At 46.1% G+C, this 288358-nt stretch overlaps 1 protein-coding gene across 1 annotated transcript; it reads left to right on the forward strand.

Annotated features, from left to right (window-relative positions):
* Positions 1 to 34658: 34658 nt before the first annotated feature.
* On the forward strand, positions 34659 to 196050 carry LOC137141567 (vasoactive intestinal polypeptide receptor-like). Its single transcript, XM_067530506.1, has 13 exons — positions 34659 to 35201; positions 87692 to 87788; positions 124411 to 124518; positions 148014 to 148117; positions 153119 to 153216; positions 155905 to 156037; positions 175316 to 175469; positions 176113 to 176173; positions 180418 to 180487; positions 184355 to 184446; positions 192168 to 192297; positions 193558 to 193599; positions 195063 to 196050. The coding sequence occupies exons 1-13, from the start codon at positions 35145 to 35147 to the stop codon at positions 195252 to 195254; spliced, it is 1338 nt and encodes a 445-aa protein (XP_067386607.1). The 5' UTR covers positions 34659 to 35144; the 3' UTR covers positions 195255 to 196050.
* Positions 196051 to 288358: the final 92308 nt, after the last annotated feature.

Raw genomic sequence — 288358 nt, forward strand, 5'->3', positions numbered from 1 at the left:
TCTATAACACCAGCGGGGCCCTGGACCTGCTCCTCTGATGCAGCTCTCTTTATAGCCAATTCCTTATTAAAGCTTCACCATGTAATCACTCTTCCATTTATAGCTCCTAATATTTTTAATTTCTCTTTGCTCCACGCAATTGGGGAACTCACTGGAGCTAATAATAAGCAGATGGTTCTTTTGCGGTAGTCCGCTGATATCCAGGCTCTGTTTGCTGCTATATCTGTTCCTCCAAATTGTAATTAAGTTGCTTGCTTTCTCATCTGAGATGATGTGGGTATGGAATATGAATTTCTGCTGCTGGTAATGCATTCCCCTCTGTGGACATGCGGCTAGCTTGCCTTCTGGAGGCATTTCTCCATAAATCGGCATTGCCTGAATTGGTTTGTCCTCAAACTTCTCCCCAGTGGGGAACTAGCACAGACTTCAAACAGAATCTATTAATCAAGGGTAGAGTCAGACCTCGGGGATTCTCAAAACAGTCCCATTCTGAGATGGTAATAATAATACTAGCTCACACACTTTGAATCTCATCTATAATCTCAGAGTGTTTTGCATAGGTGAGTAAAGATTATTATCCCTGTTTTACAGAGCGATGCAGTGGTGATGTTACCTGGGATTCTGTCAATCCAAAGCTCGTGGTAACTTTACTTTGTGCGAGGTGGTGTCGGGAAATAAGCCAAATGGAGACACGGCCGTCCAGCCAATAGAGGGACTGGTAGAAACAGTATAATATAAGAGTGCTCTAACTTGACAGCTATATTTTACTCAGGCTCAAGCACTTGTACGCATCAGCAACAGGTGAGTAAAACACCCCAACCATCAACCCTCAGTAATTCCTGAAGTCTGGGACGGCTTTCGAGTGGAAACAGTGATGACTTTCTGACTGGCCTGACCTTCCAGCTGTCGTTGGAGGAGCCCGAAACAGTGTCCAAGAAGCGATCCCAGAGTCCAAGCCTCTCCCCTCACCCCACCATCTATCCTTGTTAGTAGATAATGATGTGTCAAGAAAAAAAAAATTGTTGGGCCAACAGTTTCAGGCTAGATCTAAGGTCACCAGAGTACTTAATTAACTGGACGTGTTCCTACACAATCAACATATCCTGAGGCCTGGACAAACATCTCTCAGAGGGCATGCAGAAATAATTACATTATTGGTTAAATAATTAACCAATTAGTTAAATAATTAAATAAAAAGTATTGGTCTTTTCCTGAAATACAGATTCCAGCGCATTCATCAGAGCAACTGGGAGGGGTGCAGGGTCAGGCAAAGGTTGAGGAAGAGGCTCCCCCCCTCTCCTGGCTTAGTCATTCTAAGTCTGCACAGGCCTGCAGAAAGGCCTACCAAGTTTGGCTGCTGTTAGCAACAAATACGATAAGCGATATTACATTATCAAGTGGTCCCTGGCCCTTTCACTGGCCTAACAAAATCTCCCCGTACAGTGACTGCTCCAAGGCCAGACAGCAAGAGACTGGAAGAACTGGGAATAGAACCTGTGGCCCCCTCATCCAGCAGCCTGTCCACTGGATCAGGCTGCCTTTACTCTAAAAAGAATACGGCTGGAGATGAAAACTTTCCTTGAGTTCAAGGTGGTTGGATCTGGCATTTGTTCTGTGCCAATCTCGCCAAGGAAATTTGTCTTACAATTACTCATGTACATGAGATGACCAGCAAGTCCTCTGGTCATCCACAGAACAGGCACAGGATGGGAAGCAGCAGAGGAAGATTCAGTGCTCACCATACTGTAGCCTGATGCATTTTGAGAGTGCAAAAGAGCACTTGTCCCAAACAACAGATTCTTCAGTTAGATGCCTACTTAGCGTTAATTAAGAAGAGGATGCTGGTGACGCACACCACGGAAAATTTATGAGCTTTAGTTAATGCAGAAAAATATACTTGAAATAACAGAAAAATCAGTATACAAAAGTGTAAGACATAGATAAGTACAGTAAAGTGGTTTCCTGAATTGTTCATATTTAAAGTCTTACATTGTACAACCTTGTGAAGACCATTAGAGACAACAATGAAAAGAAAAAGTAAGTGGAGATTCCTACAAGAGGAAGGCACTGTGCCAAGTTTACTGCCCGGTTGCCCAGTGTTGTCATCCCTGTGTCCCAGCTAGGGATGGGTCTGACAACCTTTTATAAACCTTTTTCCATTCTACCCACATATATCCAGGGCTATATCTGATCAAATCACGTCTCAGCCCCATATTCATATTTGGTATTTTGGGAAGCCAATTTTAGGGTTCCAGTTGATCATGATTACCTTTCCAACTGTTAACCCAACCATTTGTGTTACCCAGGGTTCCTCAACCCAGTAACTTTCAGTCTCTGTGAGTTGGTATCAGGCAATAAAACCAAAAGAAAAGTGGTTCAGCTGCCCGAGGTATAGCGAACACAGACACAGATCAAAACCAAGTGTTTTTAACTTTAAAGCTTTCCTTAATGGCCCCCAGAAATCCCCACTGGAATTGCTTTCACCCACAGTCTCCACTTATTCATTTTAAGCACATACAATACAGCAGGTGATTAGAGTACCCCAAAACTTAATACTACCCACACAAGTCTGAGATACTCTTTGGATGAATCAGTCACAGATTTCTGGATGGCCGGTCCTTCCGTCTGCCCCTAGGGATCTTTCAATGTGTCTGTGAAGTGATCTGCCTGACTCAGGCTTGCTACCTCCCTCTTATACCCCAAAAGTTACAGTAACATATCAATCAAAAGTATTGCATAGCTGATTGTCACACTGGCTGGATTGGGGGGAGGGGAGGCATTTAGTATATTGTTTGACATCAGTGTGTCAAAATCATAGTAATTCATGTGAGATATGCCATGTCAGGTACTGTTAGAAAGGCTATAATGTGCTAAGTAAGATGATGATGTTTATGTTCACGTGTTATATGTGTAATAGAAGTTATGGATATGGTTGCTATATCGGTATTTCAAATTGTGCTGTGTCTGGGTCACACTCCAGACAGGATGGCTGCAGAAAAAAAGCCTGTCTGATGGCCCATTAAGAAATTCACAGGTACACAGGGTCCAGGGGGAGAAGCCAGGGATATACCTGATGAGTCACTCATGTGACTCTGGAGTCCATTTTGGTTCCTGTGAAATTCCACAAGCAGCATGGCAAGGGCCAGAGGACATAAAAGGCAAGTGCCCGGGATCCATTTTGTCTTCAGTCAGGTTCAGCCTTCAGCCACCTATCTACCTCTGGATCAAGTCATCTGCAACTGAAGCTGTGAAACAAAGGACTGAGACCCATCCAGGTATTGGATGTACACCAGAGGGACTATACAAGTCTGCAAACTCCACAATTCTTCTGGAAACTTGATATATATGGACTTTCAAATCATTTGTATGTGTCTGATTGCTTTAATCCTTTAACATTTTTCTTATAGTTTGTTTCTTTCTTTTATAATAAACCTTTAGTTTTATTTACTAAAGGATTGGCTGGCAGCGTGGTAATTTGGGTAAGATCTAAACTTATATTGATCTGGTACTTTGGCTGACCCTTTGGGGTCAGGAGAAACCCTTTTGGTAAAGAGCATAGAGTTTAACTAACTGGTCTCTTTACTGGACCTAGTGGCTGATTGGGAGCCGGAGACTGAAATGCAGTAAAGGGGGCTGTGTACATCTTTGTTTTGGCTTCTTGATAACCCGTGTGGGGAATCAGAAGAGCTGTTTGTGGCTGGTTGGGAAGTCTGACTTCATTGTCACCCACCAGCGCTGGGAGAATCTGCTCTCCTTTTGCAGCCTGCCCTGACCTTGGCATTTTCAGGTGGCTACCCTGGGCTCGGACGGGTCACACTGATTACATGGAAATAATTGTCAAGCAAATGCAAAGGTTACAAAGCATGTTAAAACAGGATGCAGTTATGTGGTTTTGAGCAGTTATTCTGGCAGTAGTGCTGACTGCCTGCTTTTCACCCTTGCACATAAAAGCCCCCAAAATGCTAACATCTATTTATCTGTGGTTGCTCTATTTCTGACAGGATACATTGCTAAATTCTCACAAGATACATGTTGCTAAGTTTTATAACCTTTGGTAAAAGACATAGTATAAGCACAGAATGCTCCTGATAACTAGGCCTCACTCTAAGGCCTTAGCACTTAATGTTTGTTTTGGTTCTTCTACCTGCTGTTACAGCTTCAGTGACTTCCATTATTATTTTACCCCAAATTATAGACCCTCCAAGATCAGGTCAGGGGTCAACAATACCCTTGGGTCATCACCCTTGTGCCTTTTGCTCTTGACACACCAAAGATAATATGAAGGCATCATATAGTTAATGATGGCCCGAATACCCATGTTTACTAACAGTGCATAGCATGCATGGCCTAGCTAAATATACAGACCGCTGCTTGGGCTGATTTCTGGTGGCGTCTGAAACACAGAACACAGTGGGTGGCACTAGAAGGCTCACAGACTATTTAAAGGAGTGCTGCCCCGTTCCCATACACTGCAGCCCTGCATGGCAGGGATCCCTTTTAAGGATGTTCACTCACCATATTCCCTTCGAACTTTGTTTTCTCCACTGAGCCTGCCAAAAAGGAAGCCAGCGGTGTGAGTCTTTCCGTCCCCATAGCCAAATCGCTTGTCCAGGCCTTTATACCCTGCCATGATTACAACACCCTCTGCTCTGGCCACCCAAACAGACATTGCACTCCGTCCACAGCTGCTAAAATTGTCTCCCTTGCCCACTGATCTGAGCACATCAGCACCCTAGTTCAATTCCTCTATCTGCCACCATGTCACATGTGCTTGCCATCCTCAAAGCTCTGCATAACTCTGCCCCACCCCACACATCCTCCCTTGCCGAACTCCACATGGCCCCTCTCACCCCCTTGGCTCCACCCACGTGCTCCCAGAGTCCATCTGCGAAGCCCCCACCCCATCCAGTCTCAGAGACCCACTTCTGCTACGCTGCTCACAGGGAATGGAGACGGGGGCTTTTATAGAAGCCATCTGTTGTTCCCTTTCTCCTTACCTCTGTGTGTCCTTAGACTGTGAGCCTCTTGGAGCTGGGTCCGTCACCGCTTAAATGACTGGGAAACGCCTAGGACATTGGAGTGCTGCCATAAACCAATCAATAATTGGTCTTCAAACTTCCCAGCCAGTCACTCCACGGCATCCTCTCTGATTCCTGAGCTCGTCTTCTCTCAACATCTTCCTCGTGCTCCCCAAACATCTCCCTAGTTTCGCCTATACCGTCTCACAAGAACTGTGATGCTGGCAGACAAGGTGCCAGATCATGCCAAGGCCCCTAGGCCTCAACAGAACACTGACAAATGCAGAGCTGGGAACCCGGCCGGCTCACCTGTGCGTTGGCATTGTTACAAAAGGCATTACGTGTATAAAAACGCTTTTAGCGTTTAGACTTTATGAAACGCTTGTAAGTGGCTGCATGCAACAAAGTCACTTATAACATCTGGATCCCATGTTATAAGGTAATATTCAAGTGTAACTGTAAAAGTGTTTGCTCTGAAATTGTAAACTAGCCATCAGGAGAGCCCTGCAAATCTGTGGATATCCACGGACCATTTCTTGAAGATCGGGGATCGGATGGTCATGGAGGTCGGGACCTCTGTGACGTTTGGGGCAGGGCTGGAGCAGCTGCCAGCCAGGGGCGCAGCGAACAGCTGATCAGTTGTTAGGCAGCTAGCAGGGCTCAACAGCTGATCAGCTGTTTGGGGTGGCAGCGGCTCAACAGCTGATGGAGGGCTGCTGGTTCCAAAACAGCTGATGTGCAGATGCCCATGGTTAAATCTCAAAGAGGAAGGGCGGATTGTGGGTCGGATAAAAGTTTATTCAGCGGATGTGGCTCCACATATTTGTATCCACCCAGGGCTCCACCCATCAGGAGAGAAGCATTACTATGTGTGAAATTCTAGTTTGCTATAGGAGGTGATATCTCCTGCCCAGCAAAAGAAGGGGCATAGACACCAGTCAAACCACTGTGGAACATCAGAGGACAAAAGACTTTGTTGATTGCACCCCCCTCCGTCATCCATGAAGAGGGGACATGCATGTGGCCTCATCCTGGGAGATGGAAATATGAATCCCTAACAAGAAGAAACTGTAACTTGATGCTGCTTGCACTCTGAGGAGGAAGGATTATTAAGCATAAGTAAAAGATCCCCAGTGCTTGGCCTGAGTTAGCCTTCCAGGACATACAGAGCTAGCTTATTGTAGACGCTTCTACCACCTTTTGGAACCCAAGATTGTAACTCATTTGTGTGTATAGATTTATCTGCTTTAACCTTGTAAATTACTCTCATTTCTTTTTCTTAGTTAATAAATGTTTAGTTAGTTTATTATTGGAGTGGCTGCAAGCATTGTCTTTGGCGTAAGAACTAAAGCACAATTTCCCTGGAGTAAGTGACTGATCCTTTAGGATTGGGAATAACCTGACTATTGTTGTATGGGTCATTTAGCACGGATAGACTGGAGTACCCAAGAGAAATGTCTGTGACTCCATGTGAAGGCTGGTATAGTGCTTGAGCAGTTCACACTTGATACCTGGTTGGTGAAATCTAGGTATAGAACTCACAACCAATTTGGGATTTGTGCCCTGCTTCTTGACACTCTGCCCTGAGGTTGGAACTCACACTCTCGAGCCATTCCAAAGAGCTTCACAATAACAACAGTTATTAAGTGCTGACAACATGCTCAACACTGCACAATACACAGAAGAGGAGATGGTCATAACCACTGAGGGGATTTGGGAGCTCGAGTCCCATTGATTTCCAGGAGTCTTTTTGCTCCTATGGCCCTTAGGTACTCTTGAAATTTTTCCCCCAGAATGAAGATGGCCTTGATCCTGAAGCACATGCAAAGGAAACGAGATAGCTATGGCACTGTGGGCTTGCTGAAAAGCTTAGAGGAAGAATAAACTAGGGAGTTTCATCATTAAGAATGCAATTCTAGGCACTGAAACGATTGACCGTCTCATTATCAGCACCACCCACATAATGAGCCTGTGGGAGGCATTTAAATGAAGAGAGGCTTTTGTGCTTCCTGTTATGTCTTTAGTGGTGCTCCCTATCCCCTGGCTGAATTTGGTCAAAAGATTCTCAGTACAATCACAGGCAGCGACTTCACACTGAAGATATCTAAATAGGTGGATTTAATGTACCTTTCCCTATGTTGCAGTGTAGACAGATATCTAAGTTTGCGGATGACACTAAGCTGGGGGGAGTGGTAGATACCCTGGAAGGTAGAGATACGATACAGAAGGACCTAAACAAACTGGAGGATTGGGCCAAAAGAAATCTAATGAGGTTCAACAAAGAAAAGTGCAGAGTCCTCCACTTAGGAAGGAAGAATCCCATGCACAGCTATAGACTGGGGACCGACGAGCTGGGCAGCAGCTCTGCAGAAAAGGACCTGGGGGTAACAGTGGATAAAAGTCTGGATATGAGTCAGCAGTGTGCCCTGGTTGTCAAGAAGGCTAATAGCATATTGGGCTGCATTAGGAGGGGCATTGCCAGCAGGTCACGGGAAGTGATTGTTCCCCTCTATTCGGCATTGGTGAGGCCGCATTTAGAATATTGTGTCCAGTTTTGGGCCCCCCACTACAAAAAGGATGTGGACAAGCTGGAGAGAGTCCAGCGGAGGACAACAAAAATGATGAGGGGGCTGGAGCACAGGACTTATGAGGAGAGACTGAGGGAACTGGGCTTGTTTAGTCTGCAAAAGAGAAGAATGAGGGGGGATTTGATAGCGGCCTTTAACTACCTGAAAGGGGGTTCCAGGGAGGAGGGGGCTAGGCTGTTCTTGGTGGTGGCAGTTGACAGAACAAGGAGCAACGGTCTCAAGTTGCAGGGCGGGAGGTCTAGGTTGGACATTAGGAAAAAGTTTTTCACTAGGAGGGTGGTGAAGCACTGGAATGGGTTACCTAGGGAGGTGGTGGAATCTCCATCTTTAGAGATTTTTAAGCTGAGGCTTGACAAAGCCCTGGCTGGGAAGATATAGCTGAAGTTAGTCCCGCTTTGAGCAGGGGGTTGGACTAGATGACCTCCTGAGGTCCCTTCCAACTCTAATATTCTATGATTCTATGATTCTAACGCAGGCCCGCTCATGGAAGCTCATTCATGCTGCTGGAAGCAAGTTCACTGCTTAAAAGGAACAAAAGACCTGGTTTTGATCACTTTTTTGTAAAATTTGGGTTAAGTTATTAAAGGACTTTCAAGAGAACAGGCTGTACCCAGAACCATCAGACTGTGGTTTTATCTGAGTTACAGACTGAAACTGGGCCCAGGCAGAAGTAGCTGTTCTCTCAAGGAAGATATTGACATCTTCCTGTGTCTTTAAACCTGCTTTCATGTGATGTTTGAATTGCCAGGACGTCCATCGCTGATAACGTCATTGCAATCAGTGGATTTCCCCCAGTGTCAGACTGCAATAACGTAGCAGTGAATCAGGCTCCAGATTGCAAGTCATCTATCAGTTTTGGTTATATATTTGTATACGATCTTTATTTCTTCTCTCTTGCAGTGTGTGGCAGGACAACATGTGAAACATCTGACAGTGATTTAGGGGTTTGCTTTGAAACCATATCAAAGATTCAGATGGCATCGGGCAGTCTGAATTGGTTTTCACATTCCAGCTTAACACATCAATAATACACACTGGGAACGGCGTGCGATTGTTTGCCTCCCTCCGTTAAACACCTCCAGCCAAATTTAAAGCCCTGAGATAATGGGAGCTGCAAGTGCTCAGGACCTCTGAGGATATGGCTTGTAATCACGAGATACAGTCGCATACCTGACATGCCAGTCAAGGAGAAATAGTAGCAGCTATGATTATAGCAACAACAGAGCTAAATGAACTAGGAATGCAGGAATTCCCAGGGAGGGTCAGACCAGGCGTCTATCTAGTCCAATATCCAGGCTGGGTGGCTAGGATCCTAGCTTAGAGACTGGGAATCTTGGGCTCAAGTCCCTGCTCCTCTACAAACTACCTAAGTGGTTTTAGGCTAGACACTTAGCCATTCTGTATCTTAGCTCCCCACTGGTAAAATGAGCACCAGAGCACCTTTTACCCTGACCGGGTACTGTGAGGATAAATACATTAAAATCATGAGATGCTCAGCTACGACGGCCATGGGGCCACATAAGTACCATAGACAGATATTCTGACTCCAACAGTGGCTAATGCCACATACTTCAGAAGAAGGTGACATAATCTGTTAAGGAATTTTCTTCCTGCCCCTTAGTGGCTGGTTTATGTCATGAAGCATGAATGTTATTTATCTTAGAATTCTTTTTGTTCTACTGAATGTAACTGTGAACGTTCTTCTTATCCACAGACTTTCAATGGGACTTGTGCTCCTAAGTCACTTGGAAGTTTTGAAAATGTCACTCATAAATATCTAGCCCTTTTTTTAAAAATCATGCTCTTGGCTTTAGCTTGTGACAATGAGTTCCACGGGTTAGTTGCGGAGTGTGTAAATAAAAGGGCTCCCTTTTACCAGTTTCAAATTAGTCACCTTTCAGTTGTATTGGAGTGTCCTTGCTGTAGTACTATGAGATATAGAAAAATAGGAGCATCCCTGATGTACCTTATACCATTCATTATTTTGTATTCTCCTATTACGTCCCTGGACATTCATCTCCTCTCTAAACTGAAATGTCCCAGTCTCTTTGATATCTCCTTGATGCTAATTATCTTGAGCAACCATCCCAGAATCCCTCTCCTTCTGCTGTATCTTTTTGCAGATGGAGGTGAGCGCAACTGAACATAATGTTCCCTCTTGCTATATATATTATAATATATAATAAGTATATTAATAATTATATAATTATTATATTATTATCATATTTTCAGGATTATTTTCTGTCCCATCCTTCATGAAGCCTAACAATATGTTTTCTTGTTTTGGCTCATTGAGGAGTGGTCTATATGGAGCTGTCTACAGTGGAGATCATTTTACTCCATTAATATAGTTTGAGTAGAACTTATTCATCAGTGGATATAAGTAGTTCAGATTAATCTCTCTCAAACAGAACCTGAAAACCTAGGTTAAGTAGAATGAATCTTCTTTCAAACAAGTTGCGCCTTCAAAAGCAAAATGTCTTTTGACATGTAGTCAAGAGAAACAAAAATGGAAAATCACCTGCAATCTCGAGCAAAGCACATGCAAATCTATAGGATGTTAAAAGCTTGTCTTCTTCTTATATGGCTTCTCCATTACTAGAGGTTTCCAACCATGGTAGCCCATTCTGTACGGTCCTCTGTTAATCTCTTCGTGGCGGAATAGTCATTTTGATCCACCTGGGATACCACATTATCCATCCAAGAGCTTCTATTTCTGCCTCGTGCTCATCTGCCATCAACTTTCCCTTTCAATGTCTGTCAACATGCATCATCTGCTGAACCTCTTAAAATATGCCCTGCAAATCAAAATGTTCTTTTCTTTAAAAGCTTATTATAGGTGAAATTCAGAAGGCTCATACAACTAGAAACAGCTTGTCTATTGACCCATTCTCATAATATGGGAATGAGAAGACATTCAATGAAACCAAATTCTGTATATGCCATTGGTGAGACTGACACTGGAATACTGCGCCTAGGTCTGGTGTCCACATTTTTAAAAGGAGGTTAAAAAACTGGAGAGGCTACAGAGAAGAGCCACAAAAATGATTCAGGGGCTGGAGAAAAGGCATGACAGTGAGAGACTTAAATAGCTCAATCTGTTTAGTTTATCAAAAAGTAGATCAAGAGGTGACTTAATTATAGTGCATAAGTTCCTTCACAGGGAAAAAAGTACTGGATACTAAAGTGTACTTTAAACTAGCAGTGAAAAACAGAACAGTGACTTGAAATTAAAGCCAGAAAAATTCAAATTTAAAAATAAGTCAACAGTGTACGGGTACTAGTCATTGGAACAAACCAGCAAGGGACATGGTGGATTCTCCATCTTGAGAAGTCCTCAAGTTGTGACTAGATGCCTTGCTGGGTGAAATCCTTTAGTCAAACACAAATTATTGGGCTCAATATGGGAGTAACTGGATGAAATTTTACACCCTGTGTTATTTAAGCGGTCAGACTGGATGATGTAATGATCCCTTCTGGACTTAAAAGCTATGAGTGGTATTAAATTTAAAACTGATAAAAGGAAATAATATTTTCCCACACCAGGAGCCTTTGGAGCTCATTGTCACAGGACATAATGGAGTCCAAGAGCTTGTAGGATTCTATAAAAGATTGAACATTTGTAAAGTTAATAATAAAATTCAGATTTAATACTTGGGATAAAAATGGCCAGGAATTCTGGTGTACTCCATAAGTATAGAGAGAAAATATAGGCATAAGGCAATAATGCAACAGACCTGCAGAAATTAGCTTAGCATTTAGCGTAAGGATTTGAGACCTATAGGCCTTATCATAAGTAAGTTAATCAGAAGTGACCTTTAATCACAACATCGCATAACAGATAATGCTATGATAAACAAGTATGATAAAACTGCTGACACGTAACCTCAAAATGTCAGTCAGTTTAGGTATTTTAGCATAGGAACATCAGCAGATATTCAACCGCAAGATTGCTATAGCACTTGGCAGACGTCAATGCTAGTAAATGTAAGCTAATTAATATAGGAACCTATAGGAGGAGAACACCCCAGCATTATTAGGGTGAGAAAGTTTAGCTATGGTTAGAGGAGGCTGGACATCCTTATGACTATTCATGGTGGCCATCAGTGCCTGTAATAAGGATGACCGAGGCCTAGGCCACTGGGCATGCCAAAGATAGGATAGGACCCTCATGGCTGACTGCCTGTCTCACCACCTTGAGGTCTCCACAAGGATGGTCTGAGTATGTGATTACCCTGATGTTGGACGTACGGACAATATTGTGTTATTTCTACCTACTTGTTTGGATGGGAGCGTTAGTGCTTTTACTAATTGTGTTAATAAAACTACTGCGAGCTCAGAAGGTTTTTCCTAAGTGTGAGTGTTGCCCTCAGGCATGTCAGGGTTCCCAAATTAATAATAATTCCAACAGCTCTGGTCCTGATCTTGGGCCTGATCCCTGCCAAGCCCCAGAGTGCTAACTGGAGATTTTTAAGTAATCAGTATCATTAATACACAATCAACAGATCAGGCAATACTGGAAGAGATATAAATACTTTTGCTTCAGAGCATAAAACCACCTCTAATTACTGGGGAATTAGGAAGTAACTTTCCTTACAGGCAAGTGGAATGGGGTGGACAAAGCCTACACCTCACACTGGACAAACACACTGGATAAGAAGAGGTGAATGAGCAGTGCCGGGGTGTATAAACCCCACATGGGACAGGAAGGAGTGAAAGAGCTGAATGACAGGGTGTAAAAACCCCACACTGGACAGGAAGGGGCAGCTGAGCTGCATAATGGGATATGCAAACCCCACACTGGGAAGGAAGGGGTGACAGAATTGCGTGCCAAGTTGTATAAACAACACACTGGAGAGGAAGGGGTGACAGATCTGTGTGATGGGGTGAACAAACCCCACACTGGACAGGAAGGGGTGACAGAATTGCGTGCCGAGTTGTATAAACAACACACTGGAGAGGAAGGGGTGACAGATCTGTGTGTTGGGGTGAACAAGCCCCACACTGGACAGGAAGGGGTGACAGAGCTGCATGACGGGGTGTAGAAACCTTCCACTGGAGAGGAAGGGGGTGAAGGATGTCCATGAGGTAGTGTATAAACCCTGCACTGGAGAGAAAGGAGTGTCAGAACTATGTGATGTGCTGTGTAACCCCACACTGGACAGAAAGGGGTGAAGGAGCTGTGTGATGGGGTGTACACCCCCTACACTGGAGATGAGGGAGTGACAGCTCTGTGTGAGGGGCTGTGCAAACCCCATACTGCGGTTTGCCAGAGGCTCCCCAAAGGAAAGGGGGCCCACAGCATGTTTGGGACTGTTTATTTGTTTTCCCTTCCCTTTGTTGTGGTTTTTTTTTCTTCTCTGGAACCCTGGAAGGAGTAAGCTCCAGTGAAACCCAGCCAGAGGCAGAGTTTCCATCCCTGGACACATACTGCTGACTGCCTGGACCTGCATGATGGAGAGGTTGAGTGAATGCAGGACCCTGTCACATCCCAAGGGGGCAATGTGGAGACACTAAACCCATGACAGCAGTTTATCCCATAATTGCCTGCTGTGGGGTTTCTTGCACCTTCCAAGCATCCAGTGCTGGCCAGTGTTGGAGATAGAATGCAGGACTTGATGGGTTATGGGTCTGATCCAATCTGGCCCATTCCTACGCACTCCTTTTAAATATCCTCAGAGTAGAACCTAATATGACTTAGGTTCTCGAAATGACGCTGGTCCCGCGGCACAGGGTAAACGTCAGCACTGGATCTACTTGAGATGCTGGTTTTTGGGCATGAAGGGTGGGGATGCATGTTCTGAGCCTGATGAGTCATCAGAGGTCATCCCCTGTGAGTCCTAAGGGACCAGCCAATCCACAAGCAAGGGTCTAACCTGGAGACCCCAAGGCAAATATATTGGCACCATAGGAAAGCAGCCACTCCAGTCTGCTCAATGTTACTGTCTTGTTGGGGATACTCCCAGCTGACCGGTCATTCTGACAGACTGCTCCTGTTCCAGCCACAGCCAGCTGCCAACGTTTTCAATGTAAAGGGTCCCAAATCCTAAATCCTCTTCCTCCAATGAGCCTAGTCCTTTCTGGTCAAATGTGCTTCTGAGCTTCAGCCATTTCACTGTTCGTTGCAATTAAAATCTCTGCTGATTTATGCCCGCTCAGGATCTAGCCCTAGTTTTATAAAGACACAGTGGACGTCTCGTGGCTAGAGATAATCCCTCGTATAGTTCCAGAGAATTACAGCTAAGATGAATTTGACCAGCAGTATCTCAAAGCTTTCCAAGCACAGATGGCAAATGGCTCTCTGTGGCTCCAGTTCTTCTTGCTTCTGATTGTCTGTGCTTACTGATGACGCAATGTGCAGCATTGCGCTTTGCGGTACTGATATTGCGTTGTTTCCATGGTGCTGATGCCATGATGAGTCTATGGTATTGATATTGTCGTCTGTGTTGTAGATGCCCCAATGTTCCTCTGGCGAGGTGGGGCCATGATTTGTTCAGATCCTGATCAAAGCTAGGCCTTCACTCAGGAGCTGGGATTTTGGTTCAGACCATTATGGAGAAAATGGTCTGGCTGTGACCTCTGGGTCTGAATTCTCAAAGTCTGGGTGGGAGCAAACCGCGGGCTTTCTACTGGACTCCTCTTTCGTTCCATGGCTCTCACAGTACGATGTTTACCTGATACTGATATTGTGATCTACCCATCCCTTTGTCTATCTGTTTAGATACCACTAAAGCATCTGCACACACAATACTAATATTGTGATGTGTGGACATAGCACTCAAACGCTACTAAGAGACAAACATGGAGATTAATTATAAGTATCTGGAATACTATAATTTTCATGGATTAGCATCTATAAATAGTCTTTAGATAGGTTCTTCAGTGATTTTAGAATCATCATGAAAATTAAAACATTTCTGGATATTTAACTCTTTTTTTTAAATTCTCTCTCTTTTTTCTCTGGGACCGTTCATCTCAGAAAAGGGACGACAAAGGGGGGATGTGATAAAGGTCTATTAAATCGTGAATTATGTGGAGAATGTGAATAGGGAATTGCTCTTTACCCCTTGACATAACACCAGAATCAGGGACCACGCAATGACATTAATAGGCAGCAGATTGAAAGTAAACAAAAGGAAGTAGGTCTTCACACAACACACAGTCAATCTGTGGAACACCTTGTCAGGGCATGTTATGGAAGCCAAAAGCAGAACTGAGTTCAAAAAAGAATTAGCTATTGATGGGTCTATCCCATATGAACTACTCTATTAGCCAAGATGATCAGGGATGCAACCCCATGCTCTGGGTGTTCCTATATTTCTGTCTGCTGTAAACTGGGCCTGGATAACAGGGGATGGATCATTCGATAATTGTTCTGTTCTGTTCATTCCCTCTGAAGCAGCTGACACTGGCCACTGATACTGGGTGAGATGGACAATGGAGCTGACCCAGTATGGCCGTTCTTCTGTTCAGAACAGGCGGTGGCAGAACTCCTTATTGGAGTGGGTAGACCCCAAAACATCACACCCAGCCTCCTCAGTCCTACTCCTCCGTTCATCCTCTCAAAGCCCCTCCAAGCCTGACACAGGTTCTCCATTGTTCAGGGGAATTTGGCGTTGGGGTTCAGCCCATTAGAGCTAGACTGTTCAGAAGTTTGCATGGACACCAGGGGCCTGGTGGCGTGGCTCAGATGGATTTCAGGGTACGTTTGGACATGCAGAAGATTTTGAGAAAATATTGTTAGCCCTGACCAAGTCGCCCGGGAGCTCCAGGGAGAGAGCGGGCCACGGGGGTGGTTCTGCGGTGTAGTTAAGAAGTGGCGGAGGGGTTCAAATGTTCAGCGGCTCCCACACACCCTTCAAGGGGCTGCCAGCCCGGTCATGTCAGGTACAACTAAAGCCACCCTCCTACCCTCTCCTGTGGATGCTCCAGCCACTGCACACCAGACACCGCTCTATTAGGAACTAAACAACCCTCCAACGTGGGTTTGAGGGGGAGACCAGCAGACAGAACGACCTGCTGCAGAGGCAGAGCCAGCATTGGCTACACGATTAGCAGGAACAAGAGGAGAGGTACAAAGGGGGCCTGGCTGATAAAGGATTTTCCATACCAATTTGGAGGCTGTGGCACCTCAGCGGACCGTGCACGATTACTATTTCCTATGGCAAGTGGGGTGGGGGTGACACAGTGTAGCCTCATGCAGTGTCTTTGGGGGCCATTGTATTACATTTACAAATGGTTTATGTATGACTGTGTTCTGCTCTGTGGGGAAGGGTTACCAGAGCTATCACAAGAGCTAAAAACGGTAGGGGGTGATTACCCCTGGGAGTGGAAACAACTATGGAGAAACACCACTTCTGTATTTCAAACTGGGTTTTCCAGAGATGAAGAAACAAAGAAAAAATGTTAGGGCTGAGTTTAAACAAACTCAGGGTCTTCCTTTTGAATCAAAGGACCTTGGATCCTAGGGGCACCCCAACCTTTGCAGAAAGGCTGGAGAAATCTTGGCCTCCTAGGGCCCCATAAGACTGATGGGTGATTTCTGGCATGTTCAATGTGGGTTTAAATCTGTATATTGGTTTCTCTGTAATGCTTTTGCCTTGAGAATAAGCGTACTTTGCTTTGGAAGAGCTGTGTGGTCACAGGTGAAAACATTGTTATTGTCCTCAGAGAGAAAGTACCACACAGGGACTGTCCTATATGCCAACTAGCTTGCTGGGAAGATCACAGTGTATGGCAAGGGGCTGTGCAGACTTAAAAGCCCTGGCCAGGAGAGAGAGAGACACGAGTCTCCACCCAAGAGAGGTGTTGGTTGGGAACCTGAAATCTTGAATCGGTGCCCTCGAGGGACTGTGGAGGGGGAATACGTGTGCAATCACCCCTGAAAGAGTGACAGTGGGCACCAGACCACCTCGCGGTTAAGATGTGCTCCACACTACAGCGACATATGAGAAGGCATGACATAACGTTCCGTAGCCTGGGACCTTTTACATCTCATCTGAAGGGCGGTAATTTTATGTGCATAGTATTCCCAATACTATACCAGGCATCGGTAGAGAGGGGAAAGCGAAATCTGCTTATCAGCTCCCCACTACCACTGGGTCATTAGAACACCATTCCGGTTATGTCCTGCAATACCTGAGACTCGAGATACTTAATGGTCTTGAGAAGGACTCTGCAAAGGCATAGTATACCCGGGGAGGACCCAGGGACTGTGCAAAGGAGTAATGTTCTAAGAGTAACAGGGACACAGTGTGTCTAATTAAAATGTGCTACGACCCAAGAATGCAAATTGCAGCCCACGCTTCTAGTGCCCTGTTTTGTTGCAACTAAAAATAGCGTCTCATTTAAAAGGGCTTCTGTGCGTGGCACCACCATCGTTAATGTATAAGCAAATATTGGCTTTTAATACAGGGCCCTATTGTTAAATGAATTACAAAAGGATCGTTAGTCACAGCCTACTGCCACACTAAAGGGACCAGGGCTTTGTGGAGCGCGTTGCACATTTTGTGGTGTCAGCCGTGCGAAGCCAGTGGAGCCCAGTTGTGGGCACACATGTGCAGAACCACACTGGTAAAGCAAAGCAGTTATGCAGGAGCAACTGAATGGTCTTGCTGAGCAAAGCCTCAGAGCTAGGTTCCCCTGAAGGGGGTTCTGCCGGCCTACAGCCTAGCAGAGCGTCCTGCCACTGGAATGTCCATCATGAGAGGCAGTTGTGTTGGCAGCCTGTGGATGCTCATGTTTTCCTCTCTCCCAGTGAGCATGAAGCAGCTTGTGCTCCACCCCATGTGCACCAAAGGGTGAAGAGCTGAGTTATCCCAATGAATTGCCTGTAACCTGGAGGCTTCCTGAAGCGCTGTGCTTGAATGTATTGACTGAACTGGCTCTGCGGTAGCGGTAGCTCTAACGAGAGGTGAAGCAGCTTCTCCCTAGAAGGAACGCTGAGGGAGGGTAACAAAGGTAACACCACCTGCCCTTTCTTGGGTTGAATCCTACCTGGGGCCTTTCTGGTGCATGAAAATGTAATTATATTTGCCTAATTCGGGCCATCTCTGAGCTCCGATCAGGAATGCACCAAAGCACGTGTTCAAATCAATCCTTGTTCAGAACAGAACCTACCCATAAGTACATGCTTATGCCACTGTAGGGAGTGGGTGTGGCCTCCCTCCGAAACTGACAGGGAGAAACAGGCCGGGCCTGTGGAGGCAGAGCCAGAGACTGCCTGTCCACCTGCCCGGAAGCGAGGGGGCAGGACAGGAAGTATAAAAGAGAGGCCCAGGAGCTCAGTTGGCGGCCAGCTCCGGGAGGGGAAGGATGTCCCTACCAGCCCTCCAGAGCTGCCTGCGGCCTGGTACCCGGGCGAGCCAACTGGGAACTTGTATCCGGGTAAGCAGACCAGGGTCTGCATCCCTGCGCTGGCGAATGAGCAACGTGCGGCCTGGGGCCCAGAGGTACCCCCGGATCCGACCACCCTGCCGGACCCGGTGATCCAGAGGGGCCAGGACCTGGAGGAGCTGCCGGACGCAGACGAGGAGGTGGCCATACTGAGGCCGGACTTGGAGGAGTTGCCCTTGGAGTTGCCAGAAGATGACGATGAGGTGCGGGCCCTGACAGGGCTGGACCTGGAGGAACTGCCCCCTGCTGACCTCCCCGAAGAGCTGCCCGACCTACCGCCCCCCGATGATATCGAGGGGTTCTGCAACCTGCCCCGGGCGCCTACCCCGACAAGGTTGACTGGACGGTGGCACACCACGTACCCAAGGGAAAGGGGCAGGAAGTACCCCGGGGGCACCTGGTCTGGGAGCTGGGGAACCGGACCGTGAGTCAGCGTGTTGCAGTTGGAACCCTGCTGACTCTGTGGCATACCCCTCTGCCATGGCTAGGGACCTGGGCTGGGACGCAGTGGAGTTGGGTGGGCCTGCGTCCCCCTCCCCCTTCCCTAACCACCCTGCCTGGGACCTCTGAATGGTGTGCTGCCCCGTTTGGGGGGTGCTAACTTGTTTGCTGCCCGGTCTGTGGCCTCTGAACTATTTGCTGCCCGGTGGGACTTGGGCTAACACCTTTGGGCTGCCCGGCCCAAGCCTGGAGACTGTTTCCCTGCCCCGGGCTGGGCCAACCCCTGCCGGAGCAGGGTAGGGAGTGGGTGTGGCCTCCCTCTGAAACTGACAGGGAGGGACGGCCACCCATCCTACAACCACGCTGACTTCAGTATCATAGAGTCATAGAATCAGAGAAGATGAGAGTTGGAAGGGACCTCGGGAGGACATCTAGTCCAACCCCCTGCTTAGAGCTGAAATAGGCTTAAATTCTGAATTGGGGCCCTAAGTGGTCCAGCAAATAGGATTCGATTTACAATGAATTACAATTTTTTTTACAATTTTTACAATTTTAATTACAATTAATTTACAATTAATTATTTTTTTAACTTCAAAGTCTGTGCAGATTAATATCATTTGCTGCCTTTTAAGCCAGTCTGTTCTGTGGATTTCATTTGGGACTGAGGATGTACTAATCTGTTCCACCCTTTGTATTTCTGGAAGGGAACAATCCTGATTCCTTTGCATGGGGTAACATGGGTAACTCAGAACCCTTGACAGCTTTGATCTGCAAAACCTCTTTACATACCTGCCTCTCTGTAGAGTTTCAGATCCCACCACCTGGAAGCCTTTAATGGAAAATACACAGGCCCAGTGTCCTAAAATTTATGGGCTGCATGCATCATCAGTCAGACAGATCTGAAACTTATACATAAACAAAAAATGTTACTTTGCAGTTAAACAAGATGGGGATGACTCATTGCAGAGTGACTACAACCCGCCCACCTACCCAAAGGGGATGAGATATCGCCAGGCTGCCTTTGAAACCACCCTTGGAGAACCATTTGCATTAAAGATGGAAAAGCTGCATTAAGTCGTCTCACCCAACACCTCATGCCAATGTATCACTTTTATGTGCAAAACACGACTCTTGCCAACTCATCCTGTTAAGATTATCTGCTCTTCTGGGCTCTGATGATGTGAAAGGCTGATGATAGCAGAATTTCTGAGGCATCATTATGGATCTTTCCATAAAGTGTCCGATTGCCACTGTCATTACCTGCCACCTGGGGGTGTGGTGCCTTAAATCTGATCTTCTCAATGTACCCAAGAAGGCTTGATCCGGTTCTACATTACTCTGTGTGATACAGAGGCCCATTGGCGGGTAACTTCCGTGTGATAGCAACTCTTTTCAGGCTTGACATACTCACTACACGTAACACACTGTTGTCATAATCTGTGTCTAAAAGGTGTCATGTAAGATATCACTGGAAAACTAACAACTCACTAATCATTAATATTCTTGTGTGAGATATGTACAGGGTACATGCAGAGTTATGAATGTGTGCTAGAATTATGTTCTTAAAATGTGTTTGGTAAGCAATACATAAGCCCAGTCAGCTTCAGACAAAAGAATAGGTATTTGTTTGTCTGACCAGCCTGGTCATCAGGCAGGGACAACGAAGGTACATTTACATAAAATGTAAACAAGCAAGTAGAGGAGATAGTTTCTTGCAGGAGTCTGAAACTCCAATGATAAGCAATTAAATCAGTGGATTGTACACAGAATTACTCTATTATAAAAGTGTATCAAGTAAGGTCTATTATGAAAGTTAATGGCACACTGGCAATAAATACCATTGTGAAAGGTATTTATTAACACTATGTGAGGAATTATGGAGACTAATTGATATTATGCTTCAAAATCTGTGACCAAACAAAAGGAGAGACAGGTTATTCTCAGACAGGAGGGAAGGCAGCTAGCTAAATGTCTTCACTGTGAGTGAACAAAGTATGACCAAAATCAATAGAAGCCCTATTTACATACATGTCAGCAGGGGGATGGGAAGTCTACAGAAAAGAGAGTACAGCATGAGGTCATCTGGGGACAAAACAGTGAGTTTTGGAAGATATAAGGAAAAAGAAGGCACCATCATGACATCCATCACGAGACAGACACAAGGCCCAGAGATCTTGCCAGCTGAGAAAGATGGGCCCTTCAACCAACGAGGATGAAGTCTCTGGGAACTGAATATAGGTGAGAAATCTGCTTAGGCAAAGATCTTTCACCTAGGAAGACAAGGGAAACCGGCACCTTTCCCTTCTGTGGAAGATCCTGACAGAGAAAATATCAGCCATGGCTGGAAAGGAGAAAGATTGGTAAGAAAGCTACCTTGAACAATATTTCTTGTGGTTAATAAACTTGTTTTGCTTTTAATCTAAACCAGTGGTTCTCAAACGTATTTAATCAGGCCCCTCTTCTTTGTATGTGTAGTCATTTACATTCCCCCCCCCAAGTACATATACCACCACCCAGCTCCGAAGGCAGCACCATGCCAGCAGCAGCACAGAAATAAGGATAGCAACGTGAAGAGTGATATTTGTCAATATCACTTTTCACAGCAGACTTAGCACCCCATTGCCACTGTACTTCTGCACTGCTGCTGCCGCCACCCGGGGCTGACAGGCAGGGAGCCCCACTGCCTCTAGGTGAGGGATTTAGGGGGGATTGGGGGAAAGGAGAGCCCAAGCCTGGGTGATGGGGCTCTGGCTGTTAGCCCCGGGGTGGCAGGGCTCCAGCTGTCCGCTTTATCCCCACCTCCCGGGTGTACACGGCCCTTCTGCATGAGCCCCATCATCAACTCCGTTTCAAATGTTCTTATGTCTCTTTAAAGGAGAAACAGATCTTATTACTCCTCTAAATGTTCCAGGAGAGGGCTGGACATTTCAGGGCAAATCATTTTGAGGAAATTCAAGGCTGGGGGTAGGGTGACCAGATAGCAAGTGTGAAAATCGGGACAAGTGGGCGGAGAGTGATAGGCACCTATATAAGACAAAGCCCTGAATAGCGGGACTGTCCCTATCACATTGGGACATCTGGTCACCCTAGCTGGGGATGTGATGGGGTCCTTTGGTTAGCACTAACCAGAGTGTGATTGTGGTATAACAAGCAGGCGGCTGAAGTCATTGTTGTCGAATCAGGGCTGCTCACCACACACAGATATTCAGTGAATGCTTGCATACTGGCTGGGAGCATCCAGACAGGGAGCTACAGCATCAGGGCAGTTCAAGGCACTGAGGGTTACAGGATAAGCAATGAGACAACATCTCACTGGTCTGGATTGAACCCCCAAATGTGACACTGTGTTAGAAAGCATTGGGAGATCATTCACCCACCAAGCAGACAGCCCAACTTGCTGCACTTTCCTACCTCTAACTGTATGAACTGAGACACAGATTTCATCCTTGTGTACTGTAAAAAGTTGTATAGCAATGTGTCACTCCATTGCTACTACTGGAGGGTCAGAGGACTGTACCTGGCATTTATTGTTGTGCTTGGGCTGTACGATATACAGTATAAAGAAAGCCCCTGCCCTGAAGAGTTTACAGTCTAAAAGACAGACACAGAAAACAGAAAAAACTGTGAAATGCGGAGGTAGGGATAACTCTGTGTGTGGGGAGTGATTAATATCTACATAATTATTATAAGCTCTTAGCGCCAGATACTTAGCTGCTGTAAATCAGCATAACCATATGGGAATTCAAGGAGGCTATGCCACTTTACGCCAGCTGAGGATGCAGCCCTGTACATATACAGGGAGTCAGTCATCGGCACTGAAATGCAACCACCTCTGAGGTGGAACACAACAGGGATACCCAACACCTCTGCTCTTACCTGAGGGTCGGGTAAATTCACAGGAGGACAAAAGGATTTTTGTTCCTGATCAGCAGATTCTGCAGAGGACATCCTTGTGGAGCCAGCATGCGGAAAAAGTTCCTCAACCTTTTCATTTGTTCAGTGCTATTATTTTGACTTAAGCATTAATGGCATGGTCCCACCATGCTTCCCCTACCTAGACATGCATTATGTCATCTTCTCTGGTAATATATTAAATCTCTGTCTCTACTGAGAGTTACTTTCTCAGACTGATATTTGCTAAGAGGCGCCACAAACCCATGTTTTTAAAAACCTTTTTGTTGACACCCACCATGCGTGTGCCATGGTTTCAGAAGATGGTTGATTCATGACCATCAGGGTAATTATGTTGTTAACCCTTTCACTGTTGCATTCAGCCATGGCTAGTGTATTGCAGAAGAACACAATAAAATTCCTTTGAAAAGCTGGCTGGCTCTGATAAGAGTGCCACTGACTGTTGAAAATGACAAACAATTATTTCAATGGAATTATAGCAACTTAAAACTGCGGTAAGACAGTGGTGAATCAGTCCCTATAAGTCTAGGTGAATCTGCACTGCCTATTGTGTATCTATCCACAGATTAGCAGAGGATTTCCCTGTCTAATAGAGTCCTCAGTCTAGTATTTCTTTTTAATGCAACACAAAATTTGTTGTCTTTTAAGAAAGAAAAAAGTGACTTGGATAAATAAAGTTGACATGATAAAAATGAGCCCACGGTAGATGAATTCTCAGTATATAGTGTTCATTCAAGAGAACAAAGTGTTCATTTTTACTCATTCCCTGAGACTATTTTCATTGGTGTGTGTATAGACTTTATTTATATCAGGCAACTTAAATCTATCAATAGGTGTAATGTTTTGATACCATGTGATAATAATGTTTTATTTGCTCACACCTATTAGCCTGTAGGTAGCAGCTGTGCCTAAGACATAAATTAGTCCGAGAGACACATACTAGTGCTATATTCAGCATCTAAAAATAATTGCACCACAGCGGACACTGAGCATTACTCCAAGATCTAATTCTTGTACAATCAAATACCAATAATCAGCGAGACCATCTGCAATGGCATTACATGGTGACTCCCTATAATGCCACAGCAGGTATTCACGGCACAGCTTTGAATTGTCATCTATCTGGTCTTATCATTCCCTCTTGTGCTTTTCATGCCCAAGTGAAGATGTAAGAGAGGAGGAAGCAGAACTGCTGTCATTTCCTGGTTGCAAGTGGAGGAAAGAGGAATTTTGAATAGCAGGTTTGACTAGCAAACACAGGCCACCCACAGCTAGGCAAACAGAGAAAATGTCAATAGATTTACAAAGAGGTATTAACAGAGAAGTCCAATGCAATGGGGGCTGTGGAGGCTGTCTTCATTCACACAAAGTTGGAGTTTTTACAGCAAGATAACGAATGCAGGATACTCAGCTCACTGTGAAATCCTAAGTGGAGACAAAGCACTTGCAGTGTTTATCTAGGTGGAGTCAGCAGCACTTATATCCTCTATGTGAGGACATAGGGACATAGGTCTGGAAGGGACCTCCTAGCTTATGGAATCCCGGTCCCTATCACCCCAGAGAACCCCCATCACATAATTCCATTCATCAAACTCCATCTTAAAACTCATTAGATTGTTTTACCTCATCTACTTTACCACGCAGCAAAACAAGAGTGTCTTGTCTCCCCTATGTTTCTAAAGCAGGTTGACCAAGGTTCGTTAGTCATCCCACAGTGAAAACACACCTTTTCTGTCAATGAGGACAAGTCATAGTCTTTCTGTTCTGCTTCTGGCCCCACAGCCTCATCTCTGGACACACAGTGAAGGATGAGGATGCACTTTAATCTTTGAAGTTAGTAGCTTATCATATTCTCCTTGGGTCTGCTTTTCCTCCTGATTTACACCACCGTGAGGGGAGAATCTGTGCCGTGCTGTTGCTCAAATAGTTTTTAACCGGATCACTGGCAATGAGACATTTCAGGAGAGTACCGCTGCGGATGGCGGGGGGTGGAATCCAAAGCAAATTGATTGTTCACTTAAAACACACCCTCTAAAATCCTTCCAAATGAGCATTGTGACTAGCGACCTGCCCTCTGCCTCCAAGCTCTGCCACGCCAGCTGGAACATTTCATGTCGCCTGGGGTGTTGGGGAAATCCAACAGACAAAGACAATGTGGAACTGCAGAGAAGACTTACAGAATGAAAGGTTTTTAAAAAATGCAAGGGGAAAAAAAGCAGTGGGGAATCTGGAAAAGGGGGGAATGGATGCTTTGCACATTCCCTTTAAAATGCAGAGAAAACTATCCAAAGACCATAAATAATGCTCAGACCACGGTCTCCTAGCAATGCCGCCTGTGCTCTTCTACACCTGCACAGTGCATTCTGAGTGAAAACACAGGAGATCCATGTTGCTCCTCACTTTAGGTTTCAAGGTGCAGCCTCTGAGTTCAGTGGGGTGGGTGCTCCAGATTCCCCTTCCTCCCAGTAATCTTACTGGGCAGATGCTGAGCTCTAATCATACCCACTGAACTCTGCTGAGCGTGCTCGCTAGAGTCCTCTAAGCCATGCAGCACTGTTGCAGGAAATGCGGGATGGCTCTGAGGCTGATTAGCAGCAGGCCAGCTGCCAGCTAAGTGGCCGGAGCTCACAAAGACAATGAGCTTTACAAAAAATGAAAAAATGCCAGGCAAGGCCATCTTGCCTTCCATCAAGAGGAGAAAGCTCCGTGTGTAGTTTTGTCAGAGAGCTCAGGGCTTGCTGCTAACACTGGAAGAGACTGAAGCCTGCCTGGGAAATCAGAAAAATCAGAGAAACCTTTGTGATAAAGGAATCCTAAAGAGAGCTGGCAACTCACCTGTCCTCTAAGGATGGAAATTCCACCACCTTCCTAGGTAACCCATTCCAGTGCTTCACCACCCTCCTAGTGAAAAACTTTTTCCTAATATCCAACCTAGACCTTCCCCACTGCAACTTGAGACCTTTGTTCCTAGTTTTGTCACCTGTCACCATTGAGAACAGCCTAGCTCCATCCTCCCTGGAACCCCCTTCGGATAGTTGAAAGCTTTTATCAAATCCTCCGACATTCTTCTCTTCTGCAGAAAAAACAAGCCTAGTTCCCTCAGCCTCTCCTCATAAGTCTTGTGCCCCAGCCCCCTAATCATTTTTGTTGCCCTCCACTGGACTCTTTCCAATTTGTAAACATCCTTCCTGTAGTGGGGGATGCTAGGGGTAGCTTCCTCTGTGCAGAGAAGTATGTAACCCACTTGTCAGTGTGTATGTGTCTCCCTCTGTGCCCCTCTGTCACAGCCCCAAAGAGAGAAGATGGTTCTTTAGCTGTTGGCCAAGGAGGCTGCCACCACACAATACTGCTGCATACCAGCCCAGCTGGGTGTTGTTCCTGGGCACCCTCAGACTCTGCAGGAGAACAAGCAGTTTCTGCTTGGCAGCTGTGAGCTAGGCAAGCAATCACGCCCGCTCTGTGAGTATCAGACCTTACTACAACCAGTGATGCCTATACCTAGATGTCCTGTGTCTGTTGACACAACACTACCCCCTGTTTGTACTTTGTCTCATTTCACACTATAAGATTTTGGTGGGGGGGAGGGACCTTGTTTTCTTCTGTAACTGTACAGCACCGTGCACATGCAGGGATATGCACCAGTGCCAAGAATTTCAATAAAAGCAATAATGAATCTTTAGCTACTTTGCTTGACCTGTTCAATTTCAGACAGATTGGGATGTCGTGTTGAGAGTTACTGCTCCTATATTGTCAGTCATGCCAGCTGAGGTATGCAATCTAGATAGCTCCAACACCATTTTTTTTTTAAAAAAAAACCCTAAAGTGAACCAGTTTTTTGGGGCCAGAACCCAAATCATTAGAGTGTTGGTTTTTTTTAATTATTTTTAAGAAAATGGTTTTGGCAACGTACATTGCAAATGAATAGTCTCCAGTGAAAGCATGATCATTGTAATCTGAGTCTTGCTACAGTTGGCATCGACTATGTGAAGATAAATATAGCGCACCAGGAACATTAAGTAATTAATCTTCGCCGCCTTCTGAAGTAAGGTAAGTAATTATCATTATCCCTCGATTACAGGTTGGGAAATTGAGCCAGCAAATTTGAGTGGCCTGCCCACTGCCACAGAGATCTGGGACTGGAATGCACTATCCTCTTGTGCCCACTTCTGTGGGCAGATCCCTACACTACCTTTTCTATTGAACTATTGTGTCTGTACTTTGCAGAATGATTGATTTCATGCTGTTTCATTTTGTACCCTTATATCTTGGCTCTTTTCTTGGAACTTCTTTCTTACGGCACTGAAAGTGAATGGACCAGGAATGAAAGTGGATCCCATGAGTTGGGAGCAGTACAAGATGTTATTATTTACTAGTAGCTGAAAGCCTGTGCTGTTGCACAGGTCTGGCAGTCAGTCCAACTAATCCACCATCCGCCATCTCCCTCATACAACCAATGAAACTGCTGCAAGCAAATTAGTTGCAGAGGAAGGGTGGTGATTGGTTGAGTTACCTTTGATATCACAATGATGTAGGAGTCTGGGCCTGGCATAGACACATGCTTTGCTGTCTCACAGGTGTAATTCATAATGGCAAAACGGCAAAGAAATTAAAAATTAGACGCTAGCAGACCACAAATCCCAGTGATGATTGAACCTGGTGATATTCTGAATAAAAAGAGCCCTCAACCATGCATGTAGCTATTCCCATCACATCACACTGACTCAACAGACATTCTAGGCTTCCGAGTAACACAGAGACAGGTGACAGTCCTGGAATCTTTTTATATAGACAGTTTGTGGTACAGGAGCACGTAGGAGCCCCAGTCATGGACCAGGATCCTATTGTGCTGGTTCTTTGGGGATGCGGACACCACCTGGGAATTGTGGGTGATTTCCCCTGATTGAGCAGCACGGGAGTCGGCCTGATGGTCATGAGACAGGAGGATCTAGAGCCCACGCTCTTGAAAGATCAGAGCCTTTCCTGGTGGTGAATGCTCTGTGCTTCGTAGATTTTCAAATCCCTCCTTACAACTCTCCTTTGCCGAGATGCCTACCGTTGTGTCTTTTGCTCTTTTCATATCAAAAACATGAAGAAACCACACGGGCACAGCTGGGTCCCAGATAACCACGCTTACTGACTGTATACTAACAGCAAGACCTAGCTTTAGAACCTTGCTGTTCTGATTGTTTTCTGGCAGCTTCTCAACATAGAACACGGTGAGCACCACCAGAGACCTCACAACTGTTTAAAGGGACACTCCCCTATTCCTAGACATTGTATTTTCAAAACACTCGACAATGGCTGAGCTGCTGGTATGATGAACCCACTGACCATCAATATTGTCTCATTGTTTCTTTGTGCTCCCTGTCTTTCTGTATCCACCTGTGTCTTGTCTTCGACTGTAAGCTCTGTAGGACAGGGACTGTCTTGTTTGCCTGTGTATTGTCTAGCATAATGGAGTCCTGGTCCATGACTGCACCCCATATGTGCTGCTACAATATAAATAATAAATAGTAATAATTAATAATAAATATTGTTCAGTAACAGTGCATGAGAAAAGAAAAAGAAAAGAAAGCTCAATCTAGATTCAGAGGACCAGATCCCTAGCTGGTGTAAACTGGCAAAACACCATTACAGCCTACAGAGCTAAGTTGATTTAAACCGCTAAAAAGCTGGTCTGATTTTTCGCCTTATTGTTGGTTGATACAATTGCTCTATTGGGAACATCTAATCAGCAACGAATTTGTTAGTTCCAACCCAGAGTTTATTATTCATTCATTGAAACAGCTGGTAGATGTTTGAACTTCCTTCACTTATGGGATGTTGATTGCTATGCGTACAATATGAAAGGGCTCTCAGTAAGTATTTTGTTGCCCGTCCATACACCTTGACACTTGTTCACAAGAACACTAGACAGCTAATTTCATTTTAATGATTTGTATGCTCTTTCCTTACTCTTAACAGCTTCTCCAGCCTAACACTGACACTTACCGTGCATTCATAAAACATTCTCACTTAAGTACCATGGCCTAGAGTCCCAACTCCTTCCACTTGATCTTTACAAATGATAACCTACATTTAGAATGGAAATGACAGATAATTCATGTTGGGTCAAATGCTGGTGTCATTAGTCCCACTGAGTAACACCTCCTCAGATGGGCCTATGGAAATCAATAGGACCATTCATGGAGTAAGTTTCCGGGCATGTCTATATGGAGCAGCAATGCGGGGTGTGATTTTTGAAGCACACTCACGTGTTGCATTAATTGGTCTGTGTAGACCTCACAGATACTTATTTAAAGCTTGATAGTGTACTTCAAAGAAGCACTGTTTCAAACAGCACTAGGGAACTTTTAATGCACACCAGCAGGGTCTATACAGACCAGTTAGTGCATGAACTTTAGAAATCACACCCATCTGGTGCACATTGCTGCTCTGTGTAAACAAGCCCTCATTTACAGATCTTAAAGCCAGAAGGGATCATTAGAAATCTGTCTTCCTGCTTATCACAGGCCATTAAATTTCACGCAGTTACCCCTATATTGAGCCCAATCACTTGTTTATGGCTAAAGTGTATCTTCTAGAAAGGCATCCGGGTTTGATTTGAAGATGAGGAATCCACCACTTTCCTTGACAGCTTCTTCCAATGGTTAAACAACCTCCCTATTAAAACTTTGTCCCTTATTTCTAATTTAAATTTGTCTGGCCTCATCTTCCAGCCACTGGCTGCTGTTCTGCCTTTCTCTGCTCGATTAAAGAGTCCTTGTGAACCCTGTATTTTTGCCTCATTAAGGTACTTATACACTGTAATCAAGTCACCTCTTAATCTTCTTTTAATAAACTAAATAGCTCTATTGATTAAGAGTTCAAAAGGAACATATGAACATTTAGATGGAACTTTGAACATAACAATACTATTATTTGTGTTTCTCTTTGAAGTTTAAGTAGTAAATATCTGTAAATGGTTGTAAATGACCAGTTACCTTGTGCTAATATAACTAGTTATCGGTATGCACAGGATATAGGAGATCATACTTCAGAGTCCCAAGTAATCATCTATTAATTGTTCAAGGAGGCACTTGCTGTCAAGAAAATATCGGTCAACCTGCATGGATCTATAAAAGATTCTAGTGGACTGATCCTTTTTATCTCAAATCTTTTTATCTCAAAGTTTGGATTGCAAGATTGAGATCCCAGGGGAGAATTTGAACAAGCTCTGCACCTGGACTATTTAGTCTTCATATCTCTGGACTGGATTTCTAACAAAGAAGCTCTAAACAAGTACTGATGACTTCCAAACTGTTTGGGTAATTCCAGAGACTTTGCAATTTAAGAACTTTGCAACTCAGTTATAATCTCTACTTTGAAACTGACCTAAGAGCCAACATCACATACACGTTCAAAGAACTGTGCAAATAATGAATGCAATTAGCTTCTCCTCTCTCTTTGCTATACCAGTGAGCGTTGTCCTCGATTCAATCTTCCAGGAAAAAACAAGTTGATCAGACTGGAATTGTTAATGTCAAAACCAAAAGAACAAATGAAAAAAAAAAAAAACCCAACCCTCTTAAAAAGCCCCTTAATATATCAAACCTTATTTATGCAGCAGAAACAGAAAAGGAGAGGGAAAAAAAAGTCACAGACAATATTTTCCCCCCTATGCAGGTCACCTTCAAAGAGAAAAGAGATTGTTTTCCCAAGCATGTCAATCACATTGTGTAAAAGCAATTTTAAAAAAGAAGAAAAAAAAAAAAAGCCCATCTTTGTTGAACTGAGCCAGGGAAGCTATTTCTTCATTTCATCTGCCAAAGCAGTTGGCCAAGGAAGAGGCCTGATCCACCAAAGTCCTTCCCTGATAAATTACACTTGTCCTGGTAGCTTTAGTATGGAGCTAAGGGGCCAGGTTTCAGGGCTTCCTGAGGGCACGGAATGCATGCCTCCTGTTTCTGCCTCTGGTGTATGTTTACACGAAGGCAAAGGTTTATCCATTCGCCTGAACTTGAGCAGCCAGTAACATAAGAAAAAATAAACAATGTAAGATTGAAAGAGCAGCAAGGATCAGATAGTGGCATGCCCTAGACAGCGTTGGGGAAGAAGATGCAAGACTTGCTGCTAGCCATTCCTGTGCTCAGCAGAGTCTCCTTCGTCCTAGCCCTTTCAGAAGTGCAAATAACCCCAAGGGGCAGGAGAAGAGTGCAGAGGAGTGGCCTTTGCACTGATCCTTTCTCTCTGAACAGGCCCATGAAGCTTGCTGATTGCACTGGGGGATGGCCGGAGGGCTGAACATGTTGCTCCATCCATGCAGAGGGTGTACTTCCCCCTGCATTGCAGAGAGGTCCTGGAGGAAGCGTAGTTCCCTTTGGAACTGGGTAGCTTGTATTCAAGGTTCTGGTTACAAATGCTGATTGATTTTCCCAGCACTGCTGGAGGTAACCCGTGACTCCTGGTGGTTTTTCTTAAAGCCCCAGCTCCTGGAATTATGTGATTAGGTGAGAATCTGAATTTCCATTTGTCTCCCCAGGAAGTTTCTAGCCCTCCTGGTTGTGGAGAAAAACCTGACAATGTGAATTCTACAGGCTCAGAATCTAGAAGGCAAAGAGAAAGAATCCCCTAGTTCTTTTTTAATCTCAGGATTTTTAAACCAAACTCAGGATTTGGGGGGTGGGGGCTGCCTCATGAAATGCTTTGGGGTGGCGAAACTGAGGTATGCACCCTGATTCATAAATGGAGGCTCTGTAATTGTCCCACGGTCACACTAACTCTTGACAGAGCTTGGAGTAGCAGACAGGTTGTCTCTTGACCACCACACCCTTCCTTTTCCCAGGGCACTTAATCCCTCTACCTGGAAGCTACACTGAGCAGCCTTTGTTTATCTCGGAAAGGGAGGTGCGCCTGGGGCAGGTCCCACCGCTGCGCCCCAACCACAAGGCAAAAGGAGGACGCACAGGAGCAGAACCTTGGCTCACCGGCTCAAAGCGACCCCACTTGCGCTTTTCGCGCTGGGGGAACCGTGTCCCCCATTCGGCCGCCCCATGTGTCAGCCGAGCGGGCTGCCGTTACGTGCCATACCTCGCCCGTGGTGAGGGGTTGCTTTAGAGGTGAGCCTGGAAAACCCGGCTCGGAGTCTGCGCCTCTGGCTCAGCTCACCCTAGAACCACAGGGCTAGATGGGACCACCAGGGTCAGCTAGTGTAGCTCCCAGCTCTGCCATCCCCACCTTGGCACCTGCACACCTGGCACCGGAGTACATTAACCGCAAGGGGTACTTTTCCATGGTCCTTCAGGGGCTTGTGGATCACAGGGGTCGTTTTACAGACATCGACGTGGGGCGGCCTGGGAAGGTGCATGACGCTCGTGTACTTCGTAACTCGGGGCTGTTCTCTAAGCTGCAGGCAGGCACTTTCTTTCCTAACCAAAAAATTGACATTGGGGGTGTGGAAATGCTCGTAGTGATCCTGGAGGATCCTGCTTACCCCTTGCTCATGAAGCCCTACACCAGTCACTTTGACAGTGACAAGAAGTGCTTTAAGAAGACGTTAAGCAGCAGCAGAATGGTTGTAGAATGTGCCTTTGGGCGTTTAAAAGGCAGATGGAGGAGTCTCCTCACTAGGCTGGACATGAGTGAGAAGAACCTCCCTTCTGTGATATCTGCTTGCTGTGTTCTTCACAATGTGTGTGAAGCTAAGGGGGAAAGGTTCCCCCAGGGTTGGGATGTGCCAATTATGAACAGCCAGATGCCAGCAGTACGCATAGAGCTAATCGAGTAGCGATTAGCATTAGGGAAGCTTTGAAAACCAGGTTCTGCAATGAGATACAGGATTGATTTATTTTCATATATGTTCTTTGGCTTAGATTCCCCCCCTCCCCCCCTTTGATAGCTGTGCCCGGCTAATGGCACCAGAATCTGTAAGTTTGTTATTAAACACAATTTTGAAATACAAAAAAACTATTTCTTTACAGACAAGTAATGGGAAGGGGGGGGGGGGGGCTTCCTGCTCTATCTTCAGGGGTTGGGTGTGAGCTCACTAGGGTGGAGGACAGCTGGGGCTGCATCCTGACGAGTCGAGCATGAGACCTTGTGATTGCAGGAGAGGTGGAGGGCACCATAACAGTGGTTTCTGGAGCAATCTGGAGTGTCTACAGCGGCACTGTGCCCTGCCTCCGATCCCGACGATCCACAAGATGCCAGAGCACGTCCAACTGCTCCCTCAGGACTTTCAGAACCTCTTCTGAGGTGCTGCGCAAAATCGCCTGAGTTTCTCTCTGACTATCTATGGCACTGTGGATATACTGGCTCATGCTCTGTCTCCATGTTCGTTGCTCTGTCTCTGCTGATGTTGCGATGCTCATGAGGTCAGAAAACATATCTTCTCTGTTTTTTCTTTTTTTTCTCCTAATCAGACTTAGTCTGTTAGCTGCATTTCTTAAGGGTCGGTCCACTGCATAAATGTCTACAGAATGAAATAGAAAAAACAGGGTACACATATTTAGAATACTGAGTACAGCCATAGAAATGTAACAGTTAGAAAAAGGAGTCAATGGAACATAGTTTCAAAAAGTTGCATTCAAATCATCTTGCAACAATCACATCATTTGCTAGGTACAATTTAAATATGTTGCCAATTACATAAAGTTGTTTATGAAACAATGTGTATCCCCCCCCCCCCCCGGCTTCAGGGTGGGGAGAAGGAAAGGGAAGCTATGCAGTCCCATACCTGGCAGTTCAGAATCTGGAAACCAATGAACTAGCTAGTGGTGGTGTTGATGCAAATTACCTGCCTGGGGGGGGAGGGGGGGGGGAAGATCCTCCCATGGCTGTTTGCAAGAAGAATTCCTCTTGGGTGTGGCCAGCTGAAAGTGGGTAGGGTATGCCTGGGATGGCTGTGCATTTGAGCCACATGTGTAATGAGTCTCTTAGGGCTCAACGAAAAAATGTTTCTTTGGAGGGGGCCAGAGAGGGGGCCCAAAACCTAGTCCCAGCAGAAGGGTAATGTAGAGGGACTGAACAACCAATGGTGAAGTATGTATCACCATTGAACTAGCTAAACCCTTACAACCGTTTGTAAAAAACAACCATTTTACAACCGTTTGTAAAAAATTGCCTATACCTGGCAGCCCCCTGCCCTTCCCCCCCCCCTCCCCCCCCAGCACTCATGGCTCCGTGGTGGGGGGGAAGGAAAGGGAAGCTATGCAATGCTACTAGGAAAGAAAACTCACCAGATGTGCCTTCCATGGGATCATCTGTGCTGCCCTGTGTGCTGGTGGACTGCTCGGGGGTCAAGAGTAACTCCTGTGATTCTAGGAGAAGGGACACTCCGTTCTCATGCTCCCTGCTTTCCAAAATTTCATCCTCCAAGGAGTCATCCTCATTGTTCATGGACTGAGAAGCTGCGGCGGTATCAATGCTCTGTGGGGGCATAGCGGTGGGATCGCCCCCAAGAATAGCATGCACCTCATCATAGAAGCTGCATGTTTTGGGAGAGGACCCAGAGCGCCTGTTTGCTTCCCTGGCTTTCTGATAAGACAGTGTCAGTTCCTTGATCTTGCCTCTGCATTGATAAGCATCCCTTTGGTGTCCTTTCTCCAGCATGCCCTGGGATATCTTCCCATAAATGTCCAGATTCCTTTCGCTGGAGCGTAGCTGGGACAGGACCGTCTGCTCACCCCACAGCCCGATCAGGTCCAAAACTTCTGGTCTGCTCCATGCTGGAGCAGGTTGGGGCTTTCCTTTAGCCATGCTGAAAACAGTAGCCATGCTGAGAGGAATGGGAAAGCTCTCTCCACGCTGGCAAGGAAATGAACAATCGAATCTTCCCGGGGCTGCTTTGGGGGCGGGTACTGAAACGGGGCACGATGGGATACACTCCGGAGGCCAATTAATGCGCATTAAGTCGGATTGAGTCCACACTTGCACTACTGCAGTAGCTAATGCGCTTCAGGTGCTAATCCTCTTGGCAGAGGTGGGTTTATTGCTGCCGTGCCTTAACAACGCGCTAGTGTGGAGACAGTTATTATTAATGCGTATTAAGGGACTTTAATGCGCAGTAAGCTGCCAGTGTAAACCAGGCCTCAGTTTCCCCAGCGGTAAAATCAGGGGGGGATAATCCTCCTTTTCATGGGGCGGGAGGGAGGCTTAATTAGCTACGCCCCGAGGTGCTGGTGTGGTTCTTAGGCGCCAGTCCCTGGGAAGGATGGCGGACAGGCAGCTCTCCGGGCAGGGGCTGAGCACTGCGGGGACCGGCTGTGCCCGAAAACGCCCAGGGACTTGAGCATCCCAGCAGCAGGTCTGGGGAGGAGAAGGGGGGGCTGGATGATGGGCTGATCGTCCCCTCCCCGGGTCCCTGCAGCCCCACCTCGCCTACCCCCAGGCCTTCCCCGGTGCCCGGCCACACCTGCCCGGCCCAGCCTCCTGCCATTGGCCGGCGCGGCGGCGAGCCCCCTCCGGCCCGTCTCGTCTGCCCGGCGCGGAGCCGCCCCCGCTGGAAGGCGGAGCTGCCAGGGCGGGTCCTGCTTTCCCTTGCAGCCGCCGCGGCGGCAGTAGCAGCAGCAGCAGCGTGTGGCCGGTCCCCTCCATCCGCCGGGTGGGTCGCTCGCTGCTGGCTCCCGGCGCTCGCCTCCCTCGCCCCCAGCGGGGGTTCGAGCCGCGCCCGGTGCTCGACGCCGGGACTCCCGGGAAGGAAGCGCCCGTTCCGGCCCGGGCTCGCTCCTGCAGTTCCCCCGGGCGGGGACCGACCGACCGGCTGGTGCCAGCTCCCGGGATCGAGCGGCCCCTTTTCCATGCCCGGTCCGGCATGGAGCCGAGAGCCACCTGCCTTTCGCTGGCCGTCTGCGCCTGTCTCCTGGCCTGGGTGAGTCCGGGCGGAGCCGCTCGCCGCCTTCCCCGGCTGCAGGTCGGGTCGGTCGCGCCCGGAGCTTTCTAATTCCGCGCTGGCGGGGGAGAAACTTCCGCCGAGTGGCCCCGGTGGCTTGCTCGGGAAATCTTTCAGGGAGAGGCTCGTCCCGGGTTTTCTCGCCTGGGGGAAGCGCAATCGCTGGCCTCGCCCTGCTGAGTGACCCTCAGTGCCCAGACGTGAAGGGGTCTCGGGGGGTGACCTGCTTAGTTTGGTTGGGGTGGTTTGGTTTGGTTTTCCCCGGGTTTGCTCCAGCTTCTGCTTCTTGCAGAGCGCCTCGCACACGGGGAAAGGCTCCGAGAAAGCCTCTCTCGATGGAGCGAGAGTCGGAGGAGATCCAGAGGAGACACACGGAGGGTGAGATCTCTTAGCTTGTGGACTCGGACGCCTCCGGTGCAAGGCTGCCGTGCTCAGGTCGCTTACACCTGGACACAGCCCTGGGGCATGTCCCGGCCCCGCACGGCCGGGTGTCCGGCGGAACCCAGTGGGTCCTGCCTGTCCGCCTTTTCCATCCTCACTTTCTCATGATCCAGCCACTCGTTCGTTTGCACCGGGCTTCCTCCGCCCCCGCCGATGCCAGGGAGGCTAACGCAGAAGCCACCGGTCCAGTTATTTCTCCTCGTGTTGGTATGATTTCACTGTGAGTAGGAAACTGTGTCTTACTCGGGGCGTGACGGGTATGAAATGCTTTACTTTAATCAGGCAGGATGGAGGATTGAGGGGTCGCCGAGGCCGCACTTGCCCCCTTACTTCAAGCCCCGGTTTGCATTCATTCCTTTTCATACCCAAGAAACACCCCCCCCCCCCCCCCATTCCTTCGGCAGCACCCTGTTGTGTTGGAGAGGCTGTCCGTGGTGACGGGGGTTAGCCAGCCCGGGTTGCTTGGACGGGAGTCAGTTTCATTTGCTCTCCAGCCGTTCCTCTCTGTGACCGAGTTTTCCCCTAGAAGCCAGGGTCCCTCTTCTGATCCCCCCTGGACAAAGTAAAACCCATTACATGGAGTTTCCCAGCACGGAAAGAACAACCCACCGTCGGCTTTTCCTCTCTTCTCCCGGCCCGTGAAATGAGACAAACGTGGCCATTCCAGTTGTTCAGCTCCGACCATCCAGCCCCCAAACACCTTCAGTTCCCGAGCCCAGGTGGGCTGGTTCTCAAGAATGAGTTAACCGATTCAGTGCTTGCCTTGGGGGAAAGAACATAAACAGCTTGTGCCCAAGACTTGAGCTGGGAGCAAACGATGAGGGGAAGCGGGGAATTCATGTCTGCACAGAGATCCGAGCCTGAGCCTGTTCCCAATGAAATCTGTGGCAAAATTCCCATTGACTTCAATCCTACAGGCAGGAGGCGATCCTTTGGGGCCTGATCCTGGAAACACAGGCACAGTAGCAACTTCATGCCTGTGAGCAGTCAAAGAGGCTGCTCCAGCTACTGGTGCAAGCATTTGTGGGATTGGGTTAGACTATAAACCCTGCAGATTGAGACAGACTCTTTCTGTGCTTTGTATAACATAAGCACTAGCCTCCTGGTGCTCTGTGATTAGTAAGAACAAACCATAAACTCGCTCTCCTTCTGCATCAACCTTTGATTCCTATTAACTGTCTGTTTTGCTGTTACGTCACTGGTTTCGTATCCCTGTAGTGCAGTGAAAGGTAACTTTTCCTATCTGACTTTCTCATTGTATTCACAAGACTTTGCTGGACCTCGGCTTTTACTGGTGGGGGAGACAGAATAATGTGGGAGATCAGCGTCTGCAAACGCCTGTGCTAACGTTTGAATGCCCTGCCTACTGTGTAGAATGAGTAACATCAGTACATGAGTGCGAAGGAGAATTCCAAAGGGTTGGTATGTGTTTCTGAACCAAAGCTGAACCAGTGACAATTCGACCATGGGATCTGGGAGTGCTTAGCACTGCTTGCCTTTTAGGGCACTGTGATGATGAATTGATCTGTCCTTGAAAAGTTTTAAATAGCAGCTCTGGCCTGGTCAGTATGAAACAAAAAGTTCAGCGTCATAAAAACTATTGTAGCCAGGTGTTTTTACTGCTCTTGTAAACTTCCCCTCCACGCTCCATAATTCTCTCTCACATAGGAAGGGCAGATATTCTACCCTGGTTTATCACCTCAAACCCATTCAGTCTGCTGTCCCGCTTCTTGCAGTGACCAGAGAAAAGTGATAGGTGTATTTTCATCTACCTTTGATTTAACCTGGAGTAATGTCTCTGGATTCAGCTGAGTGACGTCAGCTTTCCAGTGGTGTAACGGAGATAAGAATCTGGCCCACTGAGCCATCAACATGAACAGTGGCAAGTGTTTCGGCCTGTCTGCACCCAATGAGATTTCAGTCATTCAAATCACACTGCAAATTCCACTTTCTTCCATATTAAAGGGCTGGCCAAATGTTTAGTCTATGGCCTGGTTCAGCTACAATCAATGGAGTTACACCAATGTAAAATGAATAAAGTGAATGCAAAATCAGGCTGTGCGTTTTTTTTCCAGTGCCCAAATGGCAAATTAGGTGAACCTGGATGATTCCACATCCATGTAGACTAGTGTGAAAACCACTTCACTGACTTCTGACTCCCCCACTCGTTGTTAGTGGGGTTGATGTAAATGTATTTTAAAAAAATAAATAAATCTGCTCTTTCAAGGAAGGCCTGTTTGTATTCACGGTCCTTAGAAACCTTTACTGTAATTGCAGCACTCTTTTTGAAGGTTGCTGTGCCATCTGCCGCACATAGGTAGCAACACCATTAAAGGTTGCTTCACGATAACAGACCTCTTTATAATGCTTAAAACCCTCGACTTCTGCTGACAGTGCTACAAAGCGGCTCCAGTAGGTATTATAGGTATGTAAATATTGATAATATACAGACTGTGATTGAAGTTTTTCAAAAACTCCTGAGATAATTGAACACCCAGTTCTCATTTAAAATTAACTAGGTGGCTTTGAGAATCTCAGCCTGTATGTACATGCATTGAATTCTGCTTGCATCATACAGAGGCTTTTCAGAAAATTATGGTTAGAAGTTAACAGAGCTAGAAAAAATTAAATGCAGAAACAGGGGGGTAAGGATCCTATTTGGAGTGAACATGACTATCCTATTAACAGGATGTTAATATAGTCCACAGGGTACTTCAGGGCTGGTTTTCAAAATGTGGTTGTCAACAACCAGGGGTTGTAAGTTCTGTTTTGTTGGTTTACCCCATGAAAAATGCTGAGAGTCAAACCATGGGGGTGTTGAGGCATACTGGGAGGGTAGTGGGTCCATGTGAGGGGCTCTTTCTAACATGGTGTGGTCTGCAGAATGGAGAAAGGGGGAATTGCTGAATTACGTTATATTCAGATGCCAGTGGTATGTGGTACAGTGAGTCAGATGGGACCATGGACAGAGAATCTTGTCTGGTACCCTGGCTGGCAGGGGGTGTGTGTGTGTGTGTGTGTGTCTGTTTCTTTGTACAATAGTTTTACAACATTGTGAGCCAAACCCATCCCTGGTGTAACTTCAGGAGTGGTTTTGCAACTGGACATTACACTGGAGATTAATCTAACCCAGTGTTTCTCAACAACAAGTGCAGACATTACACTGGAGATTACATCTCAACCCAGGCTTCAGGGGTACAGTAGTTTGGAAAGGTTAAGAACCACTGACTTTTATGCCTGGAGTAGTAAATACATGAATCAAAATGATTAACAAAAATGAACAGATTGAACAGGCCTTCTTCTCTCACTTATGCCAGTTCACACTGGTGTAACTCCACTGACTCTGTCTAGATATAAAGCCCTTATCATTGCAGCATTTGAGAACCCCACAGTCATTTAATGGATTTAAAGTCGGAAGGTATCATCTTCATTTGACAGGCTGGGAGCTGAGGCACAGGGTAGATAAGACCCAGATCCTCAAAGTGACTTGACCAAACGTATTTATTTAGACACCTAATTCCTGTCGATTTCAATGCCATTAGGTGCCTAAATACCTTTAAGACCCAGATCCTCACTGTCCTCTAGGAACTCTTTGAGCCAGAAATTGAACCCAGACTTCCTGAGGCCCATCCTCTAGATCATCTTTCCTACCCTCCCATGAAGTTACTGTGGATCCTCCTCTGATTCTCACCATGGTAAGTGAATAGAACAGATAGAAAAGAGATCTGGTGATGGCCCATGGAGACTTTAACCCTAGGCTACTGGTTCAAATCCAGCCTGTACAAGTAGTACCCAAACTTCCTGTTTAGTGGCATATATGATCTTCCAACTACATCTGTAAAGATATTCTTCCACCCAGGCCTCATATATGGTCTATATCGATTTATACATATAAGAGAGGCTATGGCTGATCTGTATTCTCAATAGTGAGCCTGTAAACTTTGCAGAGCAGGGGCTATGTTTTCTTCCATGTTCTGTCCGTCACTAGACGCAATGGGCCAGTGAGCAAATGTCCAAAGAGGGAGAAAAAATGCCATCCCAGTTGGTACATGGTTCTCTTGTTGGCATTCTTGGGAGGGGAGGACAAGTACAGAATGGGCCACTGAGAACCTCTTCTTCTTGGGTTTCACTTGCCACCTTTCGTGCTGTATATGTTCTGTGCCTGAAACTGGAGAATAGGGGGGTCAGTGATCTGTACCCCACAATACCTTTAACCTCCGCCGTTAATACCTTTCAGCTCAGCTTACAAACACAACGGGCTCAGTGCTGCTGTCGTGCTAGTTTTGCGCTGTTGTAATTTTGCTGACTTCAATGGAATCACTCTGAACCTACACAGGTGTCAGGGAAATCCAAATTGGGGGCCTAGTAGTTCTGCCTTAAAAAGGGAAATGTGGTAAATGTGAAATTTGTGGCCCAGCTCACTGTGGGGCTGGGTGGCCCTATTCGCTTTCTGTCTGAGTTAGGATGAGGAGACTTTTCTGGCAGGGGAAAGTTCTTTGTGACCATTGAAATCTCTTTTGGTTAGCAGAATTGAAACTATTTTGCAACAAATCCTCAGGTGCATGCCATGACCACAAGTAAAAGTGTGATTGCAAAGAGGGAGGGGGGTGGGCAAGGAAAGCTCTCTGACCATTGTGCCATCACCCCAGTAGGGGCTCGTACTTCTGGCGTATATAGGTTTAGGAGAGTTCTTTCACTGTCGGTGAATGTTTTTCCTCTTAACATTTCCCTGATCTTGCGTTCTCTGTGCACTCAAACTTGGAGGGCCTGATCTTCAAAAGTACTGACTGCCCATAACTTCAGTTAAAGTAAATGGAAGCTGTGAGTGCTCTGAGAATAAGGCTTTAGTTGACTTCAGTGGAAGCGGGATCTGATCCAAGGTATTGAACTAGGATCTATGAAGGGAAATGACAACGATGATTAAATTGGCCCTCGTCCAGTATTAAAGTAGCTAGCTGTACAGCAGAGAGGCACGGTAGGTGTGGAACTCCGTGTATAGGTTAAGCTGTCTTCCGTTTATCACTCCTCTTTGCCTGCAATTTGCCGCTGGTTCACTTGGTTTTATGCTTGACTGCCACAGATTCCTTGTGCATCCCTGGATGATTTCCTTCACCTCACTGTTCCTCCGTTTCCCCTTCCATAAAGTAGGGATAATACTTCTCTACCACACAGGAAGAACTAATTCATTAGTGTTCATAGAGTGCTTAGATGTGAGTTTGAGGTGTGAGGTGGTTTTCTGGGAACTGCTAATTGATTGATTGCTTTGTCAAATGTTTCCTTAATCCCTGGGCAGTCCTTTTATTCACTTAACTATCTAATATTAGATTTGATCAGGACTGTGTTTGAAATTTTCTAAAAGCATCTAGACATTTAGACATACGTACGTGCTAAGTTTTATTCTAATAAGGAAGTTATTCATAATAAAGGCATTAGCGTTCCCATTACTGAAACTATAACATGATTAGAAGTCTCCACAGCCTCCTCTGTTTGCTGCAAATTACTTTTAAACTGCTTAGTCCTGTAAATAAAATTGCACAGTGGAAGAGGTGTCAGAATCACAATAACAATTACATTAAAATAAATGCCAACCTGCACTGATGTAAATGGCCCATCAGAATGTTCATTAAACTGGGGGGAAGCAATCTGGTTCTGAGATGTGGAGACATGTACAGTAACGTTGTGATGTTGTTGTAGTTCATGCTGCTGATATTCACTCCTCCCTGACCTAATTTTCCTTTCAGTGATGTCTGTGTAAGTCAGGAGATGCTCCCTTGCAATCAGTGCAGTTACAATGGTGGAAAGCTAATGTAGTGAGATTAGAATTAGGTCCTGTAATTTTCAGGCTGTTGGTTTTCTGAAGTGGTTTTAGGGACACAGTTCATGTGTAAGGAACTCTCTGTGTGTGGGGTGGGGTGGGGGGGGGAGAAGAAGAGAGAGGAGATGGGCTGGCTAAAACTGGAATACAGGGACACATTAATATACCACAATAGCAGGATTAATGTGCCAATCTTTATTTGCAGGGGTAGCATTTGTACCTCCTACATCTCCAGGACCCAGACATACTTTGGCCCATATGGGTATTTTGAAAACCCACGTGTACTTTATGCTAGAAAAAAACATACTCAGTCAACTGAAACATGGTTATTTGTAAACATTACTTACTAAACTGTCATTAGTCACATTACATGCTTTTTCGTATGTCGAGAGAGTCAACTATCCTTCCATCTTTACCACATCTGACAGATCTTTCTATTCATATTCACATTCAGGTGTCTGGATCAAATCTGATTCATGTGGGATTTTTTTTCTAATTGCTTTCACAGTTGAAATGAAAGACAGACATGGAGACCCTAATTTGACTTTGATAGCAAAGTCCTTTAACTTCAGTAGGAACAGAATCCCAGAAGAAAGTGTCTCAGAGGTAGAGCTGGGTGAAATGTGTCAGATGAAACTTTTATTTGCTGAACAATGCAGATTCAGATTGACTGAAACATGTCATAAATTTATCAGTCTCACCAAGTTGTTTTTGGTTTAAAAAAAAAAAAAAAAAAAGACTTCAACATATCTAAACTAAACAAAAGTTAAATGTTTTGTTTTCCTAGTTTTGAAACATAGCATTTTGATTTTTCATTAGAAGCCACTTTTAAATGAAATTGAAGTACATTTGGAAACAAACAAATTTCAAGTTTTTAAAAATTCGTGTTGTGGGTCGAATAAAATATTTTATTCGACCTGGGACAATTTTTTTTTCCAACTGTTTCAGTGGCTTAATAATTTTCATTTCAGGGTCAACCCAAGACACTTTTTGCAGTACAAAAAAAAATATATATATATTGAAAAATCAGTCATTCACACAGCTATATGTAGGGATCTTCATTTTGATCTGAGGCCAGTTACTCTTAATTTACTTCCATGTAAATGAGAGCAGAATAAGACCTATAGACTCCCCTCTTCCCTTCTGGAACTGAAAATATTGGGCCAATACTTCAACCAGTGGAAATTGGCATAGTTCCTTTGGACCTGCACCAAATTACAGTGGCTCAGGCTCTGATCCATGTTTCTCAAAGTTTCCTAGTTTATGGTCCTGATTTTCTTCTTATACTAGTTTTACCATGATATAAATTCACGGGCTCCAAAGGAGTTACTACTCCTGATATTCACATGTGTAATTAACTAGCAAATCATTCCCTACACCTATGAATCCTCACACATTTAAAAATGTGATCTAGAAGAAATAGATCTATTACCTCCAGGGACTCAGAGGGTTTGAAAAATATCAAGAACTTTGTGTCTCATTTGTAAAACTGGAATCTGTAGAATATCCCTTTAAATATATATATTTCTTTGGGGTTTCAAACATTATTCTGTATTTAAGAGATGGTTATGATATAGACTACTATGCTTTAAAAAATAACAGTTACAGATTTGCTGCTATTATGTTGTTACCATGTCCCTAATAAATGCCATCATATATCAAATGTAATCAGTCTAAGAAATTGCATAGAAATTGCATACAAATAACTACATTAGAAGAGCATAAAGATTACAAAGCACTTGATTTTTGACATTTCCTCACTTTTAAGGTAGCCCATGCAACCTCAAATCTGCCTCCTTGTGATGTGCATTACCACGACTTTAATTACATGCTCACATGCTATTTTGTTTCTGCTGGGCCTCTGCTTCATTCAGTGCATAGCATCAAAAGAGGATTTTATTTCCACTCTTTCTTGAAAATGGCCAGACCATTTCTGGCTCAGACTTTATGTACAAATCCATTCCCAGGCCAAGAAAAAAAATGTGCCAAGCTTGAACCCAGAGGATAAAAATCGGTTGAAAATATGAGCATCTGAAAATGACCATTTAGAAGGGAAAAATCTTGTGCAACTGTGACTATATGCATCCTTACTTGCTTCGCTTGGAATAGTGTATAAACCAGCAGCACCGTCGTTTATCAAAAGCCTGCACCATCCTCCATATCCCTGGGATTAAATTCAGCTGCTAGCCTAAGTGCAACTTCGATTGAATTTGTGAGGAGTTGCATCTGCTTATATGAAGGATTGAATTTGAACCCCACAGAGACTATCTTTATACTCGCTTTGCATACCCAGGCCTCACACCTCAGTTGTGGCCGGTATCTGCTGAGTGCAGCTGAGATGTGTGTGGTGGGGGGGAGCCATTTCCCCTGGGGCTGCTCTGACCTGCTTGTGTTTAGATACGACTCCAAGAGAGGGTCTATTCACCAGGGATTGCTGAAGCACGGTGTTGTCCATGCTCCCTTCCCTTCAATAATCGCGATGCCCCTATGCAGAGGATTACAGGGGCAGTGTAGTAGCTAGGGAGCTCCTGCTGTTTTACCCCTTTATGGCACACAGCAGAGCAGGGTTCAGAACCGAGTCCATCCGGAGTTAATAGAGGGCAGTGGTTTATTCATAGTGGTGATAGCATTAAACTGGGACTCAGGAGACCTGGGTTCTATTCCTGGTCATGCCATTGGCCTGCTGGGTGATGTCGGGCAAGTCACTTCCCCTCTGTGCCTCAGTTTCCTCGTGTAAAATGGCAGTAATGCTACTGATCTCCTTTGGAAAGCATTTTGAGATCTGCTAGGTATTGTTGTTACTGAATGCAAAATTAGTGAAAGTTACACTTTGCCACTTTACACCATTTTGTCTCACTTGCACCCAGCGTGTAACGGCTATGTCGATATTTTAGCCCCTGCATCCTAAGGATATGACACCATTGGACCCCTGCACAATAGAAATATCTTCCTTTTCTGCATGGGAAAATCAGCAGCATGAAAAAGTCTCCATTGAAACAATTCTCAGTTTCACAGGAGTTTGGAGGGAGATCAAAAATCTCATGAGGAATTACTGCCATGCTTAAGGGTCAACAGCTATGCTGCTGGCATTTTTCAGGCATGATATTAAACACTTCTGCAGTGCTGTGTGTGGTTTTAGCTATGCCATGCATCTAGTTCCATTACTGCAATGACCCCTTGACAGTATTTTTCACTGTCAGTTCCATGGGATCCTCTCAGTGAAATTGTTTCCTTCCTTATTTTAGCAACAAATGTATTATAGCTTGTCTTCAGTCTCTCACTGTACAGTATCATTCTTATTATGCATTCATACATTGTTTTTTGCAGGAATATTGGGCCAGATCTTCACAGGGTGTGAACCGATGTAGCTCCGTTAAATTCCATTCTCTGCCAACATACACCAGCTGAGGATCTGGTCCATGATCACTTATTTTGTTGAGCCCTGCCCACCTCAATCATTGTTTTCATCAGAACTTACAAGCCTGGTCAGTTTTGTGGCTGCGAAATCTCCAGGGGAGTCTGTAATGACCCCTGTTCCCAGAATAATGCTAGGGGAACACTATGCTGCTAGAGGAATTATCTTCTGGATGACACACAGAGCTTGAAGTCCTGACTCTTAATCGTGCAACCTCACTACAAGGATAAGACACAGCCAAGGACTTACTGATGCACGATCCTCCAGAGAAACTAAATTCTCCTGTGGGAAAATGGTTAAATGCAGGACTCCTGGATTATAACGTTCAAAAGGAAATAAGCCTCAGGCAATTCACAGGAACTTATTAACTCTCTGGAGCGACGTATGCAGAATGGAAAACAACCAAAAATGGGGACAGAGAAGAGAGAGGAGGGGCTTGTAATGATTCCAAAAGATTCTTTATGGCATTTCAGATCCTCCCAGCCCCTGAACACAGCAGGCATTTGGCAGTTAGGTACTGTTGATAAGATCTATGCACCTGTCCGTGAGGTGACAGGTTTGTATATAGTGTTCCTGTTTGTTCTGACTGTGGAATGAAATCTTCCTCCAGAAGGGCAAAGCTGTAACTCCTCTGACAGTATGGGATCTCTGTTGGTCTAGCTGCCCCGGCCCAGGTCCTGAGCAGCTACTGAGCTCAAAAGGGGTGTGCAAATGGCTTTGCAACTTTTCCTGTGCTCCCCTGATGCTGGGGCCATCCCGGCAGTGGATTGATGCCCACAGGAATTTCCCAAAGCCAGATCTGCTACCGTAAGGACAGGTCAGCACTGGGGAAGCAGCATTATTGTAGGGGGAAACTGAGGGAGCAGCCATCTGATCGAATGGGGTTTTTGTCCCAGTCACATTCTCTTGTAACAAGGCAGCAGTAAAGTTTTGCCTCTTATCCATTTACCTCAGAGGTGCTGCCAGGATTTGTTATGGACAAACAAAACGAAAACTGTGTGTTTGACTCCAGTTCCCTTCCACTCTCGCTGATTGATTGATGAAGAATCAGGGACACATTTCTCTCTAGCTGCCTGGATTGGGTGTTACGCTCCTGGCAGCTTGGAGTCCCTGTGTTTCGTAATTATTTCCTCTCTGCCAATACCCCACTCAGGCTTCCTAGGCTGTCAGTTGTGAAAACAAACCTCAGATATATAACACAGCCATGGGAGGCAGCCCAGCCAGCAGGAGGAGGATGCAACTAAAAATAAATGCGCACGTGCCCTGCAAAGCAGCCGACAGATGGACAGAAATCAGACTATAAAGAGCATCTCCCTGGCCTAGACTTTAATAGAGCAAGACCCAACACTGAGCTCACCCACTCTTGACCTGTCGGGGTCACAGGACTGGGACTCTGGGGCCGTAGGTTCAATTCCTGGCTCTGCAGTAGAATCTCTGTTTGTTGTTGCACAAGTCACTTCCTCTCTCCACGCTGCAGTTCCCCATCCATAAGAGAGGGATAATGATGCTTCCTTGGTCAGAATTTTTTGGTTCGATTACCAGGTCTTTGGAGCAGGGACTGAATGTACGGTGCCTAGCAGGAAGGGGCCCCAATGTCCGTTGCAACTTCTAGGATATGTCTACACGTCCCGAAGCAGCCAGCCTCCCAGCCCAGGTCAAAAGCCTAGGGATTATGCTAAAAAGAGCTGTGTACACGTTGCAGGTTGGGGTGGGGCTGTCTCCAGAGCTATTTTTAAAGCAGTAGCATGAGCCCAAGTCTGTTGACCCCAGGCTGGGAGGGTCGCAGTGTGCACATAACCCTAGGGGCTACGGAACTGCGAGTCATGCTCACGTGCGTGGCTGCTCACCCCAGTGAGAGAGCACGAAGACAGTGGCATATTGAAGGGGGGGCAGAGGGGGTGCCTGCCAGGCAGGCAGCCTGGGTGTACTCCCAGCCCCTTCGCCCCTGCGCTAGGTGTCAGGAGAGAGCCTCGGGGACCGGAGCCCATCATGCTCTCCCTCCCCCTCCCCCCATGCAGCCCCCGCTGCCACTGCTGCCCCTGCCATGGGGGAGAGTGGGACATGGGCCTGCAGACCTCCCCCGCCCCCTTCTTGGGGCGCTGCCGCAGGCGCCAATGTAAGTATGGCCCCCGGGCCCATGGTACGCCACTGCACCCAGATCAGGTATACAGTAGAACCTCAAAGATACGATCACCAGAGTTACGAACTGACGGGTCAGCCGAACCCCTGTGGAACCAGAAGGAAGCAGCAAATACTTTATTGTGCCTGTATTGCATCTTCAAGGTCCGAATGCAGAAGAGAAGCAGCCTGGGGCCTGCACGGTTTCCTGAAAGCCAAGGGTGCTGTTGCCACCACGTCCCACTGAGAGGGGGAAGCTGTTTTCACCACCACCGGGTTAGGAGGGGGACAAGCAGCCAAAGAAGCTGCCACAGGGAGCTACTGAGCTGCTGCTGTTGCAGTCAAACTCTGGCCTGGAGCTGGCGTGGGAGCCAGAGTCGGAGGCTGCGAGCTGCTGCCTGCCTGCTGCGCTCTGGAGTTTTAAAGGGCCACACAGCCTGCGCACCGATGCGGCCTAAGCTTTGCCCGTGGCTGCACTCCTGGATCCTGCCAGCAGCTCTGGGAGTGCAAGGGGCAGGGGAGGGAGGGGCGCTGGCAGCAGGCCGGCACCGACCCCCTCCCACATGCTGCCTCTGGAGCGTGGCAAGCAGTGCACAGAGCAGGGCGAGCCCTGGGGAGAGGAGAGCCCTGGGGAGGGCGAGCCCTGGGGCGAGCCCTGTAGCTCCAAGGATGTGGGGCAGACCCCCCCCCGGTTCTTGCCCCCCAAAGGCAAGAAACAGAAATACGGCAGGGAGCTGCTTGCAAACTAGGCAGTGCTGCCAGGCGTCACCTTTGCAGAGATCTCCCCCAGCCTCAGCTGGAAGCCACTGAGTGCAGGGTGCTGTACCATGGTGTTTTTTGTTCAGCGTTACGAACCACCTCCGTTCCCGAGGCGTTCGTATCTTCAGGGTCCAAGCATAATGTTTTTGGGCCCAGTACAAACATGTAACACGGGCCCCCTCCCACACACATACCACAATCCCTCATCCCATACATACAATCTCATGAGCCTTGAAAATTTTTTTCCTCCTGGTAATGGGGGCTGTAGCCTGGGCTGGACCCCCCGCTTCCCAGCCCTCCGGGCCCTGCTAAAGTGTACTGACCCCCCCCCCCCCCCAGGTGGGGGCACCACATATCTTTGAGGTTCTTTAACATTGCTAACTTTGGTTATTTCCACCAAGCCACGCGTCAAGAGTATTTAGTAGCTGTTGTGTTAACTATGGTGTTGCCTGTGACGGTGCCCGGTTTGTCACTCGCTGTTTCGGCGGAGATCAGTGCCCTGCCCTCCAGCCCAAAGGGAGAGCTTCCTGGACCCAAACTGCCCTTCCCGAAGGGTGGTATTCATCCCTGTGCATCTATACACCCCCATAGCCCTCAAAATAAGACTCATTAGCAGAGCTGATTGGGGATTTTTTCAACAAAATAGTTGTGTGGGGACGTGCTGGCTTTGACAAAAGTTTTGTTGCCTAAGTTTTTTTTTTTCTCAGGTCCAGGTTGGAATTTCTGATCAAAGCAAGAGAGAAAGATACACACCCCACCTCAGAATGCCTTACAACCTGGTGGCCCGGGAACAACTCAATAGAGATACAAGAGATTTAAGTTCAAGTTCATGTCCCTCCTCTACCCTGGGTCTCCTACACTTCGAATGCATGCCGTAAATGGCTATTAGCTATTCTGGGCTATTGGGTTTGGTTTTTCGTAGCCAAAACCTTATGAAGATATTTTTTTTTTCTTGGTTTGATTTGATTTTCATCTCAGTGGAAAACAGAAAATTTTCAGAAATCTCAAAGTTGAGCAGGATGGGAAAGCCATTTCCTGCCCAGCTTTCCTAATTATTGCATGGCCTTCTGCATGGGATGCGTTTCATTGAAATACTCCAACCCCAGAATTATCATGCGTGCTGTGAATTGGCAGAACAGGAAGGGGGGGTGCTAAAGGAGACAAGGTTATAGACACAGGCTGGGGTCAGGTGATGGAGGCTGGAGCACATGATTTATATGGAGAGATTGAGGGAACTGGGCTTGTTTAGTCTGCAAAAGAGAAGAGTGAGGGGGATTTGATAGTGGCCTTCAACTACCTGAAGGGGGGCTGGGGTCCAGAGAGGATTGTGGCAGCTGACAGAACAGGGAGCAATGGTCTCAAATTGCAGTGGGGGAGGTCTAGGTTGGATATTAGGAAAAACCTTTTCACTAGGAGGGTGGAGCACTGGAATGGGTTACTTAGGGTGGTGATGGAATCTCCATTCTTAGAGGCTTTTAAGGCCCGGCTTGACAAAGCCCTGGCTGGGATGATTTAGTTGGGGTTGGCCCTGCTTTGAGCAGAGGGTTGGACTAGATGACCTCCTGAGGTCCTTTCCATCCCTAACCTTCTATGATTCTGTGATGTAGGACTTCACCTAAATGCAGTGGAAAGCCAGTGGAGGTACTGTAAAAGGTGAGGTGGGTTGACAAAAGAGCTGGTTGGGAATTTTCCATGAAAACGTTTCTTCCACAATGTGGTTTCTGCAAAATGGAAATTTAAAATAGGGAAAATTTTGATGTTTCTGATTTTTTTTTTCTTCCCTCCCCCTCTCCCTTGTCAGGAAATGTGAAACGTTTTCGGCCCTGACATCTCAATCTCTGCCTCAGCCTGAGCTGCTGTGGTGCCTCATGCGAGTGGTAGTTCAAGTGGCTCATGTCCCCATTCTCTCCTCTGGGCTGGGCTCCACCATGGACTACACCTTCCATGATACACGGTGGCTTACCCCAAATATTTTAGCATTTCCAAACTGACATTTTTTTCGGAGCTTTTCATTTGGCGGCAAATTTCAATATTTCAACTTTTCAGCCTGATTTGGGATGAAAACAAACGTGAAAGTGTCCGTTGTTCACTGGGGATAGAAATTCTGTTTTTTCCAATCAAATGATGTTGACAAGTTCAAAATGCCAGGATGGGAAGTGATCTTAGTGGCAGTCTTTCTATTTACCCTGAAGACCTGTGACTCATTATCACAATCATTCCATCCATGTCCTGTCCACATGAACACAGGTCACCAAACACACAGTGCATCGCTGCTGCTGTCTGGCTGGTTAAATCAACATGGATTGCTAGCTTCATTCATGGCTTGTATGTTTCAGCTGATTCCCCAGGGTGTCATCTCTTTCCATGTCTGTTTTATAGATTGTAATCTCTCCAGGGCAGGAACTCTCTTCAGATCTATTATTCTGTGCCAGGAAATAAATAAATGACTGACAAATAAATATGACGATCTTAAAATCTCGCTCATTACACTCAGTGGGTCTTCAGGCTTTAACACGTAGAATTGTTTCATTTCCAGCAGGTGCAAGGTTTGTTCGGGACCCACACCTTAATGAGACACTTAAGGCAGAAGAGTTAGTCCATGATTGAATGAACTGCTTTTTCCACCAATCCTGTATTGAAATGCCATAGATCAATAGGATTCATGTGGCCTTTTAAATGTATCTTCAGAGGCCAGGACCATTTTGTCATTATCATTCTTTTGCTTGTGCAAACTTGTATCAGTCGAGCAGTTTGGTCTATTTCAAATCAAAAGGTGCTTGTGAATAAGGCACTGCATTCTGTAGCATGGCTAACATGCTGGTTCCTTGAGGCTAATAGAATAAGTGTGGGCCTGCGGTTTTCTAAACTCTCTCCCTTCTCCCACCCGACCCCCAGTGACTCTGTGAAGTTTAATTGCTTTAAGTGCAAGTGTTTCATGTCGTCCAACTCCATTGTCGTCTTTGATCTTTGTATATTCAGGGCACTAATCACAGAATCAAAGGAATGTAGGGCTGGAAGGAACCTCAAGAGGTCACCTCGTCTATCTCCCTGCTTCTATAGGGGTCTCTTTCAAGCTTCAGTGAATGTAGAAAGGTCCCTGTTTGGAGAGAGGCGGTGTTTTATCTCTCTAGTTTCTTCTAAGGGCCCCAGTGCTGCTGTATCTGAGGGATTCCCAGGACTAAAAGCAGCAACAATCCTAGAAATATAGGGCTTGAAGGGACCTTGAGAGGTCATCTAGTCCATCCCCCTGTGCTGAGGCAGAACCAAAGTATATCTAGACAATGATGCATCTGCCTTCTCTGAAGTTTTTTTTTTTATGGTGTGTGTGTGTGTGTGTGTGTGTGTGTGTGTGTGTGTATTTTTAAGAGGTTGTGGAGATATACATAGGTATGAGGACGAAGGTGCTATTGTGTGAAAGTGGAGGCAGAAGAAATTGGTTTTCTGAATGCAGCCAAAGTTGTTGTTCTTAGACCTGAGCAAGTAACCAGTTTTTCCTTTTCGTGGCTGAATCAAAGAATGCCAGGTGCGGGGGAGGGAGTGGAGAGCTGTTTTGCATTGACCCAAAGCACTAATTTTTCAGCAAACCAAAAATATCAAAAACATTTAATTTTAAGTTGAATGAAATGTTTCCCTTTGTTTTTGAGGGTTTTTCTTTAAATCTTTTTTGAAAGTAATAAAATGGGAATGAAATTTAAAATAAAAAGTCAAAATGTTTTCCATGAGAAAATGTCCACACACAAGATTTCAACTCTCTCTGAATGTTTTGGGGGCTTTGCTTCAACGATTCAGAGCTGGAGCCAGGAACCAGAGTGAGGGTTGGCGCTTGAACCAGCAGCGAGGGAAGGAATGCAGGACCGGGGCAGGGCTGGATCAGGACAGGAACAAGGCAGAGGCGGTCACAGCCGTGGGCAGAAGCGTTAAGAAGCTGGCGAGCGCCTGCAGGCTCCCTTCAGCAAATCAGGCAGGCCAGCCAATCAGGCGATCCTACCACAACTCAGCTGAGCTCGTTAGTCTGCCTGGAGGCTGGCCTGGCTAGTCCTCAAACTCAGCAGAAGGGCTCAGTCCTGACCACAGAGGGAGTAAGTGACCTGCCCAAGAGCGTAGCGTGCAGATCAGACCGTCAGTGGACAGACTCTGACTTTAGTGGGTATTGAATCAGAGCAGTAGTTAGCCACTGAGAGAGATTTAGACCTTGGGAGTCTCTGGCTCCTTCTCCAGCTGTTCTGACCATTGGAGGCACAGCCAGGGTAAGAGTGAGGGTGCTAAGGTTCAACAGCAGAACACAACGCACGGCAGAATTCAGTTGCCTAGCTAGCACACGAGCATCTGGAAAGGTCATGCAAAAAAGCTGTTGGCTAGCTCTGCCCTTTTAGAACACAGCCAGTGTTTGCCCAAGGTTGGTAACATAGCAAAGAGATTCGGAAGGGGCATGGAAGTTTCCAACAAACGTATCTGCTGCCTCCCTGTATAGGGCTATAGTGAACTAGCTAGTGTTTGTATGTGCTCTGGATGGAATCAGAACTGAAGAACTGCCTTATGAGAGGAGACTCAAAGAGCTTGGCTTGTTCAGCCTAACCAAAATAAGGTTGAGGGGAGATACAATTGCTCTCTCTAACTATGTCAGGGGGATTAATTCCTCTCCCTCCCTGGTATTTAAGTTCAGCACCAATGTGGATACAAGAACTAATGGATATCTAACTGGCCATCAGGAAGTTTAGACTTAAAATTAGATGCAGGTTTCTAACCATCAGAGGACTGAAGTTCTGGAATAGTCTTCCAAGGGGAGAAGTGGGGGCAAGAAACCTAGCTGGCTTCAAAACTGAGCTTGATTAATTTATGGAGGGGGTGGTCTGATGGGACAGCCTAGTTTGGCAATTGACTGATCTCTGACTACTGGTGGTAGATATGCCAATGGCTGTGATGGGATGTTAGATGGGGGGGCGGGGGGTTCTGAGTTGTTATAGAAAATTCTTTCTTGGGTGTCTGGCTGGTGAGTCTTGCCCACGTGCTCAGGGTTTAGCTGATCGCCATATTTGGGGTCAGGAAGGAATTTTCCCCCAGGGCAGATGGCAAAGGCTCTGGGAGTTTTTCGCCTTCCTCTGCAGCATGGACCATGGGTCACTTGCTGGTGGATTCTCTGTACCTTGAAGTCTTTAAACCATGATTTGAGGACTTAAATAAAGTCAGAGCTCAGGGTCTATTACAGGAGTGGGTGGGTGAGGTTCTATGGCCTGTGTTGTGCAGGAGGTCAGACAAGATGATCATATTGGTTCCTTAGAGTCTGATTCTATAATGAACTATGTATCATGGGCCCTACACTGCTGAGACCCAGAGGAGACTCTCCTTTAGTTCGGTAATAGGGGGCCTGTGCCTTAGGAGCAGGAGGAGATTGGCTCTATCCCCACTTCTGTTGGGAAGTTCTGCGTGGCCAGAGTGTGCACGACAAACAGGAACCCCTTAGTGGTTTGTGCTGATATCCACGTTCCTCATTCAGCCGGCGGCGGCATACCACTCCCTGTTTCTCTCTCAAAGCCACCTCGCTCATTTTTAATGATGTAAGTACATTATACTTGCTTGGACTGTACCATGCCCTCACAAAGGACGCTATAGGGCAGTTCTGGGTGCCCTCATCCCTGTCTTAATGGGGTTGGGAAGGAAATTGTAAAAACCATTTTGCTTTAAGGCGGGAGATTAAAGAACATGGCTCCTAAATAGAAAATGTAGTGACAATAAACAGAATTGGAATTGTTGCGGGATGTGGGCGGTGTCTACATTACCGGTTAATATGGTACTTTGCTTCTGCCCCAAGTGTATTACAGAATTAGGCCTTGATTTCCAGGGTTACAGAGCACCAACAGCTCCCATGGACTCCCGTTGGAATTGTAGCACGCTGCAGGTCTCTGCAAATTAGGCCTTGACAGTTGGTTTAGATGCTATTGCTTGCCACTTAGTACCGTTTTTGGTGGCTGTATCTATCTGGCACCACAGAATGGCACCAGCAGTGCCACTCAGCAGCTTCGGGACAGGCGGTGGAGGAGTAGTTTGGTGTCTTATGTGGAATAAGTTGGCGGTGGGAGGTGCTAAAGTGAGTGGTTTAAGTCCACATCACTAAAATTTGCACCAGTCAGTCTCCTATGAGAGAGAGGCCTATATGAGATACCACGCCAAAAAAACACTGTCCTCCCTAATGGAGGCCATGCCGGGTTTGGGCTGAGTCACTTTCGCGGTGCAATGTGTGGGCGTTTACATGGCTGCTCCCCTCCTTAGACTTCTTTTGTTTATCAGAAACTGGTATCGGCCTGCAAGGCCGCGAATCCAGCATCCTGCACCAGCCTTGCTAGAAATGAGAATGGGATAATGTAGCCAATGGCAGCAGCTTCAGAGCTTTATTTAAAGCAGGCGGAATGCCACTGAATTCCTCTGGCTGTCCTGTTCTTCTGCAAAGTCCTATAAGATTGTCAATGACCACAAGAGGTCAAGACCTCAGTTTTAACATCTCATGAACTCGAGTGAGAGCTGACACTGAAAATGGAAAGGCAGAAGCACAGGCACTTGGTCTTTTCATTAGTTCAGCCTTTCAGATTTAATGCATCATTATGCTTGGAAATAACTGCCCTGAAGTTACTGTAAATGATCTTCGATCCATTGATGTTAACAGAACTATGCCACACCCTCTGAATCTGGCCCTTCGTATGAGTCTGCTGCTCGTGAAAGATGTCCCAGGAGCAACTCTGGAAGGTTGACACCCCATGCACAACTACAGCAAAGGTGATTGGAAGCTTCCCGACGCCACCTAACCAGTTTGCCTAAACTGATCTGGAGGGAGCAACTCTGGGGATCAGAGGGTAATTGTCTATTCTTTCATAGAATCATAGAAGATGAGGGCTGGAAGGGACCTCAGGAAGTCATCTAGTCCAACCCCCTGCTCAAAGCAGGACCAGCCCCACCTAAATCATCCCAGCCAGGGCTTTGTCAAGCAGGGCCTTAAAAGCCTCTAAGGATGGAGATTCCATCACCTCCCTAGGTAACCCATTCCAGGGCTTCATCACCCTCCTAGTGAGAGAGGTTTTTCCTAATATCCAAGGTACACCTCCTCCACTGCAACTTGACCATTGCTCCTTGTTCTGTCATCTGCCACCACTGAGACCAGCCTAGCTCCATCCTCCCTGGAACTCCCCTTTCAGGTAGTTGAAGGCTCCTATCAAATCCCCTCTCACTCTTTTCTTCTGCAGACTAAACAAGCCTAGTTCCCTCAGCCTCTCCTCATACATCTTATGCTTCAGCCCTCTAATCATTTTCGTTGTCCTCTGCTGGACTCTCCCCAATTTTTCCACATCCTTTCTGTAGTGGGGGGCCCAAAACTGGACACACTATTCCAAATGTGGCCTCACCAGCACCGAATAGAGGGGAATAATCACTTCCCTCGATCTGCTGGCAATGCTCCTACTAATGCAGCCTAATATGCCATTAGCTGCCTTGGCAATAAGGGCACACTGCTGACTCACATCCAGCTTCTTGTCCACTGTAACCCCCAGACCCTTTTCTGCAGAACTGCTGCCTAGCTCGTCGGTCCCCAGTCTGTAGCTGTGCATCAGATTCTTCCGTCTGAAGTGCAGGACTCTGCACTTGTCCTTGTTGAACCTCATCAGATTTCTTTAGGCCCAATCCTCCAATCTGTCTAGGTCATCCTATACCCTGCAATGTGTATCTACCATTCCCCCATCTTAATGTCATCCACAAACTTGTTAAGGGTGCAATTCACTCCATCATCCAGATCATTAATGAAGCTGTTGAACAAAACCAGTCCCACGACTGACCCCTGGGGCATTCCACTTGTTACAGGCTGCCAACTAGACATCGAGCTGTTGATCACTAACCGTCCTTGACCTCTGCTGACCCTGGCAACAAAGGTGCTAATGAGCGTGGTGGTGGTTTTGGATTATGGTATGTTCGAGAGAGAAGTTCACTGGTCGATTGGAAATGCATTTATTTCTTAGAGATCTATGCATGAGTTATGGCAGGAGTGAGAGCTGGCACCAAACAGGATATATATTTTTTTTCAATAGGAACCCCAACCTACAAGGTCGCATCTGCTTTTCCCAGTTCATACAAAGGGTCAGTGGAGCTGATGATGAGTGTTTATCTAAGGATTATGCACATTTTAGTGGGGATGGGTTGGCATGCAGTCTGGCTCAGGAGTTAGGAGTGGGATGCCAGAGATTAGCACATTTCCCTTGTAATCCATTAGTGGTGGTGTTCCTATATGCGAGGTATGATTTTAATTAAAAAGCCATTTAGCTGGATTTAAATCCTGCGCCACAGAAGAAACAAATATTTCCGTCAATGTAAGAAAAATGACAATCCTGTCATTCCAATGCTGCTTAGTCCACTGCAGTGTGAACCCCGCAGTCAGGGGCCATGTTATTTATTTGCCCAGCATTTGGAACTTAACAAATCTGCTGCTGATGCATACGAAGGAGAGAATCCAACTCATGATTTCAGCTTCCTTGTCAGAGTTACCAAAACTAACGTGTTTTAAAAACCTATCTTTGTGCTGTTTTCAGAGTAGAACTATGCATTAAGATGTAACTATAGGGCATTCGGATGGGGAGAAAGGTACTTAACTGATAAAAGGAGACAAAACACAGCTAAAAATACCAGTTCTATTGCGTTTTGTGGAGTAAAGACCAGTACTGATATGACTAATGCTGATATTTGATTGAGAATCGGGTTAAGTGTTGGTTCTTCCAAAGCATCTAAGATCTAGTGAAAGCCACATCTATGCTGTGAAGGAGTAAACGCCACAGCCATGCCCCAAATGCAGATGCCTGAGCAATGCATCTCACTTTGGCTTCTGCCTGTGATGACGCTGGTAGATGTCATGGGATGCCAAATAATGGTCGTGAGACAATAGTGCACATCATTCGTGTGATGATGAACTTGTCTTAAAATATTGCTTCATTGTACATTCATCAGTGAAAAACACCCACAGAAGTTTAGCGGGAAATCAGGCGACGGCAGCAGCACGAGTCCAAAGAATGGCATTTAACTCTCTGCTGATCTTTCCTCCTCTAATCCACAGTTGCTTTCCAAGTGCATAAAGTTCCCTGTCCTCCTAATAAATATTTTGTGAACGGGACAAGTCACTGCAGTTGGAGGGGTGTTAAACTGAACAGGTTGGTTTTGTAGCAACATCACAGCAACACAATAGGCCCAAATGTACAAAAGCGTCCACTAACTTTGTATGCTTGGGTGCCCAGCCAGAGACACCTAAGGTGTGGCTAAGCGTGTATGTAACAGCAGTGCATAGGGTCGGAGTGCCCGGGGAGGGCAAGAGCTGCCTTATCTCACAGGAGCATAAGACATAGGACTGAAAGAGACCTCCTGGGTCATCGTGTCCCGTCCTCTGCTATTGCAGTCCACCATGTCGTATAATCCCATTCATAATGTTAGCAAGCTCCATCTTCAAACAGCCTAACTAATTTCCTCCCACCATTCCTTTTGGGAGGCTGTTCCAGAAAGTAACTCCTCGGATGTTTCGGAACCTACCTCTGATTTCTAGTCGAAATGTATTCATGGCCAGTTTATTTCTGTTTGTTCTGTTGTCCTGATCAAAAGAGGTCAAAAGTCAGAGTCGAAAGAGTTAAAGGTGTTATATGCTCTTTCACTGTCCAACATTGAAACGGTGTGGCAAAGCTTGAGGCTCTTTTACAGAGACCCTGGTTTATTTGGTTTCTTGGCAAACACCCGAAAGCATCCGTTCTAAATCTGGCAGGCTATTAATCACACTACAAGAAAGAACAAGAAGTCAAACAAGAAAAACTGAAATTGAGTAATTATGCAAAACAAACTTAATCAAAACCTGTTTGTTTCTCTCATCTTGGAGACAAAATATCAGTCTCTTCTTTTGCCAACAACCCTTCTTTGGGGGAAAAGGAAAGGGTTAATTTTCCTCTGTCCTGATTTTGTTTCCCATTTTTACCGATCAGACAGACACGTGGTGGAAAAGAGACAGGATAGAAAAAGTGGGGGGGAAATACAGCTTTTGTTGATATTCCTGGAGCGTGTGGCGGCTGGTCAATCACAAATGGATGCCTTAGGTTGGCAGGTTGACCACAACACCCGTTGCTCTGGACCCTGGCTCACATTCCAGTCATCTGATTGGTTCCTTTCTCCTAAGGGCTGGATGGGCCATCTTTTCTTGCTGTGCAGGGTGCATGCAATGCAGTTCATTTCAAGATCCAATGAAAAGTGGAGAGAGGTGAGTGATAAGCTAAGAAGACTCGCTGGGCAGAAAGTGACACAAAGTGAAGGGGGGACAGAACAGGATCTTACATGCGTCTCACTGGGACCCCCTCAGTGTTAACAATCAGATATCCCTGCTGTGGGCTGAGAAGTGGACATCATGACGACATGCTGACTTTCAGGACTCACGGGGAGGAACAACGTTACTTAAACTAAAATAAGGTCTGGCAGCCTTCCTCTCAGAAACCCTCAGTCTGGTCATCTCCTTCTGTTGTGGGGTCGGGGAAGCCAATGAGAAGTGGGTGGCATAGTTCATCTCATTTATTTTGTACACCAGTTAAACCCTCTTCGGTAAATCCAGACTTGGCATAGGTCACTTCATTCCCACGCTTTCTCATTTATTGAGTCCAATCTCAACACAGTCCTTAAACCATATCAGCAGGCCTTTTTGTTTGGACTAAATCAGTTTCTATGTCTCGTTCTCTTGCATCTGTTTGTCACATTCATTATTAAAAAGAACTTTACCTACTTTTCACAGTTAGTTCCCAAGCAAGCCAAAATTATAGGCCCCCTTCTCACAACAGTTCTTGTACCAGCATGATCTGATCAAGAGCAAAGTCAGGGGCGTTCCCTGCACAGCAGCTGCAGGACCAGACCCAAGGTGTGGAGGACCACTAACATTGACGTAGAAAGTTTGATATTGTTGGCCGGTGATAAGGGCTGCAGGAACAGGATGACTCAGCGACAAAGTGCATAGCAACAGCAACTTTATTCGAAGCAGGGTGTCCACTCATTCCACCTCCCAGCGAGCCCAGAGTCTAGGCCAGGTGTGTATGTATAGACCCATTTACATGCATCTTGGCCTTCCCCGAGGAAGGTATTGTGCCCCTGTATTTTTACCTTTATAAGATCTTGTCCTATGCATACACTTAGACCACCAGTAATATTATTTACCTTTTTATGCTGACACTGGGCTTGAGTTCCTTTCCACTGAATGTTTGTGGTGAGGGCATTTCCCTTGGCCTCGAGCAGGACCATTGCCTGTGGCTGGATATTGGAACATCCCCTACCCCTATCACTGGCCTACAATTATGATGTGCAGTCATTTGTTTCTAGTCCCTACTACAACTTTTCCTCTTCAGTGCCTTAAACCACTCCTCCATATCCCCCGCCACGAACCTCATAATCTGTAGGGTTTTGCGTGTGTCTGTTTTTCATTCTGAGAATTAGGAACCGAAAAAAAAAAAAGCCTGAATGGTTGTATAAGTAGAAAAGTTCAGCTCTCAGTCAAGCCACTTCCTCTTCCTTTCAGAAATGCTGCTATCTTGATGAACCCCTAGGAGATGTGTGCAACTGAAGCACATCTTAACTCTGGGTTTACTTATGAGCATTCAATCGCCCAAGCTTGAAGATCAAGCCCTTCATTGTTCATTATTCTAATCTTATTCATCTTTGTTGTTAACACTTAATTGCAGCATGCCTGGGATGATGTTCCTAGGAAACAAATCCTCTGAGCCGGAGATATTGCTCAAGAGAAGTCCACAGTAGAAAATGGATTATGCCCGCCATTATCTGTCGTCCGTTCCCATGGTGGTGGGCACCAGATAAATGGTTATAATTATAATTAATCAGTGCTTAGGATAACTAATGTTACTACAGGGACTCCACTCTTCTACCTTCTAAATGAAAGGCTATAGAGATGAAAAAGACCTTTAAAGAAGTGCTGGGGGAAATATTTCATTGGCTAATAGTTTATTGGCCGATCCAAAACTAGTCTCAAATTTGGAACTAATTTGCCAGATAGTTTTGGCGAAAAAGAGATTGAGGGTATATCTACACTGCAGTGAAACAACCCCACAGTCTGAGCCCCGCAAGCGTGAGTCGGCTGGCTAGACCCAGCTGCAGGTATCTAGTTGCTGTGTAGACATACCCTTAGATGCAGGGCAGAGGCGGCCTTCCTTATAACCTGTTAATCTTAGAAAAGAGCCAAGTAAGAGGGGATATGATAGAGGTCTATAAAATCATGAATGGTATGGAGAAAGTGGCTAAAGATGATGTGTTATTTACTCTTTCCCACAATACAAAAACAAGGGATCACCCGCTGACATTAACAGGAAGCTGGATTAATACAAACAAGAAGATATACTTTTTCACACAATACGCAGCTAATCTGTGGAACTCAGTGCCATGGGATGTTGTGATGGCCAAAATTATACATGGATTTAAAAAAAAAAACTGAATGAGTTTGTGGAGGATCAGTGGTCATTAGCCAAGATGGTCAGGGAACAAAACCCCATGCACAGAGCGACCCTAAACCTCTGACTACCAGAGGCCAGGATTGAAAGGCAGGGATGGCTCAGTCCACAAATCCCTTGTTTCAGGCACTCCCCCTGAAGTGGGATACTGTCAGAGACAGACTTCTGGACAAGATGGTCCGTGGTCTGGCCCATTATGGCAGCTTTTGTGTTCTATCATTTAGTCCTGGGGTGAGGGCATTCGCTGGGATGTGGGTTATCTGGATTCAGTTCCCCTCTCTGCCTGATGGGGGGGGATTGAAGGGGGCTGGGATTTGAACCTGGGTCCTCCCACAGTACAGTTAAGTGTCTTAGGTGCCAACCTATAGAGTCTTCTCACACATCCCAGCTGAGGGCTAAAGGTTATAAAGGGATGCCACTGCCGCCGCCTCAAAAAATCTATTTCAGGTTAAACAAAACACTTGTTTCTTCAACACAAAATGATTCTTTCCCCCCTTTTTGATTCACTGAAATTTTTCACCATTTTGGGATTTGGTTTGACTCAAACCAATTCTCTTTTTTCGGAGCTGCCAGTGAATCAAAATCAGTTGTTCGCTCAGCTCTGCCCTTCTGTTATCCAGTCCGTGCCCTGCATGATGCAGGATTTTTCCTTAACGCTGTCCCCTGCTGCTGTAATGAAGAGCTTCCCCAGGTGTATGGCATTTCGGTATCTTATTACTTCAACAAGAAGCAAAGGCTGTGTTGTGTCACTCGTTGCCTTGTGGATCCAGCAGTCACTTGGTTGGGAATAAGCTATGTTCTCACAGGAAATGTGAGAAGTGTGTTGTCACAGGAAATGTAAAGCACAGGGATTGTGAAATCCCAGGAATGGGGATCCCAGAAGTAACTCAGATTGATAGAAGAAGTCTGGGTGTTAAACAGGGAAAGCTGTCCCAGAGGACATCTGCAATCCTGGGATTTCACAATCCACTTGCTGAGACATCAGAGTCCATCTAAGTGGTTAGTAATCTGCAGAAGCAGCCAATGTTCACTGTGCCTGTGTACGGCAAAGCCTGGGTTTTTGTACCCAGAAACTCCACAACTGGTAATATTGCCATCCCAGGCGCAGCATAGAGGGGACACCGCTACGTAGAAGCCAGTGTAGAGTAGTGTAGAGTAGCTGGTGTATCTCCTGTTGACTGCTGCCGAATTTTGCTGGCAGTATAGACCAAGCCCTTGTTTCCAACAGTTAGGCTCACAATTGGGGTTAGCCTTCTAGGCCCCGATTATTGCAACAGCATCTTTAGTCACAGCTTGGGTCTAGCTCTCTGGGGCAGGGACAGTGGGTGAGGTTTCAAAAGCCCATAGAGGACAGTTTGGCGCCCTACTCCCATTGTCTTTCAATGAGAATTGCGTGTGTGACTGCCCTTTGTGCCCTGCAAATCCTCCCCCAGTGTCTTTGTGTGTTTGTACAGCACCTAGCACAACGGGCCCTAATCCTGATTGGGTGCTACTGAAATACGGATAAGAAACAGTCGCAATCTAGCAAACCCCAAGTGTGCAAAAATCATGATTAAAAAAAAAAACATAATAGCTGTTGGGTTTTTAATTGCCTTCTGGTTTTTGGACTTTTACAATACATGTTCTCAAGCTTTTCTCCACAACCAGGAGGGCTGTAAACTTTTTAAAGGAAAGCTGACATACCCGCATAATCTCAGGACTCCAGATGCAGGTGCTTTAAGGAAAGCACTAAGTGTTGTGAGACGCATGATACATTCTGAAGAGTTGGCAACACGCAGTAGCTCCTAACAGAGTTGAGGTGACGTTACTTCTCTCACACTCTGTCAGTTGCTCCCTGCCATTTAAAGTTTGAATGCTCTGTTCTGCATGGTAGGCTCACCTTGTCTGATCCAGCAGGTAGCTGTTTGTATAAGGTTGTTAGTCAAACAATAAAGATCCTAAAGTGCAGTGTGTAAGCATCATCCCTGTCGTCATTTCCTCAGCTTTGCGTTCACAGTATCCATCAGGAAGGTGTTCTCTTTTATTTGTGTTTGCTCCCAGGCATCCACTGTCCTGGACAAATGCTTAGGGCTCGGTGATTGGAGATTGGCAGCTATTTGAGGAAAGCCAGTCACACTGTAATGTAATATAAATGTGTTTCTCAACACCTAGGCTGATATCAGATCTCAGAAATGACAGGAAGGCAAGGAGTGTGTAAATATAATTCAATTAAGATAAGAGGGCAGAGGGCTTACGTAAGATCTCAGAACCAGCCAAGTCGTGCCTTCTGATACTGGATCTTCTGAAAGTCAGACAATGCCTCTATTTCATATTTGTTTTTTCCTCTGGAAATCTAGGAAGCAATCAGCAGCATACTGAACTGATGCATAGTGAGTCAGGTCACCTTATTACTTCAGTTTATCCCTCTGCAGAGTAGTTCGTAAAGCAGCCGTGAAGATGTTAGCCCAGCATAGCCTGTGTTCCACAGCAGCTGCTCAGAGACACGCGATCTACTGGCCTGATAACATGATGGGGGATCTAGGAATCTGTGAGTTCTAATCTCAGCTCCACGGCTGCATCGCTGCATGACATTCGGCCACTTGCTTAACTTCTCTGCCTGTTTCCCATCCCTAAAATAGGAGTAATATGCCCCTACCTCAGAGGGAAGTTGGAGGATGAATCAGTTACTCTTGGTTAAGTTCTAATTTCTGTTACTCCTAGTTAACTTGAGCATCATGTGAATGCTATGCATCACTGAGCTTCCATACCTAGCCAAAGGCTTTTGGTTGTTCTTCAAGGCCTTCGGCTAAGTGGGTATTTGCCATCATCTGTGTATGGAACAAAAATGACATGAGAAGAATGACAAGGGTCCCTGGGTGGACCGAAGAGATTTATAAGGTAATGTTTAAGGAGGCAGCACCTGCCTGAGCTCTTGGTTTATGGGGGTTGAATTTGGTGCATTATGTTCTTTTAGAATGACCTTGTTAAAGAGTTTTTACGTGGTACCAAATCCGCATTGGTCACAGTTCATCTTCTTTACCAATACCATGCAGAGTGACGCGTACATTTTTGCCAAAACCCTACCCTATAGAGTCACGCAAGATTCAATTCTTGACTCCTTCTCTTTCCTGCTTACTTCGCTCCTCCACTCATTACTTGTGAGTACTATGCACTGACAGTACGATTCTTTCATTTCTGTAATGATTCTGATCTCCCCCTTTTAGATCCTTCCCTCTGGAATAAGCTTCATGTATATGTGTCTCATTGACTGTCCATCCACTATCAGATCCTGTCTGAAAACGCTCTCCCTTGCTTATATGTTGGCTTCTTGACTTCAAAGTACCTCCATAGAATTAGACAGGCTTCTTTGGTCGAGCCAACTCTCATACACATTACCCCCTCCAATATCTTATTGTTCATCCCCTTGTGACGCCCAGTCCCAAATAAGGATCATATCTACTCGCCCCTCCTCTACTCACTGGGAAGGAATGAATTGTCTATGCATCAGTGTGGGCCTGATCCCAAAACAGTTACGTATGTATTGTGGAGAATTGGCTGACCAGTGCTGGGTCAGCAGAGGGCCATGTGATGAATCTGCTTTTGGTAAATCTGTGGTTACACTTTGCCTGTGGCTGGGAAGGTTCATGGGATGCTGGAGGGGGAGGTGATGTGGGGCAGCTGGGGGGAGTGGGTCTGAAGGTAATTGGGGCAAGTGTAATGGGATCCACCAGGTGTTAGGGCCCGTAGAGCCTCAGCAGACAAAGTCCCTACAGGGCTTATCCCAACCATGGTACAACCAGCACGCTACCAGGGACTCTTATGCCAAGGCTGGGTACCACACACACTGGGGAGACCACTGTGGTGGGATCTGAGCCTATGCCCCAAACAGAGACTTGCGCTTATGTGTCGGCAAAACTTAGGTCTCTCAGTGGGCTGTTTCTTTTCACACCCCTGAGTGACAAAAGTTTTGCCGGCATAAGCCTGAGTGTAGACAAACCCTCATTCTTTGCCTTGGCTTGCCTAATTTTTGTCCGTACACACTCCCCATGTGTACTTCCTTGGTGGCTTGCCCCTCCTTCCATTCCTTGTATGTGCCTCTTTTGGTTTTTAGATAGCTAAAAAGCAATTTGTGCAGCCACATTGGCCTCCTGTGGCGACTCTCACCTTTCCTTTGCATCAGAATAGCTTCATGTTAAGCCTGTGGTATTGCATCTCTTAACTTAATAACGACACACTGCCAAAGCTCCTTGGATTGTGACTTCCATCCTGTCTCCTAAGCTGAACTGCATTAGATATGGTCAGTAATTGCCTGAGAGATCTCCAAAGACTTCCAGATACTGCAGAAAGTGGGTGTGGGTGGTTCAATAGGTGGCCGTTTTCTCTCTAATCCCATCCTGGGCTGTTGTCCCAGGGGACTTCTCATGGGTGCTGCGTAGTTAGAGGTCTTCTGGAGAAGACATAAAACCGACTTTCAGAAAACTTATCTGACAAAAGGCTTATCACACTAAGCTGCCATGGAGTGAAAGGTAAATCTTGTCATGAATTAGTAAAAGGCAGAAAAGAGTAGTACCAGCTGGTCGCTTTTCAGCGTGGCCAAGGTTACCATTGGGAAGCCCCCAGGCGCCGTACCGCAGCTGGTGTGTAAAATATTTTATTAATGATGTGGAAGAGAGAGGCAAGCAGGGAAGTGGCAACATCTGCAGATAACACAACGTTATACAGAGAGACAAGGTGGGTGAGGGAATATCTTTTATTGGACCACTTCTGTTGGTGAGAAGGACAAGCTTTCAAGTTTACACGGGGCTTGTCTACACTCGTGTTTATGCCAACAACAACAATGCTGCATACAAAATTATGTAGGTGAGTCAAATCTGAAGAACTGCAAAGGTTACGTTCACACCACCCGCAGCAGAGAGCTTCCTAGCTGAAGTCGACAACCTTGGGCTTGTGCTACTGTGCTAAAAATAGACCACGTGTAGACCTTGTGGCTCAGGGTGGAGCTTGGGCTCTGAATGGGTAGCATGCTGACAGATGAAATCTAGTGTTGACAAATGCCAAGTCACTGCACCTTGGAATGAATCATTGGCACTATTGACGCACTTTTGCTGGGTTCCAAACTGATGGTAACCACTTGGAATAGGTCCTGAGTAATATTGTGGAGACCTCTGCTCAATGTGCAGCAGTGCTCAAAGAAGCAACTTAGGTAAGGTGAATAAGGGGTACTGAAAATGCTATATTATAAATCAATGGTGCCCCCTCACCTGGAATAGAGTCTTCAGTTCTGGTCACCCCATTTCAAAAAGGATAGGGAAGAACTGGAGGAGAGGTTCACGCCTGAGTGATGAAAATAATTTAGTGGCAATGAGAGATCTCCATCTGTCTGTCTTATGCAAAGCTTCAGTTTATTTACCTTTAGGGCTTACCATTTCGAGGAGGATTGAGGTTTTGGGGTGTGTATGTATTTTGTGTGTGTGTGTGTGTGTGTGTGTGTGTGTGTGTGTGTGTGTGTGTGTGTGTGTGTGTGTGTGTGTGTGTGTGTGTGTGTGTGTGTGTGTGTGTGTGTGTGTGTGTGTGTGGAAGGATTTGAGTTTCAAAGAAACTGAGATGAGAAAATTCTGGTTTTGTAGACTGGCATTTGTATTCGCTACTGCTGCTTTTGTCTTAATTGGGTAGTTTGTTTGATTATCTGGCAGGGGTGCCTCCAGTCGGATGAATATTGGTTTTATGTTTATATTTTGAATTCAGAATAAATGTGTGGACCGATTATTAGAACGTTGGAAATTAGCTGTGGGAAGGATCTGTTCTGACAACTCAGACTTATGTCTTCAAGTGACATATATTTTTCTCAGTGCTTTTTTTTTTTTTTTGTCCGGGGAGAGGGGAAGGAGGTGTTGCATTCGATCTTCTGGGCTGTACTGTTCACCAGTCTACTTACAGCGTAAGGCTGAGATACAACGTGGTCTTGTGGTCAAGACACTGAATTGGGCCTCAAGAATAAGTCATGCTGGTGGGGGAATGGCACAATATGTGAAAGAAAGCATAGAGTCAAATACAGTGAAAAGCTTAAATGAATCAAAATGTATCCTAGAATCTCTCTGGATAAAAATCCCATGCTTGAATAATAAAAGTACAGCAGTAGGGATATACTACTCACCACCTGACCAGGATGATGATAGTGACCTGTGAAATGCTCAACTATCCCCATGCTGACTGGGTACATGTCATCTCAGGATGAGATGAGTTTCTTGACACCATAAATGACTGCTTCGTGGAGCAGCTAATGCTGGAACCCACAAGAGGAGAGGCAATTCTTGATTTAGTCCTAAATGGAGCACGGAAACTGGTCTAAGAAGTGAATATAGCTGAACTGATTGGTAATAGTGACAAATTTAATTATATTTTTTAACTTCCTTGTGGTGGGGCAAAAAAAGAAGCCCGCCACAGTAGCATTTAACTTCAGAAAGGGGAACTACACAAAAATGAGGAAGCTAGTTAAATGGAAATTAAAAGGTACAGTCCCAAAAGTGAAATTCCTGCAAGGTGCATGGAAACTTTTTAAAAACACCGTAATAGAGGCTCAAATTAAATATAGATCCCAAGTTAAAGAACATCTTAAAAGGACCAAAAAAGTGCCATCATGGCTAAACAACAAAGTAAAAGAAACTGGTAGAGGCAAAAGGCATCCTTTAAAAGTGGAAGTTAAATTCTACTGAGGAAAATAGAAAGGAGCATAAACTCTGTCAAGTGAAGTGTAGTACTATAATTAGCTAGGTCAAAAAAGAATTTGAAGAACAGCTAGCCAAAGACTCAAAAAATAAGTTAAAAAAAAATTAAGTACATCTAAAGTAAGAAGCCTGCTAAACAATCAGTGGGGCCACTGGACAGTTGAGATGCTAAAGGAGCACTCAAGGAAGATAAGGCTCTTGCGGAGAAACTAAGTGAATTCTTTGCTTCAATATTCACTGAAGAGGATGTAAGGGAGTTACACACACCATTCTTTTTAGGTGACAAATCTGAGGAACTGTCCCAGATTGAGGTATCTTTAGAGTTGATTTTTGGAACAAATTGATAAATTAAACAAGAATAAGTCACCAGGACCGGATGGTATTCTCCCAAGAGTTCTGAAGGAACTCAATGTGAAATTGCAGAACTACTAACTGTGATATGTAACCTATAATTTAAATCAGCTTCTGTATCAGGTGACTGGAGGATAGCTAATGTGATACCAATTTTCAAACAAGGCTCCAGAGGTGATCCTGACAGTTACAGACCCAATAAGCCTAACTTTCATACCAGGCAAATGTATTAAAACTATAGTAAAGAACAGAATTATCAGACACATAGATGAACGTGATTTGTTGGGGAAGAGTCAACATGGTTTTTGTAAAGGGAAATCATGCCTCACCAATTCATTAGAATTCTTTGAGGGTGTCGTCAAACATGTGGACAAGGGTGATTTAGTGGATATAATGTACTTAAGTTTTCAGAAAGCCTTTGACAAGGTTCCTTACCAAAGGCTCTTAAGCAAAGTAAGCGGCCATGGGATAAGAGGGAAGGTCCACTCCTGAATCAGTAACTGTTTAAAAGACAAAAAAACACAGGGTGGAAATAAATGGTCAGTTTTCAGAATGGAGAGAGGTAAATAGTGGTGTCCTCTAGGGGTCTATACTGGGACCAGTACTATGCAACATATTTGTCAATGATCTAGAAAAAGGGGTAAACAGTAAGATGGCAAAATTTGCAGACAATACAATATTTCTCAGTTTATTACAGTATACTAAGACAGAAAATAACAATGCCTCTGTATAAACCATTATACACCCACGCCTTGAATACTGTGTGCAGATCTGGTCACCTCATCTCAAAAAAGGCATATTAGAACTGGAAAGGTACAGAGAAGGTCAACACAAATGATTACAGGTAAGAAACAGCTTCTGTATCAACAGATATTAACAAGACTGGGACTTTTCATCTTGGAAAAGAAATAATATACAGGAGAATATGATAAAGGCCTATAAAATTTTGCCTGGTGTGGAGAAAATGAATAAGGAAGTGTTGTTGTTTTACTCCTTCTCTTAACACAAGAACCAGGGGTCACCCAATGGACTTAATAGGCAGCAGGTTGAAAATAAAACGTACCCCTACTTCACACAAAGCACAGTCATCCTAAGGAACTCATTGCCAAGGGATGTTGTGAAGGCCAGAACTATAACCGGGTCCAAAAAATAATTAGATAAGACCAGGGAGGAGAGGTCTGTCAATGGCTATTAGCCAAAAGGGTCAAGTATGCAACCCCATGCTCAAAATGTCCCTAGCTTCTGTTTGTCAGAAGCTGGGAATGGATGATGGGAGATGGATCACTCCATGATTCCCTGTTCTGTTCATTCCCTCTGAAGAACCTGGCAAAGGCCACTGTTGTCAGACAGGATACTGGGCTGGATGGACCATTGGTCTGGCCCAGTATGTCCGTTCTTATGCTCTATGAAGAGCGATGACTCCTCACGCACACACTGAAGTACTGATGTCCATGCAAAATATATCTTGGGACTCCCGTTGTTGGCGCATAAAGCTAGACATCTTGAGAACAAGCTGAAGGAAATGAATGTGGTAGGCCTATTTCTATGCAATATTTACCACCTTTTGGCCTGAACTGCATTTGGCTTATGAGTATGAAGGGGCCAGGAGGCTGGTGCAGAATAAACCATTGGATCTTACAGTGATGGTTTTCTTCATATGACCACCATGTCCACCTTTCCCCTATCCCTCACCTCTCTTAAAACAACTGCTCTTGACCCAGCTACTGGGAGATCCGATGTTTCCTCTGGTCCTCACTTATGTTTGTATACCTCCGAAGTTCACTGTTTCTTCTCCAATTAGACTTGTCAAATGTTTGCAGAAGCCATTGTGAGTCTACAAGTCTGTTTCCTCCTTCGCTTCATGGTTTCTGTCCTGGAATGATGTGGATTTCTTTTCTTTTCTTTAAAAGTCTCTAGCACCACTGTTTCTAACTGTAGCTAATTCACAGCACTGCACTTTATAGGGCATATGTCTGGGATCATTGCCCTAAATTGATTTGATGTGAACAAGCATCCAGCGCTGGGGGGGGCTGGAGTGGAGCCAAATGAAATTGGTATCCAAATGAGAAGTAACAGAGCAGACAGGTACTGCAAAGGAATGAAGGGGAAATGTAAATCCAGACCTATTTGCTTAATGGCTTTGAAGGACTAATTACTTTATCCAGGAGTGTATCTCCCACCATCCATCCCCTCTGTTTTCCTTCCCTAGGTCCTGTTAATTCCCCTGTACTCCCTGTGTGTGCAATGAAACCATTTTTAAGCCCGTTTCTAGTGTCACTTCTTGTGAAAAAATTCACTGGTTGGCTGGGTGGTGACCCAAGAAGCACAATGGGGCTGGAAGGGACCTCAGGAGGTCATCTAGTCCATCCCCCATGCTGAGGCAGGATTAAGTATACCTAGACCATCCCATCTTCGACAAACATATGTCAGCGATGGTCTAGGCATACTTAGTCCTGCTGCAGCATGGAGGAATGGACTGGATGACTTCTTGACGTCCTTTCCAGGTCTACCTTTCTGTGTTTCTGCGATTCCTTTTCATTCTCCCTGTTCATCCCTTTTTAAAGGGGCTTGTCACACTTCGGAGTGCAATTCAGACCAGTCAGAGATTGTGTTGCCGCTGGTATTATAACCCTGAGTGCCCCAAAATACTTCTGCTGCTTGTGCTCCCAGTCTGGGGGACACACGCAGCCAGCATGGACACCGTGCTCTGTACGCAGTACAGCTCTGATTCAACCACTTTGAATCCCACAGCCTGCCAGCAGTTATCACAGACACACCCTTCTTGCTTTTACCAGTCTGGGCTGGTGTTAGCAGGTGACCCCAACACACCCACGGTCCTGAGCTTTCCTGCAGTTTCCTCCCCTTGTTAGGTGGATGGCCCTGTTTGCTGCTTCTATGTAAGCTGAGGTAAACACTGATGCTAAACAAAGGAATATGGCTGTTTAACACCTTTACCTAGGCAAGGCTGTCTGGTCTCAAACATATGCTAGTAACTTCATACCGGGGGAATTAATAACTTGTTGCTATGTAGATTTCCCCGGGATGTTACTGACCATCGCGTTGATATGTCACAAGGCATATTTTGTTCAAAGATTATTACAGTAACGTGGAAGGTGTGAGGACAGGTGTGCTTAGGATCACAGGGCCTCCCCCAGGTCTCCACTCACGCAGACACATCTGCTGGGCCCTGTCTGAGCGCTAGTCCCCCTGATGGATTCCATCACCCGTGTGTGTCGCTGACCAAGCAAGATTGTCGCCTATGCAGGTGTCAGTGCTCGAAAAGCGCGCACGGAGGAGTCTGCCTGATGGGAATGGAGCCCCATTCCTGAAAACCTGCCCCCAGGAGACTGTCCTCATGCAGATCTAGCACGAGTGGGGCTGTCGAGTGAAAACAGGCAGTAAACTCTGTAGTGGCTTCATGCATGTTGCTGGGTGGATGGTAAGGAAAGACTACTAAAGCCCCAGAGCCAGCTCTGAGATAGTGACTTGTCCAGATCTGCGAGCAGGGTTATTAGCCTCCCATTCACTGTAGTGATTGAGAAACCTTGGTTTTCTATCTCTGTTTTTTCTATAGCAGCTGTCACCTTTGTTGTCCCAGCCCAAGTTGTTTATTGATCTGAACTTTTGGCATCTACGAAATTGCTAAAACTTGAATTTTCAAAACTCTGGACCTGGGATGATTTTTTTTGTCTGTCCTTTCCCTTTGTCCTTTATCTGGTCACTGTTGGTTGTTCTGTGGCATCTCACGCATGCAGCTGTTCGGCCTGTAGGTCTTCTCACGGTGTGACAGCTCCTGTGGTACCACCTGGTTGTCTTGGTGTTGCCAAGGTTGGGCGGATGACTGATGTTCTCAAGTTGTATACTTGCAGTAGGATAGAGCTGTTATTGGCTGGCTCTCCCAGCACAGGTCTCCTTTGTGCTCCAAGGTTTTTTCATTTGCTGCTGACTCAATTTTCTCAGCAGCCAGCCCTACGAGTCCCATCATGACAATGATCCCTGAGATTCACGGATTCCAAGGCCAGAATGGGCCATTGTGATCTTGTAGTCTGACCTCCTTTGCGACACAGGCCATAGAACTTCTCCCAGGTAATTCCTAGAGCAGATCTTTTAAGCACAACATCCAATTTTTTATTTAAACATTGTCAGTGAAGGAGACTCCATCGTGACCCTGGGCAAATTGTTCCAGTGATTGATCACTCAGTACTAAAAATTCCCCCCTCGAGGGACAAGGGAGCCTGCGAGGAGCACCTCGCGTTACTCGTCCTGGCTGGCTGATGGAGGGGGGTTCGTGGGCTCTGAAGAGAGATGCATCCAGCTGTCCTCACTGGAGGCCGCAGGGCACTCTTAGTGGCCAGGTCAAAACAGGATACTAAAAACAAGTGAATGGCAGTGAGGTAATGGAATCCCAGTGACTAATGGAGGAGTGCCGTGCTAGTTACCGGCGAACCGCACCTGGCGTAAAGCAGGAAGGCTTGCTAGGTCAGGTATGCTTTCTAGGAATCAGGGATGGCTAAACTCTTCGCCCCAGCATGTCAAACAGTCATTCCCACTCCAGAATTGTGACTGAAGACTCTGGATTGTATCTCCTGAGAGGCACAGATGGTGCACCTCGGGGAAGGCAGAGCTGTGGTACCTTCACACCACCTTTGCACCCACTGGGTTCTGAAGGGCTCCTGGGCCCAACCAGCCTTCAGCACAGTAGCCAGGTGCGTAGTGTCAGCTCGCAACCTGCCTAACCTTTGCCAGCCGGCAGCGTTTTATATACGTCTAGCTCCCCACCAACCCACTGACGGCAGAACATGATTGCCTGGGGTGCGGGGCACTGTACCTTTAGGAGGCTCCTGTTCAACAATGCTCCATCAGGTAGAAATCAGACACTGAATGAAGCAGAGTCCTGTCAGACTCCCTGGCTCTGACCCAATCACCCCTGGAGTGATTACAGGACACCACACGCTGTAGAGAGATGCTGAGGTACTACTCTTGTGAGACCAGGGTTCAATTCCCAGCTCTGTCACAGGTTTCCTGTGTGACCTTGGGCAAGTCACTTAGCCTCTCTGCACCTCAGTTCTCCATCTGTAGGGAATAGTACTTCCCTACTTCATACGGGTGTGGTGAAGATAAATGCTTTCAGACTGACTGATGGAAAGCGCTGTATAAGAAGTAGGTATTGTTGTTACACTTTCCTTCTTCGTGCACCTCACTTCAGACTTTGCTGAATCACAAGCCAGAGTTCTGACTTTTCATAAAGCGTCACACAGAGTTAACTTCAGGCCTAGTCTATGTGAAATCCTGATAAAAAAGAGTTAATAGTTCCCAGTCAACTTCAAAGAGTGTACCATAGTTTCTTAGGAAACAAAGATTAATACACAAACATTGAAGATAGTATTTGCAATACTCTGAATAACTTTTAAACAGAAACTGTAAGGCATTACAATCGACTGGTGTTCCTTATACAGACTCCACCCCCACCTCCCGTTGCTGTTACATATTTACATTTAAATACCAGCTTTCAACATAACATCGACGCTTCTGTCCTTTAGCGCACGCACACGTTTTTCTCTCGGACGATTTCTCAGGCGTCAGAAGGTGGTTGTAATACGTGGTGTGTGTCACCGGGATTATTCTGAGCTTGAGAAGAATGGGAGCATTTCTGTTCTTTTTCCAAACCCTCCAGAACGCTGTCAGCAACCAGACAGTCGGGGGGGTTCTCCACAGCTGCCAGCATTCACTCCTTGGGTTGATAGCTGACTGGTCCTCTGTTTCTGTATCCACAGTGGTACAAGTATTGGGACCCGGCCATCCAACAGACACATCTCTGGGTCCTGCACTGATCAGCCACTGAGTCCAAAGAGCGATCTGTAATTCCCGTGTTTATCCCCTTCCCCCCAAGCTCTGATTGGCTCAGCTCTCAAATGGGAAATATGTGGAGGACCTGCAAGACTCCTTGCCCACAATGAAACCTTCCATTAGAAGTTAAGAAACCGCTACTGAGCATGTCTAATAGCTGCCACCTCCTTTCTTTGAATGCTTCTGGACCTCTCTAGCTGAGTTGCCTGGCACCTGTGCAGAGGTACAGACTAGTCCCACTAAAGTCCATGTCCCTGCCCCCCTGCTTCTTTCCTGTTCCTTGGGCCAAAAAGAAATAAAGAAATCAAATGCTGTAAAACAAGCCTGTGTATTAAAAGTGCAGCATGTGTCCAAGGCAAATGCATGTCACGGGATGGGCATGGCCTAGACATGTAGACAGAGCAACATTGGATGATAGGGATGTGTGACCCCCAGAAAAGCAAGAGCGTCCGTGCACGCAAGCCATCCAGCATCTTATCCACACCTGTATAGTCTGCAAAACTCGGCAAACGTCTCCAGAAGATCCAACTCCCCACCCTCCACCTGTATTTGTAGCGCTTCCGTTTCTTTTCCCTAGGCATCTGCATTCAGTCATTGGCCTCCCCTCGGAGACTGCCGAAGGTGGCCTTAGCTCCCAACAGCGAGTGGCCAGGGGGACAGCTATGGTGCTGTTGCCACTCAGAGCTCATGTAAACCAAAAGGGGGCTTCCCAGCATGGCAGAGCAATCCTGAGCAATCCCTTATGTGTAATGGCTGCTGGGAAGGTACCTGCCTGTTTTTAAATAGTCACAGCACTGTAGGGTCTTCTCAGCTCACATATAATTTAGTGTATCAATTACACCCTCATGAGCTTGCCATTTAATTGAGCAGAGCGCAGATCTTTGTACTTTTCCCCAGTTGTCTTTTAGCAGGAAAGGGATGATACGAGAATACACACAGCATAATAAAAACAGTTGATTATCTGCCTGAGTGACCTGCTCTTCTGAATACAGGGGGAAGCAGCTGTGGGCAAGATAGCTTGCCCAGGCGAATACCAGGGTGGTTCCTACAACTAGTAGCCAAATTAAGAAAATAATTCATAGATTCCAAGGCCAGAAGAGACGACTGTGATGATCTGTTCTGATCTCCTGTACAGCGCAGGCCTTAGAATTTCCCTAAAATAATTCCTAGATCAGATCTTTTAGGAACACATCTCATCTTGACTTAAAAATTGTCAGTGATGGAGAATCCACCATGACCCTTGGTAAATTGTTCCAAGGGTTATTTGCTCTCAATGTTAAAAATGTATGCCTCATTTCCAGTCTGACTTTGTCTAGCTTCAACTTACATGTCCACGCTATACCTTTCTCTGCTAAACTCAAGACCCCATTATTACATATTTGTTCACCATATAGATACTTACAGATTGTAATCAACTCACCCCTTAACCTTCCCTTTGTTAAGATAGACTCAAGGAGTTCAATCTATTTATCACGACCAGGCATGTTTTCTAATCCTTTTATCATTCTTGTGGCTTTTCTCTGAAACCTCCTCTTTATCAACATCCTTCTTAAACTGTGGGCACCAGACCGGGACACAGTATTCCTGCTGCAGTCGCACCAGTACCAAATACAGAGGTAAAATAACTCTACTTTTACTTGAGATTCCCCTGTTTATGCATCCCAGGATGGCAATAGCTCCTTTTGGCCACAGCAACACAAGATTTGAGCTTTCAGAAAGCCTTTATAAGGTACCTCGCCAAAGGCTCTTAAGCAAAGTAAGCTGTCATGGAATAAGAGGGAAAGTCTTTTCATGGATCAGTAACTGGCTAAAAATTAGGAAACAAAGGGTAGGAATAAATGGTCAGCTTTCACAGGGGAGAGACGTAAATAGCAGAGTCCTCCAAGGATCTGTTCTGGAACCAGTGCTGTTCCACATTCATAAATGAACTGGAAAACTGAATAAACAGTGAGGTGGGGAAGCTTGCAGACCATTCAGAATTACTCACGATACTTAAGTTCAAAGCGGACGCAAAGAGTTATAAAGGGATCTCACAAAAATGGGTGACTTGGGCAGCAAAATGGCAGATGAAATTCAATGTTGATGATAAATGCAAAGTAATTCATATTGGAAAACATAATCCCAACCATACATACAAAATGATGGGGTGTAACTTAGCTGTTACCGCTCAAGAAAGAGATCTTGGAGTCACTGTGGATAGTTCTCTGAAGTCATTTGCTCAATGTGCAGCAGCAGTCAAAAAAAAAAAAAAAAATCTAACCATGTTAGGAGCCATTAGGAAAGGGATAGGTAAGAAGACAGGAAAATATCATAATGCCTCTATATAAATCCATGGTACGCCCACACTTTGAATACTGCATGCCATTCTGGTTACCCCATCTCAAAAAAGGTATATTAGAATTGGAAAAAGTACAGAAAAGGGCAACAAAAATGTTTAGAGGCATGGAACAATTTCCATAGGAGGAGAGATTAAAAAGACTGGGACTGTTCAGCTGGGAAAGGAGACAACAGAACAGGGATATGATAGATGCCTATAACATCCTGAATGGTGTGGAGAAAATGAATAACGAAGTATTATTTATCACTTCACATGACCCAAGAACCAGGGGTCACTGCATGAAATTAATAGGCAGCCAGTGTAAAACAAAGAAAAGGAAGTACTTCACACATCGTTAACCTTTGGAACTCATTGCCAGGGGATGTTGTGAAGGTGAAAAATATAATTCGGCTCAAAAAAGAATTAGACGAGTTCATGGAGGATAGGTCTAGCAATGGCCATTAGTCAAGATGGTTAGGGATGCAACCCCATGCTCTGGGTGTCCCTGAACCTCAGTCTACCTGCAGCTGGGACTAGATGACAGGGGATGGATCACTTGATAATTGCCCTGATCTGTTCATTCCCTCTAAAGCATATGACTTTGGCCACTGTGAGAAGACAGAATATTGGGCTAGAAGGATCATTGGTCTGACCCAATATGGCCAGTCTTAGGTTCTTGTGCACACTGGGCACTTATGTTCAGCTGATTATCCACCATCATCCCATGCGTGGCACGTGACACCTGCCTTTGGGGAGGCTGGGCAGGGGGTGAGGGCCTATTATACCTGCCCCCTATGCATGACTCGCTCAAATCCTTTTCAGATTCACTATTCCCCAGGATAGAGTCTCTCAACCTCTAAGTATGGCTTACATTCTTTGTTCCCGGATGTACACATTTACATGCAGCCGTATTAAAACGCATATTGTTTGCTTGTCCCCAGTTTACCACGCAGTCCAGCCTGCTCTGAATCAATGACCTGGCCTTTTCATTATTTACCACTGCCCCAGTTTTTTGTCATCTGCACGCTTGGTCAGTGATTTTATGGTTTTTTTTTCCAGGTCACTGATAACAATTTTAAATAGCATAAGGCTTAGAGCCAAACCCTGAGGGTCCCACTGGAAACAGACATTGCTTGTGCTACAAAAGAAGTTGAATGGTGAAATACTTGCCCCATTGAAATCAATGGCAAAATTCCCTATTATTTTAATGGTGCCATGATTTCACCTGGTGTGTTTAGGCCAACCACAATTCCTGGAAATCTACAGTGCAGTCAGTGGCTGCTCTGATATTTAACACAGATGTGGGCCCCATGGGCAGTGCTGTTTCTAGCATGTGATGGTTCCATTTTGATCTGACATTCCATTGATATTTCCGCCGTGGCTTCCAACAGAGGTGGCTAGCATTCTGATGCAACACTGATCACTGGAGCGTTGCATGCTGGGACCTGGAGCCTTCGCAGGTTGATAGAAAGATGAAAGGGGTAGCAGCAGGCTGCTTCAAACTAGGTGTGGCCCTCAGGCGGCTAGCACATTGCTAGTGCCGCTTTCAGTGGGTTAAGCTCTATGCGTTCCTGGTCTAGGTTGGGGGTGCGTCACACTGTGTTATAAGCAATCCTGTATGTGTGAGGGTTTTAGGCTAGCGTTACAACCTTCTTAACCTCTAACTTTAAATTCTTCAGTCTCTGTCAACAGAGAATAGTGTAGCTCTAATGGAAAGTATTTTTATGAATAGATTTAAGCAGAGGTAACACACACACTAATCCCCCGCCTCCCACCAACTCACTGGAAAAATCAATGGGTTGGGGTTGATTCAGATGGTTTAAGATGTAGTTTGCTGCCATCTTCCAATACATTCATCCTTCCTAAAGCCTCCATTCTCATTCAGCCTATTAAATCCTGCTGGCAAGTCTCCTCCTTTCTCCTTGCTCATGGTTAACTTCTCCAATATATGCACTCTGCATTGTTTAGTTGAGGGGCTACACTATGAATTGGGTTGATTCATTAGTCTTTCAACTCGTGACTGAAGAGAAGAGCTGAATCCAGATCTCCCAAGTAAAACTGAAGTTAGTGTTCAGATTCTACAAGAGTTCTGTAAACCCTCTGGGTCAGATCCTGCCATCTAGTGAAACTGTTCACCTCTGAACAAAATCCATCATGCACTCTTAGACAGGGATCTCTCTGAGTGGAACCAGCATGTTTTTCCAGTCACGTAGCTATGTAGATTAAGTCAGTTTTGTTTTCTTAGAACGAAAGAAAGGAGATCAGGAAGAAATGAATCAACTGTACCTTATCTCTTGCCAACAGCTTTGTATATCTTGGCCTCTCTTTTGGAGTTAATCAAATCTTTTCAAATAATTTGAAGCTATTTCAAATTAGCTTCATTTATGGATTGTGCTGGACATGTGTTTGAATTTGGAAATGTTGTTTTTTTTTTAATGGTGAAAGGTGCAAATGGTCACAGTTTGGGCAACTTTTGCAGGTCATTGAAGTGGAAAATGTACAGTAAGGTCCTTGGCTTTTGTCACATGACACCATTAACATCTTTTGACAATAGCCAGCAGTGTTAAAGTATTGTCAGTAACTACCCTCTTGAGAGGCAGCATAATGAAGCTACTGGAGCACACGACTGGGATACTGGGCTCCAATCTCATCTTTGCTATTGACGTCTCGTGTAGCCTAGGGCAAATTGCAACATTTTCAGGGATCCACAAATGTTGGGAAGCTCCGCTTTTAGGTGCCTGACCTCAGACACTTTAGTCTGATTTTCAGAAAGTAATGAGCACTCACAACGCCCATTAAAGTTAATGGGAGCTGCCGGGGCTGAAGACCTCCTGAAAAGCAGGCCAAGATGTCTCAGGCTGGGCAACCAAAACAAGAGGGTACTTCTGAAGAAGCTGACTTCAGCCTTTGTCTGTTTCCTTATCTATGAAATGGGAATAATAATAATATTCATTTACCTACTTTAATTAAACCCCACAACCCTCCTGGAGTTAATGTTGTAGAGTGCTTTTTGTGCAAAATACTATACAGCTGCTAAGTAATAGTTGTAATAATGTAGGTCCTGATTCAAAACATAGTGAAGTCAATGGAAAGATACCCATGGGCTTAAATAGGTTTTTAGTCAGGCCTTAGTTACTCCTTAGCTTGAACAGTCACTCCAGGCATTGTAAGGGGACTGAAAAGCCAGCCATTCAGAATAGAGATGGGCCTGAATCCACGTGTCTGAATTGTGGATTCCTGGCTCCAAAGACCCCTGAACTTTGAGGCGCTTCAGAAGTGGATGTGAACGTCATGCCCGTTCCCTATTTCTGCAATGGACTGAACCAAAATCCTACATCCGAAATTCTTAGAGGAGGTTTAAGGAAATTCATATTCCCCAGCTCAAAGTTTGTTAAACAGACTATGGTAGTGAGGCTCAAAGGGCAAAGCAAAGTTATGTGAGAAACACATCCCCACTGGCACTCCTGATAGCTTCTTAGCTGCCCTCTAACATCTAAGGAAGAGCTAGCGTCTTAGGTCACGGGAAGAGGAGGCAGTGTGATCTAGTGGATAGGGCTTTGGACTGGGACCCAGGACTCCGCACTCCTCTTCTTCCTGGATGTGCCACCAAGTCCCTTCCCCTCACTGTACCTGTTTCCCCATCTGTAAAATAGGGATAATGTCTGTAGTACATCCCGGTTGTCTCTTGTTTGCCTCCACCTCGCAACTTAGGGGGATTTGTGTGCGTGCAAGTGAAGAATGAGGCACCACAATCACTCCACTTCCCCTCCTTTTGGTTCCTGACCGTTTTGCAGAACACTCTCTGTGCGAGTTTCCTTGACCTCCCAATTGAATGGGAGAGGATCAGGTTGAAATGAAGTCACATTCCTCAAAGCTGCAGGTCGATTTGGACAAGCTGCCGCTGTTCAACAAGTACTTAGACTAGCAGGAGAAGTGTCTGTTCTCTGTGTCAAAGGATAGGAGATCAGGTCTTTGTAATGGCTATCCTTTTTGGAAGGGCATAAAACACAATAGTTGGAGCAGGAGCCTGGGAATCAGGTCTCCTGGGTTCATTCCTGGATCTTGCTGTGTACCCTTGAGCAAGTCACAGAGGGCCAGACTACGCCCCCCCCCCCCCCTTACTGTAAGAGCTGTAGTATTGATGGAGTTTGTGCAGAGTAATATACTTGGTCAACATGGGTAAAGGTAATAGCAGAATATAGCCCTGTCTTTGTCTGCTAAAATTTGCTCTCCCATAATGTTGTAAATCTAGACTATCTTTGTTGATTTCAAGGAGGCCATTCAGGGTTTTAGATCCATCTGGAATTTGGTCCGCTGGGTCTCCACTTATCCCCATATTAGTGGTGTGTAATTAATACCGCCTTCTCAGGGTTGTTGTGAGGTTTAATTAGCTTACATGTGTAAAGCACTGTGAAATCCTTGGCTGAAGGGTGCTTCAGAAGGGCCAAATGTTAGCATTCATCATGATCATTCCGTTTGTACCTATTTTTGTCAAGACACCAAACGTTTTGGGGGCATCAGAATAGACTGTGCTCTTGTTGGTATGAGTCCTGGGCGCAAAGGGATAAATCATGGTGGAAGATATCGTCCTCTGGGAGACCATCCACTTGGATCCCTTCTTGTTCCTCTTGCCCAAAATAAAATGGGCTAATTCCTGCGTTAGTAGAGTAAAACTGAGCTTTTGAGTATGTTCATGAGCAAGGAATAATAAAGCAGTATGAACAGGCTGGAGTGAAAGCTAGGGCTGGATCCTTAGCTGATGTCGGTCAGCATCGCTCCATTGCACTATGCCAATATATAGCAGAGGAGAATCTGGTCCCTGGTTTCTAAGAGCCTGATCCAAAACCCACTGATGTCAATGGGCTTTGGATAGTGTCCTAATTTGGCACATGACTCCCAGAAGGTGATTACATTCTTTCATTCGTTACAGTTGTTAACTAGATTGATAGCAGAAGAATTCACTATGAAAACTTGCCCATTAAAATGGTGGATTCCCCCTCCACCCGCAAGAATCTGGAGAGATTTTGCCCTCTACATACAGAAATGGTTTGATTTTTGCATCCCTGCCCATCCTGGCTAATAGCCATTGATGGACCTATTCTCCATGAACTTAGCTAGTACTCTTTTGAACCCTGTTGTAGTCTTGGCCTTCACAACATCCTCTGGCAAAGAGTTCCACAAGTTGACTGTGCACTATGTGAAGAAATACTTCCTTTTGTTTGCTTTAAACCTGCTGCCTATTAATTTCATTTGGTGACCCCTAGATCTTGTGTTATGAGAAGGAGTAAATAACACTTTTTTGTTGACTTTCTCCACACTAGTCACAATTTTATAGACCTCTATTTTACATCCCCCCCCCCATAGTCCTCTCTTTCCAAGATGAAAAGTCCCAGTTTTATTAATCTCTCCTCATATGAAAGTTGTTCCATATCCCTAATCATTTTTGTTGCCCTTTACTGTGCCTTTTCCGGGCCTTTTCCAATTCCGGTATATCTTCTTTGAGATGGGATGACCAGATCTGCACACAGTACTGAAGATGTGGGCGTACCATGAATTTATACAGAGGCAATACGATATTTTCTGTTTTATTATCTATCCCTTTCCTAATAATTCGCAACATTCTGTTAGCTTTTTTGCCTGTCACTGCACATTGTGGATAGTTCTCTGAAAACATCCACTCAATCATTCCAACATCTTTCTTGAGTGATGACAGCTAATTTGGACCCCATCATTTTCTATGTACATTAGGATTATGTTTTCCAATGTGCATCACTTTGCATTTATCAACATTGAATTTTTCTGCTATTTTGTTGCCTAGTCACCCAGATTTGTGAGATCCCTTTGAAACTCTTAAGTCCAAAGTGGACTGCAATCTTGAGTAGTTTTCTATCATCTGCACATTTTGCCACCTTGCTGTTTACCCCTTTTTCCAGATCATTTATGAATATGTTGAACAGTACTGGTTCCAGTACAGACCCCTATGGGACACCTCTCCTTTCTGAAAACTGACCATTTATTCCTACCCTTTGTTTTTTGTCTTTTAACCAGTTATTGATCCAGGAGAGGACCTTCCCTCTTATCCCATGACAGCTTACTTTGCGTAATAGCCTTTGGTAAGGAACTTTGTCAAAAGCTTTCTGAAAATCTAAGTACACTATATCCACTAGACTACCTATGTCCACATGTTTATTGACGCCCTCAAAGAATTCTAGTAGATTGGTGAGGCATGATTTCCCTTTACAAAAGCCATGTTGATTCTTCCCCCAACAAATCATGTTCCTCTGTGTCTGATAATCCTGTTCTTTACTAATTCTGTTCTTTGAGCAGGGGGTTGGACTTGATGACCTCCTGAGGCCTCTTCCAACCTTAATCTTCTTTGATTCTATAGTCTCAACCAATTTGCCTGGTATTGAAGTTAGGTTTATTGGCTTCTAATTGGCAGAATCGCTTCTGGAATCTTTTTTTTTTTTTTTTTTAAATCGACCTCACATTAGCTATCCTCCAGTCATCTAGTACAGAAGCTGATTTAAATGATAGGTTACATACCACAGTTCTGCAATTTCACGTTTGAGTTCCTTCAGAACTCTTGAGTAGATACCATCTGGTCCTGGTGACATTTCTGTTTAATTTATCAGTTTGTTCCAAAACCACCTCTAGTGCCACCTCAATCTGGGGACAGTACCTCAGATTTGTCACCTAAAAAGAATGGCTCAGATTTGAGAATCTCCCTCACATCCTCTGCTGTGAAGACCAATGTCAAGAATTAATTTATTTTCTCCTTAATGACCTTATCTTCCTTGAGTGCTCCTTCAGTATCTCCATCGTCCAGAGGCCTCACTGGTTTTTAGCACATTTCCTGCTTCTGATGTACTTAAAAGGTTTTTTTGCTGTCACTTTTTGAGACTTTGGCTAGCTGTTTTTCACTCTTTTTTTTGGCCTTCTTAATTATATTTTTATATTTCACTTGCCAGAGTTTTATGCTCCTTTCTATGTTCCTAGGGTAGAATTTAACTTTTCCACTTTTTAAAGGATGATTTTTTTGCCTCTGTTTCTTTTACTTTGTTGTTTGGCCCCGGTGTCACTCGTTTGGTGGTGCTGTTTTTTTTAATAATTTAGTTTGGTTTATCTATGCCAATAAAAATGTGACATTTGAACTGTTCGGAGGCTGCTGCTGCTCTGGTTTTATTGCCTTTTAAGACAGTCTTTCAACTCTGTCATCATTTATATGAGGATCGCCCCTAGAAGATGTTTACTGAGAAAACAAGCAGACCAGCATTTGTGGGGTGTGGCTATAAACAGCCAAACAGGAGTGGGGGAGGAGAATGCAGGCTGATATTTCTAGTTTTTTCAGATTTGCTTTTCTTTTTCTTCCCTTCTTTAGCTGACCCCTGGCCACATCATTGCATGTCTCACTGGCTTCCCCAGACCATGACAGTCCTGTGGCTGTATTTAATTGCAAGCCCATGTACAAACAGTTTTTCTTGCCGCAAGCAGCTGCCTGCACAGTCCTCTGCTGACAGCTGATGGGACCCAAAGGGAAGGAATACCCTCATTACACAGAGGCATCATGAGATTATTTCGCATTGACTGACTGTACTGGAGCGAGAGCTGAATTGTGAACTACAAGAATTCATGTTTTAGAAAGATCCCCTCCGCCTTCCTGCCCAGAACCTTGCAGTGGCTGCAGGAGAAACAGTCAGCAATGAATCCGTCCCAGGTTTAACCTGAGCCCACACACTGGACAGGAGCGTTAGGCTATATGTCTACACAGGAGCTGGAAGGTATCATTTCCAGCTCCGGCAGATGCACCCCCCACTAGCTCTGATCAAGTTAGCGTGCTAAAAATAGCACGGGCACATATCCGTGCTGGATTTAGCCTTGGTCTTTGACAGCAAATCTAAGCCCTTGTCTACATTTCAAACCCGTGTCAGTAGAACTGCGCAGTTGTACTGACCGATCTCCCAGTGTAGACAGCACTGTGTGAATGGGAGGGCTTCTCCCACCAACATAGCTAGGTAGGTGGAGTACCTACGCCAATGGGAGACGCTCTCCCCTCGGCGTAGGTAGCCTCTTCACGAGCCCTTTGCGTAAACTAACTGGAGCTGGCTGAAAATTTTGTGACAAACCAAGCTGATCGCCCTGCTCCCCGGTTAGCCAACTCCCCATTTGGTGGCTTCCCTGGCTCCTCGGGCTCCCTGGTTTTGTGAAAGGTGACAGTGACCATCCTGGAGTCTGCTGGTTTGTCCACAGAGCAGTAACCTTTCCGGAAGCAATCCGTGTCCCATCATGCCATCCCACTGACCTGTTTCAAACCTCTTCCTGAGGGACTTTATCTAGGGGAGAAGATTGTTCAGCCTCCAAATTCACTGAAAGTTTCCCCCTGCCTGCCAGGGCTGTCAATTGTAGAAGTGCTGGCATTTGAGCTGTGAAGTTTATGGACGGGATGGTATGATGGGACAGCCTAATTTGGCAATTGACAGATCTCTGACTACTAGTAGTAAATATGCTGAATGGCCTGTGATGGGATGTTAGTTGGGGTGAGTTCTGAGTTACTGCAAAGAATTCTTTCCGGGTGTCTGTCTGGTGAGTCTTGCCCACATGCTCAGGGTTTTGCTGATTGACATATTTGAGATTAGGAAGGAAGTTTGCCACAGGGCAGATTGGCAAAGGCCCTTGGTTTTTTTGTCTTCCTCTGCAGCATGGGGCAGGGTCGCTTGCTTGTGGATATTCTCTGTACCTTAAAGTCTTTAAACCATGATTTGAGGACTTCAGTAACTCAGTCATTGGTATGAGGTCTATTACAGGAGGGGGTGCATGAGGTCAGACTAGATGATCATATTGGTACCTTCTGGCCTTGAAGTCTATGGGCTTGTCTACACTTACCTCGGAGATTCGGCGGCAGTTGACTGGAGTTGCTACGCAAAAAACTTGCGTAACTACCGTCAACTTCTCTGCTTTTGTTCTGTGCGCCGTCTTCACTGCACTGTGCTGACAGGAACCGTGTTTCCGTCAACACAGCGCTACACCACTTGAGAAGGTGGTCTTAACTCGATTTCTGGATCGACTGAGCGGGTCTTCACTGACCGCTCAGTCGATCCAGAGAAGTCAATCTGACAGCGGCGACTTTGCCGCCGTCAGTGAAGACATTAGCCTATGAGTCTGTAACTCCAGTTGATTGGGAAATAACCCAGTTCATTTTACCACCAAGCATTCATTACTTGGTAGCAACTTTCACTCGCAGATAACTTAACATGGAGTTCTGCTGCTGACAGAGATGAAAGGCTGAACATCCATTTACTAATCCCCTGCACCCTCTGGTACTTGCTGTAGTCTTGACTAACAGCCAAACCTGACATACAAGGTCAGTATTATTACTGTTGTTTTACATATAGGGGAGACTAAGCGAAAGACAGGGAAAATGCCTGAAGACAATGGGAATCTTTGTTGACCTCCGGGAGTATTGTATTGGGCCCTAAAGCCCAGATTTTTAAAAGTATTTAGGTATTGACAGTGCCTACATCTCATTTTCAAAAGGGAGTTTAAGCACTTAGGAGCTTAAGTCACATAGATTAAATCCCATTGACTATCAAAGTGCCTAAATCCCTTTTGGAAATGAGACTCATGGTTCCTAAATCAGTTAGGGAGGGGTTGCCTCACTGAGTGCAGCAGTGTCTAAATACCTTTAAAAATCTGGGTATAAGTGACTTGTTTAAGATCACACAACAACTCCGTGGCAGAGCTGGGAAAAAAAATCCTGAGCGCTTTATTTTCCACACCTGTGCATTAGCCACTAAACGTGCTTCATCTGCGTAGTGTTTGTGCTCTAGCTGCCCACTCAGAAAAGGATTGAAAAAGAGAGCATGTTTTAAAACCTCCCCTTTCTACATATTTACCTAATTGTGTCAATAGTCTGCTCTTCAGAATCCTAAATACATATTGACCGAAATTTTTCAAGAGGTAATGAAGTATTCATTCAAAAGGAAATATCGTGGCATGCTAGGTAAATATGCAATCCACCAATTTAGATAGGTATATCAATTTTCAATAAAGGAAAAGGAAAAACATGACAATTACTTACTATACTCTCTAGCTTGCAGGCAGCATAGGTTATTGTTAAAAAATCATTTTTCTCACATCATAAATGTACACAATGCTTTTAATAACTCTAATCAAGAGCTATTTTCTGCTCCAAAGAAATGATATGAATCGGGTATATCTGTACTATAGCAGCTACTGGCCATAGCTATGGCGCTGCAGTTACGCCACTGTGGCATAGTAGCACAGAAGCTTCCTACATCAACGGAAAGGTTTTTTCCCATCAATATAGTTAATCCGCCTCTCCAAAAAATTGTAGCTACGTTGACAGAAGAATTCTTTCATCAATTTAGTCGCATCTACACCAGGGATTAGGTCAACCTAACTATGGTGCTCAGGGGGTAAAATTTTTCACATCCATAAGCAATGTAGCCAGATCTGTCTAATTTTTAAGTGGAAGACCAAGGGCAAGTCTACGTGACAAATTTAAGTCAACCTCAGTTATGTCGACGTACAGCCACCACAGTAATTGAATCGGTTTTACACGTCCACACTACGCTTCTTGAGCCGGCGGAGCACGTCCTCGCCAGGAGCGCTTGCACCGGTTTAACTGCCAGTGTGGGATGTTGTGGGGTGGCTTCTGAAAGGCAGCAACAATCGATGTAAGCCACACAGTGCCTACACCGGCACTGTGTCAACCTAACTACATCAACCTACGCACCACGCCTCTCACGAGTCAGTCGGTGTACTGGGTGAATTACATCAGTGGGAGTGAAGTTTTAATGTAGATACGTACAGAGATAGGTCAACGTAAGCTTCCTCACATCAACGTCGTGTAGGCCGGGCCCAAGACTTACACAAGAGAGGACAATTAGAGCTCAGGTGAGGGATGATAAGGGGATTGATGATGAGAAAAAGGGACTTAACCTGAGAAGTGACTTGATTTATCCCAAAGAACTGCACTTACAAGTATCATTCGTATAATGCTGTTAGTTCAAAGAATTTATTTACTCGCTCCCCCAGTTTATAAAGTGCCCTGGAGAACAGTGATCTGGAAAAATAACTTTGCCAGTAGAGCCAGTAAACAGCATAAGACCATTTGACCCCTACATGTTTTCTTTATTTTTCCTCCAATAAAAATATTTGCTTTTAAAAAAAAACAAGTATTATTGGATCGTTAGGATTGTGAAATCAACTACTAAAAGGCTCTTCCCTCCTTCAATTCTCACCTTTTCTCCTTTTGCCTTGATAAAGCTAGGCAGCAGCTGGGCGTTGACTGCTGCTCATTAAACTTTCATGGTCCTCATCCTCTCCTCGTCACGCTGGGCTTTTCCCATCCTGTGTGATGTAGTCAATTGTTTTCTCTCAATGTAGATTGTATGCTCATTGGGACGGAGCTTTTCTTGTGTCATGTGTTTGCACAGCATCTTACACAATACGACCCTGATCACCGATTGAGGCTTGTAGATGTTGCAGCAATAAAAATAATAAAGTTAGGAATCAGAATGTGCTGGGAATGTTACCGTGTGTGTGTGTGTGTGTGTGTGTGTGTCCCCGTGTCCCCGTGTCCCCTATTCCTTTGTTAAATATAAACCTTCATGCAATATACTTAGCTATTACTGTATCTTATAAAATATACAGGACAAAGGGGGTCCGATTCTTTACCTTGTCCATTAGACCTATAATAATATAAATATAAAACAGTCCTCAATCTGTCAATCTGACCAAGTAAAAATGGCTGGAACCATTTTAACATTAGGATTTTTTTTTTAGTTGCTTAAGATCACAACTGTAATTCTGGGGAGATGGGGCAGTCAGTTGTCATTCACTAAGCAAGCGATGTAAATAGGGGGCAAGAGTCATGGAAGGGGTAGGCTCGGTGTGAATTTTTAGCCTCCCATCTGAAACTCTTCAATGCTGTTGTTGGTGTCAGGCCAGTCCAGCAGGGCTCTGAGGGTCCGTCTACACTGGAATCAAAGACCCCTGGCTGGTTGGGGTCAGCTGACTCAGGCTGGTGGGGCTAAAAATTGCTGTGTAGACATTGGGGCTCGGCCTGGAGCCCGCGCTCTGGGACTCTGGCCATGGGTCCATCGAGAATGGTTGGGCTGATAATTTACTGAAAATCAATCTCTCTCTCTCTCTCTCTCTCTCTCTGCCCTTTTTGTAGGCATCAAGCATGCCTCCCGAGTGCAGCATCATGCTGGCGATTGAACATGAGCGTGAGAAATGCCTGGAGCTCTCCAGCGTGGAGAATCAGACAGTAGGTAAGGGATGGATTTTTTTCAGACTCCACATGCAGAAACCTGGCCAGTGACATCCTAGCTGAAGCCCGTCCACTCACTGACTCCTTCTTGCAATATATCGTGCTCCGCTCTGGAGTCTGGAAGACCAAAAACTCTGAGTTCAACTTGACACGCACCTTCCAATTTTATGCTGGGCTGAGTTTTGGTAATTTGCTCCATCCTTTAGATTGCTCCGCCGCCCCACCTCTGCGGGAAGGGCAGATGCCGGAATACGATTCCTCCTCTTTTTTTTTTTTCAGTATCCACCCTGCATGGTGCGGGAGCGAACTGCCCCTGTGTTTCCCAGGGTTCAGAGACTGCCAGAACTGCTATGCCAAGTGACCCCCTGTGTAGCCATGCAACTTCCTGTATGCCCTGCACAATCTATTCCTGACTGTCCATAGATCAGCCCAGCCCAGAACTCCCAGACATAGTGAAATAGGCTGTTGCGTGGAGTTGGATTATAATGGCCTCGTGGAGTATCCGAGCAGTGTCCTTAAAGCAGCAGAAGTTAGTCAAGGATGTTTAACTTGCCCTCCTGGAGTGCCTCTCTCTTGAGTCACAGAACCTGTTCTCATGATTAAAGGAGGTTTAAGGAACAGCCACGTACATGCTCACAAAGGCAATGAACAATCAGATCATTGTGGAGGGGTGGGGTGTGGAAAGGAGCGTCCCTTGCATGGAATTCACTTCCCCCCCACCCCCTCTGGTGTCTGTCGGGGGCCATGAATTCACCAGAGTGTCAGTAATGTGCCATGCTCGCTGTGCTGAACGGCCTCCTTGCCCACCGTGGCTGCCAACCAAAACTCTGCTGTATCTACAGAAAACTCCTTTCTGTTTCTCTCTGTCTCCCGACGTTGCCCTTAGATAAACTGAAGAAGAATGCGGCATTCTGCACACTGATTTGCTACTTATAGAATAATATGCACATGCCAAAGTCATCCCTGGCGTTGCTCCATTGACTTCAGGGACGAATTTGGAGTCTGCTGACACCCATTTGGGTTTTCATTAATATTTGAGACATTACTGGACCACAACAAAGGGTAAAGTCCACACTGAGCATGGTACATGGACTACATTGCACCCCATTAATGTCCATAGTTATTAGCAAGTGTCTAAATGAATTCTGATTTTTTTTGTATGGTGCCGCATTAAGCTCTCGGCTTGAAATGAATCTATGTTTCTGCAGCGTCTTCAGCTGATTTCGTTCAGTGGGACAGCTTCTGAGATCATAGTGCATGTGCTGCATGTGGCATCGCTGGCTCCGCAGCTGTTTTGCATGAGTTCGGTGTGCAGCGGCTTTGTGCATGCATGGCTGTGCCATGTTTGTACGCCTGCTCACGGGGATCGCTGAGCAAATCACTGATTGGTTTTCCTTTTGCTGGCTGGTCTGAAAAATCGAAAAACGTTTTCGGGTCCGGTCAAACAAAACTTTTCGGGTATTTTTAATGAAAGCAAAGGAAAGGCAGGGCTAATGCTACCCGTGGGGCACCTCCCCCACCTTCGGTTCTGTGATTGTGGCACTGACCTGGGAGTTAAGGAAATGTTGGTTCAAGTCTGTATGGTAGAGCAGGGATTTGAACTTGGGTCTCCTGTGTTATAATTAAGAACCCTATAGGCTACTCTGAGGCAGGTGCAGGGAAGCTCCCCTCATTGAAGCTGTTCTACTTTGTAGCCACTGGGTCTGAAAGAGCAAGCAAGAGAATGCTTCTATAGTCTGGTAGCTAATGCCTCCCCCTGTGCCACTAAATATTTAAGCATGCAGCGTGTGCGTGTGCGTGCGTGTGCGTGTGTGTGTGTGTGTGGCTTATGTATACCTGTCAAGTGTCTTTACTCGTGTGTGTGCACATCAGGGTTCACATGCAGTGTGTGAGCACAGGTGGCAAAGAAAGCTACTCTCTGGTACTGGTGCTAAACTAGAGCATCTATTATGTAACTGAAAGCAGAATTGCAAAAACTGACTGTGTGTGGGAAAGAGAGAGCTCTGAAACAGCAGCCGCTGAGTATAACGGCACCTCCCCATATATTCAAATGATTACCATTTCAACTAGAGAAAGCTGCCCCCAAAAAATCCTAGCGCATAACATCTCTGTTAAACCTGTCGTGAGCTGACTTCTTAGCTAGCCGGATTCTGGCACACGGGAAAGGGAGACTGAAAAGAGAATAAGGCCCACTGCCGCCTATAATATAATGCTTTGATTTATGAGGGGGTTTGTGCGTTATCTATCTTCTGCACACGCTGCATCCTGTTGGCAGAAAGAAAATCCGCTGTGGTTAAACAACTAATTTATTATCCTTTCTAATTAAATGAGTGGAATTAAAAACACACACGATCAGTAGAAACTGGAAATAAGAGTGGATGGAGGTGCCATTATCAATGGTATTGATAAAAGGGGATTAATCTGTTTGACTCGTTGGATTAAGCCAGTGACAAATGATTAATCAAGAACACCCTGCAGTGGCACCTGTATTGATCACTACCTCTTACCTTTATATATACAAGTAGTTTTCCCACTAAGAAAAAATGATAGCTGCAGTAACACACCGCTGGCTTTGGACGGCCAGTCATTGTGCTGGAGGGGTTTGTATTGGTAGAATTAAAGTGATAGCTGTGTTTTCTGTTCAAATCCCACCACCTCTGTATTTTCAGTGCTGGTGATCTGTGCCTAATTATCAGTCCTGGCAGCAAAAGACCTCCAGGTTTCCAGAGAACAGGTACAGAATGGGCCAGAGCAGAACACTAGTGAGCCTCATTTCTGAGTGGAAAGACCACCCTAAAAACTGAGGGAGCAATTCAATTTCATGAAGGGTACATCTACACTGCAGTTGGAAGGTGTGACTGCAGCGCGTGTAGACATGCCTGAGAGATTTTCCGTGCACCTCTTAAAAAACAGTCCCCGCTTTATGAGGTTTCCCATGTTACACTTGCTCATCCTCTCTAGGAACTGATCAAAGCCAGCTCTGGGATGTAACACCTCTTGACTGCACTGCAGACATACCCCAGTATTCTTATCAGCAAGTTAAAGAAGTATGGGTTGGATGAATGGACTTTAAAATGGATAGAGAGCTGGCTAGATCATCGGGCTCAATGGGTAGTGATCAACAGCTCGATGTCTAGTTGGCAGCCGGTAACAAGCGGAGTGCCCCAGGGGTGCGTGCTGGGGCTGGTTTTGTTCAACATCTTCATTAATGATCTGGAGGATGGGGTGGATGGATTGCACACTCAGCAAGTTTGCAGATGACACTAAGCTAGGGGGAGTGGTAGATAGATACCCTGCAAGGTAGGGATAGGATACAGAGTGACTTAGATAAATTAGAGGATTAGGCCAAAAGAAATCTGATGAGGTTCAACAAGGACAAGTGCAGAGTCCTGCATTTAGGATGGAAGAATCCCATGCACTGCAACAGACTGGGGACTGATGAGCTAGGCAGCAGTTCTGCAGAAAAGGACCTGGGTGTTACAGTGGACAAGAAGCTGGATATGAGTCAATAGTGTGCCCTTATTGCTGAGAAGGCTTATGGCATATTGGGCTGCATTAGTAGGAGCATTGCCAGCAGATTGGGGGAAGTGGATTATTCCCCTTTATTCGGCATTGGTGAGGCCACATTTGGAGTATTGTGTCCAGTTTTGACCCCCTCCTCCCCCTCCCCCCCAAACTACAGAAAGGATGTGGACAAAGTGCAGAGTGCAGCGGAAGACGACAAAAATACTTGGGGGGCTGGAGCACATGACTTATGAGGAGAGGCTGAGGGAACTAGGCTTGTTTAGTCTGCAGAAGAGAAGAATGAGGGGGCATTTGATAGCAGCCTTTAACTACCTGAAGGAGGTACCTGGAGGATGGAGCTAGGCTGTTCTCAGTGGTGGCAGATGACAGAACAAGGAGCAATGGTCTCAAGTTGCAGTGGGGGAGGTCTAGGTTGGATATTAGGGAAAAGTTTTTCACCAGGAGGGTGGTGAAGCACTGCAATGGGTTACCTAGGGAGGTGGTGGAATCTCCAACCTTAGAGGTTTTTAAGGTGCAGCTTGACACAGCCCTGGCTGGGATGGTTTAGTTGGGGTTGGTCCTGCTTTGAGCAGGGGGTGGGACTAGATGACCTCCTGAGGGCCCTTCCAACCCTCATCATCTTTGATTCTATGAAGGCAGAGAGCAAAGATGCGTAGTGCTAATTGTGATTGTAACCTGTGGCATTATTGCCGTAAGTACTGATAAAAAGGAGTTATGCATAAGTGCCAAATGCACCATTGCGGAAGTACTTAGAAGTACCAGTGTGCTGTGGAAATATTATTTATGTATTTATGCAAAAGTACAAATATAAGCACAATTATTTTCAACTCCCTTATTCACTGCAATTGTGTGCTTCATATATGGACAACTACCCAAATAACATCAGCACATAGTGGAAGAGAAGAAAAAGAGCATCAATTAAATTTTATTCATATACCTAAATAATCGTGCATGAATGTAAATAAACATATCAATTTCCTTTCCATTTTGTGTGTGTGTGTGTGTGTGTGTGTGTGTGTGTGTGTGTACGTACACACAGATAGCATATCGTTCCATGAAATGATAATTTTTCTTCAATAGCAGCCTAATCTTGAACAGATCACCCTGAAGTTGGTTCCTTCTTGGCTAAAGGATTTGTCCAGCACTACTGAATAGTCTTTCCACAGGAGCAGCGCTTGGCAGAGTAGTATTAAATTAGATAAAAATCTTAGCACCTGCTGGACAGGGATGGATTTAGGGGCAGGTGACTCAGACCAGCGCCGGAGGGGGGCCAGGCTCTAGGTGCTGTTTTTTGTTAGCAACAAAAAAAAAAATGAACGTTTGAAGGAAAGTGTTTGTTTCAGGCATTCCGTATATGGATTCATTTTTCACTAACCTCCTAGAATGTTTTGGACCTCCGTAAAATCTCTGGCATGAGTAAAATACAGATTTACAGATCCTAGCGTGCAAATGTATTGTCTGACAGGGATAAATCATGCATGCAAATTGTGCATCGAAGTCGTGAAATGAGCTACAAATGCAATAGAAAATAAGGTATTCAGAAGTTTAACAAAAGGAGGGGGGTGCCGAAGATATTCTTCGCCTGGGATGATATTTGGTTTAGGGCCAGGCCGACAGCTGGATATGTTTTCAGTTGATCCAGTTCATGCAATGGATCACGGAGGAATTGCCTCCGAACAGTTCTTAAGTCTGAGTCTGATGCAGAGGCCCTCTGCTCATCCAAGCCATAGAAATTAGTGGCAACTTTGGATGTCGTAGCTTGATTTCTAGCCTTTGGTGTAGGGAGTGTTGGAGGGAGGTTTGTATCCAAGGCTGGCAATACCACTGAGGGTTGAGACTCCAGACTATGTGGCCCAGTGGCAAGAGTCAGTGGCTGCCTTGCCTAGCGACTTGAGTCTGCGGAAATGTCACCCAATGGCGAGGGTCAGTGGCCACCTTGCATGGTGGCTACAGTCAGTGGTAGCGTCATCTAATGGCCAGAGTCAGTGGCTGGGGGTAGGGGAACCCTGGCCCATCTTGCTCCACCAGGTTCCAACCCAGGATCCTTCAAAATAATGGTCCAGTTACATGTCCTAGGGACAGGTGTCCTTACACTTGTTCTCTGGGTCACTTCCTACCTCTGCTTCTGTTCCTCCATCTGTGCCACGTATCTGACTTGGGGTCTGCCTTGGTGTCCTCTCAGGTGGCTCTCTGGAGCATCTTCCCCTATCGGTAGAAGTTCATCATCCTCAGCCTTTGCGGTTGAAAGGCCTGTGGTGGCTTGACGATGAGTCCCAGTCCTGGATGCTTGGCGCCCCGGGGGCTTCTCTGCAGGAGGCTGCAGCATCCAACTGCTCTTCTGCTCGGTCGGCCTAGACTGCTCCCTTTTGAACTCTCCCTCCACTGGGAGCATGCCCAGCAGGGGCAGTGGGGCATGGCTTCCTGTGTCCAGAGCAAATCCTTAACACTTGCCTCATCAGTGTGGGGTTTGTACACCCCTCACAGGGTGTCACAACAAACCAGATCTTCTTTTTAAAAAAAAAAACAATGTTCCTCTGTAATCTTTATCTGATCCTGATTCTGCAGCCAGTGCAAATTAAAAAACGTGTGACACAGAAGCAACAATGAATGACTTTGCACTTTTGTTACCCATGGCTGCATCAGTGGTGAAAATATGCCCAACCTGTCTTCTAAATCCTTCCTTCAAATTACCTACCAAGTAAGAACTGTATTTTGGAGAACATGAGTTGTCTGGATTTTAGCACAAGAATAGTAGGGCAGAATCGCACCGCAGAAAGATTGTGTTCTCCTCGCCCTGAAGTTTGTCAAGTCCAGTAGCCAGTGGGGGACATCATCTCCCGGCACTAACCTAGAAATTCCAGCTCTGGGTTGGAGAATTTTGCTAGCTGGAGACGCTCCATCACCGTATTAATCCTATCACACATGCCGTAAATGCAGCAAAAGGAATCAAACGCTGAATTCCATCATGTAGAGGTAGGTTTGGAAAATGTTTTTCCAAGTGTGTCACTCTCAGTCTCAGGGCTTATTGCTTATGACGGAGCACTTAGCTGCCACCCTAATGAAAAAATATTTTTATAGAGCTCTTGATGAGAGCCCTAAAAACATCAACAGATGCTACCAAGTTCAGTATGTGCAAAAAACTAGTCATAGGAACATAAGAACGGCCATACTGGGTCAGACCAATGGTCCTTTCAGCCCGGTATCCTGACTTCCAACAGTGGCCAGTGTCAGATGCTTCAGAGGGAATGAACAGAACAGGACAATTTATTAAGTTATCCATTCGCTGTCTTCCAGTCTTGGCTTCCAACAGTCAGAGGTTCTGGGATTCCAAGAGCATGGGATTGGATCCTTGGCTACCTTGACTAATAGCCTTTGATGGATCTATCCATGTATTTATCTCTTTTTTTTTTTTTTTTTTAAATCCGGTTATATTTTTGTCCTTCACAACAATCCCAGCAACGAGTTCCAAAAGTTTGACTTTGCATTGTGAGAAAAAGTACTTCCTTTTGTTTGTTTTTAAACAGGCTGCCTATTAATTTCTTTGGGTGACCCCTGGTTCTTCTGTTATGAAGAGGAGTAAATTACACTTCCTTATTCACTTTCTTCGCACTATTCATGATTTTATAGACCTCTATCCCCCTTCCGTAATCTCTTTTCTAAGATGAACAGTCCCAGTCTTTATGAACTTTCCTCACATAGAAGTTGTTCCATATCCCTAATCATTTTAGTTGCCCTTCTCTGTATTTTTTCCAATTCTAAAATACCTATTTTGAAATGGGGTGACCAGAACCGCTCAGTTTAAGGTGTGGGGGTGGTGGGTGTACCATTTATATAGCGGCATTATGATATTTTCTGTCTTATTATTTATCCCCTTCCTAATGGCTCCTAACATTGTTAGTTGTTTTTGACTGCAGCTGCATATTGAGCAGATGTTTTCCGAGAACTAGCCACGATGTCTCCATGATCTTTCTTGAGTGATAACAGCCAATTTAGACCCCCATATATATAGTTGGATTATGTTTTCCAATGTGTTTATCAGCATTGAATTTCATCTGTCCAGTCACCCAGTTTTGTGAGATCCCTTTACTTATACCTCTTCGCAGTCAGCTTTGGACTTATGTGGTGACAAGTAAAATATACATGAACAGTCAGCAGTATTACTTGACAAAACTTCATCAGTATTCACATGGTTGTATGTATCCGAATGTGTCCATTTGTTTAATAGCATCATCCTCCACTTGCTTACTAGCATCGTCTTCCAGCACGCCAGATCCTGAAATCAGCTTGAAGGTTTAACAAAATTGCTATAATTGTCTTATGAGCACATGTGCTATTTTTGTTGAGTCCAGATCAAGCTAAGAGTGGACCTCAGTCAACAGAGAAGCAATCGTGTACAAATATGTTCCAACAAAGTGTCAGTACCCTAAGATTGCCGACTCTCTTGTTAGGTTAGCTGAGTCAATCCAGTGACAGGGAATAACCCATGTAGCTTCATGCTTGATGTCTCCACACGACTGCATTTGTGCAAACATAAGACACAGATGCCAATTTGTTTTTAATTCTTTCAAGAATTAAGTTGTGTTCTCCCACTAGTTTTTTAATCTTTCTGTAAATGTAACAGTGGACTTTACTTAATGCTATTATTCCCAAGGGTAAAAGCCACTCCTTTCAGCAATCAACATGGGCAGCATATCACTAACAAACCTGAGAATTCGTTTATCTATTTTTTTCTTTGGACACTTATCCTTCACAGTCATTACTGAAGAAAAATATCCAGTTAGGAGCCTTGTACTTTGACGCTGAGAGCAAGTCGTCACCAGCTCGTTTTCATCCAAAATCCTTCCTTTTTTGTGCTTTTATCTTCAAATCTTTTTCTCCATGGTTTCTCTATACAAACAAAATCTATTTTATTCAAAGCTACTGTGTATATATTCATTTTAAATTATTATTCTGATCAAATTCAAAAGCAAAACAAATGCTAAAGTTGTGTATAAAACGCTGTAAATACTGCTTGTCTGTGTCTTATTAATCAAATTATCATAAATATGGGATTTCTGGCCTTTTCTGGCCTACTAAACTACAATTTCAGGAAACATTAAACCAGCACTTGAAGTAATAATAGAAAGAAATAATAAATATGTCCAACTGAACTAGCAAAAAATGGAATGAACCATATTGAATTAATATGTCATTTACCTGCACGTTTGATATAATTGCGGGCGTCTTATGCTGTCTGCGAATTGCCGTGGTTGTTTACACAAACTGCTTCAGTGAGTAGCCCATCATCTTCAACAATCTCTGAGAAGCATCTTCTCACTACCATTGGCAACACTTTACTTTCAGACTCCATTACTGACTGAAGAGAGATCCCAGGATTAAGAAGCAAGAAGCTATTTACAATGCAACAGGAGATGAAGCAGGAAGTGCAATCAATGATCCAATGATTGTCCGTTGTGGCGCTAGGCTGAAGCACACCAAGCAATTGCTGCCGGCCCTGATTTCCCAACAGCCCCTTTCAGCATTGGAGCGTGGCCAGCCATGGGCAAGCCTTTCCTACCCCACCTTGCAGGTGACGCAGCTACGGGGCTTGTCCTCTCAATTCAGGACACTGAGAGACATGCGTCTGCTTGCTGTGCCTGCCCCCAGCACAGGGCATGTGCACTGACTCGCCCCTCTGCTGGACTGGGTTCTGCTGGGTGGGCTTTCTCCGCTGCAGTGACCAATCAGAAGTGTAGGGAGCAGGGCCGCCACCCTCACTAACTGGTGGGACAGTAAAGCTAACAAGACCTGGCAGCCAGAACAGTAGAGTCTGGGGCCAGCCAGCCTCCAGGACAGTCGGGAGGGAAGTGATTCTTTCAAAATACTATTTTGAAAAAGTGCTTGCAGATTTAAAAATATTTATGCTCAGGCCCCCTTGAGTTTGGGGTCCTGATACAATTGTCCTTCCTTTTGCCCCCTCTCATAAGCCCTGTTTATGCTCTAAGGACCTTTAAAATATACTTTAAATATTCTGCATGCAGTACTTGTATTTAAGTACTTAAATACTATTATGCAAAGTACTTCAAAATACTGAAGTATGAATGTATTTAAGTACATAGAAACACTGCCCCACGGTAGATTTCCCCTTTACTAACAGCTGAATTGAGACTCACCAATTCATTTCACATATGCTGCCAAACGGCCATCAGATGGTAATGGTTTTGGGTCACTACTGAACTGGGCTGGATTTGAACTTATGATGAGATGAAGGCTGCGTGGTCCGTTACTGGGGTTGCTGGACCAGCAAGTTCACTGAAAATGGATGGAATTGCAGAAATAACACAGTACCATGGATTTTGCTACGTGTTCCAGAAATTCGCTTTCTTTGCTTTTCGTTTAGATGATACTCCAGCTCTTTGGGTCCAGAAGAATGTCCCCAGTGCAATTTGTAGTTTTGCTTGATAATTCTGCTATCCCACCACTCATGCTGGGAAACCGCTGACTGTGCTTAATTTGTGGCCCGGCTTGCTAGGGCTGAACCCCATCACCTCTAGGCTTGGCAGTTCATAACCCCGGCACCTCTAGGCTTGCCACATCAGTTATGAAAGTTTAAAAAAAAATTGCTTGAGCCCCAGCACCTCTTTCATTACAAATCAAACACCGACAGCGGATGCACAAGTCTGGCCAGGCACAGCCCACTGCAGATTGCAGACTGCTACTGCAAAGGGCATGAGGCACGAAAAAGGGGATTTCTTTTTTTTCGCCAGCATCGAGAAGATGTGTAAAACCAAGTGCCACAGATACTCCCGCTCAGTTTGACAATCCCCAAGGAGCGTGGATAGCTCAGATAAGGAAAAGAATCCAAACTAGCCAAACCTTTCTCATGGCAGGAAACCCTCTTTGGCTGAAGACCTGTGATTTTTTTTTTTTTTTTTTTTTTAAATAAAAGGATTCTTTAAATTCATTTCACTGGACTTTTTTGCATTTCCTATGGGCTGCATTTATTTCTTTTTGCAGACACTGCTGGCCTGATTTTTCAGAGGTGCTGAGGTGTGCAGCGAGGTTAAAGCCATAAAGCTTGTGGTCCGCCCATTCCCAGAGAGGACCAGCAAGAGTAGTGCGAAAGACTTCTTAACGTGGGGAAATGCCTTGGTAGGAGGCTGCGTGCAGAACCTCTGCCTCGAACCACGCGCCCCGATTCTCATTTACCGTTAGGCTACTGCACCTCACTCTGGTGTAGTCAAGGAGGGCATGCTGAGGTGTAACCCACGCTATGCCCTTGTCACGCTGCCAGAACAGCATGAAGGGGCCTTAATGCTAGTGACAATCAAGCCCCACCGTGTTTGTACCTTTTATTATTTTCGTCTGATGCAACATTGAGCACCTGCAGCCCACACTCGCTAGACAAGAGCCAACAGGTGCTCTGAAAATTCAAGTCACTGATGTTTTCTGTCTCTTTATTTTTTCTCCCCCACACATCATTTAAAAGTCTCTTTGTTGGATATGAATAGAATAGGAAATGGACTTTTGGCCATGGATCCTGTTATCTCTTAGCCAAGGAGGAAACGCTGTTGGGTTCCCCTGAACGTGGGCCCATCCAGCTATTTGGTGATAAAGCCTTCTTTTTTGTAATGTTTGAGGTGTCAGGAGGCTTCCTGGTTTTCCTCCCTGGAGCTGAATTTCACTCTTTCAAAGTCACTGTTACTTGGCAGGCTTGATTATGATGCGACACACAAGATCTATGGCCTATTGATGAGGATCCAGTTGAGCTCTAGGTATTACCACCCACAGCATGAGTCACCCGACTGTTTACGGCCGTAATGTGCCATCACAGACACCTTTTAATCCTGCCAGTTTATTTATAGGTCAGTCTCTGGCTGCAGAAAGCGGTTCATGTGCCGCTATGGCACTCTGGCGTTGGGTTCTGATGATGAATGGGAAGACAGGAGATGCAAAGGCTGCAGTGTTCTCGATCCACGGGGAAGGCTTACTGGTGCTTTGTGTGCTGGTGACACCTGTGCATTAGGAGTTTGGCTGAGACCAGCTCACAGCACAAAAGCTACTCCAGGTGATGTTGGCCTGCTGTCGTTTCCTCTGGGAAATGCTTTGGTTAGCTTTTTGTCAAGACAAATAATAATCCATGTTGTTGCTGTTGTTTAATACAAGCCCAAATGTTCACGGAAAATGGCTCCCTATGTTAATTGTCCAACATCGACTCTTGTTATTAAGAGAGATTGCCTATCCAGTATCCTTTTGATTTCTCAAGGCATCACTTCAAAACCATTTTTCATCATTTTAGAAATCCCTTCATAGAATCATAGAATATTCGAGTTGGAAGGGACCTCAGGAGGTCATCTAGTCCAACCCCCTGCTCAAAGCAGGACTAACCTTCAGGAGGTTAAGAATGAAAGCTGTGACCCCATACTGATTCACCATCTGCCCTTCAATTCCAGGTATCAGAGATTCATAGAAATGGCAGACTGGAAGAGACCTTGAGAAATCATCACGTCCAGCTCCATGCGCTAAGGCAACACCAAGTAAACCTGGACCATCTCTGCCAGGTGTTTGTCCAACCTGTTCTTAAAAACCTCTACTGGTGGGGATTCCACAACCTCCCTTGGACGCCTATTCTAGAGCTGAACTACCCTTGTAGTGAAAACCTTTTTCCTTACATCTAACCTAAATCTCCCTTGCTGAAGATTAAGACCATTACGTCTTGTCCTACCAGTGGACATAGAGAACAATTGATCTCCATCCTCTTTATAACAGCCCTTAACATATTTGAAGACTGTTAACAAGTTCCCCCTCAGTCTCCTTTTCTCAAGACTAAACATGCCTAATTTTTTTTCAATCTTCCCTCACAAGTCATATTTTCTAAACATTTTATCATTTTTGTTGGTCTCCTCCAGACTCTGTCCAGTTTGGCCCCAGCTTTCAGAAAGTGTGGTGCCCACAACTGGACTCACTTACCTCAACAGGCCTCAACAGTTATCTACCATGTCTTACATATAACACTCCTGTTGATGCATCCCAGAATATTAGCATTGTTAGCAACTGCACCACATTGTTGACTCTCATTCAATTTGTGATCCATTATAGCCCCCCAAATCCTTTTCAGTAGTACACCACCTAGCCAGTTATTCCCCATTTTCTGTTTTTGCATTTGATTTTTTCCTTCCTAATTGAAGTATTTAGCGCTTGTCTTTATTGACTTTCATCTTGTTGAATTCAGGTCAATTCTCCAGTTTTGTCAATGTTGTTTTGAATTCTAATCCTGTCCTCCAAAGTGTGCAACCCCTCCCAGCTTGTTGTCATATGCAAATTTTATAAGCAGATTCTCCATCCACTCTATTATCCGAGTCATTAATGGAAATATTGAACAGTACTGGACCCAGTACTGACCCCTGTAGGACTCCATGAGATATGCCCTTGAAGTCTGATAGCATACTCCTTGAGTATGGTCTTTCAATCAGCTGTGCACCTACCTAATAGTAATTCCATCTAGGTCGCGTTTCTCCAATTTGCTAATAAGAATGTCAAGTGGTACTGTGTCAAAAGCCTTACTAGAATCAAGATATATCACATCTGTTGCTTCCCCTATCCACTAGGCCAGTTACATGTCAAAGAAGAAAATTAGGTTGCTTTGGCATGATTTGTTGTTGACAAATCCATGCAGGCTGTTCCTTATTATCCTATAGGTGCTTACAAATTGATTGTTCAATAATTTGTTCCAGTATCTTTCCAAGTATTGAAGGTATCAGGCTGATTGGTCTATAATTCCCCAGGTCCTCTTTTTGTACCCCTTTTAAAGACATGGAGAAAATTGATCACCATTCTCTTTATAACATGAGAACAGCCATGCTGGGTCAGACCAATGGTCCATCAAGCCAGATATCCTATCTTCCAACAATGGCCAATGCCAGGTGCTGGAGAGGGAATGAATAGAACAGGTAATCGTGAATTAATCCATATGTGAAGCCCATTATAAGATCCCCCCTCTGTCATCTTTTCTCAAAAATACCCATTTTCCCCAATCAATCGGATTTTCTAAACCTTTTATCATATTGGTTACTCTCTCTGGACTTTGTCCAATTTTGTTCACATCTTTCTTAAAGTGCAGCACCCAGAACTGGACACAGTATTACAGCTGAGGCCTCACCTGGGCTGAGTAGAGTGGGACAATTACCTCCTGGGTGTTGCATATGATCCTCCTGTTGATACACCCCAGAATGATATTAGCGTTTTTTGGTAACTGTATTAGATAGTTAATGAGGGACTCTGCCCTGAAAAAGACTTAGAATCATTATATTGTAGGAGATTAGGGTAGGAAGGGATCTCAGGACGTCATCAAGTCCAACCCCCTGCTCAAAGCAGGACCAACCCCAACTAAACCATCCCAGCCAGTGCTTTGTCAAGCTGCACCCTTCTAAGGATGGAAATTTCACCACCTCCCTAGGTAACCCATTCCAGTGCTTCACCACCCTCATAATGAAATAGTTTTTCCTAATATCCAACCTAGACCTCCCCCACTACAACTTGAGACCATTGCTCCTAGTTCTGTCATCTGCTACCACTGAGAACAGCCTAGCTCCATCCTCCCTGAAAGCCCCTTTCAGGTAGTTAAAGACTGCTATCAAATCCCCCCTCATTCTTCTCTTCTGCAGATTAAGCAAGCCTAGTTCCCTCAACCTCTCCTCATAAATCATGTGCTCCAGTCCCCCCAAATCATTTTGTTGCCCTCTTCTGGATTCTCTCCAATTTTCCCCCATCCTTTCTGTAGTGAGGGGTCCAAAACTGGACACAATACTCCAGATGTGGCTTCACCAGTGCCAAATAGAGGGGAATAATCACTTCCCTCGATCTCCTGGCAGTGCTTCTACTAATGCAGCCCAATATGCCGTTAGCTACCTTGGCAATAAAGGCACACTGTTGATGCATATCCAGCTTCTTGTCCACTGTAGGTTCTTTTCTGCTGAACTGCTGCCTAGCCAGTCAGTCCCCAGTCTGTAGTTGTGCATGGGATTCTAAGTGCAGGACTCTGCACTTGTCCTTGTTGAATCTCATCAGAGGTGTGTGGTGTCCCCCTCCCCCCCAATCCTCCCATTTATCTAGGTCATTCTGTACCCTATCCCTACACTCCAGGGTATCTAGCACTCCCCCTATCTTAGTGTCATCTGCAAACTTGCTGAGGGTGAAATCCACCCCATCCTCCAGATCATTAATGGAGATGTTGAACAAAACTGGCCCCAGCACCGACACCTGGGGCACTCCGCTTGTTACCAGCTTCCAACTGGACATCGAGCCGTTGATCACTACCCATTGAGCCCGATGATCTAGTCAGCTTTCTATCTATCTTCTAGTCCACAACTTGGACTTGGAGTTGGATGGTCATAGTGGATAATCAAGCTGAACATGAGCTTCCAGTGCAATGCAGTCATTAAAAGAGCTCATGGGATCCTTAGAGGTAGAAACAGGAGAACAGGGGGTTATATTACTCTGTAATTGGCACTGGGGCAACCACTGCCAAAATACTGTGTCTAGGTCTGGAGTTCAGGGTTCAAGAAGGATGTTGATAAATTAATAGGGTTGGGAAAAGCCACAACAATGACTGAAAGATTAGAAAAGATGTCTTCTAGTGATAGTCAAAGAGCTCCATCTGTTTAGCTTAACAAAGAGAAGATTGAGGTGACTTGATCACTGTCTGACAGCTGCATGAGGAACAAAAATGTAATAATAGAGGCTCTCCAATCTAGCAGATTAAGGTGTAACAAAATCCAATAGATGGAAGTGGAAGATAGAAAAATTCACACTGGAAACACGGTGTAATTTTTAACAATGAGGATAATTAACCATTGGAACAATTTATCCAGGGTGTGGTGGATTCTCCATCACTGACAATTTTTAAATAAAGATTGGACATTTTCCTAGAAGATCTATGCGCTGTCTCAAGCCTCAATAGATAAAAGAGCAGTCCTAGGTCCTGTGTTAGACAGGAGGTCAGAGCAGATAATCACAATAGTCCCTTCTGGCCTCAGAATCTATCAGTCTGCAGCTTGTGTAGATAGTAATAACATTATCAACAGCGGCAATGCGCTTTCTCACTGTAGAGCAAAAAGAAAGTTTTTTTTGTCCTTGTTTTGCTTTCGGGGCCCACGGATGTCAGAAAACGTCTCTCCATGTGGAGTGATCTGGAGTCCCTGAGGGCATGCCGGAAGGCACACCGCAAAGCCTTTAGCAAATCGCTGCTCACTGACTTGAGTTCGTTATGTAACGTTCCCAAAGCAGAAGCCAAGGGATTTTTTCATTATTTAAAAAAAAGATTCCTCCCTCCTCTACTGCAGCTTACAAACAGCTTGGTTTAATTGAAATAGCTGATCTAAAAAATGGAGGGGACTTACCAGCGAGACAAGCCAAAGCAAGCAAGACTGTCAGTCACCTGTGTTCCTAATCTGATTATCTCATTACTGCTAATCAATTCCCTTTATAATCATTCATTCCTTAATCACCATGAGAATTAGCGATGGAGCTCTGAAATCTGTTGTAAGTAATTTGTCAGGCTGCTGCGCAATGCGCATTCAGAGAAGCCGCTCTCTGGTCTATGGTGCTGAGCGACAAGGTACAACGTAATAAAGTAAACCGAGTTTATTAGAGAGGGGTAGGAGCCTGAGACAGCATGCTTGTAGGTAGAAAGCTTACTCACAGCTTGGAGATTGCTCTGATGGCTTGGAAAGGACGCACTTGGGTGTGAATGAAGTGAGCAAGAGGACAAAGGGCACGGTTAAAGCTAAGAGACTAGCTGAGGATTGGAATTAATGATCAGCGCAAGTGGAATGTGATTTTTTGCACTAACTGGATTCCGCGGCCTCCCCTACTTACAGCTTTTAGGTGTTGAGTCTGCCAGGTGCCAAATGCCTCGTTGCAAGGATACTTGACTCCCATTCATTTCAGTGGGAGTTAAGGAAGCTCAGACTGTTGATGGTGTTCAGCACCTCGCAGGATTACACCCACTGGCTTCCATATTTAGTCATGGAGACCAATATTTTGAGACTCCCTTGTTTCATAGGAAAAGTGATTGGTGCTACTTAAAGCAGAGGGGAGATAGTGGCCCAGCTTTCAAACTCATGTGCGTTTATTCACTCATCCAAGGCAGGATTTGCAAGCTCATCTGTGCAGTTGCGTGTGGCATCGGTGCATGTAAACCATTATACATACTCTCGGTGTGCGGAGCATACAAAGTTCTAACCTCCGAGAAGAGCAACTCTTGTTTCCAGCTACACGTGCATATAACCAATATTGGCTTGCAAGACCAGATTTGGGGCCCGGACTGCTTTGTGAGAGCCTCTCTTGAAGAAATCAAGATGTGTTTTACAAGAGAACATGCAGCGAACATATGGAAATTAAAAACCCAACTGGGTGAAAGGTTAATGCAGTTTAAATGAGGAGTCTTGTTTATACATCACCCTCTGTTTATAGTGCGCTATTAATTATCTCGTATCTTGCTGCTCTTCCTGTAAAGACTGAAGTGAATTCTCACCCTGTGAACTGGCTAAGGCCTCAAAGTGTACAAAGCGGTCAGCTCTGGGCTGTTTGAAAGGAGTTAGTGGTGGATTTACAGCCCTGAACAGGTCCAGTATGGAAGGTAGCGATGCAAGTGTCTCACATACCAGACCTATCAATGTACTTCTCTCCCCTGGCCTGGAGGGACCTCCTCCCAGGGTGAGCGGGTAACTGTGTCCATTAAAGACAGCTTTCCCACGTCAGATGAATGCTGAATGCTGCTGCCTGAAAATTTCAGCAATACTCAAACAAAATCATAAGCCTTCAACCCTTGGCTTTTCTGCTGAGGCTGTCGACAAAAGAGGGCCAGTGGTGGTGGCGGCTTTGTATAATGTGGAAAACTGTCCACTGGGCATTAGACTGTGACCATCAAACTCACTTCACACAGGCCACACATCACATCAGATTGGAGACTGCCTTTAGTCACTATTGGCCTGTGTCACATTTAAACCTGGAATCGGGAGAGATTAATAATTCTCCAAGCTATCCAGTCCCCCCAAAATGGATCTGTTAAGTTGGTACACTGGTGTGGATTCAGTTGTCAAGGAATTCAAAGAAATTAAAATTAGCCCTTCTCTCTGAGTGGACCACTCTAATTTTTGTTGTGTTGCAGGAGCAGGCATCTATAAGCTCTGGGGCAGCAGGGATCATCTTTTTATTCTGTTTGTACAGCACCGAGCACAGTGGGATCCTGGTCTGTGACTAGGGCTCCTAGGTGCTATGGTAATACAAATAAACTGGTAGCTGAAAGCTTTCCAGTGGGTGAGTGATGAAGCACTGGAATGGGTTACCTAGGGAGGTGATAGAATCTCAATCCTTAGAGGTTTTTAAGATGCGTCTTGACAAAGCCCTGGTTGGGATGATTTAGTTGGAGTTGGTCCTGCTTTGGGCAGTGGGTTGGACTAGATGACCTCCTGAGGTCCCTTCCCACTCTAATCTTCTATGATTCTCGTGGTGTCGTAAAGTCGTGTGTATAAAAAAAAGCCGAAAATAGGTGAGAGCTTTAAAAACTGGACTGTAACAAACCGTGAATCCTGGGGAAGGTTGACCCTGGTGAACAGTGGCAATGGGGCCAAGGAATCCACCATCTATGCAACTTCCCTCACACGACCAATGGAACTGTTGCATGCAGATTAGCTGGAGAGTAAATGTGGTGACTGGTTGAGTTATCTCTGATATCACAATGATCTAGGACTCCCAGCACGGCCTGACTGTAGCTGAAAGGCCGTGCTGTGTCACAGATGCAATTTGTAAAGAAAAACTGAAAACTCTGAAATTGGACAGTAACAGGCTTTGAATCCCAGTGATGGTTGAACCTGATGATATTCTAAACAAAAAAAGCTCTCAGTCATGCTTGTAGCTGTATACAAAGCTTCACACCTGACTCAACAGACATTCTAGGCTTCAGAGTGACACACAGAGTGACAATCTTGGCATCTTATTATATAGATAATAATGAATAGTAGTAATAAATTAGGGGGGAGCACATTTTACTAGAGATGGTCCCAAGCCAAAGCCCCAGATTTGAACACCCCCAACCTTTGAAGCTTTTGTATTCCAGATCCAAAGTTTGCCTGGTCTTAAGCAACAAACCTCCTTCTCAGAACATCTGGTGAAGATGCTGGTATGCAAAGTTGTCAAATTAAAAAGAAATGTCATGGGGGTAACTGATGCACAATGGTGAGGCAAGAGTCAGGACTTAGCTGGACAGTTCCTTGAACGTTAATGAAAAGGGCCTGACAACGAGAGCCATTCTTCACACCTTTCAAAGGTAACTTGCAATTACTTTTGGCCTGAAGGACTTGGAAAATGTTCCTTACTCCATGCAGTACAACTTCTAAGTCTAAGATCCAGATTCTCGTCCCCCTCTTGCCTGTTCTATAGTTGAACTCGAATTGCCAGGTGGTAGGAAACTTGCATGTAACAAGGAAACAGGACAGGAAAGGAAACAGAGTCTGTATGAAGATCTGCATAGCACATAAGCGATCTGCAATGTAAAGACCTGGATTTTGCCCTGAACTTGCCCTCATAAAGGCATAACAAGGAATGTGTGAAGTATTCAATGAAATTCTCTTAGGATTCTGGTAGGTGTCTTTTGCCTGTTGAGGTTTTGCCCATGAAAACCTTGAGTTGGAAGAGAGATTCCAGTTCCATCCATTTTCTGCCTCACTGCATCGTTGGGCTTGAAGCCTTGATTTTGTTTTGAGTGTTGCTGACGTGTACAGGTTGCAGCCTTTCTAGCAAACTGCAGTGTTTATTCAACTTGGGAACAGCTGTCTTCTAGCTTTTCGGGATTAACAATCGTTTAATGAAGACAAATCTTGTTACGAAAAAGGCATTTTAATTTGGAGATATGTAACGTTTGGAAATGTCCTTTGGATTTTTTGCTTTTTTAATTTTTTCCAATAGGATAATATGTAAATACGCACAGCGTTAGCTATGCAAAGGTTATGAAAATAAACAGGAGAGAATGTCATTGATATAGACTAATAGTGAGTTGGAGGCACTGGATAATTGCTCAGATGTAATTCCCAGATGAAATCTTTAAATTGTTTTCTATAATGACTTGCATGTGTTTTTCCCCTTATCAGATTTCTGCTTAAGAAACCCCCTTTTTTATTCGGCCTGATTTAACAGAGCCAGGATATCTGTGCTTTGTGCCAACTGATGGCTGCATTGGCAACTGGCAGGCACCCCACAAGCTGAAGCAAAGTCCCACTGAGATCTCTGGGCCTGATCTTTCCACTGATGTCAGTGGGCCTTGATCAGGCCTTTCTGTGATTTAAGTGTGTCTAGGGACCCTATCACAGGAGTGTCTGCACCGTGTTTTAAAAAGCGCAGCAGCATGTCACAGAGCCCAGGTTTACAAACTTGAGCCTCACACCACGGCACTAAAAACAACCGGGTAGACATTGCAACTCAAGCTGGCGCTCTAGTCTCTGAAGCCTGTCCCCATCCCTGGATTTCAGAACCCAAACTCCATGCAGAGTTGCAACGCCTGCACCGCAGTTCTTAGCTCCGTAGCGCGAGCCTCGCAAGTTGTGTGAGTTTTAAAGCAGAGTGTAGACATAACCTGGTTTCCAGAGATCTTGGCACATAGAGATGGGGGCAGAAAGCAGCGGAGGGTACAGGTAGGGGGACAGAGCTTTCAAGCTGACAGATCTAATTGTGGCTTGTATTCAAGGATCATTGAGTCATAAGAAGATAGGGTTGGAAGGGACCTCAGGAGGTATCTAGTCCAACCCCCTGCTCAAAGCAGGACCAACCCCAACTAAATCATCCCACCCAGGGCTTTGACAAGCCATGCCTTAAAAAAGGATATTTATGAATGAGGGGTGTAACATCTTCTTTACTAACCAGTAAATATGTGGCCTTCATACATGTCCCATTCATAGTCCTTCTCTGCCATACCACAAGTAATCCAGGTGGGATGCTGAGCACCAGGGAACAGTAAAATCCACCTCCAACTGCAGATCCCGGGCGAGAGGCTTCCCTCAGTCTTTCTGCTATTCTGCTCTGTGGGCTGGAATACCAGCCGGCATGCTGGTTATTACAAGTGAGAACTTTCTTCGGAAAAACTCTCACTGCAGCTAGTCAGAATTTAACAGGAATAAGCACTCAAAGAGCAACCCCAAGGTCAGCTGCACCGCTCTTGTTTTTGGAAGAGGACTCTGTAACAGCCGTTCCTGGAAATGTTTTCCTTTTATATAAGCTGATGGGTATATCACTTCGTCGTCCAATAAAAATATTTGATTTACGGACAAAAGAAAGATTGCGGTGTTGGCTGAGAATCTCTGTTCGTGCAGCCCTACAGCTCAGCTACTTAGATCTTCCTTTGGGTCTGAATGCTGCTTTTCTGAGCCCACTGAGGTTTCTGGGGAGAGGTTAATATGAAAGGTTGTATGATTGCTCACTCTCTGGATGTTCACGATTATGGAATAGCTGAAATTTTTAGCCTGGCCATTTATATTCCATAGGAAGCAATTCAGGTTACATAGGGGCTGGTAGAATGTGAAACATTTCTTAAGGGTGACATTTTTATGAGCATACAAGAATTCAATTTATATATTGGTCAGGCTATATGCCTGCTAAAATGTCCTACGCTTGGGTAACCAATTATTATCAGTCTCGTCATAGGGTGGCTGGCCGCTTTCAGGGGAATCGAGGTCCAATCTGTTTGTGCTGGGCATCTTTAAGGAACCAGCTTGGCCCACCTGCAAATAACGAACAGCTGAGGTGGCTAACAGAGCACCCAGACCTGGTAGAAAGCTGCGGGAGCTTTGTTGGAGGGCTGTGTTCCAAGAAAGGAGGCTTCTCAGGAGAGGAGCTCCCAGAGATGCTAGCAGAAGGAGAGTGTCCACGGGCTGACCTGTCCCAGCCAACAGGTGAAAGGAGTGAGTAAAAAGGAGCCAGCTGGGGAGAAGCTGACTGAGGGTTAGAGCTGGCCTGAAGCAGGAGGGAGGCCTGGGGAGTCTTGAACTTGAGAAGGAAGCTTTTTGGCATTAACCCCGGGGATCAGAAGAAGAAACTGTGGGCTTGCGTTCCCTCAGCTAGGCCTGGGGCTAGCTGGCGCCGGTCAGTTATTGAGCCCAGCGGGGCTGCAGCGGAATCGCCGGATTGGCCGGCCCACCTCATTGGCTGCAAGGAGATGACAGGTCTGCTTTCAGCTCCGCAGCGGTGGCAGGTCACCGGCTGTTCAGTGCATACACCTGCAGCTGCGATGTCTCCTGAACCTGCCTCATTCCCAGCCTTGCTCCAGCCCTGCTCCCTTGCCTGGCTTCTGACTCCAGCTCTGACCCTGGGCTTGTCTTCCGGTTCCTGTTCCCGGCTCTAACCACTAGGTCAGGCTCCAGCTCTAACCACTAGGTCAGATTGCCCACATCCCAGTCCCTGGCAAAGGGTTGGACCTGGGGCTAATTCGGAGATAATAAATGAGATCCCCACAAAGGGTATTTCTCAGTAGCAGAGTCTGAGTAAATGATTGCAGGCACCAAGAGGGAGCTGAGAGCTGCATAGCTGCAGGGCCATGCAGGACACAGGAGGGTGTTTGAGGCTGATGTCCTATCATAGGTACCTTGTGTCCTTAAAATCTATTAATTAGATTGATGTTGACTCTATACTTAGTCCAGCATTTTCAGGGGCGACTGGTGATTTTGCATGTGTCCAGCATGACCATTTAAAAGGACCTGCTTTTCAGCCAGCCCTGAGCACTCGCCCTATGAAAATCACGCCCCTTCCAAGTGTCTCCAGTTGAGAATCTAAAAAATGGAGGCACCCCAGATCTCTAGTCATCACTGAAAATGTTGGCCTTTGACACCTGAATCCAAAGGGTAAAATGCATGCTTCAGCTTTCGGAGTAGAGAGAGCTGCTTTTAGGTGAGTGAGGTGGAAGAATTCTCCCATGGGGATGCACCACGATGATATGGGGGGGGAAAAAAGGGTGGCCTGAACATAGGAATGGGGCAACCTGAACCTCTGAGTCCTATTCCTCCTGTCTGCCTCCCTCTCCTTATTCACGTACATCTCCCCAGGGGGAATGCCTCTGTAACGTTAGAGCAGAGGATAACCATGCTCCGAATCGCCTCCTGCGTTTCTCATCCATTCTCATTCTTGATTTCTCCTCTTACAACAGCAGCCGCTAAGACAAAATTAAAAGAGCAGGACTGGATAATTTGATGACGACTAATGTACATTGCCAGCTGTGTGTGTGTGTGTGTGTGTGTGTGTGTGTGTGTGTGTGTGTGAGGGAAATGGGCTGAGGATAATCAAATCCCCATGCATTCTGGTTAGTCATCCAACTCCTATTGATTGAAATGGGGGCTAGGCACCTAAATACCTTTGTGTGTCCCACCCATACGGCCTCAGCTGATTGTCTGCAGGCATCAGGAAGGAATTCTTCACCCCAGTGCTCCTCCCCCACACCACCACGGTAATAGAACAAGGTGCATAATTTGTCTCTTTTTCTGACATTTCTGGTTATAGCCAGAGGCAAAATGCTGCACTAGAGGGGTCTGTGCTCTGATTCAATGTGACAGCTCCTTTGTACCTAATGCATACGCCGGACCTGCTGTAAGCACATGAAAAGTTGGGTTGGTCGGTCAGTCGGTCGGTTAGTCTGGCATCTCTGCATGAAGAAACCCGTCAAGTTTAGGCGAATTAATCTTTTCCTCCATAGTCCGGTGCTTGGCCCTCTATTTGTGCAACCCTTGTGAGAATGTGACTGCACTCGCCCCTTTTTGTGTACAAAGGCTGGCTCATAAGTGTTGTACGTGCCCTGAGAATAGGAACGAGTCAGACATTTAAAAATCAACCCTCCTCTCAATCACGCCATTGCGAACGCTCTCCGAAGCCTGGCACCACGTCTCAATGCCAGCCTGGCTTTGCCAACATGTCGTGGCGCATGACAGTCCTTTCCAAGGTGTCTGGCTGGTGGATCTTGTCCACATACTCAGGGTCTAACTGATCGCCATATTGGGGGTTGGAAAAGCAGATTGGCAGAGGCCCTGGGGGTTTTTTTTGCCTTCCTCTGCAGCCTGGGGCACAGGTCACTTGCAGGTTTAATCTAGTGCAAACAATGAACTCTCTGTAACTTAATCTTTACATCAGGATTTGAGGACTTCAGTAACGCAGCCAGAGGTTAGGGGTCTATTACAGGAGTGGGTGGGTGAGGTTCCGTGGCCTGCAATGTCAGGAGAGGAGACTAGACAATCATGATGGCCCTTCTGATGTTAGTCTTTGAGTCTATGAATCTAACTTTGCCCTGCTTTGCTAAGATGCAGTGACCCACATTCTTGATGCGGAAGAGCAGGTCAACTGAGCTTTCAGTGGAGAGTTAGGCAATTCGTTCGATGTGGAGCCAGGACTCCCAAGTTCTGCTCATAGCTCCACCATTAACTTGTGCACATTTGGGCATAAGCCAGATTTTTCAGACATGAGCACCTAATATTGGAAATCTTGTTAAGCGGCCTGATTTTCCGTAACTGCCAGCGAAGTCAAAGGAAGCTGGTAGGTGCTCAGAGCTTTGGAGAATCCCACATGTTAAAGTGCTTGGGTGGGAGTTGAGGAGCCTAAATTTAGGCAACCTTTTTTTTGCAAATCTTGGCCTTTCGCTTAGACATCTCTTTGCTTCGGTTTCCCCATTTCTAAATTAGGTGCAAACACTGACCTTGCAGGAATGTTTTAAAGCTTAATTCATTAAAAATGACCTAGAAAGGTGGGGAAAATACAAGTTTATCTTTGGTCTGATATGTAAAGAAAGCCTGAAAGACTGGATTTCCCCACTTGTTTCTTAAAAGTTCAGGTCTTGTCTACCCTGTTTTTCTTGGAAGATCCTATTGATGATAGGGAAACTCATGGATTCCTAAAGTTTTAAAAGTATCCTCTGAAAACTATTCCATTTTTGAAGGGATATTCTATATGCCTTTGTTTCTTTCTTTTAATGTATATTTAACTAAGAGAAAACGACTTTTTCAGTATTACTCAGGTGAAAAAAGATCAGGCGATCTTTACATGTCATAAAGAAGCAAAAATCTTCTATTTCTTTTCCTTTGCAGTGTTTGTAAAGTGCCTTGGCAGCTTCTGATGAAAGCTATTGCAGAAATGCAAATCAAAACCTATTTTTATAAAGTGTTGCTTACACCTAGAATGAAAAAATCAGTGTCTGGGTGAATTGAGGGGAAGCATGATAAAGCACTGTCTAAGGAAGTATCCTATAATTAAGATCAAGTCTGGGAATCCTTTCCGCTTGCTCTGAGTCAATTTCCTGCAGACTGTGGATTTCAGAAGTGGCGTAGGAGAAGAAATAATTGGCATCTTCATACTGCGAAGAGCTAATTATTGGTAGAAGAAAAGCACTGTAGTAGTGCTAATGGTGCTATTGTTTTCCTTTAGCAGACTGCTTTCCTAATTGCATCCCTCCATTGCCTATAGCACCAGGGTGACGCAAGCCAACAGGACAGGCGAAAGCACATGAAGTGAATGTGAGGCCATGCGGAGTTGAAATGTAAACCTCTGAACTGATGTATTTGCTTTGGATCAGACAGTTCTGCCCTGCCTTCATCTCATCAAAAGAGGGATGAGATGAAGGCAGGGCAAGGGAGGTCAGCAGCCCCTAGCCTTTAAGATGCATCCAGGGACACTGGAAACAATAGCAAAAATGGAAGTGAAGGGTTTGAATGTTGCTGGGGGGAGGGGGTGGGTGATTTCAGCAAAGATTGTGCAGTGCTTATCTCAGGCTGCTGCAAGCTGAGCTAGCCAAGGGCAAAGCCGGTCTGTTACAGAAAGTCAAAATAAACCCTAACCTGCAGCTTCAGGGTAGAAAACTGCAGAGCGGGCTAGGGAAAGGCGAGCTCATGTACACAAATCTGGTGCTTACACTGGGGTCTTGTAGGAGTAGGAGGCACAGATGCCTGAATGCTGATCCGGTCTGGACCACTGCCTTGCCCTGTGGCTTTAGGAAGTCTTTAAAATGTCAGGAGTCTGTGGTCCTAATTCACAGGGGCAGTCCAGCTGCACCAGACAGGTGGTCCACGTGCAGTGTCACTGCTGGCTGAGTCATCTGCAGGGATTGAACCCTGGATCTCAAACCACAAGCCTGTACAGTTTAGGCTAAAGGGCCATTAGTGCAGAAGTGGTAGCAGATTCATATGCCTCTGTACGTGGTCTTACCACTGGAAAGGGACAGAGAGTCACTCTGGTTCAGTGTGGGTTACACAAATCAACCCTAGCCCCCACCTGACAAAGACTGCTTTGCCTGGCCAGAATGGCACAGCGCAGCGGCACTGTACCACCGAAGCTGCCCCTTTGTTTTTTCACCTCTAAAAGGTAGATGATGATGGTTATGATGGCATATCCCTTCACAGTGAGGTCTCCCCTGCACTCTTCAGGCAGTGTGTGTGAGGCCGGAACTTGGATCATTCCAAACTGGGATGCAACGCTTCCTATCTGATGGACTGCTTTGGTTTCTTGCAATCAGCTGCTCTTATTTCCTTTCACCATTCCTGTTCTGCCGTGTCCTCCTCCTCCTCCTATAAAAGAAGCTAACGCCAAGTTTTTCAAACTTGGATCCTTCAAGTTAGGCCCCTTGATTAAAAAATGTGGATTAATTCCCAGACGTGGTGATTACCTGTAGCTCCAACTGACTTCACCAGGCTATATTGCTACTGCCTGCGGAAAATGATATTGATCACCTCGTTGCAGATGCCCCTGCGCCTCTGGCTGGAATTTATAGATGCTTGTTTGTAACTGTATATTTTGCAGACATCTCTTCTTAACAATGTGGCCCTTGGTGGTTTTCTACTGGATGGTTTGACTGATTCTGCCAGTTACAGCAGCAAGCACTTTGAGGCAAAGACTATCTTTTTGTTCTGTGTTTGTACCTCACTTGACGCAGTGGGGCCCTGGTCCATGACTGGGGGACTCAGGCACTACTGCAAATTTCCTCTAAGTGCCTAACTACCTTTTACAAAATCTGGCATTAAGGCAATACAAATAATAACGGTTATTTATAACCAGACTGGGTAAACCACTGGAGAAATTTGACCAGAGGCAAAATTGCTGCAGTGCGAACTGGGGATGTAATAAATGTGATGTAATAGATCTTTGGCATCCCTGTCTTCTCTGACTATTGGCTCCATGGGTAGTTCTGAAAACTGCTGGCTGATATCAAACCAGAGCAAAAACGTGCTTCTATTACAAATAGTAGAAATGTTATACCAAGCTCATGACTGTGTATCTTACCCCTCCCATTTTCTTCTTCGGCTGTCCATCACAAACAATGATGACTGCTGAGAGCAGCTAGCACTTCTTACTTTTTTGGATGCAAGTCCAGCTCTTGAATGGAAACCTCGACCACATCGAGGGCAGGAGATCCCTCTCTGTTGGTTTCGAGCCATGTTGTGTCTTAGCTGATGTTGATGCTGATCAGTTGCTAATCGTTTTTCAGAAGCTGTTTTCTACCAATGTCTCCCATGTGTCCACATCAATGCCCGCTGTCTTGAGATGTCTCTTAAGGACGTCTTTGAAGCATAGCTTGTGACCCTCTCCTAGCTCGTTTACCTTCTTTCAGTTCACCATAAAAGAGGATTTTTGGAAACTGGTGTTCTGGCATACGGGTCACATGTCCTGACCACCTCAGCTGTGAGGAAGTAACTATTGCTTCTACACTGGGCATTTCAGCTCTTGCTAATACTTCAGTGTTAGGAATTCGGTCTTGCCACTTGATGTTCCTGATTTGCCACAAGTGTCTCATTTGGAGGCTCGTCAGCTTTTTCAGATGTCTTCTATACAGTGTCAGTGTCTCCACAGAGTAGACTATAGATGGTATCACCATTGCTCAGTCGACCTTGACCTTAGTAGCCAGTTTGATCCCATGCAGAGACCAAAGTTGCTTTTTGATGCTGCCAAAAACCCTGGATGTGGCTTGAAGACGTGAAGTTATCTCAGCATCTGCAGAGTTGCCATTTGTCACCATGGTAAGTGACACCATGGTAAGAGAAGGAGTTAACACTCTTGAGAGCTCCACCATTATGACCATATCTGGTCTAATGTTATCAGTTTGTCTGTTGGCTGGTTGGAATGGTAATTTGGTCTTACTTGTGTTGATCTTCAACTCAAACTTGCGTGCTGCATCAGCAAAACATGTTGTGATTTCCCGCATATCTTTTTGGGTGTGAGCAACCAAGGCTGAGTCATCCACAAAGAAAAGCTCCCTGACATACTCTTCTCTCACCCTGGTGTTAGTATGTAACCTGGTCAGATTGAATAGCTTGCCATCACGTCTCGTACATACGTAGACGCCAGTGCTGAGATTTGCATTCATGCTTGAGAGCACTGCTGCAAGGAATAAAGTGAAGAGGGTTGGAGCAAGCACACACCCCTGCTTCACCCCATGGCTTATGGGAAGGTTTCGGTCACAATTCTTGCCACTGATACTCTGCCGGTCATATTCTCATGAAACTGCCTGATATTAACAAAGTGCTCAGGGCATCTATAGGCTATTAGAACTTTCCAGAGAGTGTTCCCATCAACCGTGTTGAAAGCTTTTGAGAAATCGACAAAAACCGCATAGAGGTCTTTGTGCTTCTCTACACATTTCTCTTGTAGTTGTCTTAGGGATAATATCATGTGATTTGTTGAGCTTCCTGCTCTGAAACCACACAGACTCTCAGATATTACTTGCTCTGATATTATCTTGAGTCTATTTAGTAGTATCTTGGCAAGTATTTTTCCTGCTACTGATAGAAGAGAGATACCAGGATGGTTTCCACAATCTGATCTGTCACATTTGCGCTTGTATATAGTGACAATTGGTGTATCTTTGAAGTCCTGGGGAAGTTCTTTTTCCCAACCCGTGTTGTATAGAGTGAGTAGTTGGGACTTCAGTTCTTGTCCTCCATGCCTATGCACATCAGAAGGAATCCTGTCTTGTCCCGGTGTCTTATCGCCCTGCATGCTCTTCATAGCTTTCTCCAGTTCATCCATACTAATTGGACTGTTGAGGTCATATTGGGTAGGTAGTTGGTTCAGAGTTTGTTACATCAGGATCCACATTTCCTGCTTGGTTCAGCAAGATGACAAAATGCTCTTTCCATCTGTTGATGTCTTGCTTCTCCGTCAGTAGTTGATTTCCAACAGCGCTCTTTATTGGGGGTAATGGTGTTACTTCTTGGTCCGTACACTTCTTTGAGAGCATTGTAAAGCCCCTTGGAGTTATTACCAGCTAGCGCTTCTATTTCTTCAACTTTGTTACTCCACTATTTGTCCTTCTTGTCTCTTATTTTTCTTTGCACTTCTGCTTTGATTTTTCTTTAGCTTGGATTGGGAAGTAGATGTCTGCTTGGAAAGGCACTCATGAACCTTTTGTTTCTCTTCTAGAAGTATGAAAAAGTCTTTGTCATTTTCGTTGAACCAGTCAGGATTCTTATGTTTGGCTTGTGCAAGGATGGATTTCGAAGCAGCAAACACTGGTTCTTTCGTGTTTTTCCATGCCAATTCAGTTGTTGTGGCCTCTTTAATTAAGTGCCTGTGTTATGGCAGCATTCAGTTGGGCTTGTATTTTAGGGGATTTGAGTTTCCGTACATTGAGCTTTTTTGGCAAAATAGGTGCCTGCTTCCTTCTCGGGAACTTGATTTGAAAGTTGCAGGACGATTTGACAAGGAAAGGATCTGTTGAGCACTCTGGACCTTGCATATAGCTCTGGTGTTTCGTATGTCTTTCAAGTCTTTTTGCCATGTTATAATGTAGTCTAGAAGAAGGTAGTGCTTTGATCTCGGGTGTGTCCATGGTAGAAATGAGTGTTACTAATAGACATTTGATGTTGTGCACAGAAATTTAGCGGAGGCTCTCCATTTGAATTGCAGTTACCTCTTCCAAAATTGCCAATAATAGTTGGAAACCTGGTAAAGTCACTGCCAACTCTAGCACTGAAGTCATCAGGTAGTAGCAGTTTGTCCGTTTTGGGTACCAAATCCATGACCACATTAGCAATGCATAGAACTCTTCCCTACTCTCTTCGGTATGTGTCATTGTTGGTGCCTATGCACTGATAACCGTTAGATGACTGTCTTTAGCAAGAGGACGACGAATAGTTATGATTTTCTCTGAGTGAGCTTTGGGTAGTGAGGAAAGTTTGTTGACTCTGTTGTTGCAGATGGCAAAGGCTACTCCAGCATCTCTTCTCTCCCCAGTTGCTTTCCCACTCCAGAATATGGTACAAGTCTTCTCATGGATTTCACCTTGCCCTTCCAGATGCAATTCTTGGCGAGCTGCAATATCTATGTTATGGCAAGCTAATTCATGTGGCAGAACAGCCATTCTTCTCTCAGGTCGTTCAGAGGCCACATTGTCCAGTGGTGTCCGAACGTTCCAAGTAGCAATTAACGTTGATATGTTACTGTTTTTCCTACCAATTCATTTGAAGGCCCTTTGATCGTAGTTTGCCAACCTGGTTTTTGATGAGCGAACTTTCTTTACCCCATCTTTTCTAGGGGCTTCCCTATTAAGGGCAGGCAGCGCTATCTCTAAATAGGGCTGCCTGGATGCTCAGACTGCTGCCTCAAACTGTTGTGGCTCAGTCAGCTATTCTGCGACCATCACATCTGAGTCGCCTGAGTGTATAGCTTTTGTTAGCAGCTCCCAGCTCCTCATGCCTGCTACCGTTACAGCCACTTTCGCCGCAGAACTTTGTCTCTTGTTCCTCCTCACACCTTGCACAATAATTAGGGGCCTATGAAAGTGCTACTTTCCTTTGGCATTTACCCCACCAGCAGATATTGACGAGTGGATTGGAATCCAGGGGTACTAGAGAAATTATATTACGATGGACTTGTCTACACGGAGATTTAATGTGCAGCAAGCTGGGGTGTGACTCTACAGCTCACTAGCTTGCCACCCACTAACTGTTGTGTGAACCCTGCTAACATACAGTAAAAGATCCCTAGTGCACTTTGCCCTACTGCTGTTTGAAAGCACCCTAGGGAACTTTTAGTGCGCAGTAACAGGGTCTGCATGGCCAGTTGGTGCATGGCAAACTGGTGCACTGTAGATTTACACCCCTGTTTGCTGTGCACTGAGTTTCCATGTAGAAGAGTCCTAGGTCTCAAGGTAAACAAGGATATAAAGAGCTAAATTCTTCCTTGGTGTAAGTGCATGGATGACTATGGAGGCACACCAGGAATGACAACTCTATTTAGGAAGCATTTAAATGAGAACTAAGCATACGTTGAAGTGCTTTCTTGAATCAGTGCATCAAATAGCTCCAAACATTTAAAAATTAATTTTACTCACAGATATGTGATACTGCCCTCCCCCTCACACACTCCTCTCCCCCTCCCCACACTTCTTATACAAACCCATTAGCATCACAGAACCATGCCCAGCTTCTGTAAGTTCATATTTATTTACTACAGCAGGTTATTTTCTGATGATTCCCAGTTAACACCAACTGTATATTTTAAAATCCAGACATTCCTCAAACAGCCATTTATCGGGTTTAATCTGCCAGGTATGTAAACCATAGCAAAGGATTGTGCCCCATGTGAACTGACGTGTGTTGTCTAATTTTTTTAACGTATTAAAATAAATAAATAAAAAAACAATAGACAGTTAGAGAGAGAAACCTTCTGCTGTAAAGTGATATAAAGCTACGTGCCTTACAAAGAGAGACTTGAGGAGCTCAATTTACTTATCTTGTCAAAGAGAAGGTTAAGAGGCAACATCTCTATGTACTCACTTGGGGGGAAGACATTTCAGGGAAGATGTGAACAAATTGGAGAAAGTCCAGAGAAGAGCAACAAAAATTATGAAAGGTCTAGAAAACATGAACTATGAGAGAAGGTAGAAAAATTTAGGTTTCTTTAATCTGGAGAAGAGAAGACTGAGAGGAGACATAAGTTTTCAAGTACATAAAAGGTTGTTACAAGGAGGGAGGAAAAATTGTTCTCCTTAACTTCTGAGAATAAGACAAGAAGCAATGGGCTTAAATTGCAGCAAGGGCGGTTTAGGTTGGACGTTAGGAAAAACTTCCTCATTGTCAGGGTAATTAAGCCCTGGAATAAATTGCCTAGGGAGGTTGTGGAATCTCCGTCATTGGAGATTTTTAAGAGCAGGTTAGACAAACACCTGTCAGGGATGGTCTAGATAATGTCTGGTCCTGCTATATGTGCAGGGGACTGGACTAGATGACCTCACAAGGTCATTTCCAGTCTTATGATTCTATATCTGACTGTATGGGGCCCCTTAGTCTGACAGACAAAGGCATAACAAGATCTAATGGCTGCAAATTGACGTTAGAACAGTTCAAATAAGCGGCAACTTTTTAATCGTGAGGGTAGTGTAACATCACTTTCATGGGCTACAGTAATAAATCATTGAAATCAATTATCAGGGGATGTGGTAAATTTCCCCATTGCAAGGAGCATTTAAATTATTACTTTATTTGTATTCCTGTCACACCTAGGAGCCCCAATCATGGAACAAAACCCATTGTGCTAGACCCTGTGTCAACAGCTGATGTCTTTCTACAAGTTACACCCTAGTTTTCAACCACAAGTTATTGGGACTCATACTTTAAGGCCAGAAGGGACCATCATGGTCATCCAGTCTGACCTCCTGCTCATCGCAGGCCACAGAACCTCACCCACCCACTCCCATAATAGGCCCATAACCTCTGGCTGAGTTACTGAAGTCCTCAAATCTTGATTTCAAGACTGCAAGTTACAGAGAATCCACCATTTACTCTAGTTCAAACCAGCAAGTGACCCATGCCCCACTTTGCAGAGGAAGGTGAAAAATTCCCAGGGTCTCTGCCAATCTCATCTGGAGGAAAATTCCTTTCCCATCCCAAAAATAGCGATCAGTTAGACCCTGAGCATGTGGACAAGACTCAGCAGCAAGACACCTTGGAAAGAATTCTCTCTAGTAACTCAGAGCCCTCCCCTTCTTATGTCCTATCTCCGGCTCTTGGAGATATTTGCTAATAGCAGTCATGGATGAGTCATATGCCACTGTAGGCAACTTCATCATACCATCTCCTCCAAAAATGTATCAAGCTCAGTCTTAAAACAAGTTAAATTTTCTGCCCCCACTACTCCCTTTGAAAGGCTGTTCCAGAATTTTTCTCTTCTGATGGTTAGAAACCATCAACTAATGTCAAGCCTAAACTTATTGATGGCCAGTTTCTATCCATTTGGTCTTGTGCCAGCATTGGTCCTTAACTTAAATAACTCCTCTCCCTCTCCAGTGTTTATCTGTCTGATATATTTATAGTGTGCATTAACATAGTATGAAGGAATGTTTTCCTCCTCTACAGAAATTACTGGATGACATTCCCTGCCCACAGTTTTGCCAGGGGTCAGATAAGATGATCGTAGTGGTTTCATTTGACTTCACGTTATGAAAGAGTTTTGTCAGCATGAATTTAATAGGGTCACATTATTCAGGAAAGGTGAAAGCCATGGCTGACTGATGCAAATAACCTCCGGCAAATGCTGATAAAATTTTTGCATCTCCCCAGCATGTAGTGCGTACGTGCCACACGTGTTGCAGAAAAAAAACGATTTTAGTGGTAAACCTCATTTAGTAACGTTTGATTAAACACATAAGTAGAGTAATGAAAATAAGTGTTTTTCCTTCTCCTTGTCTAGGCTGGCTCCTATAGGGCCTGATCCAGAGATCACAAGGAGTGGGCTTTAGGGCAGACACTGTATTACCACAAGTCCATCTGGACCAGCTTTGGCGGAAGAGAGAAGCATTTTTAAAACCTCTAGAAATTGCCTAAAATAACTTTTCCATGCACAACAATGTTATGGATCTGCAGTCCAGCATCTCAGGACCGTGCCAGGCTAAAGCGCAGTGCTGTGTATCCCACAGGGAAGTTGGGAAATCTTTCCAAAGGTTTTTAGCACCCACTTAGAGCACCCTGATGACTCATGGGATATCAGGCTTAAACTGTCACTGGAGCAGAATTGAACATTATGCCGCAGGCCTTAGGTCACTGTATTCTTGAGGCCACAATTCTTGGGGAAAGTAGGAAACATTTTTCTGACGGGCTGCTTTCATAAATTATAAGCCCAGAAAGGACCGGTGTGAGTATCTAGTCTGACCTCTTGTACAACACAGGCCGTCGGATTTCCCTTTACTAATTCCTGTTTGAACTAGAGTATATCTTTTAGAGAAACATCCAGTCTTGATTTTAAAATGTCCAATGGTGGAGAATCCACCACAAGTCATTGGCTACGTCTACACTGACGGCAGCAAAGTCACTGCCATCAGATCAACTTATCTGGATCGACTGAGCAGTTAGTGAAGACCTGCTCTGTCGATCCAGAAGTCGACGTACTAAAAACAACTCCTCGAGTGGCGTAGTGCTGCATTGACAGGAACACGGTTCCCATCGGCGCAGTGCAGTGAAGACAGCGCGCAGAAGAGATGGGAGTTATGCAAGTTTTTTGCATACTTTGCGTAACTCCCGTCGACTGCTGCCAAATCGCCGAGGTAAATATAGACCAAGCCTTGGTAAATTACCTCACTGTGAAAAATGTACACCTTATTTCTAATCTGAACTTGTCTAGCTTCAACTTCCAGCCATTGGATTTGTTAAACCTATTGTCTTTTTACAAAGACAATGTGCATTAGAAGCTGCTCAGAGGTTTGGAATGACAGAAGTAGTCCTGGTGGAGATGGGTTTATGGACAGAGTACAAGTGAGATGGTCAGATGTGCATAAGTGCAAGCCACACATGAATATCACCACTATAGCTATATCTTCTCTTTATGTAGTTCTACGTCTGTTTACTAAAGGATGCAGGTAGCAGTTCTTTCTGTGGCTTGCAACAAGAACAAATGGACTGTAATGTAAGCATTAAATGTAGACATTTAAACTAAGCTCAGAACAAAAATGTTCTCTTTTAGGGTGCCATCCAATACTTTCGTCTTTATTTTATATTGGACTCCATTTTGGTCCAGAGTTTCCGATAATGTGGTTTTGAGTCCATTAGTGCGTAGGCTGATAGTCCCAAAATTTTAGATGTTGAAATATCCTGTTGTGAAACCATCTATTTTCCCCTGGGTAGAATTCTGATGTCTTTTATCTTTGGCCCCACTGGCTACTACTTTGTGAGAGTTAAATAAGAGACTCTGAGAACTGAGCTTTGTAGCTAATGTTAAAAGTTGGAAAACTGAATTTCAATTAATCTAAAAGCGGAGGTTACAAGAAGAAGATATTCTCAGTTATTTTCTTTACAATCTCCAATAATCCCACTTCAAAGCTGCATTTGAAAGTTTCCACCTACCCACATAAAATAAAGAGAGAGCTTTGGTTATAACTTTCAAAGGGAGTTCAGGTTGCTTTTTGGTTTTCTGGTTGTTCAAAGCTCACTGTTGTTTGCTCACTCCTTATTGATCTGAGGTATCAAAGGTGCTAATGCAATCTTGGCAGATTGATTGCGGAGGCAGGCTCCTGTGTAATATAAGTAAAAAAAAAAACCTTGGCTTAAAGGAGCAGTTTCACATCCGTACATAATATTTACAGAAGAAATGTGCTGTGACAGTGGTTTTCTGAGTTCCTTTTGTTATTATTGGAAACCTGTTTTAGTAAGCGCTTTTTTTTTTTTTTTTTTTTTACAAGCCAGTTCCACTTTCTGGGATGTTGGACTTAACCACAGCCTTTTCCTAGCATCTGGGGAATTGTTCTGTGCTCCATCATGGGTGACTCCTGAACAGGCTTGATAGAGGGAAATGGCTCCAGCATCTTCATTATCTATCATTATTCTTCACATTCTGTACGAAATTCTGATATTTTGTTTTTATTTTTATTCCAAATCAGAACAAAAATCCAAAATTTTGGAATTTCTTGAGAAACCAAAATTCTGAAAAAGTTCAATTCAAGATCTTTGAAATGTCTTGTTTAGACACTCTCATAACGTTTAATTTAGTTTTGACATTTATACTTAAAAATTAAATACATCATCTAAAAATGAAATATTGCATACCTATTTTTAAAATAATATTTAACGTAAAAGAGAAGTCAAAACAAAATTAGTTGAAATGATCACGTCAAAAGGGAGCATTTTGACTCTTCCCTGTCAAAATTTTGTTGAAATCAACTCGTGTTGATGGAGCTGCATTTTTTTTGGATGGAAAACTGTTCAATCGAAGAATTTTGACCAGTTCCACCATCCATTTTAGGGCTTTATCCTGCTGCCAATCATCATTGTATCAGAGCGCCATCCACATAAAATTGACAGCAATAGCAAAGTCTTAATTGGACCCCACAGAGTCTCTTGAATGTCTCTGTTTCTGGGAATTAAAAAGTCTCCTTGGGGCATAATTTACTCTTTCCACCCAACACATCCACTTCGTCAGCCATCATTTCATACCTGTGTGGGTGGCAGTGACAGTGGCCCAAGAGATGGGGGAATTAAAAAGAAACAGAAGCAGTCACATCTTGTGCATGGCATGGTGTGTTCAGATCAGGTACTTAAATTTGATGGGGGGAGCGAGAGATTTAATCTGAGCATCTTTACTGTTTCCTTCTATCAAATGCACTATTCACCCAGATGTCTGAGTCCTACACAGATCTGACCTGTATCTCCCTGTCAATTCCTGAAAATGCTTGATGCCACAAATGCTGAATCTTGGAACTGAGGTTACTGAAAACCGTATGTTTACAGATAGTAACCACACGTTCTTTCACTCTTTCCTCCCCCTTGTCAGAGTTATGTCTCTCATTCTGGGTCTTCAACACACACACATTTTAAATCCCTTTTTGGTTTTTGTCTAAGATAAAGTGTAATATTGTGAGACAACCTCCATTTAGAGCTCCGTATAGTACAGTCACATGGGGTAGTCTCAGTGATCTAAACAGCCGTTTTCAGCTCTAACTTCTGTGATCCAGGTTTACGATCTGATTGAGAGAGTTGGAAAACCGAATGGAGCCGGTTGTCCACCTGGTAGCCATGAATCATGCCCTGCATTGGGTTTCTCTGTGTACTTTCCATACAGCACATACCAAGCAGTTCCTGAATGTTCTAATATGATCATCCCTTTCTCTTCTCTTCCTGCAGGTTGTGGAACGATGTGGGACAACATCACCTGCTGGCCCTCCGCAGCAGTGGGAGAAGTTGTTGTGATGCCGTGTCCAATATATTTTACCTTCTTCTCCAATGCCCTGGGTAGGTGAAACTAGACAGTTGGTTTACTATAAACGTTGGTATTTTCAAACTTGATTCGCGCCGCCTTCCTTCTGGTGAATGGTGAACATACTATTGTTTGAAAATTAAGGTTGAAAAATTCCATGATGTCTATTCAGAGGTAATGGACATGTGCTACTCCCCAGTCACTTCAGCTGGAGTTGTGGGTGCTCAGCCCTTCTGCAAAAGAGACACTATAATCTCTAGAGGGTTGTAAAACAGGTTATTGGTAACTGGGTGGAGTTTAGTAGCCAGGGACAGCCAGGAGGTCAGGCTAGATGACCCGGTGGTCCCTTCTGGTCTTAAAAGCAGTGATTCTATATGACTTAGAGATGGGTAAGTAGATGAATAGCTAATCTGCTTGACTACACCCTGGTATGTATATTCTCACTGGTACGCCTGAATCCCCAATCTACTTATGTGGATTCACAGTTACTATTATTCATTGTTTCTTTACATTACAGGAGTAACCAGACACACCAGTCACAGTTGGTGCCCCATTTTGCTAGGTCCTATATAAAATATATGAAGGCAGAGTCTTTGCACCTTCCACTCCAGGTGTGGGATTATCACTGAACATTGACCTAACTCTGCTCCCACTGAAGTCAGTGGGAGTTTAACCAGTGACTGCAATGAGAAGAGAATTAAACCATTGCTGCTTACTTTGAAAATCCCACCCTAAGAAGTTGCATACAAAAAGAGCTAGTAAAAAAAATGTTCCCTGCCCCCCCACCCTTGGAAAATTTTGACAAAAATGGAAAAAAATTGTTTTCCTCTTAATTTTCCATAGGAAATCTTGAGGGTTTTTTGTTTTGGAAGGGGTGGGGGGGTTTAAGTGAAACTTTGAAGACCAAAAAATTCCATCCAAAAACTGAAAAACTTCAATTCAGCAATGTTGCTTCAGTGCTTCATGAGAGTTGTAGTTTGGGTACCTCATGCTCCCATTCTTCTCTTGAGACCAGGGACTCTGGTCAGACTCCATCTCCCATGATACTCCACAGCCTTCCCTGTTGGAGAGATGAGGTAATGTATCATATGAGTCCTTGGCAATAATGCATTGTGGGAGATGTAGTCCAACCGAGGAGCCTGGCCCCGAGAAGAGAATGGGGGACATGAGACAACTGAACTTCATCTCCCAGAAGACACTGCAGCAGCATATTCAAATCAAAGTATTTCTGGTTTTGAAATAAATATTTGGGCTTCAAGCATCTGGTTTTTTAACTAAAACCTTAATTCTCCACAGAAAACAGATGCTTTTCATGAAAATTGTGTTTAATTGAAGACCCAGCTTTCCACTGAAAAGCACTTTTTCTGGAAAATTTTCAAACAGCCTGTGACAGAGTGACTGCAGCTTAGGGCTAGCTCACCACTTCTGGGTACTTTGTATGCATCCCCACATAAGCCAAATAGGGAGATAATTGATTAGGTCTGCGTGATTAACCAGTTAACAAGGGGATTCAGCTCAATAGTTGGGAGTGGCAGAGGAGGAGGCTGGAAGGAAAGGCAAAGACCTCCCTTCCCCTTTAGGGGTACGTTGAAGTTTGGCATATACCTTATGGTGATGGGACATGAAGCTGCATAAGACATTGTAAATAAAGTACATTATGGTGAACGTATGGAAGAAAGTGTGAGGACTGCCTGCAAAGAGGAATCCAGGGTGAAGGTGCCCATCCTGTAACAAAGCCCCGACACAAAGGTTGGATAATGGAGAAGAGAGAATGCATACTTTTGAAATATGCACAAGTTGTATATACACTTGCAGTTTATTCCCCTGATGACTGTAAACAAATGAAGTAGGAGCTACCTATCCCAGCAGCCCCTCAGGCAGTTTTGCCTGATTTCTCAGAGACGTGATGGTTGTGAGGAGAGATTTGGAGGAGGTTGGGCATCCCATGTGTGAGGCCCGGGGACGAAGAAGGTACGATGGGAGCTGTTTGTGTACAATGTTAACAAATGAGTAGCTATCACTGGCACCATTGCTGAAGCTGAGGAAGAGTGAGGAGAATGGAGTCCGAGACAAGAGTGGACAGGTAGGGAGTGATAGAGTTTATGACTGGCCTTGGAGGTGAAGACAAGAAACTTGACCTTGATGCACTTGAAACTTGGGAACCTCTGCAGGGGCTCCAAGGAGGTGATGTGGTTGGAGGAACACACAAGCAAGATAATCTTAGCAGCTCTGGGTTATATGCATTGGAAGCTAGTGGATACATGCAATCACTGAGCCAAATTCTACTGTCTGTTACTCTGGGAACTGCACTGAAGTCGCTGAGCAGAACTGGGCCGTTGTTTCCAAACAGCCGTAGTTCAAGGAATTCTGTAACTGCAGCAGCCATTTGCAAAGATGGCTGTTCCGCTGGTCGGGGACTCAGGGACGCAGCTGTCACGGTGATGGCCTCCTGGGCAAGAGTTTAGCTTGGCAGAGAGATCTGTACTTCTATGGATAACAACACAATTTCAAGATGGCACCCGCTGGTGATTTGGAATTAGGGTCAGGTAGACGCTGGGATATTGCACGGTTGGGATGTTAATTTAAGGATGTACATAAATGGGTGGGGAAATTCCTGGTTTCTATTAACTAACTCATATGTCCACAGTTGGGGGTAATGGGACTTTTCTGGATCCAGCTCTGCCTCGCTATAGTGTAAATGTCATTGTATCGCTAGGACAACTTCTCTGTCTTGAAGGAACAAGAATGTATTGATATTTACCCAGGAGCCATTCACCAACTATCTGTCCCTGGTACTTGCATGAGCCCAATCCGAGACGGCGACTTACATGGGCTTGTGGTGCCCATGCTCCCCCCATATTAAGGAAGGTGGGCCTGGCTCCACCAATATCTCTGTGCTGCTGGGGGGCCGGCTATGGAGCCTCCAGTGGCGCTCGGCCAGGCAGGAGCAGAGTGCAGCAGCCCCCAGCACCCAGGGCGGCCCGGCCGTTCTGTCCCCTCCCACTTCCAGACACATTCTCAGTGGCTGGCCAGGAGCCGCTCCGGTGCCAGCCCCGCCCCCAAGCAATGCGGCGGCTGCTTCCCTTTCCTAGCCCTGCCCCTTTCTCCTGCCCCTCTCCTACCTTGGGCCTGGCCGGCGTTCCCCCTCCTCCCCCCCCAGGGGCTTACAAGGCAGGTGTGGAGGGCAGGACTTGAACTTGTTCTGGGCACCACCAAAAATTATACAAACCTGGCACCCACGACCTAATATCTAAGTGCCTCACAATCATTAATGTATATATCCTCACCACCCCATGTGAGATTAGGGGAAAGATTACCATCTCCATTTGACAGAAAAGGAACAGAGCAGCTATGTGACTTGCCATAGCAGGAAGTCTGTGGCACTTGAACACACGTTTCCCAACTAGCGATAAAATATCCTAACCACTAGACCATCCTCCATCTCTTCTCTCACCTGGGAAAAACTACTCTAGATTAGTGACCCAAAATGGCGTCCCATGAAACCCTCTAGCATTATAATTATGCCATGAAAATTAAATCAGCATATGTAATATCTTTGTTATACAAGACAGACAATCTGGTGCAGTAGTTAATTGACTCCCTTATGTATAAAATAGACAAGCTGCTGTTGTATATAACAAAAGCTTTCATGTCCAGCAGAAAATTTGGTCATCAGCAGAGGTGATAACCTGACAAGTAGTAAGCACAAGAAGGCCCAAAGGGAGAGTGGGGTAATTCACTAGTCTTGCAGTTCTGCAAAGCTGAGTTTAAATCTTGACTCCTGGGCAACATAATAATGAGCCTGCTGATTGCATTATTATTTATTATTTTCATTACAGTAACCCCTGCAGGCCTCATTTGAGATGATGAGTTATGCTGAAGTTTGCACATACATTTAGTAAGTGACAGTCCTTGCTATTAAAGTCATACCATCTAAATCAGGGGTGGGGAACCTTTTTCCTGTCAAGGGCCTGATGGTGGCCCTGGCAGCGGGGGAGAATTCGGCGGCGGCGGGGTTTCACAGTGGCGGTGGGGGGCGTGGGGCAGTGCCCGCTGCCGAATTCCCCCCGCCGCCAAAAAGGGGCAAACGGCAGCAGGGTTTCGGCGGCGGGCACTGCCCCCCTGCCGCCGTGAAACCCCCCTGCTGCCGAATTCTCCCCTGCCGCCGAATTCTCCCCCGCTGCCAGGGCCAGACCAAATGATTTCGCGGGCCTTATATGGCCCGCCGTGGGCCGCACCAAATGATTTCACGGCCCGCCGCGGGCCGGATGTTCCTCACCCATGATCTAAATAGACAAGACAAAGGATGGGAGAAAGAAAGCATTAGTATTCTCATTTTACAGATGGCTAGCTGAAGAAGAGATTAAATGGCTTGCCTAAGGTCACAAAAGAATTCTGTAGCACAGCCAGGAACTTAATGCAAATCTCCTGAGTCCCACTCCAGTGCCTTAAACACAAGACCAGCCTCTCTCCTATGGATTTTTGCCCCTGACTCAGAAACCTCCCTGAATTTTGTCTCAGATCAGCACATCAGCTTCTGCCTGGGAAAAGGTGACAGCTGCAATAACAGAATGTCTCGCAGCTCAGGACAGCTGTGTCGTGACACAGATATGTGGAGGAATTGTCTCCAAACAATGCTGTGAACCCTTCACTCTCATGAGCACAAAATTCAGTCCTCGTCTTATGGGAGGATGATGGATAACCCTTTCTGATTAGGTATTTGTGCTGTTATCTCTATCTGTAAGGAAGTACACTGAAATGGTTTTGAAAGTGGAAACCATGTGCCTACTTCTTCATGGCCATGCATTTTACATAGTCATTTACACTTGTCTAAAGTGAATGTAAAAATGCCACCATTTCCCTCTGTAAAGTGGGGATAATAATACCTGCCTACTTCCCAGGGAAGCTAATTTAATTGAGAATGATTGTGAAGTACTCACAGCACTGTGCCAAGTGCCATAGAAAAGCCCATGAGGAAATTAATGACTTGGTAGCATTTTATGCCGGTTCTGGAGTCCCTTTGCAGTGATATGAATACTAACACAAGGTGCAGGGCAGTGGAGAATCAGACTGTTAACAATTAGAGTGGAAAGATCAGGAAGCAAAGATTTAGTGTGTGAAATTTCCTGCTTGATAAAGAAATGTTTTTTTCCAGTGTCTCATATCCTGGCTTGTGACAGATAAAAGATGGAAACCATAAAATGCCTAGCACCGTGTTTATCTCATCTGACATTAAGGTCTTGCGCCATTCACAAATTTAGAGCAGCTTCATTATTTCATGACGTTCGTCATTAGCACTTGGAATGGATGGACAAAAATATCATCGGGCACATTCCTGTATTAAAGAGCATTACTCACTTTCATTACACTAGAATATTCTAGCTTTCTTTATGTATGTAATCCAAAAGTCACTGACCCACAAACCTCTTCATGCAGTTTCTCGAATAGGAAATCATCAATGAGTCTGTCTACACTGGAACTAGAGTTAAATTTCCAGCTTGAGGAGATCTAGCTCCTCTGATTTGAACTAGCATGCTAAAAAGAGAAGTGTAGCTGCCCAAGTATATGTCAGAGCGAGCACAGATGGGGTGTACCCGAACTGGAAATTACACCTCCCGTACCAATTTAGGTATATCCAGTACTGTACATACTAAGGCCATGTCTACACTACACACTTAGATTGATATAGCTATGTTTGCTCACGGGGGTGAAAAATCCACAGCCCTGCATGACGTAGTTATACCCATTTTATCCCCCTGTGTAGAAAGCGCTATGTCGATGGGAGAGCTTCTCCTGCCGATCTAGCTACCGCCTCTCGTGGAGGTGGAGTAACTAAGCCACAGGCCTAGAGCATCTTCATCAAAGCACTGCAGCGGCAGAGCTCCATGGGGGCAGCTGCACCAATGCAGCATGCGTAGTGTAAACCTGCCCTAAGTACCTAAATTAAGACGAACCCAATTTAAGCTTAAAAGCATAGAGTGGATTCCTTTGGGGGGGGGGGGAAAAAAAATGGCGCAGGCGTCCTGAGTTCTGGATTCCCATTCAAATGGGAGGAGAACCTGGAAACATTCTGGGTTCCAAGGTGGGCGGAGACCACACGTGAGCTGCTCAGCTCCTAGCCATCCCCTATAGTATTAATTTGGGTTAAGGTAGGCCTGAATGCACAGAAGGAATTAGGTGCCTACATCCCTGTTTTAGGCACCTCGTCCTGGTTTTGGCACTAATGCTACGCACAACCCCCCTGCCACACCCAGGAGGCACCTCACGTTGCTTGGCAACTACGTTTTAGCAGTAAAAATTCCCTAGCCACCTGTGTGTCTGCCACTGGACCAGGTGCACTGGTGCCTCCTCCTAGGCATCGAGGCGCCATCTCCTGCCTAAACTCCGGAGCATTTGATAAACCAGGGGTGGGTAAGCGTCTGGCTGTCTAAGTCGCGTGAGGCTCCTAATCCACTAAGCGTGCTCACAGGCCCCCTATTGGATCAGCCCCTCAGGTGAGATCACACAAGCCGTGGGGGGGCAGGGAGCAGAGGAAGACCTCCCTCATAACTTCTATGCCAGCGGTTAGAGGTCTCACCTGAGAGATGGGAGACACACCCCTGCCCCTGAGGGGGAGAAGGGATTTGAACTGAGGCCTGCCACCTCTCCACGAAGTGCTCTAACGACAGGGTTATGTGATATCCTGATGTGAGGCTCTCTCAGCCTCTCCTGTTGAAGCTGTTGCAGGCTGGATAAATAGTCAGTAGAGTCGCATGACTGGATCCTGTCTCCCCCACATCGTGGGTGAGTGCTCTGCCCACTTGGCTATAGCGTCCTTCTCATGCTTGTGCTCTCTCTCTCGTGTTTCATTTGGGAAAAACTAATGCCCAGCTCCTTTAGTGCATTCAGACACAACTGTCTAGTGTGTCTTCGTGTTGGTTATCTTAGTGCCTTCTGTTGGTGCCTTCAGTGGACCTTTCTCCATCTGCAAATACTCTGCTTAAATATTCCTCTCAGCTTCTCTTTGCTTGTACTGTACCTGCTCTCTATCGCCAAGCCCTGTACATTATCATCATAAAGTTTGTGGATGATACCAAGCTGGGAGGGTTTGCAAGTGCTTTGGAGGATAGGATTAAATTTCAAATACTCTGGAGAAATGGTCGGAAGTAAATAGGATGAAATTCAGGAAGGACAAATACGAAGCACTCCACTGAGGAAGGAACAATCAGTTGCACACATACAAAATGGGAAACTCCCTTGGGAAGAGTACTGCAGAAAGGGATCTGGGGATCGGAGTGGATCACAAGCTAAATATGAGTCAACAGTGTAACACTGTTGCAAAAAAAAGTGAACATCATTCTGGGCTGTATTAGCAGGAGTGTTGTAAGCAATTCACAAGAAGTAATTCTTCCACTCTACTCCACGCTGACTGGGCCTCAGCTGGAGTAGTGTGTCCAGTTCTGGGCACCACATTTCAGGAAAGAGGTGGACAAATTGGAGAAAGTCCAGAGAAGAGCAACAAAAATGATTCAAGGTCTAGGAAACATGACCTAGGAGGGAAGATTGAAAAAAATGGGTTTGTTTAGTCTGGAGAAGAGAAGATGGGTGGGGGGGAGACATAACAGTTGTCAAGTACATAAAACATCGTTTATAAAGAGGATGGAAAATAAATTGTTCTTGTTAACCTTTGAGGATAGGACAGGAGACCATGAGTTTAAATTGCAGCAAGGGCAGTTTAGGTTGGACATTAGGAAAAACTTCCTAACCCTCAGGGTAGTTAAACACTGGAATAAATTGCCTAGGGAGGTTGTGGAATCTCTCTGTCATTGGATATTTTTAAGAGCAGGTAGACAAACAACTGTCAGGGTTGGTCTAGGTAATACTTAATCCCTCATGAGTGCAGGATTACGTCTATCTTTCCCTTCCAGTCCTACGATTCTATGATTAGTTCTAATGGTTTAGTTATCTCAACTCACTTCATTCATAGCCCTTTCTCCTACCACAATAAATACAACCTCTTTTCCCCTCTTCTCATTATAAGTATGCAATGTCCCCTTTCTCTTCTTCTTCTTGCTCATCCCTAAGCCTTTCCTATGATCTCATTGGCCTTCCTGAAATATGGTCCTTAACATTAGTCATGAGTGGTTCTAGGTCCTAGATCTGCATGGGGAGAGGGGAGAATTTCACCTCTGGGGGAATAAGTGAATTAAAATTGGAATAATAAATAGCTGAAAATAAAGTAATTAAACTATTAGCCAAGTGGTTTGTGGTAGCTTTCTCCGTTTATACAGGCGATCCCCAATATTCTTGGCTGTAGGTCGGAATCTGCCAACTAACAGGTTCTAGAGAGCACACAGCCAACCAGTGAGGCCAACATGCTACCAATTGCACACTGTCTTTAGAAGTACTGTCTCCAGCAGATGGTAGATTCAGTGTCACAACTAGTTGACAAGTCACCTGGGTGAGCCTGGCCTGTGATGCAATTTCACAAAGGAATATATTCTTCGCAAGAAAGAGAAGTGACACAAGAGGTAGTTGGGAAATAGATCTGGAGGTTGGTCAGATCTATCATAGCCAGTATGATCAGCAAAGACCACTTTGTTATGTCCTCTGACCCACCTGGAATTTTGCAAGACTACTCATCGTGTTCCCATCGATTTCTTGTGGCAGGTAACCTGTTGAATAGCGATCATTCCTCAAACATCTTCCTTGTACTGCCCCATAGTTTGTGCTGGTTCGAATATCTGGAGCTTTCCCTGACAAAATAGCGAAAGCATTTGAATGTACCGATTTCTGCAACCCTGCTCCTGTTCTCTCAGCTCTGACTTGCACCTACAATGTTTGATTGCACATAGCAACAGCCAAACCCTGGTAGACTGTCACCACTGATGGACAAATGAAACCAGTGAGGGTAATGGTCAAAATCGCTAATGAGCTCAGTGCACTTAAATGTGTCCCTGCTGTGTGACCCCACAGTTGGACGAGACAGCAGGAAAAAGTGATAATGGCATGGGGTTACCACAGTGCAGATAAAACTGAATGCAGAAAGGTCTCTCGGTCTGAATCATCTTTTGCAGCCTCATAACCATAAACCCGCATGGTCTCCAGGCCAGCGGGAATGGTGATGCAAGTTTGAGAGGAAGATGAATACTCATAGCAAGTCTCCATCGCTTCGTAAATAGGGTTTGTGTTTTAATGCAGAAAATCTTATGGTGATAGTCCAGTGGAAAGTTGCTGAGATATTACAGAGATGAGCAGTATAAGAAACTACATAAAATGGAACAATGCTGGAGTATCGCGGGCAGTCATGGCCTTAGTCTGAAATATAGGCTGCCTCCTGACATTCATTGTTAAGAATTTTTCCCCATTGAATATATAGCCTAATCTTCTCCTTAGCTTCAGGCCACTGCTCCTTGTCCTAGATAGCAGCCCCAAACACCAGTGTGTTCAGGTGCCTAGTCCAAGAAGTACCCATTCGTATTCTCTCCTTTCATGGTTACCCAAAGATGGGCTCTGGTTACGCTTGGAGGCGATGCTTTTACTAACTGTATTGAGTCGTAGCCAGCCTAAATAGACGGCTAACTGTGTTTACCACCTAACCTTTACTTATAATTTTGGCAGCTTTTATTCCTGCTAATGGATTGTTAGCCTGATTTCCATGGTGATTATCCTGGATTCTTTGTGCAGCACTCCAAACAAAGTGTGTATCCTTTTTTTTTTTTTTTAAAGCCAACCAAAGGCCGGTGGCTATCTCACACCAGTTCTGTAAATTAGCTGTCATATCATACAGCAGCTCCAAAAATCATAGGTGGGGATTTTAAGTGCTCCCATGCCTCATGTTTTCATTCTTGGTTTTTTTATTTGGACAGAAGAGAGCGACAGCATGTTTATCAACAGTGATTGACAGTGACAGGGTCATTCATTTTCCTACAGAGGAAGCATGATCTAGTGGTCAACGTAGCAGACTAAGGCCTTGTCCATGGCTCTGGCTATCCCACAACCACAGGTGTGATTTGCAGCTCATGTAGATATATTTGTGCTAGCTTTAGTCTAGCTAGCTTGCTAAAAATAGCTGTGAGGGCATGGGTGCCTGGGCTTCACAGTTGCTCATGATTTCCTTATGCACCAGCTGTGCCATCTTTGAAGACTTCCTGGAGCTGGTGCAAAGAATTCTGGGAATTATCCATTACTTAGAGGCTCAGGGCATTGGACCAGGGCATTGGTGGGCAGCTAGGGTAGGTGGCAAACAAGAAAAGATGGGAATGGGTGAAGGAGAGTTGAGATTGGGTCAGAGAACACGCCCCACTCCTGTTTGCCTGGGTGTCTATGTGACCAGGGCCAATGCTACTGAGTAAAATTTTCAGAATGCCTTTGTAGGGGAAACCACAAAGGTACTTAGACATCTGCACCCAGATTTGTAATTCTCTCTCTCTCTCTGCCTGGTCCAATGAATCATTCCACAGATATTAAATACTTAAACAGTGAGTGGGCCAGAAAGAGGGAAAGACTCTGGTTCAGTGAGTAGGGCACCCCCCTGTGAGGTGGGAGATGCTGGGTCCAGTCCACCTGCTCCAATCATCTTTCAGTACTTCGCCGCAGTGGAACAACTTCATCAGGAGAGACTGAGGAATCTCACATCGGAATAGCTCAGTGACTAGTGCTCCTCTTCTGAGAGGTAGGAGACCCTTGTTCAAATGCTTTTTCCCATGCTGGCAGAGACGGGGGAATTGAGCCTGGGTCTTCCACACCCCAGCCGAGTGCTTCACCCACTGGCTCACAGTTACAAGGTGGGCACCACCACCACCCCCTTCTCCTGTTTTTTGTGGTGCAAGGCAGGTGCCTAACTCATTCCCTCAAGAAAGGCTTTAGGCACCTGAGACATCTAATTCCAGGTGGCAGGTGCCCATGTGTGTATCACTGACTCAGCAGAGCGAGGCAGTTCCCTGCAGCCTGGCCCTAGGTGCCTGTCTCTATCGGAGGTGTGGGACTTAGTGCACCCACCCCTGGGTGGCATCTCCTGTTCGCCAGCTCAGGCAGCTCCTCACCTAGCATGCTGGCTTGTGTGAATCGTATTCTTAGGCGCCGCTCTCTTTATGAGTCTAGGAGCTTAATTTATGCTTTGTGGATCACAGTGTGTTCCTGTGGCTTTCTAAGCGCCCAAAATTAGATGCTATGAAGCTCCGCATTGCAACGCTTAATCCCCTTTGTGGATCCCACCCTACGTTAGGTGTAGTCCTGCCCATAGTCAAAGTTTTACTTGCATAGATATCACGATCAGGAGTATGGGAGAAAAAAATCACCCCCCCCCCAGGCAACATAGCTATTGTGACACAATCCCCTGTGTCAACGCAGTGGTGCTTTCAACAAAGTCCATTCGCCGGTATAGTTTGTGTCGTTCAAGGAGGTGGTTTCATTCCACTGGCAGAAGAACAACTTTTGCCGGTAAAAGCCGGGTCTCCACTAGGCAGTTTTGTCAGTGTCGGTATGCCAGCAAAGAGTTTGTAGTGGAGACGTGCCATTAGGCACCGAGGTCCCATGGAAAGTCAATGAGACTTGGGCACCGAAGCCAGTTGGGCCCTTTTGAAAATTTGATCCTATCTGATAGAATCATAGAAGATTAGGGCTGGGAGGGAGGTCACCTAGTCCAACTCCCAGAGCCTATATTTAAAGCTATGTCTGTACTTGGAGGTAGGGGTGTGATTCCCATCTTGCTAGCTTGGTGTATGTGGGGAAGCGTGGGTAGCGGTGAGCAGTGGCACAGGCTGGCTGCCCCAATCATCAACCCACCTGAACCCCGTAGCGACATACTCAGCATGACTAGACCATGTCACCACTTGCCACTGCCTGTGCTGTCCCGGCTACACTGCTATTTTCAATGAGCTATCTCAATGAGAGCTGGCGTGAGTATGTCTGTGGGAGCTGGGAATCACACCTGGAGCGCCAGCTATAGACATACCAATAAATGCTTTGGGCCAAATTGTGCTGTGTTCCAGTTCTGTAACCCTTCCAGTCATGGCAACAATTAATTCAGTTTGACACCAGTGTGACAGAAATCAGATACTGGCCCTGTGGCTATAAACTATCCAAGAGGGCAAAGTAGTTACTTGGCAGTGTTTCAGATTGGCAGAGACAGGGGGGCACAGAAGAGAATTACCTGAGAGAATTATAGACCCTTTAAATCCAGATAGGACACCTCTAAGATATTAAATATTTGTTTCAATGCTTCTTGTTAAATCTCTCCAAACCTTGCTGTATGGTTCCGCTTCAGGTTTTAAATATATCTTTCTTTCATAGCCCTTGATTTTTTTTAGCCCAATAGAAATAACTCAAGAGCCTTATGCAATCTTGTGTCACCCATTTGTATTTGATGATGTGCAGAAGTTATTTTCAATGCACTGAGCGGTCCAGTGGTCCTGGGAACCTGTCTTCAAGCCACACTTCCTATTATTTTTTGGCTTCTTACTAAGTGCTTTTAAGCAAGGACAGAATGATTGACAGGAAGGATCCAAACCTGTCATAGCACACCTGAAGTACGGTATTAGTCTCCACAGCTCTGGAAACCGCGTCCTCACACTGTTGGTATGGCAGACCTGATTGATCATAGAATATGAGGGATGGAAGGGACCTCAGGAGGTCATCTAGTCCAACCCCCTGCTCAAAGCAGGACCAGCCCCAACTAAATCATCCCAGCCAGGGCTTTGTCAAGTCGGGCCTTAAAAATCCTCTAAGGATGGAGATTCCACCACCTCCCTAGGTAAATTCTGCATATCATTATCTGTCTTGATTATACAGGAGATAACTTTGCCAAGTCAAACATAATGTAAGAAAACCCGTCAGACATGAGTCAGTTACTATTAGTGGCTATCCCCGCACTCACCACTGCACGGAGAAGCATACATGCAGCGCAAGGGACCTAGCATGGGATAGCATGAGATTAAGGCCCTGACCTTGCAACCGCTTAGGCATGTGCTTAACTTTACTGCTGCAGGTTGCCCCATGGACTCCAAGGAGCTACTCAAGGTAATAAAATGTAAGCATTTGAGTAGCTCACGACAGGATCAGGACCTCAGAGTCTGAGAGTCTCTGTGGCCTTACCTGCAGTTAGTTGTTTACTCTGGTGCAAAGTGGGTGTAAGATTGATCTGGTCCAAACATGGTAAAGATTTTTTTATTTTATTATATTTATTTTGGAGAATTATGTTCATTCCCAGGTTTCCAAAAGGGACAATTTTTCATATATTTGAAAACTTTCTCCATTTTTTCTTAAGAAACTTTTGATTTAAAAAAATTATCATTTTGGGGGCAGGTGTAGATTATTAATTATTATTACCATTACTCTTGCTCTCCTTCCTCCCCCTCCCCCCTTTTATTTGTTTTTTTATTTTGCCACTGAAATGGGAGAGGGGGCGAAGGGAAACAGATGAGAGGAAGGGGGACGGAAAGAGAAACTGAGCTCACACAAAAATTCACGTTCATAGAAAAAAACCAGGACTATATTGAAAAACAGTTTATTGGGTAATGTTTTCATTTTTGGAAAAAAATGTAACTTTTTAATCAGAAAAATCATCAGTTGAAAATTGCAACCTCCTGTGATGCAAAGTGATACGTGCACTTTGCATAGATGTCAACGACTATGGAAGGCTTGAGGCCATGCAGAATCAGGCCCCAGATCTGTAGGTGAATGCTGATTTGTATATTCCCATTTAGACTGTATCAACACTATACCCAGACCTATAAGCAGCTGCTCCTACACCAAACAATGTAATTGAGCAGGTAGGTGGCTTTGGGGGCTTAAGGTGTGTTGTTGCCTTAGACTTTGGAATTTGTTTGTAACAAGCCCATCACACTGCATTTGTCAGACTTCTTGGAAACCAAAATGCCCATTGTTTTGTTAAATGCATTTGTCTGGTGCCTCTATAACGGGCTTGTGAACTGGGCTATGTGTCGCCATCTAGTGGCTGACCTACATGGAAGTTAACGGGCTATATCTTCCACCAGCTAATGGGTTTGCTCCTTTAGCTCAGGCAGTAGATGGGTGTGCTTTGAGTGTGAAAGTCCTGAGTTCAAATCCTGTTCACGCCTCTGAAAGGGAAGTTGTTACACTTTGAGTTCACAAGTGCTCAGCGCTTAGTACTTGTAAAGATTATTCTTTATTATCATCTTCTTATATTAGAATTTGGACACCACTAGCTAGTTGCCATTAAATCCCTTCAAATCCAGGAGAAACTTGGATTGAGGTTTTACAGTGAGGTAATTTAATATGAACCAATGGTGCAGTTTGCAGGTGGTGTCCAATTAAAGAAAACAAGTGGGAGAGGGGAGAGTTACACATGTTTATGAAGAGAGCAGAGATGTCTTCCATTAGCAAGAGAGATCACGATGTATGAAGGAAAGAGGAAACAGACAAACATCTGCAAATTCCACCAAAGCAGGAATGTAGCAGGGAAATAACTGCATGTCTGGTTAAGGTCAGTGCAATGAAGCCAGTTGTGATGGTGACTAGTGGGGACCAAACTGATGTTAAAAAAAAAAAAAAAACAGTGAGAAACTGAAGAAGTCTGTATGTTATGCAGTGTTTTGATACCCTATAATTAGGTTTGGCAGAATCCTATTTTTGTATAGTTTTGACAGATAGTAATGTTTATTTTAAAGTATATTTTTAGATGTTTATCCATTTAAATTTTCATAGTTGTGGGAACTTCTGAGCAGGGGTCAGACAATAATTATTTAATGGCAGTAGAAGTTATGGTTCAAAAAGTAAAAATTTTAAAACTGTCAAAACACAAATTGTCAGTGTCACATGTCACAAAATACAAAGTAAATATCCTTAAATCGAACTCTCATAAGTTCTCAAGCAGCATTTGTGTTACGTTGCCTATCTGTACGTTTTGATTATTATTGATGGAAATATTTTTTTTGTCAATTTGTGGGTGTATAGTGAAATCAACACTTATTGGCATTTGCCAATAAAAATCTAAGTCTTCCAAGCCTACGTACAATTTTTTTTGTTTTTGCTTGAATCAGTATATTCTCTAGGCAGCAGCTATGCCTAAGGAATGATTCAGTGAGAGTGAGACACAGGCAGACAATTTCACTGGTAAGATGCATAGCTTCTGAAAATAACTTCACCACATCTAACCATAAGCATTTTTCCAAGATCTAACCACCTATACACTCAGGTAAGCAGAACTTGTAAAACTATCTGCAAATGTTATCTGGTGACTCCTAATAATATTTGAACTCCCTGGTGATAAAATTCCAGCCATAAAGATTGAAAGAGACTCGGTATAATCGGAAGAATGTGCAAGAATGAGTGATGAAAGGTGCAATTGCTGTGAATGCAGCTGGATGCAGAAATAGGTTTCAGCTAAGGGGAATGTGACGGTAGAGAAGCAACAGAGACAACCGTTAAAAAAGGATCTCCACTGTTATTCAGAGGCCTTTACAGAAAGGACCGGGAGGAGTAAGAAGAGAAAAACTTATCAGAGGCATGAATGACTTAGACTGTGTTCTTGGGGTGAAATCCTGGACCCACTGAAGTTTCTGGGAATTTTGACTTTAACTGCAGTGGAGCCAGGATTTCACTTGTGGTGCACTGAGGACTTTCTTAGATCTATTTGTAGGACTGACTTCGTACTTGCAAGAGCTGAGAGCCTGGAAAAAAAATTAGGAATGAGAAAAGCTGTAAGAGAGTCTGACATACATATATAATGAATTGTTTTAACTCTCAACTACTGTCTTACCCACTTTTCCTCATCTTCACCTGCTCAGCATCCAACTCCCACTTAGCTCCACTACTTTTTTATCAGAACCCTCTCTGCCATCGTCTCACTTTCCCTGGCATCTCGCTAGCTGGCTTTCCTTATACAATTTTTCCATTACGTCTTCAGTAAATAACTTAGCTCCTGCCTCGTGTTCTTTAACAGTCAGCACAGTCTGTGTAAGCCAGTCAGCACAGCCACTTCAATTCACATCTTTCTCATTCCCTCCCAATTAAGTTTATACACTAGGAAATTCAGTTATAACTTTTGCACTCAGGATTTTCTGTCCCAAGAAGCCTTTGCTCTAAATAATAAAGTGACACTATTCGCTAATGTTTAATTCATCAATCTCCCATTCCGATCAAATCCCCTTGGAGCAGGATTCACTCTTTTTCCTTTACTCTGCCACTGCCCTCACTCCAGACTGGCTTCTCAGAGCTCAAGATAAATTAGAGGTGAAACACAACCAAGAAATGCCTCTTTCTATTAGTATTCTCTATTCTATTCTCAAGGTTAGCGCATTAAGTGACGCGATTACATCTTCACGTGCGGTCCTTTCTGTCTCACATCTTCTGCCCAAGGAGAGAATTATGCGTGTGCAGTCTTTTGTTTTAGTAGGGTTTTTGTTTTTAAAATGTGCACGCTGCTCTGAATTTGTTAGAGAAGGCAAATGGAAGAAGTGTGCCTGGCACTAGGAGTGAAAGGTGATGAGGTTTGTGATGGGGGCGTTTGTTCCACAGTCTGGGACCAGTCCCTGAGAAAGCTCTGTCTCCTGCAGAGGTGAACTTTACCCTGATGGTAGAAAGCTTCTTTACACCAGAGGAGCGAAGTTGTCAGCTATGGTCTTCATCCTGGAGCTATAGCTGATCATTTAGATGTGCTGGGCCGAGGCTACTGAGCAGTTTGAAGATAGGGAATGAGATTTTGGATGTGACTCTGTATATTGTATGGGAAGCCAATGCAGAGAGCAGCGGACAGGTGTGGTGCGCCTGTGGTAGCCCATGTTGTTAAGAAGACACGCTGCAGCATTCTGTACTGGTTGGAGTTTCCTGAAGGCTGAAGGTTTCATGTCCAACTATCTCACATTGCTGGTAGTCCAGATCAGAAGTGACGGAGCAACGTATAACAGAGGCCATGTCATCATCCGCCAGGATAGGATGCGGTCTCCTAGCCAGCTAGAGATGGTAGAAAGTGATGTGCATAGATGCTACCATGTGAGTTGGGGACCAGTATGTCAATGGTCAAGACTAGGATACAATGATGAGTCACCAGATCCTTGAGTCTTCCTCCTCCGGGTGGATTGCTGTGGTCCTTTAACAGGCTTTTCATTTGTTGGCGTTTGAGTCTTTGTGATTGAATCAGGGGTCATGTGTCTGTCTTGTTGTCTGGGTGCTGGTGATAATGGCCTGGTCAAGAGAGTGGCTGGGTTGTGATGTCTTCGATATTGACATCTAATCCAAACACCCGGTCCCAGGGGTGACCAGCTGTGTGGGTTGGACCAGAGATGGCCGGTGAAAGTCTTAGGGAGGAAAGTGGGAAGCTGGGTTTTTGCATCTGAGCCCTTGTCAATATGAATGTTGAAATCTCAAAGACGACCAGTCTGGGATATTTCATCGCCATCACTGACAACGTCTCAGTGAGCTCCTTTATGAATCCATTAGTCTGTGCTGGTCTGTAAATGAGCACAAAATCCATTGGCTTTCGCTCTGGTTCATATCGTCACACGAATAGATTTGAATGAAGTTGCCTGACGCACCTCTCTTGCATAGGCTGTTTGCAGAGAAGATGAATGCAATGCCTTCTTGCTCGGTCTGGGTCTGTGATGGGCCGATGAGCCTGGAGGGATGGAGTGTCATCCAGCCAGGTCTTGGTGATGTAGGATATCGGATGTGTCATGGCTTCATGGTCATGTATTGTTTGCAGGAGTCAGATCTTGCATTGGTCAGCCTCAATTTTAGGTCATGTCGCTCTGTGCCGCCTGCCTGGGCCCACGCCTAGATAATGATCCTGTGCAGTGGATAGATGGTAGACGTAGAGTGTCGAGTTTCTTATTTCTGATATTTCCTTGGGCAGTTCCTCCCAATTTGGACTCTGATTGTAGAAGTATTTGTCTATGCCCTGGGATCCTCCACGTGAAGGAAAAGCTGCCCAGTTCTCCATATGACATGAGCGAGATGGGTTGTTGGACCTCTTTTGACACTAGGACCTGACTGACTCCTTGGGGTGGGTGGAGCCGGAGCAGTGTGTCCCTGGGTTACCAGGCGTGTGCTGGAAGCACATTGCTGTAGCAACAATGGAAACAGTCATAATAGTGACAATAATACTCAATAGGGTTGAGTCCAAGAAATGGGGGCGTATCAAAGTCATCTGCCATCCAGTCCCATCTTCCTTTTTCCTGTGAGGTTTCATTAACCCGCAGCAGTAGCAGCAATGAAATAGCATTTACTAGCGACATTCCCCTTGGTAGCAGGGAAAGTACAGCTGAGGAATCCTTCACACCTCTTTGCCCGTTGCTCTTTGCCCCTCTCTGATGAGGCTGCCATCCAAGGGGCCGGCTGTGATGCACACACTTGGTAGGAACTGCCCACTGATCAGCCTGGGCCAGGGCCCGTTCTTGCTGGTGGGGATGTGAGAACTGCAGCTCTGCTGTACCTGTGAATGAACCGGGATCTCAAGTCTTCAGGCCTTTCCACCAGACCCCCTTTCACCTGTATTGTTTCCACCTCAGAAGAAGAATCGTGGTGCTGTAGATTCCTGTAGACTCCTAGAGCAGGGATGGGCAATTTTAAGGTACTAGAGGGCCACAAAATCGACTACAACCCTTTGGCCAAGGGGGTGGGGAGGTTGGGTCCTAGTCCCAGGGATGCGATGTGGGGATGGTCAGGTCCTGGCCCAGGGTGTAGGAGACCTTGGAGGGGTGGCCACCTCACACTCACCCCACAGTGGCAGCAGCTCCCCGTTCCAGCCTGTGGGTTCATGCCACAGTGTCCTGTGACGTGCACAGGCAGGGCAGTCCTCCCACGATGCCCTGTCCTGCCCTGTTCCTGGCCCTGGCAACACCAGTCACCTGTCCCGAGCTGTTTTGTGGTGAGCCAAATAAAAATTATCTGGCTGGCCGAGCGCGGCCCGCCACCAGTTGCCCATTCCTGCCCTATATGATCAGGGACTGGAACATCCTGGGAGACAGAAGGGCTGGTTTCTTTCTTTTATTTTTAGTAAGTCTGTTCAGTGCGAATGAAAGTTGAGATCCATCACCACTTCGCTACTGCAGCAGCAACTCCTCAGAGTTGCTCCTTGCTGGCTCAGGTCAACGTGACAAAGGGATTGTGCAATGGAAAGTTTTTTCCAGCTGGCTTCCTGCAGTACTCGGAGGTCACCACGAGTACAAAAGGCTGCTGGAAAGTAACTTGCAGAATGTTACAAGGAGGGCTACACCAAAGAGTTTATCAGCACGCTGAATTCTAATGAACGTGCCTCAGTGATGGGACTGCATGGAAAAAACAAGCTTATTGCTATTGTCTTTATCCAGCAGCTGATACCTTTCTGTTCCTTACCCACTGGTACCAGAATCCTATTCCTTTGGGGGTGTCTGCTCCTAAATCAAGTTATTTTAAGAGAGGGAGTGAATGCATTATAGATAAAAGATTTCTAGAGTTAAGGTTCTATCCTCCATCCCGGTCACTTTCCCTCCAGTTCTGTATCTGCTATGCCTACAGGTCCAACTCTGTGCCTGCCCTGGAAGCTGTCTGCTTTCCTTGAGAGTAGGTTTGGAAATCAAGGTTTAATCTTTCATTCTATTTTTCTTCCACAGCACTTCATGCTGTTGTTTTTATGGAGAATGACATGTCCATATAAAAAAAAGTGAAGTCAATTAATTTAATCTATGGTCTTGCAAAAAAAAGAAAAAGATGGGTTGGGGTTGAGGGCTGTTAGGTTTGTAAAGTGGCTAGATTATTCTGTTTGCATCACTTTGTTATGCACTAATGTTTTTAAGGTATAAGTGATGAGTTAAAATGTAGGAATTGGAGAGTGAAAAGAAGATGGAAAACGCTGGTTAGCTAATCTACCCCATTGCGTGTAAGTGCTGGATTTTTTTGTAGAAAAGGGTTTCTGATAGAACTGAGTGAATAGTGAGAAGTTACTTTGAAGCTATTTTTGCAAACGTTGAGTCTTGTTTCAATCTGAAACAAGAAGAGAAACAACTAAATTAAATTAATTTGTGGTCCTCGAGCCAAAAAGGTTGGGAATCACTCATCTAATGCAAGAATACTTCCAATCTTAATTTGTAATTATCAAATAATTAATTATTCTTAAATCCTACATGGCCAACATTAACCAATTTATCTATCTAGGTACTTCTATGGCCCGCAGGATCATAATATCTTAATGCCTCTCGAGTTAATAATAAAAAAGACTAGGAACAAAAATAAATCTTTCTCCCTTATTTTCTTCCACTCTGATCAATGCCACTGTCATCAGCATAAAGTATTATTTGTTAAACTGGTCATAAAATAAGGGGTTTTTCAATTGAAAAGTTAGTTTGGTTTTTCCCAGTGGAAATTTTAATGCCAAATAATTTAAGCAAAAAACAAATATTTCAGTTTTTGGACAAAATGTTTCTGGTTTGAAGCATTTGTTTTTTCCAGGAAAAAAATCAGTTTTCTGCCATAAACAAGAACTTTTGGCAAAATGTTTGAGTTGAAAACCCAATTTTCTATTGAAAAACACTTTTGAAGGAAAATTTTGACCAGTTTAAATTATTTATTAGGATTTCCTTCCTTCTATCTTCACTAACCAGCACAATCCTCTTCTAAATTATACTACGGCCCAGGAAAGAATATGGAGGGTGTGTCTGAGCTGTGTTGCACATTTTGAACAGCATTACCAACTGATCAGAAGCAAGGGAGCCAGTGTTATGTAATCTGTTTCTAACCGGTTGGATGTGTTTTCGCAAGTATAGATGTTATAAAATCATTTAGATTATCAAATAGTTAAGAGTTTGTGAACTTTTATAATTTGTTTAAGACATTAGCGGCTGCCAGCCCGGTGACACAGCACAGCATCTATCCAGACACATGTTCCAGACAAATACAATCTCTGTCAGTGCCTTGTGTGTCATGTCCGTGGGTTGTCATGACACACCGGAGATACTACTTCAAGGAACACGGTCAAGATTAATAAGTATGGGCTTATTATTGTCCCAGTCCAGTGCTTTAGCCATCAGTGCCATCCTTCCTCTCCTAGGGTGAGGTTAAGAATAAGCATTGAGATTTTGAGGTTCTTTATCCAAACTGACCATGAATTTTGAATCTTCAGAAGTTTGTCCATCACTATAAGATCACAAAACCACCCTCCCAGCAAATATTGATTCAAATTGGTGTCCACTTCAGGGAGAGACTTTGTCCATCACCTGAAGTCTGCTTGTATTTCATGCACACCTCAAGCTGCCATTAAAGAAAATGGGAGTTTGGAATCCTGAGAGATTCCAGACTTTGTGAATTCAACAAACATGTGAACTACAAAAGGAAGTAGAGAAAACTTCGAAGAAAGTGAGATTCCCTTAAATCAAGAGAAGAGAATTTTTGGCCTTGGGCATTTATACCAAGACCTCAGAGTTTGATGTCTGACTCAGAGGCTCAGCTGCAATAGAGAACTCCATGCAGCAGCAGCTTTTTGCAGATCATTTTGTTCTTTTCGCTTCTCATCAAAACAGAATCAATCACTCACGCGCCTAGCACCCGAACAAAGTGATAAAAATAAACTTTTCTTCACAAGTTCACCTCCGGCCTGCATCTGAGAGCTTCTCTGGGAGTAAAAGCCATGCATTTGGGCCTCCTGTGTACTTATTGGTAAGCAAAGCTTGATAAAAGCTTAGCTCAGAAGTGTGACTGGTGAGCTGCAGGTCACTGTGCAGAGGGAAAACCAGAGCCGAATAAGTATGCCACATTGCCCACTTGTCTCATTAGTTCTTTGTTTGTTTACTAACTTACAGTGTATTATTTGTATTACTGTCTCAGCTAGAGGCCCCATCTTAGCTCCATTGCGTTAGAAGTGCCACTCTGCCTCAGTTTCCCTCTCTGTTAAAATGGAAAAAAAAGATTCCTCTGTAAAAGTGCTCTGAGATCCTTTGATGGGAAGCATTGTCTGAGAGCCAAGGGTTACTATTAAATGGTAATGAAGAGTAAGTAACAAATGAACAAGAAATTAGAAACTCAAGGGTGTGGGGAAATGACCCAAGCAAACCACCGAATGAAGCAAGCATCAATTGCTTCAGTTAATAAGGTAAGAAACAAGAAATTGAAACCACCAAAAAACACCCAAATTGGAGGGGATGGTACCCTATGATGACAGAGCTGCACATCTGAGGAACCACTGATATATGTATGTCACTCAGAAAGCGAGACAGCATTGCATGAATTCATACCTGGTTGGCAGAGTTCCAATGAGCATGGGTGTTTCACCTCCAAGGGAAATGTTACCGGGGTAATTCAAACCACCGTAAAAAGGAAAGGAAATAATGAATATGCAGGCATAGGCTGAACTATAGCAGCGGAGACTTCTAGATGGCAGGGCAGGAAAAACCATCTGTGCTATACAATGTGCATGCAGCTATTGGAATGTAGTAGGGCATGACCATTTCAGATCTGTATGAGGTGTGCAAATCCGTAGGGTCTTCAGGTGCTAGAACAATAAAATAATAAAAATCATGTATTTGATTGTTACTAATGAGTAGCTAATATCTCCGCAGAAGTGGAGATCGGTTTACGAAAACTTCAGAAACGGGAAAAAGGGCTAAGTTTTCCACAAATAGTATTGACAAGGAATACTTTGCTCCGTAGATGTAATAATTCTGCAAGGTAATGAGCACCGGTTTGTGAACTGAGGGTGTCCCATGCTTTGTAAGTCAGGATGGGAATTTGGGTGTTTAACAGAACTGCATCAAAAGTTCAGATGTTTATTCAATTCAGCTTAATCTCTATGGTCTGCAGATCTGGGCTGGAAATCCCAGTAGAACTGGCTTTAGGTATCCGGAAGCAGGAAACACTAGTGAGGCAAGAAATACCATGAGAACAGTTTTCCTTGGGATACACTGGGCATGTCTGTGTGCAGTCCCAGCTGGACCCAGGAGCACAGAGGTGTGAGCTAAGTAGACCTTTTGATCGCTCCGAGTTTTGTCTGGTTTGGGTGAAGGCTGAAAACGGCAGCTTTTATGTTTCCTGATCTTGTTCCCCTAGCTCATTAAAGCATGCAGGACAGGCTGTGGACCTCTGTTGTTTTCCCACCCCCAAATCTGAGGTCTTTGGTCCTCACTGAAAGAACACTCTCATTGACTTCAGTGGCTTTTGCAAGAATGAGACAGAAAGGTTGGGCTTGAGGGGAAGGATCTGGATGGGACACGGAGAATCTGGGTGCAATGCTGAGCTCTGCCACAAACCTCTTGTAGAACTGTCACCTTGGGCAAGTGATTTACTCTTTCTCTGCCTTAGCTCCCCACCTACAAAACAGGAACAATAATACTTCTCTTGTCTGTCCAGACTATAAACACTCCAGGGACAGGGACTGTCACAAGCTACGTGCCTGCATAATGCCTCGCACAATGGGACCCGGTGTACAGGTGCTATTAGAATGACAAGTAAGGAGGTTGGGGATTTGGTCCCGAGTGCTGTAAAACTCACGATCCGGAATTTAAATTTGCAAGTGATGCCTTTTTTGGGGTTGGTTTGTTTGTTTGTTTTTTTAACATCAAATCAGTGTGTCCATTGTTTAATCATCCTGTTTTTTTCCTTCTAGGAAACGTGACCAGGAACTGCACGAGCCAAGGTTGGGCAGACATGTATCCTGCCCCTTATGCAGCAGCTTGTGGGTATAACATCAATAGCACTCCAGCAGAAGAGGTCTGTAAAGTCCTGATGAGTATAATTCACTCTGGCTGTTTCTTCAGGGGTACAGAGGGGAATCCTCCTCACCTCATTTTTCCCTTTCACCCCTTATCCTCAAGGTCTAGCAAGAAGGTGACTGTCCTGCTGACCACATTCACCTGGAAATAGAGCTTGAGCTTTCCTGTGGGTCAGCGTTGACACTGAAGAGCTCAGTGTTGTCAGGTGCTGAGCACTTTCCAAATCCCATTGATTTAAATGGAAGTCCGGGGTTCTCAGCACCTCTGGAAATCAGGCATCTGCCTATTTATAGATTTAGCTGCCTCACTTAGGTAGCCAGGTTTGAAAATTTGCAGCCATAATGTCCTGCACCCTAAAGAATCTCCAAAGAACATGGCAAACTAGGGTCCATTTCTAGACAGAGTCCGCTTGCCAGTTTTCCATTTGTTAACTAGATACAGTGACCTCAGTATTTGCAGCATTACCTAAATGTCTCATGCTTACCAGGTCTGCTGATCAGAAGCTGTGCATTTTCACAGGTCGATTGACATTCATGGAGCTATGCCGATTTACATTAGCTAAAGGTCTAGAAAGCTGCAGGGAATGCCTAAGGCGTGGCAAATGCTCAAGTAACACTACTCAGTTTCCTATGAAAATGATCAAGTGTTTAAGAGTGTATCTAAGGCCTGGTCTACACTCGCTACGAAGAGTAGCGTGTGTATCTCCTGTCGCCTTCCTAAATTTTAATTAGCGCAACACCACCACTACGCTGCGCCAACAGGAAATGCCTTCCCATTGACACAGCATTCGTCTCTTTGTAGGGGGTGGATTTGTTCAGTCGACTTCCAGATTGATTGAATGGGTCTCCACTGCCGCTCAATCGATCATAGAATCATAGAGTTGGAAGGGGCCTCAGGAGGTATCTAGTCCAACCTCCTGTTCAAAGCAGGACTAACCTCAGCTAAATAATCCCAGTGAGGGTTTTGTCAAGCCACAGCTTAAAAACATCTAAAGATGGAGATTCCACCACCTCCCTAGGTAACCATTCCAGTGCTTCACCACCCTCCTAGTGAAAAACATTTTCCTAATGTCTAACCTAGACTTCCCCCTTGCAACTTGAGACCGTTGCTCCTTGTTCTGTCATCTGCCACCACTGAGAACAGCCTAGCCCCATCCTCCCTGGAACCCCATTTCAGGTAGTTAAAGGCCGCTATCAAATCCCCCCTCATTCTTCTCTTCTGCAGACTGAACAAGCCTAGTTCCTTCAGTCTCTCCTCATAAGTCTTGTGCTCCAGCCCCCTAATCATTTTTGTTGCCACCAAATCGATCCGGCAGCACCGACAGTCCTGCTATCAGGGTGCACATACCCTATGTATGTGAGTCATTAATGGTATAGATATCATTAATGTGTGTGTATGTGTGTGTGTGTATATTACATAGGAATTATGCTGGTAACAGAAGAAGATGGAGCATCGCACGTTGTATGTTGGGATGTGTGGTACCGACATGCCACACGTCTGTATTAAAAATGAGGGTGGTCACATGATGCACTGTAGACTTCCATGCGCAGCGTTTTGTCAAAGGGTTGAGCTTTGTCCCTCCCTGGAATAAACCAATCAGAGCCGGCCTACACAAGGAGACCTGGATTGAGATTTCCAAAGCTGACTAGGGGAGTTAGCCACTTAACTCCCATTGAAATTAATGGGAGCTGTGTGGCTAAAGCCCCTAGTCAACTCAGAAAATTTTAGCCTTGGGGTCAGCTGATATGCCAGAGGTTCCCAACCTTTATGGCTCGAGGGTCACAGATATCACGTTTACAACCCTGCAGCCCCCTCCGCTCTCCCCGCCTCCCCCTCTGCAGCCAGACGGAAGAAGGCTACCTCCCTCCTCGCTGATCTCCCCTCTCCTTGGCTGCAGCAAGGAAACCGCAGGTGTCCTGTAGCCCCGTGCACTCCACCTGGGTCCCTAGGTAGTGGCTCCCTTCTGCAGCCAGGGGGATGGGAAATCAGTGCTTCCCTCCTTCTGACTCCAGCAGAGACCCAAGCTTCTAGGACCCAGGCAGAGCGCTTTGCCGTGCTCCCCTCCCCCTGGCTGTAGCAGGGAGCACTGATCTCCCGTCCCCTTGGCTGCAGCAAGGAGCCCGCACCCATCTTTTAGCCTCGAGGAAACGCGCTCCGCCTGGGTCCCCAGGCAGTGGCTCCCTCCTGCAGCCAGCGGGAGGGGAGCCCCGGGCCACTTTGAAAGCCCCCACGGGCCGCAGGTTGGGAACCAATGCAGTATGCTGTACTAGTAAAGCATGAGACATAACTGGAGCCATGCTTTTGTCTCACATAAACACAGCTCCCACTGTGTACATGTCTTTCCCTGCATTATTGCCCGCATCAGCATAAGTAGGAGCTAGGCAACAGGAGGCTCAGTAATAAAAGTATCTCTGTATTGATGGACACTTGTATCTGCCCTGGTACAGTTCCTACAGCTCTCCCAGTATTCCCACATTACAGGGACAATCAAGTGATCACATGGAAAATCTCAAGAGAGCTTAGCCAGCCTTAATAATGGACAAATCAGACAGAAAATGCTAAAGGAGCATTGCACAAAGAACATCAATGCCCTATTGAAGAGGGAGTTTTAGTCAGCTGTTGGGGCCAGCCACAACGTCACCTCTTCAAGTGTCTTGTTTCTAAGATCAAAACTTAAGGCCCGAGCGCCAAGATTGGAAATCCATTGTTACGGCTCTGGAATGCAAAGGGCCTCCTCTAAGAACTCGAGTTTGTGTTCTGACCACAAGGGATTTGGGAATTCCTGCTACGGGCTTTGAAGACCCAATGGATTGCAGCTTTACACAAATGCCTCGTTATCGAGAGAGCACACATTGTGTGCCTTTAATTCTCTCTTAATTATTTTCTTTCAACTCATGCAGGTTTATGATGCGGCTTGAGTCAAAATGTGGTGTAGGCAGTAACATGCTGTACATTACTCGACTGTGAAGATGAATAGAAGTGATTTGTTGAGGTGGCTATCACTTTGGGGGGTGCAGTGAGGGAGGATTGGAAAGAAGGAGAAAGACGGAGTGTATCAGCAGTGAGACGTTAGGTCCAACCTAGGTTGATAGTCATCCATGCTTGAAACAACTCCTGAATTTTTAATGTCTACTAAGCACAACTCAAAATCAACATGAAAAGTATGAAATATGGATAAGCGCTTTGTGGAAGACTTTGTTCCTGAATTCGGGCAGCCCAAGGAATGTGGCATGTACAAGCATCAGAGTGGTGCACTTCTGATCCCTATGGCTGTACAACATGTATCTATGGTTTATTTTTCAAAATGTTTGCATTTGCAAATGCAAGCCCCTTTTGCATTCATTGCTTGGATATGTGCAAGCTCCCAGTTTTGTGCATGTATATAACTAGATTCATAGATCCCAAGGCCAGAAGGGACCATCGTGATCATCTAGCCTGGCTTCCTGTAGAACACAGGCCATAGAACTTCCCCCAAAATAATTCCTTTTGAACCAGAGTGTCTATTTAAAAAATACTCCAGTCTTGATCTAAAAATAGCCAATGATGGAGACTCCACCAGGACCCATGAATTGTTCCAGTGATGAATCACTCTCAACTGTTACATAGGGGCCTACGTGTGCAAACTGTGTGTGCATTGGATGCATGTGTAAATGTGGCCTACAAATGTAGAGCAAATCATTCCCAGGGTGTTCTACAAAATCATTACAGTTGCTGCGTGCGTTTTGGGAGCAATGCTGCTCATAGAGTTAATACGAATATATTAGAGTTATATCACTATAACTAATACACGATACACTAATAATATTGGGTTATATCATATTTTATCTGAGGTCCTCAAAGCTCTTTACAAACATCAACAGATTCATTCTGATCTCAGTTACACTGGGCTAAATGTGGAAGTTATTCAACTGAATGGCGTTATCTCTGCAGTTACCCTGGTGTAATAGAAATCAGAATCTGGCCCAAACTAACTTCATCCTCTGTGATATAAGTGGTGGCGTTCCCAAGGAATTGGAGACTTGGCGAGATTAAAGTTGCCTAACATCAGACACAAAGCCAATGGCAGAGCTAGGGTCAGAACCCAGGAGTGCTGACGTGTAATCCCCAGCTTTCATTAATAGAACATAATCCCTTTCTCTATTAGTCTGAGAAATGGTTTAGCAGCCCAAGCACAGGACTCTGAGCCAAGTTTCCAACTCCCTCTGGGGCCTAGGGTAAATCATGTAAACTCTGTCCTGGTTTCCCCATCTATACAGTGGGGCGTGAGAATACCCACACACACACCCCACCTGGACTACATCTCCCATTATGCACCAGGACCAGTGACTCACAGAATGTACCACCTCCCATCCTCAGGAGGGGAGAATGTGGTGCATCATGGAGGATATAGTCCAATTAAGGAGCCCAGCCTACAGAGCAGAATGGAATCCTGAAACACCCAAACTACAACTCCCGGGAAGCATCACACAAGTATTTCTGAATCAAAATATTTGTGTTTTCAGCCAAAGTATTCTGGGTTTTGATTTTTTGACACAGTCATTATTTTTTTTTCCTGCAGAAATTAAAACCATTTTCATTCCAGCTCTATCACCGGCTTGTATTGATTCAATGAAACCATCACACGCTCTGTGTCAGTGGATAAACCAAAGTGCTCTGTTGCCAATGCTCTGTGTTACTGGGTGTAAAGCATTCCCCCTTCTGCATGAATATCACCTCATAGCCACTTCCATGGGTAAATAAGTAACACTACACCGTGTAGGACCCTTTTCCTTGTAACATCACTGCATAATTCGGGCCTGATCTAAGACCTATTGCTGTCAATGGGATTCTTTCCACTTGCTTCAAAGGGCTTTAACTGCCAATTTACACCTGAAAAGGGTGTTTTTTACCCTGGTGAGCTAGTAATTAGTGAGTGATATCGTATGAATTGTTTGTTAAGGAGGAATCTTTGATGGCTCTTAAAAGCCCTAATCGTTGCCTCTTTCCTCCATGTTGGCAGACAACGTTCTATGGCACCGTGAAGACGGGTTACACCATCGGACATAGTTTATCTCTCATTGCTCTCACCGCTGCTATGATCATCTTGTGCCTATTCAGGTGAGAAACTTGGGCATGGAGTAAAAGTGCATGAAAGTGCATGGAGTGGAAGGGGAAAGAGCTTGTTTAACGCTGGGGAAATCAGCAGATTCTTGTCTATATGCCATGAGTGCCTTGCCCTGGGAACACCCAGCAACCCCGTCCAAGATCAAGGCGGCTGGTGGCAATGGAGGGGCACACATGGTTAACGTTCCTCCCAGGACGCGGTCACACATTTTGGGGTGTCACATCCGTGTGGCATTTGAACTGCACCCTTGGCACTGGGGACATGCAAACCCCACCTGCTGTTCCCAGGCAGGCAGAGCTGTCCTCCAGCATGCTCTGACCTACTTGAACCGCTGGATAGAGAGCAACCACACAATATTATGGTCTACCTGGGAGGATTTGAGGCTGGGGCTGTCGTTGGGAGCCAAAGGGCCGATTTTGATGTCTGATTTGCAGCTGTTTCCCTTTGGACAGGGGCAGAGATCTTACACGCTTGTGGTGTTTGGCATGCTTTTACTGAAAAGGGAGAATAGCAGAGAACCAGGAGTGTGCACAAGGGAGGGGCAAGAAGGAGAATGCCCCCCCCCCCACCCAAATCTCCATGTGTCCCTGCAGCCCGGGGAGGGAGGAAGCAGCAGGGCAGTTGGCTGCTGGCTGAATTCATCCTCCCCCCACCCTACATCTGCCTCTGCATCCGCCCCCTGACTCACATCAGCAGGCCGGTCTGCAAAGCAGGCAGCAGCGTTAGAACTCCAGCAGCGGGGAAGAAGAAGAAGAATCAGTTGCAGGGATGGGGGAAGGACAAACTCAGACGGCAGCCAGCTGCCCTGCTGCTTCCTCCCTCCCCAGGCTGCAGGGACATGGAGAGCGCCACTGCCAGAGGGAGTCACTACCTCCTCGCTGCTGGGCATCCCCATCAGACGCCTCCTGAAAAATTGGGGGGAGGGAGGAGAGGTCGTGTGAACCTTCCATTGGTGTGTGTTTAATGGGCCCCTCTCAAGTGGAAATTCCTGTGCACGTCCCTGCAGAGAACCAAACAACCAGGAGATGGAAAAGACTTGCTAGATTCTTTAGTCAATACAGGATTGTTCCTTACCAAAGGGTATCTAGTTCCAGTGCTTCCACCACTTCCCTAGGGAGAGCATTCCGCAAGCTAAGAGACTCCCTGTAAGGAATGAGATATTTTAATACTTCCGAATATTCTGTCTGCTGGCTCCAGTTGACCTTGCACAGAACTAGAAGGTAAGTTATATGGCTGAAGTGTATGGCAAGGTATTCCCTGCAGCCGTCCATCTGATCTTAACAGAAGATGTGCCTGAGAAGGGTTATTTGAAGGTTGGCTGATTAGACCTGATTCTCAATTAAACGAAGACCTATTTATGCAGCTGTCGCAGCACAAAGGGACATGAAAGCAAGCAGAAACAACCCCCTGAGAATATCCCTACTCACGAGGCCTCCCCGACAAGCATAGAACTGGTGCAGGGGCTCCCCACCAGTTCTCCTCCCAGCCCCCTGCTTTGGGGGCAGATTGTGGTTGTGGCCAGTGCACACTGCGCTAAAGCCTACAAGCACCTTAAGAAGCAGAGCATAATTTAGAGCAGCCCTGAGGCTGATGTAATCTACACTGGATACGGGGAGCCATTTTGCATCCCATCCCTCACATTCCCTTCACCAAGCGTAGGAACAGCGTAACTGAGAATCAGGCCCTTTATAGAAGCATAGAGTTATAGTACTGAAAGGGACCTCAAGAAATCTTCTAGTCCAGTCCTCTGCACTCAAGGCAGGGCTAAGTATTATTTAGACCATCCCTGACAGGTGTTTGTCTAACCTGAGTTTAAAAACCTCCAGTGACAGAGATTCCACAACCTCCCTAGCTATTTATTCCAGTGATTAACCACCTTGACAGTTAGGAATTTTTTAAACCTCCCTTGTTGCAATTTAAGCCCATTGCTTCTTATCCTGTCCTCAGAGATTAAGGAGAACAATTTTTCTCCCTCCTCCTTGTAACAACTTTTTATGTAGTTGAAAACTGTTATTATGTCCCCCCTCAGTCTTCTCTTCTCCAAACTAAACAAACCCCATTTTTTCAATCTTTTCTCACAGGTCGTGTTTTCTAGATTTTTAATAATTTTTGTTGCTCTCCTCTGGACCTTCTCCAATTTGTCCACATCTTTCCTGAAATGTGGCACCCAGAATTGGACACAGTATTCCAGCTGAGACCTCATCAGCACAAAGCAGAGCGGAAGAATTACTACTTGTATTGTGTTGTTTATGGCTGTAAAACTTGCCTTTCTCCAGGATGTTAGGGCCCGTTGCTTTTAATTGCTAGAAAATGTCTCTTGAAAACCAGAGATCCTTGATCCAAATAGATTTTCATAATCTGCTAATGTCTATGGAATGGAAATAAACCCAGTGTTGCTTTTAATGTCAATTACCCTAACTCATAACTTTTAAGTGAAAATATAATCCACATTGCTTTATAAAGTATGCAAATATTTATGAATTTGGGCTACAGCTGTGCTGAAAATGGGGTTTGTCCTGTTGAAAATGTCAGCTTTTTGGCAAAACATTGAAATCAGAAATATTCTGTATAAAGCAGAAGTTTGTCATGTATCATTTCAGCCGAAAGAGTAATATGGTGAGATGAAACCCTGATGTTTAAAAATGGTATTTTTCTCTCTTCCCCCCCCCCTCCCCCAACAGAAAACTGCACTGTACTCGAAACTACATCCACATGCATCTCTTCATGTCTTTCATAATGAGAGCCATTGCAGTCTTCATAAAAGATGTCATCCTCTTTGAGAACGGCGAGTCCGACCACTGTTCTGTGAGCTCAGTAAGTAGCCATTACCAACTGATGTTTTCAGGACGCCAGGTGGTTTGGTTTGGCTCCGTTAATTGGGGAACAAAATAATGAATGCATAAAGGCAGGCAGGGAAACGCTGGGGGAAGTTTTCAGTTGTTGTTCTGCAGCGTTGGACAGAGAGCAAAAATCCTCTGGCTTCAGCATAACGTGGAAGAAGAGGTCGCAGCATAAACTCCTCACTCAGCAGATGTTGCTTTTTAATTGTCAGTGTGCAGCTCTTTCCGTTGTGATGACGAAGCAGGGGTGATAAATGATTGGAAGAGTTTGGGATCTTCTTTACTTGGCAAACTCAGGCTACTGAAAAATAGTTTACAATTTTTACTATTACAAACTCCACAGAGCAGGGGAAAGCACCTCCTGGTCTCTGCCTGTGGCACGTAATAGTCTAGTCTTCTGGAGGTCTCATTCACTTTGATCTCATTTCCACTGCTGAGTTTACTATATGGTTGCTGAGTGACGTAGAGGTGGTCAGATTAGATGACCTAGGGGTCCCTTCCAGCCTTAAGATCTATGACTACAAAAATGAACTCTTCCCCTTCCACCCAGCCACTGCTCCCTTTGTCTCAACTATCCGCCCCAGCTCCATGCCTTCTTTCACATGGTCCCCTTCATGCTTGGAACAGTCTCCCAACCAGCCTTACTCCCAGACCACCCTGAGATCCATCAGTTCCATGGCTCATTCCAGATATAAATAACTGGCCAGAGCCATGTGCCACAAATAGCTGCCAATGTTAATTGGAAAAGAAGCCAATGATCCATGGAGACTGAACTAACCGCTCACCTCTACAAGGGTTCCTCTAGTTCATGACTGAGGCCCCTTTGTGGGAGACTGTGTGGAAAGTTTCCACCACAGCTACCCCTCCTGTAACCGTTCTGTAGCTAAAGAAAGGCTGTTAGCTTGCTAAGCCCTTAGTTTGGCGCATTTACAAAGATGAATGGACCAAGAGAAAAGATAATTGCGCCCACTAGCATGCTGACTTTTCACCCCAATCTCTTGGCTATTGCTGTAGGGTGTTTGATCCCCATCAGAGTCTTTTTCACAGTAAACTCAATACTCAACACAACCAAATGAATAGCTGGATGCTACACCAATATTATAAAAACACAGGGAGCAAAATTCTCCCTGCTAAACTGTACTGTACCTTCCTGTTGCAAATTCTGCACCCATCCTGCCATCCCTTCTGTGCAACCCCAGGCTAGAAAGTTCACACACAAATACCCACCCCACTTGCACAGATAAAAGCTTCTTTCCAAACATTCCTGTGGCCGCCTGAACGCTCATGGAGAATCAAATAAAAAGGGGCACAAGGGCTATTGGATGGAATGGGGATTTTGGTTCGGTGAACACATTTTCACCCCGTTGCAGATTCTGATTCTTGGAAGGGGGCGGGGGAGTGGAAAAAACTATTTTAAATTCTGGTTTCAATGTACATTTTATTGAAAATTGGCCCCTCCAAAGCTCTGTACTCAGCAGACCCAGCTCCCAGTGCAAGTCACTGTTCAGTACATGTTACTTGAGTCTGAGTTAGGCCCCAATCCTCAAGGTAATTAGATTCCTAATTCCTGATTTCACTGGGCTTTAGATGCCTAAATACTTTGAGGGCTCTGTAGCTCAACCTGCAGCTCCTTTCTCTGAAGATCTCCGGTTCAATCTCCAGGGATTATTAAAAGGATAGTTTTTACACCCATGAAAACAGAAGATCTTTAGGGCCCACTAGCCATCCATAAACAAATCTAAATGCTGCAAGACTTGTGAATGACACTTTAGGTGCCTATTCCATTTTTAAAAAGCCCTGTCCACTTGTTTTGCTGCAAGGGGGTTGTGTGGGTTATTTAGCCAACAATGGGAAACCTCAATTACAGCATTAATCAAGTTGCAGGGCTTCCTATCTATTAGTAAAATGTTAAGAAAACCAGTGACAAGAGGCAAATGGCTTTCTGGGTGTATTGTTGCTAAGCTGCCTGATAAAGGTCCCGGGGTGCTGGCTTGTTGGTCTTTTCTCCACCTGACAGTAGCTGTTAAAAGAATTTTGGAGGCTGGGGAAGAGAAAAGTATTCCCATCTCGATGCACCACAGTGCACTCGTGAATTGGCAAACAAGGCTTGTTGTCATAAGTAAATGTAACAGGCTAAATTGACCATGGATTGCAGAGTTTGTGTAAAGGAGCATAGACCCTTTGTCCTGCATTAAGAGATTCAACAAGGAAAGCTTCACAAATGTTTCTTCTCTGCCAGCAGCCCAAAGCAATTAAGCACAAACACAGCGGTGATGAGCTCTCTTGGCACACACAGCAATATGAGGCTTGATCTTTAGTAGCGGGCTTTCCTGTCCAGGGATTATCAGCAGGATTTCCCAGAGGAAGAGCTAGCACTGCTGATGGCTTGCTTTCTTCAGTGGTATTGGGTGGTCAGTGAAGAAATCTAAAGCACTGCTCTAGAAATGATCTGAGGGAAGTCATAGGGCCTATATTATACAGGAGGTCAAACTAGATGATTGCGGTGATCCCTTCTGGCCCTGAAATTTACGAATAATGGCTGTGTATATCCACTGCTTATTGCCTAAGCCATCCCAATTCTAATTCATTTAGATGCTTAAAATGAACATGTGTTTTCTTTCCTAGACCCCAGTTTTTCAATTTATTTAAGCGTGCATGTAATTTTAAGCACCCGAGTAGTCACATTGGCTTCAATAGGGCCCACTCACCTGCTTAAAGATGTGCATATGCTCAAGCACCTTGTTGGACCTGGGCCTTAACTTGCTGGATTCATAGATGATAAGGCCAGAAGAGACCATTGTGATCATTCGATCTGGCCCCCTGTATAACACAAGCCATAGGACTTCCCTGTATTAATTTATCTTTGAACTAGAGCGTATATCTTCTTGAAGAACATCCAATCTTTGTTTTAAAATGGCCGGTGCTGGAGAATCCACCACAATCCTTGGTACATTGTTCCAATGGTTAATTACCTCACTGGTAAACGTATACACCTTTTTTCTAGTCTGAATTTGCTGAACTTCAGCTTCCAGCCATTAGATCTTCTTATACCTCTGTCTGCTAGATTGAAGACTCTTCTGCTGTCAAATTTCTGTTCCTTGTTTAGGTACTTATGGACATCCCCGACTTCAACATCTCCCCTGCCACACTTTCTTTTTGTCTTTCTCTCTCTCTCTGGAAGCCACGGTGTAAAACCCGATAACCAAAGCCAATAATTTGGCAGAAGAATTTAGCTGAAATTTTGGGTTGTTTTTTTCAAAGAACAGGACATTGGTCAGCTTTCTTAATGTGTCACCTAGATGCTATGGTGATTGGCAGATTAGACATCCAGGTTAGATGGAGACAGAAAGGCAAATAGATTAGGATGATTTAGATGGGGCTGGTCCTGCTTTGAGTAGGGGTTGGACTAGATGGCCTCCTGAGGTCCCTTCCAACCCTCATCTTCTATGATTCTATATAGGCAGAGGACTAGATCCCCAGTTAAAAGACAATAGAGCTATGCAGATTTATGTGAGGGGAGGATGTGTTCGACAGTAGACAATTTCTCTTCACCTTTTTGAGCTCCAGAAAGACTAGTCAGACATTCGTTCACTCCAGACAGGAATTCCTCTTTGCATAGGAAGGCAAACTGTACACAGCACAGCTGTAATGAATGCACACTCTGATCTCATATTTTAGGAAGATGAACCGGTATTTCTGTTAGTTCAGTAAAATCTTACTCAAGAAACCTGACCTATAATTTTTAAAACAGATGAAAGAAAATAGCTTAGGAATGGTTTGCATTCGCTAAAGCAAATGCTTCTAAAGTTCCCTGCAGAACAGGAGTTTATACATTGTGTGCAGAAGCTGAGTGCTAAATAAGGAGAGACATTTGACAAGATGCAGGTGACTCGCTTGATCAGCATCCTGAATACTTAATTAAATCAACACTAGAAAAACTGGTTAAAATCCAACAAGATTATAACCCCAGTTCTGCTCCCATTAAAGTCAATACTCGTCAAACACTCATTGACTTAATTAGTGCAGGAACATCAACTAAGAGCCAGGTGTACAATGGGGTTTAGGCACCTAAAGATGAAGACAGGGCCAGTGAGATTTTCAAAAGCAACCTAAGTGAGTTAGGTGCCTTATCTTTATTGAAAGCCCCTGGGAGTTAGGTGCCTCACACACTTAGGTGCTTTACCTTTGTAAAGCTGGCCCAAATTGATTGCATTTAGCCTTTACCAGGGTCCTAAAGGGACAGTGTGACATACATTAGGGCCCAGAGTTCAGTTTTATTTAAAAAAAAAAAAGTTACAATCTCAGAGCCTTTCCTCAGCGTTTACCCAGGCCAAACTGATTTGGATGTCTGAGTGTGGACTCTGCAAAGGGGTTTGCCTATACAAAAAGTTCATGCATGGCAATCTGGGACGTAAAGCTACAATGCAATAGCCTGCCATGCACTAATTAGCCCTGTGGACCTTGCTTACAGCGCACGAAATGTTTCATTGTGAGCTGTGACCTACTCCACTTTGAAACAGGAATAAGTCAGAGCACACTCCAGGGGTGATGTCTATGCATGCCCAGTGGCAGTGTCCATGTGTCAGGCTAGCATCCTGTAGATTGCCGTGCATTATGTAACCATATAGACCAGCCCAGCATTGAGTTAAAACTGAATAAGGACTTCAGGGCGAGGCCCTTTAATATTCTAGTGGGCTCTTGTTTTCACAGTATTCTCTTGTCTTCTGAAATGGTCACTGTTTGGGCTTAAATACTTCCCGTTCGCATTCTTCCCACCCGCGAGTTAATTCTGAGCCAAATCTCTTTGGTCATTGTGAAGTTTGGGCGGGGAACATGCAAGTTGTGTTTGAAAAAAAACCTGGTCATACTTTAAAGCCAGCAAGAATCTAGCTCCGTGCAATCAATGAGCTGCACTGTGCCCTTGTTTTACTCAACTGAGTAAGGAGGAGTAAGGCCACCACTTGTTTGGCCGACTTTGGTCTTGGGTCTGGAGTGGCGCACAGTTCCTGCTCCGGATACTCCCCCACCCCTCCTCCCGTGTGAACAAGTGATGGAGAGATGTAGGGACTTCTTGCTCACTGGCAAGGGGGGAAGAAAGCCGCCCCCTTCCAAGGGCTGCAGTAACTCCCATCTCCCTCCTCCACCCAACATATGGTCATCAAGGGAGGATTGTGACTCAGCCTAAGCCACAGGGAGCAAAGCTTATTGTAGAGCCATTTGTACCTGCTGGTTTCTCAGTGTATACGCCCCCACCTCGCCTCACTCTACAGCCGTGCTGTCATTGGCCAGCCTGCCCCAAACTTCTCTCCAAATCAGATGGGTAGCAGCCATGGTTGGGGAGTCACCATTGCAGTGAGTAGCACTGGCACGGAGCAGAAAGCCACGGCAGATACGGAGCAGAAACGTCCCAAATGCTCCATCTGGTGGAGGAATGAAAAGAGAGCGAAACAGCTCATTTGGGCAGCAGAGCTGGAAGAGAGCAGACCTGCAGTCCACAGGTTCAGTAGAGAAGAGCAGAGGGAAGCCTAGAGTCTCAGACAGCTGCCCCAAAAATGTCCTCCCTGAGGGAAGGAAGGACCCACCCCAGAAATAATCAGCTAAGGAAATCATCTCCCCCTTTCTCCCACCTGTGGATCCTGGGCACTGATAATCCCTTCCCCCACACACCTCCTGCCAGTCCCGGGTTGCAGCCTTGACTAGGCCATACTTTCCTCCCAGACCCCAAGGGAGGACCATCACACCTGCACTACGTAGGCACCCATCTTTAAGGTCTCAACCGCCTTCCCCATTAGGACCCCCGTCTTGTATTTGTCCTGCCACTTTATCAAAAGTTCTCATTCGACCAGTGCCAGAAAGAGTTAATCAGGGTCATGACTTGGCTTTCTCTTGTGGAAATTAGAGTCGGGAACTTTTGCGGGTTTTCTAGTCCATTGATTATTTTAAAAGCTTTTGCTTGACAAAAATATGGGGCTGGAAGCTTATTATAAATATGGGATTGATTTGTTCTAGCAACAGATGATGGACAATTAACCCCATTCAAGCAATTTATTCAGGAGGCCATTCTATTTTTATTTCAGTTTCTAAACTCATCTTTATGTTGGTCCAGTCAATCAAAGGGCCAGCCCACTCTGGCTGCCATCTTGGGTACAGTCATGTGACTTGTAAGAGAAACCCAGACCAGTATCTATAACTGCCCAAACATACCAGGCCTAATTCTTTTCTCACCATGATGTGAATCAGGAGAAACTAACTCCACTGAAGTAAATGGAATGAGTTACACCAGTGTAAAACTACTGTGTGAAGTGAACTGTGCCCCAGTAGGTGGGTAAATAGCTCTCCTTGGACCAGGTCCTTAGCTGATGTAAACTGGCATAGCTCCACTGACTTTAACAGAGTCCTGCAGATTTACACCAGTTGAGGATCTGACCCAAACACTGGTTTAAGTATTGGATGCTCATATAATACAGGAAGCCACACCGAGTTGTCTTGTGTGACCTGTGCATTAATACAGATGGATTTTAAATGTCTTGACATTTAAATCCTTTCAGCTGATATTAATAGGGTTAAACCAGAAGGAAAGGGCACAGTCACACAATGGGGCTTGGACATCCATTTGGGTCAGGCTGCTGCCTAAAGCATTATATGAATCACTGTGGGCCCAATCCCGTTACAAATGAGATCAGTGGCAAAACTCCCATTGACTTTAGACGGGCCAGGATTGTGCCCCGTAGCTTCTTCCCAGTCCCCAGCCTGACACACAACTGTAGCAGAGGACAGGATTTAGTATACTCAGGGAGGATCTGTAGACCTCCTGCATATCTCATCTTCATGGAAGCTGTTACAAACCTGTGTCTCGGCATTAGAGAGGGTCGTGAACGTGGGCCTCCAACTGAACTTTGTAGCGCAAACCCATCTCATAATGCATTGGAACGCCACAGGGTAGCAAAAGCTGAGGGGTCAGCCACATAGAACCATGGAGCACAGCAGCTTCCTGGTGCACCAAGACCTAAGGGTAACTCCTGATCCCACTGAGATCCTTAAAGTTTTTCATGGTAAATGCAAAATTCCTTGCAGTAGAGACACCGAAGAACTTCAGCGCTTCATCTGTCTTACACTTATACCTAGGTGCATAATATTTTAAGCCCCTGGGAGCTGCAGTTTTTGTGGCTCAGTTAGAAACCACTTTACTTATATCAGCAGCACATTTTAAAGACCTCTGGAAGCTCAGTGGATGCACACTGGAGCTAAACTGACAAAGCCCTGGCTGGGATGATTTAGTTGGGGTTGGTCCCGTTTGAGAAGGGGGTTGAACTAGATGACCTCCTGGGGTCCCTCCCAACCCTAATATTCTATGATTAAACTCCCCTCCTCAGCAGCCTACGGTTTTGGGCATTGGGCAGGCAAACGGCTGAGAATTCAGCTAGTTTAGCAATTCAGCTCTTAATGTTTCGTGACCTTAAACTCCAAGAGGGAGATTTTCACAAGCAGCTAAGAGCATAAGTCCCATTGAACTGGACCTCGGTTTCCCCTTTATTGTTTATTTGTGTTTATTGTTTATTGTTACTTGTGTTTATTGCTGCACAGAGGAAGTTAAATATGGGGAGGGGGATTGTAAACCCACTTGAATATGGGTTACCACTGCAATAAAGGAAAATAGGGAATAAAGAAATGAATTTTTACCAGCTCTGCCTAATTAGCTTGGATTTGTAATTTACTTTCTCTGCTGATATCCAAGAACCTAAGTGGCGTGGGGCTGGGCCTGTTTTTTTTTTTAATCCATTCTTGGTAGCTAAGCAAAGTGGCAGCATCCCGGGACAGATTGTTTCCGGAACTGAGCACCCTCAGGTCCCACTGATACCACCTGGCGTTTCTGAAAATTAGGCCCTGGGGGTGAAATCTTGGTCCTACTGACGTCAATGGCAGTTTTGCCGCTGGCTTCAACAGGAGCAGGATTTCGTGCATTTAAGCCAGGCTTGGTTCTACCACGAAAGGCAGGGTAGACAAGGGGCTCATGAAAGCAACAGATTGGGGGCGACAAAAATGTTCATAGCCATATTTTTAGAAGCGCTCTCAGACGTCTGGAAATGCATCCTGCTCTCTAACTTCCACCGCATGCGCACGGACTGGGCAGGGACTTTGCTGCCTATCCTCCCAAGTCAAACACCCCAGGGTTAGGAGATAAAAACTAACAGCCAATCACCCCTACAGTAAGGGGATGAGAAGGGAATATTGCCTGAGATTGTACACAGTTGGTAGGGCTCTTTTCTTGCCATCTTTTCAGGCGAGGACCATACCAGAGTCAGTAATCTCTGCTGGAAATCTATCCCCAGTCTCCCAATAATAGCACACAGTTGATTTGCAAATGAGAGCTGCTCTAACATCAACCAGTTGGTAACGGTCCCCCAGGGACTGTTTGTTAGCTGAGCATAGCCAGAGCACAACAAACTCCACCCTGGCCTCTTTCCCGCCCCAGACACACCTCTTGTGCTGGAGGTTGGCCTACGAGCCAGCTACACTGCTTTAATGCCAGTGGAGAGGTGGGAAGTTTATACTTCCTTTGCGTCAGCTGGTCTTGTGCCCAGAGAAAGGACTAGGGGGAGAGAAGCTTCTCCTAGCTGTTTTCAGTGAAAGGAAACAGGAAATTTGGTCAAACATCATGCAACTCTGCCCCTCTCAACCTTTCCTCAGACAGTGGCATCCTGCCTAATAAGACATATTCTCCCGTAAGTACCTCATTCAAAGGAAAAGCCATCCTATAGAAAACAACCCTACCACCAAGAAAAAGGGGAGAGCAGTGTCCTTTTAGGAGGAAAAAAAAACTGTATTTGGAGCTTAATTCTGATGTGATACCTGGCGCATTGTGTAGCTGAATGAAAGGATGCTCTCCGCCTCAAACAGCATATAACACAAACGGAAGGCGAGAGTCAACAGGTGGATACAACAGAGGGGCAGTGGGGGAGAAAAGATAACAGTGAAACCCTAAATGTTCCCCTGCTGCATTTGAACATGCTGAGAATTTGCAAGCACAAACACACTCCAATATAATCCTTGAAATACAAAGACTAATGAATATACATCCTTACAGTCCAAATGCACCACCCTATTCCTGCACTCCTGAGCACATACCATGAGTGTTGGCTTGAAATTAACTAGTCTTTCCAAATCAATGCTACCCAGGATAATGCCAGAGGTGGAGGTGTCTATTGTCTTCCCATCTGACAGCAATCTGTTAATTAAATCTGACTTTTTAATCTTTTTTTTCCACGCGGCTTGCACCTGAATTGCTGATATCGTAGAAAGCTCGCGGATTGATCGTGTTCATTGAGAAGCCAGCAGCTTAAACTGCTGGGTCCAAAGGGATGGCTTGTCAGATGAAAGCCAAAGCGGTCTGAGAAAAGCCATCACGAAGGCGTGAATCACACAGCCCCTCTCAAAGGCATCCATTCATCTTCTGGGGAAGTTTCAGAGCCGAGGCTGGTGCTGTGGGAGCTCTTAATGTTCAGAGGAGAAGAACACCGTGTCTTCCCCCCGGGACGCTGCTTTCTTCGATGTCTGCAATTACCAAATGCCAAGGGCCTGCTGAATCAGCCCCTGAAATCAAAGAACTGGCTAAGCCAGAACATTTCTCCCTGCACTTACCTGATTGCTTCTGGCAGCAGTTCACATAATAGGTTGCATGACTGGCATGCTGAAAAATAGGCAAATAACACTCCAGCTGTTCTCTTGGCTGGAAAGCAAGTTAACTGTTTCCCTGCTCCTGGAGATGTCCATTAGAGTATCTTCCAGGCGGAGCCTGCTCACTGTATGCTTCCCGGTGCTCTAGCAATAGCCAGGCAATAGGAATATCTACAAGGAATCAAAAATAAGCAACAAATTAAAATTTGGGAGGCAAAAGCAACTGGGTCTAAGAGAAGAAGAGCAGCATCTACTATGGGCAAATGCAGTGTGAGTCTTTTTAATTTGTGTTTGGGGCCTAGATGCTATGGGGGTGGGTCCCCTTGAGTCAATGAGTCAATGAGTCAATGCAAATGCAGTGTGAGTCTTTTTAATAGACATGGGGGTGGGTCCCCTTGAGTCAATGAGTCTGGACAGAACTCACTTGCTGGGAATTTACATGAGCTAGCTGGGATTAGTTCAAGCAAGATTGCTGCCATGCCCAGCATTTCAGGTAGAACATGCTGTCATGCATGCACGAAGCACTTCCAAGTTGAACGCACCCGCTCTATCGCTGAGTACAGACTGGGTGCTTGGGTAGAACTTACCTGATGCGCTGCTGAATGAGTCAGGTACATCGGGGTTGAAATTAAGCCTAGGTGCTTCCAGGTGGAATGTGCCTGCTGGAAGGAAAAGGAGCCTGAATGTGGCTCTGTCCTTATGAATCTTAGTCCAGGAGCTTTAAGAACTCATTGTTGACAGTCAGCTGAACAGTGTGTGCGAGTAACAAAACCCTAGAGAAGTTAAAGGCTCTGGGCCATCTACCCGGATGTAAAGCTGGAGAAATTCTAATGGTTCCTGTGTGAGTCTGGCATCTGGCTAAAGATATTGAGTGATTTGATCGTTTCTGTTCAGGGACAGAAGCACAGACTAGCATGATTCGGAATCAGGAAACCCTGAATTCTAGTCTGAACTCCAGCACTGACTCTATCCGTGGCCTTTGGGAAGTCACCGAATACCCACATTTCAAAGTAGACTCAAAATTTGTCTCCGTTATTGGGTGCCCCGATTTGGACACGTAAAGTGGTTTCCACAAAGATACTGAGGAGCCCAACGCTCATTGAAAACAACAGGCATTGAGCCCCTGCATAACCTTTGTCACTTGCACCCTGGGGGCCTGGCTTTTCGACAGGCCGAGCCGCCGCAGCTTCCAGTGACTTCATTGGGAGCCATGGGTACTCAGCACCGCTGAAAATCCGGTTCTGGTTAACGAAAATTGGGTGCCTAAAAATGGGAGGACCACAAATGAGAAGCCACTTTGGAACACTGGGGCTTCCACCTGCGTGTCTCAGCTCCCCATTTGTAAAACAAGTAGAGCAAGCCAGCGAGTGACCTGCCAGGAGTGACACGCGGGTGAGTTAGTTGGTGCCTGTGCCCCACTCTGTAGGTGAAACAAGCTGTATAAACGCTATGTCTTTTATGGCTATAACAAGCCTAGGACCCTGTCCTGCTTCTGTTGAAGGCATTGGGAAAGTTACTGAGTGCGATCCTCATCCCTGCTCCAGCCCCTTTATGCCAGGTAAAAGGGCTGGAGCAGCTTAAACAGACCCTAAAAGCTCATAAACTCATAGAGTATAAGGTCAGAAGGGGCCATTATGATCAGCTAGTCTGACCTCCTGTACAACCTCTGCCACAGAACCTCACCCACCCACTCCTGTAATAGACCCCTGACCTGTGCCTGAGTTATTGAAGACCTCAAATCATGGTTTAAACACTTCAAGGTACAGAGAATCCACCAGCAAGTGACCTGTGTCCCATGCTACAGAGGAAGGCAAAAACAACCTAGGGCCTCTGCCAGTCTGCCCTGGGGGAAAATTCCTTCCCGACCCCAAATATGGAGATCAGCTAAACCCTGAGCATGTGGGCAAGACTCACTGGCCAGACCCCAAGAAAGAATTCTCTGTAATAACTCAGAACCCGCCCCATGTAACATCCCTTCAGGCATATTTACTACTAATAGTCAAAGATCAGTTAATTGCCAAATTAAGCTGTCTCATCAGACTATCCCCTCCATCAATTCATCAAGCTCAGTCCTGAAGCCAGCTAGGTTTCTTACCCCTACTACTCCCCTTGAAAGGTTGTTCCAGAACTTCACTCCTCTGATGGTCCGTCCTTGGGAAGATTCCCCCAGCGCAAGTACTGTGAAAGGCAGCCATAAAGCTGTCTTCCAAGGACTCCCTTCCAAGCCTTGGAGTAGGGGGGTGCATTGGGACAGGGATGGGATAGGAGGGGTGTGTCGGGGTAGGGCTCCGTCACACAGCGCTGCAGAGATTCCAGGCAGTGCTATACTCTCAGGGCAGCCCAGGGACCCTGCTCTGACTTAGAGAGGACCCCACTGCTCTCTGGATTACACCAGGAGCCCCAGAGCAAACAAGAGTTGGGGAGGTACAGATGGAGCTTCAAGCTGCCTTAAGCTGCCTCCCACTGGGCTGCAGGTTCATCCCTTAGATGTGCATCACAGAATATCACCCACTGTTGCTTCAGTGAGAGCAGATGCTGAAATTGCTCTTCATATGGGTTAAATGTGCACTATATGCCCATTTCAGATATACCTTGTCCACTCATTAGGGAATTTGAATAATGAATCCAGGGCCAATACTATACACTTCTTTTTACGCTGCACTTCTGAAAGAGGAAACAGAGAGACGCACGGAGGTACAACAATAATAAACTTTGCACCTCCTGCTTTTGGAGAGTTCCCTGGTTTACACAAGGGTCCAGAGCAGATGGGTGTTTCACTCGCCCATTCAGCCTCCACGAGAACCGAAGGGGGCTCAAACCGGTTCATGTCGAGTTGTGTTTTTTCTACTGAGCTATGGGAACCGGGGAAAGCTGCCAGTTATTTTATGACTATGTGGGACTACCCAGAGTCATTAGTCATGGGGGTTATGATGCATGAGTATTTAATGTACCATGGTATTCAATCAGGCTCCAAGTGACTGACTGCCTTCAGTGTGGTGGCTGTGTTTCACTGCATAGGACGTCTGGCCCAGACCCTCTCATTGTGGTTTATCCACTTGATTTTGGAAAGAATAATAGGTGCGTCTAGCTTCCGCATATCAGCCCAGCAGCATTTCCTCATCACTATTTCCCAGCTTTCCTCCTCCGCACGCTCCTGGGCCTTTCCCTGTCTAAAAATCTCCTCTGGTGAGTCATTCTGAATGCACTTTTACTGCCATCTGACAAACTACGCATGAGTTTTACTTGGCTGACCTCGCACATGATTCCTTAAATACCCTGGGCCAAATGCAGATCGGGTGCAACTCCATCCATTTCTACAGAATTGCACCTGTTTACACCAGGTCTAAATTTGGTCTTCTGCTTGCTCCTGGTTTCTTAGATTCTGAGCCAGATCCTCCACTGGTGTAATGTGTCAGAACTCCACTGATGTCAACAGAGCTGTGATGAATTACACCAGCTGAGGATTTGGCCCCTTGTTTTATGAGCTGAGGTTATCAACCCTCACTTCAAATACTGACCCCTAGAGGATTTGGAAATGTCCCCCTTTTCTTCCTGTGCAGATTAACTCAACTTCTTCTACCTTTTCAATTCCCGTGTTCTCCTGGAGGCCCTTCTCCTTGCTAGCCTTTCAATCTGAATGCTCTCAAGGGCGGCTGGGGTCCCAGAGTGCTGTAGCTCTGCTCTCAAAGTGTGAACAGTGCTTCGGATGTGACAGGCCTGATTGCACTGCCTTGTGTTGTGATTGACACCTCGGCAAAGTGACTGTCAAATGCCCCCTCATTGCACCTTTTTCACTCACTTGGCACAGGTGTGAATGTCTACCCATGGTGCAAGGCAGCGGGGAATCAGACGCAAGAACATTACCACCTCTGATTAAATCAATTCACCACCTGCCGCAACCCTGCTAAGAACAATCCTCCAGTCAGGGCTGGTCGGCTCAGTAAAAACATGGCTGGGTATAACCCTCATCGACATCACCTCTGTCACCTCACGCAAGGGTACAATTAACAGCCGAAGCTGAAGTCTAAGAAGTATTTACTTCCATCTCCTGTCTTCCGCTAAGAAGTGGAAGTGGGCGTGGCTTGTATATTTATCGTTTCATGCGTCAGATTTGTCTGGGGAGAGTTGACCTCCAGGTCAACCTAGCAAGTGATTTCCCAGGAAAGGTGCTCAGATACTGCAGTGATGGGCAGCGGTATAAAATCCTAAAATGGACAAATTACTTGATGATCCAATACGGATGTAATATCATTTAGCATTCCCACACGGCTTGATAAACACAACTAACCGAGCCTTCCATGAATAAGGAAAGTGTTGTCACTGTTAAGATGCAGAAACTGTGTTCCTTTTTTGTCATGCATTGGGGCGCCTTCTTGTTTAGCACTGAAACAGCTGCTGAACTATAAATGCTCTTCCAAGCATCCGTGGGAGCAGAATCCTAGGCCGATTGGTGTAGGGTTGAGAAACACCACTCAGATTCCCAATCTCAATCCTCTGTTTCCAGCAGGAAAGCACCCAACATTACTTGCTATCAGCACATCTAGCCTCACCTAGAACACGACTGGGGGATGTGCTGTAATTACCTCACAGTACAGTTTGTTCCACTCTTTTGTTGTTCCTGATCGTCAGACACTTTCTGGTAGCCCGGCAACAGAGCAGTCATTTACTCCTTGTCATGTCTTCAGTACAGCATGAAATGTTCATTTGTTTTCCTCCTTGCTACCCTCATCACCTTTCAGAGAACACTGGCTATTCTCCCAAGAGTGCCCCTTCTTTAAACAGTCCTTCCTTAAATGGCTGCTGTCTTTAACGGCATAAATTGAAGGACCGATTCAGTTCGCACTGAAGTCAGTAGAGGAAAAAAAAATGTTTCCTTGAAAAGTTTCCGAGCAGCCAAGTCCTTTCTCAAGGCAAAACCTCATCTTACGAAATGTGCCGGGGGATCTTTATAAACACAAGACAGGAGCTAGGTTTTATGTGTCATCCACCAGGATCCCCAGCAGCACAATGTCCTCCAGCACCATGCTGAGGCACCAGGACGGCAGTGACTCCGCGGGAAACGTGCTTCCTATTGAATGCCCAGTGCCAGAGCCAAATCACAAGCATGACTTGTTTCCTTCCTCCCGCTACCAAACACAGACTCCCCATTGCACTTTCCTGTTATTGGTCGCTGCCATGTGTCAGTTGCAAAGAATCTCAGAGGTCTTTTCTCCTAACTGCGAACAAAGAACTTCATTGGAAGAAGGAAAACTAGATCATCCCTAACGTACCTGCCTCTTTTTCACTGTAGGATGTCCGGCCAATGACTTCACCTTCCTGATTCATTTGCTGGCACAGTTTTAAAGAAACAGTATACATATCCTCAGAATTGCTGCTCAAAATTCAGGCATCAAAAGTCCAAACTGAACCGCGGGTTAAAGTAAGGGAGAGTGATGGACAACTCAGTTCTGCTACCCCACTGCCTCTGCTGAAAGCCAAGGGAGACAGCCCGCTCCTATTTGGCTGGTGCTGCTCAAACTCTCCTGTGTTCAGCGCTTACCCTACTGTTCCGTTCTTTAATCACTGTGTAACCCACAGGTGAATGTGGTACATGTTTCCCTCTGACCCCACGGAGGCTATGAGGCTCTTACAGCCCCACCTGCAGAGCCTGGCTTGTCAGCTCACACCGTAGACTCTTCTTTTCCATTTCTGGTAGATTCTTACGCCTCCCAGAGCACCTTGCTGCAACGCCTACTTTCAGCCCTGGCGGTCCACAGTTCAGTCCCCGGCGTGCCTGCCAAGACGGCAGCGGTCACCAATCCATCGAATGAACCAGAGAACTCAAACCTATTGCTGTTAGCAAACTCCGCCAAAACCCCACCAGGACCTACTCATTTTTGGAGCAATGTCGGACGTAGGTAAATAAAGGATGGTTCCCGTTCCTTCAGTTTCAAGGGTATCTGGCCATGCTTTGCTCCCCTTCCAGTCCTATGGTCAGATGGTGGGTAATCGCGTCGGACTCTGGGTTACAGCGTCCTCTCTCATTTCCCCTATTGTGCTTCCTTGGGGGAAGTGCAGCCCCGAGGGAGACAAGTTTTCCCTGTGAGGTGCGCATTAATCATCGGGCGCTGTGTATTCACATCAGGAAGACAGTGTTAGCTCTGTGATCTATCACGCACCCACGTTCTGTAAACAAGTCAAGAAGCTCTAAAAATTGCAGGGCTGCTTCTTCCTGCTTTCCGAACAGCGCAGTCTAGCCCTGCATGGGGCTGCCGTGCATTAGAAGGCAGATAGGATTGTTCTCTATGAACACATCAGAGGGATAAATACCGGGAGGGAGAGGAATTATTTAAGTTCAGCACCAATGTGGACACAAGACCAAATGGATATAAACTGGCCAGCAGGAAGTTTAGACTTGAAATTAGATGTAGATTTCTAACCATCAGAGGAGTGAAGTTCTGGAACAGCCTTCTAAGGGGAGCAGTGGGGGGGGGCAAAAAACCTAGTTGGCTTCAAGACTGAGCTTGAGAAGTTTATGGAAGGGATGGTCTGATGGGACAGCCTAGTTTGGCCATTGACTGATCTTTGACTACTGGTTGTAGATATGCCAATGGCCTGTGATGGGATGCTAGATGGGGTGAGTTATGAGTTATACAGAGGATTCTTTCCTCGGTGTCTGGCTGGTGAGTCTTGCCCACGTGCTCAGGGTTTAGCTGATCACCATATTTGGGGTCGGGAAGGAATTTTCCCCCAGGGCAGGTTGGCAGAGGCCCTGGGGGGTTTTCACCGTCCTCTGTAGCATGGGACATGGGTCACTTGCTGGTGGATTCTCTATCTTGAAATCTTTAAACCATGATTTGAGGACTTCCATAACTCAGTCATAGGTCAGGGGTCTGTTACAGGAGTGGGTGGGTGAGGTTCTGTGGCCTGCGTTGTGCAGGAGGTCAGACTAGCTGATCATAATGGTCCCTTCTGACCTTAAAGTCTATGAGAACCCGGAGTCAGAAAGAAAGAGCAAAGGGCTCCTGAAAGAGCAGGAGATCTCAGGACTGGGCCAGGTTCCAGGGAAGCAGAATCCATCCCAGCAGGAACTGGAGTAGCTGAGTACCAACAAGGCAGAGATTGCCTATCCAGGTTTCTCTCCCCCTCCTCACACCCAGACTAGACAGGCAGACTCTCCTCCCCCCATCTGCCCCAGCAAGGACATCAGGCTCCAAGCTGTCCCTGCTCCCCCAGCCACATGGCCTGGAGAGGAAGAGTCCTTGGGGACAGAGTTAACCCTTAAGAGCAGAAAGATCCCCAGCAGGCAGGCTATTTATTGCAGGACTAACATACTTTCTCAGAGCCTCCAAGCTCACTAAAGCAGCCATTGATACCCTCTGAGCCCCTGGAAAGCATTCCAGTTCCTAGTTACACGCAGCAACTTGCATGCGCTGTTCAGAGCCTCAAAAAGACAAGCTCGGGAAGATAGCCTGGCTTAAAACCAATCTCTCCTGAGAGGATACACCAAGGTTAAAGCACACAAAGCAGATTGGCTTTCGGTGCCATCTGATGAAGGCTGCCGGCATCAAAATAACTCCCCGTGCTTCCTAGAGCCCAGCGGATATCGGCCAGGTGCCAGCTGCCGCATTAGGGCCAAATCTCGCCTGTTTTATTCCCTCCGGTAATCCCAGCTGGCTTCTCAACTGAGTAAGGCGAGCAGGGTTTGGCCCGTCCTTTCCGCTGCACTGGGCATGAAGCAAGCAAGCTGTCTTGGTGCCAATCCACCAGGTGTGCGACAAGACTGCAGAGAAGCGAACAGATGTCAGGAGCCTGCACGCTGCTTTGGCTGCCATGTACGGTGCTTCATCACGTCAGCTCTTCCTCGCCTCCCCTTCCGCTGGAGTTAGCCGTGCTGCCGGCTGCCTGCTTCCCCTCCACCCTCCCCACAGCAAGATTCTGCTGACATCATCTGGATCCCAGGAGGGTGCCGATGTGCCAAGCAATTGTCCTTAAAATGAGGCGCTCACGTGTGACCTACTGGCAGGTTCTGGGGCATTGAATTAACTCTGAGCGATCCGCAGGGGACATTTTCTCCCCAAAGAGGTATCACAGCGGAGGCCCTTGTTTTATTTTATTTTTTTAAGAGAGGGCAGCGGAGAATCTACAGCGATTGATTGAAAGGGGGGAATGGAAGAACAAAGGGCCAGATCCCCTCAGCTAGTGCAGGGCTCCACTGAGGTTAGGGAAACCACGATTTAAATCAGCTGCGGATCTGGCCCTGCATCCATACAGCTTGCCAATATGGTGACTACGGGACAGTTGTCTACAAGTATCTGAAGCGTGTCAACATTAAGAGTCAGATTCTGCTCCTCTTCCTCATGATGAGCAGTATTGTACACTGCGTGAAACCTCACTGAAGCTAGTGGGTGTATTTCTAAAGTATGTCAAGGGTCCCTAGAGCACATGGCTAGATGCCCATTGCTATAAATCTAATCAATAAATAAATGGTGCATTACTATAAAATGCAGGCTGGAGGGGTACAAGTTACTTGCTATAAGAAGCCAGGAATTGCCTACCAATGCAGCTCAGTGATCAGTATAGTCTGATATACAATGGCCATTACCAGATGTTTCAGGGCAAGAGCTGTGTAAAAACCTGCCAATTTGGGCAATTTTGCCTAATCCTTGGCAGTGAGTAGTTGACATATGCTCTCAGCCCAGGTGTTGATATCACTTATATTGTTTATATTCTCTAATGTAACTGTTCTCATTGTCCAGATGAACGGCTAATCTCTTTGCTGCAATGACATCTTGTGGCAGTGAGTTCCACAGGCTACGTTTGCAGTGTCTAAGGAAAAAAAATGTCCTTTCCTTTTCAAATCTGCTGCCTTTCAGTTTCATTGACTTGTTCTGGCATTATGACAGTGTGTTCCTGTTCACCCTGTTATCCTGCTTTTTACCATTCATGATTTTATATACATCTCTCACAGCCCCTCTTATTCATCTCCTTTCCAAACTGAACAGTCACAATCTTTTTAAAATCTCATATATGGAAGACTTTCCATTCCCCCAGTCGTTTTTGTCACTTGTCTCTGAGCTCCCTCTATTTCCGTTACATCTTTTAGGCGCTAGTAGGACAGGAACTGGGCACAGTGTTGAAGGCTGATTTTTAAACAGGGCTAGCTTGTAGATTGTCAGTATGACATAGCCCATTCCTCTTTTGCTCCAAGGGGGTGGTAATTTGTTTCTGCTTTATCCCAGCAGAAAATCACAACCCTCCCCCGTGCTGGCTCAGGATTGTGTGTTGAGAGCAGGCAAAGGCCCATGTCTCACCCATCTGTGCCATGGTGGGGAACAGTGAATGCATTTACCCTTGCATGCCCAAATCCGCTGGCCAGGTCAGACAGGCGCATAAACAGAGCAGAGCTGTCTTAGTCTCCCTTTTGACACAGCCAGGCTGTGCGGTCCCAGTAACAATGATGAATACAGGCTCTATAGATTTCAGATGCTCGGCTCAGTAAAAAACCAGCATTCACGGCAAATCTGTTTGTTTGCTCTGAATCGCCTACAATTAAAATATTCCTTAGGTTGACCTGTGTTATTTTCTTCTCTTCCAGGTTGGCTGCAAGGCTGCGATGGTTTTCTTTCAGTACTGCATCATGGCCAACTTCTTCTGGCTGCTGGTGGAAGGCTTGTACCTACACACCCTTTTGGTCATCTCTTTCTTTTCAGAGAGGAAGTACTTCTGGTGGTATATCCTGATTGGCTGGGGTATGCATCTTCTTGAATGGGACTGGTAGGAAAATGAACTCCAGGTGATCTGGAGCTGTCTCTAGCTAGGACTTAACTCCTCCCGCATGTGGGATCAGACAGGACTGAGAGGTGATATGTGTGCATCACCTTTCTGCCAGGTGTTATCAGTGAGGGTAAGGGTCGGGTCAGGTCAGATGAGGGTGCCTGGGTGGTTCTGTTTAAAATAAACAAAATGGTTGACTTGAACCCCTCCACCTGAAACCTTCTGCTCAGATTTCAGGCACTTAAAATTTAAAGCAACTGGGCACCTTTTCTTCCTCACTCACATGCCCGCAGCAGCCCTTTGGAATCTAAAACCACAAGTAACCCATATTTGGGAAAGCAAATAAACCATTTATTTTTACGGTGAAAAGAAATGAGCAAAACCCCAAGACAGAGTATGAACCAACCCTGCAGTCTCAGTTAATACCTGCCCAGGCTGGTGAGAGCCCAAAACTCCTGTTTGCAAAACAATCCTCACCCACCTGCAACACTCTCACGATAGGAATCAACGTCTCAATAATGAATGAGAGATGATAGGTAGGGTGGGGAAAAGCCTTGAAGGGCCTTGACAGTGAAAACAAGTAGTAACTGTGACACTAATCTCATTCTCTTCTGATAGGTGCGCCGTCAGTTTTCATCACAGCTTGGACTGTCACCAGCATTTATTATGGCAATAAGGGGTAAGCCTCTGATGTCATCTTCATTTCTTCAAATTTGAGACATCTTAAAGGCAAATTTATCTCGCTAGGGCAGCTCACTCAAAACTCTGCTCAGCAAGAATGAATTGTAAAAAGTCTTTGAAGATCAAACTTTTCTTTTAGAATTGGCATTTTTGAGAGGTTTAATCAGTTCAATCAGCGGGAAAAAAAATCCTGTTTTAAAAACTGAAAAGAGAGAACATTTGGTTTTTAATCCAATGAGTGAAAGGATGGGCTTGTTTTTAAAACACCCGACAGGAAGCCCCGAGATCTGAGTTCTAATTCTGGTTCCACCACATAGAATTCTGTGTGACCTTGGGCAAGTCATATATTTCCTCTGTGATCCGCTTTCGCCATCTGTGCACAGAGGTAATAATATTCACCTAAATCACAAGGGATTTGTGAGGCCATGGCTAAATCCTTAATTCCAAAGGGTTTTGGGATGCTTGGATGGAAGATGCTTTGGAAATGGAAAATCATTAAACGTACCGGCCAAATTCATCTGTGGTGTAGCAAAACTCATGCGAACAAAATTGAGATCAGTGGAGTTACCCCAGGGATTAATGTGGCTCATTATTTGACCCATAGTAAAACTCCCCGAGGAGCCAATGGGAGGTGCACTTGCAGTCTGAGTGTGCAGTTTGGCTCAATATTTTAATGTTTATCTTCAGATTCTTTAATCCAGGATTAAAGCAGGTTGGGAACTGCCTTCTAGTCTCCTAAATTGGCCCTTTCACCCTGCCACTCATGTCACAAGTAGAGATGGCCTCCAAGAAGTGACAGTGGTATTATCACTGGTGGTGTGCTAATATGGGGCTCGGTTCTCACCTCCCCTTTCACTTGCAAATGCCAGTGCTGCCATTCAATGGAGTACTCTTCTCATTTCCTTCTGCTGTTGATGGCCCCGCTGGAGCCGGGTTAAGACAGGATCTCTGATATCAGCACAGCTCTGTTCAGATTTCGCCTTTCTGTAACGCTGCAGAAAGCGATGTGACGGTCAAAACCTGCCGAAGGTGCCACTTTGGGGGTGGACCCTGCGAGGTGTGGAGCATCCTCGCTGGCCGTTTCAGTGGCGGGGGAGACATCTTGCAGGACTGAGCACTATATTTGTCAGTGCCACTGACAGTACCTGAATAAGCATCCCACGCCTCTCTCATTCCAAGGTCTCCGGTAGGGGGACCAGATGGCAAGTGTGAAAAATCGGGATGAGGGGAATGGAGTAATGGGCGCCTATATAAGACAAAGTCCCGAATATCGGGACAGTCCCTATAAAATCAGGACATCTGGTCACCCTAGTCTCCAGGGACCTTTTCCCAGCCAAATCTGTAGGGTCTGTGCTCCACCCTCATCCTCCGTGACCAATGCTTATGTTCTTCTTCTTTAAATCTGGATTGGATACATTGTAGCTAACAAGATGGGGCAAGTTTTAGAAGTAACAAAAGACACATGTAAGTAATTATGACCCTATCCTGCAATCTGTACTCACACTGAGTAATGTTTAGACAAGCAGTCGTCCTGAAGTCACTGGGACCACTCATGTGGTAAGCACTACTCAAGGGTGCAGAATCAGGTTTTAGGTACATACATGTTGGATACGCCCTTCCTGCTAACCTTTGCCACGTGCCATTCGTTACATTGCATCTAACCCATACTCCTCTCTGCGCAAAAAAGCCTGGTGCCCTTTGCCCTTATATCAGTGATCCAAGCTTCTCAACTGGTCTCATTTCATATTGCTCTGTAGTCATCGAAACCCACGCGCTGAAGATTACTGCGCCCATTTCGACTGAAGTGGTTTTACTCCAACTGCATAAAACTGATCTGAGTTGTTCATCTCTCTTCAGAAATCCCCTGTCAGTTGAGACAGGGACCTAAGGTCTCTCTAGTTGTATTTGACCATTCTGGCTACTCTTCTCAGCTGTGTGCAGCCCAGATTAACTATGTAGAGTTCCCCCTCCCTTCCCCTTCCATTGCTCTCTGTTTTAAATGGCTCTTCGCTAATGTGCATTAGGGAACTTTTAGTGGGCACCAGCAAGGTCTGCAGGGGCCAGTTAGTGTGCAACACATTGGTGCACGTTAGAATTCCCAGTCCTTTAGCACACATTGCCACACCGCACAGGCAATCCTGAGATTCTTCTAGCTTCATATATCGGGAGGGGGCTTTTCAATTTCTCAGTAGCTTTGTGAAGACTCACCCTTCATCTTTGTCCATCTTTTACCCTTTCTAGTGGTCTGAGCCCAGAATTAGGAGCTAGCCATTCCTCTAGTCTGCCCGCCATTGACTCTCCCTGTGATCTTGAACAAGTCACTTAACCTCTCTGCCTCAGTTTATCTAACTATAAAATGGGAATAACAATCCCCAGCTCACATGGACACTATGAGCACTAACTGGTTACTAGTTCTAACGCACTTTGAGTTCTACTAGTTCTAAAGTATTTCTCCTTTATTCCCATTTTTGGGGCGAGTCTACACTTTAAACGCTGCATTGGTGCAGCTGCACTAATGACCACGGTAACCCTTTAATGAAGACGCTCTATGCTGACGGGAGAGAGCTCTCCCACTGGCGTAGCTAATCCACCTCCCCAAGAGGCGGCAGCTGTGTCAATGGGAGAAGCTCTCCCGTCAACATCCCGCTGTCTACAAGTGGGAGCAGGTTGGCATCACTACGTCACTTATGGGTGTGGATTTTTCATGCCCTTGAGTGACACAGTTATACAGATATAGGTCTGTAGTGTAGACCAGACCTTTCTCTTTCTTTCACCTTCTGTGGCCTTCAAGCGTATTTCCATCTGAATGGTGTGACAATGCAGATTCGCTGGCCAGTGCATGCCTCTTTGGAAGGACCACTCTTCGTTTTTGAAAAAGAACATTCCACTGTACAGCTGTCTCCTTAAACACTTGGCCTGGCCCAGTGCAATCTCATGAGCTTTACAAGACCCATGGAAGCTCACCTGTGTCAGCTCAAACAGCTTGTGAAACTTGGTTCCATTTCAGCTCACAGGAGTTTGACCCCCCCCCCCCCCCGTGAGATTCACTTTTAATCTTAGGTCCCATCCAATCCCGAAACTCATCTGAACTCATGTTTTGTCCAAAATTTCACAGGGTTTCCCCAAAACCCTAACTTATTCCAACCGTGTTGGGAACTTGATGAATTTGTCCCATACAGAAGATCCCTGTTTACCTCCCCCGGATGCCCCTATTAATATTATTCCTTCATTGACATCTCAGTACAGGGACTTGCACAATATCGCACTGCAGGGTTCCAGAATACCCCAGGGGAGCTGCGAAAACATTACTAAGAATGGTCGTACTCTCAAAGATTTTGAGAGCAGTTCATCATGAGCTCAATGGAGCAATTCAGGCTTATAATAAAGAACATTGCATCCTAGGCAAAATAGCAGATAACACACAAGCATGATCATAATGGTCCTTTCTGGTTTTAAAATCAATGAGTCTAAGCTTTGAGAGGCTTGCTGGCTGGACTTTGTCTGCAGAGCGGCAGCTATCATTTGAGTGTCTCACGAACCAATCTGGGATTTTATGGTTTTTATTTACAGTGGCATACATTTTGCAGTATGTGCCCAGTTATTTACAGTGGCATGAATTTTGCTAACAGCCATATTTATTGAGCATCCCTAAATGAACCTAAACATGCAGGTAATAAAATATTTTAGTTGGTGCCTCCATGCTACGGTGCTGGACACCTGGGCTTTCAAAATAATGATCAATTTGGTTCTCTGTAGCGTATACTGTATCTTATCAGTGCATTTCTCGTTAGTAAGCAATGTGTTTATTAAAATGATGACAGCTAGTAAAAAAAAAGGAACAAAATTATGAATTTTCCCCTCGTTAATAGCAAAACCAAACATTCCAAAGGGGGAAAAAAGGAAAAGCCTTTGTGAAAATTGTCAAAAATGTTCGTGTTTATTTTTACAATTGTGTTGCCATTTCTAATTTCCAACGGAAGGTTGAATAGTATTAAAGACAACCCATATCACAGCACATGGAATGAAATCCTTCATCCCATGAAAGCCAATGACAGTTTTGTCATTAACTTCAGTTGAGCCAGGGTTTCACACAGCTTACAGCTCTCTGCTCTTTGGAATCCCTGACTGTGCAGCTTTGCGGTGGGAATATTGGTAGCCGCCCAAATCTGGGCTTTCGTCATATTTCTGTGTAACAGCCTGTTTGCTCCGATTTGGTCGTTATTTTCTTTTGTTTGTTTTCAGGTGTTGGGAGGACGTAGTCGGGTCCCCGTACTGGTGGATCATCAAAACTCCTATTTTGGTTTCTATTTTGGTAAAGTATCAGCAATCTCCCCGGGCTGCAAAAAATCCTCATTAGTGAAAGCTCAGTGCTGAGGCGATACATTGCGGCATGTTCTCTAAATAGCATATGCAGGCAGCCACGTGTAGCTGGATACACACGCTGATTAGAAAGCCGAGCATTTCTCTGTTGGGGGTGAATGGTCTTCAGGGCATGGGCCAACCTAATTAACAGAGGTGAAAAAGTAACTTTCCTCGGGGACCAGGTGATCCAGACCTGCCTCCTGAAGGGCTTGTTGTACCTTTCTGTGAGGCAACAGGTGCTGGCCATTCTCAGAGACAGGATTCGTTGAACCAGGTCCGATCCAGTCTGGCAATACCTGTGTTCTACTTTAACTAACGCGAGAAGGGCATTATTAGAGGCGTATTGGCAAAATCTTTCCACACTTTAAAAAATAAGTTATAGATTGGAATGGCCAGGACCTGTTCTTGTAAGGTGCTGAGCCCCGACCTGAGGGTGACATCCCTAGAATCACAGGGCTAGAAGGGACCGCAAAGGTCACCTAGTCTAACCCTCGGCCAAGGTGCAGGATTTGTTGTGTCTAAATCATCCAAGACAGCTGGCTACCCAGCCTCCTTTTGAAAACCTCCAGTGAAGGCGCTTCCATGACCTCCCAAGGCAGTCTGCTCCATTGTCCTACTGTTCATACGGTTAGGAAGTTTTTTTCCTGACATTTAATCTAAATCTACTATGCTGTAGTTTGAACCCATTGCCTCTTGTCCTGCCCTCTGTGGCCAGAGTGAACAACTTTTCTCCATCTTTTTTATGGCAGCCCTTCAAGTATCTGAAGACCGCTATCATATCCCCCCCTTAATCTCCTCTTTTCCAAACTAAACATACCCAGTTCCTTCAGCCTTTGCTCATCTGGCTTGCATTCCATCCCTTGGATCACCTTTGTTGCTCATCTCTGGATCCTTTCCAGTTTCTCTACATCCTTTCTATACATTGGTGAGCAAAACTGGACACAGTACTCCAGCTGAGGCCTAACCAGCACTGAGTAGAACAGTGCTGTCACCTCCCGTGAACTGCATGCTATGCCTCTGCTAATGCAACCTGTAATCACATTTGCCTTTTTTGCAACAGCAACTCATTGCTGACTCAGGCCGAGGTTGTGATCCACCACAACTCCCAGATCCATCTCCGCAGTGCTGCTGCCAGCCAGGTTTTCCCCATTCTCTATTTGTGCACTTGGTTTTTCTTCCCGATGTGTAGCACCTCACATTTGTCTTTGCTGAATTTCATTTGGTTGTCTACAGCCCAGGTCTCCAATTTATGAAGATCCCTCTGAATTTTAACTCTGTCCTCCAAAGTGTTGGCAACTCCCCCTAGCTTTGAGTCATCTGCACATTTGATCAATATGTTCTCTAATTCCTACACCCGGGTAATTAATAAAGATGTTAAACAACACCGGCCCCAAAACAGATCCTTGTGGAACCCCACTTGAGACCTCCCTCCAATCCGACAGCATTCCATTAATAGTTACTCTTTGTTTGCAGTTGTTTAATCTCCCCCCCCCCCCCCCCCCCCGTCCCCTTTAGGGAGCTTTGCTTCTGGCATGTCAAAGGCGGCAGGGCGACGCACCTCCAAAGGAAGGTGATCTGTGCTGCATCTGTAGCATTTGCGCTCCTGCATAACTAGCCTTTTTTTGTGCAGCTTAGCCTCCCCCAGGCTCTTATACACACCGCCCACGTGTCTAGCTCTTACAGCGGGAGCTAGAAGAGGCCACAGAACCACAGGATGTTTCTAAAGATACCTGTTGGTTCCATCTCTATTGATTCTATACAATTTCTCCATTCAAGTGTCAAGCGAACCTGGGTCCATTTGTGAGCCAAGGACCTGAAATCCGATGAACTTCAGTTGAATTCAGCCTAGAGTTCATTCCCCAAACTCCAGACAAACCTGCGGGAGGGGAAGAAAAAGGAAAGCAACATCAACCAAACAAGATTTGTACAGCCCGCTCCAAACTGAGATTTCTGTCTTGCACATAAGTTCTCCTTATGGCACATGGATATTATCCTTTGCTTGAAGCAGATCTGCCTGCGTCACCTGTCACAGAGTTAATCTCAAGAACAAACATTTTTAATAACCACTTTGTATTTTATTAACCTTACTAAACTTAAATGAAATCCTTCTGTGACATATGTCAAAATATTTATCTGTCAGAAAGACTGGTAGATCAGTTTTTCTCTTTCCCTATGTAACCTTTTTAGAAAGAAATATACCCCATTCTCCCGGGATGGGAGGGCTACTACCTTTTATTGTTGTTCAGTAAAACAAGTCTAAACTTTTTTCTCAGCACAAAACAGACCATGTCCAGTAATTTTGATTTTCTTCAACACGCATCAAACAAATCCATTGCTAAAGCCCGTCGCCTTTGCCCATCTGCCTAAGCATATTCCCCTCACATTTAACCTTCCCTGTTCACTCTCTCAGCTTGGTTCAGTCAATCCTGTACACTGCACAAATGCCTACAAAGCAGTTCAAATCTTATGTTCACTTACTACCACTTGCATGTTACCGGTGCTGATTAAAATATGCTCCTATGTCTAGCTGCCTGTGTTTCTGGGACAAGTCTCTTTTCTTCTAGGCTAGTAAACATGACCAGAAACTATGGTGAGCAAGGTGGGATAGATAAGACGAGGGTAATTAATCACCGGCACAGCTTGACCAAGGGCTGTGGTAAATTCTACATCCCTTAGAGTCTTTAAATTAGGAGTGGACGTCTGTCTAAAAGAGAGGTGCTCTGGCTCATCCAGAAGTTGTTGGGCTAGAGGTAGGAATCACTGTGTGAAGTTCTCTAGCCTGTGCTGTGCAGGAGGTCAGTGGAGAGAACTTTTACATCTGTGACTCTATAAAATAAGACTCACTTGGGAGGTCATGAATGGTAAAGGATAAGGAAAGAGATTTTGTGCCCAGATTGGTCGAAATTCACAACAGTGTTTCTAGTCTTCTCTGGTGTACATCATCTCCTGCTTATCAGCTGTGCCAAGCAGCAGCATTATTCAGTGGTCAGGGCACTGGTGTGGGAGTCAGGGTGAATGAGTTCGAGTTCTGCCAGCTGCTGTGTGACTTTGGGCAAGTCCCCTCCCGCATCCCCGTGCCTCAGTTTCCCCACCTGTAAAATGAGGATAACAGTACCTACCTTCGCAGAGCACTTTGAGATCCTTGAATGAAAAGCAGAGCTCGGGAGTATTAAAATAGCTCAGGGACACCAGGGTGTTATGCTTAGGCCTAACCGGGAAGCAGAGACTATGCGCTGGTGTCACCCGTGCTGTTAATTCCCTGCTTCCCGAGCTCACTAGCGCGTGTGTGGAGAAGGCATGCCTGGAGATGCGGATTAGGAGCCCGTTTGCAGCTCTCGCTGACACCGTTCCGAGTATCTCTATTTTTGGCACCCTGCCCCATTCCCAGTCCGTGACGGGCCCGGCCGCAAGCCCCATATCGCCGTCTCCTGCGGGCCGTGACCTCCGTCGTTCAACTAACCGACAGGCTCTAACCCTTCCCCGCCGCCGGCCGGCCGCCCGCGCAGCAGGACGTCGTGCATAGCTGTGCTCTATGGGTTTGACATCATCATTCTTGGGATGTATGACACGAAGTCCCAAGCAGGCTGATGTCAGGTCCAAGATGGCTGCCATCCTGTCTCAGTTTACCATGGGCTCACAGAGTGGAGTTTTCTGCCTGTGGCTTTTTAACAACGGCTCATCCCATGACCAGTTCCTCGAGGCAAAAGGAATGCCCTCTAGCAACTGGCTCTTTTCACTGCAGAAAGGGATCTTGGGAGTTTAACGCCCTTTTTTTTTGCTCTCTCTCTCTCTCTCTCCTTTCTCTCCTCTCCATTAGGTGAACTTCATCCTCTTCATTTGTATTATCCGTATCCTAGTCCAGAAGCTGCATTCCCCAGACGTCGGGCGTAATGAAACCAGCCAGTACTCGTAAGTTCTAGACTCTGTTTTCCCCCAAGCCAGGGAGTGTTGAAAGACCTGTCAGGCAGAGCTGTTTGTTTCCCCAGACCGTCCTTTCTGTCTACATTTGACTGATCACAATCAGAAACGTTTTGAGCTGCTCAGAAGTGTGTGAGATTAGAGGGTTGGGAGATGAGCTAAAATGATCACGGGTATTGCTGTCAAACTGGGAACAGCAATGAACAGGTGAGCTCTGTGATGACAAACGGGTGCTTGATTTGTACATTCACCATTTACTGGGTTCAGTTAGGGGCTTAAAGTTTCCTGAGGTTTGGGAACAACGGGCCAAAGCCTCCCCCGGTGCAAACCTTCACGGCTCTGTTGAAGTCTCTTTGCATTCAGCAGAGCTGCACCATTTTACATCAGCAGAGAATTTGGCCCAGGAAGTTCACCTCCAGGGTAACTAGACCTAGCCCCGTTCTTGGAATCCTCATCTGTCGTGAAGTCTTTGGGGTTCGGCCAGATCCCAGGCTCAACATATGTAGCCCAGCAGGGGCCCGCTTCACCAGTACCTGCTTAATCAGGCTTTTGGTGAAGACCTTTTGGCGGAACTCACCAGGTCCTCAGAACTGTCTCCAAATCCACAGTCTTACTGGCAGCCCTGGGTCCCAACGCACCGCAGCCATGGAAGTGACACTGAAAAGAACAGAGTGAGGAATAGAGAGTTGGCCACAGTGGACACAGGCCTGTAGCCTCCCTATTGTCCTGTAAAGAAGGGGGTATGTTATTTTCATGATTCAATGAAAAATCAAATCTATTTAATGTCAGTCATTTGTCCAGATGGTAGAAGGGAAGCCAGGCCAAAGGGGGTTTGGGGATAACTGATTGGAAAGCTTAACTTCTTCAATGTCCCAGCCGGCTCCAGACACTGCTGTGTTACAGCACATTCTGGCTCCTGTCTAAAGGGCGGAACTACAGGAGAAGCCCTGGAGTCCACATTTAATGGGCTGTGCGCTACGCCTTCCTGTGGCACAAATGCGGAAGGCGCTATCGCTGTGTGTTCAAAAGATCTACGTGATGTAGCACTTCCATGCCAATGGCATGGGACTGACTTCAGCGGAGCTACTTCTGATTTACGGCAGTGTACGTGAGATCGAAGTCAGGCTCAGTGGGCAAGATTCTGGTCTCAGTTGCACCAGTGTAAACCTGGAGTAAGTCCACACAGGTCCCTGGATTCACTCCAGCTCTCAAGCCATATGACAAAGCTCAAACACTGACCCATTTTTGCATCTTGCTGCTGCTCTGAGTCAGCATTTTGAACAGTCTAGCTCTTTATGGAGAGATTCGTAGAAAAATTTGTACGGGAAAAGAGTTCCAGTGCGTCATTTAGTTCATCCCCCTATATGATGGAAGAACCAGTATCAGCATCCTTCCTCTGCTCTTAACTTTGGGTGTCTCCCAGAGCTTTGAATATCTCTTCTGATGGGGATTCCACTCACTCCACTTGAACTGTTCTTAGACGTATGAAGGAAATGGTATTTGACCTTACCATTTTCCTGCTGTAGCTAGCTAAAGCCTGTTAATTCTTGTTCTGTTGTCACTGACTCGCATGCATTATTGGTCCCTGCCTTTTCTATTACATCCCTTTATGTATCTACAGTCAGATGTCGCGTCTCCCCCTCCGATTATGACATCCTTGTTGATGTGCTCAGATTAAATCAGCATATTGAAATATGTTCTAGAACTAACAGTGTTGTCATGGGACCAGACCCTAGCCTTCATTGTGTAATTGGCTCCCATTAATCTCAGAGGAAGTTCTGCGTGTGTACACATGCAGCCAAGGAAAGGATTAGGTCCTAGTGATCTAAGAGGTGGACTTGATCTTTTAAAATTTTTTCCCACTGAATTAATGCTGGAAAAAACTACTCAGAAGTCCTTGCCATTCCCACAAACAAAGATCTGGCACAAGAGGCAGTAATACAAGCTTCCCCACACTGCACTGCCAATGTTTCACTAGCAGGACTGCTTCTTAGGCAAGCATAGCCTTCCTGATATCTACCACGGCTCGCTCTACACCTCCTTCTGAAAGCGTTCCACTAGCCCAAACAGGGAGAAGAGCCAGAGAGTCCGTGGTGGCCCCTGGGCATGTTGCTGTTGCCAATCGCTGCTATGTGGAAGAGGTCACACGCTACGGTGATGAGTGGTTCTGCAGAACCATGAGCTGGATGGATAAACAGGCCCCAGTGTCAGCAAGGGCAGTTCAGGCTCAGTGCTTGTTTAGTCCTTGCTCTTCCTGCTCACGCGGCCAACAAGGGGGGCAGTTGTTCTGTGCACTTTTCTTTGTTCGTGACTCACGCAGTGGGATAGAGACTGATACCCTCAAGGCTGGAATTTTCAAAGGAGCCTAAGGGATTTAGGTGCCGAAATCCCATTGACCAGAATAGAGCTGGGTACATAATTCCCTTAGGTGCCTTTGAACATCCCAGCCCATACTCGCTGCACGTAGGCCACCAAACATCCATCCTATGGTAACAACTCACTGCTGACGTGGGCTGGATTTGAAGGGGCAATCTAACAGTACAAATTTTGCGTTGTTTAGCCCGTTTCTAATCCATGACACCCCCTACTGCCCATGGGCAGAATTCCACCCTGAACTGCCGGGGGCACAGGGGAAACTCTCCCACTACTACACCTCTTGAAGTGTGCAGCAAGCCCAGTGCACCTGCCTAGCTCTCGGCAGACAATAGCAAGGAGCAGACCCTATGCTCAGGGAAGTGCAAGGACTATGGTTGTGCCGGGCAGCTGCATGTGGACCTTCAACTCACTTAGGTGCCCATCCCCACTTCAGACGCCCACAAAACAGCTGGGCACAGTATGGCCTTATATGCTGCAAAGATCATCCAAGAATAATCTGGTCTTGCGTTCTTCTTGGGTTTCAACGCTTCTATTCTATGCTGTTCAGATGCATGCGCTGTGCCCATCACCCTGGTATCTGGACACCTCTTGAAAGCTCAAAAGGGCACGTTTTGCATTTGTTGAGCATCCAAGAATGATTTTGCTTCCTACCTGAAACACCCTTTCACTGAATTACTCATTCTTTCAAATTCCATGCTCGATCCATGTCCTTTGGCCAGTCTGGGCTGGTAAAAGTGGATGTCACTCCCATCCAAGTCACTGGATTTGTTTCTGCTTACACCATGCCTGAGTTTGGTCCTCAGGACCAAATTCGACCCTCCGTTGCACTGGTGCAATCTGTGGATCTGTGGTGCAATGGAGTTGCATGGGGGAAACTGATGAGACAATTTATCCCTCAGTATCCAAAAAGCTCACGCCAACTGCAAGGGTTTGGTCTGGATGACCCAAGAGATCTGTTGTTTGTAATTCATGTGAATTCTTCCTGACAATTCTGAGACAAGAATTTGTTTTAGTCTAACAGAATCTGGGATCTCATCCCTCTTCCCCGCCCCATACTCGACACTATTTATTGAAGAAATAACTTGTTGCCACATTGATAGCATGTTTTGATGCTTGCCAGTTCCATTTAAGGCCAAGTCTCAAAGCCCAGATGCACTGTTGACTCATTCATTAACGCTACAGACCTGGAGCTGTGCTTTAATTTATTGTAAAACATGAAGGAACTTCTCATGAAAAAGCCTTTTGAAATTGCAGACAATCAAGTGGCAAGGGAACAACAGTATTTCAGGCAAGACAGGATAAAATCCCATGTTTGCTGTAACAAGAACTTTGAGCTAAATTTATTCCATTGACATTCTATCCTACATAGGGTCTTCGACCATCTTCATCACCGTATTAGCTGAGCGCCTTCTACTCATGCATTAAGCTACGTACATGTGATTCATTCTTTTTCTCCTCCTCTCCCAAGGAATTGTGTCTGCAGTGTAGTGTGTTGGTAGGTTTGGGTTTTTTAATGTACACACTGCCATGTGTTTGCTAGAAAAGGCAGGTGGAAGAAATGCTCCTTGCACTTGGAGTGGAAAGTGGTGAAGTTCGCGATAGTCCATAGTTTCTGGGGAAGTTCATTCCCCAGTCTGGGACCAGCCCTGAGAAAGCCCTGCTGGGTCTAGATGACCTCCTGAGGTCCCTTCCAACCCTAATCTTCTATGATTCTAAAGCCATGTCTCCCGCACATGTGTTTTACCCTTATGGTGGGAAGTGCCATTGCCAGAGGAGCAGAGTTGTCAGCCGCTGTCTTTATCATGGGGCTTTAGTCAATCTTTTAGATAGCCTGGATCCAGGCCATTGATGAGAAGGATTGAGATCTAGAACTTGACTCGTTATTCTGTGGGAAGCCAGCATAGGGAGCAGAGGACAGATCTGGTGGCTCGTGTTAGCACATTTTACTGAGAAGATGCGCTGCTGTGTTCTGTACTGTTGAAGTTTCTCAAGAGCGGATGGCCTCATGCCCAAGTACATCCCTTTACTATAGTCCAGCCAGAAAGTGACAAAGGTGTGTATAGCCGAGGTCACATCATCGTCTGTCAGACTGGGATGGAGTTTCCTAGCCAACTGGAGATGGTAGAAAGCGTTATTCATGGCTACTGCGATTGACATCAGTGGACTTATACCAATTTGAGCTATCTGGCACAAAGGTGGTTCTGCTCTGTCTTATGCCAGCTGCCAGCGGCCCTCCAGAGAGCAGAGCATTGGGGTGATGTGTCCAGAGCATCCTGCCTTGTTCAGCAGATGAGTTGTGCCTTTTGTACCTGGAGCTCTTTCAGATATAGCAAGTTGCAGTTGCCAAGCCTGGAAATCATGAATCATAGGACTGGAAGGGACCTCGATAGGTCATTTAGTCCAGTCCCCTGCACTCATGGCAGGACGAAGTAATATCTAGACCATCCCTGACAGCTGTTTGTCTAACCTCCTCTTAAAAATCTCCAGTGATGGCGATTCCACAACCTCCCTAGGCAATTTATTCCAGTGATTAACTACGCTGACAATTAGGAAGTTTTTCCTAATGTCCAGCCTAAACCGCCCTTGCTGCAATTTAAACCCATTGCTTCTTGTCCTATTCTCAGAGGTTAAGAAGAACAATTTTTCTCCCTCCTCCTTGTAACAACTTTTTATGTACTTGAAAGCTGTGATCATGTTCCTTCTCAGTCTTCTCTTCTCTAGGCTAAACAAACCCAGTTCTTTCAGTCTTGCCTCACAGGTCATGGTTTCTAGACCTTTAGTCATTTTTGTTGCTCTTCTCTGGACTTTCTCCAATTTGTCCACATCTTTCCTGAAATGTGGTGCCCAGAACTGGACACAATATTCCAGTTGTGGCCTAATCAGCGGGGAGTAGAGCGGAAGAATTATTACTCATGTCTTACTTACAACACTCCTGGTAATACATCTCAGAATCGTGTTCACTTTTTTTGCAACAGCATTACACTGTTGACTCATATTTAGCTTGTGGTCTACTATGACCCCCAGATCCCTTTCCGCAGTGCTCCTTCCTAGGCAGTTATTTCCCATTTTGTACGCTTGTAACTGATTGTTCCTTCCTAAGTGGAGTACTTTGTATTTGTCCTTATTGAATTTCATCCTATTTAGTTCAGACCAATTCTCCAGTTTCTCCAGATCATTCTGAATTATAATCCTAGTCCTCCAAAGCACTTGCAACCCCTCCCAGCTTGGTATTGTCCACAAACTTAATAAGTGTGCTCTCTAAGTCATTATCTAACTCATTGATGAAAATATTGAACAGAACCATACCCAGAACTGATCCCTGCGGAAACCCACTCGTTATGCCCTTCCAGCCTGACTGTGAACCATTGATGACTACTCTCTGGGAGTGGTTTTCCAGCCAGTTTTGCACCCACCTTATAGTAGCTCCATCTAGGTTGTATTTCCCTAGTTTGTTTAAGAGAAGGTCATGCAGGACAGTATCAAAAGCCTTACTAAAGTCAAGATATACCACATCTACCACCTCCCCTATCCACAAGGCTTGTTGCCCTGTCAAAGAAAGCTATCAGGTTGGTTTGACATGATTTGTCATGCTGACTGTTACTTATTACCTTATTATCTTCTAGATGTTTGCAAATTGATTGCTGAATTATTTGTTCCATTATCTTTGTGGGTACAGAAGTTAAGCTGACTGGTCTGTAATTCCCCGGGTTGGTCCACTGTAACAAGGACTGGCTGTGACAGGCAGGGCCACAGTCTTCTGGTCAGTGGCAGATGAAAGTGGGCATATTTTGCTGCTGTTGCTCTTTGGCCATCCTCGAGCAGGTTGTGGCTTGAGGTACTCTGAGGGCAGCTGCCCTTGATAGTGGGGGATGCTGTAGCAGAGGCCAGGTTCCAAGACACCTCCCTGTTAATCATAGAATCACAGGATTGGAAGGGACCTCAGGAGGTCATCTCTTCCTACAGGCATCAGTCTGGATTGGGATCAGCTCTGGCCAGCTGTTTTTCACCCAGGTGCTGACTTGAGCTCAGCATTACGGGCCTGACAGAAACCCATAGAAGCCACCGGGAATCTTGCCATTGAATAGGCTTTGGACCAAGCCCTGTGAAAGCTGGGAAACTCTGCTGGGAGGTGGCGTTTGACCCAATGGAGATGCAGAGATGGGTGTCTTCTGCATAAGGCTGGCACGTCGGTCCTCTCTGCCCTACCTGCAGCTTCTACAGAGGGTGAATGGGATGGCGGGGGAGGAACACCATGACTTGTGGGACTGTGCAGGCAAGGGCCTTGGCATGGGAGGACCAGCTGCCCATAACAATCTAGAGGCTTTGTCCTGAGAGGACGGACCTGAGCCGTTTCAGGGTGTTTCCATTCCCCACGTTAGCCTCTGGGAGGTGGGATTGGAGTCCTTGGAGATCAGTGTTGTCAAATGCCCCTTACACTCTTTTAAGTTTTGCATTTCATTGTATTTCAGTCAGTAACAGTAATTAGAGGTCAGAAATCAGCCACTACTCCTAATTAGAGCTCTGATTATCCTCTTCAGCTCTAATACTGCTCATCCCCCAGCCCTTTGGCACATGTGGGGTGGTCCTGCCACGCCCTATCATCATTCTCTGCTAAACATGCGATTTCTCCTCCAGAGCCTATATTTTCTGCAGGCCCCAGCAACAAAGACAGTCATGGGCTCCATTTGGCCTGTGGAGATGAAAAACAATCTCCGGCAGGAGTGGAGGAAATACCTCCACTGGACTTGATGGGCATAAAAATGTCACGCTTTAAAGCATCTCTGAAGCCCCCAGCCATCTGTGAGCCCTGGACAGAGGGGAACTACAACTGGTTTATTGCCGAGACTCCGCTAACAGCACGTGCGCTGCAACAGTTACTGTGAATAAGGGAGGGGGAATTATGCCTCCGAAAAACACCATAGAAATCATCACAGGCCAGATCTTAAGCTAAGCTGAACTGGTGTTGCTGGATGGACATCAGTGGAGCCTTGTTGATTTACACCTGCGGAGGAGATGGCTCCGAATCTCTGAAGCACTATGGTTCAGATCCTCAAAGGTAATTAGGCTCTTAACATCATTGATTTTTTTTTTCAATGAATGTCAGGAGCCTGAATACCTGTGAGCGTATGGGTTTAATTTTCCTGCTTTTATTCCCACCAATGGCCGATGCATTCAGAGCTTTACGGTTCCACCAAGCAGATTCCATTGCATAACACCGCCCTGCCCTCCCTGCTCCTCAGGCCGGTCACTCGAGCTGCAGGTGCCTCAACAACCGAATTTCGTCCCCTTGGGGTGCTCCCCTCTCTCTTTACAGCTCACCCTTTTCTTTCTGACAGGAGGCTGGCCAAGTCCACCCTGCTGCTGATCCCTCTCTTCGGCATCCACTACATCATGTTTGCCTCCTTCCCCGACAACTTCAAAATGGAAATCAAGCTTGTTTTTGAGCTGGTGTTTGGCTCCTTCCAGGTGCGTCGCCCCTTGGGCGTAGTTTAAAGGCCACCAAAAAGCTGGTCGGGTCTTTCAGAACTGCCGCGCTTCGTGGGAATGTTTGTGGGAGTAAGCAAAGATGTGAATGTGCCCAGTTCGCCTCCCACTGGAGTCTTGGGCGGGGGTCAGGGGTTGCCACTGACTTCAGTGAAGGCCTGGTTGGGCTACGGTTATACAGTCTCCTACTGCCTGTTGCTTCGTGGCGTCTCGATATGTTTTACCAACTACCAGCTAACTCCTGCAGTCTGTATTCGGACACCACACAGGCAGCATTCTGACAACTGCGATGGCAGGCAGAATTTCTGTCGACTGTAATGGGGCTTTTTGCACGAGTGACTCCAGAATGAGCCCTGGGGAAGCGTTATGGCCTAGTTGACAGGGCGGTAAACTGGGATTCAGGAGACTCAAGCTCTAGTCACAGTTCTGCTGTGGGACGACCATGGCCACGTCACGGCCCTCCATGTGCCTCAGTCTCCCCAGCTGTAAAATGGGGGTAGTGACACTGCTCTCCTTTGAGGCATGATGCTGCTTTGAGCTCTGGATGAATAATTTGAGGGGTTATGTTGACCATTAGGTAGCTACATACACACACTTCGCTTCAACCAACATCAATGTTCCGCTCTTAATGCAGGCCCCGATTCTGCATAATGATTAGCACTCACTGATGCATTTCCTCCCATTGTACCTACCCATAACCAGTTTCAGCCAGTCTACGTTCTTGAACCTTGGGAACTGAGTATGTGTTTTTATCATGTCCTGGACCACTTACGTGCTTTGCTGAGCAGTGAAGTAGCTAACAATGCTGACATTTAAATCATCATCATTTGACAGCTGAATTAGCAATTTACCAAGGTGGATGAGACAGTTCACAGCTATCAGTTCAGGCTGCCTGCAGACTCAGGCAGACATCACTGAACTGGTTTGCTGTCAGTTCACATTTTCCGTGTTATCTCCACCATTAGAAGGGCCGGAGAGTTTCTTTTTTTTTTTTTTAAAGAAAGCGAAGATTCTGAAGAATAAGTAAAAAAAAATAAATAAATACATAAAGTCACAGGGTCACCAGGTGGGCGTGACACAGCCCAATTCAACTCCTGCACTAGCAGGGGGACTATTAGACGTCCCCTGGCAATGGTCCCTGTATCCAAGGTTGTGATTGCAGCTGTGTGTTCTGACCAAGGTAAATGTAGCCTTTCAGATGGTGAGGTTCTAAATGCCTGTTCTCTCTCTCCCTCCTTCCAGGGCTTTGTGGTGGCCATACTATACTGTTTCCTCAATGGGGAGGTAAGAGCCGTAGTGCTTTGTGGGCCCTGCCTGTAACTAGGATGAAGTGAGTCATGGAGAAGGACAGATTGAGCCATGTTCCATTGTTTCCCCCTCAGCACCTTGGGGGAAACTTACAAAAGAATCACACGTTAAAGAAAACCAACCAGGCCGTTTCCTGCCATAGTCGTCAGATGCTGGCTTTGCATGTGAATTTTAGTGCGCACGGTGTTGAGGGAGGTTCTGGACAGGGCCGAATTCCTCTTTTATTCACAGAACAGGCAGCAGCAGAGTATCCCCCCACCCCCACACACACACTTTTTGTGCCTCCAGTCCTGCCCCAGAGTGACCACGCTTGGAGGTGAGGGCGCAGCCAGTCTCCAACCCACTTAGTTCTTGGCCCCTTTGCTGAGCCTGGCTCTGATCCTGTTGAAGCTGAGCAGGGTTTTGCCCTTGTCTTCAGAGCAGCAGGATCAGAGCCACTGCCCACTTGGAGGCCATTGAGTGTAGTGAGTTTGGTACCATGGAGCTTGTGTCCAGCGGAAACTGATCTGAAACCCACCAAAATAATTTCACCAAAGCCACTGAGCAGATGTGAGCTGGCAGGAACTTTTAGCCCCTGCTAACTTGGGTAGCAATGGAGCAGCTGGGCAATTCACATCTGGGTTTGTATCCCAACCTCCCCAAAGCTCAGGGATGTTCACAATCAGGTTTTACTCCTACTTCATCACCAAGCCAGCCTTTGGACCCTCCCACTGTAGTTTGTACTGAGATTTCTGACCTGAGAGTACTGAAAACAGCTTATAATTCATATCATAGTCTACAGCCTCACCCCCCTAGGGCTCAGTGGCTGTGCCGTAGTCGTTTGGATGTTAATACACGTTTGTGGATGGTTTGCATCCTGCTGCATGGCTCCGGAAGACAAATGCACACAAACAACTAACACCCAACATAGCGCACTGTGCTATCACGCCACAAAACATGCTGCCTGGTAAACACAAACCTTTCTTTGATGAAAATGAGCTAGTGAATAGAAATTTCCTAAGTATCCTCACAAAGGGGAAATAATGTGTCCTTGAAGCTTAATGGTTAAGGTCATTATAGCGCCTTCATTGTATCGGCCAGCCGGCTCAAAGATTGTGACTTGCTAACTGGAGCATCTCTTCACTGCATGCCAGCTACCTTCCGAGTAGCCATAAGTTCTTACCCGCTGATATCAATTCAGTGGCCTTTGTGTATTGGTCCCTTCTGGCCTTAAAATATTGGGTGATTCTCCTTGTCCAACTCAACGCCCATTTCCTTCTCCATGGGTCTGCCCTTGACTTCCTGTGGAAGGGGTATTGCTGGTTCACCATCCCACCAAGACATTAGAATCAGAGACAAGCAATTAGCAGCCTCTGGCTATCTTATTGCCCCTCATAAAATCAAACCAGAGCAGCAGAAAGGAGCCCTGTCAACTGATCTGCTTCTCTGTCTCCGGTTAGGTCCAAGCCGAGCTGAAGCGGAAGTGGCGCAGGTGGCACCTGGAGAGGTTCCTGGGCTCTGACATGAAGTATCACCACCCGTCCGTTGGAAGCAATGGCACCAACTTCAGCACGCAGATCTCCATGCTCACCAAGTGCTCGCCGAAGACGCGCCGGTGCTCCAGCTTCCAAGCCGACTTCTCTCTGGTCTGATTGGGAGAAACACCCAAACACTGAACCCTTGAGAGAGAGAAACTACCCAGGAATTTGTTTAAAGAGGAAGAGTTGTTTTTAAACAAAACGTTCCCCACGAGTCAAACAAAGGGCACGAAACTGGAAAAGCCGCCGACGTCCCGAACGAGAAGAGACAAGATGGGATGCAGAGACTTTTTTTTTTTATTTCCAGACCTCTAACTACAGGCTTATCCCTGTGGGGGGATGGAGAAACTCACCCACTGATTCTTAAACTTGTGTATGACCCCAGGTTGCTCGGGGAGAGCCAAGTTGGTTCTGAAACGCTCATGAATAGGGGGCAGGAGATAATTAATGGCTTCACCAGAGCCAGTTTCTCGGAAACCGATAGAAATGATGCACTTTTTAAGATGAGCCAATGAGAAAAATAATTGCTTTTAATGTGCCAAAAGTCCGATCGTTAAAGGACAGCAGTGAGACAAGGCAGGAACTACAAGCAGGGGACAAATTGTAGTAGGCTGCATCATGTGCTTCGGGATGCATTTCACATTGCTACAAATAAGCTTAAAGACCAGAAAGTCATCTCATCGGCTCCGGAATTGGAGTGGAATCTGCAAACTCACCAACAACCTGTACCGCCCTCGTTAATAAAAGTTTTCAGAATACCTCCACCATCGACGATGCAGCCGAAATGTCGCTTGCTGAGAAGCTAAAATGTAAATGCCCTCTTCTGCACTATATTCGTTATGTTGTTTTTTTAAAACAGTATATGATAGACTTGCATGTCTGATGTATAAAAACAAGATGCAGATGCCAATTGAGTTGCATGGCTGTGTTTTCCACAAAAGAAGGTTTACGCTTGCTATAAATCTTGGCATATTTTTACAGCAGGAATCTTTGGGGAGTTGGGGGAAGCAAATTGGTTCATAAGAAGTTTGTATCTGAATCATGCACACTGTGGGGACAGGAGAATTAGAACTCTTGTAATGCTTGATTGAATCTGAGCCTCTGTCAGGAACCACTAACCAGAGTGAAGAATTAACTTAATAGCAATAGGCAGAATTGGTCTCGGCAAAACAAGTTGCTGGTGCCGCAGGAGTTTGAAATAGTAAAGGGGAAACAGTTGATCCCTACTTCAGTTATTCCAATTGGCTTTTGTCCTCTGATGAAGGAATCACAATGAAAATCCCAATGAAAATCATTAGATCTTCAATAAGTGTGATCCCATCCCTGCTGCCTGATTTCTAAAGACCTGCACGTGTACACATCAGGGGGTGAGCCCCCACCTGAAGTGTATACATAGCTCCCACTAACACCAGTGGGAATTTTCATTTTCTTTACATTTTTGGGGTGAATTTAATGCTGCTCCAATGTGCCAGGTCGGCAGCTCTGGGGACCCAGAGTCCTCTACTTAGACTCAGAGAATCATAGAACCAATGGGTTAGAGGGGACAAGAAAGGTCATCTAGTCTAACCCCCTGCCAAGAGGAAGGATTTGTTGTGTCTAAACCATCCAAGACAGATGGATCTCCAGCCCCTTCTTTAAAGCCTGAAGGAGCTCCCTAAGCAGTGTGCTCCCCTGTCCTACAGTTCCTGAGTTTTAATCTAAATCTGCCATGCTGTAGTCTGAACCCATTGCCTCTTGCCCTGCCCTCAGTGGCAAGAGGGAACATTTTTTCTCCATCTTAACTCCTCTGTCAGAGCAACATGCACCATGACAGTGCCAGCTTCCTTCTACACTCCACACACCTCAGCCCTCCCCTTATAAGGTGTATCGTTCCGATCTCGTGCACCCAGATTTTACACTGGTGTAATGCGATTGAGTGGAATAGTGTCACTCCAGATTGTATATCGGTGTCTGTGAGATGAGCATCAGGTCCTATTGTATAGCTGACAATAGCGATAATGTCACTGGGGGCTTAATACAGCCTGCTGCGGTATATTCATTAAAGGTGAGGGACTCATTGGGAAGGACTCCCCTGCCCCCTAGAAGTAATAAGAATTCTGCATGCACATGAAGGGGAAGATATAATTGTCCTTCAATGTTTTGCTTCCCATGAGGCTGACAAAGAGATCTCCCATTGTACAGAAAAAAATGCTTCTGAGCACGGACGGGATGCTGCACCACTGGGCTTCATTATGAAAGGGCAATGCCATCTTCCAGCTTTTTTCTGGAAGCAGTTGCAGTGCTGTGCCAGGCAGTCGCCCCATTTCCAGTAGTAGGTCCTCAAAATCCCAGTCATGGGGCCAGATCCTGCCTTCAGTTGTGTGGGTGCCACCGTGGCGGGACAAATTCATCCCTGGAGTTGTGCCCACTTATGCCTGTGCTGGGTCTGGTCCGTGGACTTCTCTCAGGGTGTAACTGTGGGCACCACTCAGTCAGTTATATGGAATTTCCCCTGCATCTGTGTTCCCCTAGAGTTCAGAACTGAGCGGGAGAAAGATACCAACAAGGGCAGATTCAGCTTTTTATGCTTGTTCATTCACAGAGGGAGGGGTAAGGGAGGCGGGCAGGATGGCAATCACCACAATTTAAACAAAATCCATGTTTGTGTGAAGTGCTGTGGCTGGGGTCCATGCACCAGAGCTCTTGGGCCAGATCTTCAGCTGCTGCAAACTGGCATCGCTCCGTTGAAATCAGCCGACCAGATGGCTCCATGGCGACACCAGTTTATACTAGCTAGAAGTAGCTTACCCCTCACCGAGGATCTGATTCTTTACCCATGCAGCAGATTTCTGGTGCACATTCTGCATTCAGTCCATGCACAGCACTGCCACCGACGGCAAGTGGCTGTGGGGAAAGCACAGGAACTGCAGTGGAGAGGAGCGGGAGGTGTGTCTACACTGCAGTCGGAGGTTTGATTGGAGCACAGGTAGCCACACTCGAGCTAGTTCAGGTACCAGTAGCGGTGAAGTCACACACTGTGGGCTCCTCAAGCCCACCCAGGTCCCTGGGGACTTACTCTGACAGCTAGCCAGCACTGAAGTCCATGCTGCTATGGCTTCACTGCTACCACTACCTAAGAGAGCTAGATTAAAGCTGACTCAAGTAGGTCTACACATGCTGCAATCACACCCCGACTGCAGTAGAGACTTACCCAGAGATGCAACCACAGAGAAGGTTTGAAGAAAATAAGTCCCCTGTTGCCCTCCCAACATTTGATTCCCCTGTTGATGCACCCATCAGCCTGCTTGCACTTGTGCATTTTCATTTCTGGGCCCTTCAACTCTTTTTTTGTACATGGTACTGGTGGTAGATATGCCAACGGCCTGTGAAGGGATGTTAGATGGGTGGGTTCTGAGTTATGACAGAGAATTCTTTCTTCGGTGTCAGGCTGGTGAGTCTTGCCCACATGCTCAGGGTTTAACCATTTTTGGGGAAGGAATTTTTTCCTCTGGGCAGATTGTCAAAGGCTCTGGGGGGGTTTTTGCCTTCCTCTGCAGCATGGGGCACGGGTCACTTGTTGATGGATTCTTTGTACCTTGAAGTCTTTAAACCATGATTTGAGGACTTTAATAACTCCAGTACTAGGTTAGAGGTTTATTACAGGAGTGGGTGGGTGAGGTTCTGTGGCCTGCATTGTGCAGGAGATCAGACTAGATGATCATACTGGTCCCTTCTGACCTTAGAATTTACGAGTACGCCAAATCAACGAGGAAATTAATTCTGTTCTGTAGCTGCAGAATCTTTGTAAGCTACACTTTCAACCTCAGAAACTGATCTTCACTGGCACTACAGTTATCACAAGGGCAGCATGAATGGGCTTGCCTGAAGCAGAGGAAATAAGCAAGATGTTAGTTATGGACCAGGGCCAAAGGCCCATATCCAAACCCTGATCTGCACACAGGTTTCCCAATACTAATTGCTGGGGAGTGTGGATGAAAAATTGATGACAGGACATGGCCTGAAGTCAGATACTCAAAGACAGTACAGTTCTGGCAGTGTTATCCAACCTTCGTACCAGCCATATAATGCCTGAAAAAGTCACATTTGAAATTGTTTCATCATATAATTAGACGTGGTGGAATTAAATTTTTTTAAATACTTTTGATGGATAATATCGATGTTTATTTTAATAGTTTTTTTTCAATTTTATTAATTTAAATTTTCACACTTGTGGATAATTATTGAGGGGTCACACAAGGGGAGGGTAGACACTAATTATTTAATGACAGTAAACGTTGAGATTCAAAAAGTTAAAGCTTTATAATTGTTAAAACACAAATTGTCAACATCACACAGCACAACATACAAAGTAAATATCCTTAAATCAAACTCTAAAAAGTTCTCAAGCAGCATCTTTGTTACTTTGCCTAGCTGAACATTTTGATTATTATTGATGGAAATATTTGTTGTGGGTTTGTGTATGTATGGTGAAATTGACGTTTACTGACATTTACAGATAAAAAATCAAATCTTTCCAAGCCTACATACAATGCACAAATGCATCCCATTAGATGCTGGGACCGACACAGCTACAGTAACGCTGCATGTTCCCATTAGGTTGCCCAATATTCTGAAAAGAAATTATTCTTTAGTGCATGTCTCCTTTGACAGGAATAGCAATATTTGTGATGTGGGGAATGTGAAGCTACCACATCACCTGTGTTCGCCTCATTTTAGAGACAGACAAGATGCAGTGGTTATGTTCAAGTACTTGAACAAGGAGAGCATGATCCAATGGACATTAATAACAATGGAAAGATTCACATTGATAATAGTGGGCTTTGGATCAGGCCCTAATTTTCATTGACTCATCATGGGACCTTGGACAGATGACTTTGCCTTCTTCAGAAAGACAAGGTGGGTCAGGTGATATCTTTTACTGGACCAACCTCAGGTCTGAAGAAGAGTTCTGTGGTGAGGCTTCTCTCTTTCACCAACAAAAGTTGGTCCATTAAAAGATACTACCTCACCCACCTTGTCTCTCTCATATCCTGGGACCATCATGGCTACAACAACTTTGCCTTCTTCAGTCATTCAGGCTATGCATTTCTATTAAAGAAACTAGAAAATAGGGCACCTCTGTGGAACCCAGATGTACCATCTGAACTGCATTATCCTGCACAAATTCAGAATTATGATGCAATCCAATGTTCTTAACTATAATTATCCCTTAAAGAACCCAGTTCTGATCTCATTTACTTTGGGGTAAGATAGGAGTAACTCCAGGGACGTCAATCAAGTAACACAGCTGTAATTAGGACAAGTATCAGAAGTTCAGTCTTCAAAGCCCCTTGCAAACACTGGGCCAAATCCTGATCTCGCTTGCAGCAGTGAATTCAATGGAGCTATTCCTGATTTACGCTGCTGTAAGTAAGTTTAGACTCTGACCCACTGTAACTCCATTGACTTCAGAGTTCTTTCCTCTGACTATCAGTGTAAGATGAGAGTCATTCCCATTAATGAATTCTCCAGACATCACCATGATCAAGCAGTTATTATCCTGATTTTACAGATGGAGCAACCTAAAGGTTAAATGATTTCCCCGAAGCCCCAGAGCCAGTTATTGTTAATGCTATCATTAGAAGCTAGGTATTCCTAGCTCCCAGGCCTGAGTGATAACCATTAGACTATATTCCTCTCTCAGGCAGTATCAAATGAAGAGAAGGGCATGTCCTGAACTAATTGTCTATGAGGAAATGATAGGCTAGAGGGAAATTTCAGACCATTATCCTTAGCTGGGCTTTAAGTCCCAAAACTACTCTGGGGCTCATTCTGAAAACGGGGCAAAACCAAAACATATCAAAGGATTTTTTGCATGATTGGGGAGCAGTCGGTGCCTGTACATTAAGTTGGTGCCCATTAATTAACACCTGGTATGTTAGCCCATCAGATTGCTTGATTTAGGTCTGAAGGTTCCCTTTAATTTACAATTCCATTGACCATCCAATGAGGCAAGAAGGCATGTCTGCCAGAGAGCAATGGGAAGAGACCAATGCTAGGTTAGTACCGAACTCCCATGATGATAGGTGGCTTAAAAACCCAAAGAGGGATACATATATGTAGACAGGTGAAAGGTTGCATATCATTTTATTAAGTGAGGTATTTACATGATGGATATATAACAACCAGGACTGAGGAACTGATTTCCTCTTTCTCCACTGCAGGGAGGGCAGTGACCTTCCACAGGGTTTTGATGAGGTGATCCCTCATCTTCATTGCTCCTTTTCCACCACCAACCCTTCCACCATCTATCAGCCTGATTGGGCCACTCCGACAACTGCCCATTAACTTCAGTGGCAGTTCTGTGGTTTGGAGTGGCTAAAGGGTCAGCCGCTATACACAGTGGCGCCAAGATTTGAAATGTGCCAGTTGTCTTAGCTAACGATATGATGTTCGCTCAGCGAGGTCCTACAAGTGTAGAGGTGCAAAATCAGAAAGCGTAAGACACAAAATGAGTTACACCTAGCAAGGAACATAAAAGGCAGTAAGAAGAGGTTCTGTAAATACATCAAGAGCAAACAAAAAAGGAAGGTCTACTTGGTCCTGCCTCACCACGGGGGGTTGGACTAGATGACCGCTCGAGGCCCCTTCCAGCCTCCATTTCTATGCTGCCCCCATAGCAAACGGAGGAATATGGAAGAAAGTAGTGTGGGGGGGAGTATTCAGCTGAGGCAAGACCTGGCAAGTTTTGGAGGTGTATATAAAATCTCTTCTCTTTATGATCTGACCTGAAGAACGTGCTGCAAACCTGGAAACATCTTCACTCTGCTTCGTTAAGCCCATTTTATTGCTTTAGCCCCGCTTCGTGTTGGACTACGTTTGAAGGGTTTATTGGTGAAGTGTCCTCACATCTGTGCCTTGTGTATCAAGCAACACTTCTGAGCTATGACGTTTGCTGTCTGCAATCCCAGCAGACTGATCCCAGATTTAAAACTACAGACTGGAACAAAAAAATGTCCTCCCCTCCCCCCACAGACACACACACAGTCCCAGCTTTTAGGTAACGGCATTATCAACTTGGCTCTGAGCATGAGTGAATGCTTTTGAGTGGGACTGTTCACACTCAGTTCACAGCTGTGTGAAGAACTTCTGTCTCTAGAGTATGCAGAGTCACCATGCCCCCCGCCCAAAGCGTCTCAGCACTGATCATGAGTGCCAGGCAGTCTGGGGGCCAAGGTGTAAAATCAAGAGTGCATTTCTTTACAGTGCAAACTGGCCCTTCTCAGAGCCAGGTGTTCAACACTGCTTGGGAGCAGAGGACTACAGTTCCTTTCCGTTGTAGATGGGCTCCAAATGTCGGGGGGGGCCAAACTCCTGTTCTCATTTACACTGGTGTAAATCTAGAGTGACTCCACTGGCTTCAGTGGTGTCACATCAGAATTATGCCAAAGCAGTCAAGAGAAGTGAAGCCCATGACCTCGTTTCCTCACCACTCCAAAACCAGTATTTAAACCACAAGCTTGCAACAACCGGCTGGAATTAAAGTGTCATGACCTGTTTGTTGGTGTTTCCCCTAGAGATTGATACCGATCTGGATCATGGTCCTTCGAGGAGGATATCAAGTGCCAGAGGAGTGTCTCTTCCACTTCCTACCAGTTGAAAAAGCCAACTCTTCATTTACATGTAATATCCAGCTGGCATGTTTCCCCATAGATTTAAGAACCCTATTTTTCAAAGCCCTGTTATTGTAAGTACCAGGCATAACACAGGACTCTAAAGGACAGGAATAGAGAAACCAAAAGAAAAGCAGGGGGACCAGAAACACGTCAGATGATCTCTGGGAGAACCTGGAGTCTGTGGGTTAGAGCGGCAATAGGTGTAAATTGTCTTAAATGGAGCAATACTGAGTCACCTCAGCTGAGGATGGGGTCCAGTGTGTTTGTATTGTATACATGTATATAAAGGAACTCTGAAGGGTACATAAAAAAAGCATGTACATTTTTTTATGCCACCTGGGTTCTAAATATACATTCAGAAAAGCATTTTGGATTCAAGAGCCTCTCCCAAGTGGATTTTCCAAACACTATGTTCAAGTCAAAACTCAGCTTGTTCTTGTTGTTCTGTAGCGGGTATTGTGTGACCTTTATCCACCTTGCTCACGCTATCAGTGTCTCTGCTCTGCTCGCCTGTAAATAGGCTTTAAATGTAAAGAGTGCTGCCTAAACGCAATACTGACTCTGAATAGAGACTCGCGCGAAGGACTTCTCTTTACCTACATTAAGACACTCGTTACTTATTATTCATCATGACTGTGAGAATCAGCTGTCTCGGTGCAATCATAAACTCTGCCTTGGTTTTATGACATTTTGCCCGGTGTTATTTATTACGTTCCAACTCTATAGTGTAAATACGCAATGGATTGCACCCCATCTCTTTTCCCTTGCATTTGGTTCATCTCAGAAGTATTTCCAAGGGAATCCCTCTGGGGCTACCGCTGCTGAAAACAAACAATAAACCGTCATAAAGGCATTTTGTCCAGTAGTCTTCACCTTTAGTTTGTGAACTGATTTCTCTCAACCTTTGGGATGCACAGAGAGGTCAGAAATTCTCCATTTATTAGGAACTGATTAAGCAACTCAATTGATGAAGGCAATACACACCCAGCTGCCTGTAGTCACACCACTACAGGTGGCGATTCTACTATACCTTGCAGGATGGGCCTGGTTGCCGTCAGCTTAGGGGACATCCCACCAAAAAAACCCATGTTGCTAAAAGCAGTGGTGGCTATTTCAGCACAAGTGATGCACCGAGGCATAGTGGGGAGCGTGCTTCTGCATGTCACTGGGAGTCTATCCCTGGGGCACTGTCTCGCTGGAGGTTGTGTCTTTTGGATGAAATGTGAAACCAATGTCCTGACTCGACCCTTGTAGTTATGAAGATACCATGGCACCTTTCCCAGGAGCTCGGGGTATTAAACGCAGGTGTCCTGGACAAATTCCAGACTGAGTAATTCTACATAACCAACATCTCCCCTTCAGTTTCAGCTGGTACTGTTTTCTTTTCCACCTGCTGCCCTGTACTGATGTGTAGTGCAGCTGGGTTGTGTTCTACAATGGCTGCGTTTCATCCCAGCTGTGTCGGTGGTGCATGAAGGGATTCCTGTACATTTGTAGGCAGATACCTATATATTTACTGCTACAGAGTTAGAGCCCCATGTTAGTTCATGCTCTAGCTGCCCTGCCTTGCTGTAGCAAAAGGAAAGCTAGTGGATTCAGTCCCACAAGGATTCCTCCATGGGCAGTTGAGCCTAGGATACTAGGTAACCCTAATCCTGGGGCTGCTCTAATTTATACTGTGCAGTAAATCAGTTCATGGCTGACCCACAGGACTGGGTGATCACACAGATATCTTAAGCCCACCTTTCCCCTCCCCAAGATTCTGCAATCAATACGGCTCAGCCAGCCAAGCATATCCTGCCCTTGTAGTGATAAAAATCAGCTCTTCAAAGGCAGGAATGGGGTGAGGTATGTTTCACCTGCAAAAAAAAAGCCTCCGGATTTGGGCCTGTGGTTGTAGTGCATTTTAAAAAACATACACAAACATGCTGTAATCCAATGTTCTGATAACACAGCACTAATAGAGACAGATTTTTATCTGTGCCTGCATGATTTGTGCACCGGTTTTGCAATGCCACGCAATTATATTAACTATGCACACAAATGGCCACTTACCCTAATTAGCTATCTTTGCTCACAAAGGCCCACCCGTATATGCACAATCACTGAAAATTGCATAATTCTAGCAAAATCTGGCCCCTGGTCTGCAGAAATAATTGTAAGAGTGGGAAATTAACTGTCTGGCACATTCCACACAGAGTAATTATCCCTATCTAAAATCTCCCTTTCAATTACAGGTGGATACTGTTTTCGTTTTCACGCGCTGTCCTCTACTGATGCATAATGCAGCTGGGTTCTGTTCTACCATGGCTGGAATTACCAATTAAATGATGGCGTTTGTAAGAGCAGCAGAGGAATTTGGGATTAAAGACCTTGCTCCAAATTTGCCACTTGATCTTGCACATCATTTATAATTCTAAGCCAAGTATGGCTTCCAAATTTATATTTAGCCACCTGAATAAGTGTCTTGATTTTCCAAAATCCTGGGCACTGAGTGCAGTGGAAGCTGTTGGTTACTTAGCACCAACTGAAAATCAGCCCATTTATTTATGTAGTTAAATAAGGATTTAGGAGACTAACTTTAGGCTTCGAATTGAAAATATCTTGGACCTATTCCTCATATGACCTGTCCATTTTATTGGGATCCCCCATGGATATAAGGCTCTGCCCCAGTGGATTCCAATGCAATATAGGAAGGCCTTTGCTTATATACTGCACCATCATCTCCCCTTTCCTTCATGCAGCATGGTCCTTTCAGACAACATGTTCATCAGAGCTGGGTCTATGTCTTCTACTGGTTTTGTAAAACACCTAGCATGTGATTAGCAATGTGAGTAGTGAATAGGAAAGAGATCAGCAAAGTTCAGTCAATCCGTCTAGAGCAATAATACTCTACTTGTATAAACCATCTTCCCTTCGAAGCACTCTATGCACTGCCCAGACATTAATTACCTTGTGGGGTTTGCCAACGGGCACTCAGGAAGTCTGCAGCCAAGTCGGCAATAAAACCCACATGTTTTGATTCCCATCCTGTGCTTTAAGTACCAGTCCATCTCTCCTGTGACGAGCCAGCATGTTGACTAACTGAGCCGAGTAACGCTTTCTTTGAACACCCAAAAATAGGGTGCAGTTCCATAAAATTTGAGATAACACAAAGCAGAGGCTCTTGAGACAGGTTTTCCATTTCAGTTTTGATGTCCCAATTCAGTAATAAAATTCCTTTTACCAGTTGCAAAATCATGGGCTGTGAATAAAAAGGTCAAGGAATGATTGCCCCATCTTTGATTTGACCCCGTAAGGTTTCCATGACTCTAACGTCAACCATAGGAAGCGAACCATCTCCACGGTGGTAAAGCAAGTTCCCTGCCACCGAGACTCATTTGGTCGCCTTTGTCAAGCCACATTTGCTACATATATAAACAGCTGCCAGGCAGCATTTGCCTTCTATTTGCTATGGGGAACAAGGGGTACAATCCAAAGAACATTGCAGTCCATGGAAAGCGTCCCATTGAGCTCAAAGCAAGTTAAAATAACTGGACTGTCACAGGATCCCGAATGAGTCAGGCCACCTACTTACCTTCAGTGGGAGTTGGACACATAATTTTCTTAGGCACCTGTGAAAATCCCATCCTAAGGGTTAAGTTGTGCAGTCCTAATTTAATAGTCATTCATGCGCGGAGTCCCACAGGATTTATTGGAAGTCAGTGGGACTACTTGCATAAGTATGGATCTGTCTACAGAGTTAATTCAGGCTCTTAGCCAGGTGTTGTCCCCACCCTCTGCCATCCACACACAAAACCCTCTTAGCTGAGTTTAGTGGTGCCTTCGACCCCGCCCCCCTCCCCCCGGCTAGCTCTCAAGACTACAAGGGGTTAGAGCCCGGATAGTAGTTTCCCTCAGGCTGGTAACTGTCCACCTTGCAATGAGGCTCAAGAGATGACAGTGCTTCTCCACTGCCATCCTCCAATTCTCCTGGTGTGCCCAGATGGACAAAGTTCTCCCACAATTCACTGCGAAAGGATCACAGAGCAGCTCAGCTTACTGCAGCTCAAAGACCCCTGGGATGTGCTCACAGACATCCTCGCGACACACATGGGGGGAGGCAGTCCCTGTGAAGACACAGTAACTCAGAGAGAGCGTTTCAGGGAGGCCGTTCACACCCGGTGCAGGTTAGCTCTGCAGTAAAGACCTACCCTGAATGCTACTACGCATGAATGAGGGCTCCAGAATTAGGCCCTAAAACCTCCGGCATGTGATAGTTGGGGAACAATTCATCCCTGATATAATTCCATTATTTTACTGGAGTTAAATGAGGAAAGGGTTTGCTCCAGAGTGTTTTGGTCACTGAAGGCCTGATAGTATGAAGACGGGCTAGACTTAGACACAATCCTGTGCCCCGGATCTGATTACCAGTATCTGCTAGCAGATAAGAAAGGGGACATGGTATGAGAGGACAGAGTCACACTATAACTAGCAACATTTGGCAAAATAAGTAGCAATCGCAGCGCACCATTTGTCAGCGGTGTAGCCTAAACAGCGACAAAAAAGAAGCTCCAGAAAGTAAGTGAATCACACAAACATCCACCTGCACTCAACCCCTTGGCCCTGCCTCTCACAGCCTCTGCCAGCACAGACTGCACACACAATCACTGCTTGGCACTTCAGCTCTCGCCCAATCACATGTGCACAATGAACTGCCAACTGCAGACTTTTTATAACGAGAAACAAAGGTGGCAACGAAAGACGTTCAGTAATGACGCTGCCTAGTGCTGCCTGGGTCCTGCTTCCTTTCCCCTTTGCCGATTCAGTTTATTCATGCAAATATCCAACCCTGCACGGTTGCATAATCAATGGCAGGCTTCTTATCAGAGATTTAATTACCAGCTCTTTGGCATAGAACTGCGAGATGCCAATACACTTGATTATGTGCTGCCTACTCCCATATAATAAATTATGCCATTTGCTGGAAACATATCTCCTTGCTGCATCTAGGCAGGGATTTATTACAGAATCCAGCATACTGTGTAATTTCCAGCTCCGACTGGTAGTACAGAATTCTGTCAAGTACATTTCTGGGGTAAAACCCATGAACACATTTGAGCGGGTTCAGATTGGACACTCTGGGTTGGCCTATGACTAATATAAATGAAAAGTGCCATGAGTACATAGACTACACCGACATATGACATTGGCTACAATGATCTGCATTTTCAGAGGCTTCTCCACCCACCTTCCAAACCATAGACCCAACGTTGTACTCCCAATTTTTAGGCAACTCATTTTGAATGGCTACCCATTGAGCCACCCAAGCAACAGGATATTCACATGCCCGTGATAGTCAGACATGCAAAGCAGATGATTTCCTGGAGCCAGTGTGTGGGCCAGTGGGAAGGGCAAAGACCTGGGTGTGCAGAGCTGTGGACGCTACAACCTGACCTGCTGCATGATCTTGGGGGTGAATTTTGCAAGGCTGCTCTTTGGTCTGAGTCAGCTTTTTCTCGCTTTCTGATTTAAAATATCGACACCGCAGCTGAATATATTGAAATGATTTAATCAGTGTGGCTATTTAGAGTGAATAAGCTTTCCGTTTCGTTGTGACATGAAACTCATTTCTTTCGCGAGTTGATTTAGCATGAAGAAAGCCTCACTGTGGGCCGGCTTTGCAATAAATTGCTACTGGCAGATAAAATGTCAAGTTCACCCTCCAGCCGGGAGCAAACACAAATTAGACCTTTGCTCGCACCATTCTTCCTTCTGTGCACATGATGTGTGATGTGTGTGTTTCTGCTGCCAGGTCTTGAGATTTCATCACAACAACCGCTCTATATTTGGGGAGCTTTTTCACCTTTGCAGTGAATGGGCAACATATATATCTTACGATAGGAGGGGCAGTACATCCACTAGACAGGGCATCAAAAGACCTTGCTGCTGATCCTAGAGTTGCTACCAACTTGATGTGTAACTCTGGGTGCATTTCCTCAGCTCTCTGTGTCTCTTGTCGGCCTTTATCTATTTAATCTGCAAGCTCCATGGGGAAAGGACTGATTCTTACCAAGGATATGTACAGTGCCTAGCACAACAGGTCCTCAACTAAGTTAGGGCCCCTAGGCACTACTAGAATACCAAAAATTAATATAATAATGTTCAACCTGAGGACCATAGCATGGCTTTCCAAGCTCATGAATGGGGGAAGCTTACGTCAAACACTCCAGAGAGCTTGGGGATGCTCTGCTATTGAGGGAGAGGCAAGAGCGTGTCCTGCTAGTTGCCAAGTCTCACGAAACACTTGGCCAAACCCCATGGATTGTGGGACATCCACATGGAACAACTGCCGCAGCATGTGACTCCCTGCCGCCTCCATGCCTGGCAACATGGCCAGGAAGCCATCAACTCGCCCAGCATGTCGGAGCATCCATGCACCTTCCTCTGGTTTGTGGATGTTCTGGAAGGGGCGTTAATAGGAATCGTTGACTCTATCAGCATAGACTGCTCCAGTTTGGAGGGCCAATGATCAGCAAACAGACTATATTTGCTGACTCATCCCAATCCACCAGGAAGCATTCCCGTTTTCTGACAGGGGCACCAATATGATCTACTCCCCAAAACTTTAAGGGAAGGTCAGATCCTTAGGTCAGGGACTGGTGGGCATGGGAATTTGGTTTCCTCGTTGCTTGCTCACTGGTATCGAGGTGGTTTAGTGACACTGCTGGAATTGCAATTTATCAGCATTTTATTTTCCAGGGCACCTAGAGACTGGATGGGCACTCTTGTCAATTAAGATAACTGCCATGGAGAATAATAAATTATCCACTGCCCCTATACACCTCCTTTTAGCTGAGGACCTCAAAAGGCAGACAAGAGTTTTCTCTATTTATTTTGATCAAACTAGGCTGAGTGGAACAGCCTGAGGAGACACGCATCTCATTTCTAGCTGCCACACATCAACGCCACCCCAGCATAAATGCAAATCATGGAAAGCAGGACACACAGACAGAAGGAGACTGGTCTTGGGGTTAAGTCATAGGACTGGGGACGGCTCTGCTGTGTGATCTGAAGCTTCTGCACCTTCAGCTGAACACTAGGGATGAATCAGACGGGCCCACTTCACAGCACGGTTGTGAGGATTAACCCATTACAGAGGGTAAAGTGCCTTGAAGGCCATGGACAGAGGTGTACATCTATCACATGGACCCTTGGCCATTAGACTCACAGCCTCAGGGACCTGACTCCAGTTAATTTCAAGGGCAACGAGGCACCTAAATACCTTTGAGCATCTGGGTCTCAGCACCTATCGTGAGACTGAATCTATTTCACACAGCTCAGCAAAAGACAACATCTTCCAGTCGCTACTAAGTGATCTTGGATTTGAACCACGGGCCTATGAGGTAAAGGGGCCTGGCGCCCATTGCTAATTCCCTGAGCCACCTAGCCCTTTGCTTTGGCCTTCATCTAGCCTCACCTCCTCAGCAGGCATAGAACAGGCCTAGCCAGCCCCCGCCTCACCATCCGTGCAGGGGGTGTCTCAGCGGCCTGGCCAGAGCACGGTGTGTTCTGGCTGTCAGCTGACAGACAACCCTTAGGCACTGTCATTAGCTGGAGCAATTTAGAGTAGCCCCCAGGCTGGGCAGACAAACAAGAACCTGTCGGTTTTAAAATCCTTGCCCCGCTTCTAGGTAATGATACTATGTCCTTTGCAGGCTGGACATCTTTGGCTGGGACCAGCCGCTGCTTGTGCCTTATGGCCCTTGCCAGCTAACGTACAGAATAATAAAAAGGCACCTCAAACTCAGTGTGAGCGTCTACTTGGTAGATCGATATCTTTAGTGGGTAGACGTTTTTACTGACTTGGGAAAACTGGGGCCTGATCCTTCTCCCACTTGCACTAGTTTCCCACTGCTCTAACTCCAGGGACTTTGATGGAGTTACTCCTGATTTACACCGGTGCAAGGAAGGGGAGAATCAGGGCCCCTATCTTTCACAATACCTTTCAGGAAGCTTAAAAGATGCTCTTCTGACAAGCCAGAAGATTAAGGAACTTGTAGACACTCCAGGCCTAGCTGAGTCATTCGCCACTCCCATCATTTATTTCCGAGATAAGCAGGGTAAGTCCATGTTGATATGAAAGTGTTATATGGAGCAGATGTGCGCCAGTCAAGACCTTGAAGGAGTTTGCCTGGCTGCTTGTGGCAGTGATGCATTTCGTGCCATAAACTGGATCCCAAATGAGACACCATTTGTCTAAATCAGGACAATGTGTTCAGATATGCACTGACAGCCTAACATTTGCATTTCCCATGACTTGGTGTTTTTAGACACCACCCTGAATGCAACCTTGCTCTGACTGAAGAACTCAGTATCCTTATTCCTGTGATAACCGGGGAGGCACAATAACACTTTGGAGTTCTTGTGACTAATTCATTTACAGGGCTTCTGATTTTAAGGTTTAACAGATAAACACCTTCAGACATAAAAAAAAAAAAAAACGAAATTGGTATTTATCCAATAAATACCAGAAAAACACAGGAAATAGATACTTGTATCTAAGGGCGCGTCTACATGGAGCAATAATGTGGATCACAGGGGTGTGATTTCTAAAGTGCACCTACTTTCACCTATTAACTGGTCTGTGTCGACCTGCTGGTGTGTACTAAAGGTTCCCTAGTGCCTTTTAACATAGTGCTGTTTGAAATAAAACCACATTAACGTGCATGAGGGAACATTACAAAGAGATTACTCATTATAGTGTATACTGCTGTAATGGGTGATTGTAGGAAGGCGCTGTGGCCTCCCCCGGAGCCAGAACCTGAGGGAAGACCCCAGAAGTCTGAGGGACCAACCCTGGCCCAGCAGACAAATCTGCCTGGCAACAGAGGGACCGGGCCATGATAGGACCACCCGGCCGGCCCAACCAGCGGCGGTGGGGGCGGAGCCTCTACAGGAAGAGGAGGTATAAAGGACAGGCCCCAGAGCTCCGTCTGGGAGAGACCGCCACTGGAGACAGACGTGCTGCCCCGCCGGCAGAGGCCTAGGCCAGAGCAGAGCCTCCGACCACCCCTGGCCCAACCCAGACCTGGAGACTGGGTGGGGCCTCAAGGAGCTGGACCAGGCAACCCAGCCAGATAGACTAGGCATGTACAACTATTCCATTGTGACAACATTAATGTGCATTTATGAGGTGTTACTTGTTCTATATTTCATTGCTTTTCTGGCTGGGGGTAACAATCAGATCTGGAGAAGAGGGATTGTGCTAAAGTCTCTTGGCTAGCAAAATATGGGGATTTGGAGAGCTCCATTGCTTTTGATCCTAGTTCAGGAACACGAGCTGCCCATTGTCCATCCTGTGGAGTTTTTGACCCAAAAGTCTGAGGAGCAGTTTAAATTAATTTGAGTGGGAATCATCATCTGTTACCCGGAGTTCCTCAACCACAAAGCTCTCAGTAACTTTACTCTCTGCAAAGCTTTATGAGGAAATTAACCAAAGGAGATGCAGCACTTCCATCTGCCGTGTGACCGACACAGACAAATCAAAATCAAGTGCTCTTACTGAGATCCTTCCCTTTATTAGTCTCCAGCACTATTACCAGAATGGCTTTACTTAAAATCTCTGCTTTATGAGTCTCAAGCACATAAAACACAATAAGTTATAGAGCACCCCAAACCAATAATAACCCCACAAGTCTGGAGTGGTCTTCAGGTGATTCAGTTGCAGATTTCTGGTGGCCAGCCTTCCATCTGTGGCTAGAAACTTTTCCAATGTGTCCACACAGCAATTTTGATCATCAACACGTGCAAACAAGCTGTGAAACGTATGTGAAAATAAACATTGGACTCAAATTGGTTCCTTGTCAGCGTCTCTCCATTTGTGGCCAGTGCCAGTCTGGGTGCCTAGGTCAGAGCTTGCGAGCCTCCATTTTGTAGCCTGCTGCAGACATCATATTGATCAAGATTTGGCCACGCTTATTCACGCTGCACAACATTTTACTCCATGAGCAGACCCATTGCTTTTATGATTGCTTTTATGATTTTATGATTGCTTTTATGATTGCTTTTATGCTTTTATACTGGGAAAAAGTTTTTCACTAGAAGGGTGGTGAAGCACTGGAATGGGTTACCTAGGGAGGTGGTGGAATCTCCATCTTCAGAGGTTTTTAAGCTGCGGCTTGACAAAGCCCTGGCTGGGATGATTTAGCTGAGGTTAATCCTGCTTTGAGCAGAGGGTTGGACTAGATGACCTCCTGAGGTCCCTTCCAATTCTAATATTCTATGATTCTAACAAAATTTCAAATTTCATGCAATATTTTTTGCCTCTTTCAACCAGCCCTACCCCCTGCCTGTCCTCAGGTCCTACAGACCAGAACATGGAAACTATAGGGTTGTCTCCTAAGCCTTACAGCCTCTTTTTAACAGATTTAAAAATTTTATTCTATTCTATTCTATTGTAAACTATATTCTATTATAAACTATAGGGTTGCCTCCTAAGCCTTACAGCCTCTTTTACACTTGATCTGAGCCAAAGGGCTGAGAAGCAATAGCTTTTCGGTCTGTTTGAGAATGAAGAAAGTTGAGGCTTTGAGCTTCCCGTCAGCTCCAGAAAGTACAGATTCTCATTTCGACCCCTTCAAACTGCCTATAAAAGAAAACAGCAGGAGATAAGCAAACATCCCTGCCCTGCATGTTCTGCCTTTTCCACTGAATCTGTCAAGAATCTGACAACAAAAATATTGCTCAAGATGAAAATTCACCTTGAGTATTTTGGGTGAAGCTGTTATCTTATCTGTCTGCACCTGTTTCCTGACAGGCAGATGGGTATTTTTGAGGAAGATAGTGAAGATGTTAAAAAACAGAGAGAGAGAGAGAGAGAGAGAGAGATTGCACAAGGTGCCATTCGAAAGTTGAGATTGCTTTTCATGTTGTCTCTCCATGATCAGCACATCTCATGGCTGTGATTCCAATCTTTTCAGGTTAAAGGATCGATACTGATTTAGTCCAGCTGAAGCTCAACCACAGGGTCTTCGCTCTACCAGCATCTGCCAACTGCCTCCCTTTCAGCTGTGTCTACTCTAAACTGCTATGGGGAAGACACGCTTCTGTGGTAGCCTAGACACAGCATAAATGAAATGGAAACGGGCAACAGTGGCACACTCATTAAAACAAAACCCCCTCTTTGCAAAGGGTCCAGCACACGGACTGTGCACCACTTAGGCTTCCTTTCAGCCCTCAAAACAGGACTTAAGCTGTGAACGTGGGTGAATCTCATCCATTATAAAGAAGTGACTTGACTAAGTTTCCAGATGGGTATGTTTAGAACTGACCAGTGCGTCGTATTTCAGCAAGTGATGAGAATGATCTATAAATAAATACGTGTACATTATTAACGCCCCAGTCTGCACTTGTGGCTCTCTGTCGCCTGTCATCTGTGCTATCCCATCCCTGCTCCCTTTTTTGAAAATGGAAGGCCATATCTATTCCTTCTTGGTGTAACTCCAATGGCCTTTGGTGGGGTTACCTCACGGTGAATTTACAAGGGGCGTTCATAACTGGAAGAGGCTTTCTTCTGAGGATGAGATTTCCAAATAAAATAAGCAAGCTCTTCACAGGCCATGCACAATCTCTGTTATGGTGGATGCATTTTGTCAGCCCTGCTTCAGAGAAGCAGCTGGAGCAATCCTGAAGGACCCCTGGCAGGTTGGCATTGCGCTTCCAAGATCTAACCAAGATCCTTCAAGGAATAAGCTCTGGGACCATGATTCATCTTAGATTTGAAATTCCCTGGAGAACAGGCTTTATTCAAAGTCAAAGCAGCTATATTTAATCTTCAGATCATGCTGACTTGTCATGGGATCAACCAGCAGTGCAGATCCAGTGCAGTCTACTGCCTCCAGGCAAATCCTTCAAGATAGGGACACAGGGCCTAGCTCCCATTAATTTCAATGGGAGAATGGCCCAGAGCCTCAGAGGTATTTAGCTGCCTAGGGACATACTCTCGGTAGGGACATTGGTAGAGTCCTTGGTTGTGGCAGAATCCTACCAATGAGTACCGTTGTACTCATTGTACTACCAGGACAATGATAGAATCCCTACTCTTGTAGTTTCATTAAGCCATCTCCATAAAAAATAGAAACGACTTAATTCCCTTGGTTGTGAATTCAGTGATATTCCTTTGGATCCTTCCAGGGTAGGAAGTGAGCTTGCTATGTGCCCGGCATGCACAAGTACTGCTGGTTAAAGGTGCTGTCTCACATAGTTCATGTCCCAATAACTGTAATTACCACCAGTTGCAGACCTGTTTGGCTTTGTGCTAGGACAGGGGTCTCATCAACAGCAAACACTGGCAACAAAGAATTCACGCATGTGCCTCTGATCCGTCCCCTCCTCCCCCCAAGGGCAAGAGTCTCAGCAACTATTTGTGAAACCAGTCCAATTTCAAAGACACGTCTTCCCTCTGAGGAGCAAATTCTGCTCACAACGATCATGATGTAAACCCAATGGAGTGACTCCAGACTTACACCACAGCAATTAAAATCAGAATCCAGCCCATGTGCTTTATTGTGGCTTTATCGTGCCAGTTCCCAACCTTCCTCACCCTCTCCGCCCATCCAGAGCCTCAGACACACGGGAGATCTTTTGATGAAGCTATAGCTATAGCTCCTAAATAAAAAAGATGTGGTGGGCTGAAGAAAACCCAAAGGAAGCTGAAGTTAGGTATTATATGCTGTAGCTCAACCACAATATATAGGCTTGATGCATGGATTACTAGGTGAAATTCTATGGCCTGTGTTATGCAGGTCAGATTGGATGAGCACAAAGGTAGATGGTAATAGGATGTCAGTCCCAGGGAGACGAATCAGCTCATCCTTATGAAATCAGCTATATGTTGATAGGAGCAGGTAGGCCCTGATCCAATGCCCACTGAAGGCAATGCAAACCCTCTAATTGTCTTCAGTGGCCTCTAGATCAGGTCCTCTCAACCAGAACAGGATGCTGTTGTGTCTTGGAAAACACTCTGGCTGTGAGGATCAGCAACAGTATTTACTCGAAACTAGACGAGGAGAGTGATTAATGCTGGTTTATTGTTTTACAGTTATGTCAATACATTTCTGGTCTGGTTTATTTAAAGGACTAGAAGGTTGGTGCGGGAGCCTGCCAGCATTAAAGAAACACGCTTTCCTTCCAACACAAACAAGAGCGCACAAAGAGCTCACGAAATAGCATTTTACTTTTGATCCGCTCTACAGAGAGATCGCAAACGCAGACTGGACTCGCACTAAATGTCGCAGTTCATGGGCCAGGCCGGCTCCCAGGGAAGTCAAAGGAAGTCTTTGCATTTACTTCACTGGATCTGAGATTGGATTTTAGAGTGCCGCTACCCAGGCCGTGGCAGTGAGTCTCAGAGCCTGGGTCGACAGACTGGGGCTCCTGGGTCTTGCACTACCGCACTAAAAGTAGCTGTGTAGGCAGAGATTTTAAGTTGCGGCTCACGCTGGAGCTCAGGGTCTGACATCCACGCCCTGCCTCAGGCTTCAGGCCCCAGGCTCAGAGGCTCGCTGCCTGGAGCTATGCAAACATCCACTTAGTGTGCTAAAGCACGCTCTAAAATGTCTAGATCGACTCCTTCGAGTCCAAAGTTCAAATCCCAGCAGAGTCAGCACGTCCCTCGAAGTCTACGAAGTTGGCTGGGGCAAGACGTGGATAAAGGGCCGTGTTTCAATCTCAGTTACACCCCCAGGGCAGACCCAAGATAATGACACTGATGTGAGTGGATTTGACTTCAATTTCAGAGCCCGATTCTGGACACACGCTGGTAGGAATTCAGGTGAAGGAGAACGACTTTGAACGGGGGCCGGCAGGATGTGAGGACCCAGTGGCAGTGGTTAAAGATCTAAGTGAGACAGTTGTATTCTTTGGTCCCTAAGAGAAGGCAGACAGCAGTAACTGGCACCTGCTAGCGGGTGGGCAGATGGGCCCTGGTGAGGCCATTTTTTGGAATTAGTCATTTGCCAAATTCTGCTACTTTTACTCATGCCACTCACGAAGGTGATGGGGGGGGGGAGCACGTGGGGTCAATGCCCCCCCAGATTTTTTGGTTGAGCCCCCCAACCCAGAAAGCCTGGGTGGCCGGCCGAGGTGAGTTAAGGGGTGGAGATAGCACTCAATCCCCGAGCTCTGCCATGAGGAGCTGAACCCCCATCACACAGGGCTGGCCTGAGTCACTGGCATTGCTGCTCCCCCCCCCCCTCCGAAGTTCCTCTGTACCCCCCACAGGAGGGCACCCCCCACTGATTGAAAACCTTTCTGGGCAGTCACACGCTCCCCCCTCCTCCCTCGCCAGAACCTTTAAATTGTGCACCTCCGCTATCAACAGGTACCTGTCACCTCTGGCTAGTTAGGCCCGTAAGCCACCAGTAAATCCCATGAAAAGCAATGGGTCTGCTCATGGAGTAAAACGCTGTGCAGCCTGAATACGCGTGGCCAAAACTGGATCAATATGATGTCTGCAGCAGGCTACCAAATGGAGGCTCCCAAGCTCTGACCCAGGCACCCAGACTAGCACTGGCCACAAATGGAGAGATGCTGACAAGGAACCGCTTTGAGTCCAGTGTTTATTTTCACATACATTTCACAGCTTGTTTGCACGTGGTGATGATCAGAATTGCGGTGTGACGTCTCTCAACTCTCCGCGAAGTAAAACAAAGGCAGGTTAACCTTTAAAAATCCTTATTTCTCCCAAAGGGAAGAAGGGCTGATTCTTTCTTTAGTTATTATTTCTTTTTAAAAAAATCAGGGCTGTCTCATTTTTTTTTCCCCTTCTGAGATGTCATTAGAAAGGATTTTAGCTGGAAGCATCTTAGTACCTCTCTACCGAGTCGGTTGAAATTGAACAAAGGATCCATTTTAGATTCCTATTAGAGCAGAATCTGTAGGAAGGCTGCACGCTAGTGGGAAGAGCAAGGGACTCTGAGTCGGGACTCCTTTTACTCGTATTTGTATTACGTGACTAGTAGTGTCAAACAAGTGCTGTGCCCTGTTGCGCACGATGCTGTACAAACAGATGGTAAGAGACAATCACTGCCCCAAAGAGCCCCTAGTCTATATAGACCAGACTGACAAAAGTTGGGAGGTAGGATGGATTATACCATTATACAGATGGGGAATTGAGAGCTAGAGAAATCATAGAATTATAGGGTTGGAAGGGACCTCAGGAGGTCGTCTAGTCCAACCCCCTGCTCAAAGCAGGACTAACCTCAGCTAAATCATCCCAGCCAGGGCTTTGTCAAGTTGGGTCTTAAAAACTTCTCAGAATGGAGACTCCACCACCTCCCTAGGTAACTCATTCCAGGGCTTCACCACCCTCCTAGTGAAAAAGCTTTTCTTAATATCCAACCTAGACCGCTCCCAGTGCAACTTGAGACCATTGCTCCTTGTTCTGTCATCTTCCACCACCAAGAACAGCCTAGCCCCATCCTCCCTGGAACCCCCTTTCAGGTAGTTAAAGGCTGCTATCAAATCCCCCCTCATTCTTTTCTTCTGCAGACTAAACAAGCCCAGTTCCCTCAGCCTCTCCTCATAAGTCATGGGCTCCAGCCCCCTCATCATTTTTGTTGCCCTCCGCTGGACTCCCTCCAATTTGTCTGCATCCTTCCTGTAGTGGGGGGCCCAGAACTGGACACAACACTCCAAATAAAATTAACCAGCTGGCCCAAGATCAGACAGGGAGCAGATGCAGGAATTGACCCCCAGTCTCACCACAAGACCGTCTTTCCCCTGGTCTGTTTTTATGGCAATGATCCAGTCCAAGTCACTGCAATTGTCCAGGTTTTATTTTACGCATTGTTTGTTTACCAAGATAGCGCAAAGCTTAATAATGCTGTGTACAGCTCTGTCTTGCTCTGTATTTCACTGTTTCCAGAGACTCTCTTGATCTGTGCTGCCATCTACACTGAACCAGTTGCTTGCTGTGTTTACTCATTCCCTTGAACACATTTGTTGGCCGGGGATATAAAATAAATCTGTCTCACTTATTACATTTATTGAGCAGCTTAATGGCGGGTCATTTAGAAATCAATTTATGGCTGCACAGACTCCAGTGAGATGGAGCAGGCGTGAGTCCTGGCAGAGGCGAAGGAGTCTCTTGATATAGTCTGCAAAGCCTCTTTGATGTGATTTGTTGGGAGCGAAGTGTCATTGAGTGTTGTGCTGGTGAATAATGTAATGACCCACATGGCTGCGTTGTGTGTGTGGTATAGACTCCTTCTTTGCTTGCTCTGCTCTGCCCAGAGACTGAGCTTGAATTCAGAGACATCCGTTTCTTGTGTGTGTTGTCCAGTTGTTTCACAGCTCACCTAGACTCTGCCCAAAGGATCAACTGAAGGCTACGTCAGACATGGCCAAGGGTAGGGCAATTGCTCCATTAGAAGGTGCAGATGTATCGCACGTTCTGTATGTGTTCTGCTAATGCTAACGTCACCCACATTATTGCACACAGGGCCTGCCATCAGGGGGCATACGCATCCCAGGTATTAGCAGAGGTTGACTACTCCATTTCCGTCAAAAAGATTGCAGGGTGTAAGGTCCTGAGGACATCCAATTCTTGACCAGTGCTTTGTCCTGATCAAAGAAGAGGCTGTTCCCAGCTAAGCCAAGCAGACCCATTGGGTGGGTAGGGGTAGGCAGAGGAGACCAGGACTGGAAGCTGGTTGGTTGATGACCAACTGGCTGGACAAGGAGACTGAAACAAGTTGCCAGTGCGGAGGAACATTGTGATTGGAAAAGAAACACAAAGCGGAAAACGGACTGGTAAACAGTGGGCACAGGGTGGATAGGCAGGCAACTGGAGGATGGGGGGCAGAAAGACAGATTGTAGGAGAAACCAGGAAGGAGGGAATAGGGATTAGATGGGCAAGGAGCCAGTTGAAGAAGGGATGGGGAAATTGGGACCAGGAGTCTAGAAGGTGGAAACTAGCCGGGCAAAGAAACCCAGAGTGGGATGAGAAGCCTGCGGAGCAGAGACTGGGACTGATTAGATGGGGAGGACTGGACTGGGATGATAAGCCAACGATGGGGAAGAGATAGGACTGGAACAGGGGTAGTTTGGAGAAGGTGGGATGGAAGGGGTCAAATGGCAGGAGAATGGACGGAAGAGTCTGTATGCACTAGAACATACACCCCTCCAGAGTCTGGAATGGAAACCAAGATTCCTGAAGCTCAACATTCCTCTGTTGTCAGCAACTATGTGTGAAACCCACTGACAAAGTGTCCCATCCCCCTCTAGTGCTGGGCCACATATAGGATATCAACCTACTACTGCTATCAATTACTCCATTAGCTCAAGTGGCAGAGATCTGTGTGGCAGATCTAAAGGCTCTATCATTCATGATGACCTATGCTGATGTCAATATGAGGCCATATGATGGAATTTCTGAGTTCAGCACCCTGAACATGGCTCACCTGCTATCACCACAGCAAAGCTGTTCAAATATATTCTGGCTGGGGAGTACTGTTTAGTTTTATATTGTCTGGTGTGGAAGCTTTGATGAATTGTATAATTGCATAAGTCTGCTGGAGATCTCATAGGCACGCGGTATTCAGAAACAAGCTACGAATCATTTAACTTTTTTGTATTTTTAATTCTTTGTTTTATATACATATATATATAAAAAAATCAATAGAAATTAATCACAGAAAGTGTGTATTTGTTATGTTCAATGTCTGGCCTGAATCTGTGAGGTGCCTAGTCCCTCCTAAGATGCTCAGGGCCTCGGGGGACTGGGCCAGTTATTACAGTGAATTGTGGGACTTAACAGCATACTCACTGCTACACATATTCATACGATGCGATAATCCTCAACTCACACTAGGGACAACTCTTTGGCCCTGTTCTAACCTTAATGAGTTGGGAACGCTCAGCCCCGTACAGGAGGGTACAGGGGACCGTGCAGGATGTGCCTCGCCCAGCTATTAAATAGGGGTCATGAGACTCACCGCACAGGCCTATTGCCAGGATTAATCCAGGAGTGAAAACGCTGTAGAGATGTGAAATGTCACTTGGGCCTGCTTCAGAGCCCATTGAAATCAGTGGAAAGGCTCTTGTTGGCTTCAATATGGGGTTTGGATGAGGTGCAGAGCCAAATTATGGCTCACATCATGCCCCATGCAACTCCAAAGGAGCTGGATGGGTCTAAATGAGGGAAGAATCTGGCCCTAAGTACGATTATTATGGAAGCTCCCTATCAACCCAGGTACTTCTATGTCCCACATCACCATAATACCTCACACTCAGCAATGGATTTACTTTCACAGCACCCCTGGGAGGTAGAAAAGCACTAACATCCCCTTTTACAGGTCGTCAACCCAGACCCCCAGACCGCAAGTCCCTTGGTCACACACAGAGCCATGGCTGAGCTGGGAACTGAACCCAGGTCTCATGTCCCAGCCCCGTGCGCTAGCCACCCAACCATTCTACCCTAGCCTGCTGCATCCTACAAAGGGCCTGTCAGCCCTGTTCACCTATGCACAGGGAAGAGACGCATGAGAGAGAACTTAAAACTGGTGAACTGATGGTTCTCAGAGTGCGCAGGATGGTGAGTCACCCGGTTACCACCTGACCTCCGGCAAGAAAGAGACTTGCTTGTGCTTGACCGGTGTCAGCTGCCTGCTACCTCCGGCTTGTCAGCCACCTAAACCATCTCCTCAGGGCAATGCCAGCCCCTGCTTCACCTTGCAGGTTAACAGTAGGTGTACTCCAGACTCCGAGCCCCTTCAAAGTGTTCCCCAGTCATGTCCAGCCTCTTCTCCACTGACCATTTACAGCATTCCCAGGCTTGCCTCCCCCATGTACACACCAGCGGACTTGGTTCAATTCAGGATCAGCACTTAAGGACACAGCACTGACACATATTTATAGTAGAAACAGTCACTAGTGTCTTATGGACGATCAAGATTTAAGAGACCGCGCGTAAGGATAAACAAACAACCAGTTACACATAATACAGAAGTATAAGCGTACCTTTTAGAGACTGAACTTAGCCAGTTCACCTTCCATCTAAAGAAGTTTTTCTCACCCCAGATGCTGCTGCAGCATTTCAGCCAGGGCTGGCTGGGAGCCCGTTTTCATGACTGTAACTGCGCTGCCCAGTTACTTCCTGGGTGCAGGAGCTTTTTGCCTTTTTCTTATATTCCCCAAAATTCATTGTCTGCCCCCCAGAGACAGGATAGAACCCCTGAGATTCATTCCCCGGCATGCTGTCACTCTGTGGTCTTCACATCCCCCTGTGGATTTCATGTGTAAATGGGGTTTCCATTGCATTGGCGTCCAATTCCAGTGCTCGATTTGCAAGTAAGCTGGGATCCTGGCAGACCCCTGTTTTTCAGCCCTACCTTGACAGAGACTTCAGAACATATTTTCATGAGACAAACGTAACCTCTTACATAGTATCTGCACACACATTTCACAATACCGTTAGTGACCGTGGCTTTCATTTCAGCTCTTACCGGGGCGCTCTTTGGTGAAACACAATGTACACAGCTGGATCTGAATATTCCTGTAACCCCCTGGCCAGTTGGCTCTGAGGGATTTTTAGAGAGACGTGACTGTAAAAGCAACTTTCATGGACTTTCGAACATATTCCTGCCCATTCATAGAGTTTTTATGGGTGAAGATAACATAGGTTTTCATAAAAAGTAATCCAAAATTTTGTAAACAGGACTGTGAATAGGATGCATCCCGGACAGAATCTTGGGGTGATCCTTGATTCTAACACAAGCACTTCCCTTTGAGAAAAAAGGGGCCCGATTACACTGAATAATAGCCTCTCCCAGGTATTATCTTGCTAACTCCCTTGTTGGATTTGAGTTGCAGTTTTATACACTGATACTATTTACTGCTTTTCCACAAGTTCTGAGTCACGCAAAGAAAAATGTTCTGTAACAGGAGTGAACTTCTGACCATAACATTTACTTAGTTATTTTCCCTACCCACACCACTAAAAAAGCAAATTGCATTTCAACATAGCAATAAATTAATATACCTTTTATTTAGTCTGATGGGATTGTTGATGAAGGCTGGTTAATGACTGGCTGAAGAGCCAGTGGGGTGGAATGTATGGAAAAAGATTAGAAAATATAAAATTCTCCCTCTGAAGACTGCTAAAAGGAAGGCTGTCTGCTGTGTTGAACATGATTCCACTGTAGTTCTGCAGAGCTGAACTGTGCACAGCAAGCATCCAGAACTAGGTCAAGAGAATATTAAACATATTTTTCTTCCCCAAAGAACAGGTCCAATAGTTATGCTCCTGCATTAAAAAAGACAATTTTATTGCTTGAAATTTCAGACAAAAAGGAGGATGGGGGGGAAACCAACCCTTGATTTTTGTTATTAATCCCTCACTACCTGTGGCTACAGGTCATCTCATTACATCAAATTTCCCTGCAGCAGCAAGAGTCGGATCTTTGAGGCTGATTTGCTGCAAAGCAAGATGCTACACAGATGGAACCATTTCAGTTCACAATCTATCAGGACAAGGGGCCCAGATCCTCAAAGGTGCCTGACTCCACTTGAAATCAATCCATTGTTGTTCGCAGTGTTACTGTAGCCATGTCGGCCCCAGGATATTGGAGAGTCAAAGTGGATGAGGTAATATCTTTTATTGGACCAACTTCTGCTGATGAGAGGGAGCCAAGCTTTTGAGCTTACACAGTGTACTTCAGAAGCCGGGTTCTCTCACCCACTGAAGTTGGTCCAATAACAGATATTCCCTCACCCACCTTGTCTCTCTGTTGAAATCAATAGGAGTTAGGCACCTAAATACCTTTGAGGAGCTGGGCCAAAGAGACCAGTGGAAGAACTATTACAATCATTAGGGTTGTTTGGTCTAAACCAATTATTAATTCATTACTTTGTATTGTGATTTTCCCAGCACACATAGACAAACCCTGTGCTAGCTCTGTTCCAGCTAAGGCACTAAAAATAGCAGTGTAGTTTGGTCTGATTACTCGAGTACGTGTCGTCGTCGTCGTCGTCCCGTCCCCCCACACACACACACACACACACACTGCTGTTTGTAGAGTGCTAACTCAAGCAGGTCTCCCACAGGTACGTATGCGTGAGCTGGGAATAACGTGGCCTGGCTCAAATGTCATTCTTAGAGTTTATAGCCCAAAGAGACAAAACAGAGGGAGGCTTACAGGAAGAATTACTCTCTGTTTCACAGAGCGGCACAGATTAAGTGATTTGCCAAAAGGTTCCCCAGGGAATCCAAGGCAAAGCCAGCATTTGAACTGAGACCTCCAGAGGCCTAGTCCAATCTCTTTACCGCAAAACCATCCACCCAGCCTGCATGGGACAGGGAGCTCAATACCACAGGCTTGATTCTGACACTAATTGTCATGCCAGGCGCTCCAACCACACCACTAGGTAGCAGAGCAAAGAACCTTATGTGCTGGGACCCTCCATTGCAAAAGCAGAAGCTTTCCCACCACTTGAGTTAACAGAGACGTAGTCCCAGCTGCTCCGGGGTAGCAGCACTTCTGCCCACATGCCAGGCCTCCAGCAGGCAAAACACTAGCCCACTGCAGCGTGACTCTCTCCTGCAATTACGCAGGCCCCAAAACAGCTTAGTAGGATCACTGAAGAGTCCTCCGTAATTCCAGGGTGATGGCTTGTTAAATTGAAAAGGGATGCAGGGATGCGCTGCGTTAGACGCCCTATGATAAGGGACATCTTGTGTTGGAGTGATAAGAGGACATCATTTTTCTGTGATTTCCTCCACTGGTGTAATTGAGGGTAAACACAGGTTTAAGACGTTTACCCACTTTTCATTTGGGGAATATGGGGCTTAACTTACCCCCTTTATTCTTTTTTAACCACTACCTCACTGGTTTCTACCCCTTTCGAACATTACAGGTCGTTGATCTTTAAAGATTTTTAATCAAAAAGGAGAGTTCAGAGAGGCCCCACTGCAGGCGTGGCTTTAATTGGAGCTGCTGCTAAGACTGTCCTCGGCAATGACTGGCCTTTACAAAGTCCCTTTCAATCCGGAGGAGCTTTAAAAGTCTTTGCAGAATTAGGCATTCAAGGGACGCTTCAGCCACCATCAAAATGCAGCCACTTCTGGTGTGAACCAGGGCAGACGTTAACAGTGCACAGTAACACTGCACCATTGTTTAGGATAAGAAGTGAAGGTCAAGGAACAGCTCAGCCGGCAGGTAGACAAAGTGGCTTTGAGCCCGTCATGTGCTCCCCTGCTTGTTATAGGGATGAACATCCAGCCAGTTCCCCTGTGTAAATTAGAGAAGCCTAGTTTACTGAAGGAGCGTTGATATGCTCAAAGCCCAAGGTAACACGGCTAGAGCCCACAAAACCCAGGTCAAAGCACTTGCAATCTAGAGCCTAATCATCTTTGGCTGAAGGGGTTAAGCTGCAAAATGGGCTTCCGGAGGATTACCCCCTTCAGGATACAATGCACGTTCTTCCACTTTGACAAAGCTTCCCCACCACCACCAGTTTTTGGTGGCTTTTTTTGGTGGGGGGAGGGGGCTGAGGGGTTTTGGATCAGGCCAACAGAAAACCTCTGCTCCAAGAAGCTTATAATCTGCTCTTCTGTAGATGTTCCCCTCTGGGGAAATGTTTTCAAAAGCTTCTTACAAATGAGGTGCATATATTAGGCATCAATCTGCAGCTGCCGCAAACGCTCCTTATTCACACACCTTGAGCAAACCCTGGCTCTAATACGAAAGAGACTAGCAGAGACCAGATGGGTTGTTTTTTTAAACACAGACGCAGAAAGAAATGGAATAATTTTGAATAAATCAATGCATTCTAACCCTCCCTTGTTAAGCTTTTATCCCCCTCTTCTCCTGTAAGTGTAGTCAGCTCCCTGACGCCGCGTATTTGATTCCACCTGAATTTCTCTTCTCTCTAACTGCAGTTCTTTTCTGGCTAATCATCAGTCCGATCTATTCTGGACTGAAGTCAGGTTTTGCAAACATTTTTATTTTCAGAGAAAAGCTGCAGAGGAGACTCTTGTTGCTTGTTATATATCAACGTTCAGGAAACCTAGTGTGCTGAGGGAAAAAAAAGGCAGTGAATTAGGGAAGGTTTAGGCTCCTTAATGCCTGAGCCATTTTTCATAGAATCACAGAAGATTAGGGTTGGAAGAGACAACAGGTCATCGAGTCCAACCCTCTGCTTAAAGCGGAACCAACTCCAACTAAACCATCCCAGTCAGGGCTTTGTCAAGTCACATCTTAAAAACCTCTAAAGATGAAGATTCCACCACCTCCCTAGGTAACAGTGCTTCACCACACTCCTAGGAAAATTTTTTTTCCTAATATCCAACCTAGACCTCCCCCACTGCAACCTGAGACCGTTGTTCCTATTTCTGAATGAAACTGCAACACTGAGTGGAACACTGCTAATGCTTTTAAAAATCTGGGCTTTCACCTCTATGTCTCCTCTTGCCTGTTTAGACTGTAAACTCTTCAGGGCAGGGACTGTCTTATTATGTGTCTGTACAGCACCTAGCACAATCAAGCCCTGATCTCAGTTGGACATGGTGCTACTGTGATACAAATATTACTATCAAGTGGTGTAAGACCCTGTCTACATTTACCTCCAAGATTCAGCAGCAGTCGACGGGAGTTACGCAAGCTACGCAAAAAACTTACTTAACTCCCATCGGCTTCTCTGCTTCTCTTCTGCGCGCTGTCTTCACTGCACTGCGTCCCATGTTCCCATCCACGCAGCGCTACGCCACTTGAGAAGTTGGTCTTAATATGTCAATTTCTGGATTGACTGAGCGGTTCTTCACTGACCGCTCAGTCAATCCAGAGAAGTTGATCTGACAGCGGCGACTTTGCCGCCATCAGTGTAGCCATAGCCTGAGTTGCAATGGTGATTTTTATGTCCTATGTAGGAGTCAGACCACTCGCTTTTTTTTTCACGTAGGTCACTCAACAGGCATCACTCAGAACAGGAACTCTACTTCTCCGAAACTAGTCACACCTTGAGCTGGTGACTTAGAAATGAAAAGAGTCACAGCCAAGTATGAATCCCCTAAACCAGCAAACCCCCTGCCTGCTGCGGTTCTTGTCCCATGCACAGAAGAGATTTTGGATGCTCAGTAAGGTTGACTATGGATAGTTACTTATGAAGGTCCTGATTCAACGAACCACTTAAACATGTGCTGCGATGCCATTGAAGTCACTGGTATTTAAGAACATGCTTAGAGTTAAGCATGCGCTGAAGTGCTTTGGTGAATCGGGGCCTTGGTTATGGCTCAGAGTGAAATATCCCTGCACGTACCGTCATTGTAGGGCTGCCCTGTGTGTTGTGACTAGTGCAGCTGCTCTGGACACGCGGATTCACTGACTAAAACTCAGTTGTAAAATACACATCCTGACTGGAGCTGCTATCAGCTCCGTAACTTCACTCTGCTAAAGGAACAGACCTTTCCCCTTTCACACTGGGTCGCTGCTTTGCATCCAGCAGTCTGAGAGAGCCTGAAAGCTGTCACCACTCAATGACTGCTCAGAGAAGGGAATCTGATGGATCCCATCCCAGTTCCTAGTCACCAAACCACCACAGCAACTGGAGCTGAACAGCATATTTGTTAGCAGAGAGAGCAAGCAATAAATGCCTCTAGAAAGATGTTGACCCACCTCTACCCAGGGTTCCGGGTTTGAAGCCCGTTGGTGGGCTGGACATGGGATGAGAATCAGAGAATCATAGAGGTGGAAGGGACCTCAGGAGGTCATCTAGTCCAACCCCCTGCTCAGAGCAGGATTAACCTCAGCTAAATGAGCTAAAGAATGCCTGTCTTTATTTCGATTCCCAAAATATACCTTTCCGCAGTCTCTTAGCGCATGTCCAGTATTTGCAAACGGCCAACACTGGCAGCTAGTTCCATGACAATGAAAGGCCAAGTCGCCCCCTTCAAGAAAAATCAATTTCAGACCCTCCTTATACGCCCTCCGACAAAAAATGGTGCAAACAGAGAGAAAGATGACCTGTACCTTATGTTGCCCTGCGTTCAATCCATGCCTTGCCACCCACTGGAATGAAGGCTGCAGACTCATCTGGAGCATGTTGAGCTGGAACTTATTTATTGTAACAAGTCGTGAGGCTACTGCCGCTTCCACACATGTGCCCACAAAGGACAGACAAGTTCTCCCACGACACCCTGTGAAGGAATCCATAGAACCGCTCGGCTTCGCTGCCCCCAGCAAACTTAGCCACGCACCACGCGCGAGAGAGAGTACAGGGCCAGAGTGCACACACAGGGCATCACAGCAATTCCAGAGTTACCTTGCAGTGGGGCCGCTCTCACCCGTGCAAGGCTAACAGGAGAGAAGTCACACAAGGGTAGATCATTAAACTTCACGCTGCAGTGACAATACACAGCCCAGTGTGCTCCAAAGGCCAATACACTTGAGCTCTGATAGCCCCGTGGGACACGGCTGCTGCCTGTTCTGTACCAGGGTTGTCAACCTTGCATTTTAGTTTTTACTGACATGAAGATCTGACGTTGATTTTTTTTACTGACACAGTAAACCTTTTACTGACATCACTAAAAATACCATAAACAGTACAATGACACAAAAGTGTGTACTCACTTTATGTCGCTTTTTTGAGGAATTGACAACGTTTCCTCATCTGCCACGTTTTTTTCTCATCTCAGCCATTTTCACGAAAAAATTACCTATAGGATCATTACAAATATAAACTCTGTGCTCGTGATATTCTGTATACAGGAATTCGGAATTACGCAATTGTTTTAGCTGCAGTTAATTGATCAGTTGGGTTCTTTGGACGTGAGCAATAATAGAAAACAGGAAATTGATAAAGTCATTGTCAGTGTAGTTTTATGATACAAGAAGTGATTCTGAACGACAATCAATGTAAAAATACAATATGTTTTATTTCTAGCCAATTTCACGAACATTTTCCCTAAATTGACTTAAACAAGAAATAAATTACATACCGTATAATAGCTTCCTAAGGAATTTCAAGCCCAGGTCACGAGATAGAAGGGAAGGGTTATAATTCCTATAGCATCTACTCCTACTACAGTTAGTTTCACGTCTATGTAGAGAGAGATCAGTGTCTTCTCCAACTATTATTATAGCACATAGGAGCCCCAGTCATCGACCAGGACCCTATCGTGCTAGGTGCTGTACAAACTCAGAACAAATGACATTGGCTTTGGAGGGTTCACTGGTTTTGATCTGCCTTGTCTTTGCTTTGTGCGTCACTTATTTAGCCAGATTACCAGCCCTAATTGTGAATTGAGTTGATTATAATGGGTAAAACGTCTACACTTTTCAAGCCCTTAATTTTAATATAGGGGCCCGTCCTGCGGCCAAAGAAGCCATTTGCAAATCTCCCGGAGACTTTTATGGAACCAAGCATGGGGCCATAAAAACTGATCCCGAGTGAGTACTTGCAACTCCTGTTGATTTCAGTGGGCATTTCTATCAGGTTCTCAGCACCTCTCTAAACTCAGCCCTGGGAGTTCCGGGCCCAGCACCATCCCTGGATAGTCTGTGCTTAGACGTAATCCAGAGCAGGACAAAATACATTTAAATACCATTAGCCTTGAGACACAGGTTGCTGAGACAGACATCAGTGTTAAGGTTGGAACTGTGCATGGAAATTGCATTGTTGCAAGACCTCAGACGTGAGAGGACAGGAAACGAAGGCCATCCCACACTAGCAGCCTTCACTTCAAATCACCTGACTGTTGCTTCTTGTGTGGCAGCCTGGCCTTATGTTACCAGTTCTCTTGCTGAAATTTTGTCACAGCCACTGGCAAACCTGGGTGACAAACAGTTTCCTTAAAATGGAGAAAGCTTAAAGGGGAATCTCTCTGCTTGAAGTTGGTTTTCTAGTTATTATAAGGGAGGGTGACTATTAAACTCAGACTGATCTCCCCTGATCCTGCAGCAAAATGTATTCTCTCAATAAACTAATTCCTCACCAACTCCTCAGTCTCTGTAGATTATAAACTTTCCTTTGGCCTCCACAGTCCTACCCTGACATACCCTTAAAGAACAGTGCAGGGCTATGAATCAAAATGCTCATCTGCATCGTAAATCCGTAGATAAATTGTAATTCCTCACTTCCAGGCCCTAAGACACAAAATGCCAAAATGCAGGAGGTCAAGATAGCTCAGGGAATGGCTAATGGACTACGGAGGCTGTGGTTGGTTCAGATCCAGCACGTTATCCTATTCATCTTGAGCTGTTTCTGAGAAACGAGCTGACGTTCAGTCCAGTTCCTCTTAAACAAATGTGCAAAGCAGAAATTCATCACCAGATCTGGCCCCTTATCAGCAGCCTGGCCAAAAATCAAATGGGCCTGGATACCAGGCACCATCCTGGTGATTGAACTCAGGTCCGGGACTGCTATGAACATGAGCGGCTACAGCTTGAGCTGGAAGAGTAAGCGCCGTAGGTGGGAGCGTTAGCAGATTCAGATCTCTGTGGACCAGGCATGGAGTGCAACATGTAGCACACACAGACCGGCAGGTTACACTACAGTGCAAAACATCACCTGTGGCAGCAGGTCTCAGAGTCCTGGTCTACAGCCTTGAGCTCGTGCTGCAGTGCTGAAAAATAGATGTTCCCACTTGAACTTGGGCTCGGAAACCTGGTGAGGGGCCGGGTCTCAGCCCCTGGGCAGGAATGTCTACGTCGTTATTTTTAGCACCATCGTGCAATCCCAAGCCTGTAGAGCAGAGCTTGAGACTCACCACAGAGGGTTGCTGGGGTGGTTTTTTTGGCAGAGTAGTCTGAACCTAGGCTACCCTCTGACTGCTTGAGGCATATTGGTGAAGGTTGTCCAACTCTGCCCATGGCTACACAGAGAACTCCAGCCTCCAGGGGTCTTTCAGTTTGGTACCTATTAAAAGCAATCAATTCTCTTGGGTTTTGGTTATTTTCAAATGTTATAGCACAAAGTCTCCTATACTACAGCATGCCCATAGGTCTTCAAATGAAAGTGCTACCTTTTAAAGACATGTTGTAAAATAAGTTGTACTCCTGACTTGTTCTTCGTTCCTGACACAGCTATGGCCCTGCCCGGAAAGCATGGCCTTTTTCAGGAATCTCTGCCCCACACCAAGTCTGCCTCATTAACTGACACTGATGAGAGAAATTAAGGCAGAGAGCAAACTCCCGTGCTGTCTGCAACGGCTCCACCAAAGAACGTGCATCACAGAACTAACACTACAGCATGTCTTCAAAGACTAACATTGCTTGCATGCCAAGAATAAGAATTTGGACGACTATATGTAACAGCGCCACCAGGTGGCTCCCCAATGGCATTGTTATTTTATTACAAATATATGTGCCTATAGGATTAATATTATGTCTTTTGCTTCTTGGGGCCTTAGAGAAGCGAACTTGGTGTGGGACATGCAAGTTTCACATTGTAGAATAATAGCCCTCGTGAAGTACATGACAAAGTCCTTGAAAGCCTCCAAGTTACGTTTCTGTTGAGGAGATAAAAGGTTGAAGGCTGAGAAAACAAATCCTTTGGTCAGGCAAATCTAATGAGAGAAAGTAGGTGTTAGGAAACTATTTCACAAAGGGAAAATTCAGGAGCAATAAAAAACGAAGTTATAACCCGAAAGTTCTGCAGACATCTGCCCTGTGGGAGACCCATTTCCATTCCATTTAGATGAAGTAGCAAAATGCAGCTCCCACCTCATTTGCATGAAATGGATACGCTTTGCTCTGCATTTTAATTTGTTTCTGCCACATAAATAGAAGTTAGTTCGTCTTTTCCATCTCTGGGTAATCTAGTCCCTCACTGCCCTTGTACAATTTCTGCTACCCTATAGTCTCTACTGCTTTGTCTAGGCCCATTTGAAGTTATTTTCCCCTGGGTATATGAACTCAGTTCTTCCCAGTCTGTGGAGACAAAAGGTAGACTAGTCATGAGGAGGATGCGAGGCAGAGGAGAGAAACAGAAAGGAGAGAAAGTTGCATAATCCAAGACTATCCCTCCCACCTCCATCCACCCGTCATGCAGATATGCTTCTGCAGCCATGGGCAAAGAAGCAAATGGCTCTTTGAAAGCCACCTGCTGTCCATCCCAGCCCCAGTTGTGGGACCAGTAAGTAGCCCCAGAAGATAAGAGACCAACAGACCCATTACTCTGTTCTAAAACCAGTTACCAACTGGAAATATTAAGAAGCAGTTGAAAAATTTCAGCTGGAATTTCCATTTAGGCAGCCTGGATCTCCCCTTCCTGAATTTCATCTTATTACTCCTATTTATACCTTCTTGTAACACACTAAGAATTCCTCTCCATCCTTGGTATTAACACCCCGCCTCCACTTGTCACTTACCTCCTGCTTTAATCACAGCTCAGCCAAGCTGTACATTGTCTGCTTATTTTAATTTTTCCTCATGAGTCAGTCCTTCCAGCCTTCTGATCTTTGTTGTTTCTCTTCTCTGAATGCCTTTCCATGCCACCCAGACCTTTCCGATGAGCGGCTCTGATCTGAACACAGCTTTCCAAGTGTCACCATGCCCTTTGAAGCGAGATTACACAGCAGCTACCACCCAAACTTTTAAAGGTCATGATGGTCCACTCGTTGAATTGCAACCTGTGCAGATTAGAGGAGTGGGGGCAGTGGTTCCTAATCTGTGGGGGCCAAAAATGGCCCACGAGGTCTTCCAAAGTGGCCCACGGTTCCCTTCCCGCTGGCTGCAGAAGGGAGCTGCTGCTTAAGGACCCAGGCAGAGCGCGTTGCCGCAGGGCTACAAGACTGGTGCTAGCTCCTTGCTGCAGACAAGGGAATGGGAGATTAGTGCTCCACTCCCCCTGCCTATAGCAGGGAGCATGGCAAAGCGCTCCACCTGGGTCCCTAGGCACTGGGGTCCCTGCTGGAGCCAGAGGGAGGGGAGCACTGATCTCCCACCACCCTGGCTGCAGAAGGGAGACACTGCTAGGGACTCTGGTGGAGCACATGGGGCTACAGGATGTGTGCGGTTTCCTTACTGCAGCCAGGGGGACGGGAGATCAAGAGGATGGGAGAGGCAGCCTCCTCGCTGAACTCCTTCCGTCTGGCTGCAGTCAGGGGTGGGGGGGCTGCTGGCGGAGACTGGAGGCCCTTCAGGGTTGTAAAAATGATACCTGTGGCTCTCCATCCAAAAAGGTTGGGAACCACAGATTGGGGGGACTTGGTGGTTTCCTGAGGTCCCATCCCATTCAGACAGATTGCAGCAGCGCTCTGAAGATCAGCTGCTGGTGCAAAGGTAGCTCTTAGGAAAGCGTATCGTATGTCAGAAACCCAGCCTGGGGCGTCTACAGCATTATTACTAAGATGCTCTCCTGGCCAGCAGAAAAGAGTGCAAAAGTCTGAGATCTGTGGTGCAGGGACTGTCTGTACAGCACCTAGCACAACAAGGTTCTGATTTCCGTGGGACCCTCAAGATTTCTTTGAGTTCCAATGCTTGTTGTGAGACTTAGGCTGCGGCTGTAGGGTTCCCAGGTGTCCGGTTTCGACCGGAAAAGGAGACCTGGCAGTGTCCAGTCAGTACTGCTCACCGGACACTAACAGTCCAGTTACCTTCAGTAACCGACCTCCGCCACCAGGGGCTGGGAAGAGCAGCATCTGCTGCCAGAGCCTGGAGGCGCACTCAGGAATGGCTTTGGTGTAGAGAGGTACCTGCAGCTCCCCTGTCCTACCGCAGTCACTCCCCCACCCTTGGAGCCCTGCTCAGTTGGTGGGGGGAGGTGGAGAGAACAGCAAGTGACAATGGGAGGGGGAGAAGGAGCAGGGGGAGGGGCCTTATGGGGCCCTCAGGGGTATGGGCAGCACAGGGGCGGAGCCTCAGGCGAAGAGGTGGAGCAGGGGTTGGGGACAATTTGGGGGCCCCACACAAGCACTGGTACACTGCCCCTGCCCCTTCTTCCTCCTCCTCTTTCCCAGGAGGCCCTGCCCCCTGGCCAGCTGGAAGCCAACAAGAGGAAGATTAGGGAAAGTGTGGGCCCCTTACAGAATGGGGGAGGCAACCTAGTGACGGAGGATGTGGAGAAAGCTGAGGTGCTCAATGCCTTTTTTGCCTCTGTCTTCACAGACAAGATCAGCTCCCAGACTGCAGCACTGGGCGGCACAGAATGGGGAGGAGGTGAACATCCCGCAGTGCTGAAGGAACAGGTTCCGGACTATTTAGAAAGATTGGACATGCACAAGTCCATGGGGCCGGATGCAATGCACCCGAGGGTGCTGAGGGAGTTGGCTGATGTGATTTCAGAACCATTGGCAATTATCTTTGAAAGCTCGTGGAAACTGGGGGAGGTCCCTGGTGATTGGAAAAAGGCAAACCTAGTGCCCATCTTCAAGAAAGGGAAGAAAGAGGATTCAGGGAACTACAGACCAGTCAGCCTCACCTCAATCCCTGGAAAAATCATGGAGCAGGTCTTCAAGGAATCCATTTTAAGGCACTCGGAAAAGAGGAAGGTGATCAGGAACAGTCAGCATGGATTCATCAAGGGCAGGTCATGCCTGACTAACCTGATTACCTTCTATGAAGAGGTGACTGGCTCTGTGGATGTGGGGAAAGCGGTGGACGTGATATATCTTAACTTTAGCAAAGCTTTTGATACAGTCTCCCATGGTATTCTTATCAGCAAGTTAAAGAAGTATGGGTTGGATGAATGGACTATAAATTCTATAATGGACTATAAATGGACTACAAATGGATAGAGAGCTGTCTAGATCATCGGACTCAATGGGTAGTGATCAATGGCTCGATGTGTAGCTGGCAGCCGGTCACAGGCGGCGTGCTCCAGGGGTCGGTCCTGGGGCCAGTTTTCTTCAACATCTTCATTAATGATCTGGAGGATGGGGTAGATTGCACCCTCAGAAAGTTTGCAGATGACACTAAGCTAGGGGGAGTGGTAGATACCATGGAAGGTAGGGATAGGATACAGAGGGACCTAGACAAATTGGGGATTGGGCCAAAAGAAATCTGATGAGTTTCAACAAGGACAAGTGCAGAGTCCTCCACTTAGGACGGAAGAATCCCATGCACAGCTACAGACTGGGGACCCATGAGCTAGGCAGCAGTTCTGCAGAAAAGGACCTGGGAGTTACAGTGAATAAGAAGCTGGATATGAGTCAGCAGTGTGCCCTGCTTGCCAAGAAGGCTAATAACATATTGGGTTGCATTAGGAGGAGCATTGCCAGCAGATGGAGGGAGTGATTATTCCCCTCTATTCGGCATTGGTAAGGCCGCATTTGGAGTACTGTGTCCAGTTTGGGCCCTCCACTACAGAAAGCATGTGGAGAAGTTGGAGAGAGTCCAGCGGAGGGCAACAAAAATGATTTAGGGGACTGGAGCACAAGACTTATGAGGCAAGACTGAGGGAACTAGGCTTGTTAGTCTGCAAAAGAGAAGAATGAGGGGGGATTTGATAGCAGCCTTTAACTACCTGAAAGGGGGGTCCAGGGAGGATGGAGCTAGGCTGTTCTCAGTGGTGGCAGATGACAGAACAAGGAGCAATGGTCTCAAGTTGCAGTGGGGGAGGTCTAGGTTAGATATTAGGAAAAAGTTTTTCACTAGGAGGGTGGTGAAGCACTGGAATGGGTTACCTAGAGAGGTGGTGGAATCTCCATCTTTAGACGTTTTTAAGCTGCGGCTTGACAAAACCCTGGCTGAGATGATTTAGCTGAGGTTAGTCCTGCTTTGAGCAGGGGGTTGGACTAGATGACCTCCTGAGGTCCCTTCCAACGCTCATCTTCTATGATTCTATAATCCAGAGCCCAGGGGTGAGCATGTTCCCCCTGCCCAGAGTTGGCCAAGCCTGTTGCCCCAGCCCCTCCTCCACCCCACACACGGAGCTGGCCCAGCCAGCCCCTCTCTCCCCCATGTCCTCCCACCCACGCAGAAAACACATAGGCCAGCTATAGGCAGAGGGGCGGCGGGGGCACTAAAGATGCTGTGCATAGGAGTGCATCAGGGGTAAATCCAGCCCTGGAGGCTCCTGAAGTACAAAACCCATGGGGCACCGTGGCAGAATTTCTGAATCACAATATTTTGCAGTTCTGTCCAGGATTTTTCGATATGTGTTTTGGTTGGAAAAAAAGAAATCATGACACCCGCTCCACCCCTCGTGCAGTTTTCCGACCGGTTCTAATAAGGATTTAAATTATGCGTGTTTCAAGATCTCCAAATGGCATGCAACCACTTGCTCTTGTCCGCGGCAGAGTATGAAAATAGGAATCTATTAATCCTCTCTACTTCCCCAAGAATTTAATAAAAGAGTCGAGGGCGGTTGACCCCAATAGAAACAGGACCGCTAATGCTGGGAATATCCCCACCTTCCACTTAATTTTTGTGTCACGCAAGTCTTCCTTTCAACGAGAATACCCCCACGGCAGTTGTGTAAATGTAGCGTGTGTGTCTACATGTCCTCAGAAGATGAAAAGATTAAGTGCCACTTAGCGTAATGAGTCGGTGTTTGAAGGGGATCTGGAAAATGATATTGAGCTCTCGTTTTCACAACATTCGCTTTAGCTGGGAATAATGAAGGTGGAAGCAGTAGAAGCTGACATGTAATTACGTTAGAGTCAGCGTTTAAAAGGACACGGTGTGATTGCAGCACTCAGTTTCCTTCTACAGATATGTTGGCGGGGCTTCAAGTGGTGTGGGAATGAAGGGGCTGCACAGCGTCATAGACAAGGCAAGAAATATGTTTTTCTAAAGTGAGGCAGGTGACTGAGGGCCGCGCTTTAAACACTGTTTTACGAAAGCTGTTGCTCCCAGATACAACACACTCCCACTTTTTCCAGACCACTTTAAGCACTGCGTGTAAGGATTTTGCTGTTAAAAAGTGATAAGTGAAATAGAAAAGTGCAGATAAGTGAGAATAGAAAAAAAGTATCACCACATGTCATCATTTAGTCCTAAAAGATAGTCAAGGGTCAAATTCTAGCCTCCAACTGTACACACAGCTGTCTGTGACCTCTATTCCTGACTCTGCCATTGGCCTGCTTGGTGCCTCAACTTCCCCATCTGTAAAACGGGGATAATGACACTGCCCTCCTTTCTGACGCAATTTAAGTTATCCAGACGAAAAGTCCCACAGAAAAGCTATGTATTATAGTATTATTACCTGTCTTATCATTGTATTTTTTTCCAATGAAAGGCATATCCACATTCCTGAGGGCAAAGTCCAGGTCTAAGAACTAGAGAAGTGAAAAATGTTCACAAGAGAAATCAAAACCACTCAAAACTAGCTTGGTTTCAGGTTATTTATTCATAGTATGGTGGCACTTAGAGGCCTCAGCCAAGATCATGGCCCATGTGTGCTAGGTGCTGTACAGACACGTAGTGAGGAAATATCCCTGTCCTAAAGATCACACAGTCTACATGGACAAGGCAGGCAGAGGGTGAGAGAAAGGAAGTTTATCATCCCCATTATTTACAGATGGGGAAATAAGGAAGAGAGAAATGAAGCCTTTTGTGTAAGATCACCCATGGCAGAGCTAGGCTGTGGCCGAGCTAGGAATTAAAATCTCTCTTTGAACCAGAGTGGGAAACATGGTAGGATGCAATCCACAGGAACCGAAACCGAAAGAAAGGATTTGCATAAATCTCTGCAAAGCCAGACAACCACATCTTGTCCAGATTGACAAAAAAAAATAAAAGAGATTTCACCCTCCTTCCCTGAAAGTAATGGGAATTTTACTATCAACTTCACCAAGAAAAAGATCAGACTAGGAATTAGAACAGGGCAAATCTACTTTCCCAGAGGAATGCAACACTGGAGAGATGAAGGGGGGTGAAATTACTTTTAAGCTTGAAAATCTTGTATTTTGGGAGGTTTAAGTGACGTTAATAAACGGCCTTCCATTTATACGGTGACTTTTTTCTTGATGGATGCTACAGCACCTTATATAAACCTTAACTCACTGTACCATTCTCTATATAGGAAACATTTCATCCAGCACTTAAGTAGAGCTTTGTCTTGGGCACAACACAGCACTCGGGGGTGTTTTAGAACAGGTTTGCTAAACAAAGAATGCTTTCTGCAACTGGAGGCGTAGATGGAATGTCAGTCAGCAGAATGGGCCATCATTAAGACCTTGACATTTACTGCCTCTTACTATCTGCAATATTACCCAGAACAATGGACATCAAAAATATCATGGGTAAATCTAAGTGCTAGCAGTAGTTAATGTCAATAGTCTGACGGCATTCACTGTAAATACCCTAACTAGAATTCAGCCAAACACCCCGTCCCTTATGAAAAAGGGGACAGGAGTTTTAATGACTAATGATCAGCCTCCAAGATGTATGTCTTATCTGAAAGAGCACAACTGGTTCAGTATTGATCGCAGCAAAGCGTCAGTCATCTGCTCACCACCAACACCAATCGCCACCCCATGTGGCACCCCACATTTTGGCGATCCACCAGCGTTGGGACCACCCCGACCTATAACAGCTGTTGCTTTAGACCATCAATGGATACAGAGCTTTCTGATCAAGATACAGCCAAATCCTGTAAGCCTTCGGTGGAAATTCCATTGAAATCAATACGAGTTCCGCATGTGGAAGGCTTTCAGGATTGGGTTCTCAGTAAATAATTAGGAGCAGATCTTCCGCTGGTGTTAATCAGCATAGGTCCATTTACTTCAGTGGAGCTATGCCAGGTGACACCAGCTCAGGGTCTGGCTCCAGAAAAGGTTTAATAGCTCTCCCTGAATCTGAAATGAGAACAGTGTACCAGATTTCTCTGCAAAAGGAATGTTTCTTTAATTACATGCCAGTGCTGATATAATTACTATACATACCTTACAAACCTTTCACTTTTTTTAAATGTTTTAAGTTCAGTATCCATTTGCAGGCAGAACTGATCTGATTATGCCAGAAATTAAAACCAGTGCCATGCAAATGAAATACATTCGTCAATAAATCATTTTCATTTTTTTTAAACCAAAGTCAGTAACAAAGGAAGAAGAAGTGATTAGCTTCCAGCATCATGCATCTGTGAATTACATGCTGCTCTCAGCTGACAGATAGTACAGTACAGTAACTGGGTCAAGTGCACAGATGCTCAGAATAACCAAAGCACTCTGTTCTTGCCTGCAGCTTTGTTGAGGAAGAGCAAGGAATTTCATGTTAAAGGAGAACCGGGCCCAGCTGTCTGTATACTTCCTTAAGGATGCTTGAGATTTTTCTTAGCATTAAGTATTTATTAAGAATTTTACAATAACCGATATATTATTAAAATAATTTTGCATTTACAGAGAAATTGATACACCAAAGAATCTCAAATATGTAAGAAACCCTATAGAGAAATTGCTTTCCTCACAAATAAAATGCAGCCATCACTTGGGTTGAGCATAGTGATTGTTTAACAGCACACAGCAACACTGCATAACAGTTTAGGGCAAGAATTCAAGAAAAGCCAGATCCTCAGCTAATGTAAATCAAAGGAGAGCCCCTGATGCCTTGGGGCTATTCATTATTTTTATTACCACGGCATCAGGCACCTCCAATCATGGACCAGGAACCCCGCTGTGTTAGGCACTGCGCAAACCCAGAATAGACAGACAGTTACATTAGTTATGATGGACTATATGGACCCAAAGAGCCGAAGGTGCTACTGTGACCCTGAAACTGTCGAACATTAAATAGTTTTAAACAAGGTTCGCAGTTTGGTATCCAGAGACCTGGACCTGCTTAGTATCATGGCAAACCCACCATTAAACATCATTTTAACCTTTTATTAAAGATACAGAAAAAGGAAAAACAGATAAAGGAGTTGAAAAAATATTAAATAAGGCTTTCATTTTAACAACCCCTGATCTTTCCCTTTAGCTGTGGGAGGTTATTTATAAGGGGGAAAAAATCCTTGTTTGACAGGCTTTTAGATGGCATTAGAGACAGGGATAACTGTTCTGTGGGGGGGAAAAGAGAAGTTTGTTGAGATGGGCTGGAACTTTGTTGTTGTTAAAGTCCAATCCTGGTTCCTAAGCCGACAACACAAGACAAAGACACACAAAAGGGGAAATGAACACCAAAAAGAAAATGCAGCTTCTGTCTCGGGTGTTGATGTTCACTTGCAGTCCCACCGCTGGAAAAACATGCGTGGTCAGATCAGCCTCTTCAAGACCTGGCAAACTATTACCAGCATGGGGCTATTGAGGACATGGCTTTTAGGTGCCTCTCTGGTCACGGGCTTCCAGCAGGATCACAAACTATACAGTCTTGGCCGGCTAAGCCGGAAGGAAAAAGGAGAGGAATTGGAAAGAAGAACTGATGTGGGGAACGAAAAGAACACACAAGGGGGGGGGGGGGTAATAGGGGTGTGAGATAAAGTGCCAAAAAGTGTTTGGGATTTAGCCAGAGCTACTGGAGATGACAATGTCATCTGGGTCCCTCTCTCTGGCCCGGTCTGGTCAGGACACTTCTGGGATCAGAACGGCAAAGGGTGAGGTTAGATCCTCTTTGCATTTGCTTTTTCTTAGCTGCTCAGCTTGCTTATTGTATCATTCCCAGTCTTGGAAGGGTGCAATTTCACTCCAGGCATATCATTTAGCTGAGAGGAAAGAACCCTTGATCCTAAAATAAGCATCCTTGTATTCTAGAGAGGGTTGCCACGCAAGGCACACGGAAGCAAGCATCCAAGAGCAATCCACTATTATCTGCATAGCAATCTGTGGTGGAATGGCTTTGAAAGTGCACAGCAAAGACTCCGTGGCTAAATAAGGAATGTATAAATATCAGCTAGATAGCTGCTTTCTTTGCTAACCAGAGTCAAAGTTAGTTCTGGGAGAACCCAGAAAGATGCCAAGGTTCCAGAAACTTAGCGTTGTAGAGAGAGAAAGATCCAAAACCAAATTTCAGCAGAGCTGTTTGTAATGCAGCCACCTCTGGGGTGAGGACAGCAATCCACACAACACTGGGAGAGGAAGGAGAAAATTTCTGGATACACATGCCACTGCAAATCCTTATTCTAATTAAGAATGCCATGGGATCTCTAATAGGCATGCTGAGCATAGAAGATCGTGAGTGTTTTTTCCTGGTCTGCACACGTTACATATGGACAGCACAATAGGCTAGATCCTGAGCTGCAGTAAAGTTCTACCTAGCACAGCTGAGGAACAGAGAAGAACAGAGGGGACTGTATGCAACTTTGGACTCCCCTGCTCCCAGCGGCTGCTTGGACCAGTTCAGTCCCTTGTGTAACTTAGAGCTGCTTTGAGGCTGCTGTAAGCTATACTAGTGTATGATAGCCTCCTTGGGACTGGAGCAGGAATTGCTAAAGGGCTTTTCCCTGATGCTCAGAGGGCCAAAAGGGGTGACAGGGAGCTGGCTATGTTAGCCAGCGATTTCAGCACATCAGGGAAATCTTCACCTCTTAGTTTAGGGCACCTTTGTGCCAGTAGAGCAGTAAAAAAAGGGATCAAGCTCAATAGGTCTTCTTTGGAAGGATGAAGGGCTGAGCTAACACCGTTGGGATAGCAACCAATTATTGCAAGGATTCTAGGTATTGCAAATCCGGTGTTTAGGTTCACAAGCCTTTCCCCACTTAACGCATTCCACCTGTCCATTGTAGAAAGACGGATCCGAATCAGGTGAGAAGAGGGTCTCTCGACATATCCAATACTGCCAAATATTGGGATTCCCACAAGAACATTTTTTGTGCATCTCTTCAGTTACTAATTTTAGCCTGGATCAGAAATGTAGAGAAGGCAATCCCTGAAGACTTAATGTTTCTGTTCAAACAACATACATTATCTTCTCTCAAACATTTATTCTTAGGGTCAAGTATGATCTAGTCTGGCTTCCTGGATATCACAAGCCACAGAATTTTATCCAGTTACCTCTGTATTGAACCGAATGACTTGTGCCTGACAAAAGCGAATCTTCCAGAAAGGCATTCAGTCTTAAGACCCCAAGAGACAGAGAATACATCACTTTCCTTGATTGGTTGTTTCAATGGTTAATCACTGTAAAAAATGTTGCCATCTGTCACGGGCAGCCATACACAAGGCAACCCTGATTTTATGCCCTCCAGTTTTACAAAACTTTCTTGAAACCAAATGGCCTTTGGATCCTCCCTCCCCCCCCCCCCCCCCGATTTCCCCTAAGTTTACAAGCTGCTTATTTGAATAAAGGTTGGAGCACCTCCCAATGTACACACATAAAAATCAAAGGTCATCTGTAATAAACCAACGTGTGTGTAGATGTTACAGAGAAAAAGGGATTCTCTACAAATATAGCAATGTATTTATTTATGTCACTGGATTATTTTAAATGAAGAGGGAACTAAAAATGATTTAAAAGTGTCTTCACAATGTCTCTTTAAACAAAACACCCACCAAAACCTCTTTGGAAAGCTGACATCTTCCTAATTAAGAAAGGTTTTTTGTGAATTTTGTAATCCTTGACAAAGGGCAGAAATGGAAGGATTGCAGCCTTGTATTGCGTACGGTTATTCCAAAAGAAAAAAACATCGGTAAAACAAGATCTACTTCTCTTCAGTGGAAATTAACTCAAATAATAAAGCTCTAAAATGTGGACTCCTAAGTGAACATAATTTTCAGTGGCAGAGGTGGACATAAAAATTCTCTGTCTACAGTTATCTGGAAGATGTTCCCTTAAAAGCATCAATCATTTGATCTGCATTCTGCTTCCATTCAGCCTCCATGCAGAGGAATCCACCTGCACTAGAGAAGCAATAACTAATGAAGGGTTGAACATTCCCAGGGAAATTAATAGACTGGCTGGAAAGAAAAAGTGGCCCAAATCACAGCGAAAGACCATTAACAAAACTAACACTAGCCAAGCCCCACACCACAGTTTGTGCTGAGGCTTTTGTTGCTGTTGTATGCTGACTGGATACACTAGTCTTTTTTCATTTCCTGTTGTGCAAGGTTATTGTGGCAGCTACACAGATTGCACACTCCTAAGAATAGATCAAGCCAATGAGTGTTGTTTATACACACACGCGCGCACACACACATTTGTGTTATGGTAGAACCTACAACTCCCAACCCAAGGGTTAGTAGATTTAGGCAATATACAGAGACAGACCCTATCCCAAAGAAATTAAAGATTACATAGACAAGATGCAGGATGGGAGAAAGGAAGTGCTATTATCTGTATTTTACAGCTGGGGAACTAAGGCACTGAAAGATTAAATAACTTGCCCAAGGTCACACAGGAAGTCTGTGGCAGAACAGGGAACAGAACCCAGCTCTGAGTTCCAGTCTAACGACTTGATCACAAGACCATTTTTCTATCCATAGGCCCTGCTCCTGCAAGGTGGGGCTGTCCTCCTGCCACTTTCAGTGGGAGTGGACAGAGCATGCCTCCTCATAGTATCAGGTCCGCAAGCCCTAAAATCCTGTGTGCCCACAGCCTCCCTATTATTCTTAAAAACCATGAAGCTGAGAATAATAATGGTAGGTGTGAGCTGACACCCATTCTCCGTGTCGGACAGCACTGTCCCTTCTGCATCTTAGGGCATGTTTACACTGCTGCAGAGGCAGGCATTGATGCAGTGGCATCGATTGAGCGGGTCCACATAGAGCGCCTTCCCGTCAACTCGGTTAGTCCACCTCCCCGAAAGGTGGAAAGCAGCATTGATGGGAAGGCGTCTCCCGGCGACGCAGCGCCGTGAAGATGCTGTGGGACGTCAACGTAAGTATGTTGACGAGAGATACGCAAGCTCTGGCGTATCTCATGTTGACTGCCGCCGCCAGTGCAGACCAGCCCTGAGACTACCTAGTTCAGGAGTGGCATGATCAATTGCACTTGTATCTGATCACTTGATTGCCCTGTTCTGTTCATTACCTTTGAAGCATCTGGCATTGGCCACTGTCGGTAGGCAGGATACTGGGCTAGATGGACCACACTGATCAGGCTTCAAATGGAGTATTGTGTCCAGTTCTGGGCACCGCATTTCAGGAAAGATGTGGATGAATTGGAGAAAGTTCAGAGACGAGAAACAACAATTATTAAACGTCTATAGAATATGATGTATTAGGGAAGATTGATAAAACTGGGTTTGTTTAGTCTGGAGAAGAGACTACTGAGCAGAGACACGATAACAGTTTTCACGTACATAAAAAACAGTGACTCGCCTTCTGTAACTGTTGTTCTTTGAGATGTGTTGCTCATGTCCATTCCAAGTAGGTGTGCGTGCTGCATGCACAGTCACTGGAAAGCAAATGTGTATCATTCATGATGGACAATACAACAGCGAGTGTTCTATATAAACAGACAGGGTTGACAGGTTCGGAGTACAACCCTGTCACTGAGGCGTTGATGACCAAGGATAGTGAGGGGCATGGTGTGGAGAAGAGGACTTCTGCACAGACTGACTGTGGATTGAGTCCCCAATGGAGGGTTTCTAACACAGAGGAGGAGAGCGAGACTACCTTGTCAATGTGATCTCGGGATAGATGATACACTGAGACTAGCCAAGCCTGGAGTGGTCTGAGATGTAGCCTGACGTGCTGAATGATATATGTGCATGCTGCTAAATGCCCCAGCTGTTTCAGGCAGTTTTGGGCCATGATGGTGGGATACCGTTTCAACTCTTCTATGATAGAGCACATAGTCCAGAATCGAGATTCCAGAAGAAAAGCTCTGGCCTGGTTTGAATCTAGCACTGCTCCTATGAACTCTACCCTCTGAGTAGGAGTCAAGGTCGACTTCTGCACATTGACCAGGAGACCCAATTTGGCAAAGGTTGGCCTTATCAATTTTACATCTGTTTCCACCTGCACCTTGATGCGACCTTTGATCAAACAGTAGTCAAGGTATGAATAGACCTGCACCTTCCGCTTCCTCTAGAATGCCACGACAACTGCCATACACTTGGTAAACACTCGAGTTGTTGCACAACGGAAGTACTGTGAACTGGTAGTGGCTCTGGTTGACTATGAACTGGAGAAATCTTCTATGACTTGGAATGATTGATAATATGCGTCCCTCAAGTGTAGGGTGGCGTACCAATCCCCTGGATCCAAGGAAGGAAGAAGAGACCATGTGGAACTGCTTCATGAATCCGTTGAGGTTTTGTAAATCCAGAATGGGTCTGAGACCACTTTTGGCTTTTGGGATTAGGAGGCAGCAGGAGTAGAACCCCTTGCCCCTTTGCTCCCGAGGAACCTCCTCCACCCCTCCTATCTTTAGGAGTGCCTGCACCTCTTGGATTAGAAGTTGCTCGTGAGAAGGGTCCCTGAAGAGGGACAGGGAAAGTAGGGAAGGAGGGAGAAAGGGGAGGAATTGAATTGAAGGAAGTATCCCAGTTCTACCATGTGTAGCACCCTACATCCAACGTGATCTGGGCCCACGCACAGTAGAAGTGGGATAACCGAAAAGAATAAGGGCTTGGATCCTTCACCCCTAGTTGGTATGCCATCCTCAGGCGCATCCTCAAAAGTTCTGTTTGGGACCGGAGGATTGCCCCGCCGGTCCAGGGCCTTCTCTTGAAGAAGGCTAAGAGGGTTTCCTCCTGTAAGTCATGCCCCTTTTACGATTATACTCCTTTCTGGGTTGGGATTGCTAGAACCAGAGGTAGGGTTGAGGTTTGAAATGCCTCCTTTGCGGTGCTGGAGTGTGAAGGCCTAAGGACTTTAAAGTAACCCGAGAGTCCTTAAGGCTGTGCAGTTTCAAGTCTGTCTTCTCAGAGAACAGCACCGGGCCTTCAAAGGGAAAGTCCTGGATCATCTGCTGGACCCCATGTGGGAGGCCCAAGGCTTGTCGCCATGAGCTCTTACGCATCACTACCACCAATGACATGGCGCGAGCTGCAGCATCCGCCACGTCCAGTGCCACCTGAAGCGAGGCCATTGCAATCGCCTTGCCTTCCTCTACCAGGGCTGTGAACTCCGCCCGGGAGTTTGATGGTATAGACTCCCAGAACTTTGACATAGATCCCCAAGAGTTAAAACTCAACACCGCCCGCTGGTTCACAATACGGAGCTGGAGCCCCCCAGTAGAGTAAACCTTTGTCCTGAAGAGGTCCGATTCTCTTGCGCCCTTTGCCTTTGGCGTGGAGCCTTGCTGACCTTGCCTCTCATGCTCATAGAATCATAGAAGATGAGGGTGGGAAGGGACCTCAGGAGGTTCATCTAGTCCAACCCCCTGCTCAGAGCAGGACCGACCAACCCCATTGGCCACTGCAACTACATGTGACCCTGGTGGGGGATGAGTATATAAGCATTCATCATCCTTGGAAGGTACAAAATATTTTCTCTCTACACTCCTTGCAGTTGGAAGCAGGGAGGCTGAGGGCTGCCATAGTGACTTTGTTGCGTCTTTATTAGTAGCAGTGGACCCGCAGGGGCTAAAATATCTACCATTGGGTCTGCATTGTCGGAGACCTCCTCAGTTTGGAGCTCCAAATTCTGTGCCACCCTCCCCAAGAGCTCCTGACGGGCACTGCTGTCATCCCCAACCGGTGCTACTGAGGATCCTGCAGCTGCTTCGCCTGGGGATGAAGACAATGATGCTCCAACTGGAGCAGTCTCTTGACTTTCTACCCCTCGCGGGTCCCGCAGTGCCGGTTCCGGGGTTGACGTCATGGTCGGCGCTGGGCACAGCATCATATTCGGTGCCTGTTTTAGCACCATGCGGTAGCACGTCACCTGATTGAGGTGAGTGATGTCTGCTCCTGAAGGCGAGCGATAGTGACCGTCCTGATTGTGACCTCTGATTCTGGTGGAATGCCCAAGGGGTCCGAAAAGGCCACTGACCTGGCCTTGGCCACTGCGGCGGTCAAGGGCTCACCAGTCTCAAACCTCTGGTGCCGCCTCTCTGACTGGTGCTGGATTTGCCTAGAGGAGTAGGACTCCACTTCAGAGTCGGCGCATGACAAATCACTCCACAGGAACCAGGGTGGAGCGGTTCCCATTGGTGCTGGAGAGCAGTGCCGGGGAGATGGCGACCGCAGCATCACAGGCGGCTTTTCCTTGGATAGCACGCAGTGCTTCTTCCACACCGCTGGTCTGGTGTCCGGAGCATGCTCAGGCCTGGGCAGGGACAGTGGTGCCGTGCTCTCTGTCAGTCCCCTGGCCCCTTCAAAGGTCTCCAGCATGGAGGGGAGCTGTAGGTCCTCCTTGCGGATCTCCCTGGGTGGGGAGTCCAAAGGCACTGGACTCAACAGACCCTATCCCGGGGCCAGGGTCAATGGTACTGCGGCCAAGGGGATGGCTCTTGAGTGGCCCGACATGGTCGCACTCTGCTCGAGCCCTTACACTCCATTGTTTTGGGCATTAGTGAGCACCCCAGTCCGTCTTCCTCTGCTTCTTACGCAGTACAGGGGAATGCGCGGGGTGCCACATCCATGAGCTGTCCTTCAGTGCAAGTAATCTGTGATTATGCTGGGGGTCTCTAGACACAGAGTCCTTCCACAGCGCCGTCTCTCTTACGGATGCTGGTGCACTTCTCACCAAAACCAACTTGCTAAGAGTTGGCTTGGCGCTGAGTGCGGGTGGAAAGCAGCCTCCATTAGGACGAACTTCGATCTCTGGCTCTTCTTCTTCTTTGTGCTTAAGTAGAATCCGCTGCAGATCTTACAGCAATCCCTCTGATGGGTCTCCCCAAGACACTTAAGACAAGTGGGATGGGGATCGCTCCTGGGCATGGGCTCTTTAGAAGCTCCGCATGGTTTAAAGCCAGGGGAACGAGGCATGCCCTGGTCCCGAGATAGGGGAGATGACCCCAATAAGCAGGCTCTAGTTAACTAAACTAACTATAACTACAGACTAACTCAAACTATTTGACTAGTTACAGGTATCAGTTCAAACAACCACTAGGAAGATTCTTGTAAAGCAAGAGAAGATCGATGTTCCAGCGACCGTCATGGGCAGTAAGAAGGAACTGAAGAGGCGGAGGCTCAGCAGGGCCTTATATATGGCATCATGAAGACGTGACTCCAGGGGGCTCCAGAGCCAACCCTAGAGATAGCAGTAGGGGAAAAACCTTCCAGCGACTGTGCACACGGCACACACATCTCCTTGGAACGAACATGAGCAAGCACTCGAAGAAGAAAAGGTTTTTAAAAGGAAAAGAGAGGTAAATTTTCTCACTAACCTCTGAGGATAGGACAAGAAGCAATGGGCTTAAATTGCATCAAGGGCGGTTTAGGTTGGACATTAGGAAAAACTGCCTAACCGTCAGGGTAGTTAAGCACTGGAATAAATTGCTTAGGGAGGTTGTGGAATCTCCGTTATTGGAGATTTTTAAGAGCAGGTTAGACAAACACCTGTCAGGGAGGGTCTAGATAATATTTAGCCCTGCCATGAGTGCAGGGGACTGAACTGGATGACCTCTCTAAGTCTCTTCCAGCCCTATAATTCTGTGTTTGGTCTGACCCAGTATGGCCATTCTTATGTTCTTACAAAGACAGACGAAGATATTGAAAATATTACTCAAAAGAAGTGCCAAGGACAGATGGAAATAAAGAAATGAAAACACTATGTGCACAGCCGATAATATTAGAATGAAACAACCTATGTGAATGGGTTTATCTCTGCTCAGGATGGAATCTGAACTAAACTGCTCAGGTGTGTGTGTCATAAGTACTCCGCTGCCAATGGAAATTCTTCTGGTGCTGAAGTGGTAAGAGAACATGCATTTTGGAGCTGCAGGATATGATTTCTAGCCCTGCTGTTCTGGGTGGCAGATCATTCTAAAGATGCTGGATTCCTTTAAAATCTCCTTGCATTTTGCCTTGAACAGAGCACTGTAATGCATGCAGTTCTCAAAATCACTTCTGTCCTCAGCAGCAATATTGCCCAAGGTCATGAGAAATGAGTCAGGGATTTTCATTTCTAATCCCTAATAGAAGTTTGTTTAAAAATTGATGCGATGGAGCACTGCACAGTTGGCATCCCTGTGATGAGCGAATGTCTGTCCTGGAAAAGCACTGCCAGAATTGGAGAGATGAGATTGGGATCATACAGAACATGCTTGCAAATCTACATTGCTCCGGTCAGCGTTATACTGAACATCGAATAGGAAAGACAATAGGCAAATGGGATGATTATAACGTTGTACATATAGTTATCGTGCCTTTCAAAAGAATCATAAAGCCTGGATCCAGGAATCATGATGCCCAACAAAACAGATGTATTTATAAATCACCCTGGCACCTAAACACGACTACCCCTCAGTTTAGGATGGGAAGTGAAGATGAGGGTAAGGAAATGTGGTTGTGAAGAGCCTACTGCGGGTTGCCGCACTCGAAGACAAAGTTGAGGGATGCTGGGCTACATTGGGATGGACAAGTTCAGAGGAGACGTGAGAGTTATACTGGTAGGATGGCACTTGCAACAATCAAAGATGGACGATGATGAAGGGGGAGAGACCAAAGACTTGGTGCATGGACCGGATATCAGCAGACCTGAGGGACCAGTTTGCACAACAGCGAAACGTACAAATGGGAGTTTTGTAAGAGGGCTACAAAAAAAGTCACCAACCTGGAATATGCAAGTGGTGAGAAAGAAGAGGTAAAGATGAATGTAATGTACAAATGAAACAGCGGGGGGAGATGGTAGGGGAGGCAGGATGTGGTTACTCAAACTGGAAGGTGGCCAGGACGTCCGAGAACATGTCCCTAGCCTTGGGAAACATGCCATGCAATCTCTATTGATCGCAAGCACTCAGAGCCTTGGGTTTTAAATCTGATCAGAAGAAGGTAGCAAGTCCAACAGTACAGCAATTCTTGGGCTTGGGGGGGAGGAGGAGGGGCGAGTGCCACCTACTCAATAGCCAAAGCTGCTCCCTACAGCACCACAACATTTCTCCTTGGAGGTCTCCTGTGCAAAACCCTGACTGTGCCCAGCACTCTACAAACACCCAAGCCCATGCACTGAAAGCTTCTCCGCCAGTGTGGAGGATGCACTGAAGGCCAACCTTTCCACTGTAAAGCATGCAAAGCACAAGGAGACCACTGTCAGTGCATACCCTGGGTCTCGTGCAAGGTCGCTATTTAAAAAACACTCCCCTTATTACACTCAAGTGCAAGCCAGAACATAATCAGAATCTCTAGCTGTTCAATGAACCGGTTTGCCGTTCCAGCCATGGCGAGTAAGGCCCAGCAGCGTGGGCGACGCCAGGGACTTGTGCTGCAACTTGTGGGAAAGCTGTGTCGGGAGCAAAGGTGGGCAGGAGTGTAAGGCCCCTGCCCCAGCAACATGGACAGTGCTTTCAGACCAGGGACCAGCGTTAAGCCCTTCAAATTGCGGTCTTTGTCCAAGGCTGCTCCAGTGCATGGGGTGAGTTTACGGCCAGAAGAAAACACTACCCTTAACACTGCTGGTAGTAGCTGCCCTGGACTTGCAGATTCTGAAGCCAACCAAACCACGGGCACATTAGGGAAACTGTGGTTGAAGGACCCGGAAATCACCGTGGGTGGGGGGATCACATGCTCTATTGTTTGCAGTACAAGTACTTGTAATGAAAACTTCCACCGTCTCCCCTAGCTGACCCTATGCGATATCAGCCTCCTGAGGGTAATAGAGGTGCAAAGGAGCAGATGCTGCAAGCATCTGGGTACAGACCTGGTACTTGTGCTGCTATGCTGTGTGCCGCAATGATGCCAGCAGAGAGAATACTGGAGCACATGGGAAAATGTCCTACCGTGGTGGAAGAAATAAGCAAAAGATTGCCGAACAGCTCCATGAAAGTTTCCTGGAGATCTGCACAGAGAATTCCCAGGCCATCCCTGTGCACATAAACAGTCTTTTCCGGGGAGCACCCGCTGCGTAACTGGAGTGGCCACTGGGAAGCAGATACCCACTGCACCTCGCTTTTTCTTCATATTACACATAAAATGTAAGAGCATGTAACCCCTGCAATTTGATTGGAATTGCATACTCACCAGATGTGCTTTCCCCAACATCACGGTAGGCCACCATGCTGTTCTGCAACCAGCTGGACTGCTCCGGGATTAAAAATAGCTCCTGGTTCCTGGGGAGAATGGATCCCCAGCTCCCCTGCCCTGTGTCCCTTTCTCCTCCTCCTCTTCGTCGTCCAGAACGTCCTTCTCGTTGTTGCCTGAGTTGACCCAAGACTCTGACTCCTGGGAGGTATCCTCGCTGCCTTTGGGGGTCGTGGTGGGGTGGCCACTGGGAATCACATGCAGCTCATTGTAGAAGCAGCATGTCTGTGATGCAGAACCAGAATGACAGTTCGGCAGGCGCACCAGAAGACAAGAGAAGCGAAGTTCTTTGATTGTCATGCGAGTCCCTGGTGTAGCCCTTCTCCTTCATGCCCCGTGTGATCTTTCCGTAGATGTCTACGTTTCTTCGGCTGGATTGGAGCTGTGCCTGCACAGACTCTTCTCCCCACAGACCGATAAGATCCACCACCTCCTGTCTACTCCAGGAGCACGTTTGTGGCGGTCAGTTGCCATGATCAGCTGGGCATGCTGATCAAACAGGAAATGGGAACTCAGAATTTCCTGGGGATTCAACAGAGGAGGCTGTTTAACAGGCTGTTTCCTGTGTAGCCGGCTGCTGTGCAGCGGAGTAAAAAATGATCTCCAGAGTGGCCACAACGGAGCATTGTGGGATACCTCCCGGAGGCCAATTCAGTCAACTTACACAATGGTGCATCTACACTGCCTCTCTGTCAACTGGTCAACATCAATTAATGCACTACGCTTCTTATGGAGGTGGAGTAATTAAGTCGACATTACAGGCAAATTAGGTCGGTGGAAGGGACCTGATAGCATAGACACAGACATTATTAGGTCGACGTAAGGCGGCTTCCTTTGACCTAAGTTTGTAGTGTAGACCAGGCCTTAGATTGTCACCTCTTTGGGGGTCATAACTTTGTCTATGTGCCGAATGGTGACACTCCACATTGGCATCACTCAACTTGTTGGAGAAAAGAGGTGATGGCTATACTCAAGAGCCCTTTCTGGGGAAAAATCAGTTTGGGTTTTGTTTGGGTTTCCAGGGTGGTACACGGCAGCGTGTCGTCTCTCTCTCTCTAGCACTCAGCTGCTGGGAGTTGGAGGACTAATAAAAGGAATCTCATTTGCCACGTGGAATTTCAGTTTTGCTACATCTAAATAATTTATTGGACACCGTGTTGTGTATCATCATTCCTCCCGCTCCTCGCTCACCGCAAGGTTTCTGTCATCTCATCCTGCCACAGTCAAAGACACAAAAGCCTCTGATCACTGTTCATAACACTGGCTCAGCAGGGCCTAGCTTCCAATGCAATCAACAAGGGAGTAACCAGATCGTTCAGACTGCGACTCCATCAGGATTCACAGCAACCCCTGAAGGCACATCAAGGTCGGCATGCATCTCATCCGTTTTATACCGTACTTTATTCCCACATCCCTGTCCCAGAAGCCCACAATGGCAGATTCATGTTTTTCTTCACAATTAGAGATTATTTATCAGAGGATGCATGTTAGAGGATACATGAAATCTATGACTGGCTCAGACTACCTATAACAATGGTGTTGCCGGAATCCAAAACAGGGGAAGCAAGACTCGCACGTAGGTGGTCAATATTCAAAACATGTAATAACCATGAACCAGTTAAATCAGCAGCAGTCTGGCAAAACTCAACAGTCCAAATGGCACGTATGTAGCAGCAGACCTTGAATAACTGCACACACACAACTCTGTACACACGCACAGTCACACACACACGTACGTCATCACAAACGATTTCTCTTTATCAGGATGGATAAACCTCATATTCCAAAGAAATTAGAGAATTTGAAGTGGTATGGAATGTCCCTAGACATGCCTCAGTTGTGTGAGAACAAGATAGTCAAATGTATTTTGGACAGAGATGGTTATGAAAAGGGAGGAGAGAGAAGAAAGAATTGGTACATGATATTTTGAAATCATTTTTATTCCACAGGTTTTAAAAAGCAGCAACTTATTTCAAATGTTTCACTTTCAAATATCCCCTCACTCCCTCCTTTTTTTTTTTTTTTTTTGGCACCCTTTTCCAGTTTTGCTGTGGAGATAACTGGGGAGTAAAAGGGACAAAGGAGAGGAGGAACATGGAAAGAATCATAATGCATACACACAAGGGGGCCAAATTACGGTTGCACACGCAACCTTAACTCTGTCATTGTTTCACTTTGGAGTGTTTGACTTTGCAACTTTAGTGTTCTTCTGACAGAGGAGGGGTTTTTCTGGGTGGAGGGGGGATTATATGTAATATATACACATACATATACAGAGAGAGCAAGACATTTTCCCTGCTAAGTTCCCACTTGTGGATGGTTTAAGAAATTAACTCCCCTCCTTTCCCTAGTTATCAATCGTTATCTGTTATGGTCATGCCCTTTCTAAATATTTGGGTTTTGCAATCATGGCTCATCTCATCAACATCTGTGGGAGACGTTAACTTGCCTCTTCCAAACGATGTACAAGACAAATACTCTTATCCTACAGATATGTCTGGTTTTGCAACCATCCCGCTTGCATAAAATGCTTCATTTAAATAAAACCATTACGAGCCTGATTCTTCCTTCCTGTTTATTTTACACCAGCATAACTTCATGTACTTCCATACAGTTCCTTAGGGTTTACTCCAGTGTAAATTAAAGAAGAACCAGGCCCAACCTGTCTAGCAAGAGTGTCTGAAGACAGACATAGAAACTGACCTTTTGATGACAGAATTGTACCAATTAGTTGCACATGGAGTTCAGTTTGGGGTTTGAAACCTTTCTACCAGTATGATATTGCTAATACTAGCATGATTCCCACTCCACATGCAGGGAACACCTCAAACCAGGCAGACGAGAAAGACTCAGAGAGCACTTATTTGATCCCTAAACTCACAACATACACAACTGCCTAAATCTGAGAGAAATGAACCTTGGGGATGCTCCATCAGATTACCCGTTCAGCACAAAAGCCTGGCAGTGTGAAGTCAGCGCTGAGGTCAAAGCGGGAGAGAAACCCAATTACCTTTCATAGATCCGTAGAAGATGAGGTTGGAAGGGACCTCAGGAGGTCATCTAGTCCAATCCCCTGCTCAAAGCAGGACCAACCCCAACCTTTTCCAGAAGGGACTGTTTTGTGTTCACGCTGGGAGCAGAGCAGCTAGATGCAGCATCACTGGGGCACGCTGGGGTGGGGAAGGAACCACAGCAAAGCAAAAACAGGAAAACAAATGGAAAGATGCAAAAGGCAACACAGGGAGAAAAGAAGAGAATCCCTGACGAGTCCCTGAGAACAGACACAGCAAATGCCATTTCCTGTGGCAAGCTATCAAAAAATCAGGATTCAAACACCCAGGAGATTTAAAAACTAATCATTTATATTGTTTTTCATGCTCCACCCAGTGTTGGAAGAGACCGACAAGGAGACAGTGCAATCTCACCTGCTGCTTTCTCAGCGGAGCAGTTGGCAAATTCCTGATCAGGTTCTGTGATGGCCAAGGTCCCAGCAACTGGGGCTTGAGACTATCCAAGTCCCAGTGAGGGCAACTAGACGTTCTGTGCTGACCTCCCGGGCCCCTGGCTCAGCCTGGACAATTGGGTCAGGCAGGCTGGAGGAGGAAAGGGTTCAAAAGTGTCTAGGGTCCATTACACCTGCGGGGTGTCCCGGAATATGAAGAGGTCGGGATTGGTGTCTGCTAGTCCTGGGATCAATGGTGTGTGAAAGGCAGAACCCCTTCAGGTGTCCGGGGGCCCTTAACCAATTTCAGCATCTCAATGGGGCCACTCTGAAATTCCACAGCAGTCTCACGGGACCTTGGGTTGGACGGGCATCATTTTAAAGCACCTGCCCATCGCTCTCCCCCATTTGTCGTCACTCAGGGGCAATAGAGCCTGCAGATGCCTATGGAAGTTCCTGAAGACCCCAACAAAAGAAGTTAAAGTGATAACATTTCCATAGAGAAGCTTAAAGGATCAATAATGGGGAGGGATATGTTGGTCCACAGACCCTGAGCAGGATGGGACCCAGGGACCGGAAGCAGGCTGGGCTGCCCTCTACCAGCTCACTCAATCCCCCTTCCATCCCTTGGGAAGGGTTTCATAGCATTATCTGAATCACACTAGTCAGAGCTTGGCCAGATCATCCCCCACCCAATGCTGCATGGTGCAGTGTGAGCGTATTGTCAGATCCAAACGATGGTAAGTCTTCTAGACCTCTCACGCCACATTAGTATTATTTCAGCTAGACCTGGTTTAATTATGAAGGCACAGACGCTTCTCTGTTGGGCATTCATTTCTGTGTGGAGAGCACAACTCCCTTCTAGACACTGGCAAATCATTTCATTTGTCACAAAGACAAGACTCACTGGAGCCTCTCCGATTTACCGTAAGACAGGTCCTGGGTCACAATCTGTACTGCCTATTGCAGGGATCAACAGCTTCATTATTTCCTAGGCAGTTGCTCTTTGTCTCTGTCTCTCTCGCTCTCTAGTTCTCGCTTTCACACATCGTCCCTGTAGACCAAGACATTGCACACATTTCTGAGTCCATTAGATAAGACAGTCAAGTCTGAGTCCTTTGCAGGTTTTGAAGCAGGACAGCAGAGAGCTAAAATAAAGTGGCAAATGAACAAAAAGAGTCTTTCATCAGCAGGACGCTGTTTCTAGGTCTGCCATGACTAAAAGTCATTTCAACCTGAAGGCAATTTCAGTAGCCATATGGTGGTCCGCCAGGAGACAGGTCTTCACGCCCAATAAATCATTACAAATGCAACATCGCTACCGCTCTCAGCAGAGTCCAAAGAGAGAACTGGCTGTGGACAAACTACCCTCTTGAGCCACTGAGTCAGGGCTGATGCATCGTGGGTAGCATGCAGTTTACACTGGTATGTGTATATAAAGCAGTGATACTCAGGCCACTGTGGGTTAGGAGCCAAATTAGCGACCAACATTACCCAAAAGAGCCACTGCAGTGTGAATTCATGGTTTCATTTCGGATAGCACTATATATTCATATTTAAACAGTATGAAAGGGGAAATATTTAAGTAGATATATTCTCACAGCAAAATGACTGGCCAATTATTATTATTGTATCAATTACAATTGGTTAATAACATAGTAAAAGCATCTTGATTGGTTAATTAAGTCACACAGTGTTTTAATACCATAGGCTACAAAGAACTGCAGGAGACACATTGAAGAGCCACTTGTGGCTTGCGCGCCTCAGTCTGAGTATCGCTGATACAGAGGATAATCAACGGCAAACTTTAAGATTTTTTTAAAAAACCAAACACCTGTCATCCTGGGCTGTTTTTAAAGGATGGTCTCGTGGGTAAGGCACTGGAGTGGAACACCGGAGAATGCCTTCAACTCCCAGCTCTACCACAGACTTTAAGTAACTTTTCCAAGGTAGCAGAATCTCTCACCATCTGGAAAATGGGAACACGACTTCCTTTCCCCTGCCATTTACCTGCCTTGGCTAGTTAGATACTAAGCTCTTCGGGACAGGGACTGTCTTATGAAGTATATGTACACACCTCGTAGAATGGGGCCTTTCACATCAAGGGGTTGTTTGTCGTATGTTTATTACATCCAAAAAACCACATTACAAGAGCATAATTCAGACGGCAAAAAGTCAAGCACTCAATAGCTAGGCAGACTGAAGATGGCCTGTGCAACCCTAATTCGCCCCCCTTGTGCATATGCATTTTGATACAGTCTTTAATTATAGGATCACATACTATTTCCTTCCACAGGGCCCCTGCCTCATTCAATGCATGGGTTGTTATTCAATATATTTTTTCTCCTCCCCATACAATGTGTAGCCCCCAGGGTTCAGTTACTGCCCACCAGCCAACCCCTGCTCTGCATACACAGTTATTAATTCTTCCCATCCCGTGTCTCAGGCAGGTGGGAGGAATTAATAACTTTGTGTGCAAACAGCAACCCCTGAGATGGGCTTGCTCCTCAAAACCGATCTGCTGTGCTCCCTGCTCTCTGATTAAGCAATGGACTCCGTAAGGCCTTTCCCCATCAAGAAGCACTGTCCTGTATGGAGGGGCCGTTCTCTTGGAAGAGCTGGTAGCTTTCCCCATGCCAACGTGAACATCAGGGGAGAGAGGCACATGTATGTATGTAGCAGCATCCTCACACCTCCTAGAATAACCAGGCCAGAGGTCAGCCAAAGATGAGCCTTCCACTCCAGGTAACGCACCGACACCACCTGCATCAGCCTCTGATGAGAGGAACAGGTCTGTCTCCTCCAAATCAGGGCAGGCTGGAAAATAAGAATTCTGTTTAGCCAAAAATTGAGTTTTGGACTCTTGGTTTCATTCCACGTTGGGCTGAAACTGAATTTTTTTTTTCCCCCATGAAAAGAATCAAGAGACCCGCTCAGGCTGACGGACGAGGCCCTCAGCTGGGATTTGGGAGATCTGGGTTCAAGCCTTCTCTAAATCAGGCACAGCAGAAACTTGACCCTAGGACACCCTAACCCCATGCTATTCTAGGGTATCTTCCTTCACCTTCCTCCACACTTGGAAAATCACTCCCCAAAGAAAGTTGTGTCAAAACAGAAGACTGAAACTTGTGACATGGAGATGTTGAATTAATCAGTGTTTTGTTACCAAATTCCTCACCAGCTCTGGACTCTGACAGTAACTCCCAGGCCCTGAAAGCCTGCTAGGCACATTCAAAGGCGGCAAAACAGACCACTGTTTCCCTGCCGATGCTTGCTCTGGTCCTGGGATGTGCTACCCATGTGACGACTGGCTGCCTGCTTCTTCCTGGGGCATACATATGCCTGTTTGGCAGACAAGTGTCTCCAGCTTCTGCTGCTGTATCTCTCTCTGCATTGTGTGCCGATAAGCGGGACAGACAGTGTATTTTATGGAGGATGCTGCTAAAGAGCAGGGCGTAGCACTGCCAGAACTCTTCCACAGAACCCCGGCCCAGCGGCAATTAGAAGCCAGAAGGCTGTGCCCGTCACAGCTAGGACTTTGTGCTCACATGCCAAACAGGACAATACGGAGGCAATGGCAGTGGATTTTTAGACTAGGCAATGCAGCCCACCTGGGATATTTCTTTATGTGACTAAATAGCCATTTAGTCGGCTTTGTCTGCACACAGAAGTTGTACTGCTTTCACTGTTCCCGTGTAATTAAAGCGGCACACCAGCCTGTGCGTGGATGTAATTATTCTAATATAAAAGTGCTTAGGCTGGTTTAGGGTTAGGGCCACTTCCTGTAAGGGAATCAGCTATTCCAATATAAGCTCTTTTATACCTGTGGAACTGCATCCACACTAGGCAATGGACCCGTATAACAATTCCAGTAAAAAATAGTCACACCTCGAATCCAAGCAGTTATACCAGCACAAATACGAGGTCCTAGTGTCCCCCGACGGGAAAAGAAGATCATCAAGAGGGGGAATTTGATAGCAGCCTTCAACTACCTGAAGGGGGGTTCCAGGGAGGATGGAGCTAGGCTGTTCTCAGTGGTGGCAGCTGACAGAACAAGGAGCAATGGTCTCAAGTTGCAGTGGGGGAGGTCTAGGTTGGATATTAGGAAAAAAGGTTTTCACTAGGAGGGTGGTGAAGCCCTGGAATGGGTTACCTAGGGAGGTGGTGGAATCTCCATTCTGAGGAGTTTTTAAGGCCCAGCTTGACAAAGCCCTGGCTGAGATGATTTAGTTGGGGTTGGTCCTGCTTTGAGCAGGGGCTGGACTAGATGACTTCCTGAGGTCCCTTCCAGCCCTCATGCTCTATGATCCCCACACAGCTCTGAGTTCATGAGGTGCTGAGGAGGAGAATCATCCCAGATGAGCCCCCATCTCTTGCCGGCCCCCAACCCCCCACAATTCCTCCTGGAGGAGAAATTAAGATCCTGGCACACTGACTGTGGTACACAGCTGTTCCAGTGGCAAGGAGTGAGTAGGGGAGCGGAGACTATGCAGTGTTAGAGGCCTTCACTTTTCATGTCCTTGCTTTTGTAGTCGGCGAGTTGTGTGAAATCCTGGCTCCAATGAAATCACTAGGAGTTTTGCCATTGACTGCAGTGGGGCCAAGATGTTACCTGTTGTGTAGAGCGACCCTAAGTGACTCACCCTGCAGAGTTTGTGTCACCTACACACATCCCATCAGAGGTGACAATACCAGCAGGTCTTTATCCTCCTGCAGGGGGTTTGGCATGCATCTCTCAAGAATGCACCAGGCTTGATCATTCCTGGGCCAGCTGCACTGACATATTGACACTCAGCACACATCAGAAAGCTCTTTCAAAGAAGCCAAGCACTCGTACAATGCAAATGAAGCCTGGCAAAGCAGAGAGTTATCTGAGCCCAGCCCATCAAGCTTCCGCACCAACAATAAGTTACCATCCCTTGAGTGGCGAACAGGAGGGCTGCTTTCCTGGTCTACTATTAGCTGTGAAAAAAATCAATTATACCGGGGTCAATAGGCTTTACAATCAAATTCAGAGCTTTAAACTGTCTGAACATCAGCACATGCAGGCAGCCAAGGGACAAAAGCAGCTATACAACACTCAGAACAGATTTCTAGCGTAAGATCGAAGCAGAAATGTTGGGCTGTGGGGTGTTTTCTCTAGACGAAGAGGGGAAATGGATGGTTTCCCTGGTTGAATTTTAGGTGGGCTTGACATTACTATTGGTTTTACAGTCATCTGAGTAAGCAATTAAGTGTAAATATAGAAATCGAAAACAAACTACTCAGGGTCACTGATTAGGGCGAGCAGATGTTCACTGATATTTTGGCACTTGAATACAATGGATCCTTGGTGAATGCAGCCTGATAGACTATGTGCGTCCTCGCTTTTGAAGACTCTGGACATTGTGGTACGTTCTATGGGAGTGCATAATGAACCCTCTGGCTTCAAGGCATGAGCTGATTGTTGTTAGCTGGGGTCTGGAAGAAAAGCGGCACAGTTGGGGAACCTTCCTAATGAGGAACAATCTAGGGCATTTTGTAGTTACCAGTGTGTCCTGCATCACCCACTGTGGTTGTTTGAAGCCCTTGCTTCAACCTGCTGCCCAGCTCTCTGGCTCTGGGACGGGCAGATGCACAGCCAGCCACAGAACACTCAGTGGGTATCATGGCCAAACTGCCTGGAAAGGGGAGAACCTCACAGAACCACAGCAACTGCTTTGAGAGACCATTTGCAGTAGGTAACTTCTTGTCCCATGGGTGGACGAGACCCTTCCCTGTGGTCATTGTCACCACCGGCATGAGGAACAAGGTGAGCTGTTACACCCACCTGCCTAGGAGAGCCGGGAAATCACATGCCCCTTTCTAAAAGCTAATGTTCCCTGCATGATGCTGGACTAAACAGAGTATTTGTATTACACAAGCACCTAGAGACCCCAATTGACATCAGAGACTCATTGTGCTACGCACTGCACAGAGTACGGGTCAGTTTCTGCCCCAAAGATCTCTCACACCAAACAGACAGGACAGAGAAAGGGAGTATTGTCCCCATTTTACAGATGGGAAACTGAGGCAGAAAGAGTAAGTGACTTGCCCTCAGTTACCTAGAGAGTCGGGAGCAGAGCAAAGAATTTAACCGGCCTCTCTCAAGTCCTAGTCTGGTCTAAGCATAAGCCCATCATGCCTTCCAGACATTTCACTTCCTGAAAAATGCAGCTGCGTGTAGGCTGGGGCAGGCGAAGGCTGCGCCGATCAAAATGGAGCATTGCAGACTGGGACCTCCTCACTATGTGAAAAATTCGGGCGGCATCGGGCCGCATTACAGAACTGCTTGGTCCATGTTTGGCTTGACGGCTGCAATTTGACCGTCCCAATTCACATTGTATTCAAGCAGTGACTCGTAGGCAGCAAACTGTCAGCTATGAAAAATGTCGATAATATGAGGAACAAAGATATTTATACGGAAAATTAAATTAAGCCAATGTACTGGGGATTATGTTATTCTAGCACGAGCTGTCGGCTGTCACTAAGAAACATCGGCACGCATGCAGTTCCATCACTACTTATGTATGTGGATGCAGCAATCAAACCAAAGCACCTTTGTTACTGCAAGAAAAGCCAACCCACTGCACCTCCGCTAGTGTCAGCCCAGTTTCTCCCCCAACGCTTGCTAATGCAGCGTAATCAGGCACCGCCGGGCAATACCACTTGTCAAGGCCAACAGCAAGCACCATTGCCTGACACAAATAGCCTTCAAAAGGCTCCTAATAGCCAGACCGCCGCTGCCAGTGTCAATACAGCATTTATCGGTGTAAATCAAAGCCTGGAGAAACGCGGCACGCGAGATGATTTTGAGTGGCACGCGTCAGGGACAGGGAAAGGGGGACAGAGGAGGAAAGAGGCAGGGCTGGGAGGGGGGAGCAGCTGCCACGCGGCACTGCTTGGGGCTGGGATTGGCTCCTGGCCAGGGTGCTGGGCGGCCTGGGAGCATCTGCCCCTCTCACGCCCACTCCCTGCTGGAGGGGCCGGGTCAGGGCGGCCACCAGGGATGGCAGTGGGGAGCAGCTCCTCAGAGGAGGGCCCGACTGGCACGTCCCCACCAGGCCAGCGCCAGGGGGCATAGCCCCCTTGGTACGCCACTGCCGCCGCACCCATCACCCCCACAGCTTAGGGGGAAGGGGGAGAGCAGGAAACAGGCCTGCAGACACACACACACCCCCCACCACCACCACCGCTGCCACCAACAGGGGGAGCGCAAATACAAATAGTGGCCCCCCAGGCCTGGACAACCATATGCCACTGACCAGGGCGCTGGGCCCACAGCACTTGGAAGAGGGGCAGGAGGATGACTTGACACACCCCTGCCCAAAGGTTGCCAACCCCTGATCTAAGCACAGCCGAATTCTACCTATCTCCAGTGACTGCCAGGCCCCCCTCGCCATAGGAACCACCAGGGATGATCTAGGGTTACTTGGTCCTGCAGGGGCTGGTGCTGACTTTGAGAGCCCTTCCAGCCCTGTATGTCTATGACTGTATATTATGTGAACACCTCACACTCTAACACATTTCATCTCAACACCCACATGCGGTAGGGAAGCGCTGTCCTCCCCATTATGTGGATGGGGAACGACAGCACAGAAGGGCTAAGTGACGTGCCCAACAATCACGCAGGGAGTCTGTGGCAGAGCAGGAACTCGAACTCAGGTCCCCCAAGCGAGTGCGCTGCCCTAGCCATTGAGCCATCCTGCCTCTTGCCCAGGGGGACAGCACCTTTTTCTTCTAGGTCACTGTAGCCAGGAGGGGTGGTCCCCCTCTGAGAAGGACCCAGAGGGGGAGCCGGAGCCAGACCCACCCTGACTGGTAGAGCCCCAAAGGAAGCAGGTGGGCGGGCCCAGGTCTTTAAAAGCCCCAGGGACACCACCTGACCGGAAGTGGGAGGGAGGGGGCAGAGCCAGGCCTTTAAAAGCCAGGCCTGCGAGCCCACTCAAGAGAGGATGGCTGAGAAAGAAGGATGCCTCTTCTCCTGAGCTCTCAGTGATGGCCAGGCCAGAGACCCATGCTGAAAGGGAGCGGCCGGTCTTAACCCCAGCCTGGGAACCAGCGGAGGTCTCACTGGAGTTCCCCGCTGCCTGGGAGCTGGCGGAGGGCCCACCTGAGACACCTGTGGCCTGGGAGCCGGAGGTGGGCCTGCCTGAGCAGTACAGAGCCTAGGACCTGGAGAACCTACCGGCCCTGCCTGCGGCCTGGGAGCCGGAGGACCTGGAAGAGCTGCCCTCCGTGGATGAACCCATGGAGCTGCCAGAGCTGCCACCTGTGGATGAGGAGGGCCTCGTAGGATTACCACGCCCCAGCGACCCAAAGAAGGCAGGTACTGGAGGTTTCGGGGAGGAAGAAGCCCAGAAGTAGCCACAAGTTCGTGGCTGAGTCAGGGGCAACCCGGGCGGTGTGTTGTGGCAGGAGCCCTGCCGATCCTGTGGCAAACGCCTTTTGCCACTGACAGGGCCCTGGGCTGGGATGCAGTGGAGACGGGTGGGCCTGCATCCCCCTTCCCTAACCACCCCGAGAGAGCCTCACCCTCCATACCGCTCCAGAGAGCAGACTGCTTACCGACCAGCCCGGCCTGAGGGCCAGGTGAAAGAGGGCTAGCCCGGAAAGGGGGCTCAAGACTGCTCCCGGCGGGAGGTAGCCAGGAGGGGTGGTCCCCCTCTGAGAAGGATCCAGAGGGAGAAGCCCAGATGCTGCTCCCCGCTTCCAGGGGCACGTCCACAGTCACCAATTAAACGGATGTCCCTGCTTGTTTGGATGGGAAGTCACTGGTGTCAGCTGTGTTTGGTGACCTCCACGCAGTGCTGGATGAGGAGCTCAGTCTGGATCTGAGAGCAGAATTCAGCATCATGCCTAGCTCCCTTATTAGCAACCTCAGTAAGGAGGTCAAGGTCTGAATGAGTCTGCCCGCTTACTCAGATATCCTCGGGACTGAGACTCATTGACAGGCAGCATGGGGAAGCCTGCACTGCTCCTACCTGTGGGTAGAGGAGTTTGGCTTCCAGGCCATTCATCAGATAAATTGCTCACTATGCCCTGGATCTTGCATCATTAAAGTCAATCAAGCCCTACTCTTACTTAGCTCTAGTTATATAGTCTGCCTTTGGTCAAGACAACAGTGTCCCAGACCCACTATGCCCACGAAGCAGAGAGTAGGTTAAGAAGGGATTTTAATGGATAACACCTGCAGCTATGTCACCTCAGGCTGTGATCCTGACTGACCTGACATTTTATTAGTAGCATTTTGCATCTACATCGTTTGTAAAGCGCTCTGGGGTGACTGGTGCTATAGAAGTGAAATGTGGCCAGGAATTAAAGGTCTGGGACTCCCCAAAGGCAGAGCCTGCGACTGCTTAGCTATTTCATCTCAGGCACAGTGCTCATCTCCCACCCACCCTGCAGATTTCTGTGGCGTGACATTCATCAGGAACACGGGCTGTCTGCTGAGCTCCGGCCCAGCTGCACACATGGAGCGCAGAATAAAGCAGCAGAGACTGGCCCGATATGGGAGAATGGAGGATTTTGCCATTTCACCCGGAGGAATCTGTTAAACGAAGAAGGGGGGAGCGAGCCCAATAAGCCATTTCCAGTTCAAAGGAGTGAAGCGCAACTAATCAAAGTAGAGATTTATCTGAAGTCACTATTAGGTCTAGTCTACGCCCACTTTTAGTTCTGGTACAACTATGTCAGTTAGGGGTGTGATTTTATAGATATGCTGTTACATCTTAGTGTGGACACAGTTATACCAGTGTAAAGGTGCCCATTACCTGTATGGGGGTAGAAAGAAAGCACCTTTATTCTGCTCTAAATGCACCCATGCTAGGGCGGTGTCATCTAGCTTTCACTATACTGGGGTGGTGACGTGGGACAACTTTAGCATTTAGACAACACTTACATTGCATCGAGCATGACTCATCATCCCAGCGTGCCCCTGGGAGTGAGACAACACCAGGCTTCACCTTCTCGGGGCTCCCATGCTCCGGGATGCTGAGGGGCTCTCCGGCCAGGTCACATTTACATTCTCATCCCTTCCAGGGTAATTGAGTTCCTTAGTCCAAGTCCAAAACAGCATCAAAATAGAAACTTTGACCCCGTTGGGGTCAGCTGCTAGTCCCCTTCCTTGCAGCCAGCCCCCAGCAGCAACAGCCTGCCTTACTGCCTCATCACCAGCTCCTGGGCCCCAGCCTGTGCCCCAGGTCTACCCGCCTACCAATGGCCTCTGGCAGGCAAGAGGCTCCAGGCAGGTCCTAACCTGAGCCAGGATTCTTGGCCCACATTGGAGCAGCCAGCCAGCTACTGGGCTTTCTGCCTCTGAAGTGCAACACCCAGAACAGGTGTAGCAGGGCTGGGCTAATTGAACAGGGCTAGCTGGCCCCAAGATGCTAAAAGGGCAGGTCACTCTGTCAGCACCCCTTAGCAGGTGCATATGAATTTGGTCATGGCGTCAGTGAGACTGGTAGTAGTGTTGGTCCCAGGATGTCAGAGAGATGAGCCAGATGAAGTAATGTTTATTGGACTGACCGCTGCTGGTGGAAGAGACAAGCTTTCAAGCGACAAAGAGTTCTTCTTCAGGTCTGGAAAAGGTAACCCGCGTGTCACAGCTAAATACAAGGTGGGACATGCCTGCGTTAGCACCTTATGCTTAGCCACGTGTCCTACTTATGACACTCGGGTTACCTTTTCCAGACCTGGCGAAGAGCGTGTGTAGCTTGAAAACTTGTCTCTTCCACCAATAGAAGTTGGTCCGAAAATTGATATTCTCTCACCCACCTTGTCTCATTGAGTAGGACTCTGACAGAGGGCAATTTCCTGGACAAACCTTACTGAAGTAAGTGTAATACCTTTGGGGTCCACTGCATTAAAAAGGCAATTGTTTATGTGTGATTGTCTGTAGCTTCTCTCAGCGGAGGGGGTACACTGATGTAATTAGCAGCCCTTAAAGTGTCACCCTGGAGAGGGGACCCGCTGTGTGGCTGATTACCTGCTCACGGTCCCCTCAAACGTTCAGACTGAATTCTCTAGAAACCAACCGACAAAGAAAGGACTTCTCAATAAACAGCCCCAGTTTAAGCTGGCTCTGGGCTTTTGTTCTGATCCAGCAAACGGACAGGCCCTTCAGTCCATGGAGGGCCCCACTCCTTAACGGTGGGTTGGGAGGACTGACACCAGCCCTTGAGGAGACGGGGGACGGGTGCAGGCTTTTAATGTTGAATATGTTTTCTCTGTAATGCTTTCACCTTCCGAGTGAGTGTGCTTGCTTTAAGAGAGCTGTGGGGTAACTTAACTGAAAGTAATGACACCGTTTATAGCCTTTGAAGAGAAAAGCAAAGCAGGGCTGCTTATGTAGTATGACTTTCGGGGGGATCTAGAGTGGCGGCAGGAAACGGTACAGCCTGGACATACCCCACGTCAGGAGCAGGGGGACAGACAGGTTTCCATCCAAGAGAGGCGAAGGCCAGGGGAGCTGGAAGCCGAGAGGTGGTGCCTTTGCTGGCCCACAAAGGGAGAATACAGGTGCGGTTGCTCTAAACTGTGACAGTAGCTATTTACCATAGACATGAATACACATTTACCAGGGCAAACGACCTCCTCCCTGCCCCCATCTCTTAAGCTTCCTCTCGGAACCACAGTGATTCCTTTGATAACAGCACAAATGTAACAAATCTAAATGGTTTGAGTTGGATTTCTTTTTCTCAAACAGCACTAAGGTTCTTAGATTTGAATTGGGTTTTTAATCATGTTCTTATTGATTTCCACACATGCTAATTTCTTTTGTACAATTTTAATGCTTTCATTTTCTCTTGGTAAAAGCATATTCCATTTGGAGATTTTCTGTCACCCATCATCCAGAGGAAGAGGTGACTACTGGTTAGAGAGGAAGACTGAGACAGAACTCCTGGATTCTGGTCCTACTTCTGCCAGTCACTCACAATATGGCATTCATGAAGTCTCCACACCTCCATGTGCATCTGCTTGCTAATTTGCAAATTGGCAAGGATGACAGCTACTATCAAGAGTGGGGGGGTTGCAAAGATTCTTGCCAGCAACAGAGATCCTTGGATCTACAGTGCTGAAGAAGAGCAAAGTAGTCTCATGCTCAAGTAGTTGGTTCGATCTAAGATGAAAACTTTGAAGGATTTCACAGGAGAGGGCTGGGCTTGGAGGTTGCAATGAAGGACTCCAGTGAATGGGGCCAGTCTATTTCTTTCAGCTAAGGTATTTATGGGGCTCCCATCACTGTAATATCTGAGCATCTCAGTGCTCAAGGTGTTTAGCCCCACAACACCACATTAGATGGGGATAATAGTACTGCCCTATTTTACAGATGGGGAACTGAGGCAGAGAGGCTAAGTGTCCTGCCCATGGTCACCTAGGACGTTGGTGAAAAACCAAGAATTGAACCTACATCTCCCACTGCCCAGTGCTGTAACCACTAGACCATCCGTCCGCTATTTAAATCCTCAACTGCTGAGTGGTGCCCAGCAGAGCCACAAAAGTTCCTCCTCTCCAATAAGAGGGACCAGCCTATTGAAATGCTGGTATTAGTGGGCACAGCCTACCAAAACAACGAAAGACCTTCATCTGGGAAGCAGTGGGAGGGGCCAGATATAGATTGACAGCTCTGGAAACTGAAGTGCGCTCTGTAGAGAGAGAACAGGAAGGGTACAGGCAGTGGCAATGCACTCTTCCTCGTCCACACGCCTCAACCCTGACCTGGAAGGACCAGCTCCAGAACAAATGGTGGTTCACCTCCCATGTCCCACCAGGCCTTGACCTTTCTGTTGAGACTGCCAACAAAGACACCAATTAGTACCAGAACTTTTGAGTGAGCCTTTTGTGACCCCTGCCCAAAGAACTCAGCCAGCCAGCTGGTGTGGTGTCTGTCCCATGGTTCTTTTAAAAACTAAAAAAACAACCAGAGTCCTGTAGCACTTTAAAGACTAACAAATTTAATGTCTGCAGGCGTAAGCTTTTGTGGGCTGCAACCCACTTCCTCAGATGTCTGCAGGACTCTGGTTGTTTTTGCTGTATACAGACTAACACGGCTACCCCTCTGGAGCTTTAAAAACTAAAATTGTTCCAAGAAATTGCTGAACACGTCATGACTATATTAGTATATAACAGTTCCTGGCTCTAACATTGACCCGCTGGGTGACCTTGGGCACTGCTCTGTACTTCAGTTTCTCCATATGTAAAATGGGGAAATGATACTGACTTTTGTAAAGCACTTTGAGACCAACTGATGATAAGCACTAGCTATTTATTAAGCTTCTGTGATACAGTTACCGATCTTTGTCAGGTACATTTAATCCATGTGATTTCTAGCACCAGCACATACAACACTGAGCTCTGTTACTCTAGTGTAAATCCAGACTTCTACTGCCACTTCTATTGTGGTGCTATTCTGGATTTGCACCAGCATCCATGAGAGCAGAATCTGGCCCCATTCCCTTGGAGTCAGATGGTAACACTGGTTTTTAAAGGATAGCTCCCCACAGAAATGAACGGGGAGCACTGCTGGAGAGCTGATGGAGACATTGCCTTGTCTTCTGTGTAATGCACTGCTCCTATCCCATCCTGTTTTACAGGATGAAACAAAATAGTAGGCAGGGACCTAGAATAAACTTCAGGGGAGAGAGAGAGAGAGAGAGGACACCCACATGACACAGGGAAGAAGAGGTATGTTTTCAGATGCAATTCGAGAGTAGATGGAGAGCTTATGAGCCAGATGCAGAAGGAAGGAGGGGAGCAACGGAGAAGGTTCCCACATCAGCCCTGGCAAAATTGTGGGGAAGAGGAAACAGGTGCCAATGATGAGTTAGTTTCTTCTCCAGGGCCCTGGTCTTGCAAAGACTGACACACCTGCTTAACTTGATGCACATGAGTGGTCCCAGTTGACTCAGACTACTCATTGCATTGGTAAGTATGTGCAAGATCAGAGAGGATACAGAAAGCCCACTGCCTCCCTGAGATGAATCACACAGATCACTACTTGCAATAACATCCCCCCCAGCAATTCATTAGAAAGACATTCCACGTGGGCCAGTGACTAGTTCCTTAGCTGTGTAACCACAGCTCAGACATATAGCTGAACAAGCTGACCACAAAAGCAGCTATGCTAAAAGTTTATATCGCCAGCACACTGTCACACCGGAACTGTATCTACCACATTTCAAACCAGCTGCTCAGTAAATGTTCAGAGTCGAATCTTGTCCAATCGCTGTGGTTCCTCTTCCTGGGTCTGTTCCGCTTCTTTAAGAATCCCAGAGCCTCATTTGCTAACCAGACCTCCTCTTGCAATAGAGGAGGAAAAGACTATCTTTGAAGGCTTAAAAACTCACATCCACTAAAAGCAGGTTCACCTTCCATTGCATTCATTCATAACATTACCATGCCCACTGGTGACATTATGAATGAACACAATGGAAGTTGGTAGTGATCGTGTGGCGTGTGCCCTGATTGAGGTAGGTGGTTGCCTGTTATGAAGTCTGTAAGAAAGCGGTATGCGCTGTGAGATCTGATTAGAGAGGCATTATTTGGCTATTGCTGTGCCTCCAGATCTTTCAGTAGTGGCTATAGTCGTGGTGATTTTTAGAATGATAGTGCGCGCCTCACATCTAGCGTGTGCAGGGCTGCTTCTTGTTACTGTGTGGTTTGGTAATAAAAAAAGGGAGGTGTATTGGTTGGTTAAGGTGAAAAGACATTATAACTTTAGGTAGGAACTTTGGGTGTGGGCAAAGTGTCACTTTGTCCTCATGGAACATCATATATATTGGGTATGCTACAAGGGCTGCGATTTCTCCCACCCGTCGAGCAGAGGTGATGGCGACAAGCAAAGCCGTTTTCTTTGCTAGGTGTAAATGCGAGCAGCTTGCCATTGGTTCTAACAGTGGTCTAGTCAAAGAGCATAGGACTAGGCTGGGGTTCCAGGTCGAGGTAGGGACCCCTACGTGTGGCTGTAGGTTTTGAATGCCCCTGAAGAAACGCTTCGTGAGAGGGTGTGTGAAGACAGAGTGTGCATGTGCAGTCTGACGGGCACTGCTAATGAAGATCTGCGATCCCAGGCGCAGGGGCGCTGCTGCACCGCCGGTGGAGTACCCATGGGGACATCACTCAAAGAAGAAGAGTTCAATTCATGGCCTTTCCGGTAAGTTAGATACTTATATGGCCCCTGTCACCACAGTAGCTGAGCACATCAAACTTCAATGCATTTATCCTCACAACACCCCTGTGGGGCAGGAAAATGCTGTCATCCCCATTTTACAGATGGGGAACAGAGTCAGAAAGAAGCCTTGTGAGTGACCCAAAAAGTGACATAGGAAGTCCGTGGAAGAGCACAGACTTGAACCTGGGTCTTCCCAAGTCTAGAGTAAATGCCCTAATGGTTGAATCAGTCTACCTCTCTGCCGTGACTGCCAAAGGAAGCCAACTACTACCCATGGGCTTGTGTGGCAGACACCTCTCCACTAGAGAATGGCCCTGGATGAAAGAATTTAGTGGGTCTCAATCCATCACAGATGGCAACAACAGTCGGTCCAACCCACCCTTAGCTGGATTTGAATGTGTTACCTACTGGCAATAAGATCCATAACCCAATACCAACCCCCAGCCGTGCAGTCCCCTGCTTATTCTAATTCATTCAAGTACTGCAAATAGGAGGCTGATTCTGAGAGGTGTTGAGAACCAGCAACTCCCACAAACTGGTGGATAATAATAGAACATACAAGATTACATCTGACATTCATCTCCTGCCTAAGAAAGAAGAGATGGGGCATTTCCTGCCGCTTAGAGACCAGCCGGGAAGTGCAGCCAGTGGCCCATTAGCATCCCTCCCATCTTTAATCCACAAGAAATGCTCCTCTATGAAGGTTCCTGGTGTTATCCCAAGACGAATAAACTCACAAGCACGTATGTCTTTTCCCCCCAAGGTTACAACAGTTTCCCTTGCCATCCCAAGGGAATGTATGCCCTGTAGATGAGCCAGGTGGTCGGATACCATGGTGATGGGCACAGTATAAGAACCTGAATGTCTCTCAGCATCGTCTAACCAGGCCATCATTTGGCAATTGATTCCACATGGCTGGACCCTTTGGCCATGCAGAGCTCCATGTGGATAACAAGGGCCCAATCACAGGATCAGGGCCTATAATGTTGTCATCCACTGAGAAGATAACACCCCAGATTACTAGCAGAAAATCTACAGATATAGTTCTATGGGCCAAGAAAGAAAGATGATTCCAGCCCATGGTGGCTCTCTATCACTATGATATACTCTCAGTGCATTCTATTACAGAGAATATAAGGATTTAGCTCCTGGGTGTTGTAGTTTAGTGGTACTTACACAGCCCTGTACAGGTCCATTTGTCTGTCCTTTGTTCACCTGTGTTTTCCTCCTGTCTTTAAATGCTGGCAACATTTATCATGTTGCTCTACATCCTAAATCCAGTCTTCTTTCACCTATCAGCACTAAATACCTTTACATTCTGCTGCACTGTGCATAAGCTTTAAGCTACAGTCAAATCAATACTAAGTTTTTAGGATCGGATTCTCTTCGCTTGACACAGATTTTACATCAGCGTAATGCCACTGGAGTTCAGTAGAGTCACTCCAGAATTACACCCATGTGAGATCAGAATCAGACCATTGTGGTCATGCTCATGTTTCCTATATAGAGTCTTTCAGGATTCTGCTGCTTCAGTAGTTCAGCCCACCCAGCATGGGGCAGGGGAAATCCCGCTGGTAAAATACTAACCGGTATCACTAGACCTAAGCAAGTCGAAAATCCATGCAGAGGCAGAGGAAATATCACCAGCTCAATACCCTCCAAAACTCAGAATGCGAGGATTACTGTATTTCAGAATGACTATAGGGCCAGCTCTACCACTGGTGTAATCTGCCTAGATCCACTGGAGTCAACGGAACTATTCTGATCTACACACGCCTGAACCAGCCTGAGTGGCGCAGAAGCTTGAAATGCCACATGAGACGTGTTAGCTTCCACGGATTCAAAGGTGCTGACTGACTGATAAGCAACCAGAAATTCAAAGGTCGATCTGAAACACATGAACCGCTTGGGGCAGAGGATCGAGCTGGGAATCTCTGGATGTCACTAGAAGTGGGACTTTAAGACCCTAAGCTGGATTCCTATCCTGATTCCAACTTCCCATAAAAGGCATCTGTTCAGAACTAGATCTAGCTGTCTTATTTCTTGTAGTTCCTGCTTCTGATTGTGCTGGAATGCTCAGTGCTGAGTTCTCTATTACTATACATCAACGGTCCTGTTGGAAGCAAGGTGCTAGTCAGCGTGAGTAAGGCTGGCAGAATTAGACCCAAAGTTAAAGACATGACCTCATGAGAGTTCCCAGTGATACCTTCTGATGTAAGGGTGTGTGTACAGTCTTATAACAGTGGTTCTCAACCTTTCCACACTACTGAACCCCTTTCAGGTGTCTGCTTTGTCTTGCATACCCTAAGTTTCACTTCACTTAAAAACGACTGGCTTACAAAATCAGACATAAAAATACAGGCATGCCACAGTGCACTAGTACTGAAAGATGGCTTCCTCTCTCATTTTTACCATATAATTATAAAATAAATCAACTGAATATAGATATTGTACTTACATGTCAGTTTATAGAGCAGTATAAGAAGATCATTGTATGAAATTTTAGTTTGGACTGACTTCGCTAGTGCTTTTTATGTAGCCTGTTGTAAAACTAGGCAAATATCTAGATGAGTGGATGTACCCCCTGGAAGACCTCGGCATACCCCCTGCGCTGTGTACCCCTGCTTGAGAACTACTGCCATACAGGACACCAGAAAGTGGCCAATGAGTACTGACTTAGTCACTGCAGACAGGCGGGATTTGAAGTGGCAATACAGAGTTGAATGACTGTGGAGCCCATTAACAATCCTCTGAGCCTCACCAGAGAAGGCTGCCTCGCAGTATCTTATCCTCAGGTAAGGCAGTGCTAATATACCCTTTACACGTGGGAAACTGAGGCACAGAAGGACTAAGTGGCTTGTCTGAGGTCACGCAGGAAGTGTGTGTGGTAAAGCAGGGAACTGATCTCCAAAATCCCGGACAAGTGCCCTAACCACTGGACAACGTTGGCCAGACCCCTCTGCTTTGGTACCATCAGCAACCAATATCCTAGCTGAGTAGATGGTTAAGACAAATACAGCAATTGGTTACATCCATCAAGTCAGTGCCGCAACCCAAACAGGCAAATGTATAGCAGCCAGGGGCCTCAGCACACGCAGCTAAGACTTGCTAGCGCGGTGGAACTGCCATCCATTTCCTATGTCCATTCTTCATCTGTTGTGACGGGGCATTTCCACAGACCTCACTCACTCGGCCATTGTGGCACCAGGCAATTTGCTAACTGAGTCAAGACGCAAGTAGAAATCCCCTTTGTGGAGTCGGACCAAAGTGGAAATAGTGCCAACAGAATCATCTTAGTTCCCACAGACTGTAGCTTGCGGCTCCCTTATTCCCGTGCCCCAGTGATCTGTTTCGCCTAGGAGTTAACCCCGAATGAAAAAAACCAAGCAAGACGACTCTGATATGCATAGGGGCTTTTTACAAATGCTTTCAAAATTGTTTTTCCCATCTTAGAAGAAACTAGAATTCCTCAATCTTCCTTCGAAACACGAAACACCAACTTGCAGCAACCAGTCCATATGGTCACGCCCATCATTTCACTCCTTATTCTTCCTCTTCCAAGCCCTGGTAGGGGCTTCCATGGTTATGACTCAGTGAGATTTCTGGCTTCCCGCTATAACCCTGTGTTTATCTTCATTCTACATGGCCTACTGCTGAATTGCTCTACTGCTTGATAGAACAAGGTGTTTTCAGACGTGACACGATAATGAATTTCTCTGACCTTACAGTGCCAACTCAGTGTTTTCACCATTGGGCTGTAGCAATAACAGAAAGGAAAAATGATAGCCCTGTGTTTACTTAGCGGGGAAATGACTAGACACAATACATTTCAGACAAAGGGAAACCACTGAACTTCTGCCTTTTGGCTGGTTTTGCAAAAAAAAAAAAAAAAAAAAAAAGATGCAGAGTGGCTTTTAACTTGACACCCTAAGTGCAAATTCACTTACTGTTTTTAAACACACAGGATCCGATCCTGATCACTGAGGACCCTTCTGACCTTATGATCAGACATCCGTCAAAGACAGTGGGACCTTTTCGGTTAGCGTTAATGGACGTTGGATCAGTCCCACAAAGAGCAGCTGTGACCCACTGGTGACTGCCTGTTACAGGTCCCTCTCTGCGCCCAGTCCACAGAGGATTTGAGAGTTGTGGCCCCAGCTGTTCAGCTCAGGCAGCTCAAGTTCTTAGACATGGAGATGCCAAGCTCAATCCCCACCATCAGCCAAGAGGGCAAGCTCAAGTTCAAGGACAGCAGGGTTCAAGATGGAGCCTCCGTGTTTCTCAGGACACACAGTCAGACTGAAAGGGTCTCAGTAATTCAACAGGGAGCTTTCATGAAGAAGGTTAAAATACACACACACACACAGGGGCATATCAGACTGAATAAGAGCCAGGACCTTATCCAGTTCTGGAGACTAGATTCCAACCCTGCTTTTTCTCCTGTCATTCATCTTCAGAGAAAAGCGTTTATTTCTCCTTACTCTGTGTGAATTCCCACCACCCCGTTTGTTAGCAGAGCTCTGATCTCTTGCTAAGATTCATGTATTATCCTCCAATGCCGAAGGCACTTCACATTCACTGCGGACTATGTAGCTCTGGCAAGAAGGATAAAGGAGTTTGAGGTGCAAGTGGTGTTCTCATCCATACTCGCTGTTGAAGGAAAAGGGAGGGTCCATCGAATTGTGGAAGTAAATGTGTGGTTATACAGGTAGTGTCGGAGAGGGAGCTTTGGATTCATCAACCATGGGATGTTGTTCCAAGAAGGATTGCTGGGAAGAAACAGGATCCACCTAACAGAGAGGGAAGAGCATCTTCACAGACACGCTTGCTAACCTAGTGAGCAGGGCTTTAAACTAGGTTCACCGAGAGATGGAGACGCCTGAAGGGACGTGGGGAAGTGGGATACCAGTAGGAGGGTGCAACAGGGGAGGCCTCCTGATTCATACGGAGAAGGTAGGGCAATCAGCTATTTATCTTAGGTGCCTGTACATGAACACAAGAAACCTGGGAAACAAGCAGGAAGAATCAGAAGTCCTGGCACAGTTAAGGAACTTTGATGTGATTGGAATAATTGAGACTTGGTGGGGTAACTCACATGACTGGAGCATTGTCATGGATGGGTATAAACTGTTCAGGAATGACAGGCAGGAGAGAAAAGTGGAAGAGTTGCCCTGCATGTAAGAGAGCACTATGACTGCTCAGAGCTCCAGTATAAAACTGGAGATAAGCCTGTTGAGGATCTCTGGGTTAAGTTTAGAGGCGACAGCAACAAAGGTGATGTCATGGTGGGTGTCTGCTATACACCACCAGACCAGGAGGATTAGGTAGGCGAGGCTTTCATCAGACAACTAATGAAAGTTTCCAGATTACAGGCCCTGATGGGAGACTTCCAGCAGATGTCAGATGTCACGGTGATTGAAGAGCAATACAACAGTGCACAGACAAGCCAGGAAGTTTTTGGAGAGTGTTGGGGGCAACTTCCTGGTACGAGTGCTGGAGGAACCAACTAGGGGCCGTGCTCCTTTTGACCTGCTGCTCACAGACAGGGAAGAATTGGTAGGAAAAGTAGAAGTAGATGGTAACCTGGTCAGCAGTGACCATGAGATGGTCGAGTTCCGGATCCTGACAAAAAGGAAGGAAGGAGAGCACCAGAATATGGACCCTGAACTTCAGAAAAGCAGACTGACTCCCTCAGGGAACTGATGAGCAGGATACACTGGGAGGCTAATATGAGGGGAAAAGGAATACAGGAGAGATGGTTGTATTTTAAAGAAACCTTATTGAGGGAGCAGGGACAAACCATCCCAAAGACTAGCAAATATGGCAGGCGACCAGCTTGGCTTAACAGAGAAATCTTTGGTGGGCTTAAACACAAGAAGGAAGCTTACAAGAAGTGGAAACTTGGTCAGATGACTAGGGAGAAGTATAAAAATATTGCTAGAGCATGCAGGGGTGAAATCAGGAAGGCCAAAGCACAATTGGAGTTGCAGCTAGCAAGGGACATGAATGGTACCAAGAAGGGTTTCTACACGTATGTTAGCAACAAGAAGGTCAGGGAAAGTGTGGGCTGAAGCACTCAATCCTTTTTTTGCCTGTCTTCACAGACAAGGTCAGTTCCCAGATTACTGCACTGGGCACCACAGTATGGGGAGAACGTGAGCAGCCCTGAGTGGTGAAAGAACAGGTTTAGGACTATTTAGAAAACCTCGATATACACAAGTCCATGGGGCTGAGGGTGCTGAGGAAGTTGGCTGATGTGATTGCAGAGCCATTGGCCATTATCTCTGAAAACTCCTGGCGATCGGGGGAGGTCCTGAACGATTGGAAAATGGCCATTATAGTGACCCCTTTTTAAAGATGAAGGAGGAGGATCCGGGACCTACAGACCAGTCAGCCTCACCTCAGTCCCTGGAAGAATCATGGAGCAGGTCCTCAAGGAATCCATTTTGAAGCACTTGAAGGAGAGGAAGGTGATCAGGAACAGTGAGCATGGATTCACCAAGGGCAAGTCATGCCTGACCAACCTGATTGCTTTCTATGCTGAGATGATTGGCTCTGTGGATGTAGGGAAAGTGGTGGACGTAATAAACCTTGACTTTAGTAAAGTTTTGATACCGTCTCTCACAGTATTCTTATCAGCAAGTTAAAGTTAAGTATGGGTTGGATGAATGGACTATAAGGTGGATAGAAAGCTGGCTAGATCATCAGGTTCAATGAGTAGTGATCAACGGCTCGATGTCTAGTTGGCAGCCGGTAACAAGCAGTGTGCCTCAGGGGTCTGTCTTTGTCAATATCTTAATGATCTGGAGGATGGGGTAGATTGCACCTTCAGCAAGTTTGCAGATGACACTAATCTGGGGGGAGTGGTAGAAACACTGGAGGGTAGGGATAGGATACAGAAGGACCTAAACAAATTGGAGGATTGGGCCAAAAGAAATCTGATGAGGTTCAACAAGGACAAGTACAGAGTCCTCCACTTAGGACGGAAGAATCCCATGCACAGCTACAGACTGGGGACTGACTGGCTAAGAAGCACTTCTGCAGAAAAGAACCTTGGGGTTACAGTAGACAAGAAGCTGGGCATAAGTCAAGTGTGCCTTTATTGCCAAGAAGACTAATAGTATATTGGGCTGCATTAGTAGTAGCAGTGCCAGCAGATTGAGGGAAATGATTATTCCCCTCTATTCGGCACTGGTGAGGCCACATTTGGAGTATTGTGTCCAGTTTTGGGCCCCCCACTACAAGAAGGATGTGGACAAATTGGAGAGAGTCCAGTGGAGGGCAAAAAAAATGATTAGGGGGCTGGAGCACATGACTTACGAGTAGAGGCTGAGGGAACTAGGCTTGTTTAGTCTGCAGAAGAGAAGAGTGAGGGGGGAACGGAGAGCGGCCTTCAACTACCTGAAGGGGGGTTCCAGGGAGGATGGAGCTAGGCTGGTCTCAGTGGTGGCAGATGACAGAACAAGGAGCAAAGGTCTCAAGTTGCAGTGTGGAAGGTCTAGGTTGGATATTAGGAAAATCCTTTTTACTAGGAAGGTGGTGAAGCAGTGGAATTGGTTACCTAGGGAGGTGGTGGAATCTCCAGCCTTGGAGGTTTTTAAGGCCCGGCTTGACAAAGCCCTGACTGGGATGATTTAGTTAGGTTGGTCCTGCTCTGAGCAGGGGGTTGGAATAGATGACCTCCTGAGGTCCCTTCCATCCCTCATCTTCTATGATTCTATCATTTACAAAGAACAGCGTGGAAAGCCTTGGTATGATCAAGCCATCATGAAAAATGGCATTGTTTGCAAGCTGTGAGGAGCTGTTATTCCCTCACCTAGAAAGCCCTTCTTAAAAAGAGAGCAGAAGCTACACAAAAGCATATTGGCAGCCAAGAGGCAGTGAAACGCACCTAGAAGTGGGGGCTCAAAACTGGACACCATACTCCAGATATGGCCTCACCATTACCGAATAGAGGGGAATAATCACTTCCCTTGATCTGCTGGCAATGCTCCAACTAATGCAGCCCAATATGCCGTTAGCCTTCTTGGCAATAAGGGCACCCTATTTATTCATATCCAGCTTCTTGCCCACATGATGTCCAAGTCCATTTCTGCCGAACTGCTGCTTAGCCAGTTGGTCCCCGGGTCCCTACAGAACCATCTAGCCTGAAAACAGGATCAAGAAACCCTTGATGTTCAAAGTTAGAGCTTGCAATTTTTCATTTCCACTGTTCACTACAGCCACGGAGGACGTTGAGGCCAAGAACTTAAGATTCAATAAGTTATTGGCTGTTTCTATGGATAACAAGAATATCCAGAGTTATCATAATTCATGAAAACGAACATTAAACCTGGGGTCTCCAGGCCTTAAACCAGATTAATGACTAGGAATGTAGACAGGAGTAGATTATCACCCATCTGCTGACTGTGCGGTTCTTACACCTCCCTCTGAAACATCTAGTAGTTAGCCACTGTCAGAGGCAGTCTAATGGACAAGATGGACATTGAGTCTGATCCACTCTGGCAATTCCTGCATTCCCTTGCTGGAGTGAGGTTGTAGATATCGGACTGGAAGAGTTGTCTGAGGCTGGTATCCTCCTAAGAGCCCAAAGGTATGTCTACATAGGAAAGAAAAACCCGTGGCTGGCTTGGGCTTGCAGAGCTCGGGCTTTCATTGCTGTGTAGACTTCCAGACTCCAGCTGGAGCTCAAACTCTGGGACCCTCCCACCTTTCAGGGTCCTAGAGCCTGGGCTCCAGCCCACGCCCAGACATCTACACAGCAATGAAACAGCCCCGCAGCCTGAACCGGCTGGCATGGGCCAACTGCGGGTTTTTCTTTACTGTGTAGACATACCCTAAGAGAGTGAGGGTCCCACTGAATTGAGCCCCTCACTCCCTCAGGCACCTTTGAAATCTCAGCCTACTTTTTTAGCAGACTGCTGAATCTCACCGTGTTTGAAGTGTGGTTGGACTCTGAGAAGCAGCTACATAAAACTGACACAGCTCGTCGGAGATTTGAAACGGAAGAGGAAGATCTCTTTCTACTCGGGCTAGCCCTGCAGCGCCCACGAGGCTAGGGGAGAGTGCAGGAGCCTGTTCCTCTGGGTCCATCATAAACAGGGTTATTCAGTAAATTCTCGTAGCTGCATGCCTGCAAACCCACTGAAGGCAATAGGCTGCACAAATGCCACGGAGGGCCCAGGCTGGGCAGCAGAACCTCCAGCACCAATGGCGATGGCACAAGAGGGAGAGAACCCAGCTTGACTCTCAGATCGCAGGGGAAGCTTGAAGAACTGACAGTTAGGTGCAAAGCCCCTTATTTTCACCGGGAAGAACGGAGCATGTTTGCTTTGGGAGTTACTGCACGAGAACCAACACGGGACGCCACAATGGCATTTTTAGAGAGTTGCTTTTCAGAGTAACATCCGACTCTACCAAAAGCTCCTGACTTTCTCCCCTTCCCAGCAATGAAGGAAGCCAAACAGAGGTGAGCGGAAGGGTCTCTTTCCAGACAACCGTTTCGGAACGCTTTTAAGTATAGTTAGGGCCAAACCAACAGGCCACATCCAAACCAGCCCCAAATATTGGTGGGAGATTGGCAATCCAGATTACACAAGTGCTTTGAAGCCAGAGCAGAACAGCTCCAACGGCACAGCCAGCGAGGTAAATACAGGTTTCACTTTACTTTCTCTTGCGTGCATTCGATACAAAATTTACAGAGCTTCTTGCACAAGTGCTTTTAACCAGGAGTCTTTGCACATCCATCTAACAATGTTTCATTTAGCTGGAAGCATTTGGTTCCCAAGATGCAGCTGCAAAATCTCCGTCTACTATTACCCTCCTTCTTCAGTCTTTTTCCTGGTGCTGTCCTTCCTCCCTCCTACGCAAACACCTCCACTTGCAATTTCTCACATAGCATTGCTGGCAAAGACTGCATTTTCTCCCCTCCCCCGCCATAAGTTTGGCGTTCAGGAGCCTTCATTATCATAGGCCCCCTGCCATCTACAGGACAATTTGGCCAGCGGCCACCTCATTTTCCCGGCATTGATGACTTACCGTGACAGTTTCAATTTGATTGAATCCTATGCGCTTTGACTGTCTGTCTCCCTCTGAGGCACACACACAGAGAGAGAGCATCATGGTCCCTGCCAAATCTCTTTCTTTATTTAGCTTCACAAGCCCAGCAAAGGAAAAATTTGTTCCAGGCAGCTTTCGGAATTCACCATCTGAAGTTTGTTATTGAAACTTCATTAGCCTTTCCAGCCGGCCTTCATTCTGTTTCCTGTAGCGCCACCCAATGGCAGAAAGAGAACTGCACAAAGATTCTGCCACACTTACATGAGAGGCAGGGCTGGGAGCTGTCCGGCGAGGTCTACGCTGCAAGCCATGCTTGGATAGACGTACCCGTCCTAGCTTTACCCACGCCAGCCTGGGGAAAAGTAGCAGTGGAAATGCAGTGGTGTGGGCTTCAGCAAGGCGAGTAGGTATCTAGGGTTCCAGGCCGGCTTGGAGAGATGCCACATCTGCAGTGCTGTTTTGAGCACTGCTAGTGCAGGTAAAGCGGGCACAGACTGTCTGCCCGAGCTGCTGTCACACCATAGATTGCAACGTAGACAGACCGTCAGGGTCACCAACCATGATCAGGGCCCCACTGTGCTAAGCACTGTACAGACACAGGATAAGTCTACACTGCCATTAAACACTCACGACTGGCCTGCGTCAGCTGACTCCGGCTCGTGGGGCTCGGGCTGTAAAACCGCTGTGTAGACGTTCAGCCCAGCCCCCTGTAGGCAGGGAGGGTCCCAGAGCCCAGCGCAATTACACAGCCCCATAGCCCAAAGCCGAGGCAGCTGACACAGGCCAGCTGCAGGTGTTTAATTGCAGTGTAGACATACCGTAACCGACACTCCCTGCCCTGATGATCTCACACGCTAAGGAGACAAGAAGTGGGAGTCAGGGGATATTATCTCCATTGTACAGATGGAGAACAGGGGCACAAAGCAACTGAGCACGGACACACAGGGAGCTGAGAACTGAAAGCAGAGCTCCTGAGTTCCAGTCCAGGAACCTAATCACAAGATCATCCTTCCATCTTAAAGGCAATACACCCACTTGCCCTCCCAATGAAAGCTGCATGGCTTACTCCCTGAGCATTATGCTAATACCTGTTAACGTCCCGCACCTGTGTCGATAGATTATCACTGCATATGGCCCTGATCCTGCAACCAGAGACACAACGGTACACCCTGACATCTATGCATAACCCCACTGACTTCAGCCTCAGCCAGAGACTGCAAAGGAAAGTGGTAAAAATCTGCAGTATACTCAGTTGCGTAGTAGCAATAGGAACTAGGTATTAGTAGCACTATTCCCATAGTGCCAAGAGCCCCAGTCATGAACCGCGACCCCCACGGTGCTAGGTGCTGTACAAACAGGATTTATTGACATATGACAGGACAGAGAGGATGTCTCAATCAAATACTGTATGAACACAGAACAAGATGATGGTCCCTGCTCCATAGTGCTTACTACATTGCAATGGGTTCTTCTAACCCTTCTAGCTACGGAGCTGACCCAAATTTTACAAACTTTGAATTTCAAAAAAAAAAAATTATTTTGAAGAAAGCAGGAACATTTTGATTTTTTCTTTGTTACCAGCTTCATTCACTACCCTGTACTTTCAAATTGAGAGACAGTCTAAAGCCACTTGCAGGTGTATTCATTTAGAGGAGCATGACATTACAGTATTTGATTTATATGCTCTCTCGCTCCTGTAATATGTCAATAAATCCTGTTTGTTCATTCATTTAAGCAACCTGGGATTTTTTGCCTGTAATATCTCAGATATTTACTGCCTGATGCTTTCTAAGGCTGTATCTTCCCTGCAAAATGTAGGTGTGTTTTCACATTGACAGCTAACTCAAGTTCACTATCTCAGTATAAAATCCTAGTTAGAGACAAGGCACTGTGTTTCCCTTGATGTAGCTAGTCAAGGTCAACCCCAGGTGGAAGGAGTAAACAATAATGCCTGTGTCTTCTCTTGGAGAGACAAGGTGGGTGAGGCAATATCTTTTATTGGACCAACTTCTGTTGGTGAGAGACAAACTAGCAAGCCACAGAGAGCTCTTCAGCTTTTTTTTTTCTTTTATGTCATTTTTCCCTAGTAGATTCCAAAGCACTTTTCAAAAGGAAGGCCTCATCGTTATCCCCATTTTACAGATGAGGAAATGGAGGCACAGAACACAAGAACTACCATACTGGGTCAGACACTTAGTTCACCTAGCCCCGCATCCTGTCTCCAGCAGGGGCCTGTATCAAAACTTCAGGAGAAGGGTACTGAGCAGGTCAGTTAGAGTGCTCCACCACTATTTTCCCCTCCCTGCTTCTGGCAGTCAGAGCTTTAGGCCTAGTCTATGCTTACCTGGCGATGCAGCAGCAGTCAACGGGAGTTACGTAAGCGACACAGAGTAGCTTGCATTAACTCCCGTCAACTGCTGTGTTTCCGTTCTGCACGGTGTCTTCACTGCAGTATGCCACTTGAGTGGGTGATTTTACTGCGTCGACTTCTGGATCGATTGAGCGGGTCTTCACTGACCGCTCAATCAATCCAGAAAGGTCAATCTGACGGCAGCAACTTTCCTGCCGTCACTGTAGACATACCCTTAGGGTCACCCCAAGCATTGGGTTGTGTCCGTGACCATCAGGACTAATAGCCCTTGAGGGACCTATCCTCCATGAACCTTTCCGAACCCAGTTATACTTTTGGCCATCACAACATCCCATAGCAATGAGTTCCACAGGTTAATTGTGCTCTGTATGAAAGAGCACTTCCTCTTGTTTGCATTAGTGTTTTTGTATTGTGGGAAAGGGTCAACACTCCTCTATTCACTTTTCCACACGATTCATGATTTTATAGACCTCTATCAAATCCCCCTTAGTCGTCTTTTTTCTAAAATGAGCAGCCTTAATCCTTTTAGTCTCTCCTTATATGCAAGCTGTTCCATAGACCTCTGAGCATTTTCATTGCCCTTCTCTGAACCTTTTGCAGTTGCACTATATCCTTTTGAGATGGAGCAGCCAAAACTGCACACATTATTCAAGGTGTGAGTGCACCATAGATTTATATAATGGCATTATGATATTTTTAGTCTTATTTTCTATCCTTTTCCTAACAGTTCCCAGCATGACTTTTTTTTTGGCCCACCACTGCACACTGAGTTGAAGTTTTCAGCAAACTATCCAGAGTGACTCCAACATCTTTCTTGGGTGGTAACAACGAAATTAAACCCCGTTATTGTATATGTATAGTTGAGATTATTTCCACTCCCCACCCATGTGCCTTATTCTTCACTTGTCAATGTTGCATTTCATCACCCAAAAGAGGAAGCCACTTGCCCAAGGTCATCCAGTAGGCCAACAACAATAGAACCCGCATCACCTGAACCCCAGCTCATGGTTTGTCCAGTAGGCTACACTACATCATTGGCCAGCTGGAGATAGAAGTTACTTATGCATTGCCTCCTCTGGGAGAGGGTTATCTCAATGAAAAAAGGCACAACTTTTAGCAGTGAAGACAACATAAAGGAACAAAACTGATCCAAGGGTCTATAGATCTAAATACTGGATCCAAGGGACCGAGAAACTTTGTTGCCGTGCAGCACAGCACTACACAGGTTACACAGAAGGCCAATACTTGGGCTTTCATATTGAGATTAATTTCTTCCCAATCCCTGCTGATGGTCAGCAGATGCCATGAAGCATCCCCCCGCCCCGCCAGATAACACTAATGTTTATCCTAGTTATTAGTATGGGCCAGTCTTCTCTTACTTGTAGAAATGTCTAACCCTTTCATTGTTTAAATGCACTAAACTGATGCCTGCATCTCAGGCAGCCCAGATACAAATCTGGGGCCTTGACTGGGATCCCTATTAACAAGGAAGCCTAGGGACAGATTGCTTTTCCTGGCTGGTCGCCCAGCTGCCTTCATCAACATTCAGGGCCATCCTGCACAGAAGGAGTGAGAAACGGTTCTGACATCCATGCTTTGTGTTATGTTGTGTCTATCTGTTCCTGTCTCATCTGAGCAGAAATCAGCTAATCACACAGCACACCCTGGTGAAATCAGGTTCGCCTCAACACTGCATGGGATTAAGAAGAATGAAAGCCCCAGTGGACACTGGTAGGCATGGTAGAGAGAGACCCAGACAGGCCATCAGAGCGGGAAGACATTGGCGGCTTTCACACACCTGTGGAACAAGCTCTATCGTAAAAACGAAAGAATGCAGGCGAAGGATGCCCAGGCCTTTATCACAGGACATCCCACAGCCCAAGTCAAGGGAGGAGGCCTGGCTTGCTTCAGCCAGTTCCACAGCAAAGGTCTAAACTGCGACTGTGTTCAGCCAGCTCCAGAGAGGGGAACCCCTCCTCCTGACCTCTGTCAGACTCTGATCCGTGTGCTGTGGTGAGGGGGGAATTAATTAATGCCCCACAGATGGGCCTGAGAAACCCTGCATTCAGAATAGGATGCTATAGCCCTAGCCAGGAGACGGTAGCCCCATCCCTACCTATACATCCCAGCACGGCATTAACAGCTGCATGCTATTTATTATTCCACGAGGAAACAGAGCTTTATGTGGTGGTTTGCCATAGGATGATCTAGTGCGCTGGGCTGGGGCCATTTTGGCCATCACAACATCCCATGGCAGTGAGCTCCACAGGTTAATTGTGCTCTGTGGGAAAGAGTACTTCCTCAGCAGCTTTGATCCAAACACACAGACCCCTGGAGAGTCACATGCTGATCCCCACAGAGCAGGAGGAGGTGATTTTTGGGCACAATCTTTGCACAATCAGAACGTAAGTTGAACTGATTCTCTTGTATTGCCATTGTGTAATTTCAGTGGTGCTAACCCCAATTGACACCAATGCAAGTGGAATTGGACCAAGATCTTTGATTTTTTTTTTTTTCCATTTTAAATGTCTTGGAGCAAAAAACATTTTGCTTACGGTGGGTGTGGGATTATTTCAGACATTGGCTTCATTGAGTGGAGGGCTAAGAATCCCTCCCTCTCCTGAGGGCAGGATTAGTGTGTGTGATCTGAACGCTGCCCCCAGAAAGGGACAGAGGAATCACGTACTCTTATCCAAGCCACCTCTGTCTTGCAATGTTCTGGTTCCAGGTGCTGACATGCCTGGCTTTGCTGTCAGCGTATCGCCAGCAAGCCTCTGCTCCCGAAAGGCTGAATATGCCTGCTGAAAGTAGCATTTACACACGGTTCAATCTGCCGTGGAATGGGGGGTTAGGCTGTCCATGCTGCATCTGGGGCAAGGCAGACATGCTCTGCAGCTGGAAGAGCCACACAGATCTGCCCTGGGCTTACAGAGGGAGAGGGTGAGTTGCTGCCTGACGTGACGGTCACAGCAAAAGCTGACCAATACTTAGCACTCTGAACGGATCACTTAAGAGGTGAAGTCGCACAGCCATCCCCAGGGAGGACCCATGCACACCACAACTCTGTAGACTACCACAGGTAACTGGGTTTGACTAAACGCTACCACCAGTTTGAACTTTCATTTATTATTTCTATTACAGTAGCACCCTGAGGCCCCAGGATTCAGACCCCATTGTGCTAGGTGCTGTACTAACATGCAATAGGAGACACTGCCCTGAAGACCTTACAATTGTAGGCTCCTTGCTTCGCCTTGGACTCATTACTATTTACTTGTATAGTGGTAGTGCCTAGGAGCTCCAGTCATGGACCAGGACCCCATTGTGCTAGGTGCTGTACAAACAGATCAGAAAGCCCTTGCCTCAAAGAGATAACAATCTAAGTCCAAGGACCATTTCCTTGCTTCAGCTTGTGCTACTTCCAAGCACACATGAGTTCTGTTCAAGCACTGAGCTTTCCTTTCACTCCTCCCGCTCCCAAGCTGCACAGAGGTTCGGAAATAACACCCCTTAACATAATTAGCAAGAAACAAAGCAAGCCAGGAAGGGGGAAACCTGCAGCGTTCCACATGCTCCACTTCTCAGGACTGAAGAAGTTCACCCAGCCATTGAGGGGCGTGTCGCGGGAAAGAGCTTTCAGGCCCACCACATCAACCACCGAAGCCTCTGCAATGCAGCAGCGAGGAATGGCATCCTCCCACTGTAAGGAAAATACCCCAGCCTTCAGCCTGCTGAACTGCTCTCTCGTAGGACGTGTATACGGCTCCATCACCACCACGTGGCAGTGTAACGGTCCACCTTACCTTCAAACTGCTAGCTCTTCTAGGTGGGACCACAGCGCAACGTGTGACCCCGGGACAGAGTCCTTGCCTCTTGGAGACAAACCTCCACCACAAGAAAAGATCTTCCCACCTCCCTCCGTCCCTCACGAGAGGCACCACTTCCCAGTAAGACAAGACTGAGGTTTCGGTGAGGGTGACCCTAACCCCAGCCTATTTATTTCAGTTCTTCTGCCCTTGTTACACAAGTTCTGTTATATTTCACTCCCCTTGCACTCAAAACCACCACACAACCCAATAATCATCACGCTCCAATTCTGCTAGCAGCAGGCTACAGGCGCTCTAGAAAAGTGCCTTGAGCTGTTGATGTCTGTTGAGCTGTTTATCTACCCAGTTAAAGATCAAGGGTTTTCACCTGCCTCCTCGGGTGCCAGCAGAACCAAGAAAGAGGCAAGAGCAGTGGAATGAAACAAAGAAAGGACTGTGCTTTGACTCTCGGACCGTTCCGTCGCTAGTTATTTAAAGGGGCCTACATTTAAAGACAAGGGGAAACCCTTGAGCATGACAGCCTCCCCGAAACACAGACACAACAGTGCAGTGGAGCTGAAGACTGACTGGCTTCCCCTTTGCCTGATAGTGTAGACAGCAGAGCCTCATTTCTGTCCATCTTATTATTCAGTGCTTATCTAGCCCCCATTACCACAATATCTCAGCACCTCACAACCTGTAATGTATTGATCTGCACCACACCCGGTGAGGCACAGCAGTGCTATTATGCCCATTTTACAGATGGCAAGTGGAGGCACAGAAAGGCTAAGTGGCTAGGCAGCAGTTCTGCAGAAAAGGACCCCGGCGGTTACAGGGGATAAGAAGCTGGATATGAGTCAGCAGTGTGCCCTGGTGGCTAAGAAGGCTAGCAAGTTTGAGGATGACACTAAGCTGGGGGGAGTGGTAGATACCCTGGAAGGTAGGGGTAGGATACAGAAGGACCTAGACAAATTGGAGGATTGGGCCAAAAGAAATCTGATGAGGTTCAACAAGGACAAGTGCAGAGTCCTGCACTTAGGACGGAAGAATCCCATGCACAGCTACAGACTGGGGACCGACGAGCTAGGCAGCAGTTCTGCAGAAAAGGACCTGGGGGTTACAGTGAACAAGAAGCTGGATATGAGTCAGCAGTGTGCCCTGGTTGCCAAGAAGGCTAATAGCATATTGGGCTGCATTAGTAGGAGCATTGCCAGCAGATCGAGGGAAGTGATTATTCCCCTCTATTCAGCATTGGTGAGGCCACATTTGGAGTATTGTGTCCAGTTTTGGGTCCCCCACTACAAAAAGGATGTGGACAAGTTGGAGGGAATCCAGCAGAGGGCAACAAGAATGATTAGGGGGCTGGAGCACAAGACTTATGGGGAGAGGCTGAAGGAACTAGGCCTGTTTAGTCTGCAGAAGAGAAGAATGAGGGGGGATTTGATAGCAGCCTTCAACTACTTGAAAGGGGGTTGCAGGGAGGATGGATCTAGGCTGTTCTCGGTGGTGACAGATGACAGAACAAGGAGCAACGGTCTCAAGTTTCAGCAGGGGAGGTCTAGGTTGGACATTAGGAAAATCTTTTTCACTAGGAGGGTGGTGAAGCACTGGAATGGGTTACCTAGGGAGGTGGTGGAATCTCCATTCTGAGAAGTTTTAAAGGCCCAGCTTGACAAAGCCCTGGCTGGGATGATTTAGCTGAGGTTAGTCCTGCTTTGAGCAGGGGGTTGGATTAGATGACTTCCTGAGTCCCTTCCAACTCTATGATTCTATGATTCTAGGTAGTTTGGTAAAGCACAATGGCTCTAACCAAGGACAAGGGGTGAAGGCACAAAGGCTGCTGTGTATCTCCTTACACTCCCCCAATTCCTGACTGCCAGAGGCTGGTTCCACCTCTTAGCACAAATCAGAGCAGCTTCAGGGTGGCTCTAAGTTACGCTACCTAGTAACAGCCCCCCAGGGTCTATTATCTCAGTCAGGATTCACCAGAGCACAGACGCACTTCAACCATTTCCCAATAGCCTCACCCCACATCAGTGGGCCGGTGCAGAGCCAAGTTAACGAGTAGGGATTCCCCCCAGGCTGAAAGGCTGTTCAGTTGCTCAGACACAGCCACTTCGTGGCTCCTTTGTCACTGTTCAATGATGCCAAGAGGTCCAGTGTCATTAATTAACCCAAGGAGGCCAGGACAAAATCTGGGGGGTCGAAAATCCAAATGCAAATCTTGGTAGATGTTAATCTAGGAAGCTTTACTGACCATTCAGCCTCTATTAAGTCTGAGCTAGCTGGGTATTTACAATGACCCGGACTGCAACGGACTGCATTGAAGTTAATCAAGGCAGGAGTTATCTAGAGAGGAATCTTGAAGAGTGAGTCAGGAACAGGAGCCTCATTGAAAGGCAATGGGAGTTGATGCCTAACTCCTTTAGTTGCTTTAGAAATTCTCAGCCTTAGCTAATAAAATGTAGGCATTAAGTGTGGGGCCGGCCATGCCTTTAATTTGTGTGAGCAGATGAGAAAAGCTTTTGCAACTGACTTCTGCAGTCCTTCCAGTCCTCTTTGGGCCAGCCCCGCCACTTGTTACACAGGAAGGAGTCTGCCAACAGGGAGAGAAAACAGAACATTGGCATGTTCTGCTAGGGAGACAACAAATACAAGGTGAAGAAATTGACTTCCAGCTCGGAAACGATCTAAACATGGCACTCACAAATAACTCCGTCTGCTCTACCCTGTCAGTCCCCGACAGCTCACAGCCAAATCGCTCGTTCAGGCCCT

This window comes from Emydura macquarii, unplaced genomic scaffold (genome assembly GCF_026122565.2).
Source record: "Emydura macquarii macquarii isolate MOO-44397 ecotype Brisbane River unplaced genomic scaffold, CSIRO-AGI_Emac_v2 contig_3080, whole genome shotgun sequence".
NCBI lineage: Eukaryota > Metazoa > Chordata > Testudines > Chelidae > Emydura > Emydura macquarii.

What these genes read in the sequence shown, in the direction of transcription:
- LOC137141567 (XM_067530506.1), top strand. Translation starts at nt 35,145, where the DNA reads ATGGAGCCGAGAGCCACCTGCCTTTCGCTGGCCGTCTGCGCCTGTCTC. An exon ending in CGTGGAGAATCAGACAGTAG is followed by an intron (nt 87,789 to 124,410) that starts GTAAGGGATGGA and finishes CTCTTCCTGCAG; the next exon opens with GTTGTGGAACGATGTGGGAC. An exon ending in CTATTTTGGTTTCTATTTTG is followed by an intron (nt 180,488 to 184,354) that starts GTAAAGTATCAG and finishes CCTCTCCATTAG; the next exon opens with GTGAACTTCATCCTCTTCAT.